The sequence below is a fragment of the Schistocerca americana genome, chromosome 5 (genome assembly GCF_021461395.2).
Source record: "Schistocerca americana isolate TAMUIC-IGC-003095 chromosome 5, iqSchAmer2.1, whole genome shotgun sequence".
Lineage (NCBI taxonomy): Eukaryota > Metazoa > Arthropoda > Insecta > Orthoptera > Acrididae > Schistocerca > Schistocerca americana.
Window position 1 is genome coordinate 546,740,389 of NC_060123.1, and position 288,358 is coordinate 547,028,746.

Sequence of the window (288,358 nt, forward strand, 5' to 3'; positions counted from 1 at the left end):
ACGATGGCACCGAAACAGAGGACGACCGAAGAAAGGCAGAAATACTGAATTCAGTGTTCCGAAACTGTTTCACTGCGGAAAATCGTAACACGGTCCCTGACTTCAGCCGTCGCACGGACGCCAAAATGGAAAATATTGAAATAAACGATATCGGAATTGAAAAACAACTGCTATCACTTAGTAGCGGAAAAGCATCCGGACCAGACGAGATACCCTTAAGATTCTACAGTGATTATGCTAAAGAACTTGCCCCCTTTCTATCAGCAATTTATCGTAGATCGCTGGAAGAATGTAAAGTACCTAGCGACTGGAAGAAAGCGCAGGTCGTTCCCATTTTCAAGAAGGGTCATAAATCAAATGCGAATAATTATAGGCCTATTTCGCTTACGTCAATCTGTTGTAGAATAATGGAACACGTTTTGTGTTCTCGTATTATGACGTTCTTAGATAATACAAATCTCCTTCATCATAACCAACATGGATTCCGCAAACAGAGATCATGTGAAACTCAGCTCGCCCTATTTGCCCAAGAAATTCACAGTGCCGTAGACACTGGCGAGCAGATTGATGCCGTATTCCTGGACTTCAGGAAGGCATTTGATACGGTTCCGCACTTACGTTTAGTGAAAAAAATACGAGCTTACGGAATATCGGACCAGGTTTGTGATTGGATTCAGGATTTCCTAGAAGAAAGAACACAACATGTCATTCTTAACGGTTCAAAATCTGCAGATGTAGAGGTAATTTCGGGAGTACCGCAGGGAAGCGTGATAGGACCTTTATTGTTTACAATATACATAAATGACTTAGTTGACAACATCGGTAGCTCCGTGAGGCTATTTGCAGATGACACGGTTGTCTACAAGAAAGTAGCAACATCAGAAGACTCGTACGTACTCCAGGAGGACCTGCAGAGGATTAATGCATGGTGCGACAGCTGGCAGCTTTCCCTAAACGTAGATAAATGTAATATAATGCGCATACATAGGGGCAGAAATCCATTCCAGTACGATTATGCCATAGGTGGTAAATCATTGGAAGCGGTAACGACCGTAAAATACTTAGGAGTTACTATCCGGAGCGATCTGAAGTGGAATGATCACATAAAACAAATAGTGGGAAAAGCAGGCGCCAGGTTGAGATTCATAGGAAGAATTCTAAGAAAATGTGACTCATCGACGAAAGAAGTAGCTTACAAAACGCTTGTTCGTCCGATTCTTGAGTATTGCTCATCAGTATGGGACCCTTACCAGGTTGGATTAATAGAAGAGATAGACATGATCCAGCGAAAAGCAGCGCGATTCGTCATGGGGACATTTAGTCAGCGCGAGAGCGTTACGGAGATGCTGAACAAGCTCCAGTGGCGGACACTTCAAGAAAGGCGTTACGCAATACGGAGAGGTTTATTATCGAAATTACGAGAGAGCACATTCCGGGAAGAGATGGGCAACATATTACTACCGCCCACATATATCTCGCGTAATGATCACAACGAAAAGATCCGAGGAATTAGAGCAAATACGGAGACTTACAAGCAGTCGTTCTTCCCACGCACAATTCGTGAATGGAACAGGGAAGGGGGGATCAGATAGTGGTACAATAAGTACCCTCCGCCACACACCGTAAGGTGGCTCGCGGAGTATAGATGTAGATGTAGAATGGCGCTAGCTGCGCAGCATTTGTGCACCGCCGCCGTCAGTGTCAGGCAGTTTGCCGTGGCATACGGAGCTCCATCGCAGTCTTTAACACTGGTAGCATGCCACGACAGCGTGGACGTGAACCGTATGTGCAGTTGACGGACTTTGAGCGAGGGCGTATAGTGGGCATGCGGGAGGGCAGGTGGACGTACCGCCGAATTGCTCAACACGTGGGGCGTGAGGTCTCCACAGTACATCGATGTTGTCGCCATTGGTCGGCGGAAGGTGCACGTGCCCGTCGACCTGGGACCGGACCGCAGGAGCATGTTTGGGACTGGATGAAGCGTCGTCTCACGCGGTCTGCACGTCCAGCATGAACGCTGGTCCAACTGAGGCGCGAGGTGGAAATGGCATGGCAAGTCGTTCCACAGGACTACATCCAGCATCTCTACGATCGTCTCCATGGGAGAATAGCAGCCTGCATTGCTGCGAAAGGTGGATATACACTGTACTAGTGCCGACATTGTGCATGCTCTGTTGCCTGTGTCTATGTGCTGTGGTTCTGTCAGTGTGATCATGTGATGTATCTGACCCCAGGAATGTGTCAATAAAGTTTCCCCTTCCTGGGACAATGAATTCACGGTGTTCTTATTTCAATTTCCAGGAGTGTATTTAGTACTTATCGCTTCTGAAGGTTCTCGAAATTTCTTATGTCTGTAATGTTTGCATATTCTGGAATATTCGATGTCTGTATAAACCGCAGCACTCGCCGTCCGGGGGGCAGTTCTGTTGTGTCTGTACGTCCGTGTCTGGAAGAACCGTGCTTTCAGTACTAAGTCTTGTGCTTCATAAACGACCCTAATATCGAATTTGGACTTGAGTTTGGTTATGACGAGACAATATTTCCACCTTTAATTTCGGAACACTACTACTATAGGCTCTCCCACGGGTAATGTAGAAATAGCACACCTGCACTGAAATGAAGCGAATGAAACTGCGAGATACGCATAGAGGAGGAGGAAAACGTAGCAAACCGTAAAGCGACTGATCACGATAAGCAGGGAACATGAGTTCGAATTGCGATCTGGTGCCAATTTTCAATATCACAACGTATATATTATTTTCTTGCATTACACATATCGACGGTTGTAGTCTTCAGCAAACAACATCAATTTGGTTATCTTCTGTTTACGATCTGCCAGAGCGTGGAATGTCCTTAGAGAAAAAACTGATTCCGTAACTGATACGAGGTATTCATTCTTATCGTTTGTCACCGACCGCCGTTGGTAAAAAATGGGTGATGCAATGTAACGGATCATTTCTTGAACGATGGATAAAGACGTGCCCCGTGTTGGATGTAGCTTTTATTTTCAAACTATTCCACTTTACTGTTGTTCTGCTGCCTTATATTATACCGAACGTTCGGAAAGTTGCTGTGTGATGGACTACGATCTAATGTTGGCAGAACTGTTTTTTTTCCTACAGATAAGCCGTTGTTTTTTTACTTCGTTCAATCGTTGCTTCCAATTTTAAGTGTTGGTTCAGTTGATGCAAGGTATTGAAAGCGATGTGTAGTGTTTAGACGTTCATTTTGTTTTTAAATCGTGGTGCTTTCATTCGAGGAACATATTTTTTTGTTCTGACGAGGTGATAAATACACAGATTTACTGCAAGAGGCGTTTGCTAAAAAATTCCCAGGAAACAGCTGTACCTCACCACAAAGTGGTTCATCGACTTACTGCGAAATTTGCAGAGACAGGTTCAGTATTAGACAACGAACGAACTGAAAGACCACCTTACTATACGAACAGAAGATGTTGGATATTTGTGACGCTATGCAGCGGAGCCCAGCAGAATCACTGCCCAAGTTGCCACAAGGAAAAGATATGTCTCGCAACCGCGAATAAAGTGGTTAGGCAAACACTGAAATTGTTTTCGTATAAAGTTACAGCAGTGCAAGATATTAGAGATGTGGATCATGAAAAGGGAATTCGTTACTGCAGATGGCTTAAATATTTAATTGAGAGAATTACAGTTGATATTCTTGACGCCGCCTTCTATACAGACGATGACCCCATCCACCCCAACAACTTCATCTCTCGTGTCATGTTAACGCCTCACGATTACGGGTCAACGGAGAATCTTCGTGTTGTTCGTGTTGTGCCTGAAACGCCTTTGCATTGACAGAAAATTGGATTGTGTGTAGAAATATCCATTATTAGACCTTTGTTTTTTTGAAGAAACCATGAACAGTGAATCTTTTTGTTTAGTGATCCATGATTTCACTAGCCAGCTAACGGAACGCTCTACCCATAGTTCCATAGTTATTGGCAGGGTTGCTATTGGCCACCTCAAGCAGTTTCCTGTTCGGCCCCGACCTCTCCTCAACAGTCCTGCCGAGCATCTCACACTCAGCCTCTTCTTCCCCAACCTTACTGTCACATGTGCCACCATCTACATCTGCCCTTGTACCCCAACCTGTACGATTTCCTGGGCGACGGTCAACGGAGAATCCTCGTGTTGTGCCTGAAACGCCTTTGCATAATAAGAAAATTGGATTGTGTGTAGAAATATCCATTATTAGACCTTTATTTTTTGAAGAAACCATGAACAGTGAATCTTTTTGTTTAGTGATCCACGATTTCACTAGCCAGCTAACGGAAGGCTCTACCCATAGTTCCAACAAGATTGTGCTACTGCACCCGCAACTAGCAACACTTCGTGTCTTCTGGAAGAGATTTTGGGGAATGTATCACTTAAAACAATCTATGGTCCCTTCTCTCGCCGGACTTTTTTCTTAGGGAAGCACACAGTCAAAAGCCTTTATTGCACAAGTAAAAGATACGACTGTAGGTTCAGTGCAGCTCCTGCACCAACATCTTGTGTGTATTAGGTAACAGAGATAAAACTGCACTCATGAACCCCATCCTACCTACTCCTCAAAATGTAAAGAAAAACCTCCTCCCGTCACCCCTGAGCTCACCGTCCCTGTCCGCCCCGTCGATGACCCCATCCACCCAAACAACTCGCTCCTCCCTCTTCCTGCTGCAGAGAACATCATCCGCTCTGTCACCCTTGTCCTCCAAAACATACACTCCTTCCAACGCCCGAACACTCTTTCCCAAATCGCCCTTGCAGCCCATTCCGTCTTCCACCTCACCACCTATGCCACTTACTCCCACAACCGGGTCCACTTCACCTTCACCGCCCTCACTAACCACATCTAAATCACCTCTATAATGGCACGACAACAATACAGTATCCTTTACCATAATATCCACTCCCTGCCCACCCACAAACTCCTCTCCTCCACACCCTCTATCAACACCGTGGATGCCTAAATCCTAAATGAAACCTTTCTCCAACCCTGTATCTCTGTCTCCACATCCCCTTACACCCTCCACCGCACTGATAGCCTGTACCCCCTGGCGTATGGCAGGGTTGCTATTGGCCACTTCAAGCGGCTTCCTGTTCGGCTCCAACCCCTCCTCAACAGTCCTGCTGAGCATCTCACACTCAGCCTCTTCTTCCCCAACCTTACCGTCACACGTGCCACCATCTACATCTGCCCTTGTACCCCATCCTGTACGATTTCCTGGGCTACATTGACCACCTACATGATTGCTGCAGACTTCAATATCCACAGCTGTGCTCCTGCTGAACTCCAGTGGTGGCATCGGTTTATCAACACCCTCCAGGGAGACCTGGTTCCCCTCCCCCAACACACCCAACCCGAATCCAACACCACTGCTGACGTGATTCAGGCCTTTCCCAACCTCCTTGGGCGCATCGCTGCGGAAGTCCTTGACCTAATTGGCAGTGACCATGCCCCCATCCTCCTCATTACCTCTGATGGTTACCATCCCCGCCCCATTCCATGCCCTGACATTCCTCCTAAACTTGTCCACAATTATTCCTGTGCCAACTGGGATGCCTATGGGGACTCAATACACACCCTTCTCTTTCGTGAATCCCGTCGCCTCTACCGATTCTTCCTCTTCTCTCATGACTGGGACACACTCATCCACCAATGCAATTACAATGACACATCTGAAACATGCTTACTGTGAAGAAACGCTGTGCCTAGCGACAGACATGCGCACAGCTCCACGCCATGCTCCTAATAAACTCTTCCAAGTATTGGTCTCATTTCCACTGCCTTACTGGGAACCACAGTACCCTCTGCTCTTTGATGACCATCCCTTTCCTGACAATCTCAGTATGGCCAACCACTTTTCCTCCCACCTATGTCTTTTCCATTTGATCCCCAATTTGATTATTCCCTCTTCCCCAACATCATCAAACATACAGATACCTCTGCTCCTACCCTTGCTCTTAGCTTCCAGTACTTGGGTCACACACCACCATCAGAACTTAACACTCCCATAACTACTCAGGACATCAGCATCACACTCTGCACTGAACACAACACTGCCCCTGGCCACGACCACATTACCTCGACCTTCCTTCTCTGCCGACGACCATCTTCTACACCTCACTTACCTCTTCTCCCTCCAGCTTAATTCTCGTCACTCCACCATTTTTGTCTCTCTAGACCTCGAAAAGGCATACGACCACGTATGGCATCCCAGCCTCCTGTTTAAACTCCAGACCTAAGCCCTTCCTATCACCTATGTGCATCTGATTGCCTCCGTTCTCTCGCAATCATCGTAGGTCATACCACTCATTCCTTCCGCCTCCTTGATTTTTCCATTACCCTCTGTGCCCATCCTGTCTGCCTCTCCCCCACACTTATCTACCTTGGACTCACCATTGACTGACACCTCATATCGATCCCTCCTCTCTGCTCTATCCAATCCAAAGCCCACAACTGCCTCCATCTCATTAAACTCCTCCATTATGCCAGTTCCACCTGGATATCCACCCCTCCCCCCCCCCAATTCTATAAGTCCCTCCAGTTTGTCGAGTGCCATGCACTCTGCTTTGCCTTCCACCCCTCACGCCGATCCTCTATGACCTGATTCCTTTCCCTATCTACTCCTTTTCCTTGAACATACCCAAGTCCTCTACACCTGCCACCAATTTGATCCCCCCCATCCCTTTGCTTGCTCCTCTCCTCTCCAACCCCTGCCCACTGCCACACCTTCAATGTTGTGCCCCCCCTACCCTCCACCTCTACACACTTCACCTCCTTTCCCAAGGCAGCTTACATCAACTCCCCCTCCCAGATGACGACCTCTCTCCCTCCATTTCTCCCCCCTTTCAACTCTGATTCTCACCTCCCCCCTCCCTTTGTCCTTTTCCAGGGCTCCTTCTCCCCTCCTTCCATCCTGTTTCTTTTTTCCCGACCTACCCTCTCTTTGACTCCTTTCTCTTCCCCAAGTCCCTTTTCTTACCCCTCCACTGCCTTCCCCACTCCTTCTCACATCTGCCCTGTCCCCCCTTTTATTTCTGTGTCCTCTCCCTCCTCCAGCTCCCCCCTTTTTCTTTTCCTCTCCCCCCTTTTGTTTCCTCCTCATCAGTCCGGGTCTCCCCCCCCCCCCCCCCAATCTGCCATCATGTCTCCTCTATGGCGCAGTTTTAAGTGAGTGTTTAGTGTTGTGTGTCCCCTTCCAGTGTTGTGTCGATAGGTGTGTTTTTTAACTCTTGTCAACAGAAACCACACTGTCGTCATTTTTTAAATTATGCCTGTCTAATTACTATGTGTTTTACTCAGCATCATCCACCCTTTATTTTTTTTATTTTCACATCGTAACTTTTCGCCATGTCACAGTTTTAATCAGTCACCGTTTTATCACCTGTTTTTATTGTTTTATGAACTGCTCATTATGTTTTTAACTTCTGTAGGTTGCAGAGCGGCATGCTACGCTGCTGTCAGCCCACCCCCCTCCCCCTCTGGGGAGGGGGGGGGGGATGGAAATTCAATAAAGAAACAAAAACCTGCATTGTCGCAAAAAAGGTTCAAATGGCTCTGAGCGCTATGGGACTTAACATCTGAGGTCATCAGTCCCCTAGAACTTAGAACTACTTAAACCTAACTAACCTAAGGATATCACACACATCCATGCCTGAGGCAGTTCGAACCTGCGACAGTAGCAGTCGCGCGGTTCCGGACTGAAGCGCCTAGAACCACTCTACTACAGCGGCCGACCGCACTGTCGCAGCAGACCGAACTTGACGTTTAGTATATCTTTCGCTTCTTTTTGCAGAATATCATTTCAAACTTCTACTGAAGATATGACTACAGTCACTCAGTGGGATGGCGCAGTGGTAACATACAGGACTTGCTTTTGGAAAGATAGTGATTCAGATTCTTGTGTGGCAGTCTCGACTTAGGTTTTCCGTGGTTTCCCGAAATTGTTTTAGGTTAGTGTCTACATAGTTCCTTATATAAAAAAGGTCATATTCCCTTTCCCGATAGCAGACAGTGTTCCGTATCTAGTGACTAGGCCGTCGACTGGACGTTAGGCTTCTGTGTTCTTTCCATCCGTCTCGAAAGAACGTACTATATTCCCTTTAAAATAGTCATCCCTATCACCACTTGTCGGAATCCTTATTTCGTAAATGTTTCATCTTTTATGAAAGACCACGGACATGCAGATTATGTATGAATTAATCGCGGTTTGGGTTTTGATTACAACAACGTCTGCAACTGAAGCCGTCTATTTTTTACAGTTTCGTCAATCCGCCATTCAAACACTGTATCTGACAGTGCGCAGTTAAAACGACCTCGGTGGACATATGAGTTCTCCATAAAACACAAATGGTGCTTACTAGAAAGCGCGAATTGCTTTGTGGTGAATAGAGAAAAGTTTCAGCATCTCAGCTAATGTGTAACCTTAGGCCGCTCCACCACTTTAAAAGCTGTGTTATTTCCGCCACCAAGTGAAGCTGCTAGTGGTGTGGAAAGTGTTGCCAGGACACCCACGGACCGTCGCCAACGTTCAGAATCAGTAAGAGGCTTCTTCGAGCAAGAAATGGACCACTTGGACCACTAAAATTGACATCTGCTGACGTCTCGTACGTGTACACACATTCCTGTAAAGGATAATTATGTAAAGCAACCTACTCTGTCTCAAATAAAGGAACTGCAAAAAATGAATAAAAAGCAGGTGTGATATAAACCAACAGCACTAGTATTACAGCACTTTATAACTACTGTTATTATTATAATTATTATTCGGATTTGGCCAACTCAGGACCGTGTGAAACAGCGGATTTATGACATCATATTCTTTTTTGCTTACCAGTACTTCTTCATGCTTAGTCTCAGTTGTACTCTTCTTTCTTCTGACCTTGCCCCTACTCTCTTCTTTCATGTTTTTCTCTGGTAACCCTTTTTGTAACCTTTTCCCTGAATTCCGGTTTGCTTTGTATGGCTTTGTCTTCTATTTCTAACTCATGTAGGTCTTTCTTTACTTCTAGAAGCCACGAAAACTTGGGTTTTCGAATTTTTCTCAAAGAAGTTGAATATTTTTTGTCTGTCTCTTATTATCCATTTTTAGGCGGAAATACAATGTAATCCTCCAATTTTTCATTGTATCTATTACATTCTCAGATTTTTGATACACCTGCTTGCTGCTTCTCAGTTTGCAGAAACCATTTTCATACTTTTGACGCAGGATTTTGCGAATTATTCTTTTTACTCTCTTCTCTAAATTATTGAACTGTTGAGCTGTATTTATAGCGAGGCATTCTGATCCATGAAGACATCCAGCTTTAGTCATCACGTTGTAATGCCTCAGTTTGCTATTAATATATAAGGATTTTTTAATGTACATTTTCCTTGGAAAGTGGATGCAATTTCTATTTTTCTGGCTCTATTTTTGTTAGTTGGATTGTACACATCATTTGGTTGGCTTTTTTCTCCGAAGTATATAAATTATGAAACTTTGTTTATTTTTCCATGTTTTTATTCCATATATTTTGGTGTATGTTTAACATTGGTCATGCATACGGCTTTTTTTTTCAAATGAAATTTGAAATCCAGTTTTATCTCCTACCTCTTGGAGAATGTTCGTCTGTTTCCTAGTGTCTTGAAGTTTCTCTGTCAAAATAGCTAAATTATGAGCATCTATATCTGTATCTACATCCACATCTATTCTCCGTAAACCAATCTGCATTGTGTGGCTAAGGGTATTTTGTGTACCGCTGTCACTTCCCCCGCTTCCATGTTCCAGTTGGGAATATTCGTAGTTCACGAGAATAACGACTGCTGGTAAGCTTCCGCGTGGGCTCGGATCTCTCTAATTTTATCTTCATGGTATTTTCGCAAAATATATATATATTGTTGTTGTTGTTGTGGTCTTCATTCCTGAGACTGGTTTGATGCAGCTCTCCATGCTACTCTATCCTGTGCAAGCTTCTTCATCTCTCGGTACCTACTGCAGCCTACATCCTTCTGAATCTGTATTCATCTCCCGGTCTCCCTCTACGATTTTTACCCTCCACGTTGCCCTCCAATACTAAACTGGTGATCCCTTGATGCCTCAGAACATGTCCTACCAACCGATCTCTTCTTCTAGTCAAGTTGTGCCACAAACTTCTCCCCAATTCTATTCAATACTTCCTCATTAGTTATGTGATCTACCCATCTAATCTTCAGCATTCTTCTGTAGCACCACATTTCGAAAGCTTCTATTCTCTTCCTGTCTAAACAATTTATCGTCCATGTTTCACTTCCAAACATGGCTACACTCCATACAAATACTTTCAGAAACGACTTTCTGACACTTAAATCAGTACTCGATGTTAACAAATTTCTCTTCTACAGAAACGCTTTCCTTGCCATTGCCAGTCTACATTTTATATCCTTTCTACTTCGACCATCATCAGTTATTTTGCTCCCCAAATAGCAAAACTCATTTACTACTTTAAGTATCTCATTTCCTAATCTAATTCCCTCAGCATCACCCGTTTTAATTCGACTACATTCCATTATCCTCGTTTTGTTGTTGATGTTCATCTTACACCCTCCTTTCAAGACACTGTCCATTCCGTTCAACTGCTCTTCCAAGTCCTTTGCTGTCTCTGACAGAATTACAATGTCATCGGCGAACCTCAAAGTTTTTATTTCTTCTCCATGGATTTTAATACCTACTCCGAACTTTTCTTTTGTTTCCTTTACTGCTTGCTCAATATACAGATTGAATAACATCGGCGGGAGGTTACAGCCCTGTCTCACTCCCTTCCCAACCACTGCTTCCCTTTCATGTCTCTCGACTCTTATAACTGTCATCTAGTTTCTGTACAAATTGTAAACAGCTTTTCGCTTCCTGAATTTTACCCCTGCCACTTTTAGAATTGGAAAGAGAGTATTCCAGTCAACATTGTCAAAAGCTTACTCTAAGTCTACAAATGCTAGAAATGTAGGTTTGCCTTTCCTTAATCTTTCTTCTAAGATAAGTCGTAGGGCCAATATTGCATCACGTGTTCCAACATTTCTACAGAATCCAAACTGATCTTCCCCGAGGTCGGCTTCTACCAGTTTTTCGATTCGTCTGTAAAGAATTCGCGTTAGTATTTTGCAGCTGTGACTTATTAAACTGATAGTTCGGTAATTTTCACATCTGTCAACAGCTGCTTTCCTTGGGATTGGAATTATTGTATTCTTCTTGAAGTCTGGGGGAATTTCGCCTGTCTCATACATCTTGCTCACCAGATGGCAGAGTTTTGTCAGGACTGGCTCTCCCAAAGCTGTCAGTAGTTCTAATGGAATGTTGTCTACTCCCAGGGCCTTGTTTCGACTTAGGTCTTTCAGTGCTCTGTCAAGCTCTTCACGTAGTATCGTATCTCCCACTTCATCTTCATCTACATCCTCTTCCATTTCCATAGTATTGTCCTCAAGAAAATCGCCACTGTATAGATCCTCTACATACTCCTTCCACCTTTTCTGCTTTCCCTTCTTTGCTTAGAACTGGGTTTCCGTCTGAGCTCTTGATATTCATGCAAATGATTCTCTTTTCTCCAAAGGTCTCTTTAATTTTCCTGTAGGCAGTATCTATCTTATCCCTCGTGAGATAAGCCTCTACATTCTTACATTTGTCCTCTAGCCATCCCTGCTTAGCCATTTTGCACTTCCTATCGATCTCATTTTTGAGACGTTTGTATTCCTTTTTGCCTGCTTCATTTACTACATTTTTGTATTTTCTCCTTTCATCAATTAAATTCAATATCTCTTCTGTCACCCAAGGATTTCTACTAGCCCTCGTATTTTTACCTACTTGATCCTCTGCTGCCTTCACTATTTCATCCCTCAAAGCTACCCATTCTTCTTCTACTGTATTTCTTTGCCCCATTCCTGTCAATTGTTCCCTTATGCTCTCCCTGAAACTCTGTACAACCTCTGGTTTAGTCAGTTTATCCAGGTCCCATGTCCTTAAATTCCCACCTTTTTACAGTTTCTTCAGTTTTAATCTACAGTTCATAACCAATAGATTGTGGTCAGAGTCCACATCTGCCCCTGGAAATGTCTTACAATTTAAAACCTGGCTCCTAAATCTCTGTCTTACCATTATATAATCTATCTGAAATCTGTCAGTATCTCCAGGCTTCTTCCATGTATACAATCTTCTTTTATGATTCTTGAACCAAGTGTTAGCTATGATCAAGTTGTGCTCTGTGCAAAATTCTACCAGGCCGCTTCCTCTGTCATTTCTTACCCCCAATCTATATTCACCTACTACGTTTCCTTCTCTCCCTTTTCCTACTACTGAATTCCAGTCACCCATGACTATTAAATTTTCTTCTCCCTTCACTGTCTGAATAATTTCATTTATTTCGTCATACATTTCTTCAATTTCTTCGTCATCTGCAGAGCTAGTTGGCATATAAACTTGTACTACTGTAGTAGGCGTGGGCTTCGTGTCTATCTTGGCCACAATAATGCGTTCACTATGCTGTTTGTAGTAGCTTACCCGCACTCCTATTTTTTATTCATTGTTAAACCTACTCCTGCATTATATAGGAGGAAGTAAAACATTTCCTTACTCTTCTAGAAACTTACGCTCTCAGAACTTACCCACAAAGTGATGCAGGACGCCTCTCCTGCAGTGTCTGTGAATGGAGTTCTTGATCGTCTCTGTGACGCTTTCGTGCTTACTGAATGAATCCGTAACGAAACGCGTTACTCTTGTTTGAAAGTTAATGGCCTCAATCAGTCCAATCTGATATGGATCCCGTACTGACAGACAATATTAAAGTACGGGGATATTCTAAACGATGGACCCATCTTCGAAACTTCGTATTTATTCAAGTACAAATCCTAAATGGACAAGCTTTATACCAATGAAAAGAAGAAGTTCCAAAGTATTTTCCATAGTGTTTGATATCACTTTAATAATTTTGATGATTTGTAATAATTTGTAAGTAATTACTTTTTAATAATTATTCAATAATTGGAAATATGATAAATGTTATAAATGTTCAATGTTGCCATCGACGGCAAACATCGACGCGGTAGCCTAACTCGTCCTACACCCGCGAAAGCATATCTGCTGTTACTGAACGCATGGCAGCAGTGATCAGGTTCCGCAGATAGTTCAAAGTGTTTGGTAGAGGCGGGATGTAAACAACCTCGTTCACGTAGCCCCATAAGAAACAGGGGAGCTCGGTGGCCAGAAATGCAGGACCAGGTCCTCAAGTCCCCTGCGACTGATCCAGCGCTGAGGAAAGGAGTCACTCAAAAAGCCTCGTCCATCACGGTACCAATGGGTGGAGGAGCTCCATCCTGTTGGAAAATGAAGTCTTCAGAATCTTCCATAACATGAGGGAACAGCCACTGTTCCAATATGTCCTGGTACGTGATTCCCGTCACAGTTCTTTCCGCAAAGAAAAATGGTCCATAAACCTTTGTACGGAGTATGGCACAAAACACATTGATCTCGGGTGAGTCTGTTTCATGTTGCAATGGTGAATGTGGATTTTCCAATCCCCATATGGGTCGTCGAGAACGCAGAAAACCGTGTGCTCGACAGTTGCCATCTCACTCACAACTGACAGTGAAACGGAATGACGACCCTGTTGCCGCACTAACTCTACCGGCCGCTTCTGAAACTATTACCGCCCGCCCGCCACCGCCCGCCAAAAACTTTGAAACTTCCTGTTTTCATTGGTGTAAAGCTTGTTCATTTTGAATTTGTACTTGAATACATACGAATTTTTGAAATTGGGCCATCGTTTAGAATTACCCTGTATTTGTTGAACATTTTGTAATCTACTTCCTTTGTTGATGGACTAGAATTCCTAAGGATTCTTCCAGTGAATCTCAGTTTTGCATCAATATTAGTCGAGATTAATTTAATTTGGTTGTTACATTTAAAACCGCTTCGTACCCATACTCCTAGTTATTTTATGGATATAACCGCTTCCAGTAATTGTTCTGCAAGTATGTAAACATAGAATAATTGCTCTTTCTGTCTATGTATTCACAATACGTCATATTAACTTTTTGTTGAGGATCAGTTGCCACTCCCTGCACCCGGCGTCTATCGTCTCCAGGTCTCCCTGCATTTAACCACAGTTCTCTAGCGAGTCGACTTCTCTGTGTAGTATCATCCACGAAAAGACTTATGGAACACTTTGTATACACTGTGAAAAGTAATCGTACTATAACACTCCCCTGGGGAACACCTGAAATTACTTTTATGTCTGAAGTCATCTCTCCTTTCAGAATGACATACTGTGTTGTCTTTACTAGAAACTCTTCAGTATAACCACACAGTTGGTCTGATATTTCGTACACTCGTAGTTTGTTCATTTAGGCGACAGTGCACAACTGTATCGAACGCCTTCCGGAAGTTAACGAACACGGCATCTACCTGTATCTACTGCTTCCTATGTCTCGTGGATGAAGAGAGTAAACTGTTTCACACAATCACTGTCTTCGTAATCCGTGTTGATTCCTACAATGCTAAGCAGTCAGTTCCAAGGTACTCTCTCTTCCTTGCAAATTAATTAATCCTTTCTCCTGTTCTTTTTCTCCATTCTCTTACTACTTCTTTCAAGACACAGTTGAATAATAGTGAAGACAGTCGGTCCCCCGCCTCACTCCTGTTTTGATTTTTACAGGTTTTGGTATGTCACCTAAATATTTAACTTTGGAACTTTGGAAACTGTGATAGTCAAAGTTTTATTAGTGACTGGCATTGTTTTATTGTTAGTCCGAATTATATATGTACAGGGTGGTCCATTGATCGTGACCGGGCCAAATATCTCACGAAATAAGCGTCAAACGAAAAAACTACAAGGAACAAAACTTGTCTAACTTGAAGGGGTAAATCAGATGGCGCTATGGTTGGCCCGCTAAATGGCGCTGCCATAGGTCAAATGGATATCAACTGATTTTTTAAAAATAGGAACCCCCATTTTTTATTACATATTCGTGTAGTACGTAAAGAAATATGAATGTTTTAGTTGGACCACTTTTTTCGCTTTGTGACAGATGGCGCTGTAATAGTCACAAACATATGGCTCAAACGTAGGTAAGTTTGAACATTTTATTTCGGTTGTTCCAATGTGATACATGTACTTTGTGAACTTACCATTTCTGAGAACACATGCTGTTACAGCGTGATTACCTGTAAATACCACATTAATGCAATAAATGCTCAAAATGATGTCCGTCAACCTCAGTGCATTTGGCAATACGTGTAACGACATTCCTCTCAAAAGCGAGTAGTTCGCCTTCCGTAATATTCGCACATGCATTGACAATGCGCTGACGCATGTTGTCAGGCGTTGTCGGTGGATCACGATGGCAAATGTCCTTCAACTTTCCCCACAGAAAGAAATCCGGGGACGTCAGACCCGGTGAACGTGATGGCCATCGTATGGTGCTTCGACGACCAATCCACCTGTCACGAAATGCTATTCAATACCGCTTCAACCGCACGCGAGCTATGTGCCGGGCATCCATCATATTGGAAGTACATCGCCATTCTGTCATGCAGTGTAGCATCTTGTAGTAACAGCGATAGAACATTACGCAGGAAATCAGCATACATTGCACCATTTAGATTGCCATCGATAAAATGGGGGCCAATATTCCTTCCTCCCATAATGCCGCACCATACATTAACCCGCCAAGGTCGCTGATGTTCCACTTGTCGCAGCCATCGTGGATTTTTCGTTGCCCAATAGTGCATATTATGCCGGTTTACGTTACCGCTGTTGGTGAATGACGCTTCGTCGCTAAGTAGAACGCGTGCAAAAAATCTGTCATCGTCCCGTAATTTCTCTTGTGCCCAGCGGCAGAACTGAACACAACTTTCAAAGTCGTTGCCATGCAATTCCTGGTGCCTAGAAATATGGTACGGGTTTTGAGATTCGCGATTCTCGCGCAATTTGTCTGCTACTGATGTGCGGATTAGCCGCGACAGCAGCTAAAACACCTACTTGGGTATCGTCATTTGTTGCAGGTCGTGGATGACGTTTCACATGTGCCTGAACACTTCCTGTTTCCTTAAATAACGTAACTACCCGGCGAACGGTCCGAACACTTGGATGATGTCGTCCAGGATACCGAGCAGCATACATAGCACACGCCCGTTGGGCATTTTGATCACAATAGGCATACATCAACACGATATCGACCTTTTCCGCAATTGGTAAACGGTCCATTTCAACACGGGTAATGTATCACGAACCAAATACCGTCCGCACTGGAGGAATGTTACGTGATACCACGTACTTATAGGTTTGTGACTATTACAGCGCCATCTATCACAAAGCGAAAAAAGTGGTCCCACTAAAACACTCATATTTCTTTACGTACTACACGAATATGTAATAAAAATGAGGGTTACTATTTTTAAAAAACACAGTTGATATCCGTTTGATCTATGGCAGCGCCACGTAGCGCGTCAACCATAGCGCCATCTGGTTTCCCCCTTCAAGATAGACGAGTTTCGTTACTTGTAGTTTTTTCGTTTGATGCTTATTTCTTGAGATATTTGGCCCGGTCACTATCAGTGGAATTATTTTTTTTTTAATTTAGTGAGCAGGAAACATTTCCTGAGAGCGAAGAATCCCTTATTAAAGACGCCGCCCTTGAACTCTAGTCATAATGACGCTGAAATTCGGTCTCATTACCACAGCCAGCGCGACATTCCTCGATACTATCAACTGGAATTCACGAACGCCATATTTAATGGATTCTTCAGGCGCATCTAATATTTCTGCTCATTAACTTAAAAAAACTGATGTTTTCTATTGGACGGTGAAACTAATTCCCGTCCATATAACTAGGTTTAAGTATTCCAGGTTTAAGTATTCTTAAATTATTTTAAAATGCTGGGACGATTACTGTGTAAAGAAACGACCGATTTTTTTCCCCCATCCTTCCCAATTCAGGCCGATGGGACGTTAACAATATCGTGTTTCCTTCCTTCCAGTTGAGAGCTGCAGAGCATAAGTTTAGCGGTCCGACCAAGACTTAACAATTACAGAGCCAGAACTTAGTACGTGGAAAACAACAGGTGAAATTCATTCAGCATTCATCTTCTTAGTACACATTTTAGCTTTCAAATTATGTGTGTATTGGAAATCATAAAGAGAGATTCAGATACATAAACACATTAAAAAAATAACTAGATAAACTATAGTGAATTTTCTCAAAACTATGATTATATGTTTAATTTATGAGAGTGAGGTATGGATTTTAACCAAAGGGAAATGAAATGGTTTTCACATGGTAGAAATGAAAGTTTTGAGGCAGTAATAGTGTTTTTTAAAGTATAAATTTACATACCAGGTAATAATGAGTGAAAACCATTGGAATTACCAAAGAAATTATGGATAGACGAGTAGGAGCTGTAGCACAGTACACGTAATAACACACAAAGATGAGTGTAAAAGAAAAACAGGAAAAAGGATCAACACAATTACGGACAGTCAGAGAGGGAATAATGCACCTGTTGTACGAGTTAGTCACGGAATCGTCCGAGGCAAAAAGTAAATAAAAGGCAGCAGTCGCTTTAGGCCTTTCAGAGGAGAAGGTGAATGAATCTGCTCCATCTTGAAGTACCTGGGCTGACGGCTAAGCAGAAAAATCAAAGTAGTAATATGAACTACGTTACTAAAAATTCACTTGAGTAAATGAGAAAAAAATAACAGGAATCTGTAAAATGAGCCTGTATGGGTATTTTGTAGCTCAAACCTTTATTTTTAACATTATAAATAAGGGCTGTTATTAGCAGACATTTTCTCAGGAACTGTCTGTGACTGACTTGTAGGTTTGGAATATTTTTATCAACATGTAGACATCAGCCAGAATATGTTAGTCTCGTGTTTTAGCCCAGCGCGTTTCGGAGCTACAACTGCCAAAGATTTCATTCACTTTTCTCGGCTTTGTATTTGCTTTACTTTACCGCCTTCGTTTGGCCACGAAAGGAATGAAGTTGTTCGAAGAACGGACGATATAAAATACAGATAGACAATGGGAAGATATGTGTTTGTGAAAAAAAATTCTGTAATATCGAATACAAATTTAAATGTTAGGAACTCTGTTCTGAAAGTATTTGTATGGAGTATAAACTTAAACAGATGTGAAACGTGAACTACAAACAGTTTACACAAGAAAAGAACAGAAGCTATTGAAACATGGTATTACAGAAGAATGTTGAAAATTAAATTGGTAGATCGAGTAACTAATGAGGAGGTGGTGTTGTTGTGGTCTTCAGTCCTGAGAGTGGTTTGATGCAGCCCTCCATGCTATTCTATCCTGTGCAAGCTTCTTCATCTCCCATTACCTACTGCAACCTACATCCTTCTGAATCTCCTTGGTGTATTCATCTCTTGGTCTTCCTCTACTATTTTTACCCTCCACGCTGCCCTCCAATACTATATTGGTGACCCCTTGATGCTTCAAAACATGTCCTACCAACCGATCCCTTCTTCTAGTCAAGTTGTGCCACAAGCTTCTCTTCTCCACAATCCTATTCAGTACCTCCTCATTAGTTATGTGATCTACCCATCTAATCGTCAGCCTTCTTCTGTAGCACCGCATTTCGAAAGCTTCTATTCTCTTCTTGTCCAAGCTATTTATCGTCCATGTTTCACTTCCATACATGCCTACATTCCATACAAATATTTTCAGAAACGACTTGCTGACACTTAAATCTATACTCGATGTTAACAAATTTCTCTTCTTCAGAAACGCTTTCCTTCCCATTGCCAGTCTACATTTTATATCCTCTCTACTTCGACTATCATCAGTTATTTTGTTCCCCAAATAGCAAAACTCCTTTACTACTTTAAGTGTCTCATTTCCTAATCTAATTCCCTCAGCATCACCCGACTTAACTCGACTACATTCCATTATCCTCGTTTTGCTTTCATTCATGTTCATCTTATATCCTCCTTTCAAGACACTGTCCATTCCGTTTAATTGCTCTTGCAAGTCCTTCGCTGTCTCTGACAGAATTACAATGTCATCGGCGAACCTCAAAGTTTTTATTTCTTCTCCATGGATTTTAATACCTACTCCGAATTTTTCTTTTGTTTACTTCACTGCTTGCACAATATGCAAATTGAATAACATCGGCGAGAGGTTACAGCCCTGTCTCACTCCCTTCCCAACCACTGCTTCCCTTTCATCTCTCTCGACTCTTATAACTGTCATCTGGTTTCTGTACAAATTGTAAACAGTTTTTCGCTCCCTGTATTTTACCCCTGCCACCTTCAGAATTTGATAGAGAGTATTCCAGTCAACAGTGTCAAATGCTAGAAACGTAGGTTTGCCTTTCCTTAATCTATTGAGATACTGAATCGAATTGGGGGAAAAAGAAGTTTATGGTAAACTTGGCTAAAGAAAGGATCGGTTGAAAGAACACATAGTGAGGTATTAAGGAGCCGTCAGTTTGGTAACAGAACGAAGTGTAGGTGGTGTTAACAGTAAAGGGAGACGAATGGATGAATACAATAAGCTGGTCAAATGGATGTTTCTTGTAGCAGTGATGCAGGTGTGAAGTTGCAGAGGAGCAACTAGCTTGGAGAGCTGAGTCAAACCAAACTTCGGACTGAAGACCACAACAAGAAAAGCATGTCCAACTTCTGCGTCGATGAAAAACCTCCAAATTTACATGTAAACTTCAAATATTGCAATACAACATGTTTACTGACATGTAGCGGCGTTCCACAAGTAGAGCCAGCAACCCCTATAGTTCAGGAACGTCGCGGGTTGCCTACATGCCACGCGAATGCGTTTACCAAATAGGTGTTTTGCAGCTGACTAGGCGGACCTATCAGCACTGCCACGGGCAGCGGACGGGGAGAGATCTATTTGCAGTCGTGACCCACGTGACGTAAAATAGTTCTCCGCTGCCGACCACCTGCTCCTCGACGAACACCATCTGGCCTGTGCAGGTCCAACGATAGTCCAGTCTCTGTGGTTGGATGTCGTAACGCCAGAGAGAAACTTTGATAGAACATTGACTGTACTCTGTTTTTCCAAGGATCTATATCAATGTGCACGTACTGAAAGTAATCTTTTGTGGAATTTGTTTCCGCGTGCAGCAGTAGAACTATGTAAATATTCGTGGAAAACTCGACCAAGTATGAGACTTTGAATTGTTGAACAAAGACCTTCCACCTGTTAGTCATTTGAGAGTGTTAATTGTGTTTGCTTCATCAGAGTAGATGGGCATACTATTTTTCCCAAAAAACTGTATTTGTGGAAAATTAATGACTTTATTTCTCCCTACGGTGGGTTCTTTATTTATGGCTGTACTACAGTATTCAAAACTCCCTATGACCTTAAATCAGTCCTTGAGTGTTTAAGTAGCCTTTTCCTAGATATGCCAGGTACTTTGAGTAAACAATATGGATGCAGTCGGCTACACCTCATGCATTAGAGCAGAGCTAGCCAAGATTTGTGTTCCCAGAGCGAGCTTACACTCCGTGAGTGGAGCTGAATCTCTGAGTCAGTGCTCTGGCTTCTCCCACCACTGCCCTATTCTGAGCAAGTGTGTGAGTCAGATGGGTGTATGCCGTAAGTTCCACTCGTGGGGAACTAAGAAAGATGTAAATACATAAAGCAGCAACCTGTCACTTTTTTAATAGTTACTTTTTATTCCGTTAACTGGTGTTTGAACCTTTTCAGGTTAATCTTCAGATAGTTTTCTGGAAGTTCATCTGAAGATGAACCTGAAAAGGTTCGAAAACCGGTTCATGGAATAATAAATAACAATTCAAAAAGTGACTGGTTGCAGTTTCATGTATTTACATTCAATTAACAGTCATGGGTTCTAAAATATTCATAATGGATAAGCTTAATAAGAAAGACATATTTGCAAAACAATGCATTTACTTCTGAGAGTCGAACATTGCAGCATTCTTTTATGAGCAGGAGCTTATCAAGTGTGTTTATTTTCAACTTTTTATTTTTTCTAACAAAGCAATTACTTATGTTACTTCATTAAATAAATACTTTAGATAGCGCTAGTAAGCTGAGCAGAACCAAAAAAGCTTTACAGACAACCATTTAACATATGTTGTGATGTTTATAAATTTAGACTCAGTTCTATTATAGAAACACGTTGAGTTACGAAGATTAAAATCTGTTTAAGAAGAACAGTAGTGGAATCTCGTCAGTTTCATAGCACAGTCAAAAGTCCACTCACATGTGGTGAATGAAACATTGAAATAACTTCATCAGCTTGTCCGTGCAGTCGTGGACATTGTCCTTATTGCTCTTGGAGTAACATTTTATAGAAGTCTTGCAAATTCTTGGTTTGGACAAACAGGTCGTTGAGCCAGTTGCCACACTGTACATCTGCTAGCTCAAGTTGAAAGTGCATTAGCAGCCAAAACTGAGAAGAATCTGACAAATAAATAGAAATCTGTCTCCGGCCATGCAATGCTTCGGAATCTCTGTGAGAGCTCATGACTAGATGTTTCAGTTACTGAAATGTAGTCAGTGATACCTAGTCCACAAATTGCTACTTTGAGTTATAGGAAATGCTCCGTGTCATGATCTTTAAAATGATTTTTCCATAAGTTTACTTTTCACTTGATAGCACCAATCTTGTCCACCATATCTGTCACTAAATAATTCTCCCCTTCCATTAAGACAGTTAATGAATTCAAATAATTGGTTAAGTCGACCATAAAAGATTTTGTCAACACCTTAAACTCAATTTTATCTCTTTTCTCTTTTTGGGACAAGAGTGTAGATGCCATAGTCTTCCTAATGCAAAACGCAAATCTAATTTAACTAATATGAAACTTCCTGGCAGATTAAAAGTGTGTGCCCGACCGAGACTCGAACTCTGGACTTTGCCTTTCACGGGCAAGTGCTCTACCAACTGAGCTACAGAAGCACGACTCACACCCACTCCTCACAGCTTAACTTCTGCCAGTACATCATCTCCTAACTTCCAAACTTTAAAGAAGCTCTCCTGCGAATTTTGCAGAAGTAGCACTCCTGAAAGAAAGGATATTGCGATGACATGGCTTAGCACAGCCTGGGGGATGTTTCCAGAATAAGATTTTGACTCTGCAGCGGAGTGCTTTCAGGAGTGCTAGTTCTGCAAGATTCGCAGGAGAGCTTCTGTAAAGTTTGTGAGGTAGCAGACGAGGTACTGGCAGAAATAAAGCTGTGAGGACGGGGCATGAATCATGCATGGGTAGCTCAGTTGGTAGAGGACTAGCCCGCGAAAGGCAAAGGTCCCGAGTTCGAGTCTCGGTCCAGCACACAGTTTTAATCTGCCTGGAAGTTTCATATCAGCGCACACTCGGCTGCAGAGTGAAAATCTCATTCTGGAAACATCCCCCAGGCTGTGGCTAAGCCATGTCTCCGCAATATCCTTTCTTTCAAGAGTGCTATTTCAGCAAGATTCGCAGGAGAGCTTCTGTAAAGTCTGGAAGGTGGGAGACGAGGTACTGGTAGAAGTAACGCTTTGAGAACGGGGTGTGAGTCGTGCTTGGGTAGCTTAGTTGGCAGAGCACTTGCCCGCGAAAGGCAAAGGTCCCGAGTTCGAGTCTCGGTACGGCACATAGTTTTAATCTGTCAGGAAGTTTCATATCAGAGCACCTCCGTTGCAGAGTGAAAATCTCATTGTAATTTAACTACCTTGCGATTGCTTTGCTCTTGCGGCGTCCGGCTGCAGCTTTCACTTTCCTTTCCTCCCCTATCCTCAGAGCCACTCATAGCTGCGCTTGGGGCCCTAGGCACGAGCACGGCCCAAACGCTCGCGCTCGCGGAGCGCTGTTTGGCCAGGCCTGTATTAGAGTCTCGTATAATAAACTATACAGGGCGAGGAGGAGGCGGATGGAGGAGGAGATTAGTGTTTAACGTCCCGTCGACAACGAGGTCATTAGAGACGGAGCAGAACCTCAGATTAGGAAAGGATAGGGAAGGAAACCGACCGTGTCCTTTCAAAGGAACCATCCCGGCATTTACGTGAAGCGATTTAGGGAAATTACGGAAAACCTAAATCAGGATGACCGGACGCGTGTTTGAATCGTCGTCCTCCAGAATACGAGTCCAGTGTGCTAACCACTGCGCCACCTCGCTCGGTATACAGGGTGAATCACCTAAAACTTGCACCGTAAATATTGTGGAAACGGAATGTGCAGCTCATATGCAGTTTTCACAGAATGGATTGGTAGACAGGGGCTCGTATTGTTATCCAGTCAACAGATTATAAACTGTATTTTTTGTGCAGACAAACTTTTTCAAATAGAATAACGTCAATTGACATTAACAACCTGAAAATAGGGTTAATTAGATGTCACTGGTATTTGTTGCAGGATTCTAGTGCAAGTCCTTTGCGAGAGATCGTATTTTGAAAAGTTCCCGCACCGGCACTTGTGCGACACCTGCGTTAGCACACACTAAGGAACAAAACAAGTGCGCACACTAGTTATGTGGATTCTGACCAGTAACGAGACAGCTGTCCATCACGGATTGTGTTCAAAATGACCACCGGCAGCGGCAATATGCGTATCCAGTGTGGCATGATGCGCGTCGAAAAGTGTCTACTTGCACATCAACCTGATACTCGACGTCTTATAAGACTTCAAGCTATTTTTTTGTTTATTGCTCATATTGCACATAATTGCAAATGGACTGTGTTTTCTAGATGTTGTCTACATCCATATTGCATAAGCCACCTTCCAGTGCGTGGTATCTGTAGCAGCACTAGCGTTTCTTCCTTGCGCTGTTGATTTGAGAATGTTCGTAGGAAAAATGATTGTTGGTAATCCTGCGTAAGACTGAATTTATCTGAAACTAGTTGAGTACCAGGCGTTGCCCAGGTATGTATTTATTCCAGTTTTATATTAATCCATCCCCTCCTTCCCCCTCCATCACCCCCTTCTCTGTCAATCTGTTCCCCCCTCCCTTCTCTGTCGATCTCCTCTCCCCTCTAATTCTATCTCCTCCTCCCCTGTTTTTGTCAGTCTCCTCCCCCTTCTCTCCGTCCATCTTCTCCTCGCCCGCTCGCTGTTCATCTTCTCCCCTTTGCTTTCTGTGTCGTCTCCTCTTCACGCCTCTTTGTGTCTGCCCCCTTCTCTTCTCTTCGTCAAATTTCTCCTCCTCATCTATCTATCTCCTCCTCCCCCATCACTCTGCCTGTCTCTTGGTACCACTGTATCTGTCCATTTCCTCCTCTTTCCTTTATCAGTCGATCTCCGCTTTCCCCTCTTTCTGTCCCTCTCCCCTTTCTCTGCCCATCTCCTCCTCCTATCTGTAAATGTCTCCTCCTTCCCACGCGTTGTCCATCTACTCATCCTTCCTTCTCTCTCTACGTTATCATAAGCACCCCAATACGATGGTGGTGGTTCTTACTCCTACAGTATTTCGTTCCAGTATGTAACTAACCTGTGTACCGAATTCGACTGAAGTCGTCCCAGGGGTTTAGGATGAGCTTTTTATCCGCGGCTTTGCTCGCATACGCACATATCAGATATATTTAACACATATTTAACATATTTCACTCGTATTTGTACACATATTTCATCCGTATGTCTAGTGAATTACGTCGCAGATTAATATTTACGTTATGTCTCCTGAACCATGTGTTGCACAACAATACAATTTTGCAGGTGTATCCAGTGTTATATGTCCCTATTGTCTGCGAAATGTATTGAGAACAGATTTAGTAGTAAAGAAGTTATGCATGATGCCACAGTTTTTCGCAAATCACAATATTTGACGTCATATTTCCTGAATTACGAGGCCTGTTCAGAAAGTAAGCTCCGATTGATTGCCAAATTGAAACCACAGTGAACATCAGAAATGTTTTACTTGTAACAATTAGTTACACCTTTCAGCTACTTCTCTACGTAGTCGCCGTTCTGACTTAGACTTTTGTCATAGCGTTGTACCAACTTTTCAATAGCCTCATCATAGAAGGCAGCCGCCAGTGCTTTCCGCCAATTCTCCACGCTGGCCTACACCTCGTTGTCTGTGTCAAAATGTTGTCTTCAAAGACAGCGGTTCATGTGACCAGAGATGAAACTCAGGGGGAGACAATTGCGGACTGTATTGTGGGTAATCTCACATTTCCATTTGAAAACGATGCAGGAGCATCTTCATTGCCCCTGCAGAATGCGGCTGAGAATTGTCTTGAAGAAGAAACAGCACGACAGTTATGTAATGTTAGCTGCATAGCTTCAGGCGAAATTTCTCACCAGGCCCTCGTACTTGGCGGCAGACACTATTTTCTAGACATCTTTACGCACTCACTGCGAGCTCAGAAATGAGAAGAGCGACGTGATGCTAACTGGGGTTATACTAGAGACACTACCCAACACATCTGTGCAAAGCTTTATCGGATTTTCATAGTCGTTTCCATTTCGCGACCGATCGGAGCTTACTTTCTGAACGCCCCTCGTATGTGTCGCACAATCATATGTTTCTAGCTACATTCAGCAGCAAGTGTAGATACTGTCTACCAAAGGTGTTGCAAGTAGAGCTCGCAACAACGAAGTAATAAATTTAAACGTCTTGCATGATGCTGTAGTTTTTCACGTATTCAGTATTTATGACGTCGTATCGCCTGAACTAAGTGCTGTGCATTGACGTAATTTTTCCGATACATTCATTGATATATGTGAATACTGTCTGCAACTGTGTCACGAATACCGTCAATAGTAAAGAAGTAATAAATTAAGACGTCATGCTTCATGTGGCACTTTTACTACAAGAACAGCGAAAATGTAGTAAGCGTAAACCTTTTTTTTTCCTTTCGTCATACTGTGGGGGCCGCCAGAGAAAAAAAGTTTCTTAAACCTTAAGTCACGAGGTGACTTCTATGACTTATACTACGAGGTGTGGTCTCTGAGACCTCTATCTTTAAACCAAGATTTAAGCTGTAAAACATTTGAAAAGTTAATTTGTCATATGACATTTAAATATTCCTTGTTGATTTTATTGCACTAAATAAAGCAAACAGTATTTTATTTTTGTATCAAGCAAAACTCATATACTTTTTTGAAGCTTTTTCAATAGTACACAAAACGAACTGTTATAGAACTGAATTTTACGTTCTGAAAAATTATGGTATCTCTGTAGAAAGCAAATTTTCGCATAAAACTAATTTCCGAGGTTTAAACTTGCATATAAAAACTGTCAGAAAAAAACGGCGCAAAATTAATATTCAGAACTGAGATCTACATCTTTCTTCACCACCACTCAGAACACTTTTAATTTTAGCTAACACTAAGTATCTTGTTGGAGAAACAGAAAGGTCATCATCACCATTGTCCCGAAGTTCTTCTTCTGAATGGTCTTCTCGATCGCTAGCAGCATTTTGATCAGTGTCTATTGAAAATTCGTTGTCTTCTTCGACTACTTCTTGTTCTATATCATTGACATCACTCTCCATCCGTTGACAAAATTTCATAGAACTCAGAGAGTGTAAAACTGTCATATTCTTGCGATTTCGTACTGAACTGACGAAAGCAGATGCGTAGTTTACGAGGCGCAGTCTAGGAGACCCCATCACATGTCAACAACAATCAAATAAGGCGATAACGCAACTGACAATAATAATTTGTAGGGTTGGTGATTAAAAGAGAGTAGGTGATGTATAAAAATGTTCCATCGTAATTGACCCACGAGAGCGAATTGGAAAATTCTGGCTCGGTCTGAGAGACCACACCTCGAGGGTTAAGGGTTAAAAGTTTGAAATTATTTGTAATATTTGTTGCAAGTCTCTAAGTGATTTCATTCTCTAATAATAGATGACTAAAGTATGCGTATTCTGGCATCGTACGATACACAGCATTTTTACCCCTACCCCTTTGATCGGTGGGTGGTTCTTTCCCCGACAGTGACTCTTTCCAGACAGTAAATTATATTTGTACCAAGTTTGGTTGAAATCGGTCGAGTGGTTTCGAAGGAGATGTAAAACATACATAAATACAGCACATCGATATTTCTTTATTTATTTTTTGTTCAGCTAATTCAATCTATACAAGATATAGCGTCTTTAAGTTATTAAATACATTATTAAGACGTGTTTCCATGCACCTCTGTCCGCTGTAGTCTTATGCCAGTTGAAGCCCGCATCTTTCCTGAGTTCAAAATGGTTCAAATGGCTCTGAGCACTATGGGACTTAACTTCTGAGGTCATCAGTCCCCTAGAACTTCGAACTACTTAAACCTAAGTAACGTAAGGACATCACACACATCCATGCCCGAGGCAGGATTCGAGCCTGTGGCCGTAGCGGTCGCGCGGATCCAGACTGTAGCGCCTAGAACCGCTCGGCCACCCCGGCCGGCTTTCCTGAGTTTCTTATTATTATGATGAGTACCAGGGACATCGATATGTGTGTGTGTGTGTGTGTGTGTGTGTGTGTGTGTGTGTGTGTGTGTGTGTGTGTTTGTATGTATGTAAGTATATCAATGTGCTGTATTTATGTATGTCTTTAATACACAGGGGCCATACTTGGAACACCTTTCTCAAACATAAAGGAATTCCATTTTCCGTATTTTCTTTACTTTTGACATTCTTTAGTAAGGAGCTAAAAGAGTTGACTTTAACATATTTAATAAACATACCAGTACTCACTTTTCTCCATAATTTTAATGAATTTACGTGTGTAGTGAAAAAACGGAACATATTTTGGTACTTTACCTTAACCTATTACCGGTGTCCATAAAAACCAATTAATCATCATAAAAATAGGACAATTTACAATCGGATCTGGCACACCAAAAAGCTCTTTTTTCAAAGACACGAAAAACATTGAGAGTTGGTAATAAAATAGCTAAACACTTGAGAACTTGCAAAAATTTATTATGTCTAGAAAACATGAGGTTAATATTTACGTTTCAATAAACATGTGCAAATAAGTGTAATTTTATGCGAAATTCGTCTGCTGCGTTTTTCACAACTCCAGAGAAAGCATTTTATGCACCGAATCCATTTTTGTCCTTTGTCGTCCTGAGAATACAGTTTATTGCAGATTGGACAGATTGTATCTTCACCGTCGTCACTTTCGTCACCAACATCTGTGTCATCAGAATTTGAATCGAAATCTTCTTCAGCATCAGAATCTTCAGAGGATTCAGAGGAAGAAATTTTCTTCTCTCACTTCGGTTTTCGCAACCTGTCTTCTTTCTTGCAGGTTATTCCTCCTTGTGCTGCTTCTTCTGATGCGATTACACAGTATATTTTTGTAAGGTAATCCTGTGATAAGGGTAGCTGAACTTCGTGGGTAAAATTGCTTGATTCGATGCCAGGCACAGATCGAATTTCCTGAGGCGATATACATTGATTATTAACCTCGGGTGAAGGGTATGGTTGCATAAAATGTGCATCGAAGATACTTTCATCCAAGGAGAAAATTATCGTGGAGCTAAACCCAGTGATGGCCGTTGACATATTTGCAGCTCTTAAGGAAGCACGACCCATCATAGAACTTACTTGATAGTGAGTAACAACCCTGTTTTCGTGCACATCCAACCATTTTCCAATTTCTTGGGCGTAGTATGATTTTAGTGAAACCGTGAAAGGTGCGTCCAATGGTGGGATTTTATCAGTGCAGTGAGGAGGCAGCCGAACTATGGAAATACCATTTTCTCAAGCAAACTGAATAACGTCGGTGTTGCAGGTATGTGTCATGTGGCCATCTAAAATCAGGAGCACTGGATCGTCTTTGGATGGCGTGACAATGTTGATTAAGTACTGGAAGCATTTTGTGAACAAGTCCAGCTTTATCCACCAACAAGGATGAGCTGTTGTGATTGTATGTGGAAAAATTCCGTCGAGTACTTCAACCGTGAGATTCTTGTGTGGGTAAATCATCATGGACGGAATAAACTGCCCGGACATGTATATGACAAGAGTCACAATAGAACCATGTTCAACGGAAGACAATCGGTGAACCTGACGTCCGCATTTTACAGCAACAACTTTTCTGTATTTATGCTGGAGTATCGTCAAGCCTGTTTCACCAACGTTAAAGATTTTCATAGAATTATTTTATTTTCTCCATTTCCGCTCTTAGAATCGTAAAAAAAAATTGTCTGTGTTCTCCTTTGAGAAACCCTGGATTCTAGCAGCTGCAATGCTTTGAGATATCAGGACGGCGTCTCACGAACAGTTGGAACTATTTATAACCTGCGAGCCCTTGATGAGACTTAAAAGGAGGCCCAATATTATTTCTAATGGTTATCTGAAAAATCATACGTTTAACGTAATCAGCTCATAAGCTGTAATAATTTTTCTCCATTGGTTTACAACACTCGACGAGCTGAGCCTCTATCTTTGGAGGTAAAACAGTTTTACGACCCACCGTTATGCGACTTCAGAGTCTTCAGGCATGTTCTCACTGTCGTTGTCGGTATCTAGAATTCACATACCGCCTGTTTGACAGGCATATGTTCCTCTTGGACAGCATTAAACGCACTGAGCACAGCATTTTTATCCCAGTTTCGTATTCCGTCATCCTAAAACAAGAAGAGTAATTACTTAAAGATATTTACCCAAAAGTGGCCCCTAGGCAATAATTATATCTGGCATGGGGAACACATTACAAGAACGGCCTTTACTGCAAATGGCGCGTGATTTCCAAAGCTGCAGTTTGTGTACAATATATATTCAACAAATCCAATTTCTCTTATTAAAAAAATTGTTCTAACACTTACATTTTACAGTGAAGTTTATTCTGTAACTACAACATACCAAAAACTCACCTTTCTTCTGAAAAGAAAACACAAGATTCCGGACAGTCACGGAGAAAACTTCTTCTTTCACGTACTCTTCGCGACTCACTAGCGCCCTCTCAAGGAATTTGTATGAATATACCATGGGTGTGACATTTACTGGAGAGTGTGCTGGTGTAAGCTGGCGCCAGCACTCCTAGCGCAAAGAGGTTGCGAAAAAAATCGATAGTGAGCACCGGAGCAAGTGAGCCTATCAGGAGAGAGGCCAAATAGAGACTCGCAGGCAACAGGCCACCAACGCCCTCTCGACCGCCAGTATTTGAATCTCCACCGCGGACCGGAGCGCCCAGTGAATCCCATTCAGTCATACAGTGAGTCGACGAGTCAAGTCATCAGTCGCACCCCAGTGGGAGTCGCAGTCACAGCTAGCTCTGCCTCTAGCTCAGAGTCAGTCAGTACCTGGCGACCAGAGTAGTGTACACAGCGGGATTGTGCTTCACCAGTAGTGATGCCGAGGAGGACAATTAAGGAAGAGCTTGTACCATAATAACTAACATAAAAATAAGTATACTACTGGTCATTAAAATTGCTACACCAAGAAGAAATGCTGATGATAAACGGCTATTCATTGGACAAATATATTGTACTAGAACTGACATGTGATTACATTTTCACGCAATTTAGGTGCATAGATCCTGAGAAATCAGTACCCAGAACAACAACCTCTGGTCGTAATAACAGCCTTGATACGCCTGGGCGTTGAGTCAAACAGAGCTTGGATGGCGTGTACAGATACAGCTGCCCACGCAGCTTCAACACGATACCACAATTCATCAAGAGTAGTGATTGGCGTATTGTGACGAGCCAGTTGCTCGGCCACCATTGAGCAGACGTTTTCACTTGGTGAGAGATCTGGAGAATGTGCTAGCCAGGGCAGCAGTCGAACATTTTCTGTATCCAGAAAGGCCGGTACAGGACCTGCAACATGCGGTCGTGCATTATCCTGCTGAAATGTTGGGTTTTGCAGGGATCGAATAAAGTGTAGAGCCACGGGTCGTAACACATCTGAAATGTAACATCCACTGTTCAAAGTGCCGTCAATGCGAACAAGAGGTGACCCAGACGTGTAACCAATGGCACCCCCTACCATCACGTCGGGTGATACGCCAGTATGGCGATGAGGAATACACGCTTCCAATGTGCGTTCACCGCGATGTCGCCCAACACGGATGCGACCATCATGATGCTGTAAACAGAACCTGGATTCATCCGAAAAAATTACGTTTTGCCATTCGTGCACCCAGGTTCGTCGTTGAGTACACCATCACATGCGCTCCTGTCTGTGATGCAGCGTCAAGGGTAATTGCAGCCATGGTCTCCGAGCTGATAGTCCATGCTGCTGCAAACGTCGTCGAACTGTTCGTGCAGATGGTTGTTGTCTTGCAAACGTCCCCATCTGTTGACTCAGGGATCGAGACGTGGCTGCACGATCCGTAACAGCCATGCGGATTAGATGCCTGTCATCTGGACTGATAGTGATACGAGGCCGTTGGGACCCAACACGGCGTTCCGTATTATCCTCTTGAACCCACCGATTCCATATTCTGCTAACAGTCATTGGATCTCGCCCAACGCGAGCAGCAATGCCGCGATACGATAAACCGCAATCGCGATAGGCTACAATCCGACCTTTATCAAAGTCGGAAACGTGATGGTACGCATTTCTCCTTACACGAGGCATCACAACAACGTTTCACCAGGCAGCGCCGGTCAACTGTTAATTGTGTATGAGAAATCGATTGGAAACTTTCCTCATGTCAGCACGCTGTAGGTGTCGCCACCGGCGCCAACCTTGTGTGAATGCTCTGGAAAGCTAATCATTTGCATATCACAGCATCTTCTTCCTGTCGGTTAAATTTCGATTCTATAGCACATCATCTTCGTGGTGTAGCAGTTTCAATGGCCAGTAGTGTAATTTCTTATTCTTATGAACAAAGAACGCTCTTAATTCATGTGTGCAGTTGTGTTATAGAAAGTGGATTCCGGCCACCAAACAACATCCTTTGCTTGCTTTCCATGGTAAAAGCCTACCGTGACAACGAGATGGCACAAGAGCGAGTTTAGGTAGGGTAGCCATGTTTGCGTAAGGGGTTATATTTGGGTACTTTATCTTATACCATAAAATAGAAAGAAAGCCTTACTATAGTGACAGCTTCACTTTTCTGTCACATTGTAGTTATATGATGGATACACCACCCACAGCAGTTCTGTGTACTGAGCTACAGTGTTGGGTCTGGCCCTCATATTGCTGCAAAAGGGATGTTGATAAATTTTTGGAACTGTGCCCGTTGGTAGTAGTACAATTATTGTAAATGTAAACTCCCCACTGGTAGCGGTGGACAGTCGTATCATCCTCTGCCACTGGCGTCGTTGAATGCGGTATGGAGGGGCTTGGAGTCAGAGCACTCTTCCGGCAGTTGTCAGTTTTCGTGATCTGGAGCTCATGCTACTCAGTCGATTAGCTCCTCAATTGGCCTCACGAGACCGGGGGCAACCTTTCCTGTCCTCTCACTGAGGAAAAATTCCTGGCAATACCGGGATTCAAACCAGGGTCCTCCATAGGGCAGTCAGCGGCACTGATCACGCAACTGTTGAGGCGGACTGTATAATTCTTACAACCAAATATATTTTCACATTAAAGAAATTTCCCGCTAAAACGCTCACGGTGGTCGTGTGAAATATCTGTGATCTCACGAGACAATGTTGTATCTTGTTAGGCACTACAGATTTTAAAATAATCTTTTACGTATCACTCAATATCTCCTTAACGAATAAAGTTGTCTGAAAACAGTTTGCCTGCCTTTGTGGCCGAGCGGTTCTAGGCGCTCCAGTCTGGAACCGCGCGACCGCTACGGTCGCAGGTTAGAATCCTGCCTCGGGCATGTATGTGTGTGATGTCCTTAGGTTAGTTTGGTTTACGTAGTTCTAAGTTCTAGGGGACTGATGACCTCAGATGTTAAGACCCATAGTGCTCAGAGCCATTTGAACCATTTTGAAAATAGTTTCCACCGGCTTTAAGACCTCAAAAACCGCTTCAGGCTCCTGATTTCGATGAAATGAGGTACGGAAGAAATCTTCAAAATCGAACTCACTGTCAAACCGCCAAAACTCGGTTAACCATTGCTTTAAAAGTGTAACCGATTTTGCGAAGTCAGGTGCGACTTATTTGACCAGTCATCATTAGAATTTTGACAAAACGGAGTGCGGTGTTTGAGAGGTGAATGCTGGCATAATTTGTATCAGATGCCTCCTGGAAAGCTCATCCAAATGGATCTACAAAATAATTGCCTCTACGTTCTGCAGCACAACATTAAAAAAGAGACATTTTCTTATATTTTTGTGGCGCCATCCCCTTTGTTGGTTGAGTTCCTAGGCTCCAGCCTAAAAACCTGCTCGTAAACGTGGTCATGATTAATTCATTATTAGTCCAGTGCGCCGACACTTCAGATTAGACGTCCGCACTCTTATGCTACGCACTGTAAGACAACAACAAAAAAAAAAAAATACTCACCACGAAAGAATGATCAGAATGGGACGGATATTGGTTGATGTAATATACGGTACATGTACATGTACATGTACAGACGATTACAATTTCAAAAAAACTATCATTTATTCATGAGAAAGAGCTTCACAAATTAAGTGTTTGTCAACATCTGGCCCTTATGCAATCAGTTATTCGGCTTGACATTGATTGACGAAGTTATTGGATGTCCTCTTGAGGGGTATCATGTCCAGTTCTGCCCAGTTGGTGAGTTGCATCGTGAAAATCCCGAGCTAAATGAAGGGCCTTGTCCGTAAAGCTCCAGACTTTCTCAAGGAGAAAGATCCGGCTACCTTTCTGGCCAAGGTAGGGTTTGGAAAGCTCAAAGACAAGCAGTAGAAACTCTCGCCGTGTGCGGGCGGACATTATCTTGCTGAAATAGGAGCCCAGGATGGCTTGTCATGAATCGCAACAAATCGAGGTGTGGAATATCGTCGACGTACCGCAGAACTGTAAGGGTGCCGCCAATGACAACCAAAGCGGTTCTGCCATGAAACTAAATGGCAGTCCAGACACGACATGGAGACGTGACAGAACGACAGAAGGGATCTGTCATATTTGGGCGTGTCCTTACCTCGCCATCAATGAAGTTGCCCCATTTTTTGGTGCATCGACGCGTATTGTCCAATGTGTCTACAAGGTGTGGTGTACCACTCAAAGCCACGTAACACGGCGTAATAACAGTGGTCCTAGGAAGATACTGTCTGACTGGGAACAGAGATGCATGTCGTGAATTGTCAGTTATAACCGGTTATGAATCCGACTGGTGGGTATTGCTGTCAGCGAATGCATATCCCTGTGTACCACTTTCCGAGTAAACAAACAAATACTAGGTATTACAATTTGTAGGGATATGAATGAGAATGGCCTTGGAAGAGCCAGTTCTGACAAAACTCTACCATCTGGTGAGCAAGATGTATGAGACAGGCGAAATACCCTCATATTTCAAGAAGAATATAATAATTCCAATCCCAAAGAGAGCAGGTGTTGACAGACGAATGAAAAAACTGGTAGAAGTCGACCTCGGGGTAGATCAGTTTGGATTCCGTAGAAATGTTGGAACACGTGCGGCAATACTGACCATACGACTTATCTTTGAAAATAGATTAAGGAAATGCAAACCTATGTTTCTAGCATTTGTAGACTTATTGAAAGCCTTTGACAATGTTGACTGGAATACTCTCTTTCAAATTCTGAAGGTGGCAGGGGTAAAACACAGGGAGCGAAAGCCTATTTACAATTTGTACAGAAACTAGATGGCAGTTATAAGAGTCGAGGGGCATGAAAGGGAAGCAGTGGTTGGGAAAGGAGTGAGACAGGATTGTACCCTCTCCCCGATGTTATTCAATCTGTATATCAAGCAAGCAGTAAAGGAAACAAAAGAAAAATTCGGATTAGGTATTAAAATCCATGGAGAAGAAATAAAAACTTTGAGATTTGCCGATGACATTGTAATTATGTCAGAGACAGCAAAGGACTTGGAAGAGCAGTTGAACGGAATGGACAGTGTCTTGAAAGGAGGATATAAGATGAACATCAACAAAAGCAAAACGAGGATAATGGACTGTAGTCGAATTAAGTCGGGTGATGTTGAGGGAATTAGATTAGGAAATAAGACGCTTAAAGTAGTAAAGGAGTTTTGCTGTTTGGGGAGTAAAATAACTGATGATGGTCGAAATAGAGAGGATATAAAATGTAGACTGGCAATGACAAGGAAAGCGTTTCTGAAGAGGAGAAATTTGTTAACATCGAGTATAGATTTAAGTGTTAGGAAGTTGTTTCTGAAAGTATTTGTATGGAGTGTAGCCATGTATGGAAGTGAAACATGGAAGATAAATAGTTTCGACAAGAAGAGAATAGAAGCTTTCGAAATATGGTGTCACAGAAGAATGCTGAAGATTAGATGGGTAGATCACATAACTAATGAGGAGGTAATGAATAGAATTGGGTAGAAGAGGAGTTTGTGGCACAACTTGATTAGAAGAAGGGATCGATTGGTAGGACATGTTCTGAGGCATCAAGGGATCACCAATTTAGTATTAGAGGGCAGCGTGGAGGGTAAAAATCGTAGAGGAAGACCAAGAGATGAATACACAAAGCAGATTCAGAAGGATGTAGGTTGCGGTACGTACAGGGAGATGAAGAAGCTTGTACAGGATAGAGTAGCGTGGAGAGCTGCATCAAACCAGTCTCAGGACTGAAGACCACAACAACAATAACAACATGAATGAAATGACTACCTACGCTCAGTCACAGGTAAGGCAGGTGACAGACGTTGTTTCATTGGCAGGACACTGCAAAAATGTAGCGTACAAAGGAATCTAATTACAAATCACTTGTGCGTCCCATTTTAGGATGTTGCACAAGTGTGATGAACCTGTACCCAGTACACTATCAGGTAAAAAAAAAGTACCTTCAAGGGCTCTGTTCAGCGGTACCAGGGTATGATATCTTCGTACTGAGGGGTTGCAGTGTTAGTGATTCATTTGTCACGTTCATCGGCGACCAGATGAAGCTCAGGAGGGCGGGTCTGTCATATTCCAGGCAGTAACAGTGCTGAGTTTAGAGGTAAGAGTGTTTGTAACATTCATTCTATGGTAGAACCATGCCCCACGTACGAATCGTACTCCTCTTGAACAACTCCAACCATTGGAAGGGGGTTGCATCGTGGGCGTATCGGCGGGTTGATGCCCATACTGGGCATAGAGTATCTGTGTTGCGTCGCTGCTTTCAGCAGTCGGCTGTGGAAAATTCCCAGACCAGTAGACGAGGTTCTGCATAGCGCAGACACGCGTCGCGATATATCATTGTGCGAGCAGCAGTGCCCGACCGCGCATCATTCATCCACAGACGAATTCCAGGCTTATGATACGCCTGCTGTGTCACCAAGGACCATTGTGAGTTGTCTGCTTGCAGCAGTATTAAGGTCAAGAGTGATTCTGGCTAGGATACCACTGACACCACAATGAAGCCAGGCATAGCTGCTCTGGTATCTTGAAACACTTCTCTGGAAAGTGGAATGGCGCTCTGTTGTTTTCAGTGATGAGAGTAGGCTCCTTCGGGATGTGAATGATGGACGTAGCACGCATATGGCGTAGATATGGTAAGCTGCCTATCCCAGAGTGCATTCTCCCACGACACACGGGCATTACTCTACACTTCGGGGAAAGAGGGTGATGGGGGTGGGGAAGAGAGAACATCAGTTACGACTCGCAGTCACATTTGGTGATTCAGCAGGGTGAAGTAGCCAGTGTCCACTACATTGCGCAGGTTGTTATCCCACTGCTACTGCCATTTCTTCGACAGGAAGGTGGCGTGCTTTTGCAGCAGGACAGCGCACGTCCACATACGGCTGCTACGACGCTACTTGCTCTTCGTGGTGTACAACAACTGCACTGGCCAACAAGATCACCAGATCTCCCGCCAGCTAAGCACTTATGGTATACGATGACACGCGAGCTTACTCGTTCTCCAGATCCTGCAAGAACCGCTGCCGTATTGCGACAAACGGTGCAAGAAGCTTGGGACAATCTATCGCCGGATGCCATTTGGCACCTTTATGATCGTAGCAGTGTTTTGGGAGGCATAGCAATTTTAATCCTAGCGTCATGATATGGGAAGCAATCCAGTGTGTCCTCGGCGCCATTTTTCAACGCGACAGTGCTCGTCCACACATGAGACGTCTGCGTGATGTTAAGGTAATCCCATGACCACGAAGGTCCACAGATCTGTCCCACGTACGAGGCCAGCTGCGATAGCAATTCTGTCCCAGTGCCAGTGCATACAAGGACCGTTTACAACACTTATGAGCTAGCTTGCGTAAGGAGAGGATACAAAGCCTTATGACGCAACTCGCAATTGAATCAGTGCATGCATTCATTCCAGAGGGTGTGCAAAGTCTTACTGATAACTTGCCTCAACTGTCATGTCTTTGTAAATTTGATTGCCGGCCGGGGAGGCCGAGCGGTTCTAGGCGCTACAGTGTGGAACCGCGCGACCGCTACGGTCGCATGTTCGAATCCTGCCTCGGGCATGGATGTGTGTGATGTCCTTAGTTAGGTTTAAGTAGTTCTACGTTTTAGGGGACTGATGACCTCAGCAGTTAAGTCCCATAATGCTCAGAGCCATTTGAACCGTTTGTAAATTTGACTGGATTTTGTAATCATTGAAATCCTGCCTCAGTTCTGGATGCTTCCATGTTTTGCTTCACTCTTTTTGTCAGGAAGTGTTGACTAAGAGAAGCATAGCACCTATAATACCTCCTTGGGGAACCCCAGATATCGCTTCGTTTTCACTCGACGACTTCCCAACAATTACTACGACCTGTGAGCCTTCTGATAGCAAATCACCATTCGAATCACACAGCTGAGAGATACTTCTCAGGCGCACTATTTGATTAGAAGAAGCTTTTGAGCAATGTAGCCAAATCCTTCCGGAAATCTAGAACTAAACATGCCCTTCATGACAAGCCATCTTGGGCTTACATTTCAGCAATATAACGCCTGCCCGCACACGGTGAGAGTTTCTACTGATTGTCTTCGTGCTTGTCTAATCCTACACCTTGGCCAGCAAGGTCGCCGCATCCCTGCCAAGGTGAGAACGTTTGCAGCATTATGGACAGGGCTCTTCAACCACCAACCGGGATTCCGACAGGCTAAGGCACCAGTTGGACAGACTTTGGCACGATATCCCACAGGAGGACATCCAACAACTCTTTCAGTCAGTGCCAAACCGAGTAATTGCTAGTATAAGGGTAAGAGGTGAACGAACGCGTTATTGACTTGCTCAATTTGTGTTCTTTCTGTCGAATAAATCAGCCAATTGTAAGACGTGTGTATTTCTATTGTCTATTGTCGAATCACAATTTATGAAAGATGTTTTTATTTTATTAATAGGATTAAGTAGGAATAATTAATATCTGTCGTGTTGGAAATAACTGTGGTAGCAGGGAATGTCTGCACCAAAATATTGTTAGCAAGAGAGACCGCAAATTGATATAATTTTAAAAAGGACAGGAGAGACCGCGTATGGATACATTTTAAGAAAAGAGCGGGAAACACCGCGCATTGATACATTTTGTAATGGTAGCAGGTATGTCTGCACCAGAAAGCATTGTTGGCAGAAAAGACCGCACTTTATCGTTCGTACGAAGTCAGTAGTAAGCGAGATGTGAAGCGAGTTGGTAGCAGGTCTGAAGTGAGAGGTTGAGAGGAGTAGTGTGCCTGCCAGCCACCAGCTATGATTTACAAGAGATTATAAACGGATGTACAGAGACATCTACTAACTATTGTCATAAGAGGAACTAATATTATTGAATTATTTTCTTTGCGAAACTCAAGACTACTGAAGGTATGTTTGCGCAATGCTAGTTGTAAAATTATTGTAAAAAGTAAGTCCCATTTGAACGTTTGTAAAATAATTTCGTTACCAGCAGTAAATATTTGAAGAAACGTTTTCAGAATATAATTAATTTTTGCCAGCAATGTTGCATTACTGATTATAATCCATCCCAAAAACCATCAACGTAAAACTTTGCAAAAATTTTATTGTTGTCAAGAAAAAGTGTAATTATGAATTACGTAACTTCAGTCAAATTAATTAAAGAATTACGTCAGCTTTGCTACTAAAGAATAACGCCAGCTTTGGTAATAAATACAGCCACTTATTATAACAGCCCACCAGCAGTTAAGAGAGTATAGTAAACCAGAGAAAGTATATTCATGTCGCAGTTCGATGTAGCAGTCAGATGGCGATCCAGTAACAGTAAAAAAGTTTCGGGTTATTGCAGATAACGACTGAGGGCCACGACGTCGACACATTCTATGTTTCGTCGATATAATCAGAAAATCACTTTTAATAAGCAGCAATTAAATTTGTATGCCAAGATTGAGAAAGAGAATAAATTTCAAAGGGAAGATTTCATTTGTTATTATTAAGCAAGAGATAGAAATCCTAAGGAAAGGTTTCATAGGTTATGGAAAAAGCGAAGGTTATCAATAACAAAAGAGGTATAGAGGAGACGGGAAGGTTTCACAATTTTTAACAAATTGTAATCATTGTTTTTTTTTTTTTTTTTTTTGTACATGTACATCAACTAACGATTTCCGTTCCATTCGGAGAATTCCTTCATGATGCGTCTTTGTGTGTGTGTGTGTGTGTGTGTGTGTGTGTGTGTCTGTGTGTGTGGATACAATTTGAGTTTCCTTCTCGATAACACACATTACTTCCCTCGAATAAAGAGCCGTTTACAATAAGCATATTTTCTGTTGCCGTGATGGTTGCGTGTCAGTACATAACGTAAAAAAATGTCGACAGCCAAAGAGCAAAAGTGCGGAACTAAAACGAAAGATGTACGTCAGCGAAGCGAGATATGACATCCTAATTTATTCACTGGGTTTACTTATGGTCAGAAATCCCGAAAATGATCTTACTGATACTGGACTGTTTCCGGCGACCTACTACCGTAGGTTGCTTACATATGGTCGTGTTGTACATGGGGTGATAAGTGTGGAGGTCAGCGCGTGGGTCGAGAGCGCTCTGAGCGCCTCTGCCCAGCGGTCGCAGCGGGTCGCGGGCAGCGCCAGTAGCAAGTAGCCAGTGGCCAGTAGACTGCAGCGCGGCGTCCCAGCCGCACCTCTTCCGAGCGACACAGCCTCACACGGCAGCCAACCAGACGCTCTTGCTAGCGGATTCGCACCGTTCTCGGTTATATCACAGGTAAACAGATATTATGCTACCGTCACTGCTCTTTACTATATTCATTCCTATGTTTAACTGTTCTTGTACTGCACTGGTGCTCACGTTACCTACTTCAGGCAACTTTTATACCTGGAAGTGCTCTATCACCTAACTTAGATTTTATGGTATTAATCTAAAAATTGGTTCACCTAACGACTAAGATAAAGCAGATACTCATCGTAGCCAGTTCCATCGGAGTGCATAGTGACCGTCCTCTTGACTAGTTTCAAATCACTCTTGGTGTTCCACAGGGTTCCATTTTAGGATCACTGCAATCAGCGTTAAATACAGGGTGACGGTAAAAATATTTCATGCACAGCGGTATCCAGACAAAATTGCTTATTCCTTCCACAATTATATTGTTAGAACTGTAAACGAACTCGACAAAACGAGAAATGCTAGATGCTCCAGACATTCCCGTTGTGTTGCAGGTGGGACAACGCCAACAGGTATTAAGCTACAATTACTGTTGTTTTCGTGTTAATTCCACTGTCTTATTACAGTTATACACTCGCGTTACCTACTCCTAATGTGTCGTTTTATGCCTGCAAATTTACAATAATTTAACATGGGTTTTTCTGGTTCACTGGATTTGTTAATAATAGAAAACAGAGAGTCATCGTAGACAGATTAATTGGTGTGCATAGCGATCATTTTTCGACTAGAGAGAAATCATTAATGATGCAGCATGTGGTTCAATATTAGAACCATTACTGATATTGTGTAATACGCAGTTAGCTATAAGTCAGTAAAAAAATTTGATGCATAGTATCACCCACTGATATCCAAACACTTTTCTTGCCAAACATAAGGCTGTTCACAAAAAAGGACGTGGTGCCCTTGGAGATTAAGTAATTGATTGCTTACATTCTTTTACTTTTGGCGTTTTTACAACGCAATCACTTGAGAATTTCACAATGCCACTATCGATTTCGACCAGCCAGTGGTCACCTTCATACTGTTAACAGATAAAAAAAGGACACAAAGAACTGTTATAGAAATAGAGAATCAGTCAAGTAATCATCCACACAATAATACGTAGAACACTGATCATTATGTAGGTACTTGATAGATTTTGTATATTCTATAATGCTTCTTTGTCTCCTCTTTTTATCTATTGACATTCTAAAGATGACAACTGGCTGGTCGAAACCAGTTACAGCGTTGTGAAATGTTCACGAACGTGTCGTCAAAAAATATAAAATGTGATAGCACATATATTCATTTTGTCATAATTGGCCATATAATCGAATTTCATAAGATCGAGAAATGTGAAACGCTCCTACAATTGGTATCACGAAGCCAACATTTGTGCTGGCGGTGGGGCACAGCCAGAACGAATCAAGCAGTCATTGTTTCTATATTTCATTGTCTTATTCTTGCATTACTATAATGACGCTTGCGTTACCTACTCCATTTAAAACTTTTTATGCCTGTAAATAAATTGAGCCTTGACTTATATTTTATGGTACAAATTAAAAACTAGTTTATCTGATATTTAACTAATAGGAAGCAAAGATTCCCAGTAGGTTATTCCAGCTTTATATGCGAAGAACACCTTGAGACTGGGGAAGAATCACTGTCGGTGCACAGGAAGATTAAATAGAGGGTACATTCCTCTTGTCGTAATGTGCAGAATAAGCCATAAATGAATTACAGATACATAATGTCATCCGTTGAACTACAAAAAAATTATACGTTCGTAGGCTTAGAATAAAATGATTTTGCATATTACAGACATTCTGATCAAGGGGCTATCAATAGATTGTATTGCAAACAACTCCAGACGAGCATGATTGTGGTCGCACGTAAGCGACGAAAGTTGCATGGCAACGTGATTGTAAACAGCATTTTATTAATGAGATGCTGATTGGTTGTGATCTACATGCTGGTAGAGCTTGAATTTCCAAACTATTTTAATTTTCAACATCGTCAAAACATAAGGCACGATTTTGAAAAAGGTGAGATCCAGAGATGACAGCAAAGTACTATTGAAATCGGTCATCCAAATAAAAATTTAAATGCGACCTTGCCTGCAGTAGTGCTTCAAATATTAAAATAATTTTGGTTGTTGGGCAGCGTCATTGTAAAACACTAAAGCAAGAAAATTGCCGGAGTTTCGACCAACTTGCTGCCACTCTCTTCAGGGGTTAAAATTCAAATGGCTCTGAGCACTATGGGACTTGACATCTGAGCTTATCAGTCCTCTAGAACTTAGAATTACTTAAATATACGTAACCTAAGGACATCACACACATCCATGCCCGAGGCAGGATTCGAACCTGCGACCGTAGCGGTCGCGCGGTTCCAGACTGAAGCGCCTAGGACCGCTCGGCCACAGCGGCCGGCTCCAGGGCGGTTAACTGCTGGAAACTGGTGAACGTCTTCCTCTATAAATTGTCGATTTCGGTTATCTGGCTGGCAGCGGTTGCAGCAAGGCGGAACGCGTGTGCTCGTCAGTCAGCGACATTACTTGACCCGGGTTTAACAGCACAAATAGCGGCCACAAGGAAACTGCCGTACGCCCTTCACGCGTCGCTGCAGGAAAACACTGCCCGCTGGATACAAGCTGCCGATTTTCTGTTGCTTACCAAATAGCAGAGAGAGTAGCCTACCAGTCACTCACTAGAATAACACAGAAATAACTTGCCGACCCGCTCCTGCTAGAGTTGCCTTCCAATCAGCCACCACAGTAGCACGAGCAACAGCCTGCCGTACAGCCATCTCTCTCCATAGCAACCTCTCTTTAAATTATCCAATGATATCCCAGATATGAGTCGACGGTAGTCACCAGACAACCGAATTAGACAGCATGTGGAGGAAGACACTCAGCAGTTTGCAGCAGTTAACCGCCCTGAAGAGGACCGCATCAAGACGAGCGAGATGTCGGCAATTTGGTGGCTTCAGTGTTTTGTAATGACGCTCCCTAATACCCAAAATTACTTTATTTAAAAAAAATGTTTTTCTCGTTTAATTTTCCTGTGGCAAGAAGTGGCAGTGGAACCGAATTTCAGGCAGCCGAGATATATGAAGGGAATTGCTAAGTGTTCCTGTCGGGCTGCTGGAGGCAGAGGGAGGTTTTGCATAACATTCCTCTGCGTTGTAGACGTTGTCATGTTTAAACTGATGTCTAAGTCTTTCAGTTATGAGTGGCCTTCATCAGGGTTGTAATACTCTTGGGGTGACGCACCTTTAACGCAAGGGGACCAGTTGCGAAGTTGTACAATTGGCTCACGTTATAGCAGTGTCACCGTGGAGTAGACTATCACACAAAGGGATTCGGATTCGCGTGACAGTGCGGTTGAACGTGAGATAATAATGCGTCCATTTTTTCCCTATTTCTCTATCTTATTTTCGTCGAATGCTACTGTGTATCGACTCTAATTTGAAAGAAAAGTCGATATAGTCTCATACTCACGGAATGAGCGTAGGGGAGCGATGCAGCAATCTAGCAGCGCCATTCTTGGCTAGGTCCTAATGGAGATGAATCGCCGTTGTCTTCCTCCAACCTGTGTTGAAGTGTCAAGTGAGTATTAGTGACGCGAGTGTGACTGTGCTGAGTGTTTGTAAAGTGTAGTGTTAGGTTTGCGTTGTTATCGATGAACGGAAGGGAGAAGGTGAAACCGATGCCGACAAGTAGCCTACTGCTCTCGAGTGGGCCATCGAGCCGAGTCTGACGGACTCAGCTCGATCAAAAACATCACATGTCCTCACTTCATGAGACACTGCGGCAAGGTTCGCAATTTAAGCCAGGACACTGAAGCAAAGACTGGTGTTCAGTGACTTTACTCCACCATCTCTCCTCCCGTTGCTGTCCAAAAATGCCTCTGAAAATTTTATCCACCACCAGGGGTCTAACTGACGTACCTCTGAGTCAAGCGCTACCAGACAAGCACGCGTTAGCGACCTGGGTTACCAAATCTGATGTTAGTTTGGAAGAAGAAACAGAAATTGACAAAGAACTCTATTACTGTGTGTGCACATTTTTATGACGTATCGTTTTTTGTTTTACTCACCTCGTTCTTGTTGGAACTGCTTTCAAAGAGCAGACAAAACAGTCACAACACAAAATACGGACACTGATTTATGTATCAGTGGAACAAAAAGAACGCAATACAAGAGTTTAAACGGGAAACACAATGCCCAAAGCTGCACAGTTGCTTATTAAATAGTGCTCGGAATAACGGTCATGGCGTGCAAGCAAGCTCTGGTTTGTCGCAGACTTAATTGTTGAAAACGATGCATCGTGTCTGGATCCCTTCGCCTAATTTCGTAGGCTTGTCGTATGCTTCGTCGGACTTTAAAGATATTAGTATTAAATAGGGATTTCAGATTACCCCACACAAAGAATATCTGGCTGACCACGTTGTAGGGCCTCCACTGCCAATACATTCTGAAGGAAATGAATTGCCCATGTGGTGACCCACCTTGCAACAGAAGACAGAGCTCGGTCAAATATGTACCAGATGCTCGTACGATGGACCAGATTAACGTTTTACAACCGTTCCGATTAACAGGCATCCAGGACACCCAAATAATTTTATCCAGCCGTTGTTGGTAGTCACACATGTAGCTTTATGTGGTGATCGACAATGCCATTCCAGGTACTGACACCGCATTCTTGTTAGTGCATTCATACATTAATGCTGTGGGGTTTACTTCTGCCAAGTTGTGCATAAAATGCGCTGTCGCTGTAGCTCCCTGCGTGAGAAAGACTACCTTAGTGAAAACGACTGTTTTTTTTTTTTTTTTACTGTTAACTGATCCTTAGACAGCTGTACATACCGTGCAGTCAGGATCTTAATATGTAAGCGATACATCAAATCACTAAAAAAGATATGTGAGAACGCACAGCACACATCGTAGCTGATAACAGATCACTCTTTTACTTGTGTAGTGACTTTCTTGTGGTGGTTTTCAGCCCAAAGACTGGACAGATGCATCTCTCCCACACTGCTCCGTTCTGCGCAAGCTCTTAATCTCTGCGTAACTACTGCATCCATTTGAATCTGCCTACTATATTCAGCCTAGGCATCCCTCTACAATTTTTACAGCCCACAATTCCCTCGAGTACCAAACAGACTAATCCTTGATGCCTCATGATATGTCTTATCAACCGATCCCTTCTTTTAGAAGTGTCACAAATTTTTCTTTTTGCGATTTGGATTCGAGGTCTTCAGCGTTCTTCTGCAGCGCCAGATTTCAAAAGCTTCTATTCCCTTTTTGTGTGATCTCCTTACCCTCCAGGTTTCATTTCCGTACGAGGCTACGACCCAAAACTCTCCGTCTTCAGGCCACGAGTGGCCTACCGGGACCATCCGACCCCCGTGTCATCCTCAGAAGAAGATGCGGATAGGAGGGGCGTGGGGTCAGCACACCGCTCTCCCGGGCGTTATGGTGGTATTCTTGACCGAAGCCGCTACTTTTCGGTCGAGCAGCTCCTCAGTTGGCATCACGAGGCTGAGTGTCCCCCGAAAAATGGCAACAGCGCATGGCGGCCTGGATGGTCACCCATCCAAGTGCCGACCACACCCGACAGCGCTTAACTTCGGTGATCTCACGGGAACCGGTGTATCCACTGCAGCAAGGCCGTTGCATGCTACCCAAAACACTTTCAGAAAAGATTTCCAACGCTTAAATTTATATTCGTTGTTAACATATTTCTCTTGTTTGGAAAATGCTTTTCTTGTTACTGCTAGTCTGCATTTTACATCCTCCCTACACCGGTCGTCGTCCGTCATTTCGCTGCCCAGTTAACAGAACTCATCTACTACGTTTAATGTCTCATTTCCTAATCTAATTTCCTGAGCTTCGCTTGATTTCATTCAACTACATTTAATTACCTTTGTTTTACTTTTGTTTATTTTCGTATTATAATCTCTTTTTCAGGACACTGCTTTCGTTTCAGCTCCTCTTCCTAGTAGTGTGTTGTCTGTGACAGAATTTCAGTATCATCACAAAACCTCTAAATTTAAATTTCTTCTCCACGTTCTAGGCACTTGCAGAACATTGACACTCTCCTATTTCGGATGGCTTACTATCAGGCACAAGGGCAGCATGGTAGCGACGAAAGAGGAGCTGCATAGCCTGCCTTCAGGCTCCTTCATGGTATTCTCGTCGCAGGTTCTGTCGTACAGGTGTATTTTCAAAATTCATAATAAAGATGCTCGGGTAGCGCCGATGGTTTTGTCGATTATAGGGGTCTTGGAAGACTTTGCTGTTCTATTCAATACATGTTCAAATGTGTGTGAAATCTTATGGGACTTAACTTCTAAGGTCATCAATTCCTAAGCTTACTCACTACTTAACCTACCTTATCCTAAGGACAAACACACACACCCATGCCCGAGGGAGGACTCGAACCTCCGCCGGGACCAACCGCACAGTCCATGACTGCATCGCCATTAGACCGCTCGGCTAATCCCGCGCGGCAGCTGTTCTATTCACGCATGTGTCAATGTTGCATGACCACGCCACAGGAGGATACAAAATATAAGCTTCGAAAAACATAAACACCCTTAACAGTTTTGGATCACGCTCAGATTTCGTCGAATGGTTTTGAACGACCCCTAGTAGTTCCAACCGATACAAGAGAGCAAAACGTTAGGTTAGGTTAGATTATGTCAGGTTACAGCAGTTGCGCTGCACTCCAAACGGGTGCGTTTGCATTCGATCTGGATGCAGGCCCATAATATCCTTCGAGAAAGGTTGCAACGCTAGAGGGTGTCAGCAGTGATGTTGTGAAGAAGTCTTCCTGTTACGCAACACGCTGCGATCTGTCGTTTTCGACAGCAAAATGCGTGGGAATCAATGCTACATGGAAAGGGGTGCTTCCATTGACGACGTTTGTACCACTCCCAGAAACCTTCTCGTGTGGGTTCTGAGTGGCGGTGTGTGTGGTATGTTTTCCTCGACCACTCATAAGAAAACCAAATGATATCAACGCTGGGCGTTGCGGTTCTGACCTCCATCGCAGAGGCGTCAAAAGAAGGGGTAAAATGTCGGTAAGGGGGGGGGGGGGAGGGCGAGGGGGAGAGGTCGTGTGACGACCTTCCGATCGTGTGAGATGCCCACGGTGGCACTGGGCAGAATTGTGGTGAGATTTGGTGCCAATATGACCCACCTCACAAGTCACATTATTTTCTGAGCAGTGACCTTTTTTTTCGCAAACGTCGATACGTTGCTGTCTGAAGTGTCATCGAGCCCGAGCATGACGTCACAGGGCTCCACGGTTTTGCATCATTACAGAGGAAGGCTGCACACACCTTTGAGCCAAATGTCAAATTTAAGCGTCGCAATGGGTGGGAATAACGGAATTTCGAAAAAGTGATCCTTTAATTGTGCTGTGCAGTGTGTATACAATTTGTTTTGTAAACACGTTATCGACAAATAAAGGTATAAAATCCATATTTTTGGGGGCACGCATTGTGGAGTTAGTGGACCATCGCTCTTTGCGCAACTTTTTAAAATATTGCCGTCGAAATGAACATAACTCGTGGTAGAAAGCATGTTGTTCTATTATCTTGGCGTTTGGCGCTTTGCGCTGCGAACGTCCCGCCTGTCATCACTTGAGCCGCCAGTTGTATGTGAATCCTTTGTTATCGATGCGTAGCTGCAGCCAGCATTTCATGCTTCTGAATCTGCGTTACGTCGTGTCTGCGTCAAGCAGATGTAAAGAAAAACTGTTGTCGCTGGGCGCTTTCAGTCGACGTACGCCCGCAAGCACAGTGCTGCGTTCTTGGCAGTTACGTGTTAAATGTGAGGTAAATTTTATAAATAATGAGTGCATTTTTTCGTTGCTACCTTGCACAGCTTAATATTCAACAGCAATTTATTTGTTTATTTATTTATTTTTTACAATTCTCCAACACAATCGCCCGCATCTCGTGGTCGTGCGGTAGCGTTCTCGCTTCCCGCGCCCGGGTTCCCGGGTTCGATTCCCGGCGGGGTCAGGGATTTTCTCTGCCTCGTGATGGCTGGGTGTTGTGTGTTGTCCTTAGGTTAGTTAGGTTTAAGTAGTTCTAAGTTCTAGGGGACTGATGACCATAGATGTTAAGTCTCATAGTGCTCAGAGCCATTTGAACCATTTGAACCAACACAATCTTCTTGATTCCAAATAGAGTTTCATCATCTGGGAAGCTTCACTGTTCTATCCAGGGTATCCACTCTGTTAATCTGTCGACTGGTTCGTAGAACGATTGAAGATAGCTCTTCCAGAGCATATGAATTTGCGTTACGTCGTGTCTGCTTCAAGCATATAGAAAAAGGATAACTGTTATCGCTGGTCGTTCGAGGTCAATGTACCCCCCCCCCCCCCCCCCCAGTACAGTGTTTCCTTGTTGGGAGTTACGTGTTAAGTGTGCGGTAAAGTTCACAAATAATGTGCATGCTTTTGCTACTTTCCTGTACAACTTAATGTTTTACAGCATTTTTTTCTATCGTCCAGTATAGTCTCCTTGATACTAAATGACAGTTCTATCGCCTGGGAAGCTGTACTGTAATACCTAGGTCATCATCTATGTTTATCTGTCGATTGATTCGCGGAACTACTGCAAATAGCTCTTCCAGGGACGGAAAACTACGTCGACGCAAAAGTTGCAGCTTTAGAAATAAGTCGAAACATATTTGACTTTTGTCGTAAGGCAGACTATGGCAAAATGCATTCTTGTATTTATATATCTCCAAAAATATTACAGCTAAAATAGTAAAACTTCAGACTACTACGTACAACATAATGTCTGATATTCTGTGCAATTTTTGTTTGCAAATGCGCATCGACATGTCTTTTATAAGGATTTTAATTTTTAATTGCCATTGTTTCTATAATGTACTTTTTCTCGTTAACTAACCAAGCAATAAAAAGGGAATTTCACAGGTTACATCTGCATAAGAGGCTAACTAATACGTGTCCAACAGATTTTTTTGAGGTCATAGTTGCTTTGAAATTAATTTTGCAGTTTTGTGTTAACCGGGACTGCACAATTTTTCTCAAATTTTAAAGGAGAACTTTTCTCAGAGAAAAGATAAAGGAAAAGTACTGCGCAGGCTTATTTAGTAAGTAATTTTTAAGAACTATACCAAATTTCAGGAAGTTAGCATTTATAGTACCTGAGAAAAGGTACATTTTAGCTCAAAAAACGTAGTTTACGATGTTTCGCATTTACAGTTTTAGTTTCAATTTTGGACTATATTGCTATACCTCTAGTGACTAATCCTGTCCATATCCATAATCAGTATTCTTTTCCTCGTCTTCCTGGAGTAATCTCTTCTCCTGCCTCCTTTATCTAGCCAAATTTTGAAATTTTTCCTCTGCTGCCTGAGCTTTGTCCAATAGCACTTTATCGATGCTTCTGAGTGTGAATGCACCTGGGTGGAAGCCTAGTCTCAGCAGGCACTTAATCCTACCTACATTTCCACTACTGAACACTAAACAGGCATCACATGCAGCTATCTTCACAACAACTGAGAACACAAATACTGTTTTTGGACAACGTATCTGTATAATGTGATTGTAGGTCTCATTTGTATTCTGTGTTTTCCCACGTACACGTTTTTCAACAGCTCAGGATTGGCTAGGAACCTGAAAGTTTGTTTTATAACATCTAAAACAGCAAGTACCAAACCATGTTTGTGGGTTTATGACTTTCCACTGCCTTCTGCCTGAATATATTAGCACAACGATATGTCACAAAGGAAATGTTGAAAATTATCATCTGTGGAAAGTTTGTGAAGAGAATATTACCCAAGTGGCTTGCTGCATTGTTTTCAGACTATTTAAGTTATCCCTGATGGCTGTAAAGTGTGAATGTCCTTGTCTGTCAGTCTGTCAGTCTGTTAACACCCCCCAGTGGCTTTACGTCTTCTCATTTCTTGCTTTTCATTTTTTTCTAAAATCTGAGGTCTACCTCCCATTCGCTTTTGATATGCCCCACACATTCCAATTTTTCAATTTTCGTTTGTGAGCCATAACGATTGCTCTCTAAAACGGCCTTAAAATCACTGTAATCTCCATTACCTAGACACTTCACATACGTAACACCATATTGTTCAACTGACCTTCGGAATATTAGTTTCATCCCAGCTTTTTCCGTCCCACCAATTGACCCCTAGTAATTCTTGGTGCTTACTTTCTTCTGTTCTTGCTGCTATCTTTCTTCTTCACTGCTATCATTGTTCTTCTTGCGTCACACTGAGAGCAATATTTGCTTATTACTTGGAAGTCTAAGATGTTCCCTGTATCCACACTAATAACAAATGATAGACCGTGAAGTGATGTATGGCCCCTCTTCATCCAGTTTCCAAATGGCTCTGAGCACTATGGGACTTAACAGCGGAGGTCATCAGTCCCCTAGAACTTAGAATAACTTAAACCTAACTAACCTAAGGACATCACACACATCCATGCCCGAGGCAGGATTCGAACCTGCGACCGTAGCAGTAGCGCGGTTCCAGACTGAAGCGCCTAGAACCGCTCGGCCACCGCGGCCGGCCATCCAGTTTCCATCACAAGACGGACGCAGCTCTGATTTCACTACACAGTGTCTTTCTTCCCCTTCATTCTTAATATTTGCAGCTTCCTCAACAGCTGCTTTGATGCCCTCCTTGCACCCAACTTCAAGAGCACTATGTTCTGTTGTAATCACTGAATCTAGTCACTGATGCAGGCATGTTCATCAAGCCACAAAACAAACTTGTGCCTTCTCTGTCTACACCTAAGCATCTCATGGCGTAACACAATCTTATATTCGCCTCATACATCTTCTCATGGAGAGCAGAAGTCTTGAACTGAACATCATATTTACAAACTTTACGCAAAATATGTATATTACTTACAATGCCAATTTTCTCACTGTCATCATACAGTTTTGACCCACATTTACCACATATACACGAAACATTAATCATATGGATAAGTATTTCTAAGTCAGTTAACCCAAATCCACTGGAAAACTCGTCTTTGGCACTGTACACAGCATCATCAATTCCCTCACTAATTTTCTTCTTCAATGAACTCAGTTATTTTGATCGAAAATTGTTCTTCACACGTAAGAGCAGCATCTGTAACACTGTTATTTAAATTTCCTATACCTTTCATTCGTGAAATTCGACTTTTCTTCACTTTTTTGAATATGCGTCCACTGTTAGGACCCATTTTTAAGCAAAACAGGTTGATATATGCAAAACTAAAAACTGAAATAAGTTTGTAGCACGTACTATTAAAAAAACACTTTAAAGGAACAAGCAAAGATAATCTTTATGTCAGCCTTCTGGATTCATCTGTAGTTCGTTGCGATTGTGTGAACGAAAAACTAATGCACAAAAAATTTCTAGTGTAGAGAAGGTGTGGATCACAGCATAGAAAGAGGTGGCGTGGCAGGCGCAGACGCCAAAACAAGCTTTTTTAAAACATACTTGTAGCCAGAATTCCATTATGAAACTTTGCCATGTTATTCTTAAATAATCTGTCCAATAAATTACACAATAAAAAATTCGAATTTTTTTCGCAATTTTGTCCTACATCTACCTTTTAACACTTCTCAAGTGTACTCGCTGAACTTTTCTGTTATGACATTTCCAATGCGTGGCCTGCAGTCCGATCTTGAGCGGCTGATATCTGCACACTGATCAGGGCAGCTTTTGCTTAAAGCCACTATGATGGTTTCCTGTGGGACTTGTGTTAGCGAAACGTTGTTTGCCAGGACGATCTCTTGGAATCGTATGCAAGAAACCACCCTGTTTGCCCTTATAGTGACTTCGTCCTTTTTTTCCTGGGGAAATCTTTCTATCCGATCGATTTTGGTTTAAACTCTGTCTCGAAGTCTCTCGTCGACGATTCACGTGAAGCGACAATTCAACACAAAACTGATCAAACATAACTATTCTAGACAGACTGCAATGTGTAGCAATTTCTGTCCATGTTCGTGGTCCAAGTAGTAATGGTTTCAATGCTTAAATATTTTTTCTTATCTAAATCATGTTTCAGAATTTAAGGTAGTCAGGCTGGTGGAAACAAGCCTCACAAAGTTCCTCACATGTCATAAGCAGGGCGTCGCGGAGATGTTCTGAAGCCACTGAGATCGTATTTGTGTGCATCAAGGTCCTAATCTTCCTTTAGAATTATACAGGGTGGTCCATTGATCGTGACCGGCCCAAATATCTCACGAAATAAGCGTCAAACGAAAAAACTACAAAGAACGAAACTTGGCTAGCTTGAAGGGGGAAACCAGATGGCGCTATGGTTGGCCCGCTAGATGCACAAAATGGAAATAGTGTTTAAAATGACCAAAAACGTTTTTATAACAAAAACTCCTTGTTCTGGAACATGAAATTAAGACACTACCAAACAGTGGCCAGACCTGAAGCTCCGTATGCGACAGAAACACTTAATTTAACAAGAAATGGAGATCTTGAGAAACTAGAGAAGGTCGAAAGAATAATTTTAAGGAAAATACTGGGAGCTAAAAGAAACGATAATGCTGTATCAGGTTAAGACCAAACAGTGAGCTTTACTTGAAAACTGAAAAACTAACTGATGTAATGAGGAAGAGAAGACTACTGTTTTTTGGGAATATATTCAGAATGGATAACAACAGACTAACCAAGCGGATATTCACATTACTCAATAGATACAAATCCAAGCCCACATGGTTCTCAGAGACTGTAAAGGACATGGAAAACGCTGGAACTACAATAGACACAAAAGAAAACAAAAGACATTTCAGAAAGGCAGTTCAAAAGGCAGAATTTCAGGAGAGAAAGAAAACAACTAGACGAAAGTGGGCTCAAGAAGGAAGGGACAACACTAAGAGGATGAAGGAAATTTGGGAACTAAGGAAATCTAATACAATGAACAGTATCCAAAGTTGATTCATCGTACGCTCCAAATGGGTTATTCCAAAGAAGAAGGGGAGAAGAAAGAAAGAAGAAAAATTCCAAAAATGTTGGGATGGAAGTGTGAAAATGCAATTTGGAAATTGAGAAACAAGAAGTAGGTGTATTGAAAAACAATAATACAAGAGACACAATAAGAAAGTGGAGGATTTCGTTTCATAGCTGCTTAAAAAGAGTGAATAACAAGAGGACAGCAAAAATATTCAACTTCCTAGACAGAAATTCAACAATCAAAATTTCATGGTTTATAAAAGCGACGAGAGGTCTACGGTATTTGGAAATAACGAAGACATAGAAAACACATATTAATTCAGGGAGAATGTACAAAAAATCAAGGATTTCCGGAAGAAAGCACAAAAGAAGAGAGGATGTACATGAAGAAAAGAAAGAAGAAAATAACAACAGAGAGCAGAAATGAAGAGGTATTGAGAAGCAGAAAAAAAGAAAAAAAATCAGCTGTTTCACCTGGTGCTGAGGTAGCCAAATTCGAATAATAATAATAGCAGTAGTAGTAATATTACTGACAAGTGAGTTGTACATATTATCCCCGCTGGATCTAACTAATATTTTTAATAGGGTAAGATTCACCCCTCCATGACCCACGTACCTTGCCGTTGGTGGGGTGCCTCAGCGATACAGATAGCCGTAGCGTAGTTGCAACCACATCGGAGGGGCATCTGTTGAGAGGTCAGACAAACATGTGGTTTCTGTAGAGGGCAGCAGCCTTTTAAGCGGTTGCAGGGGCAGCAGTATGGATGACTGACTGATGTGACCTTATAGCATCAACCAAAATGGCCTTGCTGTGCTGGTACTCCGAACGCCTGAAAGCAAGGAGAACTACAGCCGTAATTTTACCTGAGGGCATGCAGCTCTACTCATAGTTAAGTGAAGATGGTATACTCTTGGGTAAAATATTACGGAGATAAAATAGTGCCCCATTCGGATCTCCGAACGGGGACTACTCAGGAGGATGTCGCCATCAGAAGACACAAAACTAGAGTAGCATGATGAGCTGCAACAAACCTGTGTGCGGACTGAAGTCCACAACAACAACAACAACAAGAGATATATTGTGTATCAACATTTCCAGAATGATCACATAAGATACTTTATACACAAAATCGAAACGCCTCTGGTGAAAAGTACTTTTTAGGTGCAGTATGTTCAAGACGGAGAATAAATAAGAAGTGGAGTATAGTATTTTTACATTCAGTTTTCCGTGTAGGAAAGACACTGTTATCGGATGTTACCTCTTGATTGTTGAAGGATGCGTGGATGTATTGTTTAGAACCTTAGATAAACCCATACTCAGAATGATATGTGAATAAGTTGCTACAATAATGCGAACTAGCGCTGGTTTTAATGTACGTCACAACTTACGTGGAACGTACGAAATAATTACTGGGTTTCCTGGACCTATTATCTTGTTGGGCCTGGGATGTTGCAACCTACTGATCGTAATTAATATTTTCCCCCGTTCCTATAGCTGAATTCTTTTATCTTGGCGGCTCGCGCATGCCCGCCCAGATGCGGGAGATTGCTGCGTTGCCAGCTGCACACGACGCACGCGCCAAGAGAAGCAGCGCCATAGTATAGTATAGTTCGCAAGCTTACGCTTAGAAGGGGAGCGCGCAGTTTACGAAGTAAAGCCACCACGGCCGCATTAACCCTTTCGCTGCTACAGAGACGTGCTTCCCGCATTCCGCGCTGTGCGCGATTTTGTCACTGCACTGCTCGCCTATGCTGACACATGGTGTTTCCGACTGCTTTGACACTCTTATCATTCGATTCCACAAAAACTATTTGGCCCAAAAATTAGATTTTTACACATCTTCTTGACTGATACCTTCCCCCCACTTCCATTGACTGATTGAAGTGCTTTAAAATAAAGCCAAACGCACCCGGTGTAAAAAAACTTTTATTACAGTCGCGAAAGACGGAATATTTCTCAATATTACATACGACACCTATGTGGTACTTAAATTAAATGAGATATTGTTATACAGTAAATTTTATATGAAATTTAGGTACCTTGTCCACATTTCATTCTCAACATTGTGGCAACTAAAATCGACCATACGGAAAGTATACGCTATGGACTTTTACCTCTGCAAACTCTTCAAAATTTCGTGCAATGGTTTACTACATTTAATGCTGCACAATAACTGGGTTGAACATCGAAACAAAATTAAGTCATTTATGGGGGGAAGGTATCAGTCAAGAAGATGTGTAAAAATCTAATGTTTGGGCCAAATAGTTTTTATGAAATCGAATGATAAGTGTGTCAAAGCAGTGGGAACACCATGTGTCTGCACAGGCGAGCAGTGCAGTGATGACAAAATCGCGCACAGAGCGGAATGCGGGGAGCACGTGACTGCAGCAGCGAAAGGGTTAATGAAGAGACAAAGCACTAGAAATTTCAAAAAAATTGCATTCAAACGAATAAAATTCGTGAAGTAAGACACTTCGATATTGTTTTCAAATACAGAAAATATTTCGTATTGCACAAGATTTGAACTCTACCTATCGCTTACTAACCCAACGCCTTAACCGTTACGCTAGCGCAGCTCATCCTGTACTGCCTCTCCATAAGGAATCTAACAGGGCACGCAAAATTCTGACAAACACTGTTGGTATGCCTATGAATTACTCGCACTTCGTCGAAGTAACAATAGGAAATAAACAATTACCGCTGTTCTTTATTGCGAAAAAGCGGTTTGTGAAATTGATACAAACACCTTTCCTTGCTATCGCCTGAATTAAGAGTCTTATTGCTTGTTTGGTTTAATTAATTAATAGAAAATGAAGCAATTGGTATAAAGAATGGTTTTTCCAAACTTTCAAAAAACAAAGTCTGCTATCAAGACATTGCTTTTGTTCTATTACTTTATTTATGACTGAACGTTTCTAAAACTGAAGACACTCGTCTGTACTCTGCTCTGCAGTCGAGATCTGGCAACGTCGTTCTCTGTTCATTGGCTGACTGTATTTTTTGACGTCAGATGCGCAGAACGAATCTAAACTCGGCCGCCAACATAAATGACGCGCACTTTAGTCTTAACTAATGACAGACGAGTACTAGACTAGTGCCACTTACACGGTTTCTGTGTCCAGTAGGCACGACCACTTTAACGTACTGAGTTGCAAGACTTAATGTTTTCCGACAACTTACACTCCGACTTCCACACAGTGACAGCCGCACACGTTTGGGCGTTGCCGCTAGAACTGCAATCCTGTAGGCTGCATAGATAAGGGAAAAGTGAGGAAGAAGCACATGTGGTGGTTTGCGCAGCAGCGCGATTCCGGACTGAAGCGCCTAGAACCGCTTGGCCACAGTGGCCGGCGGGCGCCAAGTCCGTGCTGGATGTGGGTGATCAAACACTTGCCATCGAAAACGCCCACATTGCCCCTGAAGTGTGCGGCCGAGGATTGTCGTAGTAAAGGCGTGATAGTTACGTTATGTGAGCTTGTACGAAATCAGGCGAAACCTCGCAGCGGGCACCGACACTTGGCGGGAGATACTACTGTTCTCGGCATCTTTATGTGCTCACTGTGTGCTCAGAACTGAAGAAAGCAACACGACGCGTCCACCACGTATACTAGAGACATAGGTCAACACATCTGTGCTTAGCTTCATCGGATTTTAACTGTCGTTTCCATTCCGCAGCCTATCGGATCTTACTTTTCGAATAGCCTTCGTACAGAAACGAATAATCATACGCAAAAAGTAAGAAGGTACAATTACGCACAGCGTTGATGGAAACGAAAACTAAAAAAAAATTACTTGTGTAACGCCTTTGGTAAAACAACAGCAGGTTTAATAAAATAAGTAGAGTCAAAAGTGATCTCTTGAATTAGTCCAAAAAATCCTCTCATTTAAAAAGAACCACTAATTGAACCTGTATGAAATGCTTGAAACTTAGTAGGCGTATCTTTCTTTAAACAATTGTGATCAGTATATACTCTTGAAATGTTATTTAGCTGCTCTCTGCTAATCTGTCCCTCCCAGAACATAAATGTTTACAGTTTGGTACTCACAACAATATGGAGATCACACGAGAAGTAATGAGCTTGACTGCCTTGATTAAAAACAAATCCTCGATGTTTCAGCAAACTTTGGGTACAATATTAATATAAGATCACTTGGCTCAGTTATTATTGTACACCTTGTAACTAGGCTGTTTAGGTTTTTATGTTGGTAACGTCACGTAGCGCAAGGGGAGGTTTCAACCTTAAATGCGGGATAGTAATTGTATTTTCACATTTTAGTTCAAAAAATACTCTGACAACAGGTAAGGGAAAACAACTAATTACCACTGATAATACAACAGTTTATGTCGAATGATAGGTATTGAAAGTTTTTCGTGTATTACGAAATGAAAATTCAATTTCAGTTAACAGTTTGTATCCTCCTCAAAAAAGCTTAAACAGCCCAAATACTTATCTTGATTACTATTTCCTTGACTAACTTAGCCAGTATTGTACTCGCATATTCAGTTTTACTTAGTCATTTTCCAATTAGTACTCTCCAAAACTATCTTTTCATTAACAATAAACCACCGTGAAAAATATTAGTTTAACTGCAATTGCTGCCATAGTCATTTCTATTAATAACTACTGTTAAAATCATACAAAATCACAACTACTCTCATCTCCAACCAAAACATGCATCAACAACAGCCGTCTTTCATTCTGTAGCATCGATCACCCTACACTACCGATGTGTCGATTCACGGGCATACAAGTGACGCAACACTACCGATGCTATCGTTCCGCTTCAGTATCCTTTCACCCCGAATGTTAATCCCACTCCTAAACCTTTTATTTATTTCCGTTCATTGCTTTTTCAATATGTATATCAAACAGTAGGGGTAAAAGATTACATTCATGCCTTATAACCTTCCTAATCCGAGTACTTCGCACAATAGTAATGGTGTACAACTTACGCAGCTGTCCGGCTGAAAAGTGACCAACGTTGAGATCAGGGTAAAAAGATGTACGCGTTGTTTACTATTATTATTTGATAATATTGATTGTCAGTCGTATCCAAAGCCTGCTTTTAATGGTTAATACTTTTTAATCAATTCTTTTTTGAGGTAGTCATATTTTCTTTCCGTATATTAACACAATAGCGTTTTCTTCTATTGCACATAGTTGTACAAGTTTTTCTTTTGATATAATCACAGCCGGCCGAAGTGGCCGTGCGGTTAAAGGCGCTGCAGCCTGGAACCGCAAGACCGCTACGGTCGCAGGTTCGAATCCTGCCTCGGGCATAGATGTTTGTGATGTGCTTAGGTTAGTTAGGTTTAACTAGTTCTAAGTTCTAGGGGACTAATGACCTCAGCAGTTGAGTCCCATAGTGCTCAGAGCCATTTGAACCATTTTTTATATAATCACAATTATTGTGTCACTTTTACAAATTAATACAAAAGTGTCGCAAGGATTATTTTATTAAAAAATAGTATAAATCAAGATTAGCGTTGATAAATTTTTGTATTTGTGGGGATCCACAGCCTCCAGATGCTTAATAAACGTTAGCATGGTCTGTAGTAGGTTGTAATGCGATGTTTATTTAATCGTGCACATTAGCTAATTTCGACTAAGCGTCATCGTCAAGCACATTTGTAACATTTATATTTCGTGTCATTTTCAAATAACTCTTAATTACAAGTCAAACGTAGCCATATTTCGTCATTCAACGAAAGGATCCAAACTATAGTGACACCTTTTAAGATCATATTCTGAACTTTGCTCTATGTACTTTGTTGTTGTACATAGAGCGAAGTTCAGAATTCGGTCTTAAAAGGTGTCACTGTAGAGCGGATCCTTTCGTTAGATGACGGAATATGGCTACTTTTTTACTTGTAATTAAGAATTATTTGAAATTGACACGAAATACAGATATTACAAATGTGCTTGACAATGACACTTAGACGAAATTAGCTAATCGCACGATTAAATGATGATAGCATTACAGCCTACTACGGACCATGTTTACGTTTACTAATTAGCGTTATGATTAACGAACATCACACATAAATTTTTGTCCGTCAAACTATGAACAGTCCCCCACGCCACCATGTGTGACATTTGCATCATTCTAATCAAGTTTTCTGGCAGATGGTCACCGTCGATTTTGGCACGTGCAGTACACTAGCCCTACACTTTCTTCGAAAGTTTTCTTTTTTTTTGTTTTGTTTTAAACGTCATGTTCCACATTGTAAGGTTACTTACCAACCAACATCTGTTTCATAGCTGAGTTTGTCGAAAAACTTGCACTTGGCGTAGTGTGACTTTTAAGACGTAGTCTTTCTGTAGGCAGTTGTTTGAAATAAATACTTGAAAATTATAACGAGTTAGACAACGTGCACAACCGTCTAATGCAACAGCTCACTTTGCGCCCTTAAAGTTTCTCGCGGTGTGGATCTTTATTAGCATCCGCATGTTAATGCTACCTCAAAGAATGAAATTAAAATAGGTGATTATTAATCTTGCACCTCCCGTCAACATGACCCGACCCTCTCAAAAAAAAAAAAAAAAAAAAAAAAAAAAAAAAAAAAAAAAAAAAAAAAAAAAAAAAAAAAAAAAAAAGGTTCAAATGGCTCTGAGCACTATGGGACTTAACATCTCAGGTCATCAGTCCCCTAGAACTTAGAACTACTTAAACCTAACTAACCTAAGGACATGGCAAACATCCATGCCCAAGGCAGGATTAGACCCTGCGACCGTAGCGGTCGCGCGGTTCCAGACTGAAGCGCCTAGATCCGCTCGGTCACCAGCGGCCGGCTCGGCCCTCTCCTAACAGCTCTTGAGTCGATACAAAACGGCTTCTATGCACAGATTCATTTAAACTGCGAATAGGTGTAACCAAGAGGGTGCCAGACTGGACGAAAATCCCTCAGCATTACACACTGTCCAAAGTCGTTCATAGGCAGTGTCAACGTCCTGTTAAACAGAATATTTCATTTTCGGTTTTCTAGGGCTCTCGTACTTTTTTTGTTTTAGTAGGTCCAAAACATGTTTTTTCACCAGTCGTAAGGTAATCACCAATCAACAGTAATCAATAAATAACATAAAAATCGCTTACACATCAAGAATATTCTGGGCATACTAATATTTTAGTTGCAGCGAGGTCCGCAGCCGAAATATAGCTTTTGAACTTGCCACAGTGATTGTATGACAGAGTATTGTGATTGAAAAAAAAAAAGTGATCCAAGAAATGTGATTCATTAGACCACGTAATACGTTTCCATTGATCCACAGTCTAATGTCGGTGATCTCGTGCTCACTCCAAAAACAATTGACGATGTCGTTGGAGCAACATGGGCAGTAACAAAAGGGATCGTCTGCAGTCAGCTGAGCGCCACGTTCATTACCGTGCGCAGAACAGGGTGCTCCGAGACGCTTGAGCAAGCTTTAGCATGGTACTCCGTCGTCAAGTGTGTCACACATCTCCGTCTATCCTGGTTTAGAGAGCAGGCAAGTCTCAGACCTACACGTTCCGTGGTTAGGCGTGGACGTCCAAAACGTACTCGCCTGCTCGTGGTTTCGCCAATATAATCATTAAACAGTTCCCATTCAATGAAGTAAGCTTTTTGAGTCGTACCTTTTCACATCCTCTGTAAATTGATTGTAATGAAAATTTGTACATTTACTCACAATACATGGGACCCTTTCGCTCAGCACAAATATAAGCAAATTCATGAGAAAAGTTAGACGTGTTCGTTATAAATATTAGTCCTGATTTGGAAGGTAACGCAGCAAAACTGTTTTCACAGTAATTTTTCTTTACCTTTCTCTCGCTGGATGTCGAGTGAGAATTTTCTTTTCTTTTCACTTTCTTATTTGAAAAATAATGAAATGTAGCTACATATCCGAAGAAAAGGCTTTCATGTTTGGAAGTGGAATGATTTCAGTGTTATTTCTGGGGTCAATAGTGCCGCAAAGGTAGGCATAACGTGAATGATGCCCCTAGACAACTTACCCACCAAGTATGAAATTTGGCTGTTGATCTCTGAGAGACAGAATGTAACACCTGTTTCGAATGATTACTGTCTTGGATTTAATTACCCATATTTAATTCATTGAGCTTGTTGACCAATTTCTAAGTAAAGGGAAAAGGGCAGAAGTTACATGACGTACAATGGCTCGGAACGAAAGCTTGCCTCATAGTTGGCACTGAACTTAAAAACATGTCTCGTAACGAAGCAAAGTTTCCGTCCAAATAATACAAAGTTACGCTATTGATAAGTTCTACGTAAAAAAGTAATTATCAGGAAACAGGGTTTCAATAAAGACGTGTGCGTTTTAATTATGTTTAGGTTTCAGTTTTGTCTCAGGCTATTAAAAATTACTAGAACAGAAAGGTTCTCCTTAAAATCGACAAATAAGGCGAAATTTTCGCGCCGCACGGACTGATAGTCCAATTTGTATGGTACTTTCAGCTGACCCGTCGATAAAGCCGCTGTTATGACGCAAGCAGAAAACTGGACGTAACAGGGAAGTGCGTGTTAATCTCGTCTCGTGTCACCGCATCGTAATCGACTTCCAGGAAATGTGTGAAAAAGCTATCTGCTTCACTGGATTGCCGTAGTACTTAACGATGTACATCGTCATCAATAAGTGAGCTACGTAGCTTTGTCGATGACAATAATGTCGTGGAGATGCCACTGTTAAATTGCAAAGCAGACGAAATGGCACGCAAATTTTTATTGTAATATGAAAATTGCGTCTCAAATCCACACTACCGCATAAATCTTCCAGTCTTGCAACACTGATATCACCCGCATTGATGCAAAATTTGTGAAATTTACCGGTAGAAACAAAGAGTTACTTTGAGGACTGTGTTACAACGTTTTGAAAACTGTACGTTCTACCTCAGCGCTAATTTCTGACGTACTATAATGGGTGCTATGTGTTTAATTATGGGGAGTTACTGATGGGGAAAGAAAATATTCTTCGTCTGCGTAGCAGAGAAGGATATTTCGTGAGAAAGTGGAAACAGTTTCCAATGAAAGGACTTCAACAGTGAAGTTAATTTTAAGCAGGCAAGAGAACTCTCTTTCGATCCTCTTTCATTTTCCACTGCCACTACGTCTGCAACATTAATACTAATCTGTAATGGTCTCATACCGCTTTAATCGTGAGAAACATTATCTCATCTACATCACTTGCACATTGTTAATTGAAATCCCAGTCACTGACTTTTCAACTAATGACATCGCTATCAATGGGACATTAAGTTCGCTGGTTCTGGTTATGGAAAGCAACGTAGATGGGCCGCGAGAGGTCGCCTTTGGACCTACGACTCTTCATTAATCCCATTCCGAAACTGCTATTCCGCTACATTCCCTATTTTTTCCCGTTTTCTGAACAGCATGCTACCACAGCGAATGGAGAAAAAAGACCATGCGTCAGCCTCCTGTCGATATTTAAATCATCAGAGACGGAACCCTTGTTCATCTGTAGAAGCACGAGCTAAATAGATGGAAGGAACCAGGGGAAAAGTAGAATCATAAATGGGCTTCGAACACCGCTCCTTCTGAAAACGAGTGAGAAGTTTTAATTGCAGCATTAACTCGCTTGGTCCTGGGAGGTAGGAACGTATAGCAGCAAGAATGTCCTTAGATTTATCATCCTTGTTGTGATTCTTAAATACTCATTGTTTGCCACAGTAATGTTGGTCTCATTCATCGACAGCTCTTGATCACAGCCTTTGAGCTGCAATCTCTTGAAAAAAATGTAATGCAATAAACACACAATTTAAGCACAGAAATAGGTAAAAATAGGCTTATTATGTTCATGTTTCCCATGCTAGGCGGTGAACAACAGCGTATGAAATTCTTAAGAGTAGAGTTTTAGTCCAAGACTGCGTCTTAATTAGGGCTGTTGATGATAGGCCTATATGGATATAAGGAAAACTTAACCGGGAAATATCGGTAATTAACAGAGTAGCAGAACATAATTTTGTTTCGCTAAGTGAAGGAGTATTACTTCTTTTCGAGCTTTCATCACATCCAGTCTCTCTCCTTGACTGTATGAAGCTAGTGAAGCTAGTATGTTAAAGCTCGTGTAGTTTTAAGCAATTGACGCGGTTGGAAACCCGAAAACATTTTATTCAATGTTACAGCCGCGAGACTGCATTCATACGTGTGTGCTGTTGTTTCACATAGGCATTCTTCAATAACAGTTGCTGAAAATGATGAACAATACATTAAATGAAATGAATGGTCTGTACGGTGCGCAGAGACGTGCGAGGAGAAATACTGACGTAATCGGCGCTCGGCGTTAATAAAATAAACTCCAACGTTTAGCTTCACCACGCAATTTTGACAGCTGCTAGGTCGTAGGCGTTGGCATAAATGTAAAAAAAAGAAAAAGACAGGGAAGTCAACATAAATGTTCTAGACAGATCCGATATGTGACGAAAACGATCGACGGACCAACCGGACACCTTTTATTGTGCCACTTGCACGCAGTAACCATTATTAGCAAAGTAGTGACCGTGCATCGTTTTCCTTTCAGTTCTTGCTCTAAGGACATAGACAGGCCGCTAGCTTGTTGATGTACAGAATATCTATAATAAATCAGTACTTTAATATGCAACTCTAAAACCGATAGTATATTTACAATGTGCAGCCGAAATTTTTGTATCCAGGTACGTCGATATTTGTTCCGTGGATATATCGATACTTTCCTACGATATGTTGACAGCCTATGATTATATTACTTTAAATATCGATGTATCGTACCCGATATTTTTAAAAATATCAACAGTCCCTGTGTTAATACGTCGCGGGTTCACAAAAATGCGAAGCTGCGCTAGTACAAGTCTCAGAAGACACTCGAAATATTATATTTCTTGTCGTTGATATTATTTCTACTACTCGTCAAAGATTTCGTCTTTCTATTTTACTTTCTGTTCGTGTTCTACTCTCAGCTGAACTGAGTCATTGCGGCTCTCACATTTTCGGTTCGTCACCTAAGTTCGAGTTGTAGAAGGGTGTTGGCGTGCTCTGGCAGAGGCTGTGTGTTTGTGTGTGTGTGTGTGTGTGTGTGTGTGTGTGTGTGGCGGGGGGGGGGGGTGCTAAAAGTTGGGCCCCGTCGTGATGAGAATTGGCTATATGGCTCCGTGATTGAGAGAGGCGAAACGAGAGAGAAAACACGCTGCTTGTTTGCCGTGAGTCCACCACGGTAGCGTGTGCGAATGGTACTTTACGTTACTTACGGACTGCTGACTGCTGCTGATTTCAATAAGGTTGCCACGTGTGGCGCCGAAGTCACACGTTTAGGTGATGGTGATTTCTTCTGTTTCTCGGGGCATATGTTCTCGCCTCCGCACTTACAAACGCAGTGGACTTGTCCCTAACGTAGTCGCAACACTTTGAATAGACCGTTAGTTATATGTTGCGATTGCAAAAGGGAGTGATTGGTGCACTACCCAGCTCCCGAGCAGTCACACCAGGTGATTTATAACGCTGTTAAATTCTTGCTAGTCATATATTGACATTTATATTTTATATTTTCCGAATTTGTTTGTGAAAGCATTTTTTTCTAAAGTCTTGATTTAGTCTATTGCAGGCGATTCTGCGGACCGGGAAGCAGATGATATACACACATACTGCTTCTCAGGTTTTGAATTTGTGATCGGTAGTAAGTCAGTGGGTCAGGGTGGCCGAAAGTACTGAATCCTATGATAAATTGTCCCGTGAGTTCTTGTTTGTTACATCTGATTTTGTGTGCTGTATTCACCCCTATTATTTCAATGTACTGAGCTGTGGTTTGTATCCCAGGTAGCAGCCTCACGATTACATTAGTCCTAGCACGGACTGGTCGTTATACACCGCGTGACCATCTCCCTCTATGCATTTCCTTTCCGGTTTGGCCTTTCGTGGCCGGCAGAGCAGAATTTGACTACGACACGGACGAGTACTAGAGAGTACGTGGTTCTGTGTTCGATCCTGGAACTTGGGATTAAGCCACGCCATATCGTCAGGCAGTTTCGGTGCAGAAGTTAAGTTACTTAACGGCACTTTTCCAGCTATTTTGGCATCAGCAACTAGAGTCCAAGGACCTCAAGAGTCCGCTAGTCATAATGTATCAAGAGACTGATTAATAACGTGGGCATTAGTTTGTATAGCATCATTAGGGCAACTATTTACCTTATTCTTCCCGTATATTAAAATTACTTTTGAAACTTCCCGGCAGATTAAAACTGTGCGCCGGACCGAGACTCGAACTCGGGACCTTTGCCTTTCGCTCTACCATCTGAGCTCCCTAAGCAGCTTTACTTCTGCCAGTACCTCGACTCCTACCTTCCAAACTACAGAAGCTCCCCTGCGAACCTTGCAGAACTAGCACTCCTGAAAGAACGGATATTGCAGAGACATGGCTTAGCCACAGCCTGGGGGATGTTTCCAGAACGATATTTTCACTCTGCAGTGGATTGTGCGCTGATATGAAACTTCCTGGCAAAGGTCCAGAGTTGGAGTCTCGGTCCGGCACACAGTTTTAATCTGCCAGAAAGTTTCATATCAGCGCACACTCCGTTGCAGAGTGAAAATCTCATTCTGAAATTACTTTTGTCGGAGATGTATTGGAGATTTTATTATCCTGTTCATGTACTATTCATGTACTGCTGAGAGTTCGTATACCGGAAAATGTTCCACATTGCTGCTTTCGCTAGTGTAAGTTTAGACCTTGTTTTATTCTGTAATGAGGTTGAAGCCTTAAGGTCTGTTTTGTTATGATGATATTCTGTACCAGGTTCTTACCGAAAATTAAATCAATATTATAATTATAATTATAGTTAATTAATTCGGCTTGCTTTCATTGGGATTTAAGCGCCTTTCACGTTAATTGATTGTTTCTTAACTTACGCCACGCAAAATCTCTGTTGATGTTTATTAGTACTCTAAAACTGTTTCGTGACCGTTTTGTCAACGATATTTAATCACTGAGTAGACTGTTAAACTTAATGATCAATAAAACTGCGTAATAAAAAGGTGATTGAAGGTTTGTAAACCCCTGGTCCAGTTCTTCCCGAAATTCCCGGTAGTCCCCGTTCAAGAACATTCAACGGGCCGTGTAAATCTTTTTCGCTTTCTTAGGCTATAGCAATGCCATCAGCGAATCTTATCACTGACATAATTTCAGTCAGAATTTTAATTCTAATCCTTTTATTTTCTTCAGTACTCCCTCGATTTATAGGTTGAACAGTAGAGGCAATCTAGATTGGAAAATTAATTTACTACCGTCCATTCATTACATATTTCGTATTACGCCATTACCTGTTGCAGTGAAAACCAGGAAAAGATGGTTGTTGTTGTTGTGGTCTTCAGTCCTGAGAGTGGTTTGATGCAGCTCTCCATGCTACTCTATCCTGTGCAAGCCTCTTCATCTCCCAGTCCCTACTGCAACCTACATCCTTCTGAATCTGCTTAGTGTATTCATCTCTTGGTCTCCTTCTACGATTTTTACCCTCTACGCTGCCCTCCAGTACTAAATTGGTGATCCCTTGATGCCTCAGAACATGTCCTACCAACCGATCCCTTCTTCTAGTCAAGTTGTGCCATAAACTCCTCTTCTCCCCAATTCTATTCAATACCTCCTCATTAGTTATGTGATCTACCCATCTAATCTTCAGCATTCTTCTGTAGCACCACATTTCGAAAGCTTCTATTCTCTTCTTGTCTAAACTATTTATTGTCCATGTTTCACTTCCATACATGGCTACACTCCATACAAATACTTTCAGAAATGACTTCCTGACACTTAAACCTATACTCGATGTTAACAAATTTCTCTTCTTCAGAAACGCTTTCCTTGCCATCGCCAGTCTACATTTTATATCCTCTCTACTTCGAACATCATCAGTTATTTTGCTCCCCAAACAGCAAAACTCATTTACTACTTTAAGTGTCTCACTTCCTAATCTAATTCCCGCAGCATCACCCGACTTAATCCGCCTACATTCCATTATCCTCGTTTTGCTTTTGTTTATGTTCATCTTATACCCTCCTTTCAAGACACTGTCCATCCCGTTCAACTGCTCTTCCAAGTCTTTTGCTGTCTCTGACAGAATTACAATGTCATCGGCGAACCTCAAAGTTTTTATTTCTTCTCCATGGATTGTAATACCTACTCCGAACTTTTCTTTCGTTTCCTTTACTGCTTGCTCAATATACAGATCGAATAGCAACGGGGAGAGGCTACAACCCTGTCTCACTCCCTTCCCAACCACTGCTTCCCTTTCATGTCCCTCGACTCTTATAACTGCCATCTGGTTTCTGTACAAATTGTGAGTAGCGTTTCGCTCCCTGTATTTTACCCCTGCCACCTTTAGAATGTGAAAGAGAGTATTCCAGTCTACAATATCAAAAGCTTTCTCTAAGTCTACAAATGGTAGAAACGTAGGTTTGCCCTTCCTTAATCTTTCTTCTAAGATAAGTCGTAGGGTCAGTATTGCCTCACGTGTTTCAACATTTCGACGGAATCCAAACTGATCTTCCCCGAGGTCGGCTTCTACCAGCATTTCCATTCGTCTGTAAAGAATTCGTGTTAGTATTTTGCAGCTGTGACTTATTAAACTGATAGTTCGGTAATTTTCACATCTGTCAACACCTGCTTTCTTTGGGACTGGAATCATTATATTCTTCTTGAAGTGTGAGGGAATTTCGCCTGTCTCATACATCTTGCTCACCAGATGGTAGAGTTTTGTCAGGCCTGGCTCTCCCAAGGCTGTCAGTAGTTCTAATGGAATGTTGTCTACTCTCGGGGCCTTGTTTCGACTTAGGTCTTTCAGTGCTCTGTCAAACTCTTCACGCAGTATCATGTCTCCCATTTCATCTTCACCTACATCCTCTTCCATTTCCCTAATATTGTCCTCAAGAACATCGCCCCTGTATAGACCCTCTATATACTCCTTCCACCTTTCTGCTTTCCCTTGCCAAGTCTAGAGCATAGGTGGGTGTGAAACGAGTTGGAATACTATTTCCATTAATTTTGCGACCACAACTGCTGAGGTGTGTGCTGGTGCATTGTCGTGATGGAAGAGAACTTTTTTGCGGTCCAATCGCCGGCTTTTTTCTTGCAGCTCGGTTTTCAAACGGTCCAATAACGATGAATAATAGTTTTACCCTCTTCCAGATAGTAGATTCGATTAGATTAGATTAGATTTACTTTCATTCCAATTCATCCGTAGTGAGGAGGTCCTCCAGGATGTGGAACATGTCAGAAAAACAACAATACATGACAAATATTTACAACTAAAACAAATAAGCTAGTGTACCATTCCACAGGTTCCAAGTGGAATGATCGTCATTTTTTAATGAACACTATATGAAAGTCATTTTACAACTACTAATGCACTGAATTTAAAATAAAAGTTTTTTATTTATTTGTAAGGTAATAAACATGTAATAGAACTGAAACTTCCTGGCAGATTAAAACTGTGTGCCCGACCGAGACTTGAACTCGGGACCTTTGCCTTTCGCGGGCAAGTGCTCTACCATCTGAGCTACCGAAGCACGACTCACGCCCGGTACTCACAGCTTTATTTCTGCCAGTATCTCGTCTCCTACCCTCCAAACTTTACAGAAGCTCTCCTGCGAACCTATGTAATACAACTACTATAATACTTATTTACAATGAACACATTACTGCACTGAAATGGTGCAGAAGTTAGATTGTACTTACACACACACATTTACAATGAACACATTACTGCACTGAAATCGTGCAGAAGTTATATCAGTTGGTTTTACTGAGAAATTCATCAGTGGGGTAGAAGGAGTTGGCCACCAATAAATCCTTTAGGCTTCTCTTAAACTGAATTTCATTGGTTGTTAAGCTTTTTATGGCTGCTGGCAAGTTATTGAAAATGTGTGTTCCTGAATAATGTACACCTTTTTGTACAAGACGAAGTGACTTTAAATCCTTGTGAAGATTATTCTTATTTCCAGTATTGATTCCATGAATTGAGCCGTTGGTTTGAAAAAGTGGTATATTTTTAATGACAAATTTCATTAAGGAATAAATACACTCCTGGAAATTGAAATAAGAACACCGTGAATTCATTGTCCCAGGAAGGGGAAACTTTATTGACACATTCCTGGGGTCAGATACATCACATGATCACACTGACAGAACCACAGGCACATAGACACAGGCAACAGAGCATGCACAATGTCGGCACTAGTACAGTGTATATCCACCTTTCGCAGCAATGCAGGCTGCTATTCTCCCATGGAGACGATCGTAGAGATGCTGGATGTAGTCCTGTGGAACGGCTTGCCATGCCATTTCCACCTGGCGCCTCGGTTGGACCAGCGTTCGTGCTGGACGTGCAGACCGCGTGAGACGACGCTTCATCCAGTCCCAAACATGCTCAATGGGGGACAGATCCGGAGATCTTGCTGGCCAGGGTAGTTGACTTACACCTTCTAGAGCACGTTGGGTGGCACGGGATACATGCGGACGTGCATTGTCCTGTTGGAACAGCAAGTTCCCTTGCCGGTCTAGGAATGGTAGAACGATGGGTTCGATGACGGTTTGGATGTACCGTGCACTATTCAGTGTCCCCTCGACGATCACCAGTGGTGTACGGCCAGTGTAGGAGATCGCTCCCCACACCATGATGCCGGGTGTTGGCCCTGTGTGCCTCGGTCGTATGCAGTCCTGATTGTGGCGCTCACCTGCACGGCGCCAAACACGCATACGACCATCATTGGCACCAAGGCAGAAGCGACTCTCATCGCTGAAGACGACACGTCTCCATTCGTCCCTCCATTCACGCCTGTCGCGACACCACTGGAGGCGGGCTGCACGATGTTGGGGCGTGAGCGGAAGACGGCCTAACGGTGTGCGGGACCGTAGCCCAGCTTCATGGAGACGGTTGCGAATGGTCCTCGCCGATACCCCAGGAGCAACAGTGTCCCTAATTTGCTGGGAAGTGGCGGTGCGGTCCCCTACGGCACTGCGTAGGATCCTACGGTCTTGGCGTGCATCCGTGCGTCGCTGCGGTCCGGTCCCAGGTCGACGGGCACGTGCACCTTCCGCCGACCACTGGCGACAACATCGATGTACTGTGGAGACCTCACGCCCCACGTGTTGAGCAATTCGGCGGTACTTCCACCCGGCCTCCCGCATGCCCACTATACGCCCTCGCTCAAAGTCCGTCAACTGCACATACGGTTCACGTCCACGCTGTCGCGGCATGCTACCAGTGTTAAAGACTGCGATGGAGCTCCGTATGCCACGGCAAACTGGCTGACACTAACGGCGGCGGTGCACAAATGCTGCGCAGCTAGCGCCATTCGACGGCCAACACCGCGGTTCCTGGTGTGTCCGCTGTGCCGTGCGTGTGATCATTGCTTGTACAGCCCTCTCGCAGTGTCCGGAGCAAGTATGGTGGGTCTGACACACCGGTGTCAATGTGTTCTTTTTTCCATTTCCAGGAGTGTATATTGGGAAGCAGTAGTTAGTATCCCTAGTTCCCTAAACAGGCTTCTGCAGGATGTTCTTGAGTTCACACCATATATAACTCTTACTGTATGTTTATGTGCCCGGAAAACTTTAGCTTGGCTTGATGGATTACCCCAAAAAATAATCCCATATGACATTATGGAATGAAAGTAAGCATAGTATGCCAGCTTTTTCATTGTTATATCCCCTATGTCTGACATAATTCGCATTGTAAACAGAGATTTGTTAAGATGCTTCAGCAGTTCTGTGGTGTGCTCCTCCCAGTTGAATTTATTATCAAGCTGTAATCCCAAGAATTTAACACTGTCCACTTCTTCTATCTTCTTGTCATCGTATGTTAGACTTATACTTGTGGGACACCCTTTACAAGTTCTGAACTGGATGTAGTGTGTTTTATTCAAAGTTTAGTGACAAAGTGATTAATGTCCAAAAAAACTTTATTAGCTGATCTTTTTAAGACTAGACTTGATTTGCTATTTATTCCAATGTTTGTATCATCAGCAAACAAAACGAACTTGGCATCTGGTAATGTTAGTGATGAAAGGTCATTGATATACTTAAGAAAAAGTAAGGGCCCCAAAATCGAACCTTGTGGGATCCCACATGTAATTAGTTCCCAGTTGGATGATGCCTGATAGCTTGATACATGTCTCTTTCCTAATAACACCCTTTTTTCCTGCCAGAGATATAATATTTGGACCATTTTGCAGCATAGAGGTACTCAGGGTACCCTCCGCCACACACCGTCAGGTGGCTTGCGGAGTATGGATGTAGATGTAGATTTCCTGTTACACTATATTATTCTAATTTACTTAAAAGTATATTGTGATTTACACAGTCAAATGCCTTTGACAGATCACAAAATATACCAGTTTCCTGCAATTTTTTGTCTAATGAATTAAGCACATTTTCACTGTAAGTGTAGATAGCCTCCTCAATATCAGAACCTTTTAGAAATCCAAACTGTGACTTTGACAGTATGTTACTCGAGATAAGATGGTTATAAAGACGACTATACATTACTTTTTCGAAAATTTTTGAGAATGCTGGCAACAGTGAAATTGGACGGAAATTTGATGCTATTTCTTTATCGCCCTTCTTAAACAGTGGCTTAACTTCAGCATATTTTAGCCATTCAGGAAATATTCCACTGATAAACGACTGGTTACACAGATAGATTAATATGTTACATAGCTCAGAATCACATTCTTTAACTAACTTTGTTGATATTTCATCATACCCACTAGATGTTTTTGATTTCAAAGATTTTATGATGGACATTATTTCTGTTGGGGTAGCGAGGGTCAAATTCATATTATAGAAGTTACTTGAAATGTCTGGTCTGAGGTATTCCGTAGCAGCATCTACCGAACCTGACAACCCCATCTTTTCAGTAACAGTTATAAAATGTTTGTTAAAAAGTTCTGCAACACTATACACATCTGTCACCAATGTATCATTTACTCTTAATGCTATTTGTTCCTCTTCATGTCTGGTTCTACCGGTCAACTCCTTCACTATATCCCATATTGTCTTTACTTTGTTATCTGATATGACTATCTTTTCCTTGTAATATATTTGCTTTGATATCTGTATTACAATCTTTAATATTTTGCAGTATTTCTTGTAATGTGCTATAGCATCAACATCGGAACTGTTTCGAATTGACAGATACAGTTTTCTTTTTGTTTTACAAGATACCCCTATTCCTCGAGTAATCCATGGCTTCTTTGTAGACTTTGCTCTAACCTTGGTAAGTTTTGGGGGAAAAGAGTTTTCGAATAAGGTAAGCACTTTATTAGCAAAAGTGTTATATTTTTCATTCATGCCATGAGCACTGTAAACATCAGTCCAGTGAATGTCTCTGAGGAGTGTCCTAAAATAATCAATTTTTAGCTTATTGATTACCCTCTTGAGCTCAGATTTAACAGATCTTATATCCTGTTCAGTTTTAACATTTAACAGAAGGAACTTCATGTCATGGTCTGAGAGGCCATTGACTATTGGTTTTGTAATATAATTTTGTTCATTGGACTTTTCTATAAAGATATTATCAATGGCTGTTTGTGAGCAAGTGGCAACCCTAGTGGGGAACTTTACAGTGGGAACTAAGTTGAATGATAGTGTTACTAACTCAAATAAGTTCTTATTGGGAGAGTCTTTAAGGAAATCTACATTGAAATCACCAGCAACCACTATTTCTTTGTTTTTGGTTGTTAAATGTGCCAGTATAGCTTCAAGGTGGTTTACAAACAGATTAAAGTTACCTGCAGGTGCTTGATATACACTTAATATTATGAAGGATTTTTTGTGAAATTCTACTTCTGTTGCACATGCTTCCATATGCTGTTCTAGGCAAAATTTATGAATGTGTATGTTCTTAGATTTATGACAGTTCCTGATGAATGTGGCAACTCCTCCTTTCTCCATTTCTGATCTACAAAAGTGAGATGCTAACCTAAGCCCTGTAACACTTAAAAGTTCTATACCAGTGGTCACATGATGTTCAGAGAGGCAGATTATGTCAGCTGGGTTTGAAGACTCTAATTCATCTATGCAGATAGTTAATTCATTAATTTTATTTCTCAGTTCTCGAATGTTTTGATGCAATAAAGATAGCTGACATTTCACATTGACTGAGTTAAACTTGGGTAGAGTTAAAATATCTGCTGACTGTTGAAAATTCTTAACCAATAGCTGTTTATGCTGATGTAATAAGCTGGAATTATGTTTTTTTGATTTCTTTCTCAAACTGAAGGTTTGTCTCAGTTCTAACCTCTCTTAAAATTTGTTTCTTTCTGTCCTCCCTACCCTAAAAAAGGGTCTTTTCTGAACCCTATAACCGCTGGTATTTTACCACTCATGACAGTCCCTCCCCCCTTTAACTTTCCTGCTATTTCCCCAGCCAATTTACCCTTCCCCTTCCTGTTGAGGTGAAGGCCATGCCGAGTATAATCCCACCTACTGAGAGAATCAACAGGAACCACGCCAATGTGTGACCCTGCACCCGACATAAGCAGCCATTCCAGCTCCAAATTAACTCTCTTGACAGAATAGTTCAAATGAGATCGGTTTTGGCGCCCAAGAACAGATACAAACTCAACACTAGTATGCTTCGATGCTGATGCAATCTTCGCCAGGTCACACTCTATACTGTACCCAGGACCTCTGTCAATACTGTTACCTGACCCACCCACTATAACCATGGTATCTTACTTAGTGAAATCTTTGCAAAGTGATCCTAAATCCTCTGTCACCTGCTCCAGACCAGCACTAGGTTTAAAAAAATTGGTGACCTGGTATTCTGATCCTAGTTCATCCTGCAAAAGTTGGCCAACACCTCTTCCATGGGAACTACTTAACAACAACACTTTATTTCTCTTTACTGATTTCCCTACATTCTTACTTTTCAATTTGCTGCTGAAAGTTCGTTGTGCCCTGTCTACACCTGCAACTGCTTGAGGCTCACCAGCTTCTAACTGAAGCAACAGGTCAAATCTATTTTCGACATTCACCATGAAGCTGTCAGACAAAGTTCTAGGCCTGTTCCTCATGTTGCCTGTTGCCACTTCCCACCTCTCTTTACCCTTCTACCTCCTTAACCTGTCAAGATCTCCCCTGACCTTGTCTAACTCAGCCTGAAGGGCGGCAATTTTCCCCTCCTGTTCTAGTATCTTCCTATCTTTACTACAAATCCTACAAAACCGCTGGTGAGTCTCATTTACTTCCCATATTCCCACGCCATTACAGTCACCCATCACACCAAAGCCCCGACCTAACAATTCTACGGCAAGTCAAGCACTTTTCACTCATGATAAACGCAATAGTTTATTAAGAATAAGTCAGTTAAATTACAGATAAACACGAAAATATGGTTATACAAGTTTGGCCTATACGCAACTGTGTGTAAACAAAAACAAAAGTGCAAAGTGTCTGAAACAACAACTTAAACTTTACGCTACTTTCCGGAAATGCTAGTTAAATAATGAAGAGGTACGCTAAGTTAAATTTCTGGAGAGAGCAAGGAACAACTAAACGAAATTCTGTAGATTTGCTGCAGCAGAACGTAAACAGAAAATACGACTGTACGGTCTTTTCGCGTTTTCTGCTATATTACGTAAAGAATAATGAAACCTTTAATGGTACACTTAAAAGGCACACTAATACACATATCTACCACGTAATCAGTACTAATCTATATGTTTTATAATCTAAAATGACTTATCTTTACCAGAACACCAAAACTCGCGCTAGTCGCCTGGCTGCAGGGCTGCCAACCCACAATTAGATGAGGATTATCCCTTGCGAACCCAAACCACAGTCGCCATAACTTTTCCGGTCGAAGGAATGGTCTTCGCCTTTTTTGGTGCAGATTCTCGCTTGGTAACCCATTGTTTAGGTTGTTCTTTGGTCTTAGAAGTATAGTAATGTATCCATGTTTCATCCACAGTGACGAAACGACGCTTAATGTCCTGCGGATTCTTCCTGAACGGCTGCGAACCATTCTTGTAACACCTCAAAAGATTCCGTTTTTGGTCAAGCATGGGCAATCGCGGAACCCATCTTGCGGATAGCTTTCTCATGTCCAAATGTTGATGCAAAATATTATGTACCCGTTCATTCGAGATGCCCACAGCACTAGCAATCTTACGCACCTTAACTCTTCTGTGATCCATCACCATATCATGGATTTTATCAATGATTTCTGGAGTTGTAACCTCCACAGGGCGTCCAGAACTGTCAGCATCACTTGTGCTCATATGGCCACTCCGAAAATTTTGAAACCACTTATAAACTGTTCTAATCGAAGGTGCAGAATCACCGTAATGTTTATCAAGCTTCTCTTTAGTCTCCTGAGGGGATTTACCTTTCATAAAGTAATGTTTAATCAACATACGAAATTCTATTTATTTCATTTTTTCACAATCACTCGGCTTCCTTGATTCACACGAATATCAAACACAAAGAAATAGACCAATATGGCTGAAACTTGGTGTACGTTCTTTCATAACAAGGGAACCTCCCCATCGCACCCCCCTCAGATTTAGTTATAAATTGACACAGTGGATAGGCCTTGAAAAACTGTACACAGATCAATCGAGAAAACAGGAAGAAGTTGTATGGAACTATGAAAAAATAAGCAAAATATACAAACTGAGTAGTCCATGTGGAAGATAAGCAACATAAAGGACAATGCACGATGATGAGCGCCGTGGTCTCGTGGTTAGGGTGAGCGGTTCGAGTCCTCCCATGAGTGAAAATTTTACTTTCTTTATTTTCGCAAAGTTACGATCTGTCCGTTCATTCATTGACGTCTCTGTTCACTGTAATAAGTTTAGTGTCTGTGTTTTGCGACCGCACCGCAAAATCGTGCGATTAGTAGACGAAAGGACGTGCCTCTCCAATGGGAACCGAAAACATTTGATCGCAAGGTCATAGGTCAACCGATTCCTCCACAGGAAAACTCGTCTGATATATTCTTTACGACACCGGTGACGGCATGTGCGTCACATGACAGGAATATGTTGTCGACCCACCTAACTTGCACACTTGGCGGATGGGTAAAAAGATTCTTCTACCTTACCCGATTTAGGTTTTCTTCTGGATGTGATAATCACTCCCAAAAAAGTGATGAAAACATAAGAGTTTGTCACATAAACTGTATCAAATGAATGCAACAGTTTCACAGTCGCACAGTTTTCCTTGTGCTCTTTCAAAACATATGTTTTTTACGTTTTCAAATGTTTCCTTGCGTACACCGTCAAATCTTGTATATGTCCAAGCAAATCTGAACATGTCCTGGAATTTTGGAGAGCGAAGTTGATTATGTATGAGTGCCTGAACTTTGATAATTATCTGAAAATAAAAAATCAAACTTTGCACTCGAGAGAAGATTTGAACCCAGGACCCGTCGTTCCGCAGCTGTTCACGCTAACCACGGGACCAAGGCGCTCGTAAGCTAACCCGCTCCTTGATGCCTACCTTGCGCATGGACTACTCAGTTTGTATATTTTGCATATTTTTTTCATAGTTCCCCACAACTTCTTCCTGTTTTCTCGATTGATCTGTGTACAGTTTTTCAAGGCCTATCCCTGTGCTAACTTATAACTAAATCTGAGGGGGGTGCGATGGGGAGGTTCCCTTGTAAGATGCCACTGACTAAGCATGACATCGATACCCACCGGTGGTGCCATCTCTCGGACTTTGCACGGACTTTTCAAACATCCCTCACACAAGAGGCGACCGAAAAGTTTCAGCTCGAAGCCGATACAGCCCAGAATCGGTATGTCAGTCAGGTAAATTCTTCGTGAGCTTTGAGAGAAACATCCCACCGATGCATCAGGTTGAAGGTATCCTGCTGGTAAAACACTATGTCCCGCTGCGTGAAGAGGTCCGTAACTTCCTGCTCACGTCTTCGTCGGACAGGAACCGTCTACCTTTCAGGGCATTTTCTAAGAGACGGAAGGCGTGATAATGGCATGGAGAGGGATCAGGACTACAGGGCGGGTGCTCGAGTGTCTCCCAATTGAGTTGGTTAACTTCTGCTTTATGAGGTGGTGGTGGTTAGTGTTTAACGTCCCGTCGACAACAAGGTCATTAGGGACGGAGCGCAAGCTCGGGTTAGGGAAGGATTGGGAAGGAAATCGGCCGTGCCCTTTCAAAGGAACCATCCCGGCATTTGCCTGAGACGATTTAGGGAAATCACGGAAAACCTAAACCAGGATGGCTGGAGACGGGATTGAACCGTCGTCCTCCCGAATGCGAGTCCAGTGTGCTAACCACTGCGCCACCTCGATCGGTCTTGCTTTATGACATTTGCGATTTGGGGACGTGCGGTACCGTGAATCAGTAGCACCCCTTGGTACATCAGTCTATAACGGTGGTTTTCGACAGACATACTGCCCCATATACATTCTTCATTCTCCGATGGAAGTCTACCGGTGGTTGTGCTTTGGCAGCCAAGAAAGCACGTTGGTGTTGTTTTGAACATTTGATAATAACGTCTCCATAGTTGTTTACGCATTTTCTGCATGCTTTTCGGAAAGACACAAATGCCTCAGTAATGTCTTGCCTACATGTACAGCCCCTTGGGGTTATGTACGTTACATATACGTTGCAGCAAGGCCCTCAAACGGAAACTTTTGGATCGCTCCTCACATGACGAATCTCCGATATTCACGATGGAAAGACCCGCAGCGCCTGAGCAGAAGTCTAGTGTCATGGCCGCAGTGGCAGACACTGGCAAAGCTACTGTCTCAGAACATGAGTGGCTTGTGGGTAGTGTGGCATCTTCCAAGAACCGCCCTGCTCCCAAATCTTTTTCTCCGAGGCACCCATCTAATTCAACTCTCTCGCCAAAAACTTATCATGCTCTTGCATGCAATGACCTTCTTTGCAATTGTTTCCTCTAATTATACCCTCTCCAGCCAATGAAATGTGGCGTTACAAATTCGTGGTTTGCACTAAGTCTCCTCGATCCCACTTGGCGCATGTGTCTTACTCCAACAGAAACACACTGAGATTGGAATTTCTGTGTTTGGTTATCACTTGTTCTGGCCACGAACCGGTTCTTTCTCCGATGGCTGCGTTCCCATCGGTTTGCTTTTCTCCCACGTGGTCGGGCCAGGGGTTAGCGATAAGCAACACCAGCTGCAGATAAACAGTTACCGGGAATTCCTCAAGAAGACCTCCTCTTGTGGTGGCGACATGCCCTCCATTCCCACGAACTACAGCTCTGGACTGAATATTACATACGTGCACAAAATTAAGTCACAGCAGATAGAATCAGTTACGTATCAGATCACTTACCTTCCGTGTTTACCATCTCATAAACTGATTTCTATATTAGGAGCACAAAAGTGCTATGTCATTAAATCTTATCGTTTGATTTTATGAACCTGAATTTGCAAGTAGCTAAGAAATCACGTAGAGAAACGCAAAACGCATCTCTGACACAGTTCAGTTTACGTAAACAAGGCGTGGACAGATATGTATTTCGGCAGGGTCATGCTTCTCGAAAATATTTCTCGTTTTTCTGTATTTCACAACGTCAGAAGATGATATGAGCGCAAAAGTGAAATGAATGAAAAGTTATAAATTTGGCTCGTGATCTGCACAGGAAATACATTCTAACGTACATAATAACTGCCGAGTCGTATAAGGAATTTCTTTAGCTCATTAATATATTGCAGATAAGTGGTCGGACTGGTGAATGATCCCCTAAGTTTTTTCACCTAGCATGCCGCTGACACACATTACAGCTCTAGTAAGTAAACCAAAAGCAAAAATGCTGGACTCTGTTCTGCAAATCTTCCTTTACAAAGGAAGCCATTTATTTCATTTTATTCACCCTGACCTGATTGGGGCCTTAAGGTCCTCTCTTACATCTGACCAGGAATAACACACACAAAAAATAATTGCGTAACAATCAGAATAATTTGCATTATTAATAAAAACAATAATTGCCAATAATAGTAGTATCATTAATAACGATGATATAATATTGAGGAATTAAGAAGGAAAGAATTTCTATAGCGAACTGCGTACACAAAGGTGATGGGGGGAGGGGCTAACGAGAGTGAACCCGCAGATTGATACAAGATAGCTACTGTGATAGAGGGTGGCCTGTTACCTGTGTTTTAAAGATCTGGAGGATTTTAATCTTTCTCATATTTTGAGTAAGATTGTTTCACAGAAAATGGTTAAGAGATCGTGGCAGTCTTGTGTAGTGATAGAAAGAGGATTTTACTTTGTTGAAAACGAGTATTTCTGCTGTGTTGCTGTGAAAGCAGCGTAAGAGTTAAGATAAATAAGAAGGAATGCAGTGATTGAGAATGGCGGAATGTTACGTGATACCACGTATTTATACGTTTGTGACTATTACAGCGCCATCTATCACAAAGCGAAAATAATGGTCCAACTAAAATATTCATATTTCTTAACGTACTACACGAATATGTAATAACAATGGGGGTTCCTATTTAAAAAAACGAAGTTGTATCCGTTTGACCTAAGGCAGCGCCATCTAGCGGGCCAACCATAGCGCCATCTGGTTTCCCCATTCAAGCTAGACAAGTTTCGTTCTTTGTAGTTTTTTCGTTTGACGCTTATTTCGTGAGATATTTGGCCCGGTCACGATCAATAGACCACCCTGTATATTGCAACCCCTACAACCTCTATTGTTCATACTGTTTGTCAGTAATCACACAGACAAGTTGAATAGTAACCTAACACTTACTGCATATGATGCAGTCATCTATGTTAACGTACTGCCTTTGAAATAAATAATTTAAAAAAAATCTGCCTAAAAATCCAGTTGGATCTCCGTAGTATTTCATAGTGGAGCAAAGGCTGGTAAATTATTGTAAATTATTTAAATATTCGGATATGTTAAACTGTGTACTTCACAGAACTCAAAACGTAGTTTTCTATGACTACAGTAACAGTGAGTCGCAATTGAAATGAATCAACTTATACAATACCTGGGTGTAACAGGTTATGGGGATATGAAATGGTCTCAGCCATAGGTAAATCACGTAGCAGAAGTCCGTTCGTTGCTAGGATAGTGGGAAAATACTGTTAGCTGACAACAGACTCGTGCGATCGATCCTAGAATATTGCTCAAATATGTGGGGCCCATGCTAAACAAATACAACTCTGTGTATTGAACGTACACAAAGGACTTACGGGAGTGCGTTATGGAGATGCTGAAAAACCTGAATTGGCAGTCATTTTCCGACTGAGGCCTGTTATCTCACGAAAGCTTGCTTTCGAAGTCTCAAGAAGCAGTATTAAGTGAAGAGTCGCGGAGTCCAGTACAGCGCTCTATGTATCATTCCTGTATAGGCCGTAAAATTAAAATTAGCCCACTTACAGCGCGAACAAAGGCATTTAAACAGTCAGCTACCCTCGCTCCATAAGCGAAAGGAGCGCGAAGGAACACTAGCTCATGGTGCAGTTCGCAATAGTTTGCACAGCATGTACACTATCAGATAAAAAGTATCCGGACGTTCTTACGTAAAGCGAAATTGACCGTCAGATGTCACGGAAGGCGGACTCTCCAGTATAAAAGGAGTCGGGAAGTATCGTGTCGCCAGTAGAGAAGCCTTAGCAGTAGGTTCGGTCGGCCAGGAGACCTCAGAGATTCGAATGTGGCTATTCACTGGTGTCACGTGAGAAATAAATCTATCAGGAACATTTCAAACTTTCTAAAGCTTTTCAATTCGACTGTTGGTGACGCAATAGTGACGGGGAAAAACGAGAACAACCATAGCTAAGCATAGCATCAAGCATTGCGGAGATGGTTGTAAAAACAGTCGGAAAAAAAGACGGTCAGATGTTTTGTGAAATGATTTGTCTAAAAGAAAGAAATAAAACTAGTTAGAGAAACAGTTAACGTGCCTTTTAATGATGCTCAGAATCATGTAAAACAAATTAAACTTTATATATTTTCAAGTTTTGTTCAGAAAGCCTAATCTTATTGATATCTCATTTGCTTTCCTAGCGTCTTCTTTTCTCGAAATGTCCTGTATTCAGTGTTTGATTCGCAGGAAGCCATTTTAAAAATCTAAGATCACATGATGTAATCTTATTTACGCCTTGAACAGATGAACATTTTGAGGCCTCATTTGCCTTCTGTTCTCAAAATGTCCTAAATGTAGTATCTGATTCAAAGGAAGCCTTTTTGACAGTTAATTATCGCATCAGTGTAACTTTTAATGCGCAAAAAAAAAAAAAAAACAAATTCTTGAAGACTGTCTCTTTGACACGTCATTTACATAGCTAGCAGCAACTGTGCATGAAATAGAAGACGATTCGTAAAGTACTTTCCGATAGTTCGCGAAATAGACACCACTGTGAGAATCTGATGAAGCTTTGCACAGATATGTGGGAAGTGTCTCCAGTACACCCGTCGATCGCGCCAAGTCGCTCTGTTCAGTTCTAAGCGCACAGTGAGCAAGTAACATTGCCTACCAAATAGTGCCTCCTACCAAGTACGAGAGTCTTTCACCCGAAGCTATGCAGCCCACATAACATAACCATCATGCGTTTCCTTCTTCAAGACCATTCTCAGCCGCGTTATGCAGGGTCAGTGAAGATGGGAAGCGTTTGATCATCCATAATTGTCTCCCTCTGAGTTTCATCTCTGCTCACATCAATCGCTTACTATGAAGACAACATTTTGGCACAGACAACGAGCTGTAGACCAGGGGAGAGAATTGGGAGAGAGCACTGGCGACTGTCTTCTACGACGAGGGCACTGAAAAGTTGGAACAACGCTACGACAATGTTTTAGTCGGAGAGCAACTAAGTAGATAAGTAGCTAGAAGTTGTAGACAACTGTTAACAAAAAACATTTTTGATCTTCACATTGGCTTCCATTTCTCGGCCGATCTTAACTTACTTTCCGAATACCTTTGTATTTCAATTTTTCTTAATAAGCGTGATTACCTTAAAGTAATTAAATAATTTTTGCAGAACTAGACCTCGCTCTGGTCAGTTTGATACACCATTTGTCCTTTTCCCATTCTGCATAGGCCAGCCGGTGTGGCCGAGTGGTTTTACGCGCTTCAGTCTGGAACCGCGCGACCGCTACGGTCGCAGGTTCGAATCCTGCCTCGGGCATGGTTGTGTGTGATGTCCTTAGGTTAGTTAGGTTTAGGTAGTTCTAAGTTCAAGGGGACTCATGACCTCAGATGTTAAATCCCATAGTGCTCAGAACCGTTTGAACCATTTGAACCACTCTGCATAGAGGTGACGGACTGACAACAAGTTAATGCTGGCTGGATTGCGGTAAGACGTAGTAATGAACTCGTGTGACTCAGTGCCTGATGTAAGCCACGTAGGCGGCTAGGATGTTGGCAGTCTAGAGGGTAACTGTTCCGTGTACGTGACTGTAATGAGTGCGTGCCTAGTGTTGTACAGCGCAGTGTAGTGTGTGTGTGTGTGTGTGTGTGTGTGTGTGTGTGTGTGTGTGTAAGGGTGTGATGCAGTGTTCCACCAGACAGATTACTGCGGAGGGATACGGAATTTTGCTCAAGACATTGGAGCACAGACTGGTGATCAGGGTCTGTCGTACGTCACCAACTTTCCTTTCCTTGTCAGTAAAATAGTGGAGATTAACTTTCTTCCATCACCAGGGTGCGAACTGGCTACCTCTGAGTTGAGTGCTGCCGCACATGCAAGCGAATGTCGATGAGACCGTTCTTGTTGGCCCTTATGTCTACCAATAAACAATATGAAGTATTTGCACTGATTTTCTTCTATAGAATAGTAACTATTTCATTGTTTAGGTCATTGATATGTGGATTTATCCAAAAACTGCACTGCGATATCTCATTGCATTGTGATATGGCCACTGCCAACTACGCTACTAAGTGCCGTTTGAGATTTTCCCGACGTAATAACTGCCGCATTCGTTAGCAAGCGTCGCGACGGATAATGTTGTGGAATCTGCACGACATTCCCAAACAGACAGCTGCTCGTCATCTCTAGATGCATACTGACATACCAATAAAGCAGGCTACTAAGTGGTTTGAGTGCCCCTTCCACATGCCTTTTACGCAAGGTGATAGCTGATTTTGAGTCGGTCTCTGATGACGACAGTTACAGAAAAGACTCCAGTAACAAATGGTCCAGTGAGAAAAACATTCTTGTGACTCGGGACAGGCAAAGAATAACTTTCACATTTCACGGAAAATCACTCACGTATAGAACACTACACAGTGCTTTGTTTCCAAAAGGGATGTTGTACGAAGGGTAGTCATAAAGCAAGTCCGGTCTCGCCTTGCCAGACTTCAAGTGCGCAGATTGTGCGGGCCAAGGCACGTCCTGTCTCGGTTTTGAGCGGACCCTCTCGGATTCCCCTGAACAGAGCGACACGTCATTGAGCTTTGCGGTGTGGTGTTTTTCGGTCGTCACAAATCTCTTCAGTTTGGCAGAAACGATGTCTCAGTGCTGTTTACTCTTCGCTGTTTGTTCGTGGATGGAGACGTCCACAGGTCTAGTGCTGTTTGCACAAAAAGAGGCAGGCAGTCCAGCGATCTTAAATGTTTTCGAGCTGTTTTCGAGACCGTTTGCTGTTTCAGTTGAAAGCGCCACTGTGGATCTGCAGATGTAACAGACTGATCTGCAAGGTAATTCCCGTTTTAAAGACAACACTCTTTAACGTTAAGAGTGTTCAGTACGTCTGCATTGATTTCTTGACGTCAAGTTTTCACGTCTCCGTAATGTTGCTGAACGTTTTTTCGATTATGAAACCAAATAAATGACAATTTCTATCAATATGAATGTAAAAATCTGTGAAAATATCTGCGCATGTTTGTACGTTGTAAGTTTCTACCAGATAAAAACTATGTCTTTAGCGTGCCAAAAATATTAAATTACACACAAAATTTGTCTTCTTTTGGATCTACGTTGTTGAGAAGTTTGAAATATAAACCTAAGTCAGTCAAGGAAAGTATCAGCCAGGTTTAGCATTATGCCAGAGCACGACTCGCGAGCCGAATTTTTGGCCACACCTGATCATAAAGTCTTAAATATCACAACTTAAAAATTCGGGTAGTGCCACGAAATTTAGTTATCATGTTGGTCTTTCTTTGCGTGTTTACATTTCAGTGCGACACATTTTTCCCAACTACGGATGACTTGGTGGAGACCTTGGTTATAGATGTTTGCATTTAGCTGTTCAGGAAAATTTGAAAATCATGATACAATAAAACAATAGCAACAAATGAAGAATTTGGCCTCGACATCATTAATAAAATTCAAAGTAAAAAGATAAAGAAGCAAGCCCCAATGAACAACACAGACTAACTGGAAAAGAAATGGTGCGGATTACCTTTTATAGGGAAAACGTCAAACAGGATAGGTAACATTTTGAAGACAAATAGTTTCTCTGTGCTTTTCTATGCTCATCGGATAATAGGAAGTTGCTACCTCAGTGCAAAAACAACAAACAACCAGCCATCACAAAAAGCGGGACTTACGGGATCATACGCCAGGAGTGTCAGTCTTGCTACAATGGACAGATTGGAATGTCAATCTGCCATTTTGAAATTCTAGATATTAAAAAACATATGTATATCACCACACCTGTTATTAGATGAGCAAACCCAATACAAATATTCACCTCTTTTAGATGATATCACATTTCCTAGACAGAAGTAAAACTTTGGATCTCAATCCACGAGTACATAAAAAGTTCTGGGCTGATGCATAAATTTATTCCTAGGTATGTTTAGTCACGTTAGCGTAATTGCTGAATTGTGAAATTCCATATGTAATTTGTCAAAAAAATTGTCATTGAAGTAATTTTGCATTAAGCCAAGGATCGATACACTAAGAAGTTGAGATGTTTATATTTGCCTTATCATCATGCTTATGTTTGCTTTGTCATATTTGGAATCAGTAATGCACTTGAAAATGAGCTTTCAACCTGAAACCTAGGTTGTGCAGTAACCATAATAAAATTTGTGAAACATGGCAAAAAACAGTGTTTGTTTAGTTAATTTACAATGTTTCACCAAGCACCCACAGTTGATTCAATTAAAACAATTAAAATCATCTTGTCGTTTGCAAATTCTTGCAACGCTTTGATTTCTTCATCTGAAAAGTAGGGGAATAGTCATTAGGTACCATGTAAGGAGAACACTGTTTCTTTGATAGCGTGGAGAAGCAGCATGTGTGAACGTGTCCAGTGCAGGATGAGCACAGGCATTGTCAGAGAGCAGAAACATTAGACAGCTTCTCGTCACGCCTCTTCCTATAGTCTCATTAGGAGATTTCGATTGTATCATAAAACGATTTGCTCCTTACGAACCTAATTTTAACAACGTGACACAGCGGTCCCAAAAACACGCTCTGTATCGCCTTGACCATTCACAGTTGTGTCTTTACCTTTGCTGTTGTGGAGAATCCACATGTTTCCACTGCTTGCTCTGCCCCTTTTCCTTGAGGTCGTAGTCATACTCCCAGCAGTTGTACACGATGTATAGGCCGCTAAAAACATCACCTGTATTGGCCTGACACGGCTACAACATCTTCGCTGCTGCCTCAGTCATCTGAGCACCCCAACCGGCGGCGACCTATGTCTTGTTCAAATGTTACACAAGATGTTTAACACTGACTCATGACTGATTTTCACTTTCCACTGTCTCCTGGGTGGTGATGCGCTGGTCTTCGAGTATTAGGGCCTCAACTTCTCTTAAGATTCTTCACGCAGAGATAATCTTCCACTTAGTTCTTTGTCTTTCAAACTTGTTTCACAAGCGTCTCCAAGCTCTGTGTCATACGAAAGTGCGTTGTTGGTGTACAATTCCACCATCTCAGTAGAGGTTTGTGCAGAAATCTTATTACCGTACGATACTCAAATTAATCAACGGGCTGTGCCATTTTTTGGGCCCGTCTAGCGTCGTGCTACGGTACTGTGGTGTGGCGGGGAGGGGATTTCAGCGTGTGCCTAAACTACTGACTTGTATCTGCGAAAAAAACAACAAAAAATTAACTATGTAACTGCAGAGGTTGAATTAAAATATGGAAAAGCCAAAAACACAACACACTGCCATGCCTAATATGGAGTAGGAAAACCGTTGGCATTCAAAACAGCTTCCAGTCGCCTTGAAAGAGACGAATACAGGTCCTGCATGGTTTTCAAGGGAACCTTATATCATTATTCCTACAAAATAGTGGTAATTTCAGTTAAGGATGATGGAGGTAGTTAGCGATCACGCACCCTGCTCTCCAAAGTAGCCCAAAAAGGCTCAATAATGTAGAGATCTGGTGACTGTCGGAAGAGATGCTACGTTTCATCCTCGCGCTCACAGAATCAGTCCTGGACCATGAGAACTGTGTGAACCGGTGCCCTGTCGTCTCGGAGCACAGCATCACCATTGACGAACAAATATTATATCATGGGATGGACGTGATTAGCCAAAATGGTCACATAATCCTTGGCTATAATGCAGCCTTGCAGAATAACCTTGGAGCCTATGGTGTACCACGATATGGCTGCCTAAATCACCATCAGACGCCTTCCATATTTCACCCTTGGGACGTAAACTTGGCCGGAAGTTGGAAACAGTGTGAACAAAACTCATTCGACCAATTTACTTTCTTCCATTGTTCAGGTTTTAAGGCTTCGGCACCGCGTTTTCCTGTTATGGGCATTTGCATCAATGATGTGTGGTTTTGAAATTAAAGCTCGCCCTGCAGTACCCAAATTACCGAGCTCCCTTCGTGTTGTGTTGGTACTGATAGTTTCGCGAGTACGACATTCAAGTCAACAGTGACTTTTGCGGCTGTCGACCTGTTATTTTTGGTCACAATCCTTTTCAGTGACAGTCTCACGATCACTCAGCACGCACTTTCGTTTGCGTTGTGAATTAACGGAAGATGCTTTCTCACCTTCCCTGCATGCAATATGAATCTTCGATAGGTCGCCTCTTGAAACATCCGATACGATGCCTCTTGAAATACCAAACACGTCTCTCCCTTTGTTGCGGAAGCATCCCCATTGAGGAACAATTTGCCCACCTTCGCATTCACGTACACTACCCGTCAAAAGTTTCCGTTCACCTATCACAAGTATGAATTTGTTGATAAAACAGGAATTTAAATATTCTATCATATCCTTATTCAGAACCCAAAACAAGTCATCATCATCATCATCAGTTTCCTGCTATATTAGCAGGTCCTTTGCCTCCCCATTTTCTGCGATCCATTGCTTCCTTCCTAAAGCCGTCGGCACACGGACCGTGCTGTCGAACGTTAACGCTGAGCGTGCCAAGTTCAACGTGATGCTGAACGCTCAGGAACGATGCGACTTGTGCATACGGTACGTGGGCCCCAACGTGGTATACGCGATCGCAACGCACTCCAGCGGCAGTTGAGGGCTGTTTCTAGTACTTCGTAAATCACACTGTTTACTCAACGGGCGTGCGTAAAATTCCCACGTTAGCTCTATTAAAACGCACATTTCCTCCATCGTCCACGAAAAAAAAGTACCACGTCCAATCAATAAGGACACAGGCATATAAAAGTTCCATTACAAACAGCGCGGTACAAATTTGGAATACTTCTCTGCATACGATAAACATTATTTCATCATTCCGACATTTTAGTAAAACCCCAAAGTCAGGCTTACTTGATCACTGTTTCTACGCAGTAGCAGAATCTTTGCAACATGTGAATTACGAAGCGTAAAAGAAAAAGGAGCAAAATAACTTTATACAAGTAGCGCAAGCTGTCCTGTAGATTAAACCAATCGAACAAAGTCACCCCTCAAAAAAAGATGAACTTATATTTACATAGCACCAAATATTATAGCATATACTTACATTAAACTAATAATAAAGTATCAGAACCTAATAAACGCGAATGTTAGGGAAAAAAATTTGGAAGTGTTAAGACGCGAACCACCGCCCCAATAAAAAATAGGTTTTCTTGGACAGAGACGCTATCCATTACTCTAAACCCCAGACACCATTCGTCTACTTAATCATATTATATTACGGCTTCCTAAAACCGTTAATCGTAGATAATTACGTTACTAATAGAAATTTAATTATAACAAATTGTACCAAGAACAATGCGTTTTTGGTGGATCTCCAGTGTGTCGCAATAATTCTTTTGCCTCGAATATGATGTTTCTCATAATTTTATTGGAACGAATCACACAACTAACAACGGGTTTTCCAGTGATTCTCAATTTGCTGGTACTCAGAAACGGCATATATACATATAGGCTTGAAATGAACGCCAATATGGCGCCTCACAACTCCGTACTGAAGGGAGACGGCGTGCGTGTGACGTAGTTGGCGTTGTGCCATCTCATTGGTCAACGCTCAGACGCACGCTCAGAATATCTGGCATGCCAGATATTGCTCTGCACGTTCGGAAAGACTCCCGAATGTGATATTCCACGCTATGACGTCAGAAACTCGGCACGCTCAACGCTCAACGTTCGGATGCACGGTCCGTGTGCCGACGGCTTAAGGCTGCTGTATGTTTTACCGTCCATCACGTCATCCGGTATCTGAAATCTCTTCCTTCCTCACTTCCTTTTCCTTTCTACATAACCTTCTGAAACTGTTTTTATCAGTCCGTCATTCTTTCTTAATATATGCCCAATCCATTTTTCCCCTTCTATTACATCTAGCAACTGTCCTTTCTCTCCCACTCTTCTCAGTGCCTCTTCATTTTTTACTCTCTCTGTCCAACTTTTTCTTTCCATCCTCCACCATGTCCACATCTCAAAAGCCTCCAGCCTTTCTCAGTCTTTCTTCCTCAAAGTCCATGTTTCAAAGCCATACAGAAGAACACTCCATACAAAACATTTTAGGAGTCTTTTCCTCCGTTCTCTGTCCAGACAGCTGTAGAAAATTATCCTTTTCTTATAAAATGCCATTGCTATCCATGTTTTAATTTCTGCGCTGCACGTCCAGTCGGTGTCTATCCTGCTTGCAACATACTTAAAATTTTGCACCTGTTCTAATATTTCTCCTTTCAGCATAATTTTTATTTCTTTATTTCCTCCTAGTGCCAATACTTTTGTTTTCTTTGTGTTAATTTTCATTTCATAGTTTTTCCGTTAGCTTCAATGGTGTTCACTGAATCCTGTAATTCTTTTTCCCTTGTGGCTAGAAGGACCATGTCACCAGCAAATCTCAAACACTCTACTCTTCTTCCTCCAATTTCTATTCCTTTGTCATCTAATGAGCACTCGTCGATCATATTTTCAAGTAGAGGTTGAAAAGGATAGGTGATAGACAGCATCCTTGTCTTACTCCTTTTCCAAAAAAAAAAAGTGTAACCCTGTAAAGAATAAACACTTCTATTGTGTATTAGACAAGTTGTTCACCTAGTGGTAAACTGGAAACTGATGAGTATCCACTTCAACACTGTCTTGCCATTACCTCAGACTGTTCTATTCGAATAGCCTTCATTCCTTCGGCTGTCTGTGTAGCAGTCAGTTCACATTAGTTTCCAGTACATTATGTGCATCTAGCAGAGTGTTTGGACACCCGATCATATTCATACCATATTATCTCCTATTGGGACAGAAGCAGGAGATTGAAATTGAAAAACCTGCTGTACTTGTAGCTCTGCATCAGGAGGGCTGTTCTAGTAGGACAAGAGCAACAAAAGGTGGCGTAGCTCAAGCTACAGTGGTGTATACGTTGCAAAGAAACTGGTGCCAACGCTAGTGTGTCACGACGTGAAAGACTCCGTGTCACATCGTACAGAGAAGATCAGCTCATATGCATACAGAGTAAGCGTCATAGGTCTCGTATTTCACTTGAAATTCGAGACGAGGTAAACAGTATGCCAGCAGCTCCAATCTCTGTCTCAGGAGTGCATCGTCGTCTCCGTGAATAAGGTGTAAAGGGTTGTACAGCGGCAAAAGAACCTTTATAACGCAAACAAAATAATGTGAATCGATTGCAATTGGCACAACTACGCAGAAATTGGAGCGTGCAGTAATGGCCCAAGCTATTAGTTACGGACGAATCTTAGTGTGAAATATTTGGAAGCCATCGTTAAATGTTAGTTCGTCGACTTCGTGTAGGACGTATGAAGAGTAGCGTGTGACGCCCACTGTTCAGCATGGTGGAGATTCGGTCATGGTGGGAAGACGTTTTGCGGATTACAAAGTAAGTGGTCACGTGATAGTGGAACATTAAAGAATGAAGACAATCACAGGATACTGATTAAAAAAGCCGTTCCATCTAGCAGGACAACGATCTCAAAGATGCTTCTAAATTATGGTGACAGTATGTCAACAAAAAAGAGAAATGTTGGGAACTACTGAAGAACATGATTTGGCCAAGTCAGCCACCTGACTTAAATCCCGTTGAACTCTTACAGGATGAACTTGACACGGAGTTCAGAAAGTGGAGGTCACCTAATGTTGAAGGTCTGTGGAATAATTTAGAGACGTGTTGGACAGCAGTATCATGCACAAACACAGCAGAATCTTAACTCCAGAAAGCGAAGAGTCTGTGCAGCTCTGAAGAGACTAAAATCTCAACCATATTTCATTGCACTTAACGAAAGAGAGAGAAAATATTTATTTTCCTGGTCTATTTAGTTTGTACGATGTGTCTGTACTTTTAAAGAAAGTGTATAGCAGTTTTAAACATGGCTGTCTCTCAGCAATCGTATATACGTATCAGCATACGAATCAAAGAGCCACCGGTTGCACATAACTGTTTGGTACATTTACCTAGGTTTCGACCCCTCTAAGGATGTCTTCATCAGAATGAAATTTTAAGAAACCGTGAAGCTACAATGGGAGAAAGCAATGATCGGATTTTCGAGCAGATATGCTCATGTCAAAAATTTTGAAGAGGACATCTTTAGAGGTTTTTGTTAAAAATTGAAACTCCTCCAGCTGTACTTAAGGTTTTACATTTATTTGGTTGCTAATTTTGACGTTGCGTCAACACCATCTTCAGGCCCATACACTTTGATGAAATCAATTGTGTGTGGCTCAGTACTAAAAGTCTGCGGTGAGACCAACACGTGCTCCACATGGATTGAGGGCAGTAACTGTAGGTTAGTAGTACTAACTACTGCCCGCCAGGAGGGTAGTAACTACAGGTTAGTAGTACTAATTACTGCGCGCCATCCATGTGGAGCACGTGTTGGTCTCACCGTGGACTTCTAGTACTCTGCCACACACAATTGATTTCATCAAAGTGTAAGGGCCTGAAGATGGTGTTGACGCAACGTCGGAACTAGTAGCCAAATAAATATAAAATCTTAATTACAGCTGGAGGAGTTTCAATTTTTAACAAAATTATACCAGTTGTGTCCCACCTTCATCCAATTTAAATATGGATGTACGAAGATCCTTAGACGTGTCAAAATCAAGGTCAAGGTACCGAACAGTTATTTGAACCGGTTGGTTGTGTGATATCTATTCTGAAAGTGTGTAGCTTTCCTCGCGGGTGATCAAAACTCTTGACCGGTAGTGTAGCTCCGACATGATGTTCTCACACCTATACAGACCACGACTGACACTTGTAACGTAATTAGGGCATTGAACAAGTGCCGTTCGTGGTCAAACTCAACAGTGCAATTTGCAGGTTTGGCTAGCATCTGCACTTATATTCAAGCATACTTGTTTTTGTACACTCCCTGAATGTTTTTCGAGGTGACAATTAAAACTGTAAGGCTAACATTCGAGATGTGATCCTCAGCACATGAGCAGCTTCTAGCAGGCGATCTCATGTTGGCCGCGCGGGATTAGCCGAGCGGTCTGAGGCGCGGCAGTCATGGACTGTGCGGCTGTTCCCTGCGGAGGTTCGTGTCCTCCCTCGGGCATGGGTGTGTGTGTGTTTGTCCTTAGGATAATTTAGGTTAAGTAGTGTGTAAGCTTAGGTACTGACGACCTTAGCAGTTAAGTCCCATAAGATTTCACACACATTTGAACATGTTGCAGAAAATCGCCTGGTCGCACGCCCTAGCCGTCGGCTGACATGGCCGTCTTCTAGCTGTGGGCGCCACGTGTTATGGGCAGCGAGCAACCGCGCCACTACCAGTCGAATCAGCAGCCACTGCCTGGGCCATCAACCAACAGCATGGAGGGACAAGAATTCAAGAAGGTGAGACCACCACATAGCATTAACTAACATCCCTTTACCCTTTGCTACAGATCGCGCTCCTACGTGAGTGTTATCCCTTTATGATCCAAATGCACAGTGTTCGTGCATATGCCAATTCAGATATCCCCATTGAACGAGTTTTTGCTGATAGGCTATGCATGAGCGTGAACTCGAACTGCACGAACAAAATTTCTGAGGTTTATCAGCGACATTTTTTGTATATCTTGGTGTATGGAACCCCCTTGTCTCTGGCTCCTCTTTGCAAAGTAATAATAACGTATTTATGATTTATTCGGTTTATTACTGCAGTTGCCTTTGTTTCGGCGAAAAAAACCTTCACAATAGTAAAAAAAAAAAAAAAAAAAAAACCTGTAACATACAGTTATTGTAAAATGGACGGATCTGGTTTCTCATAGACACCTCTGTACAAATGGAACAAATGGAAGTGCTGTGATATGGTTGCTGTCGCTGCAATAAACAGCACAGCAAAGCGCCGTTGCCCGCCGGAGTGGCCGAGCGGATCTAGGCGCTTCAGTCTGGAACCGCGCGATCGCTACGGTCGCAGGTTCGAATCCTGCCTCGGGCATGGATGTGTGTGATGTCCTTAGGTTGGTTAGGTTTAAGTAGTTCTAAGTTCTAGGGGATTGATGACCTCAGAAGTTAAGTCCCATAGTGCTTAGAGCCATTTGAACCATAGCGCCGTTGTGCAGCTCTACACTGCGGTCAGTGGATGCATACACAAGTATATGAGCTGCCCCCTGCCACCATGTTTTATGCAACCTGCAGCGCCCAAATGCCATGTACAAGATTTTCATATTCTCTCTCTCGCTACATGCAAACAAAAAAATGAACAGGACCTTTTTGTACGAAATTTAATGTAGTTAAATTCTGTGTTCGGCTCCGTCTTCACCTAAGGCCGTAGTTTTTGAATTATTCCAGAAAAAAGTGATCTTCACATGCGTTTCCTTGAATATCTCGAAAGCTGTAGCCTCCATCAAAAATGTACCCAGTACAAAATTTAACTACATTAAATTTCCTACAAAAAGGTCAGGTTCATTTTTTTCAGTAGTGCTAGCAGTACATGCATAACAAGAGAGAAGATATTAAAATCTTGAGCAACGTATTTGAAGGCATTGTGTGCAGTATAAACCCAGAGGTAGGGCCAGCTGAAATAAGTTGTATATTGGCCAACTCCTAATATTAGACCTGTCCATACTACTGTGTATCACTGTTGCAGTACAATTAACACTGCTGGACAAATTAACCCCAAATAGACCGAGCAGTACTGAATGCAAGCTTATTTGGTTGGCAGGTTGGTTTGGAGATTAAAGGGACTAAACTGAAATGTTATCAGTCCCAAAAGCTTGAGGACAAAGAATACAGTGAGCATTACTTTCGTCCACAGCAAGTTAATGAAGTTAATGAAACAATTTTGTTTACAAACGAAGCACACAGCACATACTGTAGACATATACACCATTCTGCAGAAATTTTTAATATAATACAGCTACAAAAAGTAATGGCAGCGCAAAAAAAAGAGAAATGTAATTAGTTTGGAACGAGGCACCAGAGACTACAGGTCTGTCAAATCAAAATATTCAGAAAATATCCGTGAACAACCTCATAAATTTTTTGTCGGTGTAGCTCTGGTTCGCTCTGTACAAGTACTGACCCAATGCGTTACCACTGTGGACGAGTCTTCTGTCACAATGACTTAATAGAGCGCGAGCTACGTAATTTTAGCCATTGAGTATTTCTTTGTGAAGTTTTATGAGTCCTCAGTACGGTAAATAAATGAACTGGTGCACAAAACTTAAGGACGGAAGTAACTCCCACATGATGTATGATTGTCAAGTAGCATAGCTCTGTACAACTTGGAGCATACGTGGAAAGAGCTGCTACAGTGTGTTGCGGCTGAGGTGACTGAAAGAAATGCAGTGAGACAAAGAAAAATGAAATTTTTATTGAAAAGCACTAATTACCCTGAAGTCACCATGCTTTATGGCGGTCCCCTGGACATTAAAAGAGGTGAGATATGGTTCTTAATAGAGTGAGTGATCATCAATGACGGCAGCGCATGCTCTGCAACGTCCTTCCATGCTGGTGAGGCTGCTAAGGAGTCCCACACGTGCACGATGGGATTTAAGTCGGTGGCAGGGCGGGGGGGGGGGGGGGGGGGGGGCGCAGGCCCGTCCGCTCGCTGAATATTTTTTCGACCCATGAGTAAATGCTGTTCGATACCATTGCGCTTGGTCATTCATAAAGATGAAGTCATGGCCGAGTGCAGATCTGAGAAGACGCATTTGGCGAAGGAGTGCAGTGTACAGTGTTAACAACAACGTTAATTAGTGACAGCACTGTTTTAAAAGATTTTTAGGTTAGTAAGTCAGTGCAACATTATGCCTCCCCACACCATAGCACCTGGACCACCAAAACCATCATGTTGGACATTGTTTACGTAATCTCATATGGTGAGAAGTGGGAACACATAATGTACGACGTTTTTGAGGTTTTGGCACGTTAGATAACATATGACTAAAATAAATCATATGCTTTGCACATTTGACGCATATGTTTATTCAGCAGGTCAAAGCCGAAACAGTCAGTACAACTGACGGTGACTAAAAACTAAACATTACCGAAGTAAGTGTTGCCAAATTTAGGGTTCTGTCACACGGATATACTGAAAGTTAGCTCGGACAAAGCCAGTCGTATCGTTCATGTTTCTCACTTCAGCCAAGCGAGGTTCTGTTATTGCTGTGGCCATGGGGTCACAGTTTGATCGTCGGTGAGCTACACGTCCTCATGTTAAAATGATTCCTTGGTCAACTAATACTTATTACAGTCTTTGTGCCGGCTAGGTGACAAATTACTGTGTAATTCGGTGATTTATAATACAAGACGGAAAAATGTCGAAACAGAAAAAGTGATTAATTTAGAGTAATGAAACTTCCAGGAGACATTTTTCTAGGTAACGTTGCAAGTTCACATGTTAATGTAAGCGTGAAATAAGCCATGGCAGATGTGCAGTGCTGCTATCAACATTAGTAACCGGCGTAACCGCCAGAATGTTGAATGCAAGCATGCTAACGTGTATGCCTTGTGTCGAACCGATACCGAATCTCATTTTGTGGGATGGAGTTCCTTGCCTCTTGTCCTTGATTGGTCAATACAGAGACGGTTACTGCTGTTTGTGGATGTCGCTGGAGTTCTCGTCCGGTGATGTCCCATATGTGCTCGACTGGGGACAGATTTGGTGATCGAACAGGTCAAGGCAACATACCGACACCCTGTAGACCTGTGGAGCTTGTTGGTTTATGACAGCGACCTGTGGGCTTGCGTCATACTGTTCGAAAACTCCCCATGGAACGCTGTTAATGAATGGCAGCACAACAGGTCGAAACACCAGACTGACGTACAAATTTTCATTCAAGGTACGTGAGATAACCGCGAAAATGCTCCGGTTGTCATGCGAAATCGCACGCAACACCGTAACTGCAGATTGGCACCGAGACAGAACCAGCTTTCATCAGAAAACACAACAGACCTCCACTCTGCCATGCAATAAACTTTCGCTTGACACTACGGAAATCGTAACTGATGGCGGTTCGGAGTAGGCGGAATGCACTCTATAGGCGTCTGAATCGTAGCTGTCCTTGACGTAACCGATTTGTTACAATTTGTTGTGTGACTGTGATGCCAACTGCTGTTCAAATCACTGTTGCGAATGCAGTACGATGCTCGAAGTCCATACGCCAAACACGATGATCTTCCCTCTCGGTAGTGCCATGTGGCCGTCAGGAGCCCAGTCATCTTGCGACAGCACATTCCTCTGACCAAAGTGGCCAGCAGTCATGTGCTATATTCCTGCCAAGTCTTTCTACAATATCGTAGAAAAATCATACAGCTTCTATAGCCCTATTACACGACGTTATTCAAACCCAATGAGGTGTTGATAATGGCGTCTTTGTCGCCGCAGAGGCATTCTTGACTAACAGCAACTCACCACGTCGAATTTCGAAGTTAACTAACTCTCAGTACCGTTAGAGCATGTACGAGGGTTATCCCAAAAATAAGGTCTCCTACTTTTTTTTATAAGTGCATAACCTGTTTATTTCCACAATGGTTTACATCAGTTTACAGCTTGAGCATTTAGCTATTTTTCGACATAATCACCATTTCTGTCGATGCATTTTTGTAGACGCTGTGGCAGTTTTTGTGCGCCCATGTCATACCTGCTCGCCGCCAAGCTGTTCAGAAAGTTATGAACCTCTTCTTTCACCTCGTCGTCGGAGCTGAATCGCTTTCCGGCCAAATGTTCTTTTAACTTAGGAAACAGATGATAATCGCTAGGCCCCAAGTCAGGACTACAGGGAGGGTGGGTGATTATGTTCCACTGAAACTGTTGCAGAAGAGCAATGATTTGCCGAACGATGTATGGGCGAGCGTTGTCATGGAAAATGTGTACGACCTTGCTCAACATTCCTCTTCTCCGGTTCTGAATTGCCTGTTTGAGTTTTTTCAGAGTCTTACAGTACCAGTCTGCGTTAATTGTGGTCCCAGTGGGCATAAAGTCGACCAACAATACCCCTTTCCGATCACAAAACACGGTTGTCATGACTTTTCCGGCAGACTGTGTGTTGTGTACATAGTTCCGCGTAGTCAGCGCATACACAACTTTCCCACTAGAGCGCGCCCCACTAAACACAACAACGCAGGCGCAGCGCTCGTCCGTCTCCACACTATGAGATGGCGCTGCCTTAGAGACGGACCAAATTCTGCTTCCGCCGATCCGCGTATTAATATGTAATGCAGCCAATGAGATTGCTGCTAACGTAGAACCTTTTCTCGTCGCGGATCACACTCGCGCAGTGATACCTGAACGTGCGAGGTATTATAACGAGTGTACAGACCTCCAGTTAGTCAGTCTGCACCAGTCTGCTTTAGTCTGTAATCAAGCTTCAGTCTGCACCTAAGAAGAGTATCATATTCCTGTACACAGCCATGAAGAGAAATGTATAGACACTTTGTCAAGTATCAGAGATATGGAGTATGAGATTAACGTACCAAGACCAAAGGAACTTCACCACCGAGCGAGGTGGCGCAGTGGTTAGACATTGGACTCACATTCGGGAGGACAACGGTTCAATCCCGCGTCCGGCCATCCTGATTTAGGTTTTCTGTGATTTCCCTAAATCACTCCAGGCAAATGCCGGGATGGTTCCTCTGAAAGGGCACGGCCGTCTTCCTTCCCCATTCTTCCCTAATCCGATGAGACCGATGACCTTGCTGTCTGGTCTCCTTCCCCAAAACAACCCAACCCAAAGGAACTTCAGATTGTCAATTGTAAACAGCATCCAGAACCAAGTTAAGTTATTTTTATACTTGTCATTATTTGAATAAACGTGTTTGAAAATTAACCAAGTTCTGTTTAAAGTTGGTCGCCGTCAATCTGCTACTCTAAGCGTGCAAGTGGCATTTCTATCGTCTGACCTAACGGCAGAAGATAAACACGCCACGATAAGACCAGGAGACATATTGCTGACACTCGCCTACTTCGTTAGAGCGACAAGTCAAATAATCTGATGGTGTGTGTACCGAAGGTCTTACAGTACGCACACCACACTGTGTTTGTTTGAATTTCCGCGGTTTTGGCGAAGAAAGATGCCGCCACGGGCGTGATTGTTGCTTGGTCTCAGGTGTAAAGTGGTATGCCCAGGTTTCGTCACCCGTGACAGTTTAGAGTACAGAAACAGCATGGCTGCGAGCTGGTATGACATGGGCATACAAAAATTGCCACAGCGTCTACAAAAATGCATCGACAGAAATGGTGATTACGTCGAAAAATAGCTAAATATTCAAGCTGTAAACTGATGTAAACCATTGTAGAAATAAACAAGTCTATGTACTTATAAAAATAGGAGACCTTACTTTTGGGTTTATCCTCGTATTTAAAGCAAACTTGGTCAGCATCCTCATGCGACTGACGCGAAACTGGAATAGACATCAGCTTTCAGATGTAGAAACACTCCTACAACTGTCGTTTCTGTCACACAACTCCTTCTTAGTGTTGCGATTATTCTTTCGCCGGTGTATGAAAGGAAGTAGCTCATATAGTGTCGGTTCATATTCCACTAAAATTTATGTATAAGATATTATTTCAACTACATCTGCGTATGTATGCTAATGCTAGACATTAAAAAATTATCACACTAAATATGTATACGTATGTCAGCACCATGCACACCAAATTATATTATTTGATGAGGATAAAAGGATTTCAGAATTAGCTCAGATCATCTAGAGGAATGAAAAATATGTATATCTGATATGGTTCAACTTATATACGTAAATGTAAACAAAGTATAGATCACAGGTGTGTAACTAGATATACAGGGTAGTTACCACTGGGGAAATGCGGTGGCGTAGACGTGATTTTTACGCCGATATTAAAAGCTATTCCCTAAACCAAGAGGAAATTTGCCTATTCGCTGAAGCAGCTAAATTTCGGCATAAATGTAAGTAGGAGTCGTGAGCGTCCAGAAATATTTATTCGACAAGTGCCAATACGAGAAAGCTGCTATTTTTCGTATAATTAACTCTGTGCGTCTGAAACGTGTCATCTCTCAAGAACTCGTAGGAAGTACACAAAACTTATTGTATCTTAGACTACTGGCAGTTACTTTATGTTTTTTGAGACAGATTACTTTGACACCTAAAGACCAAACTTAGTTCAATGGTACATGTAATTTCTATATCTTTTTATATTAATCCACAGTCTGAAATAATATCCTTACCTGATTAAACCCAAGGTATCCAATGAGTTATAAAATGTGGATAAAAATATTCGAAATATATTTCCTCTTATTCCATTAATATTGGATCAACACCGAAAATTCAGAAGCTGAAAAATAGGAAACTCAGAACGACTGAGAAACTTCTGTTGGATATCAACAACAATAACCAATAAAGAATGCCACATTAATTGACGCATCCGAGCAATAATAAACTTAACTATTGTCGGCCTTCTACTGCAATTTCCATCGTCTGTGGTAAAGTGATAAAAAATCCTCCAATTTGACACATGTTACATTTATTAATGTTCCTCGATGTGATGAAACAGGGAACAAATTTTAAAAAGACGTTTGTTCTACTTTGATGGTGTCTATGTTATTTTCACTGCTTGCGAAAAGGAATGTTAAAAACCGAACGGTTAAAACCGATATCACGTATTTTTCGGCATTTGTTTGGTCTCATTTATAACAGGTGCTTTTTTTTATTAATAACGGAGTAAAAAACCGAAACATCAATTAGCCAATGGCTGCAGTGCTAAAATTTTTCGTTTTTAAGTAAACCTATTTTTTTAAAAAAAGAAGTAACTGTTATTCCTAAAATTTGTGTTGGTTTCAGATACTGAATTACAGTGGTGTCACCGCAAGGCACCACGCTTGCTAGATTGTAGGCTTCAAATCGGCCGCGGTCCGTGAGTACACATCGGACACGCTAGCCCATACTGTCGACGCTAGCAGACCGAGCGCTACCACTCGGCTGTTCTTACGAGACAAGCTAGCGCTCTGGCCAGTTCTACAGCCGACTTTCATAGGAATGGTTCACTTGTTATGTTGTTGTTGTTGTCTTCAGTTCTGAGACTGGTTTGATGCAGCTCTCCATGCTACTCTATCCTGTGCAAGCTTCTTCATCTCCCAGTACCTACTGCAACCTACATCTTTCTGAATCTGCTTGGTGTATTCATCTCTTGGTCTCCCTCTACGATTTTTACCCTCCACGCTGCCCTCCAATACTAAATTGGTGATCCCTTGATGCCTCAGAACATGTCCTACCAACCGATCCCTTCTTCTAGTCAAGTTGTGCCACAAACTTCTCTTCTCCCCAATCCTATTCAAAACCTCCTCATTAGTTATGTGATATACCCATCTAATCTTCAGCATTCTTCTGTAGCACCACATTTCGAAAGCTTCTATTCTCTTCTTGTCCAAACTATTTATCGTCCATGTTTCACTTCCATACATGGCTACACTCCATACAAATACTTTCAGAAACGACTTCCTGACAAAATGGCTCTGAGCACTATGCGACTCAACTTCTGAGGTCATTAGTCGCCTAGAACTTAGAACTAATTAAACCTAACTAACCTAAGGACATCACACACATCCATGCCCGGGGCAGGATTCGAACCTGCGACCGTAGCGGTCGCTCGGCTCCAGACTGTAGCGCCCAGAATCGCACGGCCACTCCGGCCGGCACTTCCTGACACTTAAATCTACACTCGATGTTAACAAATTTTTCTTCTTCAGAAACGCTTTCCTTGCCATTGCCAGTCTACATTTTATATCCTCTCTACTTCGACCATCATCAGTTATTTTGCTCCCCAAATAGCAAAGCTCCTTTACTACTTTAAGTGTCTCATTTCCTAATCTAATTCCCTCAGCGTCACCCGACTAAATTCGACTACATTCCATTATTCTCGTTTTGCTTTTGTTGATGTTCATCTTATATCCTCCTTTCAAGACACTATCCATTCCGTTCAACTGCTCTTCCAAGTCCTTTGCTGTCTCTGACAGAATTACAATGTCATCGGCGAACCTCAAAGTTTTTATTTCTTCTCCATGGATTTTAATACCTACTCCGAACTTTTCTTTTGTTCCCTTCACTGATTGCATAATATACAGATTGAAAAACATCGGGGAGAGGCTACAACCCTGTCTCACTCCCTTCCCAACCACTGCTTCCCTTTCATGCCCCTCGACTCTTATAACTGCCATTTGGTTTCTATACAAATTGTAAATAGCCTTTCGCTCCCTATATTTTACCACTGCCACCTTCAGAATTTAAAAGAGAGTATCCCAGTCAACATTGTCAAAAGCTATCTCTAAGTCTACAAATGCTATAAACGTAGGTTTGCCTTTCCTTAATCTAGCTTCTAAGATAAGCCGTAGGGTCAGTATTGCCTCACGTGTTCAAATATTTCTACGAAATCCAAACTGATCTTCCCCAAGGTCGGCTTCTACCAGTTTTTCCATTCATCTGTAAAGAATTCGCATCAGTATTTTGCAGCTGTGACTTATTAAACTGATACTTTAGTAATTTTCACATCTGTCAATATCTGGTTTCTTTGGGATTGGAATTATTATATTCTTCTTGAAGTCTGAGGGTATTTCGCTGGTCTCATACATCTTGCTCACCAGATGGTAGAGTTTTGTCAGGACTGGCTCTCCCAAGGCCGTCAGTAGTTCTATTGGAATGTTATCTACTCCTGGGGCCTTGTTCGACTTAGATCTATCAGTGCTCTGTCAAACTCTTCACGCAGTATCATGTCTCCCATTTCATCTTCATCTACATTTTCTTCCATTTCCATAATATTGTCCTCAAGTACATCGCCCCTGTATAGACCCTCTATATACTCCTTCCACATTTCTGCTTTCCCTTCTTTGCTTAGAACTGGGTTTCCATCTGAGCTCTTGATATTCATACAAGTGGTTCTCTTTTCTCCAAAGGTCTCTTTAATTTTCCTGTAGGCAGTATCTATCTTACCGCTAGTGAGATAAGCCTCTACATCCTTACATTTATCCTCTAGCCATCCCTGCTTAGCCATTTTGCACTTCCTGTAGATCTCATTTTTGAGACGTTTGTATTCCTTTTTGCCTGCTTCATTTACTGCATTTTTATATTTTCTCCTTTCATCAATTAAATTCAATATTTCTTCTGTTACCCAAGGATTTCTACTAGCCCTCGTCTTTTTACCTACTTGATCCTCGGCTGCCTTCACTACTTCATCCCTCAAAGCTACCCATTCTTCTTCTACTGTATTTCTTTCCCCTATTCCTGCCATTTGTTCCCTTACGCTCTCCCTGAAACTCTCTACAACCTCTGGTTCTTTCAGTTTAACCAGGTCCTATCTCCTTAAATTCCCACCTTTTTGCAGTTTCTTCAGTTTCAATCTACAGTTCATAACCAATAGATTGTGGTCAGAGTCCACATCTGCCCCTGGAAATGTCTTAGAATTTAAAACCTGTTTCCTAAATCTCTGTCTTACTATTATATAATCTATCTGAAATCTGCCAGTGTCTCCAGGTTTCTTCCATGTATACAACCTTCTTTTATGATTCTTGAACCAAGTGTTAGCAATGATCAAGTTGTGCTCTGTGCAAAATTCTACCAGGCGGCTTCCTCTTTCATTTCTTACCCCCAATCCATATTCACCTACTACGTTTCCTTGTCCCCCTTTTCCTACTACCGAATTCCAGTCACCCATGACTATTAAATTTTCGTCTCCCTTCACAATCTGAATAATTTCTTTTATTTCATCATACATTTCTTCAATTTCTTCGTCATCTGCAGAGCTAGTTGGCATATAAACTTGTACTACTGTAGTAGGCATGGGCTTCGTGTCTATCTTGGCCACAATAATGCGTTCACTATGCTGTTTGTAGTAGCTTACCCGCATTCCTATTTTTTATTCATTATTAAACCTACTCCTGCATTGCCCCTATTTGACTTTGTATTTATAACCCTGTATTCGCCTGAGCAAAAGTCTTGTTCCTCCTGCCACCGAACTTCACTAATTCCCACTTTGTCTAACTTCAACCTATCCATTTCCCTTTTTAAATTTTCTAACCTACCTGCCCGATTAAGGGATCTGACATTCCACGCTCCGATCCGTAGAACGCCAGTTTTCTTTCTCCTGATAACGACGTCCTCTTGAGTAGTCCCCGCCCGGAGATCCGAATGGGGGACTATTTTACCTCCGGAATATTTTACCCAAGAGGACGCCATCATCATTAACCATACAGTAAAGCTGCATGCCCTCGGGAAAATTACGGCTGTAGTTTCCCCTTGCTTTCAACCGTTCGCAGTACCAGCACAGCATGGCCGTTTTGGTTAGTGTTACAAGGCCAGATCAGTCAATCATCCAGACTGTTGCCCCTGCAACTACTGAAAAGGCTGCTGCCCCTCTTCAGGAACCACGCATTTGTCTGGCCTCTCAACAGATACCCCTCCGTTGTGGTTGCACCTGCGGTACGGCTATCTGTATCGCTGAGGCACGCAAGCCTCCCTCCCCACCAACGGCAAGGTCCATGGTTCATGGATAGCTTCAGAGATCTCATTTTCAGACACGCTAGTCAGCATAGCCTTCAGCTATGTCAGTAGCTACGACCTAGCCAGGCGCCACATATATTTTAGGCATTGACAATTGATCTATATGTGTGAAACAATCAGAATTGTAAAGAAGTATTCGCAGTTCAGTGTATAACTGCACTTGTAAATATTATTGTACAAAGTCAAGATCGATGTTTACCGCTGAAGCTGAATTAAAGCTAAGTATTTAATTGTATTCCTGTCTACTAACTTTCTAATCACCGAAGATGTTCCAGATACATCCCGTCAAGTATAGTTCATTGATCCTCACGTCAGCCTACGTGATCAACGCGTGCAATTAATGGCCACACCTCGTGATCAGACTCAGAGTCAAACTGCGTGACTCAGCCGGGTCACCCTTTTTCCAGGAGGCCCATAGTTCCGCCTCATACATAACAATTATTATAGAAAATGGAAAAAGTGAGCAGTGCTACTTCAGTAACAATGCAGACAGAAACGGGCAAGCAACACATGACAGGAGGATTGGTACAGCACTGCTGAGACAGTAGTACGCTGCTGTTGTACGTCGCGGCTTAGGGTACGTGTGTACGAGCAGTGAGCAAGGTTTGCCGCCACGTGATCTGTACGGTAGTTTCTCGCTGTCGTCCCCGGGCATCCGTTGTACTGCAAAATGGAACCAACCCTAGTCTGGAAACATTTTTACGAAGTGACGTAGCAGTGAAGTACACTGCTTCATTGCTTTTAAAGACAAGATTTATCTGCAATTTCCATCAAATAATCAAAGAGGAAGGCAGTTATGGTACAAGTAAAAAATTAAATGCTTAACAAAAATTCATACACAGTATACAACAAAAATTAAAAGCAGATCTGTTCCTGTGTCCACACCACATTCGTTTAACTATTTGTAGCCCTTGAAGAATTAACACGAAAAACAGAGTTCTTCAGCCTTAGTTTTCAATCTTTAGCACTGTTTGTAATGTCCAAACAGTGGTATGTCAACAGTGATTTTTTGTAATGTTCAACCACTTATCAAATTTCGAGAAAAGCAGTGAACGACTGACGGACTAAGTTTTCTTTCTTCTACCTATTTCATTTAATGTTTTGCTTATATGTGTCCTGAAACTGAGAGAGTCAAAATTTTTCAATCTTTGTTCGATTTCTATGTTTATTACTGGAAATAATAGGAGTATAGAACGGAAAATCGATTACTTCAGGAACCGGTTATTTTGAGCGGCTCTAACAGTCACGTTAAACTGGCGTGGGAAAAAAAAAAGATATAACAAAAACCGATTGTTTCTGCGATAACCGCCATCCCCACTTCACATATGATTAAATTACTGCGTTTATTGCTTTACTAATATTAAAAGTGTTCTTTCAACCACCGACGGAAAATTCAGTTAGCTTTATTGCTTTACTGAAATTACAGCGAATTAATACGATTAAATGAATACCCTTAGCTGCATACAGGTGTTGATATACGTCAACGGGGACAATTGAAAATGTGTGCCAAGACCAGGACCCATACCCGGGATATCCTGCTTACATGGCAGACAATCTTCTTTTTGCCACATTTTGTTCTATATCGTTCGTTGAATTTGTTCCTGGTGGAGGTCCGATGACACCCATTCAGGGTGTTCGTTGATCCGCTCACTCAGGTTTTTTTGTTACTGAAGGTAGCTAAACCCTCTGACCGAACACGCTGAGCTACCGTGCCGGCATTTCTCATTTTGTTCGTTATAGTTTGTTCCATTTGTTCGGAGCGGACGACCTATGACGTCTGTTTAAGTTCTTCGTTGATCCATTCACTCAGTGTTTTTATTGCAGAGGGCAGCTAACCATCTGACCGAACACGCTCAGCTACCGTGCCGGCATCAAAATGGTTCAAATGGCTCTGAGCACTATGGGACTCAACTGCTGAGGTCATTAGTCCCCTAGAACTTAGAACTAGTTAAACCTAACTAACCTAAAGACATCACAAACATCCATGCCCGAGGCAGGATTCGAACCTGCGACCGTAGCGGTCTTGCGGTTCCAGACTGCAGCGCCTTTAACCGCACGGCCACTTTGGCCATGCCGGCATCAATCTGAGCCACCGAGGACTCAGAGGAGAGTGCGACTACAAGGACTTACTTTTGTGGCGGTGTTCGTAGCTACAAACACTTGGCTGTAGAAATGGCTTACGAAGTCACCGCCACACTTTTAATAGCGGGCCGACCGGTCCGCTGGAACAGTGAACAGAAAGATGAAAGCCCAAACACTCAGATTAAATAAAAGTCGGTACTTATCTTTATTCATGAAGATACAGAAACACAGTAGTGAACTCGGTGTCTACAGAAATCTGTCTAGTTCGAGTCGGAGCGGCTAGGTCAGCGTCGGCTGACGACAAACAACAACTCTGCTGCGATGAACACACAACTGACTAGCAAGTACACAATTCGGTGGCGAGTATACAACTGAGCGGCGAATACAGAACTGTCCTAGCGCTCGCGACTCCTGCGCTTAAGAACCCAGAAGCCAGCGGTGGCGCGCGCAGACTTGCGGCGATTTGCTGTCTCGCTGGCGCTGCTTATGCGGACGGCGTCCGGACTTTGATACTGCCAACCTTTTGGCAGCGGGCTCGGTTGGCATTACTGGCTAGGATACAACACTTACCTCTCGCACGTCTCCCGTGAGACCCATATTCCCAACTTATTGTCCAGCACTACATTCGTAGTGTCCCTGCCCATTACACTCATTATTCGCGGCTGTACCGATTCCCGTAAGAGTTCAGGCAATGTGTGTGCATCCGCACAGAAGATGGTCAAATAGCCGGTGAGCCTTATATATGTGATGTCCGAAAGAACAGATACATCATCATATATTTATTGCTTTATTTTCATGCTTTCCATTTTTTTGGTGCTAGTAAAACTAAATTTGAACTAAATATGTCGTGAATGCTATTTTTTGTGTTGGTTTGGCCAGAGTACGACTGGATGAACGAGATGAATGTGGGAACTCTCCCAAAACCACCCTCGAACTGGCCAGTAGAATTTTAGCCGTGTAGGTCTGACCCAAGGCGCTCCGTGTCGTTTGTAACATTACTGTGCAACCGTGACACTTGGACTGCAGAATTCGTAGCTCTACGAAAGTATGTGGCACGATGTCGCAGTCCATAGAGCGAGCGTTTTCCATTTTTCTAGTGCAGAAAATGGTATCTTCATATTCCTTAGATGATGTACAGATGTACCCACCTACAGTTCTTGAGAGTCGCTACAATAGCACTGCCACGTAAAACTGGATGTTCAATCAGCAAGCTGACACAGATTTTCTTCGTCCACGGACAAACGAAAAACCAGTATTGTGATTCCGTTGTGCAGCAAAGGAAGGGGACATCCGAGAAGGAAGTGGGGACGGCTGAATGGCACGTACACCGTAGTCATGTTAACGTTGTACTGGAAATTGGAGTCAGAATCTGCGCGCCAGGGTATTGGACTGACCTCCTTCTGCAACCGATAAGGGCTGTAATAGCAAGTAATAGGGAAAAGATTGAGGACATTACTTCGACACGATACTGTAAAGGTTCACACGAAACTTATCTGCAGAGAAGCGCTGGAAACACGACAACACCATGGAATCTGCACGACTTTCCATTAAATGTGTGATAGCAAAAAAGAATTCGCCCTCCCCCTCACCCCATCAGCCCTGCCCCCTTTCGGGCGCCTTTTGTAGCAGTCCAAGTATGACAGCGATGCACGCCACACACATATCAACATAATACAAATGCAAATCAGACGCCAATGACTAACACAGAAGTATTTGTAGACGCACGGAACGGTACGGATGTCTGGTGAAATCGATAGTTATGTGTTGTCTGTGTATCTCAACAAGTTTTTAGAAATATTTCATCATAACAGAGCAGACTGGGAAAAAAAGCACGTTCGCTACTGAGGGGCTATTTCGCAACGGAAGACATTAAATACGTGAACAATACACTGGCATGCAAAACTTTAGGACGAAAGTAACTTTCGCGCGATATGTCACTACCAGGAAACACGGCTCGATGAAACTTGTATTATACAGAGAAAGAGCTTAGTCCACGCTATGAAACGTGCTCCCATGCTCGCCACAGGACTTCTCGATTACGAATGAAAAAATACGTGTTTCAGTGTGTTTAGAAATTCAGCCCCTAAGGGGGTGAGATGTTTTATAAAAATATTTCATAATGAAAGCATTTTTGAAGCTAAAGCTACGAAAATTTGAATTTGGCTTATCAGTTAGAAATAAAAAATATGCATCTCACTGTTTTTGGAAATTCAACCCTTTGAGGTGATGAAATAGGGGTTGAAACGTTGTATAAAAATATTTCATTTTGGAAGCATTTTTAAAGCTATATCTTTGAAAATTTGTGCTTGGCTTGTCGGTTCGAAATGAAAAAGTACATGTTTTACTGTTTGGGAAATTCAACCCCTAAGGGGGTGAAACAGGGCCAGAATTATTCACCGACACATAATCGCCCAGCGCAAAGCGCTAAGGATAGAATTTGAAATCTGGAGAGGGTGTTGATCTTATAGTGTAGGCATCGTTTAAGAATGGATTATTCGAAATTCCACTCCTAAGGGTATGAAATAGGGGATGAAAGACATTTCAACATAAGTCTCTACTAAGGCAATTTTAAAGTATAACTATGAAAACTGATATTTGGTTTCTCAGTCAAAAATTAAAAAAATACGTGTTTCAGTATTTTTGGAAATTCAACCACAAAGGGGGTAAAACACTTGGTGAAAGTTTCTTTGAAAATAAATCATTATTAAGGAAACTACTGATGCATATTTAACTCTACAGCTATAAAAATTGGTATTTGACTTGTCGATCAGAAATAAAAAATATACTTGTTTCAGTATTTTTGGAAATTCAACCCGCTAAGAGTGTGAAAGTTTTACAAAATTATTTCATTATGAAAGCATTTCCAAAACTAAATCAAGGAAAATTCGAATTTTGCTTCTCTGTTGGAAATAAAAAATATATGTTTCACTGCTTTTGGAAATTTAACCCCTAAGGGAGTTAAACAGGAGATGCAAATTTTTAGGAAAATATTTATTTATATTAAGAAATTAAAACCCTAATCTATGAAAATTGATATTTCGCCTCTCGGTTATATACAAATAAACATTTTAAGGTAGAAAAGTTCTATGGGAAATCTCCAGAAGAATGCAAAAGGTATGATGAACAAAAAATGTGGACTCCAGCTACTAGAATCACTTTTTGGTCAGAAGTACATTCTGAAAGCAGCGGGCGCTAAGCTAGTCTAAATATACATGTACATCTATACTCTGCAAACCACTGTGAAGTGTATGGCAGAGGGAGCGTCCTATTGTACCAGTTTTTAGGGTTTTTTCCCCGTTCATCTCACGTATGGAGCGTGGGAAGAATGTTTGTTTAAATGCCTCCGTGCTTGCTGTAAGTAATCTAATCTTGTAACCACGATCCATACGGGAGCGATACGTAGGGGGTTGTAGTGTATTCCTAGAGTCATCATTTCAAGCTGGTTCTTGAAACTGTATAGTTAGGCTTTCTCGGGATAGTTTATGTCTATCTTCAAGAGCCTGCCAGTTCTGTTTCTTTGGTCTGTCTGTGAGACTTTCCCACGGATCAGACAAAGCTGTGACCATTCGTGCTGCCCTTCTCTGAATACGATCTGTATCCATTTTTAGTCTATCTGGTACGGGTGCCACACACTTGAGCAAAGTTCTAGAACGGCTTTCACGATGATTTATAAGCAATCATCTTTATAGACTAATTGCATTTCCGTAGTGTTCTACCAACAAATCAAAGTCTACTACCTGCTTTACCTACGACTGAGACTATGTGCTCATTCCATTTTGTATACCCACAAAGTGTTAAACCCAGGTATTTGTAAGAGTCGACCGATTCCAACTGTGAGCCCTTGATATTATAATTATAGGATATCACGATAATTTTGTTTTGTAAAGTGCACAATTTTAGATTTCTCAACATTTAAAGCAAGTTACCAACTGTCGCACTAGTTCGAAATATTATCAAGATCTGACTGGATATCAGTGCAGCTTCTTTCAGACAATATTTCATTACAGATGACTGCAACATATGCAAAAAGTCTGAGTTTATTATTGATATAGTCCGCATGGTTTTTAATATATGATATGAACAGCGAGGGACCCAACGCAGTTCCCTGGTGCACACTCGAAGTTACTTCTACGTCCGTTAATGACTCTTCTTTCAGCATAACGGAGGTCAATATTCCGAGACCCAAAGAGTCAAGAGTGTGCCGAGAATACAAATTTCAGGCACTACTTCATGTCACGGACAATGCAGTGGCCGACGGCCTTCTCACAACGACCCAGAGTAGTGGCGTTGTTGTACAGTTGTCAGTGCTAACGGACAAGCAACGTTGCCTGAAATAACCGCAGAAATCAGTGTGGTACGTACGATGAGCGTATCCGTTTGGACAGTGCGGCGAAATAGAGCATAGCAGCAGACCATCGGCGTCAGTGTATTTGCTAACAGCACGACTTCGCCAGCAGCGCATCTCCCGGATAGTGACCATATCGACTGGACGCTAGACTACTGGAAAACCGTGGCCTGGTCAGATGAGTCCCGATTTCAGTTCGTAAGAGCTGATGGTAGGGTCCAAGTGTGGCGCTCACGAGGCTGTAGATCCAAGTTGTCAACAAGTCACTGTGCAAACTGTGGTGGCTCCATAATGGTGTGGGCTGTGCATGGAATGGACTGGGTCCTCTGGTCCAACTGAATTACTTGGAGACCATTTGCAGCCAGCCATTCATGACCTTCATGTTCCCAAAAAACGAAGAATTTTTTATGGATGACAGTGTGCCATGTCACCGGGCCACAATTGTTCGCAACTGATTTGAAGAACATTATGAACACTTCGAGCGAGTTTTTGGCCATTCAGATCGCCCGACGTGAATCCTATCGAACATTTATGGAACATAATCGAGAGGTCAGTTCGTACACAAAATGCTGTAACGGCTAACTTTCGTAATTATGGACGGCTATATAGGCAGCATGGCTCAGTATTTCTGCAGGGGACTTTCAACGACTTGTTAAGACCATGCCACGTCGAGTTGCTGCACTACATGCGGCAAGAGGAGGTACGACGCGATGTTAGGAGGTGAACCATGACTTTTGCCACGTTAGTGTACTGCGGTCGTAAAGGGTGACGGTGAATACTCAGAGTTTTTGGAGGTAACAAACGTAGCCAGACGTGATTATACACTGTCACTTTAGGTGTATAACAGCTACAGAGAGTATTTCATCAGGGACACACTGGATGGGTGGGATTGTGGAATTTGAGTTGGCGTCTGGAAATATCAACAATCTGTGTTTTGTCGATTATAGTATCCCCATTGCGGGAAGTGTGAAAGAACTTAGAGACCTGTCCTTCAGACTGAAGACTGCTCTTTTAAATTTTGATCTAGAGATAAACAAGAAAAAGTCCAAACTAATAGTTATTAATCGACAAGTTTTAAATAATATCCAGCTTACGGGTTGCGTAAAGGTAGTGAATGATAGTGTATATCTTGGATCTCTGATCAGAGACGCAGGAAACTGACAAAGAAACAAAGGACGAATGGTCTTTGGACGAACCAGACATTATCCAAAACAACGAAGATGCGAGTGGTGGAATCATATGTGTTCTCTATATTCTAGTACGGCTGCGAGACCTGGATCGCGAAAGCTAGTGGCAAGACCCGGATTGATGCCTCCGAGGGCTGGTGTGGGAGGAAGATGTTACGCCTAGAATGGATAGAAAGAAGAACGAGAGTTCCCGTTATAGAAGAACAAGAAATTTGTCTTCGCCTGTCAGTTGAAGCTACTTCCAGATCCTTGGGCACATTTGAGAAGAGAAGGGGATAATTTAGAAAGACTGTCTTGCAAGGCAAAATCGAAGGCATAAGAGTAGCAAGCAAAAGAAGATTACCGGCGTACCTCTTCACATTATATTAAGAGCTGGCGATCGCTGTGGGTGGAGACGTCTATTCGAAGATGCTGTTACTTCAGTAATAAACGAAGAAATGTACTCAGCGGTGAGTGAATCAACTAATGATGATGATCACCAAAATAGAATTTTTTCTCCGTTTGACTGATTTTCCTTTGGAATCACACGATACACGAATTCTCTGTGATGTTACAACCTACAGTACCTCTGTACTGACGTCTGTAAGATAGAACAGTCAGTTACAATGTTCGCTTACAGGAGTGCAAGATAGAAAAGGATCGTAAAACCTCCGGTAAATTATATTATAAGATAGACAGCCGGAAATAGCCAATGTTGCCGGACGGCAGCCGTAAAGCACTCCAACTGGTGCGCCTAATTACCTCTAATTGTGCAGCCTGACACCCCTGACCTGAGTAATTGACGCCTACACGTGCCCGGAGCAAACGCTTCGGGACACACAGCACTTAAAAGGTTTACATGGACGACCGACATGTTCACGCAACGGCTTGGCCGTATTGCGACGTTCTATACTAGCAAACTTCCATTCATAATGACGACTTCTGCTATCCTGAGAGATACTCTGCAGTCCTGCTCTGTAAATGCATATAAATGACTCACTTCACGGACTGTGCGGCCCTACCGCCCGAGGTTCGAGTCCTCCCTCGGGCATGGGCGTGTGTGTTGTTCTTAGCATAAGTTAGTGTAAGTAGTGTGTAAGTCTATGGACCCATGACCTCAGCAGTTTGGTCCCTTAGGTATTCATACGCATCTGAACAATTTTTTGACTCACTTCTTTGTTTATAACCAGTGAAGATAGTCTACTTACTAGAAGAAGCCGAGCGTGAACCAGCATAATTTGGCAATCGGATGTTCCTGACACTTGAAAACAGAAAGTCATCAGCATTTTATGCTTCTCATCATAGTTTCTACCGAGCGAGGTGGCGCAGTGGTTAGACACTGGACTCGCATTCGGGAGGACGACGGTTCAATCCCGCGTCCAGCCATCCGGATTTAGGTTTTCCGTGATTTCCCTAAATCATTCCAGGCAAATGCGGGGATGGTTCCACTGAAAGGGCACGGCCGACTTCCTTCCCTAATCCGATGAGACCGATGACCACGCTGTCTGGTCTCCTTCCCCAAAACAACCAATCAACCATTCATTGTTTCTAGTTACATAAAGGGTTTCTACAAAGTACCACTATCATTTCAGAAAATCATAACTAGTAAACTATTTGATACAGAATGGTGGTAGGTTGTAAAACGTTTAGCAGTTCTCAACCTCTTTCCCCCAACGCGCTTCGCAGAAGTAAAAATGTCGTGTGACTAGGACCTCCTGTCGGGTAGACCGTTCGCCGGTTGCAAGTCATTCGACTTAACGCCACTTTGGCGACTTGCGCGTCGATGGGGATGAAATGATGATGATTAGGACAACATCCAATCCCTGAGCGGAGAAAATCTCCGACCCAGCAGGTAATCGAACCCGGTCCCTTGGGATTGACATTCTGTCGCACTGACCACTTTTTTTTATGGTTCTCATTTTGTTCGACTTTGTTCGTTGCATTTTGTTCGGTGCGGATGTCCCATGACACCCGTTCAAGTTCAGCGTTGAGCCGTTGACTCAGTTTTTTTTATTACAGAGGGCAGCTAACCCTCTGACCGAACACGCTGAGTTACCCTGCCTGCTACCACTCACCTACCGGGGGCGGACTTCCCAGACGTTAATCACGCGAATTGCAGTAAGCGTCAACTCTCCGAAAGTGTGATGTAAGTGTTTACGCCTTTTGCGTAGACATGCAAATAGTCGAAGCAGTGCAGCCAAACGATCGTCCTCTGCGTTAAGCATTAGTGTTTTCCTTGCTGGCCTAAACAGATGCTGACAGTGACTACCTGAAAAAGCCCCTGTTTTCAGATGAAGCTTCGTTTCACATATGTGAACCGCCACAGGATCCATTAGGGGCTCTGAAAACCCATGCAACACGTGAACACATCCGTGATATTCTGAAACTTAAATGTTTCGTGTGCACGGTTTTGTGATTGGCTCACTTTTCTGCGCAGGAAAAAAGGAAAAAAAACATAAGGGGAAATGGCTAGTGTGTGAACATGTTGCAACAGTTCCTGTCGGCACAAATCGAAGTACCGTAGCCGTTCATCATCTTCAGCATGATGGCCGATCCCCACACTGTAATGTGCTGAATGACACATTTGCTGATAGATGAACGGATGATGTTGGCCCTATCGCATGGGCCCCACGCTCTCCTAGTATCTCGCCATTAGAGTTCTTACGCCAATGACTGCGTTTTCACAACCTCAAATCTATCAAAAGAAAAAAAAAAACTGTAGAAAATGGCGGAAACTCACAGCCGTCCGCAGCGTCATGTGATTCTAAGATCAGTCAGTATACTGAAGCATGGGCCAAAAAACATCGTGTGCTTCTGTCCCTTAGGCACAACACTCTCCCCCAGTTTCTTTAATTGCCTTAAGAAATTTGCTGTGTAGTTTATTCCTTGGTGGAAAATTTTTAATTTTCTGTTACTGTAACCAGTCTGTGACATTGCTACTCTCCGCGCACGAACCAGTTAAGCAACCACAGCTGTTGATGCTGCAATGCTGATCCCCGCAAGGACAGAACTCAAATCGTGCCTTGAAGTTATATGACTAAGTAGAGGAGCTCCCAAAGAAATTCGGCATAACAGAAAAAATCTTTGAGAGCTGCTAAAAATTCATATCAGACAACAATGCTCTGTCTCTTACAGTTTCCTAGCTATCAGTTTTTGTAATCATAGCGGGACTTTATGAACACAATTTAATATTCACGTTCAGTTCATACCTATGGAATTATTTTCTGGGGAACAAATACACAAAATATGAATGCAGTTTTCGTACTACAGAAAAGGGTCATTAGATTTACAATCAAAACAAGTGACCAAACTCATTGCAAAGATCTTAAAACCTTGGAGATTTTAACTACACCAGTGAGTACATTCACCAGACTGTTGTGTATACCAAAAATTATCTTGATATTACTGAATCAACAGCCGTCCATTACCTTGGACGAGATGTAGGCTCAACGTCAATTTGCAAGCAAATGAACAGAAAATTAAAAAATGTACAACAAATTACCTAAGGCGATTAAAGAAATTGGGGAGAGTGTTTTGCCTAAGGGACAGAATCACACGATGTTTTTTGGTCCTTGCTTCAGTCTACTGGCCGATTTTAGAATCACATGAAAGAATGCACGCTGCAGACCGACATAAGCAGTTTCCGCCATTTTCTACAGTTTTTCCTTTTGTTAGACATGAGGCTGTTCTTATCACAGTATTTGTAGATATTTCGCTTTCTACCCATTTAAGTGGTATAGAACATATTAAAGCTGTTTGGAAGACCCTGAGGCGGCAAAAGTCGTGGGATATCTCCTAATATCGTGTCGAACCTCCTTTTACCCGGCGGAGTGTAGTAACTCAAAGTGGTATGAACAGAACAAGTCGTTGGAAGTCCCCTGTAGAAACGTTGAGCCATGCTGCCTCTTTAGCCGTCTATAATTGCGAAAGTGTGTTGCCGGTGTGGGATTTTGTGCACAAACCTACCTGTCGATTATGTCGCGTAAGTGTTCGGCGGGATACATGTCGGGCGATATGGGTGGCCAAATCACTCGCTCGAATTGTCCAGAATGTTCTTCAAACCAGTCGCGAACATTTGTGACCCAGTGTCATGGCGCATTGTCATTCCTACAACTTCAATCGTTGTTTGGGAACTTGAAGTCCATAAATGGCTGCATATGGTCTCCAGCTACCCGAACATAACTGTTTCCAGTCAATGATCGGTTCACTTGCACCAGAGGACCCAGTCCATTCCTTTTAAACACAGCCTACCCTATCATGGAACCACCACCAGCTTGAACAGTGCTATTTGACAACTTGGGTTCATGGTTTCGTGGGTTCTGCGCCACGCTCGAACCCTACCATCAGCCCTTACCAACTGAAAGCGGGACTCATCTGAACAAGCCGCGGTTTTCCAGTCATCTAAGATCCGACCGGTACGGTCACGAGCCTGGGAGAGGCGCTGCAGGCGACGTCGAGCTGACAGCACTCGCGTCAGTCGTCTGCTGGCATAGCCCGTTAACGCCAAATTTCGCCGCACTGTCCTAACGTACGCGTTCGTCGTACGTCGCACATTGATTTCTGCGGTTATTTCAGGCAGCGTTGCTTGTCTGTCAGCACTGGCAACTATATGTAAACAGAGCTGCTCTCGGTCGTCAAGTGAAGATCATCGGCCACTGCGTTGTCCGTCGCCAGATGCAATGCCTGAAATTTGGTATTCTCAGCACACTCTTGACACTTTGGATCTCGAAATATTGAATTCCCTAAGGATTCCAAAATGAAATAACCCATGTGTCTACCTTCAACTGCCGTTCGAAGTGCGTTAATTCCCGTCGTGTTGCCATAATGACGTCACGAAGCGAATATTTATGGGACATAGTCGAGAGGTCAGTTCATGCTCAAAATCCAGCGCCGTTAACACTTTGCAATTATGGACAGTTTAAAGTAGTATAGCTAAGTATTTCTTCAGGGGACTTCCAACTACTTGTTGAGACCATACCACGTCGAGTTGCTGTGCTACGCCGAGCAAAAGGAGGTCCGACATGATATTAGGAGGTATCCCATGACTTTTGTCACCTCAGTGCATGTCGCTTATCCACAAGAGTCGCTGCCAAGCAGCGCGGCTAATATCTTTCGCCCCCTGGTTGTGTGTGACCTGTGGCGGGCCTCGCTCTGTCCCAGAAGCGCGCGGCGCTGTCTCGCTGGGGCCAGTCGCGGCGGCCCGTGGCGACCGTGGCCATCATCGCCGTGGTCGTGCTCGTGCTGGTGGTCGTGGCGGCCGTGCTGCTGCAGGACGTCTCTCTGGGTCCGGCACGTGCGCGCCCGCCCTCCTTCCGTCTGCGGGACATCACGGACGGCCGCTACGTGCCGCGCCCCATCAACGCGACCTGGGTCTCAGGTGAGCAGCGCCCTCGCAAAGTTAAGCCGAGCTCCTAAAGTGCTCAGTGTCTTCTACACAAAGGACACGCACCGTGATTTTGTCCAATATGAGAGTAATCTAACGTGTGATACAGAAATATAGTAGACAAAATTTTGGAAAAAGTATATATTTGTAGATTTTTGATAAGGATAGAAACTGAAATAATGAAGAACAGGGTTTGAACCTGGGTCATTTGATTAGTAGGCAGATACGCTAACCACTAAGCCACCCTGGCATTGTGGCTGAAACACCATGGAATACCTTAGTCCAGGGCTTCCCAACGTGTGGTCCGCGGACCCCTTAGGGGTCCGCTGGCTCTTTCTAGGGGGTCCGCGGCCACTTTTCACCAAATTGTGTAAAATAATGAGTAAAATTATTGCATAAAAATGTGAAAATCAAATTCATCATCATTTTTTTTCCTTGTGGAAAACCTGTACTTTTACTTCAGGTCGAATCCCTAAGCAGCCTTTGCGGTTCCTAAGTGAGAACGTATATACAGTTTAGTGCCGGAGAATGCGGCTTCTCTGATCGACTGCTTCGCAAAATACAGAGGTCGTTTGTGCGCCGGCTCACGCCGGCGCTGAAAGCTTTTACGCATGCGCGGAGTGAGGTTTGTCGTCCAATCACAGCGCTCGCTGGCACGTATGCGGCCCCAGGCATCATTAAATGTAAACACTTGCTTTGTCAGTGCAGTACCTATTTCATAAGTCGATTTTTGACCAGTTTATTACCTCTAACATGGATCGGTGGCTGAAGTCAGGACCATTGAAGAAGGGTGCAGTTTCTCCACCGCCTTCACAACAAGGGAAGTTTCCAGTTGAAATGAATGAGGAGGGAGGACGACCAAAGGAAGACTTTACATACATTTGAACATTTTTCTTCGGATTTCACGAAAAACCACACACACACACACACACACACACACACACACACACACACACACACAGACTGTTACGAAATATGCATGCTCCTTACACAACAGTAGCCAAACAGTGGAAGTGAACAGATCATAAGCGGTAGCTTGTCAACAGCGAACAGTTAGGACGTGACGTTGATTGCTCTTGGAGGAAGACAGCTCCATCGTGTGAAATTTCAATTAGCAAGTAATTTTAATCAGTCTATAGTGTGTTGAACAAATGGAGTAAATCCACTAGTAAGTGTCTGGATACAGTAGGAATTCAAATTGGACCGTTAATTTCAAGTTGTTTTCATTCATCTCTAAACCAAAGACTATTGATACTTTGGGGGGGGGGGGGGGGCCTTGGGAACACGGCACTTGCATTAAGAAGCTTTCCGTTCCCTTGGGTTTCGCTCTGAAATTTAAAGTTACTGTGCTCTTGACTGACTAGGTGTCCGCCATGGATTTTCGACTGAAGAAGGGGTCCGCCTGCTGGAAAGGTTGGGAAGCCCTGCCCTAGTCCATTGCCCTCTCTAACACAAAATTCAAATCACACTTCAGCCCATCTTAATTTTACCCTTTTTAAATCGTCAGTATTGCCGAGGCGCTCCAATCTACATCTACATCGATACTCTGCAAATCACATTTAAGTGTCTGGCAGACGGTTCATCGAACCACCTTCACAATTCTCTATTATCTCAATCTCGTATAGCGCGCGGAAAGAATGAACACCTATATCTTTCCGTACGAGCTCTGATTTCCCTTATTTTATCGTGGTGATCGTTCCGCCCTATGTAGGTCGGTGTCAATAAAATATTTTCGCATTCGGAGGTGAAAGTTGGTGATTGGAATTTCGTGAGAAGATTCAGTCGCAACGAAAAACGCCTTTCTTTTAATGATTTCAAGCCCAAATCCCATATCATTTCTGTGACACTCTCTCCCATATTTCGCGATAATACAAAACGTGCTGCCTTTCCTTGAACTTTTTCGATGTACTCCGTCAGTCCTACCTGGTAAGGATCCCACACCGCGCAGCACTATTCTAAAAGAGGACGGACGAGCGTAGAGTAGGCAGTCTCCGTAGTAGGTCTGTTACATTTTCTAAGTGTCCTGCCAATAAAACGCAGCCTCTGGTTAGCCTTCCCCACAACATTTTCTATGTGTTCTTTCCAATTTAAGTTGTTCGTAATTGTATTACCTAGATATTTAGATGAATTTACGGCTTTTCGATTAGACTGATTTATGGTGTAACCGAAGTTTAACGAGTTCCTTTAGTACTTATGTGGATGACCTCACACTTTTCGTTATTTAGGGTCAACTGCCACTTTTCGTACCATTCACATGCTTTTTTTTCGTTTTGCATTTTTTTTTATCTTCTGATGTTTTTATTAGCCGATAAACGACAGCGTCATTTGCAAACAACCGAAGAGGGCTGCTCAGATTGTCTCCCAAATCGTTTATATAGATAAGGAACAGCAAAGGGCCTATAACACTACCTTGGGGAACGCCTGAAATCACTTCTGTTCCAATAGTGGAACAGCAGGACAGCCTGTACCATGCAGCTGTGTTAACCATAGTGTCACAGTGGGGTAGTGGATAGCACAATTGCCTAGTAAGCAGGAAGCCTAGGTTCAAGTACATCGTCGGCACGGTAGTCAGTATGTTCGGTCAGAGGGCCGATTGTCCTCCGTAATTAAAAAAAAATAAAATAAAAATAAAAAAAAACTGAGTAAAGGAATCAACGATCGACTTCAACGGATGTCATCTGACTTCCACCCAGACCAAAGGAAACAAACAATACCGAACAAAATTATGTTAAAGAAAAGTACAGGACTTGGCACAAATTTTAATTCATTACGGTAGCTTCTGTGCTTATCAAAGATAAAGTTGAGACTCAATATGTCTCCAGGAAAATGTAGTTTCATGAGATATTTTTAGGTGTTCTTCACAGGGCTTAATTCACACCTACACCTACAGGGGTGTCACAAAAATATGAAAACAGGGCAAGAAATGAATGTTTTATCATAAATGGAGATGTTAGCGAAGCATGCAAGTTGAGCTGTTGTGTTAGAACACGAACGGAACCTGCACAGCGTCCTCAACACATTGCAAATGTAGTATGAGTGCGAACGTGAGCAAATTGTTGACGTTCATATGGTGGGTGATTGTGTACCCAAGGTGGCCGAAGTGTTTGATGTTTCTAGAGGTACCTTGTCTCAGATTTATACCGCATACAGGGAAAGCGGATAAACATCATTCGCTAAGTCATAGCGTGGACGAAAGTGTGTGTTGACTGTCATCGAAGAGGATTGTTACAAGAAATCAGGGACGACAGCTGCAAAAGTCGTGGTCAGAACTTTCCGTGTATTATTATACCACTTAGCAGTCCCTTGCATCAAAACCTTGTGTCGCCCGTCCTTCATTACTGTCTCCTTTGTGTAGCTCCTCTCATTTTCCCGTCCGTCCTTTCTCTTATGATTCTTAGAGCCATCAATGGTATTCAACTCCCCCTATACCACCTGAAACCTTTACTCGCCATTTACAATGCCAACTTCTTTCCCCGGGGCTATACCTGCTCTATTTATCTGCGGCAGTTCAGAAAAGTTTCCCTATCTCTAGCCAAGACCCTGTTCCACATCCTGTTCCTTAAATGCTGCCTAAGCCAAGGAATCCCCCCCCCCCCTCCTTCGCAATGGCCTAACCATAAAAGTCTCTATTTCGGGATCCCACTTCTCCTTCCACAATGACCTTCACCTGCAAGTCCCTTTCCCTCACAAACCCGATTCTACAGAAACACATCTCCATGGCACAGGCATCCTGAACCATCTCCACTCCCTCTGCAAAATACTGTTACAACGCAATCCTAACTACCTACAACTCATCACCCAAAATGAAATCCTGACACTCCAACACTTAGAAGAAGGTTCCAAACACCACCTGCCCACAAGTTATCCAGCCTGCTGACATCCTACTCCCACCATGGAGCACAACTATCCAACCCCCATCCTACCCACAATGTTCCTCTTTGTCAACTCCTCATAGCACCCAGGCCCTGTCTTGCTGAGCTTTTCAACCTACCACATCCTCCAAAACCCCCTACCAACACTACATAAAATCCAGAGCCGAAACAATCCCAGAACACTGTTGTTAACCTCCTCAAAAATCCTCAGCCCCACAGAAATTTCAGTTCTCTCCAAAGTCCTCACATTCAGCCCTACAGAGCGAGGTAGAGCAGTGGTTAGCACACTAGACTCGCATTCAGGAGGATGACAGTTCAATCCCACGTCCAGCCATCCTGATTTACGTTTTCCATGATTTCCCCAAATTGCTCCAGCCAAATGCCTGGATGGTTCCTTTGAAAGGGCACAGCTGACTTCCTTCCCCATCCTTCCCTAATCCAATGAGACCGATGACCTCACTGTTTGGTCTCTTCCCCAAACAACCCCACATTTAGCCCCACTCCCAGGTTCAACCACGTTGGACTTGCGAAAGACCTGCTCTCCTTCTCTTGTTCCCTACAGTGGAAACACTTCTTTGCCAACTACCCCTCCAAGCATAGCCAATCCGATCCAAATATCAAACTCTGCCTGTCTCAATTCATACCACCATCCAACTGTGATTCTCCCACACTACCACCTAAACATCCTGTGGTCAATTTCCAGGAATTCTTAGCTTCAAACCAGTCCTCATCATCTGTCCCCAGGACTCCCATAAGAACTGCAGCCTCTCAGCAGAAGAAAGGACTGTCCTACACAACCTAAAAACAGATCATGACCTGGTCATCCTCCCAGTAGACAAGGGTTCTACCACTGCTGTGATGAACTGGAGTGACTATCTGGCAGAGGGCCTCCACCAATTGTCTGACACATCCACCTACAAGCTCTGCCATAGCACTCCATCCCAGAAGTCCAACACAATCTCCAATCCCTGCTAAAATCCATGGAGCCTTCCCAGAAGCTCTCCCCTAAATCCACTCCCTACTCACCACAACAACAGCCACCACACCCATCTTCTACATGCTTCCCAAAATCAACAAACCTAACAATCCTGGGCACCCCATTGTGGCTGGTTGTAGTGCCCCACCAAAAGAATCTTGGCCCTTGATCAACAACTGCAACCAATTGTCCAAAACCTAGTCTCCTACATTAAAGATACCAACTGCTTCCTGTCCCAGTGCTCCACCACCTCCACGCCCTTAAATACAGGATGCCTACTCTTCACTGTAGATGCAGCCTCCTTATACACCAACATCCCTCATACCCATGGCCTTGCTGCGATTGAACACTACCTCTCCCAGTGCCCTGTAGATTCCTCAAACTCCTAACCAACTACTTTCTCACGCATAACTATTTCACCTTTGAGGGGAAAATATACAAACAAATTTGTGGCACAGCCATGGGCACCCATGTGGCACCCAACTTAGAGGAAACATTCTTCACTTCTCAAAGCCTCAAACTCCTGGTCTGGTTCAGGTTTATTGATGACATCTTTATAATTTGGATGCAAGGCCAGGACAGCTTGTCCTCCACAACCTCAACACCTTCTCTCCAATCCACTTCACCTGGTATTTCTCCACACATCATACTGGCTTCCTAGATGTCATTCAACTCCTCTCAGATGGCTTCATCCACAACTCGGTCCACATCAAACTCACCAATCACCAATGCTAGCTGCACTTTGACAGCTGCCGCCCCTTCCACTTGCACCCTGCCTCTTGTCACCCAATGCCACCCCAGACTGGAATGACTGAACTATATCTTTTGTCAGGGTTTTGATTATCTATCATCATGCCCTGAAATGAGGGACATCCTACTAAATGACCGCCAACCCCTCCCAAAGTTGTGTTCTGCCATCCAGCCAACCTCCACAGCATACTAGTCCATCTCTATGCCACTTCCACTCCCACTCCCCTGCTACAGGGATCGTACCTCTGTGGAAGACACAGCTACAAGACCTGCCCAATACACCCACCCAGCATTACCTACTCCAGTCCCATCACAGGCTTATCCTTCCCCATCAGAGGCCATGCCACCTGTGAATGCAGTCATGTTCTATACCAGCTCTGCTACAACCACTGTAAATTGTTTTACATTGGTACAAAAATCAATCAGCTGTCAACTAGCATGAATGTCCGACATCAAACTGTTTCCAAATCAAGATGGATCACCCAGTGGCACAACATGCAGCAGAGCACAACATGCGAGATTTCAATAGCTGCTTGCTTCACAACCCATGCTATCTGGATCCTCTCCACCACCACCAGCTTTTCTGAGCTGCACAGATGGGAGCTATCCAAACAGCAATCTTCCTGGCCTAAACTTAAGGTAATTCACTGTCCTACCAACCCCTAACAAACAGAGTGTGTGTGTGTGTGTGTGTGTATGTGTGTGTGTGTGTATGTGTGTGTGTGTGTGTGTGTGTGTGTGTGTGTGTGTACACCATTCCCTGCCTCAGTACCCACTGCAATTTGTGTCAGTTAGTTGTGATGCTATCTCACACTCTAGTCTGTGATATTGCATGACCAGCTGTCTACCACCTGCCCCCTCTACCTGCATCCCTAGCTAGCCCACAGATGGCTCCCCACTCTCCCATGAGCCAACAGAACCTTCTCCCCAACCCCCTCTCTGCCTCTCCCATCTCTCTCCATCCCTTACTACACACCCCCAACTCACCCCAGTACACTCACCATGGGCCAGGGAAGAGCTGGTGGTCAACTGAGCCTAATGTAGGAGACAGGTATGTGCATGTGAGTGAGTGTGTGTGTTTGCATGCATGTTTTTCCTAAAAGCTTGAAAAAGGAAGTTTATTCCGAAAGCGAGCCAAACTCTGTACCTTTTGTCTGTGTACCTATCAATGATGCAGCACTTCTGCCTTTTAGCAAGTCATCTCCTGTAATCCTAAACAAATCTGCATTACATTACTTTAATAAGGCTATTTCATCAGGGTATTGTGATCTTTTTTATATTCTGAGAATTTTTTCTTTCAGACCATTTTTTGCCATTAGTGTTAATACATTGCAAATGTGGCCAGGAAGATGTGGAGCTACAAAATCTCTCTTTACAGTTATAATGGCAGAATTAATGCTCATTCTTGTAATTCTGTTTATTGTTATTATTATTAGTTCTGGATGGATGTCATTGAATGGGAAACTAAAGCAAGTGGCTTATATCTGGGAGGGTTAGAGCACAAATCACTGTCTACCCATCAGCAGCTATGTTACCTCTCCCTTTTCACAATAACTTTGCTAAATGTTGGAGTGTTTTCTCCATGAAGGTCCCTTGTTGTCTCTCCAATCCACTGTTCTTTCTTTAATCTTTAATCACAAATCAAGAACAAGAATCAAGAATATTTGTCAGTAGTCATCATATATATGAAATAGCTTTCATCACTTAAATTATGTATGTACATAATTACAAAACTATGGAAGACACTGTTTTAAAATATCATGTTGACACTACATACATTACACAATTTGCTACAGTATGAAACAGATTTTTATACAATTTAAAATTTAATTTGAAGCACTTTCAAAGACATAGCTTTGAATGAAGATGGTAATTTATTAATAGCTTTTGCAAGTTGACTCTGGGTGAGTGGACTGTTTTCACCAGCCTGTGTCTTGAAATATTATATTTTATTTTGCCACTGGTGTTGTAATAGTAAATACTATTTTATACACTAAATTGTTTTGTGTTCATTTTTATAAATAACAATATAACCTACATATTGACAAGGCTTCAAATTGTAGTCCCTTCCTACTTTTCCAAAACTCCATAGAGAAAAGAAGAAAGATTGATAACTAACATTTTTAAACATATATTGGTAAGGAATGGAGAGCAGTAATAAAATTGTGAAACCAAAGTCAGTGTAACTGAAAATGCCACTTAAATAATTTGTATGTAACAAGTAAAGGGACCACAATTCAGTTTAAAGTATAAATTTATTGTATTCTAAATATACCAAAGTTTCTGAAGATTGCCATTAAAATTGCAACAACATGAAAGTGATGAGCCAAGAAGTCCTCACTTCACTTTCAGGGATTTTAAAATCCTTCTACCTGCTGCACATGGCACTGTCACTTGAAGTGACAGAGCCTAGCAGCTGTTTTCATGACATGAGACTTGCAGGAGGTGGAGATGTGGTCTTTCCTTTTGTGTTGTGCAGTGCAGCAGAATTTGCCAGTGGTACTGACCTTTTCAGGCAATTGTGGTGATAGGGTTTTTTGTTGAATTGTTGAGATGTGAAGTCACTTATGTAGATATTGTTGTGACAGGTTCTCATTGCAACAACAAGTGTAGTAAAATGAATTTGCATACTATTCTGTACTCACCTAAGAAGAGGAACTCCAACAATTATTTTGCTCAGGTTCGTGATGATGTGGTTACTCAGTTGCAAACTGTGAAAGCATTGACTAGAGTCATTGCATTATACTAGCTATAGTTTAGAGTTTATTTCCTGTTGTATGGCCTGGAAAGCTGAAGTCTGCATGGGTTTGCAATGGGTTTAGTGTACATGTGTGCTCCAAGTCGACTTGGTATCATGTCTTTGCAAATTGGTTTTGCCTCACTTTTTGAATGTTTCCATAATGATGTGTGCTTGGCAATTAGTGACATTCACATTTTCTTTTAATGAGTGAATGACATGAAGGGTTAGTTATTAATAGTTGTTGGTTTGATACGTTGCACCAGTGAGGTGTGTGTTTCTGGTTGGTATAGGCACCACACCTAAGGAGACTGGTTCTGGCTCACTCTGAAAGTGCTTCTGACACTTTGGAGCATTTATGTATTCCTTGTTTGTGAAACATGTGGAGGCCAAGGATCAATAGTTTGATGATTTGTTCTGTCAGTTGTCTATTGCAGTCTTTGTGTTGTGGAATTGATTGAATTCTTGTAATGATTTCCTGTATCAGTGATTGTAATGTTCACATAGTGAGTTCAGTGATGTGGAATGAAATTGGCATGTCATTCAGAAGGAGGCAGTTACTCAGTTTTGCTTGTTGTACTGTAGTATATTAAGCAACTGTAAGTGAATGTAGCTGTCATAATTCACACCAGCTGTAGCAATTTTGTTTAAACTGTCATTCAGTAGTATGTGTGACTGTTTGGATTGGCTAAGAATAGGTCATTCACAAGAGCCATGTCTGAGTGAGTACTTGGCTAGCTATATTTTAAATTTGGCTAGCTAGTGGCTACCTGTGTGTTGCATGCACATGTGCATACCAAGTTGCCTTGTGCTGATCAGTGTCAGCTTTGTGTATTATTGTCATGTGTTTTGGTATTTAATGTTTGCTGCAAGGAATGAAGTATGTACCATATTCCAGAGGAAGTGCTCAATAAGTGCCACTTGATGAACTGTTTAGAATCTTAAACAACTGTAATGGATGGTGGTGGTCATAATTAAGACAGACTGTGCCACTGTGGCTTAAATTGTCAATTGGGTGGGTATTTTCCTGTTTGAATTGTCTGAAGATGTGTAGTTTGTCCTGATGAGCATTGAGGTTTGGTAAGTTGTGTTTTATGAAATTTTTAATCTAGTTCTTTGTATTGTTGCAGGCACATGCAAGTATTTAGTTTAAGTTGTTCCCTTATGTTGGTTATAAGGAACATATATGTGGATGGTAGTTTATCCATTTTCTCAGAGAGTATCTTGTTAACCATGAAAGCCTATAACTAGAATTGATCTGATTATTCCAGGGATAATTTGGCATTACTACACTGACTACCAGCAAAGCTAATGCTGTATGCTTCTATTCTACTGTTGGTATTCACCAAGTCAAAGCCTGTGTAGACATAAAGGGGTTATTTCCCTGCTGTTTACTGAGAACATAGATTATCTATGACTAGTTCTATCTTATATATAAAAACAAAGATGAGGTGACTTACCGAACGAAAGCGCTGGCAGGTCGATAGACACACAAACAAACACAATCATACACACAAAATTCAAGCTTTCGCAACAAACTGTTGCCTCATCAGGAAAGAGGGAAGGAGAGGGGAAGACGAAAGGAAGTGGGTTTTAAGGGAGAGGGTAAGGAGTCATTCCAATCCCGGGAGCGGAAAGACTTACCTTAGGGGGAAAAAAGGACAGGTATTCACTCGCACACACGCACATATCCATTCACACATACAGACACAAGCAGACATATTTAAATATGTCTGCTTGTGTCTGTATGTGTGGATGGATATGTGCGTGTGTGTGAGTGAATACCTGTCCTTTTTTCCCCCTAAGGTAAGTCTTTCCACTCCCTTAAAACCCACTTCCTTTCGTCTTCCCCCCTCCTTCCCTCTTTCCTGATGAGGCAACAGTTTGTTGCGAAAGCTTGAATTTTGTGTGTATGTTTGTGTTTGTTTGTGTGTCTATCGACCTGCCAGCGCTTTCGTTCGGTAAGTCACCTCATCTTTGTTTTTCTATATAGTTCTATCTTAGAATTATCAGACAATAACCATCTTATTCTATGTCACAGCCAATGATAAATGGTCACTTCCTTAGTTGTAAGTGTCTCTATTGTCATAAAAGTTAATGAACATCAAATGAGCCCTCCAGGTTAAGAGTTAGCTTGGTGAGCTTAGGGAGTGTTCACTCAGACGTTTACTGACACAAAGCAACCTTAACTATTAATAAGATGATATCTCAGTTATTGGGTAATTAACACTGCTGTGGACATGGTTTGTTAATAAGTAATCAGTGGTGATCATTTAGTATACGTGCTAATCAGTACCACTAAGTGACTGTCTCTGTGTTACACAGTATACACCAATTATGAGCATTTTAGTTATTACCAACTGTGAAATGCATTATGTCTTGACATTTAATATTAATTGAAGCTAGAGTTTTGCCTTCCTGAAAAGTTCAGTTAAGTGTGCTCGGTGACTGCCTTTCTTGATAGTTATTAATAAGGTGTGTGGTGTTTGGTTTCTTTTAAATATGAAATTGGGCTGCCAGTCATCCTGTTACTTCGAAGGAGAAGGAATTTGAAATGTTTAATAGATCACATTAGTTATTCAGGCCTATGTTTCAGAATGAAATTGCTTGTGTCTTACATTTGTATTCCAGCTCCACCAATTCTGAGGTTCACACCGTTGTTGCTACTGATGCTCTGATGATCAAGCTGGTTCAAGTTCTGGCATGTGGTGTCACATTCAACTTGAGGGCACTGGACAGTTGGAAAATTGAAAATGGTGTTTTTATGAAAATTTAAACTGAAAGAGTAAATAAAAGAGATTGTTTAAGCACAATCTACTCTCAGTCACAAAAAAATCCATTGTTCCACTCCCAGTCACATTGCCTTGATATAGTGGCATGTAACAAATATCAAATTGGCATGAGGTGCACTACACACAATTCAACTGCAGCAGAATTGTAGCCTGCTGAGATTGCAGTTTATCATTCCAAATTATGCTGCACCCATTGGGTCAGGATCCCAATACTGTCATGTGAGTCAGGAGGGCCATACTCAAGGTAATGTAAGGTCTCAATGGACCCACATGACTTTTTCTGACAAAGACAGAGATATTACTTGGTCAGTCTTGCAGTGTTGTAGAGCCGTGTCTCATACTTCAAATCAGGAAATGGGTGTACTTGCAGCAAGAAAAGTACCAATCAAACAGCATGATGACATATGGAGGATCAGAGACTGTCAGCAAAGTAAACATTGTCATGGATTCTCATGGTGTGACAGCAGAGAGAGGTACACTGATAGTAATGTGCTTCATAACAACACTGGATAGAGAAGTGGTGCCACATCGTCTTTTGAGATGAGTTCTGATTCCGCATTCAAAGTCATGATGGACATATTCATGTGTGGAGTCTCCAAAAGAACAAACATTGCCATATTGCATTTTTAATATCTGTACTGGGGTGACAATGCTGCTACAATACACCATCGTCACAGGTACTTCATGGGCCAATGGTGTTTCAATGATAACCAGGGAACGGAAGGTGACAGAAAATGAAAACTTGCCATGCAAGTCAATCTATGGGAAACAGAAAGCCCAACCCCTCGCAGAGATGTGCACAGGAATACTGCAGCACATGGATGGTGTGAATGGCTATCAACTGAGCACTTGGCAATAATACTTGCCACGATTTGTAAGGTGTGGTTCATGGCAGCTGAACTTAGCATAAGCACTGACCTCCTTGGCTTACTGCCGTCTGCAGGTAAAGACAACTGTCAGCTGGTCTGCCCATACTACACACCACCTAAGCCCTCCATGGAAGGTTTCTGCACTGTTTCGTGGCACTAACCATACCAGCTCATCTGCCTCGACTGCAATGCCCACTGGTGTGGATACTAAATCCTTCCATGTCTGATAAGGCTGAAAATGACCAGGCTTCAGCTGCAACCTCCAGCACAACACAATGGAGAACATGACAGTGGTTCAAACACTGAAGGAAGCAATGCTGACATCGATGGATCTGCTGGAAGGTTGAAAGGGCAGAGAGGCTTTGGAACTGAGGGACCACTGGCAGCAGCAGAGTCAAGGCCACATCCATAAGTGATGTGGGGCAAGGAGGTGGAGGACAAGGAGGAGGAGTAGGAGGTGGATCAAAATCCATGGGCTCCACATCCGCAGGTGCAGGTGCGAGCCTCATTGGGACTCAAGACTCCAGGCAATGGAAGAACACCAGAGGATGCAGAGGGATGGCAGTAGGGAAGTACAATGCTGCAAGTGAGCATCTGCACCTGGAACAGCATCATGACCAACCCTGCCAGCCAGAAGACTGGAAGACCATGGCAGTGACGTTTCTGTGTGACATGTGCATAACTGATTTGCATGATGGCTCAGCTGAGCCCTTCAGACATCCACCACAAACAGCTACCAACCATTGTGGCCCACTACAACAACAAGCGGTAGCCACCCCTGCCACAGACCAAACCAATAGGTCCAAATGATGGCCATAGGAGGAAACTGTGGTGGAACATGATGGTCCATGACATGTGGTTTAGCATGGAACAAATTCAGGTGACCTCACAACTGGTACCCACGTAAACATTCCACCAGACTGCACAACTGACCAACATCACCTAGTACATAGCCAGAAAACTCGACAATGCATTGTCATAGGAAGCAGCAGACACTAATTTTTTTATTGGCATCTTGAATGTGTGCATGAAATGCTCCACCCCTTAGTCAGAAGCCAAATGAAATGGGGTGATAGTCATTTGCTGGATACTGTTACGAATGCAAAAGTCTCCAAATTCCTGTGACAAAAACTGCTGTTATCAGACACAAGGGTGCTGAGGGCTCACTCAATGGCAAAAATAACTAGCAACATGTGAACAAATGACATGGTGGACAAATTGGTTGTGGATAGGAAACTGGACAATGCATGGACCACCAACAACCATATGCTGCCTGAAAATGAGCCCATGAAATCATTGTGCACCCTGTCCCAAGGGTGCACTGGGACAGACCAAAGAGGAAACTAGGGCAGTGGTGCAGCCTCGCTCTGTGCACAAGCCCTAATGGCCCACACCAGATGTTCGGTGTCACAATTGGTTCCAGGCCAATAGATGTGATGTCACACTAGTGCCTTCATACAAGTCATATCCCAGTGTGATGCTTGCATCAACTGAGGTATGTGAGGGTGCGCACTCCAGCAAATCAATCTGGATTGCTGACGCAGCTTTCCAGAAAAGTGTGTCAGCAGCTATAGTGGTCATACCCTCTCATGCTGTCAGTGGAAAATCTGACAGGGTTTGCTGCAAGGCTTCATCCTATGTGAACATGAGAGCCTCCTTCTGTTCAGTCTCTGGACTGGGCCCCACCAGTAGCAGTGATAGTGCATCAGCATTGGGATGCTGGGTGGTAGAGTGCTAATGAATGTCATAGCAGTAGTTACTGAGGAAGAGGGCCCACTTTTGCAATTGGTGGTGGTGGGCAGTCCTATCAGGCTCCTTGGAACAAGGGCCAGTAAGGAAATCAGTGACATGAGGTCATTATGAGGAAGTACTTCACCCAATACCAGGTAACATGAGACTATTTAACTCTGAAAATAACATCTGGCACTTTCTTTTTGATTTATGGATAATTACCCTGAGTTGCAGAAAGCATCTAGACAGTCATTTATGAGGATGGCAGATGTGTGTGGCACAGTGGATGAACTAAGCATAATATGAAATTTTACTCAAAAATGACTGTAGTTCCTTCAGGTTCTTGGCCACCAACAGGTTGACAATAGCTTTAATATGGTTGTCCTGTAGCTAAGCACATGTCCCAAAAAATGCACCTTTGGTGAGGAAAAAGTGCATCTTTCCAGTTTGCAACAATTCCAGTTTGCAACAAAGGCCATTCTCTGGGAGGCATTGGATACCTGACAGAAGTATTTGTAAATGCTCCTCTTTGGTAAGGCCCATTACCCAGATGCCATCAAGGTAACTGACACTATAGTGAATGTCCTGAATCAACTGCTGCAAAAATCATTGATAAATTCTCGGTGCAGACAAGACTCTGAATTGCAAGCGATTAAACAAGTGAAGCCCAAGGGAGGTACTGAGGACCAAGAAGGTCCAAGACACATTTTCCTGTGGCAACTGTAGGTAGGCATCGCACAAGTTGATGTGTGAAAAATAGTCACAAACAGTTGATAGCATATCTCACCCATGATAACCATGTGTGGGCAGTCTTGATGAACATGCAACGAATGACAATTGGGGCAGGATTACCCAGTGAGTGGAAGAAGAGTGATGCTGAGGCTCCAAAAACCACCAAAAGTTGGTATTACGGTGCTACGGCTGATGTAAACCTGCTGAGATTGGTGCGGGTGAAGATAACCAGTGCTGCAATGCGACTACACTGGAATCGTCAGTGGTGTCAACACATGGTGACTTAGCAGGAAATAAGACCACCTGGGGTACCACATAGGATACTGCAAGCTGTGTAACTTGCACACCTAATTGTGCCACTTGTCGGTTATCAGAAAGGACATGTCTTGTAGCTGAAATCAGCTCATGCGGTCCAAAATATGGACAATGAGAGTTAAAGATGGATCACACAACATCAACACCCTAGTCTGACCCTCAGGATCAGGCACAAATCAGACAACTGCATAATGAATTAGTGGGTCTGCACAAGAGGTAACACATTTGGGACACTTAAAAGAACACTTGTGCAAGAGATCTTAAATCAATGATCCAGGCTGCATATGACTGTCCTGGCTGTTTCTGGTGTGAAATACTGCATCAGAAAATGAAAAAGCTCATCAATGGAGAGTTCCTTGGCCCCAGTGCAGGGCTCCAAATTTTTTAACCTTTTTTGAGTCATCAGTCTTCTGATTAGTTTGATGAGGCCTGCCGTGAATTCCTCTCCTGTACCAACCTCTTCATCTTGGAGTAGCACTTACAGCCTACGTCCTCAATTATTTTCTGGATGCATTCCAATCTCTGTCTTCCCCTGCAGTTTTACCTTCTACAGCTCCATCTACTACCATGGAAGTTATTCCCTGAAGTCTAAGAAAATGTCCTACCATCCTTTACCTTCTTCTTGTTAGTGTTTTCAATGTATTCGTTTCCTCACCAATTCTCTTGAGAACCTCCTCATTCCATACCTCATCACTCCATCTAATTTTCAACATTCTTATGGAGCACCACATCTCTTCTTTTCTGGCTGTCCCACAGTCCATGTTTCACTACCATACAATGCTGTGTTGCAAACATACATTCTCAGAAATCTTCCTAAAATTAAGGCCTCTGTTTAATACTAGTAGAATTCTCTTGGCCGGGAATGCTCCTTTTGCCTGTGCTAGCCTGCTTGCTAGCAGAATTCCTTAATTTCATCAACTTTATTATCACCAGTCCTGATGTTAAGTTTCTAACTACTGTCATTTCCTCTACTTCTCATTATTTTTGTCTTTCTTTGATTTACTCTCAATCCATTTTCTGTACTCATTAGAACGTTCATTCCATTCAGTTGCTTCTTCACTTTTGCTGAGGATAATGATGTCATCAGCAAATCTTATCAATGATATCCTTTCACCTTGAATTTTAATCCCACTCTTCAATCTTTCTTTTATTTCTGCCACTGCTTCTTGAATGCATAGACAGAACAGTAGGGGCAATTCCACTCTTATTGTTCCCTCTTGTCTCTTGTACATATTTTATATTATCCATCTTTCCCTATAGCTTACCCATACTTTTCTCAGAATTTTGAGCATCTTGCACCATTTAACATTGAAGACTTTTTTCAGGTTGACAAATCCTATAGGCACGTCTCGTTTTTTCTTTAGTCTTGCTTCTATAATCCAATGCAATGTGAGAACTGCCTCTCTGGTGCCTTTACCTTTCCTAAAGCCAAACTGATTGTCATTTACCATGTCTTCAATTTTCTTTTCCATTCTTTTTGTCAGAAAATTGGATGCATTAGCTGTTAGACTGACTGTGCGATAATTCTTGCACTTGTTGGCTCTTGCAATCTTTGGAATTGTGTGGATGACATTTTTCCAAAAGTCAGATGGTATATCACCAGACTCATACATTCTACACACCAACATGAATAGTCATTTTGTTGCTACTCACCCCAATGATTTTATAAATTATGATGGAATGTTATCTATCCCTTCTCCCTTATTCAGTCTTAAGTCTTCCAAAACTCTTTGACATTCTGATTCTAATAATGGATCCCTTACCACTTCTATGTAGACTTCTGTTTCCTCTTCTATCCCATCATGAGACAAGTCATCCCCCTCATAGAGGCTTTCAACGTACTCTTTCCATTGATCCATTCTCTCCTCTGCATTTAACAGTGGAATTCCCCCGCACTTTGAGTATACCACCCTTGTTTTTCGTTTAACTGGAGGTTGTTTTGATTTTTCTATATGCTGAGTAACTTCTTCCAACATCACTGCTTTCTGATTTCTTCACATTTTTTATGCAGCCATTTTGTCTTAGCTTCTCTGCACTTCATGTGTATTTCATTCCTAAATGAATTGTCTCACTGTATTCCAGAACTTCCGTGAATATTTTTGCACTTCCTTCCTTCATTCACCATCTGAAGTATTTCTTTTGTTACCCATGGTTTCTCCACAGTTACTACCTTTGTACCTATATCAGTGAAATTAATCAAAGAGTGTTCATGTGAGTTGAGTTTTATCTTACATTATTTGTGTAATCAATCTCTTATCAGCAGAACTATTACAGACATGCTAGAATATGATTAAGTTAGGCCTCTTTACAAAAAGGAGAATAAAGAGATATCATCAAACTAGTGACCAATTTTTCTGTCAACAGCTTTTTCAAAAATATATGAAAAGCTTCTTAAGCATTTTACATTGTATAAGTCACAGTTTGGGTTGCTTAAGGGCTCTGATATGGAAAAGGCTATTTATGCATATGGTGAGAATGTACGTAATTCATTAAATAACACATTAGAGGCTCCTAGCATTTTCTGTGACCTGTCAGAAGCCTTTGATTGAGTGAATCACAGCATTCTCTTATTTAAATTAGAACATTATGGTGTCACTGGCTGCGCTGCAAAATGGTTTGTCTTACCTGACTAACAGGAAACAAAGGCTGTGATTGCAAAATACCTGTGTAGCAGGCAATCAGTCTTCATATGATTGGGAATTAATTATATACTGAGTTCCTCAAGGTTCCATCTTGGGTCTGGTGTTATTTCTTGTGTACATAAATGACCCCACACCTGTTACATTGACAGATGGTAAGCTCATTTTGTTTGCACATGATACAACAGCAAGTCACATGCAGATTTAGAAAAGGCTGATAATCAAATTTTCACTGACAATAAATGGTTTAAAACTAATTTCTGTCACTAAACTTTTAAAAGATCCACTACATATGGTTCAGATCCTGTAGCAGATTTCCTTTCAGCATGTGTGTGATGTGTGAAGACATGCAGATAGAAGAGGTTGATTATGTTAAATTTCTGAGATTACAGCTTGATTATAAAGTCTGTTGGGAAGGGCATACTACACAATTGAAGCACCTAAACAAATTTGTATTTGCAATGCGAATGATGTCAGATGTGGGAGATCCAAATATTAAAAGAAACTTATATAATTTGCTCACTTTCATTCTATTATGTCATATGGGATCATATTTTGGGGTAACTTGTCAAACCAAGAAATAGTTTTTAGAGTGCAAAAGCATGTAATAAGACTTATTTGTGTTGTAAATTCAAGAACATCATGTAGAAACTTGTTCAATGATATGGGTATTCTAATCACTGCTTCTCAATATATTTATTCCTTAATGAAATTTGTTGCAAATAATGTGTCTCTTTTTCCAACCAACAGTTCAACACATAGTATCAATACTAGGAATAAGAACAATCTACATAAAAACATAAAGTCAGTTGCCTTCGTCCAAAAAGGGGTCCAGGATTCAGAAACACACATTTTCAATAAATTGGCAGTAACCATTAATAATTTGGGTTTCTGATAAAATGCAGTTTAAACAGAGTTTGAAAGACTTTTTGGTAGGCAACTTTTTGTACTCTATAGATGGATATCTTAATAGTGACTTAGCTGCTTGTAAAGCTTTCAAGATGAGAGGTTGTGGTCCAAGAAACTCTTCTGTTCCTGATGTTTCATCCAGGACTGCGCTGGACATCCTCAGAGGTGCTCCTCCACTGAGTCTTACCGACTGACTGGTCAGACGTTCAAGAACAACATATATACTGTATGAAAGGGGGCATGGTCAAAGTAACACATGATGAGCAGAGATAACCCTTGTCAAAGATAAAACTTAACTATCAATTACCATCTTGTCAAAGATAAAATTGTCTAGCCATTCTGCAGAGCTACTCCCCCCGTATGTCACTAAGTTTAATTGCCTCCGCTTTTCTATTAAAAGTATCTTCACGCTTAAAAATTTCAATGGATTCTCTACATAGTCATGGATAATAATTTGCTATTGTAGATAAAATTTCTGCTTCAGAAAACTTCACTTTTTGGTTTCCTGACTGAAGAGCATGGTCTGCTACAGCTGATTTCTCTATTTCTCATGGTCGGCAAAGACTTTTGCGCCCTTTTAGCCATGTCTTTGTGCTCCTCTTGGTAGTTCCAATATAAACACATACATGGAATTTTGTATACACCACCTGTCAGCAGAGGAGGGTGTTTATCATTCACAGATCAGAGTACTTGACTACTTATTTTCTTTGTTGATCTAAAGACCTGGTCTGATGTCATGTTTCTTTTAAATCTTACTGATCTGATTCATTACTTTTTTAATAAAAGGGAGAGAAACAGTATTTTTTCATCACTGTGGTTCATTCTTTCCCTTCAGTCATGGTCACAAACTTCTCTTTACCTCTTTCCCTGAGTAGCCACTTTTCTCAAAGGTCTGCTTCAGATGTTTTATCTTTGAGAGGGATTATCTCTGCTCTTCACGTATTGCTTTGACTATGCCCCTCTTTCCTATGGTATATATATATCGCTCTCGGACATCTGACCAGTCAGTTGGCAAGACTCAGTGGAGGAGCGCCTCTGAGGATGTCCAGCACAGTCCTGGATGAAACGTCAGGAATAGAAGAGTTTCTTGGACTATGACCTCACATCCTGAAAGGTTTACCAGCAGCTATATCATCCGGTCATGAAAGCCGTCATTCTACACTCCTGGAAATTGAAATAAGAACACCGTGAATTCATTGTCCCAGGAAGGAGAAAATTTATTGACACATTCCTGGGGTCAGATACATCACATGATCACACTGACAGAACCACAGGCACATAGACACAGGCAACAGAGCATGCACAATGTCGGCACTAGTACAGTGTATATCCACCTTTCGCAGCAATGCAGGCTGCTATTCTCCCATGGAGACGATCGTAGAGATGCTGGATGTAGTCCTGTGGAACGGCTTGCCATGCCATTTCCACCTGGCGCCTCAGTTGGACCAGCGTTCGTGCTGGACGTGCAGACCGCGTGAGACGACGCTTCATCCAGTCCCAAACACGCTCAATGGGGGACAGATCCGGAGATCTTGCTGGCCAGGGTAGTTGACTTACACCTTCTAGAGCACGTTGGGTGGCACGGGATACATGCGGACGTGCATTGTCCTGTTGGAACAGCAAGTTCCCTTGCCGGTCTAGGAATGGTAGAACGATGGGTTCGATGACGGTTTGGATGTACCGTGCACTATTCAGTGTCCCCTCGACGATCACCAGTGGTGTACGGCCAGTGTAGGAGATCGCTCCCCACACCATGATGCCGTGTGTTGGCCCTGTGTGCCTCGGTCGTATGCAGTCCTGATTGTGGCGCTCACCTGCACGGCGCCAAACACTCATACGACCATCATTGGCACCAAGGCAGAAGCGACTCTCATCGCTGAAGACGACACGTCTCCATTCGTCCCTCCGTTCACGCCTGTCGCGACACCACCGGAGGCGGGCTGCACGATGTTGGGGCATGAGCGGAAGACGGCCTAACGGTGTGCGGGACCGTAGCCCAGCTTCATGGAGAAGGTTGCTAATGGTCCTCGCCGATACCACAGGAGTAACAGTGTCCCTAATTTGCTGGGAAGTGGCGGTGCGGTCCCCTACGGCACTGCGTAGGATCCTACGGTCTTGGCGAGCATCCGTGCGTCGCTGCGGTCTGGTCCCAGGTCGACGGGCACGTGCACCTACCGCCGACCACTGGCGACAACATCGATGTACTGTGGAGACCTCACGCCCCACGTGTTGTGCAATTCGGCGGTACGTCCACCCGGCGTCCCGCATGCCCACTATACGCCCTCGCTCAAAGTCCGTCAACTTCACATACGGTTCACGTCCACGCTGTCGCGGCATGCTACCAGTGTTAAAGACTGCGATGGAGCTCCGTATGCCACGGCAAACTGGCTGACACTGTCGGCGGCGGTGCACAAATGCTGCGCAGCTAGCGCCATTCGACGGCCAACACCGCGGTTCCTGGTGTGTCCGCTGTGCCGTGCGTGTGATCATTGCTTGTACAGCCCTCTCGCAGTGTCCGGAGCAAGTATGGTGGGTCTGACACACCGGTGTCAATGTGTTCTTTTTTCCATTTCCAGGAGTGTATGATTAATAGTGAATGTTAGACCAGCTTAAGTAAAATAGTATGTTGGAATTCAGTTTTGACAGTACTTAGCCACAACAGTCAAGGTTAGGTATTTTTGTGTTGATTATTTTATTAAAAGTGCATAACTATGTTTCATTCTGACAATGTATTACTTCTGTAAATATTAGCAGTTCCAGTTTGCTATAATGTATTCACATATTTTGGCAAGCTTTTGACAAATGATCAGGGAAGTGAGTATTATATTCAAATGATCTATATTTTTTATGTTATACTTTCTGACTTGTACCACACCCACAAAAATCATCTCATTTTTGGTTCTGTGTAATTAAAACTGAATCTAATCTAATCTATGGTTTTCATTCCAACTTCTGTGATTTTCCTGTTTACAGATGTTCGTTCATTTGTCTTCAACTGAACTGCCTACTGAGTTACTCCTTATCAGAGTATCCATACTCTCCGAGTACTTCAAGGATTTCAGAATTTCTGACTCTGACTGTGATTTAATCTAACAGAAATCTCCCCAAATCTCCCATCCTTTCCCAAGTATACCTCCTCTTCTTGTGATTCTTGAACCCAGTATTCTTTACTACTGGCTGCAATTTATTGCAGAGCTCGATTACTCTCTCTCCTCTTTCATTCGTAGTACCAAGCCCACGTTCTCCCATAACTTTTTCTTCTACTCCTTCTCTTATAACTGCATTCCAACTCTATGACTATTAGATTTTCATCTCCCTTTATGCACTGAATTACCCAGTTAAAATTTACATATACTTTCTCTATCTCTTCATCTTCAACTTGTGATATCAGCATGGATACGTGAAAATTACTGTTTCATTGGTTATTCAATCTTTTTCTCATGGTCATCTCCCTCTTGTCAGACCCATCCCAGAGATTTAAATGGGGGACTAGTCTGGAAACTTTTGCCAATGGAGAGATCAGCATGTCACTTTTTTACTGTTTCATTGGTTATTCAATCTTTTTCTTGTGGTCACCTCCCTCTTGGCAGTCCCATCCCAGAGATTTAAATGGAGGACTAGTCTGGAATCTTTTGCCAATGAAGAGATCAGCATGTCACTTTTTCAGTCACAGGCCACATGTCCTGTGGATACACGTTAAGTGTCTTTAACACATTGGTTTCCATTGCCTTCTGCATTATTGTGTCATTGGTTGTTGCTAATTCTTCTGCCTTTAGGGGCAGCTTCCCACCCCAAGAGAAAGCAAATGCCCTGAACCTTCCCTGCTCCTCCACCCCTTTGACAAGGCGACTTCTTATGCTGAAAGTCTTCGGCTGCCATTGCTGAGAACTTTTATTCAAAATTTAAGTGGTGGCAGTCTTCAATCTCTGGATCAAGGATGTTTTGATTACTGATCAAAGACGCTACCCCAGACCATGAGTTACTTTACCTTTCCATAGTCTCGTCAAAACTAGCAAACTGCATTGGGGGTGGACAAGAAAACTGCACATTTGGCACCTGGCCCACTGACATTGGGGCAAGTGCACAAATTAACTCCAAAATCTTGTTCATCAATGTCTCTATCTGCTCCTGCTGCTGCTGTTCTTCCTTTTGTAGCCTCAACTATTCCTGCCAGCATTGCAGAAATGCTGGATCCAAAAATTGGGGTGTTATTATGTATAAGAATGTCCTTAATCAGTGCTTTAGTATCTGTGCTGGAATGACAGTGTTACAACACTACACTGCAGGCACAGTTAATTCATGGGCCAGCAATTGCTCAGTAATAAGTGGGCAACAGAGTCCATGAGAGGAAATGAAAGCTCACCTTGCTAGTCAGTCCAAACCATCATGGAGATGTGGATAGCAATAAGTCAGCGACTCTGCAGCTAGATCTCTTTGCTTTGAACATTTTTATATTATGATTCATGCAGTGCAAATGAATGAAACAAATGAAGGCATCATTAACTTGCTTAGAACTCTTTAATTATTAACATCACTATTATGCACTATTTTCTTTGGATATGAAGCAAGAACTGTTAAAGAGAAGTACATTTGCAGGAGTTGAGCTGTTCTTCAGTGTGATTGTTATGATTAAATTGTGAACTGAAAACCATTAACTTTATTACATTTTGATTTTGAGGCAAATAGCTGCAGAATATTGGTATGAAAATAGTGTTGAAATAACATCAAAGGTATATGAGGCTGACATATTATGGACTCATATTAATTACTATTTTCTGTGTAGAATAAGTTCTCAAACAAGATTTCAAAACACAATGGGCAAATTTGTTCCATGTTCCACCTTCTGCTCCTTCAACTTCAACACCCCTTGTACACGAGAGCTCTCATAGTCACTTCACCATACAGTACTTCACACTTGGTCATTAGGCAGCTATGAGTGACAAATAACCGGTGTGTGCAAAAGTTTAAAATCTGTAATTTCAGTAGGTCATAACCGCATACTATCAGAATTACGGCCCAAATTTTGATGCAGTACCCATTGCTGGAACTGATATCTTGCAAGTGTGATGTTTTTCTCCTTCAAGTATTGTATCAAGTTGGCAAGCAATGGAAAAAAAGACTTCCCACACATAGAAGGAAACAACTGAAAGTACTGGTATTCTCCCAACTTACATGTTCATGTAGCCACAGTTTTCAGATCAGTGCTCACAGTTGTAGTGCTTAGTGAATCACTGATGATTATAAGTATTTTATGATACTAAATCAATTTCATATTGTTGTTTTATTAAAATGTAGCATATATTTAATTGTTACTATAATATTATGAACAAAATACCACACATCTGTGCCGCATTTGAAGTAGGGTTAATGGCAACATAGTTTTGGAGAGGGGGGAGACAGAGACAGATAGTAATAAACCGTGACCCCCACCCCTCCACCTTCCCCCCTTCCCCCACTCCTCAGAACATAACTCTGAGTTTGTACCTGTTTGAAGCATGATTAAAAACATAAAAAATAGATACTGGTGTGAATGTTGGCCTTGCAGATGGCACAAAATTTTATTTGTCATTTGACTCATTACTTTTTGTTTTGTTTTGTTTTGTTTGTTTTGTATTTATTGGTCCAGTAAATCTTACATGTACAGTACAGCACATCAGATATTGGACAGGTCAAAGTATATCTTATAATTAAAACACTTTAGAAACTAGAAAATTATGTTCACAAAATTTTACAGCACTTCATATACTGGGCAAGTTAATGTGTAAGTTATAATTAAACCACATTAGAAACTTGAAGTTTACAACTGAATACATGTATAAGCCAATATTAACGATTAAAGTATTTGCATGATCCTCACTTAAGCTCTAAGGATTTTTGAGGAACTCTTCTACACTATGAACTGACATGTACACTAGAGAATTACATTCACAGAATTTTACTTCATATACTGGGCAAGTCGCTATACAACTTATACTTGAACCCCATTATAAACTTGAGAATTACATCTGAATGTATTTATAGGCCAATATTAATGGTTGCAGTATTTGCATAATCATCACTTAGACTCTCGAGGATTTTGGAGGAACTCTTCCACACTATAAAAGCAATGTGTCAACAGATATTCTTTTAATGCTGCTTTAAAATTTTTTACATCTGTCATTACTTTAATTTCTCTTGGCAATTTATTGTAGATAATTTTTCCATGGTGTAATGTTCCTTTTTGGCACAAACTGGTTTTTGTATGGAGTACATGAAAGTCAGTTTTCTGTCTTGTATTATGATGATGAACATTTTCATTTTTGGGGAGGATACTAGGATTTGTTATTGTATATTTCTTTATAAACATTGCACTTTCAAATAGGAAAATACATGGAAGGGGAAGAATCCCCATCCTTTTAAATAATGGTCTACATGGTTTGTTCCTTTTTATTCCAGCCATGATTCTCACTATTCTTTTTTGCATCCTGAAGAGTTTTAGGCAGGATGGCGAGTTACCCCAAAAAGTGATCCCATATTTTAGGACAGAATGTATATTAGAATAGTAAACTGTCATTAGACAGTCCTTATGACAGCAGTTTTCTAGCACTCTCATTAAATACCACATGGTACTTAACTTCTTTAATATGTTGTCAATGTGAGTTTCCCATCTAAGATTATCCTGTAGCCAGACCCCCAGAAATTTTGTATTAGGCACACTTGCAATATCCGTGTCTGACATCTGAATTTTTATATCCTCTTCAATGTTTCTCTTGATATTATGAAAATTTAATGCTACTGTTTTGCTTTTATTTATTATTAGTTTGTTTTGGTTGAACCAGTTTACAACATTTGTTAATGCTTCAGACAGTCTTGTCTGTAGTATCTCTGCAGTCTTCCCGCTGACTAATATGCTTGTGTCATCTGCAAACTGGATAGTGCTATGACACTGGTTGGCTGATGTTAGGTCATTTATATATATATCAAAAATAGGATAGGGCCCAGTACCGAGCCCTGCGGTACTCCATATTTTACTGCTTTATAATCAGAATAGTGTCTTGTTGATTTATTTTCTTTGTGAAAATGTATTTCTACTACTTGCTTGCGGTCAGTAAGATATGATCTAAGCCAGCTGTTAGGCATACCTCTGATACCAATTCTTTCAAGCTTCTGCAGCAATAGAGTGTGGTCTATGATGTCAAAAGCCTTAGACAGATCAAGGCATATGCCAGTTACTTTTTGTCCACTATCAATTTTTTCGAGTACTTCACCCAGAAATTCATATATTGCTGTTTCTGTTGATCGGCCTTTCCGAAAGCCATGTTGGGTTGTGGATAATATTTTGCACTTTTCTAGAAAATCTAGCAACCTCTTATGAAAAATTTTTTCTAGTATTTTAGAAAATGTAGATAGCAAGGCAATAGGTCTATAATTGGCTATGTCTTCTTTCTTACCCTTTTTGAACAGTGGTTTTAGTTTCACTGTCTTTAAGCAGGAAGGAAAGACTCCATTTGTTAATGAACTGTTGAAAATGTGGGCTAATGGTATTGCAATGAGGTCCCCCACATTTTTAATGACATAATCTGGAATCTCATCCACACCTGTTGAAAATTTTGTTTTTAACTCTCTTATTGATAGTATAATTTCCTTAGGGTTGGTTGGAGTAAGAAATAGAGAGTTGCAGTTTCTATTTTGATTGGATGGTGTTGTAGCAGGATTTTTATTTGAAGATTTTATGTCAGATAGTAATTTTTCACTAATATTTGCAAAGTATGTATTAAAAGCATTGGCTACTTCTTCTGGATTTGTAATTTTTTTGCCATCTTGGATTACCTGGAGATTTGCATTTTGGGAGGTCTCGTTTCCTACTTGTTCTCTGACAATCTTCCACATGGCTTTCATTTTGTTCCTGGCCATTTTTATATGGTGATCATTTGTTGTTTTTTTAGATTCTTTTATGACTTTGTGAAGCACTCTCTTATAATTCTTGAAATGCACCAGAAATTCTTCTGTAACATTTTGTGTTTTTGAGATTTCATAAAGTCTCCTCTTTTCAGCACATGATATTTTAATGCCTTTCGTCAGCCATGTAACATTTCTTTTTTTAGTTTTTAATGTTTGGTTTTTAACTGGAAAAGAAATATTGAAATAATGGGAGAATATTTCCATGAATATGTCAAACTTTTTACATGTGTCCTCATAGTTGTCTATATCATTCCATGTTTCTTTTTTCAGTAAGTGCCTTAAGTGTTCTAGGTTGTGCTTGCTAAAATTTCTACCTTTTCTTGTCATTTGTTGTTCAGTATTTCCTGCAGTGTCTACTGGGAATTCAATAAACTGTGCATAATGATCACTGAAACCTGTATTCATATTTCCAGATTTGTATAAATATTTATCTGTATTTATTAGTATCTGATCTATAGCACTGCTTGACGATTTGGTAACTCTGGTGGGGGATTTGATAGTTGTATGTATGTTGTAGGTTTTTAATAAGGCCTCAAGGTTTAATCTGTCTTTTGAGTTCTTATTGAAATCTATATTAAAATCACCACATATGATGGTTGTTTTACTAACTATTTTTATACTGTTAAGTGCCTTCTCAAGATTTTCAATGAAAGTAGTTACGTTTCCATCTGGGCTTCTATATATGCAAATAACAATTATATTTAAATTTGTCAGTTCTGTAGCAGAAATTTCGAAGTTTTGCTCTTCCCCTAGCTGGTTAGTGAACTTTAAATTTTCGTGTTTGACGTCCTCTCTAACATATATGCATGTTCCTCCATGCATGGAGGTTTTCCTGCAAAAAAAAGATGAAAGGGTAAAGCCCTCTATCCTTGTGTGATGTAACATATTTTCGGATAACCAGTGCTCACTAACACATATAACAGACACTTCTTTTAGCTCATCTTCTAACAATATTTCTATCTCACTAACTTTATTTGATAAGGATTGTACATTTTGGTGCAGGAGCATAAATTTCGACGATGACTTATTTACTAGGTTGTTTTGGCCTACCTTATGTTCGACAGCTGCACATGACATATCATTTTTAACACTTTTACAATTGAAGTTTTCTTTCCAGAGCGATGTTTTAGAAGATGAAATCAACATTTCTCTGGAACCACTTGCCATAAAAAACGTTGTGGTTCTTTCCTGTTTCGTGTTGGGCGAGTTGACTTGTAGTGTGATGGCGTTTCTGCTGTAATTTTTGGAGTTGTAATTTGAGGAACCGCAACCAGGATAGATGGGGATCCTCTTCTTGCCGCTTCAACACTTCCTGAAGTCATTGGAGTGATATTCTCTTTATTTGAAATTGGTGATTCCGTTGCTGCTGCTTCTGCTGCAATTGGAGGCAGTACTAAGCCTGGCTGATTTCGGTTTAATTGCTCCATGATTGCATCGCACAGTGCTACTTTCCCTTTCGTGTTTCTGTGCAATCCATGGGTAGTGAAATTCTCTCTTTTTTGACTGTTTGCATTAATATATGTCACATTGCTGAAGAGCTTACATATTTTACCGAACTTTCGGTTGGTTGCTTCGATTTCTGTATTCACACACGATGTTTTGATGAGATCATGTCTCATAGGGATGCTTATTACGAAAACTTTCATGTCCATAACTTTTGCCAATGTTTCCCTTAAAGATCGCAAAGCGAATTTTGCCTCGTTCTTGTAGACATCGTTTGCGCCAGCTAAAATAATGCAAGAGTTACAACTTCCATGGTTACTGTGTGTGTCAATATGCTGAGTAACTTCTCGCAGTGGAGCGCCTGGCTTCACAAATCCTATAACACTTTCATTTATTAATTTTTCGTTCATGATCTTTGCCAGTCCTTTTCCATGACTATCAGAAAATAAATAAATAATGCCAGCATCTTGTTTTTTACGTTGACTGTTTTCGTTTGTTGTTTTCGGTTCCGAAACTTTCGTTTGTATATCTACATCACTTTGTCTGTTCGTTTTTTCTGATAGCACACTGACTCTGTTTTCGCACACGATATTAGAATCAGTCAATAACTTTCTTTGAGAATTTGACAGTTTACTTTTCACTACCGGTATGTTTGGAAGTTCGCGATTTCGAGGAAAGTTTGATCTGTTTTCATGCTTTTCCGCTACCATGCTATAGTTATTTGTTTGCACACGTTTTTGTTTACTTTCAGTTCCTTGCAACAGTTTTTCTTCAGATGGCTGTATTCCATGATTTACTACACTCGATTTTTGCACACTGTTTTTTTGTATTAAAGTTACACTGCTTCTTTGAGATTTATCTTCCTGGATAGAGTTTTCTTCGGTCACTGATTCCCATTTTCCTGTGGAGGCCGTGTCTTCTTGCTTCCCGTATTTTCCCGATTGAAGTTCTTTTATATCCTGTTTTAGAGTACCGATTATGAATTGTAGACTTTTTATACGTTCATTTAGCTTTGATATCTCGTCCTTACAACTCATACACGATTTCTTTTTTCCATCGAATTTTACTTTTTTTTTGCGGAGATACACGATTTACTTTAACACTAGCCGCCATCTTGTCCCAGTTGTTTTATTGCACTTATAATGTGACATGAATATCTTTTTCTTTCTTGATAAAAGATTTAAGAAATCAAAAGTTATAAATTATATTCAGTTTGGTTTATAACAAATTTTTGTTTATGGCATTTCTCAGTTGTTCCTTTTGTTACAATTAGTAAATAGACATTTTCCCCCAAAGTGGCAGTTTATAGTCTTCCCAGTTTTTATTACTTCTTTGTCATTCCTCAACATTTATCCATTCTTACACAGTACAGAATCTTTATTCTTATTTTATAATCTTTTTAAATGCTTGTCTAACCCATATTCTGCTTTTTAATTACATAGATATTTCATTATCTGTAGTTTTGTTTCCTGTTGCATTCTAAGTTTTCCATTGATCTGTTATCCTCTTGCAATCTCCTCTCTCTCTCTCTCTCTCTCTCTCTCTCTCTCTCTCTCTCTCTTGCCCCATTTTTTCCTTTTTCCTTTGCCCCTTCCCGTCCCAATTTTAGCACACATGACACCTGAGAATTATGGGAGTATTCTAATTCCTGTTACATAATCGTCAACCTCTTTTCTTTTCCTTGTAATTTACCACTTTCTGTCTTCCTTTTTTTAATATGATAAGTAATTTTTATTGCTCTACAGATATAAATTTTTTGCCCAATTTTTTTATTTTTATTTGTGAACTTTCAAGAATATTATTAAAAATTTAATTTATTGTTTCAGATTACCAATTTCTGTACAAGGATATTGATAACAGGCCTGTTCTGTACAACATGTTCACTCATACTGCAACACATCTTATCAGGAAACTATATGTAAGTATGTTAAAGGTGTTAGTACTTCAAAAATGAAAGTAAAATAAAAACTCTGACAATATTTGAGACAGAAAGAATACATATTATTTGTGGTTGAATTTTTATTACCATTAGTATTGAAAAATTCTCTGATACCCTTCCAAAGAGCAAAACAAATGTATATCACAACAAAATTCAAATAAAAATAAATAAAAAATATTAAAAGTAAGTTTACAGAAATTATTGCAGCACTAGAAAAGAAAATTGCTACTGCTTGCTATGCACTCCGGATAATTATATCAGTATGTAATAGTTCATGTGCTAAGACCACATACTTTGCATATGTGCATTCAATAATTAGTTATGGCATAACCTTCTGGGGTACAAATGTGCAGAACATACAAGCAATTTTCAACCAGCAAAAGAGGGCTATACGAATAATAACAAAAAGCAGCAAGAGAGCTCACTGTACTGATTTATTCAAAACCGTGGGAATCTTGACAGTACCATGTGAATACATCTTTCAGGCTGTGATATATATAAAGAAACACATTGACCAGTACACACAAAACAGATCTATACACCAACTAGATCCTGCCAGCATTTACATCTCATATGAAAAAACAAAACAAAAACCCAAAATAGTTTATTATTTAAGGGAATAAAAATGTATAATAGACTTCCAGAGGAGATCAAAGCTGAAACTGGAATACATGCCTTTAGGAAAGCTGCAAAAAGTTATTTAGCAGATAAATGTCACTATACTGTCAAAGAATACTGTAAATGACATGTGTCCATCTCAATTCATGCAAGAGTACTTTTGTAAATTTATATTTATCTGTAATTAAGATTGGTGTGTATTTGTTTTGTGTAACCCATGCAAGAATACATTTGTAAATTTATATTTATTTGTAACTAAGATTGGTGTGTATTTGTTTTGTGTACAAACGATTAAGTTGCACCATAGAAATATGTACTACCAGAAGTACTATTATGTATATACTCATTCCATGTATACAGTTGACAACATCTATACAACACAAGTTGTCTACGAATGAATAAATAAATAAATACTCTTAAATTTGACATAGATTTTGGCTTCTTGCCTATAGTTCTAAATGGGGATTCTGCATTCTGGTATAAGTCTTCAATAAGCTCCTATCAAACAAAGCAATGAATAGGGAATTTCTGAAAATTCAAAGTATAAGTAAAAACATAACTTGACAGCCACTCTTTCTACAAATTATCTACCTCTGCCTAAGAACTGAAGATCCCTATTATTTGTGTGATGAATAGCAACATTCAGTGCAAAAAGACATCCTACAGATTGCATAAGACTGTTGTTATGTTGTATCAATGCTGTCATGTAAATATTAAGATTGAAACAAGTCATAAACGCCAACTATTTAATTTAAATGAGGAGCCAGCAGCTGTTTTGGTGACTTAACTATTAATTTTACATTGTTTTGTTTACTTTGGGTAAGAGAAAATGGAATATGGCAGTTTAGTGTTAGTTAACTGGTCATACAATGTGTAGATTTTGTTTTTGATAGCTGATTTACTTTTTTAATGTATTCCTTGGCTCATTTTATATCCTTTTTATGGTGAAATTTACAGAACACTGTAGATCAATTAACCTTTGAAATCTGCTTGCTGATTACTAGTCTTCCATGCCTCTCTCTGACTTAGTGATTTTTCTTTTTTAACATAAAATGCTGGGCCACTGCAAGCTCCTTCTGTTTCAGCAATTGGTAAGCAAGACTCACTTCGCTGACTTGGACACAGATAACACTATGGATTTTCATATTCATAAACTAAGTTACAAGTTTTTCTATGACTGAGAATAAAAGCTATCTTTGTTTTCGCAGTTGATACCACTGGATCCAGATGTCAGCTACGAACTGTCTGGTGATCATCGATTTTTACTGGTTATACATAACAAAACTCAGGTATACCATAAATAATATCCTCATACAATATTACTTAATTTTTTGCAATTTTTGCAAAAGGCTTGTAAAACTGCCTATACTTTCAATTATTTTCAGTTTTAAGATTGTTGTATTAAAATAAGATTAAAAATATAAATTTTATTGGAAATTAAAATGAATGCAAATTGCAGTATTAAGCATTCTCAAACTTACTGACAGGCTCTGCACATAACTGTCTTTTTAATTTGGGATTTTTCTGTGTTTTCAGATTCTGAAACATTCACGTCTTGCTCAGTATGAGATTGTTAACATACAAGAACAGTGAGTAACCTATTTGACAAAATATTATTTTTGTCTTGGCATTATCTCTTTTATGAAATGAAAAGGCCAGATTGTCATTTATTAACTGTTTCCTTCAGGTCCCATTAAATACCAGAAGAAACAATTGTCCAGTACTGTGAATAGAAATATCAGTAAAGAGTTAAACACTAAGATATTTGAACTAATTTGGAGTTGCATTTGTATCCATAAAATTCTTTATTAATGCAGTGCCAGTCCAACAATAGTGTGTGTGTGAGTTTACAGAAAATTAAAACAGTTTACCTTATTTTCATTTTGAAATTAATTTTTCAGCATAACACAGCACTATAATGGCATCAAACCTAATTCAAATTAATTAAAAATTAGTGGGTAAGTATTTACATCTGTCTTGCCCAAAAGCAGGCCTCACATAATGAAGCAATCATTAGAGACTTTGAGAGAGTATTCTGTGGTAAAGATCTGTCAGTGTTTTTCACATACACACCATGAGGACAGAGTTGGAATTGTAATATGCTTTAAAGAAAAATATGCATGTCACATAAGCACTTATATTTATTCAAGAGGCACCACATTATGAAATACATGAAGTTATTTGGCCCTTTCCATAGTACACACACAACATGGCTTGGGTAAGTATGCCCACTGCACAATGCATTGTTTGGAGCAGAGAATGAAAGCAAAGATTTCTGCTTTCTTTCATTTAGATCATGCCAAAAGAGAGGATTCAAATACACATCATCCCTAAATGCTTAGATCTAGAGAAACATAGGTCCCACAATGAACTATTCTGCATGCATCTCAGATATTATACAATCAATGATCTCAATGAAGAGAGATGGTGAGAGACAAGTGGCTCTTAATGGAAACAATAAAATGAGTGTTGCAAAGGTGACATTCATGAAAATTAAAGAGAGAGGATAGGAGACTGGGGAGGGGGGGGGGGGGGTAGTAAGTAAGAAGTTTGTACAGGGGAAGAATCATGTGAAAACGACAGGAGAGGAAAAATGAAACAAGGGTAAAGGAGTGGTAAGGGATCTAGCAGAGGCTTACACCAAGGGATTGTGAGAATGGGAAAATATGAAGGAAGATACAGTGCATAGAAGCTAGTATTTGTGGAGGGTGGTGGGGGGGGGGGGGGGATGGGGGAGGGAAGGGCCCTAATGGCATGGGTACTGCAGCAATTGTTGAAGTCATTGCTGTTCTGGTTTGCAGCACAGTCATCAATGGATAGTTGAGTTTGTGGTTGGCCTTAATCTGCTACTGACTAGTCAAGCAGTTTGCAGTTCGTTGTCACACCCACATAGAACATACTGAGTAATTACAGCTCAGCTGGCACACAGGGCAGGAGGATGTAGGTACATATGACAGGACTTGCACTTGGGACATCTACAGAGAAATGACTTACCTGATGTGAGATTGTAAGCAAGTAGCGCATATGGATGGACAAAGATAAGGCATAGTTTGGGTTCATGCTGGAATATTACTTTATGAGGATAGAGTAAGATTTTTGGTCATCCCTCATTTCAGTGCATGATAAGTAGTCAAGTTCTAGTGAAGGATGTGGTTCAGCTTCTGAGGCTGGAGTGATGGTGATAAGGGGAGTGCTGATCAGTGACTAGTTATAGTGGCATGATGATTATCATATGCAGACATTGATGATATTGATACTACATGGTTTTAATTAAATGAGTGATGCAGAGATGTTAATCAGTTGTCTTCTTTGTGCAAACAAGATTTTTGGGGTAAGGGCTATATATAAAAACTGGCATGATGATATTTTATAATGTTGATAATTACATTAAAGTTCATAGAGTAAATTATCTGGATGCCAATAATTATTTAGTTTGACTACAAGATAGCTCATTAGACAAGTACCAGTATAATAGTACATATTACTATTTGATTAGCACACTGTTTGTTTGAGATTTTGCTAATTTATGTGAATTCTTAATTGACTGGCATGTTATCTAGCTTTGTCAAGGAAGATTCAGTTGCTTGAAACTAATCTGGGTAATTAAGGGAAACTTAATTAACGATTGGGGGGAAATTTTTGTCCTAACTTCCATAGTGTAGAAGCCAGGGGTGGTTGGTCTCTACAGTGGATAATGGAACTGGGCTGTCAGGGGTCAGGAAGCCAGTAGTTCACCAGCCTAGAAGAGATACTCGTGGTGTGGCAAATGGATATCTGGTTGTCATCTGAAGTTTCAACATGAAAAGAGCATTGTTAAAATATTCATCTATTACTCAACAAACCACAACAATTGTGACAATCCTTATAGAGGCCAACAGACCCAAGGTGTAAGCCGTACACAGTCAGTGAGAAGTAATTGCAGTCAGCAAGATGCTTGTTGTCACTGGTCACTTGCAGCATTGCTTGGCCAGTCAAATGATGATAGCAGTGACTTGGAAAGAACACTGATGCCTGGTGTGCCCATGACAGCAGCCACACAGACTAGAGGCAGCTCAGCAGCTTGAGGCAGAGAACCAGTTGAGTGTGCAGAATCATGCCATGCACCTAGCATGGAAGTGGTGACTCTCAGCAACAGTGCGTGCCAATGCATGTGGAGACAGCCAGCCAGGAGTTTGCCCACATGGGGAATGGCAGCTGAACAGCTGTCCGGCCCTGGGCTTGAACTGTAGACCACAACAACAGGTGACCAGCAGTAGCTAAAGTAGTCCTGCAAGGGCCCACCAATTGGAGGGTGCTAAGTCAGCAGCATTACTTTCAGAGTGAACAGCAGGAATGTCCAGTGACAGCAGCTTGCAGACTCGTGTCAACTTGAAGACTGACATGGACCTCTCCTTGAAGCTGGAGACTGGTCACTTGTGGACACACAGGCACTTGTAGATCTACTCCAGGGCTTAGTGGGTGAAAGACTGCAATACCTCTGACTAGAAATTAGGAGTATTTATATGGGCTTGGTCTATCCCTGTTTCGCTAATGCATCAGTATCTGTCAGTGAAGCCATAACAGAATCATGGCTCATACATGAAGTAATCAGGTCACTCATGCCACATCAGCTCTGCTTTTCTGCTGCGTCAGTAAATTTATAACTCTGATCCCCATGCTGGACCAGACTATGTGGTAACTACTTGATGACAAACTGACAGTACTTGTTGTATCAGCAGGCCACTTCTGATGGAAGTGCTGACCAGCCACTACCATGAGGCTTTTGCACTAACCATGGTCACACCTTTCTTTTATTCAGCTGTGCCAAGTAAATTAGTTGTGGTTCAACATGTCTCCCTTCTTCACAAGATCTGGGCTAACAGACTGAGCTCATGGAAGATCTGCAAGTCTCAACACATATCTTACATGTTGACAGCTATGTTCAGTATGCTGAGTATTTCTGTTACACTAGTTCAGCTGAAATCAAAAGATTCATTACCTGTTCCTTAATGTAAATGGTACTTTATGTAATTAGTCTACTGTACTGTTCTTGCCTCTTCATAGGAACATGATTCCATTGAATCTTCACTTACAGCCTATTGCAATAATATTATCAAATCATCTCTTTTTGGTAAATTGCTCAGCAATCATTAACAGTAAATAGCCCCTCTCAGATGTTTCTCATGCTTGGCATTTCTCCTTCTTTATCAGTTAGCTTCTTACCTAATTCTTACTTAACTAGTCATTATTTGTTACAGACAAGATAATCCACTGGTATTTGATGTACTGGGAGTTCATGCTGATGGTTGACTTTCCACCAGAGGTAGATGAAGGTTATACAAAGCAGAATCAGAACCACAATGGTCCACTAACTGAGACACATCTACGAGGTGCATTCAAGTTCTAAGGCCTCCGATTTTTTTTCTAATTAACTACTCACCCGAAATCGATGAAACTGGCATTACTTCTCGACGTAATTGCCCTGCAGACGTACACATTTTTCACAACGCTGACGCCATGATTCCATGGCAGCGGCGAAGGCTTCTTTAGGAGTCTGTTTTGACCACTGGAAAATCACTGAGGCAATAGCAGCACTGCTGGTGAATGTGCGGCCACGGAGAGTGTCTTTCATTGTTGGAAAAAGCCAAAAGTCACTAGGAGCCAGGTCAGGTGAGTAGGGAGCATGAGGAATCACTTCAAAGTTGTTATCACGAAGAAACTGTTGTGTAACGTTAGCTCGATGTGCGGGTGCGTTGTCTTGGTGAAACAGCACACGCGCAGCCCTTCCCAGACATTTTTGTTGCAGTGCAGGAAGGAATTTGTTCTTCAAAACATTTTCGTAGGATGCACCTGTTACCGTAGTGCCCTTTGGAATGCAATGGATAAGGATTACGCCCTCGCTGTCCCAGAACATGGACACCATCATTTTTTCAGCACTGGCGGTTACCCGAAAATTTTTTGGTGGCGGTGAATCTGTGTGCTTCCATTGAGCTGACTGGCGCTTTGTTTCTGGATTGAAAAATGGCATCCACGTCTCATCCATTGTGACAACCGACGAAAAGAAAGTCCCATTCATGCTGTCATTGCGCGTCAACATTGCTTGGCAACATGCCACACGGGCAGCCATGTGGTCGTCCGTCAGGATTCGTGGCACCCACCTGGATGACACTTTTCGCATTTTCAGGTCGTCATGCAGGATTGTGTGCACAGAACCCACAGAAATGCCAACTCTGGAGGCGATCTGTTCAACAGTCATTCGGCGATCCCCCAAAACAATTCTCTCCACTTTCTCGATCATGTCGTCAGACCGGCTTGTGCGAGCCCAAGGTTGTTTCGGTTTGTTGTCACACGATGTTCTACCTTCATTAAACTGTCGCACCCACGAACGCACTTTCGACACATCCATAACTCCATCACCACATGTCTCCTTCAACTGTCGATGAATTTCAGTTGGTTTCACACCACGCAAATTCAGAAAACGAATGATTGCATGCTGTTCAAGTAAAGAAAACGTCGCCATTTTAAGTATTTAAATCAGTTCTCATTCTCGCCGCTGGCGGTAAAATTCCATCTGCCGTACGGTGCTGCCATCTCTGGGACGTATTGACAATGAACGCGGCCTCATTTTAAAGCAATGCGCATGTTTCTATCTCTTCCCAGTCCGGAGAAAAAAAATCAGAGGCCTTAGAACTTGAATGCACCTCATATCATGTTATGGTGCTGCCTATCTAGATATTGCTGTACATGCTGGAACATATGCTTGACATTAATATGGCCCCTCTGTGAGGCTATAAGCTCATCCAACATATGGAGGAGGTCTGGTTTTAGGGTATCTTTTAGATATATTGTGTTCTGGGTTGGCAACACATCTAATGATTTTTCTGGCAGAACAAAGAGGGCTGTGTAAGGTTCATTATGATTGATCCAGTGATGGTAGCTGGGAGACAGAATGAACTGCCTGCTCTATCACAAGTTGTACCATTAATTATTCTCTCACTATTGTGAAATTCCAACCTTGTCATTCCTTTCAGCCGAACCTGTTTGTAACAGTTCACTGTTACTATCTATGAAACAAACATAGAATAAATCCATTACATAAAAAGCCTTTGGAAGTATGAAAGTGATGTCGGAACATCCCTTTGGGATCCCATTGCTCCCCAATTTCCCAAGAATAACTCTATCTCACATGCTCATGTGTTTGTCTGGGCCATCTTGGTTGGTCATATCACAATCCACCCTCTCTGGCAAAGATTAGCAACACCTGTTGCGTTTTCACCTGTACAGATTTGTTCATGATTTCCCACTTTGACGGGTAGGGGTGAATGATGTAGCTCTGCTGTTAAATGCTGTTGCACCTTCTGCAGGCCAGCAACAAACTGTCAGGAAGACAGCAGTGTAGGGCTCAGTTGCCTATGAACTACAGGTTGTACGACACCCTTCAATAATGTCACATCCACTCCTACACTATCCACTATTCCCTGCAGCTAACGCAATGTGTTACTCAATTCCTGAATAAAGTTGCTATCTGCTGTACCAAATACTTTCTTTAATAATTTTCCATCTGCACCTAATCACCTCCTCTTCTGTCACAACAATGCACATGGTTTTAAAACTCTTACTTGGTGCAGCTGATCCTGTACCCACTGAAATGAGGGTCACAATCCTTGATATTCTCTCTGTATTTAGCCCACTATTCATTTCCTCTCAGCTTTGAGATGCAGCTAAGTGAATATCTCTCCTAACCTTTTTACTTCATTTCTTACTTCCCATGTGATGTAAGTTAGCTTTGGCATCTGCTAGTGGGTGGTTAGCATGACATCCTCCTGCCTGGAGAAAAGCATCCCTGCTTTGAGCTGTTGCTCCTGCAGTGCATCTGCTACTTCTCTCCCAATGTGGTGCACTATTGTAAGAGTTCTCAGTGTTAACACCACTTTGATAAAAGGAATTCATATTGTTCTCCTTCTACCTCTTCTCTCTGAAGGCTAGAAGTACATGGTTCATCATAATACCAAGCATCATATTAAAACAACATACTCTTGTTCAGTTACAAACTATCTTCCACCCCATTAATATAACAATGCAAAAATAAACTACTTTATTATAAAAACCTCAGTACATTAAGACAATGACAAAACAGTCACACATTTTACCACAAAACCATTTAAAAATCCCACACAATGCAATATCTATTGGCAAGATTTGAGACTAAAAGCACTACATGCAAATTCCGCTTGCTAGTTTGTCTCTTCTGTCTTCCCTTTTTATCTTTTGCTTTCTTCACAGGCCATGACTATGGCACTTATAGTAAGGCTAAAGTAGCCTTAAAAAGCTAAACTCATCCTAAATGAACAATGGAAGTTTACGTCATAAATTTAACTTCACATTTACAGGTGATGTCACCTATATGAGTTAATTTGTCTCTTAATGCTGTGTAAACATATTTTTTTTGCATTTTGCTCTGTGGTGTGTAGGAGCTTGCTAACATGACCCACTGACCAAATCTTTATTCAGGCAACTCAACAGCACAATGCCCCATTTGTCTTCCTGCTCAAGTGCTATAGCATTCACATTCTTCACCCACTTTCATACATCTTACAAAGTCTTTGCAAACTTCTTCACTGATTTTCCATTTTTCCCAACTTAAGGCTTCATCACTGCAAAAGGTGACAGAGTCTTTCTACCATGTACCACCTCGTATGGCTGGAGCCTAACACTGTTATGCACTTACGAACTGCACACACCTACGACATAGAGCAGGTAAACATCCTAATTATTGTGGTGACTGTACACATAATAGCTTAACATTTTGTCAATAGTAAGGTGAATGCATTCAATTTTTCCATTTGACAGAGAGTGGGTGGGACTATTTCTTAGTCTCTAGATTCACAATAAATGGCACAGTTGCTCAATTAACTCAGACATGAAGATGCTGTCCTGATCTTTATCTACTCTGTCAGGAATGCCAAATTTTAATAACTAGCTGTTCACCATTGCTTGTGCCACTGTACTCACTTGTTGATTTGGAACTGCAATCATTGCAACATAATATGCCTCAAAGTGATCTTTGCAGTGGTATTTATTGATGGCTGAGATCAACACATTGTGCACTTGGTATGCAATTTCTTACATATTGGTCAACATCTTGTCTCCTTATTCTCCATCAGTATTGTTCAGATATTCTGCACGTAATATTCTTTGCCCTCTGTGACCCACTAACACTTTATCATGCACTACCTTCAGTGCTTCATCCCTCAGAGCTGTGGATACCCTAACACACAAGCCACACTTCACCATCCAACACTATAGTGCAATGTGCATAAGAAACTGTGACTGCATCCTAAATAACTGGCAGTCCAAGTCAGTAGTCTGCACATTTGCCACTCTGTAAGGGTTATGCCAACTGCTTGTATGACCCCAATCTCTCTGAATATTCTATGACCAGTTTTGTATACTACCGAATAATCAAATTCTCTTAAATTTTAATGGCTAATGTTTAATCTGCTCAAAGGCTCTTTCAGCCCAGCTGCCACTCTAATGCTACATAGTCTGTTATAACTTTGAATTTCCCACAATGGGCATAGGTAATGCCATATATGACACTCAACATTGAATAATAAAGTAAAAAGACAATCATTTGCCAGAAATTTGTTCATTTAAACTTAAAATAGGTTTGGAAACTACTGTGAGTATCTTCTACAGAAGTACATGATGTTGCCTAAAAATTATGAAAAAACAGACAATAATTTCTAGCTACCAATTATAATGTAAAATAAGTAAAATTTTTAACTGTAATGTAAAACAGTTACTTATTTAGTTACATTAAATAAAACAAGCTAAATGAATCATGAGCCAACCAGCACAAGTCACATTCAGTAATTATAGTTAAAATGTCCATTGAAAACATAAGGGTGAAATATGTATGGCTGTTGAACTTTTGTCGAACTAAAAATATAGAATCTAGTTACAGTGCTTACATCAACTGTTCAAGGGTATGCTTCATGTTGCAGACTGATACTGTAATAAAAAAGTTCAATTATGTAATATTTATCTTTTGCTGCAATGGTGTACTATTGTAACAAACAAATAATAATCTGTGTTGCTATCAATATAAGACAGCATAACAATGTAACAGAGGGACAGATAAATAAGAATTGGAAAATAAAAAAGTACCAAATAGATTTAAATGGACTGACTACTACATTTTTCCATAATACATAGGTATAAAAAATCTGTATTTCATCAAATAATAAATTACATGCTTCTCAGGTGAAGAATTATAGAGGAAATTAAAGCTCTAATATGATATTAAAGAATATTCAAACCAGTGCTCACTTTTAATAAAGTAGGCTATCAAAGAGTAATGCCTTCCAGTGCAAATAATGGAAAATATTATGACATCAACTATGAGTAAAACAATGCTTTTGAAGAGGTAGTAATGTTGACAAACAAGGTACCATGGCAAAATATTTATACCTTTGCAAGTAAAGGTTTGAAACCATTAAAGAAGCCTTGCAAAGTAACCACCTTTTGTGGCTACCAGAAATGGACACTCAAACTTAATGTTTCTTGAAGTTTGTAACTGAAGTGTGTATGTCTTTGGTGCAATTTATCTCCACCTGAAAGAGAAGCTTGGCATCTTTGTTATGTCAGTATCAATATGTTAGGTTAATCAAATCTAGTAAACAAATTGGCCTAAACATAAATGTGCTTAACAGTTTGTTTGTTTGCACAAAAAGATGATGTAACAGTGACCCTACAAAACCTGAGACAATACCAGTCATTCCATGGTTGTTGCCACTGATCGTTATATAAGATTAACTATGACTTCCTTCTTGCAGAAGAGAGTAGATCGTAGCTGAGTGCTCACTGCATTAGCTTTGCTACACCTCGCTTCCAGTTCTTTCACTATGTCACCATCCTGTGAGAATATGCATCCTAAGTACTTGAAACCGTAATCCGCATAAGCAGTCTTGCATATGCGGATGACAGTTGTGATGGCAGATTCAATTGAAAGTTTGCAAAGTAATATTTCAGAGCTAGATCAGAAATGTAAGGACTATGGTATGAAGATTAGCATCTCCAAAACAAAAGTAATGTCAGTGGGAAAGAAATATAAACGGATTGAGTGGCAAATAGGAGGAACAAAGTTAGAACAGGTGGATGGTTTCAAGTACTTAGGATGCATATTCTCACAGGATGGCGACATAGTGAAAGAACTGGAAGCGAGGTGTAGCAAAGCTAATGCAGTGAGCGCTCAGCTACGATCTACTCTCTTCTGCAAGAAGGAAGTCAGTATCAAGACTAAGTTATTTGTGCACCGTTTAATCTTTCGACCAACTTTGTTGTATGGGAGTGAAAGCTGGGTGGATTCAGGTTACCTTATCAACAAAGTTGAGGTTACAGATACGAAAGTAGCTAGGATGATTGCAGGTACTAGTAGATGGGAACAATGGCAGGAGGGTGTCCACAATGAGGAAATCAAAGAAAAACTGGGAATGAACTCTATAGATGTAGCAGTCAGGGTGAGCAGGCTTAGATGGTGGGGTCGTGTTACATGCATGGGAGAAGCAAGGTTACCCAAGAGACGCATGGGTTCAGCAGTAGAGGGTAGGAGGAGTCGGGGCAGACCACGGAGAAGGTACCTGGATTCGGTTAAGAATGATTTTGAAGTAATAGGTTTAACATCAGAAGAGGCACCAATGTTAGCACTGAACAGGGGATCATGGAGGAATTTTATAAGGGGGCTATGCTCCAGACTGAACGCTGAAAGGCATAATCAGTCTTAAATGATGATGATGATAATGATGATCAAAATATGAAAGCAGTCATTGTTTCAAACAGTAATTTTGAAGTTTAAATTTAAGCGTTGATTGGTATTCTAAAACAAGTCACATCATTTAGATTTACAATTTGTTAAAATCTTCCCAGAATAATAAATATGTCAAAACATCTGCAACCAGAGTTATAAAATATTTGCAAAATTGTTTTGAAATGAACAAATTAACCATAAATATATCAAAAACAAATTATATCCATTACAGGAAAACAAAGTCACACTCTGATCTGGATCTCAGAATACAAAATAAAGAAATTGTGAGAGTTGCTACCACAAAATTCTTAGGTATACATATAGATGAAAATTTAGACTGGAAATCCCACATTCTGTATCTCTCTCATAAGTTAAGCTCTGCTTGCTTGCATTACGTGTTATTAGCTTTGTATGTAGTAGGGAATGTAGCAGAACTGTTTACTTTGCTTATATACCTTCTGCTATTACCTATGGCCTCACCTTCTGGGGTCATAGTGAGAAAAATCTCAAAACCATCTTCACTTTACAAAAACGAGCTGTTAGAATAATTACCAACAGTTCAAGGCTAACTCCTCCAAAGCAATTATATTCTACCTCTACCGTGCTGTTAGAATAATTACCAACAGTTCAAGGCTAACTCCTCCAAAGTAATTATTTCAACAGCTAAATATTCTACCTCTACCGTGCCTCTATATACAAAAAAGTGTAATTAATATAAAAAGAAATATTGACAATTTCCACTCCAACTTGTATCTACATACTTACAACACAAGAACGGGCAACGACATTCATATTAAAAGAGTTAACAAGGCCTTGGCACAGAAACAAACAAACATACAAGGAAGTAGACTGTATAACAAACTACCGGTAAAGATCAAGAAATAAAAAATGTCTTCATTTAAAGAAGCAGTATTAAAATTTTTAATGACCAACTACTATTATAGTGTAAACGAATACCTGGAATAGCTTCATACAAAACAATTAGATTTATGTACTCTGTGCCAACAGTTATTTTTAACTTACTGTTGCTATGATCTAAATAAATAACACGTACAAAAGTGTTAGAAATATTATGTGTTATATCTAAATATCAACTGTGTATTCCATGTAAAAAGTCTTTCTCATACATTAATGTAATTAATCAAAGTTGTACATGCTATTTCAATGCGGCCTGATGTTGTGTAGTCTACTATGCACATTTGTATTTTGTCGAGTATTGTTCACCCTTTATGTGTGTGTGTGTGTGTGTGTGTGTGTGTGTGAGAGAGAGAGAGAGAGAGAGAGAGAGAGAGAGAGAGACTACTACTACTACTACTACTACTACTACTATTACTGTTATTGCCAAGTTATGCAAAATACCTTTTCACAACAATGTTTAATATAGAAATCTTAATAACTTTTTAAATACAAGTTTTATTTTAATATTACCATGGATCCTGCATGTTTACATTTACCTGAAAAATAATTACAATCAGGTTTCTATGTATGAACTTTGTAAGTAAAAGTTTAACATTTATTTACATTTGTTGTACTGATGTTTGGATTGTAGCTTTATTTCATTGCATTTTTATTATGTTTCATCAAAATTCTGTTCCAGGCATTCTAGTTACATCAATATATTGATTCTGTTACAGTAAGACTCTGTTTACAGTTGTAACTATTCATTTAAAAGGAGACCACATTTCCTTGCCAAGTATTTAAAAATATCTAATTCAAATATGTCTAGTTTTCATTCTTTGTTTTCTCTATGCAAGATCACAATTTCATCAGCTCTTTTTGGATTATCGCCCAATATTAGCAATTGTTCTGTCATTGTAGAACTATGCACATTGGTACCTTTTCTACCTAAAAGATGTTCTTTACATCTAATATTAAATGCCCTTCCAATGTCTAATGTAAAATCCTGGACATCCACTGCATGTCATTTTGTAAACACTTTAGCTGCATGAGGGGTCATTTGCAGTTTTAATCATGTGAATCAATTTTTTCTTTAGATGGTTATCAGTGGAGAATGTCACTTTGCAACTATATTTTTAACCAACAGTGATCTTATTCTATACAGTATATTGTGTTTTATACTGAAATGTACCTTTCATTTGCACTCTTTCCATTTCCACAGTTGCCTAAGGTGATACTGTGTCTCCATTTCTTATTTTATTCTCAAAAACTTTATCTGCTGTAGGTGGTTAATATTCATTACTTTAGGCCACAGCTTTAATTAAGTTCATCTCTTTTTCTATTTTTGTCTGTGGTTAAAGGTGTTTCTACTTCATGATTTATGGTTGAATGAAAAAAAAAAATCCAATTGGTGAGACTGAGAGTGCATTGAATCAAATAATATAATATGACCCATACTAGCCACTTTGCAAAATATATCAAAACTTATTTTGTTTCCTGCAATCACAAGTTTGGGATCAAAAGCATTTAGTTCACAATTTTCATTTTGTAGCTTGTTAGTACATTTAATTTTTCATAAAGTGGAGATGCTGAGTCATGATAGGCACAACAAAAAGAGCAACACAATTGTAGTTTTTGGCCATTAAGGCCTTTGTCAACAAAAGACACACATACACACACACACACACATGCATACATACACTCCCACAAACGCAACTCGCACACGTCTGTAGTCTCAGGCAACTGAAACCACACTTCGAGCAGCAGCACCAGTGCATGATGGGAGTGGCAACTGGGTGAGGGTAAGGAGGACGCTGGGGCAGGGAGGGTGGTGGATAGTATGGTGGGGGTGGCAGACAGTGAAGTGCTGCAGTTTGGACGGAGGGCTGGTGAGAAGGTGGGGGGGGGGGGGGGGGGGGGCGAGTAGTGGAAAGGAGAGAACTAAAAAGAAATTAAAAGACTGGGTGTTGCAGTGAAATGATGGCTGTGTAGTGCTGGAATGGGAACAGGGAGGGGGCTGGATGGGTGAGGCCAGTGACTAATGAAGGTTGAGGCCAGGAGGGTTACAGCAACGTAGGATGTATTGCAGGTAAAGTTCCCACCTGCACAATTCGGAAAAGCTTGTGTTGGTGGGAAGGATCCATATGGCACAGGCTGTGAAGCAGACAGTGGTTACAGCTTAGCTTGTAAATCACATGACTGGTTTCACAGGTAGCCCTGCCTTTGATGGGATAGGTGATGTTAATACCGGACTTGAGTAGGTGGTGGTAGGAGGATATATGGGACAGGTCTTGCATGAAGGTCCATTGCAATGGTAAGAGCCATGAGGTAAGGGATTGGGAGCAGGGGTTGTGTAAGGATGGACGAGTATATTGTGTAGGTTTGGTGGATGGCAGAATACCGCTGTAGGAGGAATGGGAAGGATAGTAGGCAGGACATTTCTCATTTTAGGGCATGACGAGCCTCTCATTTCCTAATCTAATTCCTGCAGCATGACCCGATTTAATTCGACTACATTCCATTATCCTCGTTTTGCTTCTGTTGATGTTCATCTTATATTCTCCTTTCAAGGCACTGTCCATTCCGTTCAGCTGCTCTTCCAGGTCCTTTGCTGTCTCTGACAGAATTACAATGTCATCGGTGAACCTCAAAGTTTTTATTTCTTCTCCATGGATTTTAATTCCTACTCCGAATTTTTCTTTTGTTTCCTTTACTGCTTGCTCAATACACAGATTGAATAACATCAGGGATAGGCTACAACCCTGTCTCACTCCCTTACCAACCACTGCTTCCCTTTCCTGCCCCTCGACTCTTATAACTGCCATCTGGTTTCTGTACAAATTGTAAATAGCCTTTCACTCCCTGTATTTTACCCCTGTCACCTTCAGAATTTAAAAGAGAGTATTCCCGTCAACATTGTCAAAAGCTTTCTCTAAGTCTACAAATTCTAGAAATGTAGGTTTGCCTTTCTTTAATCTATTTTCGAAGATAAGTCGTAGAGTCAGTATTGCCTCATGTGTTCCAACATTTCTATGGAATCCTAACTGATAACTGATCTTCCCTGAGGTCGGCTTCTACCAGTTTTTCCATTTGTCTGTAAAGAATTCGTGTTAGTATTTTGCAGCCGTGGCTTATTAAACTGATAGTTCGGTAATTTTCACATCTGTCAACACCTGCTTTCTTTGGGATTGAAATTATTATATTCTTCTTGAAGTCTGAGGGTATTTCGCCTGTCTCATACATCTTGCTCACTAGATGGTAGAGTTTTGTTAGGCCTGGCTCTCCCAAGGCTGTCAGTAGTTCTAATGGAATGTTGTCTGCTCCTGGGGCCTTGTTTCGACTTAGGTCTTTCAGTGCTCTCTCTTCATAGAACATATGAAATGGGTTTGTTTCTCAGTATAAGAACTCAAAGTCAGTGTTTACCACTAACAGCTGAAAAGTTTAAAATTTAAATTTTGTCATAGCCCCTAAAACCAAATTCTTGAAGAAACTCTGCCAAAACTTAGCAATAAACATACCTCATCAATACTTGTGGCTGGGAAGGATGCAACTGTGTCCACAAAACAAAAGGCATGTATGGCTGATTACTGGTTGAGTTCTGTGATCTGATATGAAATTGATGGATATGATACCAGAACAAACATGTACAGTTTTCTTGTTTTTCATTTTCACTGAAGATTCATTTTTGATCTTTATCAAGAGTACAGATATAGCATTTTCTGCACTGAACTTTCTGCATCCAATTCACAAAATGCATCTGTTTCTGTCTCACTTGGCTCTGAATACACAATAATAAACTTGTTTCCATTGTTCCCCTAGCTTATATAAAGAGATTTTTAGTGTCAAATGTTTGAATCAAATGACATTACTTGTGCTCTGCAGTTGTTCATACCTTTGTTCTCCTATTTTCAGCAAATGTATACTGCAGGTAGTGGACACAGACAGTAATGAAATTCAGTACAAAAACTAACTGATCTTATGTACACATGTAGCTGTGTTCCCTGCAGTATACTGGAAAATCATATTATTAGATTGCAGTAAAAGATTCTTAATCATAAACTAGCCATAAATTTTTCTAGAGATCTTGAAATTTCAGATAAATCATGTTGGAATGTATGTGATATAGTGTAGTGAACAAAGGAAAATAATTCCAACTGGTGAAACACAATTGCTCAGTTACAAACTGAGGAAAAAAATAAAAGTTTATGAGAACATAAAATCACAAACCAAGGGCAGAAAGAAATATTATTCTATGGGGCCCTTGCACTTTTGTATATACTGATACTGAAAGCTACAAACATATCTAACACAGAATAATGAATCAAATAAATTTAAGGAAATTTAAAGATGTGTCCAATGAAATTATAGTTTCACTATTTAATTGAAATTCTTGAAACATAAGCAACTGTTATTACTCTTATCCTCAATTTGTGTAGTGAAATGTTTATAGAGCATAAGAAATACTTGCAAATCATCTGTAACTGTTTAGGAATAGATAAATAACAGTAATAACTCACAATACATATTTTTTCTACAACATTCTGTAGTTTTCACATGTTTCCTATGGTTTCAGTGATTTGTTGAAATATATGTGTGTGCACATGTACATGTAATCCTGATTGATATACAGATAATAAAAAGTGAAAAACCTTTAATGGCAAAATGATAGTAAAAAGGCCACTCTTAGGAAAGAACCATATTTGAAAATGCTGCCTTACGATGATCCAATATATTTGCAGTATGTAAGATATTGATTAGTTATTTACCAAACAGTGTTTCTGAACATAAGCCTTATTGATTGCAAATAGTCAAAAACAATAAATACAACTGATTTGAGATAAAATAGCAGTAATAACAGAAAATAAAGAGCTTTTATTCTCCATAATAAGATATTTAGCAGCTGACGTCCTCAATTATTACAACAAAATGAAAACCATAAGAGGGGACACTCCAAAGTAATCACACAAACACCTCTTTTTGTACTATCTGCCTTCGTTGGAATTAAAGAGAAAATCTGTAAAATATTAGAAGTTTGGAGATTTTAACACATTGGAGCCTAATGGGTCAGCAATCCAGTTAATACCCAGATCCTAAGGAAATTTGCTACAATTTACAATTTTTTAATAAATTTACTAATCCACATACCTCTTTAGGCAGTATATCAGCTTAACCTTCCATCCTTTCTCTGTATGAATATGTATACATTTAGCACAAATAAATTATACAGGGATTTGTAGATATTACTCTAAAGATAGCGTTTTTCAGCATTTTTATTTTTCCCCAAAGTGGACAAAATTTTCATAAGTCATAGGGAATGGTAGGCTATTGATTTAAAATCACTAGTCAGCAGGAAACACTAAATGCTTCATTTACAGGTAAAGTGTTTTATTGTGAAAAGTTTGTTCCTCATTTTTAAAAATTAGAGAACTTCACTCAAATATGAAATCTTTCCAAACACTCAGGAATAAAGGCCTGTGTTATATGGCCTACAATAGTATCTGGACTCTTTCCTCACTACCTTTCCTGCAGCTTTCCCTTGTTCACAACAGACCTTGCATTTTCTAGCTGGGTTTGTTTTCTTTTCTGTTGGTAGTAGTTTCTTAGGAAAATGATGTTTATTTTTATTTTTTTATTTATTTATTATCATCCCAATGATCACATTTGTGATATAGGATTTGTCAGGGTACATTTTAACAACTATATAATATCTTTACAAAATTTGTATCTGTGCTGAATTCATATTAATCTATCTTATGTTTAATACAATATACAACTAATAAGTGTTTTTAAAACATAATTTCTTATGCACTAATGTAATTTCATTTGTCACATTAACTTAAACATATATTGTTATACAGTTGCGCAGAGATATTCACTTATGCTGTAATAACATTTGTCAAGCATGTGGTTCTTTATAACATTTTTAAATTTATCCTCATTTTCCAGCTCTTTGATATGTTTTGGTAGTGCATTAAAAAGTTTGATGCCTTGATTACATACATGTTTCTGGCTTCGGGTCCTTGTTACAGCTTGTATGTGGAGATCTTTACATTGCTGTGTATCGTAATTATGGAAGTCTGTATTGGTTTTCATTTTGTCCTGATTTCTTTTGATCACCAACAGATGTTTCAGAATGTATAATGATGGAATTGTTAAAATTTTCAATGCTTTAAAAAGGGGCCTACAATGTGTTTGAGGTGGGCTGTAGGTCATTATCCGAATAGCATGTTTTTGTAATTTGAAAATCTCATTTAGACAGCAATTTGTTTTTCCCCAGAATACTATCCCATAGGATGCAATGGACTGAAAATAGCCAAAATATACTAATCTGGTACAGTCATTACTACAAACTCTTGAAATTATTCTAAGCATAAAACATTATGAATTTAGTTTTAGTGCTAAGCTCACCACATGGTCCTTCCAATTAATCTGCTCATCAATGTGCATACCCAGGAATTTTGCACACTGTACTCTTTCTAGTTGTTTGCCCTCCATGGTGGGATTTAGGTCATCCTGTTCACTTATTTTTCCATATTGCACATAATTAGTTTTTTTTTGCATTCAGTGTTAGCTTGTTAGCACTAAACCATTTTTGTATATTTTGTAGGACATGGTCTACAGTACTGTGCAATGACTGCTTCATATCACTAACTATTAAACTAGTATCATCAGCAAATAACATGATTCTAGCTTTTCTCTCTGACGTCTGAATATCATTAATGTAAATGAGGAACAGCAAGGAGTCTAATACACTTACTTGGGGTACTCCTACTGTGACCTCCCTTGGATCTGATCTTAGTTTAATTTTTTTATTAATATTTAGTGTTGTAATTTCAACCACCTGCATCCTCTTTTCTAGATAAGACTCAAACCACTTTTTTACCGGTCCTCTGATACCTATAGCTTCAAGCTTTTTCAAAAGTATGCTGTGGTCAACAGTGTCAAAGGCTTTTGACAAATCTAGATTTATCCCAACTACACTTTTTCCCTCTTCCAATTTAGTGATTATTTCTTTTGTGTATTCTAGTACAGCTGTTTCGGTACTTCTCCCAGCTTGAAATCCATGCTGATTACTGTTTATCAGATTGTGCATATTAAGATAATGTGTGACTCTATATTTCATTAGTATCTCTAAAACTTTAGAGAAAGTTGGGAGGAGTGAGACAGGTCTGTAGTTTTCTATTTTAAGTTTATCACCCTTTTTCAACAGGGGAATGACTTTTTCAGTTTTTGTGGAAATACGCCCTCAGCCATTGACAAGTTTGCTATGTGTGCCAATGGTTTCGCTATCTGATTAGCTGTTTTCTTTACTAATATTATTGGCACCTCATCTACTCCAGCTGACATCTTTGCTGTGAGTCTGTTTGCATTTGTAACTCCAGATGCTGAATGTGAGTCTTTATTTAGTTCCACTCATCCTTTTTGAACCAATTGCTTTGCTAATTTACAAATAAAATATGCTATGCACACTTTTTTGATATTTTTATACTGTCAATAATGTTGGCATTCACAACTACCCTCACAAAAATATGGAAGAAAACCTTTTTCCACCATTTTACAGTCTTCCGCTGGAAGGGATAGGCAAACCTATCCTGTTCTTCATCACAGTTCCAACTCTCAATGTATTTCTTTCCCATACTTCTTCAAAGACTGCAGGACTTGTATAGAATCTATCCATGTATACCACATGTCATTTTCCCAAGTAAGAAGAACATAGCCTCAGCAGCAGGGATTTGACAGAATTGTCACCATTTCCTTTTCCTCCAGTATAAACTTCAGCATTGCACATGTAACCTGTTTGAGCATCACTTACAACATACAGTTTTATCCCATATTTCTCTGGTTTGTCTTTCAAATAAACACAGAATCCAGTTCTTCCTCAAAAAGGACATATTGCTTCATCCACAGTCCGATTTCATGATGGATAAAAGACTTTACTGCATTTTTCTGTGAAAAAGTCCCAAATAGGTCTTATTTTATGCAGAGGGTCATGACCTGGTTCTTGTTGAGATATCCATAGAGCATTATTGATCACAGGCAGCATCCTGAATATGGCAAAACATCTGTCTTGTGACATTAGCTGAGAAGCAAATGATGAAGCAAGCACAAGGCCTTCAGACAAATAATCCCTAAGTTTAGGTTTCTTTACAACACACATAAGCAAAATGATTGCAAAAAATTGATATACATCATGTATCCTCACTGCTCTGCATTTCTTCCATGAAGATTTTCGTTTGACTCTGTTTTGATGGCAAAGTTCAGAAACAGTATCAGTACCATATATATTTATCTCTGACTTTACTTTTAGAAACATGTTGTGATCAAAAAATTGCAACAAACAGTCTAATTCTGTTGATAATGTATCGACAGGAACCTGAATTCCACTCATTTCTTCAAACAGAGGTAATTCAGGGAGTGCATCAAAATGACACCATTCATTATGAAGGGGAGGCTGTTGAACTGAATGACAAACCGACTAATAGAAACTTGTGCATTAGCTACTTCATACTCACTACCATCATTTTTATCAGCAGCCCAAGTTACACTCTCCAGCTCACTTCAGTCATCATCGGCTTCTGAAACATCACCTATGTTGTCTGAAAGATCGTCAAGTTCTGCACCATTGTTCAAGAGTTCTTCAATCTCTAAGTTTGACAAGCAATGTCTGTTAGCCATATTCACTATTTATATGTTTTTAAACATGGGAAGGATGCACACAATAGCACAACACAGCACCCGACATAGAACAAAACAACCTTTAACAATACTCCGAGCATGTGCGCAGTTCACGTCACACTGCTACCATTCACAAGAGATTGGCATGTGCTAGCCATCAACAATGCACTTACAACAAGCCACCGAGCGCGGTGGTGCAGTGGTTAGCACACTGGACTTGCATTCGGGAGGACGACGGTTCAATCCCGTCTCCAGCCATCCTGATTTAGGTTTTCCGTGATTTCCCTAAATCGTTTCAGGCAAATGCTGGGATGGTTCCTTTGAAAGGGCACGGCCGATTTCCTTCCCAATCCTTCCCTAACCCGAGCTTGCGCTCTGTCTCTAATGACCTCGTTGTCGATGGGACGTTAAACGCTAACCACCACCACCACCACCACAACAAGCCAAACAATTAGTATTGTCACTTACAAATCTAAAACATGTGTTTAAATCACAAATAAATAAGTTGCAAGTGATGAACGTATGACATACGTCTGTCGGATTTTACAGATAAAACATAGTGAGCATATCTAGTACGTCTGTCAGCTCCAATGTGTTAAGAAACATGCATATTAATTCTGCAGTGACCCTCATTTCCTTCTTGTTAGAGTCTTAACAAGCTTGTACTCTGCACCAAGATATATTTTTGGATTTAGGCAGTATATTATGTCAATAGTATTGCAAGTTATGTAAAAGTTTATTAGGACATTTTTTCCAGTCTTACTGCCATGTGAACTTTATCTTCCACTGATTTCAATACACCTACATTACAGTTTCTTCTTTCTCCCCTTGCCTATTTAGTCAATATTTTAAAGCATGATTTATAGGTAATAAGTTACATGAACTCCTCTCTATGCAATGTGTTTGTTATTGTATTATCGGTGATTGACTACAGGTTGGCATATTGTCATCTGCTGTGAGACAGAAAACAGTATTTTACAGTTTAATATCTTTTGTTCCACAAACAAAATTGTCTCTTTGTTTATGACAAGTTAAATGAATAACTGGAAGTTTTATGACAATTGTTTTATCTAGGATATGTTCTCAGACTGTCAGTAGACCAGAAGCAGCGGAGCTATGCAGCAGTTGAAGACATTTTCTGTCAGTTTTAAACATTTCTAATGCTTTACTTCATGCCTTATTAAGAAAGTTTTATAATTAAATCTACATTTAGTAGTAGAAAATCACTTCTCTGAAGGCAAAAATTCAATTTTGACTAATGACATTGTCTCTTTGACAGAATTACCATTTCACTGAGGAACAGGAATGGGGCACCAGACAGCCATTTATTGCAACTAGTGGCATGGATACCAAAGAGCAGTGGTCTGGTTTATGTGTACCAGAACAACATATATTATAGGCCAGCAGTACCTGCAATTGACGTGGAAATTGAATTAACAAATACTGGCATACCTGGCCAAATATACAATGGAGTCACAGATTTCTCCTACTATGGTAACAATGCTGTTACCATTTCTTCTAGTTATAAATAGCTGTAAGTGAGCATGGCTAATAATGGTAAAGGTTGTGATTTTCTCCACTATGTGTCTGTTGACTTCTTGCATTATGACTTGCACCTGAAATACAATTTTGTCCTGACCATTATGGCATAAGGTCATCAGACTTCTTTTCTACGGCAGTCTTGAATAGTGCTGGGATTCAGATTCTTCAACATAATATTGATTCTCACAAACAAATAAGAAGAGTTTCTTCAACATCATCTCCATTTATTCTTCTATGATATTACAGAAAATTCTTCATTACAAGGCTAATAAGATGCAAAACATTAAGTATTTTATCTTGTCCAGATTTTAAATAACAGTGATACAAATAAAAATTGTACAAACTTTAACTGTTTTTTCGAGGATCTCTGACAGTACTGTTACACTGAGAGCATTTAATTTGGGCTTCTCTTGATACTGCAATCTGGGATGAGAGTGCTCAGAGTGCACAGGCACTTCATGTCATAGATTTACTGTGATTGCTGCCTTACCTTGGAGATGTGGGATATCTCTCTGTACATTCATCACTTGCAAAAATACATAACAAAACTCCAAAACAATTGTGCCCTTCCAAATATTAGATCATTATATCATTTATAGTTCACAAACATTGTCCACTGGCCAAGCAGATGCAGGGTTAAACCTTGAAGTGGGAACGTTTAAGTATCACCATTTACATGTCAGTCGTGAAGTTACCATAGCTGACTTTACTGTTGCACCCCTGCACTTTGTTCAGGATATAGCCTATGGTGACACTGTGGTAAAGGGAATTGGCAAAAATGTATTCATTCTGACAAATGAGTGAATGAACAAATGACAAAAATTAAATCATATCACAATGTTCATTAACCAGTAATCATGGTAATTCTCTCTGCATAACAGTTCCACTCAAACATCAACTCCAGAGAGTGTAGACTCCTTGGTGATGAGCATGTCATCTGATTGTGTGAGCAGAGGAAAACAGTGGATGCATGTCTGGAATGAAACGAAACTTTTTCTTGCAATTGCGAGGCACTGTGTGTTTTACAGACACAACGAAGTGAAGGCGGTAATGAATGGAAAATGCCCAACAGACTTCCAATGTGTCTGTGGAAAGTTCTCATTAAACTCGACCCATGTGGTCTGCAGATTGAAGTAATAGATTCTCAAAAAATGCATCTGTACTCTACAATGGCTCAGTTTGCACTGCCCTCACTACTTTTTTGCTGATCTGCACCCATACGTGCCACACTTTGCCAGAATTTTGCCTATCATCAGATATGCACACCAACGGACATCTGATGCAGCTACCTTGGCCTGGCCATGAGTGGCTCTGTCCATTCACACATTTTTGTGGCACAGCTGACACACAGATCCTCTCTTGAAGAGTGGACTCAAAAGCTGCGAGAAACTGTAGGCATCCAGCTTGTGTGACAGATGTTTGGGTTTTGCATGCTTTGTTGTGATGTTGGTGTTAGTGCGATGTAAGTGGGTCAGTCAGTGGCGATAGGGTAGTGGCACACGACATCAGCATATGGGTGCATGGTGGGTGTGACCTTGTGCAGCTGGCTAGTGTCAGTAGTGGCAGGAGCTCTGTCTGTGAGATACATGAAAAACTGTCATCTCAAAATAAAAAAAAAAAAGCTGATAATAAAAGGTTACAAAATAAAGTGTTCAAGAGTTTCACTGTTCGAAGCTCACAGGCATACTCGGTCATGGGAGCATGGTGCAAGATTCAGTCTGGACTCAATGTTCCAGCACAACAGAAGTACAGAGATCACACAAAGTGTCTATACTCACGTGAGTATGGTGTCATCACATGAATGCAGTTCACCAAATTGTGATGGACAAGCCTGACAGTGCAGAGGGAGATGTCTAGATCACAGACACAGAAACAGAAACCCAGTGCAGAAGTTAATTCGACCTCAATGCCCGATGACGGAGAGGCACTGGGACACGAATGTGAGTCTCGGAGTTGCAACAGACAAGCTGCTGGTTACACGGAAGATGGTTTCCAGAACTCAACTGGAGACAATGTACTGATGACATGGCCACTGGAGACAGGATGTCTACAGCAGGTGACAGACAGCTGGGGCATTGTTATGATGCAGCACAGGCATTTGAAATGGTGCAGCGCCCAGAGTGCATGATGTAGTCTGTTGTTGGCTGTGGTGGGGCTGACCTGGGTGTTTGTGGAGAGCATGGCCTTGGCAGCTGTGCATGCTGGCTGGTCAAGATGGGGTGGACTTGTGGCACATGTGGTGGTGTAATGACAGCTGATGGTGTGCATGCCACATTGGCAGCCGTAGATGAGGGCTCTGTCTGACTGGTGATGGAGGAAGTGTCATCTCTCAACAAGTCTTCTGCTGTGTCAAAGAAGTGAATGGTGGCAGGAGTGGTCAAGATGAAAGCCAATTTGACTCAGTTGGTTGACACTTTGATCGGTTTAACATTGCATGTGATGACAAGCATTCTCTGGCTGTGGTTGATGACATGGTGTGGACCCAAGTACAGCCACCGAAGGTGGTGGCTGTACTATGTCTGTACACAGCATGACACATATACAGTGCTGTAGATTAGCATGTATGAACACTTTGGAGGTGCCATGCCACATCACTGCGTGTGGTCTGAGGTGGGCCATGTTAACACACAGACATTCTGTCAGTGGAGGGTCAATGCATCACACAGTGATGGTACCTCCTCCAAAAATCACCAGGGTTGGCGAGAGATTGTCTGTACACATGGTTGGCAGATGAAGCACCAATGTCTCCTTATGGTGTTACTCACAGGCCATGCAGCACCAACAGGAATGCATCCATCCAGGCAGCATCATGCCAAGTTAGGGCAGCTTTTAGTGTTCGATGGAGCTGCACAACCATGTTGTTAGATGCTGGATGGTAGCTGGTAGTTCTATGTAACTGCACACCACACAGTCAGGTGACGTGTGAACAGTGCACAATCATTCAGGGGCCACGATCTGTTGTGATGTGACTGGGGCAGCCAAAGAGTGCCATCCAGTTGTCAATTAAGGCTTTGGTGATGATCTTGGTGGTGATGTCTGCTAAGGGCTTTGCCTCCAGCATGCATGTGAAGTGGTCTACCATCATCAGCATATAACACTTGGCTTGGGATAGAGGGAGCAGGCCCTCAATGTCAAAGTTGACATTTGCAAAACAGATTGTCACATCGAGAAAGGTGCCAATGGGTGTGCCTCCCAACTTTGGCATGCACTGCAGGTGCATGCCCATTGACGGCAGTCTTTTCACAGTCCTGACCAGATGAAATGTGAGGCCATGAGTGACATAGTGGTGTTGATGCTGGGGTGTGATAGTCCGTGGACATGGTTGAAAGCATTGTGCTTGAGTATCTGTGGGAGAAATGGGCGGTGTGTGCCTGTTAGAATGTCACACCAAATTTTAGGGGTGCAGCTGGGAATGGGCACTATCTCGAGCTGTAGGCTACTGGAGGTGTCATGGCAGAGGCTGTCTGGTTGTTTGTCATTCTCCTCTTCTTGGGCAGCATCCTTGAAGTTCACAGGAGAAGTGATAATGGCACAAGTGCAGGACAAGCAATCAGAGATGATGTTGTCAATCCAGAAATATGGCATATATCCATGGAGAACTGCAACACATACTCCAGCTGCCAGAACTGACATGGTGTACACTTGATGTTATTGTTTCAAAATGCATTATTTAGGGGCTTGTGAAAATTACGAATGGATGAGCTTCTACCAATGGGCAGAAGTGTTTTACTGCCTTTACCACTGCAAGCAAGTCATGATCGTAAGCACTCCATGTGCACTGAGACTCCGAAAGCTTCCGCAGGAAGGAACCGAGTCACTGCCAGCTGCCACTGACATGTTGTTGAAGCAGTGCACCTATGGCTAACTGGCTTGCATCCAGTTCAGCATCATGCACCAGTGAGTGAGCATCTTCACTTATGGGAGGCTTCATTTGGACTTAATAAAGCTGCTCTCCAGTGCAACCATCCAGTTAACAGGGGCCCTTTGCTTCGAGGTAGGGAAATATAGTACCAGTTAGGGGTTCCAGCACTGTGATGGCGGTAGCAAATGGCCCCAATAAAAATTTATCATGCCAATGTAGCAGCATAATGTCTTTGTGCATCTGTGGATGCAGCATGCTCAAGATTGGCTGTACCTTGCCTGGTAGTGGTATGGGTCTGCTAGGGGTGATTAAATGCCCTAGAAATTCAATTTCCATGACCCTGAATATACTATATGAGGGGTTAATGATGATGCGGGCCTTGCTCAGATGCCAAGAGATGATCATTAGATGGTGACGGCGGAGTTTGGGTGACTTCAAATAGGCGAGAATGTCGTTAAGGTACATGAAACACCATTGTAAGCCTCATAAGATGACATCTAGGAAAGGCTGCCAGTTGTGGGTGGCATTTGGAAGGCTAAACATCATGTATATGTTTCCAAAATGCCCTAAGCGCATGACAATTGCTGTTTTCTGAATGTCTTCAAGTGCCACAGGGATCTGCATGAACACCTTTAAGCAGTCAGGTTTGCTAAATATAACTGAACCCATCAACGCATGACTAAAATCCTGCAGATGTTGTACTGGATATCGATCAACATTTAATGCACGATAGTCCCCACATGGGTGCCATAAGTTATCTTCTTTGGTACTAAGTGTAGGGCAGATCACCATGGGCTGCATGATGGTTGAACAATGCACTGTTGCAACATGACCTCAAAGTCAGCCTTTGTTACAGCGAGTTACTCGGGCACAAGACAACATGGATGGCATGAGGTGAACAAGCTAATAAAGACTACGGAAATTCCTATAATACCTCACCCTCTCCCTTCATACTGTATGCATGAAATAAACATAAGATTAATCTACATGAAAGTGATATATGGATTAAAGGTAAAGGTAGGGCTGAATATATGAAATTTAATGGTGATTGCACAATTTATTACCATAAATAAAGAAAAGACACTACACATGTAGTCACAATGAAGTGGACTGTCAAAGGTTTGAAATCCCTCTGTTCCCCAGTTGGGTGATTGAGCTCTGTTCAGTATGTCTGCGTGCGGTCCAAGGGCCTTCACTGGTTTAACACTAAGAAGGCGGACAGCCATCACTGACCCATTATTTTCAGATTTGTTGTCGAACTGATAAGTAGCATGTTTGCAATGCTGGCTAATAAGTCATAGAGGCCCAAGAAATCTGCACCCAGGATTGGTTAATTCACATCAGCCACAGTAAATGTCCAAGGAAATGTGTGGCACAGTCCATGGTCCAAAGTTCAGTGACGTGTGCCATACATTATAATTATTGAACTTTTTGCCACCATAAGAGACAGTGCCTTACCCTTCCAGTGGTCTCTTAGCATAGATCAGAGGAAGAAAGACAGATCAGAAACCATATTGACAAGCTACTTCACACTGCCAGCCCATTCCATCATGAAGAGACACCTGGATATCGCTCTGTACCTGGGTGCTCCTAGGCCCAGTTGCAGCTGGCATCTGGGTGCAAGCAGGGAGACAAATACTTTGTCACTTCGTTGCTGAAGGGGGAATGATATCAGCAGAACCTGCCTCTGTCCGTGAGAGTGCCAACTGGTTGGCCGAGTGCTGCCACCTGTGTGGCCAAGTCCTGAACTATGTGGGGCAGGTTGGAATCTATACTGGTGGCTGCAGGAGATGCAAGATACTGCAGAGTCAAATTTGCCGGTGCAGCTGTGGCATTGTCACCGCTGCAGCAGTGGTATTGGGCACCATTGCCAATGCATCGTGCTCCCAATCAGCCAAGTCTGCAATGGAACGCATTATGTTTGTTTGTGTGGCAATAACTGCTTGCACTTGTGCTGGAAGGCTGCACATCCAGATAGCACACAACAGTGATTCTGGAACCACGTCGGGCCGTGTGAGGTTCTACAGATGATGCAACAACTGAGATGGCCTCCTGTCACCACACTCCTCTTTGTGCAGCAACTGATGCACCAATTGCTCCTGTGATAGTGAAATTCAGCAGATTAACTCCTCTTTTGGCCACTTATATGAAGACTGCATTGGCAGGGCAATGATTATGTCCCATGCCTCGGCCATGTACTCTTGATGTAGCTGGCTCACAGCATGTCCGAATTTGGCGAGGTTGCAGGTGATGTTGTTGCTCTGGAAAATCGCCTTCACTTTGCTGAACCACACAACTGGTTCATGAGATTAAAATGGTGGCAGCCTAACCAACACATGTCCTGTGCTTGCTACTGCTCCCATAAGAGTGGGAGCTGTTAATGTGGCTGAGCCTTGTGCAGCCTTTCCTCAGATAGCTCAGGGAGGACAGAGACCATGCAAGTGGAGAGTAGCTGTAGCCTCACTCTCCAGTCTCTGATTGCATGCTAGCAGCTTATCAATTGTCCGCTGACTTTTGTCTACGGTCTGTTGTCTTTTACAGTTCTTCCAAAGTCATCATCTTGCTTTAACACCTAGTTCACAATGGTTTATTCCAAACTCATTCTTTGCTTTAAGTCAAACAATGGAAAATCCAGGATGTAATGTAACAATATTATGAGATGGAAAGTTGCTACTCACAACACAGCAGAGATGCTGAGTTGCAGATAGGCTCAACAAAAAGTAAGTGTAAGTGTTAGATTACTAACAGTGATGAAAGTTCATCACCATCACCAAGCCCAGCGATCATGTCGGAGCTACCAGTCAAGTGTGAACATGTAGGTATCGCCAATTACCTGTCAGTCGCACAGTGAGCAGACTTTACTGTCACACCCATGCACTTTGTTCAGGATATAGGCTATGGTGATGATGTGGCAACAGGAATTGATAAGTACAATTGGCAACAATGTATTTATTCTGTCAAATGAGTGAGTGAACAAGTGATAAAAATGAAATCAGGTCACAATGTCCATTAACCAGCAACCATGATAAATGTATCTGCATAACAGTTCCACTCAAACATCTATCCCAGAGGCTGTACACTCCTTGGTCATGAGCACAATGTTCGACTGTGTGAGTGCATGAGAACAGAGGACACGTGTCCAGAAAGAAACTAACCTTCTTTTCATAATCACGGGGCAACATGTATTTCATGGATGCAACAAAGCAAAGGTGGAAATGAATGGAAAGCACCAAACAAACTTCCATATGTGTCTTTGGGGAGCTTGCATTAAGCTTGTCCCACATGGTCCATGGATTGAAGTTACAGATTCTTGAAAAATGCATCTTTCCTGTATAGTGGTTCAGTTTGCACTGCCCCCCCCCTTTTTTTTTTTCGGCTGACTCATGCCTGTGCACACCACACATTGCCAGAAGTTTGCCTATCAACAGGTATGCATATATGCACACCAATGGATATCTAAGACAGCTAACTTGGGCTGGCCACAAGTTCACGAATTTTTTGCAGCAATGCTGCCACAACCTCAATCTACTGAACTGTTTTCATGTAACCTTTAAAAACTCACATATTCTTCATGGCATTATAATTATGAACAACACTTTTGACTTTTATGATAAACTGAGAAAATGCTTTTCAGAATTTTGCAATGGCATTACAAGTAAAAGATAACGTCTCCCCATTACTAGGTAAGCTGATAACAATAATTTCAGTTTATTGATCAAATTAATATGTTCTAAGTAATTTTCAGACAATTCATTTAGTATTATTTCACAGGATGTCTTGTCAAATGTACTACTTATAAAGCTGCAATCTTCCCAACCAATTTTTGGATGACTAAAGTCTCACCCAAATGACAGTACAATTGGGAAATGCTTGTATTAAAAATCTGAGATTTTTTCTAAAGTTTTCAGTTATGTCTGGAAATAAGTCTAGTAGTCTATTGAATGATCCAATTATAAGTTCATGTTTGCCGTTTATACTGTTTCTTGCCCAAATATTGTCACATATTTCATGTGTTAGTCACTGCAAGTGGATGTGTGTGTGCTGCACTTCGTATTTCATGTTGTTTATTTGAGGTATACTGAGGCAAAGTGTTCATCTTTGGCACACTAGTGTAAAAGATGACAAAAAATCTGATAAGTGCAAAATTCATGCGATTTGCATGTTTGATCTGCAAGTTTATTTACCTGTATTTATGTATAAAGTCAACTTACCGTATTTCTTTTTCCTCAGAGTAAAATTGTGTGTCAGATAAAATTGTTTCAAAAACTTAGATCCAAAGACTCCATGTAAAATTTAAACACATTTTTCATCTTGATTTTAGCAATACTCTCGCAGGTATAGTGATATATTGTGTAGTACGGGGTGGGGCAAATGAAAGTGGCCCAGAGAATAGAGTTCCAGGGTGCAAAGAAACACAGCAGTGGAAAGGAAATACAGTACTAACCTGACTCATAGCACATGTTGAAAGTGACAACTTTTTGTCTCTCGGGACTTTTGGGCCCTGGTCAGCAAGTTGATGAAGGCTGATCAAAGCTGGACTGCTGAAATTGCCGCAGTCTCATCCGAAATGTTCTGTTCCAGTTCTTGAAGACTATGAGGATTGTTGTGATGCACCTTGGACTTGAGGCCTTCCCAGATAAAATAATCACAGACTGATAGATCAGGTGGCCTGAGAGGCCAGCTAGGGCCATGAGCAGATTGACCTCTACTAGCAAGTCCATCAAGTGTGAAGATTGTGTAAATGTGCTCCATGGTTTGTCCGGCTGTGTGGGCAGTTGCTCCATCCTGTTGGAAGTAACTGTAGGTCTTTTTCTCCTCCATTAACACTGCCACAAATTCAAGAGTAATCATATCCACCCATCCGGGCCACTTTTATTTGCCCCATCCTGTACCACATCATCAATTTTAAACATAATCTGTTTTTCTCAGAAAAGTAATAAAGTCTGTAGTATTATATCATCAATTTCAAACATAATTAATTTTAAAATGAAACTTTTCACAACAGTACGCTCATTCAAAACCAACAGTTCCTTAATTTCATTTTATATTTACATGAAAATAGTTATTGTTTTGAGAATTATTGTATGCTTGCAAACAAATAATTTTGAGAATTTTGATAAATTATTAGTGTTTTGCATGACCTGTTTGTTACTAAATCAGCTTTTATGGTTTACAAGGGGTGGAGAAAACCAATGAGCCTGATTTTTTATCTGCCAAATTTTTTATTTATTTATTGTTTTGAAGAACAGTATTGTCCCCTTTAAAGTAGCTCCTTTCAACAGCTATACATCAGCAGAGTTGTTGTTCCCAGTCTTTGTAGCAGTGCTGAAAGGCTTCATCTGGTAGGGCCTTTAACATGTTGGTCACATTCTTTCAAATATCTTCCAAGCTCCCTAAATGACATCCTTTTCACACATTTTTTCAATTTTGCAAAAAGAAAAAAGCCACAAGGACTCAGATTAGATGAATGGGAGTTGTGGAACCAGGAGAATGCCTTTTGAGATCAAAAACTGTGTGATGGAAGTGACTGTGTGACATGAGGCTTTGTCATGATGCAGCATCCATTTGTCTGCAATGTCCAGTCTCACTCAATTCACCCTTCTACTGAACCCTTCAAAGTACATATTTGTACAATGCTCGTCTGACAGTTTGTCCCAGAGGAATAAATTCTTTATGCACAATAGCACCACTGTCAAAAACCCAAATCAGCATTGTTTTGATCTTTGATTTGGTCTTATGAGCCTTTTTCAGTCAAGGAGATGTCTCAGTGTGCCATTTCTCATTTTGTTGCTTTATCTCAGGATCATACTCAAAAACATAAGACATATCACCTATATCACCTTTGATTACATGATTGAACCACTCATGGTCATTGATAATCGTCTCAAGAAGAACAATGTTGTGATGTTTTTCAGCAACATTTTGACACAAAACATTCGCATGTACAAATCTTGCAGTCAAAATCTGAAGTATGATGAAAATGTTTAAGTTTAACAGATCACCCATCATCCTTATTATTAAACATCAGGCTGATCTCACAAAAGAATGCACATGTTCAATGTTTTTGTCAGTTTTTTATGCTGAAGGTCTCTCTGAGTGAGGTCATCTTCAACATATTTTCGGCCTTCCAAAAATAATTTGTGCAAGTGACAAATTTGTGCTCTTGATAAGAAATGTTCTCCATAGGATTGTTTCAGCTTTACAAAGTTCATACTCGAGAATCCCACAAGCTTAACACAAAACATGACTGCATTACATTACTCTAAATTTTGCTGTTCCATTTTTTGTAACACATAACAATAACACAACTTCACTGATAGTGCTCTAAAAATTTATGTGATGGCTGTAAGGAGATGAATTTTGGACTGAGCATCTGTAAGGGATGAACATATCAGTCTGCACAAGCAGAACAAACAGCATTGCCAGATTGCTTGCATTGTTGTCAGTCTCACTACTTTTCCCACACATCTCATACAGCAGCAGTAAATAAATAATTTACTGTGGCACATTAGTTTTCTCTTTCAGCAGAAGTGTGCACTGTATGCATTATTTGTAAATTAACACTATTGTTGAATTTGTTAGTGACCATAAGATGAAAAACAAGATGAGAAACAATAAAACTCATACCAAGTTTTTGTTGACATAATAGATATCTCATTTTGGTTGTAAATCACATTAGATTTAAAAGGCTACTGATAATGCTTGGTGCACATCAGAATTGTAAATTAAGGGAGAATTAGCAAGCTTAGTTTAAAGTTATTTACTATCTGTTATGTAAAATACACCAGGGACAATGCAATCACAATGTGTTTGCTGTTCTCGGGCAGTGGATGAGTTGGTTGCCATTTGTAAGCATCTTGTATTCACCCTGACTGTTGTCAAGCAATTGAAAGCTACTGCAAGCAGATGTTTCTGGAGGGCTACTGAGAATTATGGAACAGAGATACCAAAGGTACTTCAAGTACTATCCTCTCCTGTGGATACTGTCTCTTACAATGACTCTCTATCCAAGATAACATGCTGCATCCTCCCTATCAAGAAGTCCTCAATCCAGTCAGAAATTTCACTTCATACCCCATATGATCACACTTTTGCCAATAAATGTGGGTGTGGTACTGATGCAAATGCGTTTCTGAAATCAAGAAATATTGCATCTACCTGACTGCCTTGATTCAAGGTTTTCAGTATCTCATGTGAGAAAGTGCAAGTTGTGTTTCACATGATCAGTGTTCTCGGAATCCATGCTAGTTGGCATTGAGGTAATTCTGCTCAAGATGCCTCATTATGTCTGAGCTCAGAATATGTTCTAAGACAAATCAATTTTAAAGATTACAAAGGGTTAGAAACAATTGTAACTGAAGCCACTAACATCTGGAATCAAACTATCTTGCACTAAAAGGAGAGAGCTTTATTTAATGCAGAGGGTTAGCTATAATCAAGAATTAAAGTGGCACTACAAATAGTATTACAAAGTTCTTTATGGTAAACTGCCTATTGGCTTCTGTCTCAGGTTCTTCAGCCGACGTTCATCTAATGATTTTTCTGACGTTTCGCCAGCACGAGTGGCTGGCATTGTCAAAGCTGCACCCTCCATTGCCGGTGGTGAAGCTTTGACAATGCCAGCCACTCGTGCTGGCGAAACGTCAGAAAAATCATTAGATGAACATCGGCTGAAGAACCCGAGACAGAAGCCAATAGGCAGTTTGTCAACAAGTGGCCACGAAAGCTTTAACAATTTTGTATTCTTTATGGTACCTTCAAAAGGCAAATTCTGTGAACAAATTAAATGCAATTTGGAGCAATATGGTGGATGAAATGAATGAACTCAATAACACAAATGATGTTCAAGTTTTTGATGACAGAAGAAGTGAAACATGTTATATTGCGACAAGTTGTGGTGCGTGCAGTGTGGCATAGGGTTTAGCATCACTGGCTAGCATGCTGTGTGTTGCCCGTTCAAAACTGAGCACCAGCAGTTATTTGTTATTTAGTATTTATCACTTCTGAAAGGTACTTGAAATATCTTGTGTTTGTAATGTTTGTATATTCTGGAATATTTTATGTCAGTAGAAAGAACAACATTCTGCAATATTTGATATTTATATAAATAGCTGCAGACTCTGCCCCAAAGTTAGTTCTGTTCTGATTGTACACCAGTGTTCACAATAGATGTGCTATCAGTGCTAAATGTTGTATTTCACTAAAGACCCTGCTTTAGGATTTGGACTGAGTCTGATTGTGATGTGACATTGTTTGGTAGATGCCAGATATTTCAAAACATTTACATTACCATAGGTCCAATTACGCAATGGAAAAGCCATTGTCTACAGGAACAGGAACTAGAATACACGCAGTACATTGTTTCCATGATCATTATATTCAGTAGACCAATGGATTCAAAGCCAGCAGTAAGTGAGCTTCATATCAGGCATCCATCAGTGTTTTCTGGAGATGCCAGTGCATTGAGGAAATCCAACAGAAAACTATCCAACAGAAAACTGACTCCCCAGCATGGTCCCTATGGCAGTTGTGGAAGACCATCATGACCTCACCTCTCTCATACCAAACAGTTAGAAAAGAATACAGCATTTTTTGGCAGCAAGAACAATCAGACCAAGTAAGGATGAGATAACAGTTATGAATGTCAATCTGATACATCAGGAGGTAATACAGAATGTTAAAGATGAGGTATATCATCTTTAGTACCACACTCTGCCAAAAGCTGAAAGCAGCAGGAGGTGTAGACTTGGGCAACTTTGACTTATGCCACAGCCATCAAATGACAACCCAGGATTCAACAAACACAGGTATAACCAGCTCCTATGCCAAGTACAGTTCCGCATAGAAGAACAGACAGTTGTAGGACCGAGGACAACACCCCAGTATGTTGCCATTGTGGATGATCTGGACACATTGAATGTTACTGGAGAGAAAGAAGACAGTTTTTATGAGTACTGCATCACCAGGTGTCAACCATCGCAACAGTTTCTATTTGCAAAAGTCCCCTGCAAATGATTATAGGCATCCAATGTTGAACACTGTATGAGATGTTCTCCAAAGCACAGTAGCTGTTCCAAGTCACCATACAGAGGTACCAGCTGCTCACTTGAGGTACCAACTGCTCACTTAGCCACCAATTTCAGGAAAACTAAGTGATGTGACCATCTATGTAGGTGAGTGGGTGTGACCACCACAGATGCAAATCCTCTAGGGATGAGAGTCACCAAGATGTCAGGAAATTTCATTGCTGCCATCATCCATGGCCAGCTCTTGTAGGTGTTAGTCAACTTGGGGCCACCTTTTCTATAATATCAAATGCTTTTTGCTGTCCCCAAAGAAGATTATGTTCCATCATAGGAAATCATCTGTGCTGGAAGTCACAAAATGGGAAATATGTTCAGCCAGTTTGGAAATGTTTTGCAAATAAAGGTATAACTATCAATGAGAGACCACAACCAATTCAATTTGATATTTTAACAGAATATAGTCAGAAAGTTAGTCTCGGATGGGAATTCTTGCAGGCATAAAAAGCAGTCACTGATTGTGGAAGATAAGTGCTCCATGCTGATGAAGCTTTTCCAACAAGCACATTTAACAAAGATTGCTCTGGGTGTTTGTTTGCCATTGAAAATGTTGTTACCCTGTCACCATCAACGACACAAGTTCCAGTCTTCAGTTGAGATGCTCAGTCAAACTGTGAAGCTTTTGTTTCACAGAAAGCTACTCAGGTTCACCAAAGAAATATACATGCCAGTGATGTTCATAATCATTGTAGGTGGTCAAGGAGAACTTTGGATCAGTAATTGTCACACACAGCCACAACTCATTCCTAAGGATGTATGTGTAGAGACAGCTGAACCCTCCTGGGAAGGGCAGCTTAGTGTCACTGATAAAGAATCATGCTCTACAACCACTATGGACAACACAGGAGGGGAACTACAATTTAACTGCCAATAGGATCTTGTCTGGCAAGTAACAATACAGATTAGTGATAGCTGTTCTGCATTACTTTATGCATGCTTTCAAATCTGGAGTGGAGAAAAGACAGCAAAAGTGGCCCACATCAATGCTGTGGATTGTTAACCAGTTAGCCGCCTCTCATTTAGTGTCACCAGCTGAAAGATGGATAATCCGGGAGAAAGGGGAGAGGTCACTACAAGATGACATCACTGAACATTCAGAGAGCCCTTGGTCCTCTCCTGCAGTCTTTGAGAAGGAGTGCAGCACATAGCACTTCTGCATCGACTGGCAATGAATGAACAAAATAATGATGGAAGATGTCTGGTCATTCCCCTACACTAATGACACCCTGGACTGCTTGAAAGGTTCAAAATATTTCCCAGCCATGGATATACTGAAAGGTTACTGGCAAACTGAGGATGACAAGACTGACTGAGAAAAGCCTGCTTAATACTTGAGGCCTCTAAGAGTTCTAAGTTATGTTGTTTGGACTACATAACATTCCAGGTCCTTACAGCATATGATGGAAACCTGCTTCAACACCTACTTTTCAAATATAAGCAAGTGAACTCTAAGTATAGATACATCTCTTTCCTTCACATATTCTCAGAGCTGAGGTAGTAAAGAGTACTGAAATACCTCTCTGATAATAACATTTTAACAAGTCAGTTCAGCTTCTGCAAAGCTTCTCTACTGAAAAAAATAAAATAAAAATAAAAAAACAAAGTTATCCAGTTCACTTTTTCTCTGGTCTTTGTGAGGCATTTGACTGCTTAGATCATGAAATTATGTTGCAAAAACTAAAGTAGTATGGCATTCAAAGCATTGCTGTTGCATGGAGGAAATCATACCTTAACAGTAACAACAGTAGGTCACATTAACTAATGACACAACATGTAAAAGGCCCAATTCACTTTCTACTCCAACACAGCATGGCACTCAAAATGATGAATTTTGTTTTCTAATCTGATGCTGAGCCTCATTCAACAAGATTTTTCACAGCTTTCAATGCTCCATTTTCAAATCTGACTGTATTAGGCATCAACACACTATAGTACTGCCATCTAAAGAAGCTTGTCTTAATTCAGTGTCAAGCTGTAGTAGTTGTATTGAGAAATACGTTGTAATTATTACATCCAAGTTAGTAGGTCTGAAATGGCTTCTTCTTCACTCACAGACCTTTCTGAGGAAGAGACTGTAATGCTTTTAGAGGATTATCTATGTGAAAACGAGAATGACAATAATTTTGATGACAATGATTTTGATGATGACAGTGATTCATTTGTGAACAGTTTGAGTGAAATGATGATGGAATCAGTCCAACCTGAAGAGCTTAAAAAATATCACAGAATGAAAAGCTTTGTATTGTAATGCTTCTGAAAATATATTTGAATGAAAGCGTACATTTGTTTTAATGTATACACTAATTTTCGATCAGTGGCATCACTGTTGTGGTGCTGTAATCTACTTGCCACCAGGTGATTTTGGAAATGTCCTGTGTCTGCACTACAGAGTGTATAAGGTTAAATATGACATCTCACAAGGTTCAGGTTTGGCCCACTTCTGTTTTAGGCCTACATAAGTAATTAACATAGGACATTGGAGAATTAATAAAAACTGTGAAGTTTACTGATGATACCAGTATAAACACATTCATATCAGGCTTAACTAGGAGAATAATGAAGTAGGCTTATAAATGATTCACAGCAGAACACTTTAACCCCTAATATTACTAAGACTCAAATTATACAATTCCAAACAAATAAAAATGTCTTACAGGTTCCAGAAGTAGGGATCAATGGATAATAAATTGAGGAGGTGCCAGCATACAGATAATTTAACCAAAAAGCTCAATTCTATCTGCTTTGCACCAAGAAATCATACTCATTGTGTTGGTCTGCAGATGGGATTGTTAGCATACTTTGCAAACTGTCCTATGTCATAATTCTCTGAGGCAATGCAACTAAAGTAAAAAATTATCTACTCAGTGGAAATGTGCAGTAAGAATGCACATAAAATCAATTGCTAAATTTCTTGCATAAGGTCTTTCACAGGCCTATGGATTCTTACATTTACTTGTCACAGCATAAGCTCACTTGACTACATATTAATCACCCCTTATAAAAGAGAAAACTGGTCATTTTGAAGCACCGTAAGTGCTGTGGAACTTGTACTCTGCTGTCATATGACTCTCCATCACTGTCGTAAATCATAGCAGTGAAGCGGTGTGTATATGCTATTTAGCTGGAAGAATGTAGCACAGTATGATGGGCTGATGAGAAAACTTGACAAAATGGCTAAAAGGAGCTAATCGCATTTGGATGTGCCAATGACCACACAGTGAATAAAGTTGCCTGATTTGTCAGTGTATTGATGTGGAGTGTCTATCTACAAGGAATGGTGTGCCATTTGCAGCCTTGTAACACAGTATAAGAGCAGTGGTAAGAAAAATATCCTAAGCACATGGACTGAAGACAACTATTAAGCACTGTCAATGACAATTGGATTCAGGAATTGCTGCTTTCAGGGGTGGAGAATACAGATCCATCACAACCCATTTTTCAGTGAACATTACAAAATGAACAGCATACAGTGGAATTTGTTAAAAGCTGTTGCCCACAGCAGCACATATAGTTACATGTCTTCAGTGGGTCGAACAACACAGAAACTGAACAGTACCTTACTGGAGGTGTGTAGAATGGCCCAATGAACTATTACTCTGCCTCATTTCAAATGATGCAAGGTGTCTTGTGTACCTATAGTCCTATGAGTCATTTTTGAATGAGGGTGTTTATTTCAACATTCTTGGTAACCAAGTGTTGCCCTTTCTTCTACACCTCCGTAATGACTATACTGTGGACAATATTATTTTTCAAGTTGACAATACCCATGTTCACTGGGCAGCACCTGGTTTGGCACTCAGGCACCCAATCACAACTGGACTGGACCTCTAAATCATCCAATCTTTATCCCATTGAAAATGCTTGGGACTACCAAGTTTACTTCATTCTTTAGAAGTCAAAATGTTGAAATATTTGAAGTTACCAAAAACTATTAAATATTTTTGTAATTTTTCTATGTGGTAATTTTATGGTGTAATGCATGTAAAGTCAGTAAAGCTCTTAATATTTAGATACTAGTGTCAAATAACAGCATGTACGGACTTTTCAGGTATCTTAGCATACTTATAATTATATCCTATGTATTGTAGCATGGAAAATGTAACATTTATTAATAACACAAATGGAAAACACAATAACACAGAAAAAGCACAAGTCCAGAAGCAATGTAATGCCAAGTCAGTGCATGTGTGCAATACCAAAACAACCAGAGAATAATCCAAGAGAAATACCAGTAATGTGAGCAATGACTGTAATCCAAATATCAAACAGTGGTGTTAATAGTAGAATGCCTGCTCTTTGCTATGGCTGTCCTTTAACTGTTAGTTAAGTCAGAAATTCTTGCAAAAGGTGTGGAGAATAGGGCAAGTCCACTGTGTTGTATATCACTCCTGTTAGTGCAGCGGTGACAAGAGGGAGGAAGGAAGGAAGGTTACTGTTTAACATTCCATTTATATCAAGGTCATTAGAGATGATAGTGACAGAAGTGCTGCCAGTGGTGCAACATGGAGAATATTGTCTTCACTCCCTGTGTCAGATACAGCACTAAATATTTTAATATTGTCGGTGGTAAAGGTGAACCTTAATTACAGATACAAGAGGAACACATAGTAATTACATGAGAGAATAACAGTATTCACTAAAACTTGCTATCCTCTTTGCAGTCTTCATATAGAAATGTCATCATGTATACAATACTAAGTAACCCACACACAGATATTTACATATATGCTGGGCACACACAAATAGCTCGACAAAAACCTGAGTTGTGTAATAAGAAAAGCAGCAATTTCTTGACAGTATTGACTTGTTTATGTAGACAAAAATATACTTAGTACTATTTTATGTGTACAAGTAAACACAAAAATTCAACAATGAATAATTATTTGTAAAGAAACAAAAATAGTATTGATATGCAAGATGTAAGATGATCTATGATAGCTGTATTGTTTTATTGATGTATTACATGTCTTAAAGCTGTTACTCATGCCACAATCTATAGAACAAAAGGTCTGCTTTGAATAGTCATTCATGGTACCTAGGATAGAATTATGTGTTGTGCCAACAATAAGAATACGCATCTAGCTGTGCAATAGTTTCAGCATTAGTCTAGTGAAATTTTCTGTTCTGCTAAATATTGTTACCTTTATCATCTAGTACTGTGTATGACAGAGGAGTTATATTATGTTTTCACTTATTCTTAGTCTGCTTATTATTCCAAAAACGTAAACTTAGCAGTAGATGGATCCAGTAATATGTATTGTTTTATTTCAGGGTCTATATTTACAAATGAGAAAGCTTTATGGATTTCGCCAGATGGAAAGAAAATTGCATTTGCTACATTCAATGACACATATGTAGCAAACCTTACAATTCCAGTTTTCACACATAATAGCTACAGGAGTAATAAATATTCACGAAATTTTACAGTTCGTTATTCTAAAGTGAGTACAGCACTTTTTAAAACTATTCCAAGTAATAATTTTGTCCATTTGTCAGAACTGACATTAATGAAATTGTAGACAGGGTCATCCCAGCCTATTGTCACTCTCAGTGTTCTGAATTTGGAGACCAAGAGACAAAATCGACCAAGCACTGTAAAAGTTCCATTGCCAAGAGACATACTTAGAAAGTAAATACCTCCATTACATTATTTTTATTCATGATCAAATACTATTCTTTCTAGACCACAGACTTAATTATATTTACTTCACATATTTGAAAAATGCTAATTATTGTAATTAATATGTCATCACAGTGAACCTATTCTCTCCTCTGTATCATGGATAAACAATGATGAGATTGCATCAGTATGGCTCAACCGACTTCAGAATAAGGCAAAAATATACAGATTTAAATACTCAGATTATCGACATATCAATGAAGTAAGTATTTCCTCAAATATCTTAAAATTCTTGTACTTAGTAACTTATCTGACTGCTTATTTTCTGTGTCTATAGATCCTTTCAATATCAGAAGACAAAGGATGGGTAGCATTTGATTCACCACCATTGTTTTCGTGGAAGGGTGCAAAAATGGTGTTTATAATTCCTCAAGAAGAACATGGCATTGGAGAATATTCACATATTGCTGCAGTACACTTAAAAGCAAATATGTTCAAAAAACTAACAAGAGGAAACTTTAGTGTAACAAAAATAGTTGGCTGGGATCAGTCCCATCACCTACTGTAAGATAAAAACGAAGAAATTAGAATATAATATTTTGTTATAAAATTCTGTCAAAACTGCACACAGTAAGTGTGAATTACTTTTCTTTCAGGTACTTTATAGCAGTCCATGGAAGGTTTCCTGTTGTGCAACACCTATACAGTGTATCTGATCAGATGGAAGGTGCACCACATAATCCATTGTGTCTTACATGTGATCAGAGAACAGTTTACGGAAACATGTTTTGTTTACATAATGATGCATCATTCAGCATTAATGGTACATACTACATTTTGAACTGTGCTGGTCCTGATGTCCCAGAAATTAGCTTCCACAGCAGGGTAAATAAAATATTCAATTATCTCACTTTGATATGATAGTTCCACATGTGCAGAATATGTTTCTATGCCATCAAAGTTAGAAAATAAAAGCTTTTTGAAATTTGTGTGCACATTTTTAAGAACTTATCAGTCACTTAAATATGATCATCTGGAGCTATGTTAACAGATACACAGATTAAAATCTATCAAAGGGAAAATACACTTGAGAAAGACTTGCTGCTCATCACTTACCCCCAAGAGGTGAAATTTCAGTACTACCGAAAGACTCACATAAAAAGGTGGGTCCCTCTCATCTTGAAATCTGAGTGACCTTCCCTTCCTTTTTAACCTTCTCTAACCTATCATTACTCCTTCCAGAAGAATGAACTATTAGTTGTAAAAGGCAGGATAGTGTATGCACTTTTGTGTGTGTCTGTTGATAGTACTAAAATTTTGCATCCGGGAGTAAGTATTGACTGAAAATTCTCTCTCATAATTTTTTAGGTTTGAATCCTCATCAAAGAGGAGATAAATATATGAAACAGGAGAAAGAATCTATGAAATGTACTGACACCAAAAATGGAAAAGTCATTGGAAGTCCTAGGGCAGGACAATTTCATGTTAGGAACAACACTCTGAAACTGTTTTATGCAATATGTTGCTTTCCTAATCCACTGTTCGGGACAACTTTCTAATCTCTTCCATATCTATACCTCTTGCAATTCCTTTTTTTTTTTTTTACCTATTTTCTAGATTTATAGCCTTTTGAGAAAAGCAGTTTTTTAAACTGTGAAAAGTACAGTGCCAATCAAAGTTTAAAGCAATATGTTTGTTACCCCCTTTACTTGTTCTACCTATAGTAAATGATGAGCAAAAGCTTATCTTCTGTTGCAGATGATGCTAATACTCCTTTTTTACACATGTTTCTATAAATATATTCATTTAGTTTTTAACTTTTCATTCACAGTCAAAGTCAGTCCCATACTCAGGAAATGAGTTTTGGGAGCAGATGCAGGAACAAGGAATCCCCAGGGAGGGTCCTAGTGGAGATAATTTTCTGTTGTTTTCCTCCAGCTGGTATAGTGTAGCAGTGTTGTATTGTTATGATGAGAGGGGGACCACAGAGCCTGTTGGTGGCACACTTCCCTCACAAAGCCCCTAGAGGATTTCTGAGCTTAACATCCACATCTGACAAGTGGCCACCAACAGTGTCACATGCCCTAACTCCATGTGGAGAGATTTGAAATTTATCTCAGGATATTTGCACAAAGTCTGGTTAGCAGTAAGTGTATGCCACTCATCTAGTCCTTGACAACTAAATACTGTCAATGAAATTTTCATTGTTGATCAAGATTCAAACCTGGTAAATTCAAGTTGAGTGCTACTATGCAGGCATGTATTATCAGTCTTTCTTGCAGTGGTGGTCTCTTCCTTATAGGAATAAAATTTGATCAAACATTGTAAACTCTAGGTAGGAATATCAACAATATAGGCAAAGGCAGATTGCTACTTACCGTAAGGAAGATACGTCAAGTTGCAGACAGGCACAATTAAAAGATGCTTATGTAAAGCTTTCGGCCACAGCCTTCATTAGTAAAAGAGAGACACACATCATTCACACACATAAGCAAGCACACCTCACGCACATGCGATTGCTGGAGTTAGTGCTCATGTGCTGTTGTGTGTGCGTGAGGTGCCTACTTGTTTGTGAAAATGGTGTATGTCTCTCTTTTACTGATGGAAGCTGTGGCCAAAAGCTTTATGTAAGTGTCTTTTAATTGTGTCTGTCTGCAACTTGAGATGTCTTCTTTACAGTAAGTAGCACTCTATCTTTTCCTACAGTGTAACAACAAAATTTAACTATTTCATATGTACACAGCTATCAATATAGTGTATTAAGAGCCTAAGTCTGATTTTTATTCTGGTTCATCCCTGAAATGCTGTCTGTTTTTGAGATGAGAAGCAGACTTTAGGAAACATAACATTAGTTAATAAAATATTCAAACATTTTACTGAGCCATGTTATATAACTTTGATGGCACTCAACTGACATTGGAGAAGTGAGGTTCAGGCTCCCTTCTGGCCACCCTGAATTGGTTTCCTGTGCTTTATTCAAGCTGATTAAAGTGGATGACCAAATGCTTCCCTTGAAGAAAACTTTTTTTTCCCTTATCCATGTGCTATCCATTATTGTGCTCTGTATCTGATAACTGCATCATCAATGGGAGTTCATTCTTTTTTATATGCTTTACAAGATAAACAAGCCTGAGCTGATACATTTAAATAGGGCATTTGAAGAAAAATATGTTCATCATTATCACAAACCAAGTCTTAATTGTGTTTAAAATGCAACTAGATTTTTTGAAATGTGTAACTCTTTAAGTACTTGAGAGGGAAAGGGTCTTGATACAATACATCACTAAATATGTGCATGGATCCCAAAAGTGTTTAAAGGTTACTCTGCAGTGTAAGTGGTCAGAATATATTTTATATTTGTCCTGCTCCTGAATTACTTTTACAAATACATTTTCATAACAGAATTTGGAAATACTGTTGACAGGACACAAATGTTAAAGTACCCTTTAGATATCACAAGAAATGTCACAGACTACACCAAGGTTTAGGGCTCAAATGAAATGAAGTGGGAGAAGATTATTAGTTCTGAAGTAATTTGCTCATTTAAATTAGTAACATTCCTTTGATAGGCACTGATAATAGGGATAGACTATACACAAATTTGAGTGTAACTGTTGTAAATCATTACCTACATTGATGTGCTTTTGCTAACAGTTTATACAAGTCCATGTGTTACTTTTCTGCAACCAGATCACAAAAATAATTGGTAGAACATACTCTCATTCACAAACAATTTTGTCAAATCTACTCTTTATGTGCAGATATGGTATCGCTGAATATGTTTTTTTCTTGTTATTGACAACTGTTATCCTTAATTTTCTCTGTACTACCTCGTTACTTGACTATGAGACATTTAGACCATTTATTGCTTCCACACACTTCTTTCCTCCTATTTTGTAAGATATTTATAATCATATTTTGTAATGACTACCTAATCTGCAAATGTCAGTAACAATGTGTTCAAAATGTTCGTAACTCCTACTTCATCTAAGCCTTTCTCATTTTCCACATTTCACTCCTCCTCAGTATCCTGGTCGAAACATATAACTTCAGAAACAACTTCCATAATCCAGTGGCATTATTGAAAATGGAATTTTCTTTTGACTGAAGAAAGCACTTTTCAATTGTACAGCCAGTTCTTATCCACTAAGCTGGTATTCTGCCATCCACCCAAGCTACAAAATATCATAATTCATCCTTATGCCACACCTTCTACCAGCACATTGCCATGTGGGTCATATCCAGGTGACACATGCTTGTTCAAGAACTGTCCCACACACCCACAAAGTACATCCTTTTATAGTTCTTCCATGGGTACACCATAGTCTATCAACTGTGAGAGCAGCAACTCCATTGCAACTCCTGCAGAATGGCCACCATCAAAGTGTAATGAAGAGCAAGTTTGCCACCCAGTGGCAGATTTTTCTGAACTGAGAGCTTTGTCACAAATGGAATCATTTGGAATCCAAAATTTTCATCAAGATTGTTTCACTACAAATGTCAAGCACTTTTGGCTAAAAAATGTCCATTCACAGATGATAATCTGTCTGAGAAAACATGCAGTCTTTGTAAAGTAAAAAGGGTTGAATCCCTCCACACAGTCAGAGGAAGTTGAGTAGATACAAGAAGCATTTCAAGGAAGTGAACAAAAATTGATCACACAATAAAATGAACAACAGTCTGGCGAGTCTATAAAAATTTGTCTATATACTGTTGTAAGAGTCCAAATATTCTGATACTCATATCCTAACAAACTTGTTCATGAACTAAGCACTCTCTGAATGCTACTTTAATTGAAAACTACTTTCGTACACCCACTACCTATAACAATTTCACAAGTAAGATAGAAAATAAAGATGCTTCTGTAAGTATCAACACTGAAATGGTGGATAATATGTAAGGGGAGAGGGAGGGGGGGGGGGGGAGGGATTATTCCTTAAATGCTCACAAAGTTACTAAAGGGGCATATAATGAACTTTATATTGTTATGTATGTAAACTATATGAGTTGAAGTATATAGCAAAAGTAAAACTGGAGGCAAGTACATAGTATTATAAACAGCAATTTCTCAGAGACTTCATTATCATTCTCAAAAACACTGTAAACAGACTGCTGGAAGAAAAGTAGTACACTCTTTTAGAGGTTTCCAATTCACTCAAGATTTAGTATTGCTACAGTGCATATGGAATACATGAAATTATTACATTTGCAGACCAACAGCACAAGCAGTTCTGAGATACCAGGAATCAACTCATGCTGTAATACCCATACCAGTACGTGGTGTAGTCTCCACAGGTGTCAATGCAAGCACTGACTCTGGCATCAAGTCGATCATACAGATGGTGGATACTGTCCTGGGAAACATTATGCCAAGCCTGATCGACCTGCTCATGTAGTTCTGTAAGAGTTGTTGGTCGATGAGTCACACAAGTCACATCTCACCCCAACCTATACTACACATGCTCAATTGGAGACAAGTCAGGAGATTGTGCTGACCAGAAAAGTTGCTGCATGTGTTGCAGAGCATGTTGAGTTTCCCAGGCAATGTGTGGGTGAGCATTATCCTGTTGGAACCTTCCCATAGCAAGAATGGCAAAAGAATGGATCTAACAACATTTTGCACATACCAAGCACTGGTTAGCTTCCCCTCCAGAAACATCAAAGTTATATGAGATTTGTAGCTTATCATTGCATGCCATTCCATCTTCCAAGTGATCCTCTAATGGCATCAAACAAGCTGTACATGTCAATGCTGTGGCACGAGTGGTAGATGGGCTGTAGTGTGCATGCCTACAGTTCCACTACTAATAACCAGTTTGCAACTGTTCATATCGACATATCTTGGCTCACAAGCCCTCTTATCTGTGCTGTGGCAGCTGTATGATCTGACACTGTTACCCTTAAAATATGATGATCCTGGCAGACATCTCTACAGCACAGACATCCAGACTCTTGTCTATGGGTGTGAGAATGTTCATGTGGTCACTGATACCAGTATAATTGCACAACTGATGCAGCACATCCAGCTTGTCTCGCAGTTCTTCCAAAGGACTTCAATTTGACCCCTTTCAAACTCACTCAGTTGGCTGTAGGAAGCATGAGTTCATCTCCATCACATGGTTGCCAGCCTGCTACACCTGTTTGCACCACATTGAGCCTTCTGGCTGTGAGCATTCTCTATTAAAGGGTAGACACAGTTGGCACTCAGGTGGCTGCACCACAATGTTATCTGTTGGTGGACAACGTTGAAACCATTATCAGAAAATTTACTATCCCCCAGGTGGCATATGCCAACATCAGATCAAAATTGACATTGTCTTTTGAGGCGTACTATTTTTTTTACTGGCGGTGGAGACATAAAACTGAAATCTACTTTCTCGTTTGGTTTGTAAATTTTACAATTAAATTATGATGGCCTAACAATGGATGGTAAATCTATTTTGAATAAGAACATGGTAGTGGGCAGCAGGCCATGCTTCTGTATTAATACCTTAGATCCTCCAGATTAGTGTGCTTTGAGTGACCTAGTCTGGCCGAGGAGCTTCCACTTATGGCAAAGGTATTTAGTCCTATTTGGTGCCTTGGAAAATAATTTGGTGGCAGAATGTATGGATAACACCAATAAAATCTGAGTTGCATTAGTTGTAGCTTCACAGTAATTGCAAGGCTTCAGTCAAATACGAACCACTGGGTTTATTCTCCTTCATGGACCTTGGCCAACCCCCACTCAGAACTTCGTATGCAACAAGTAACTTCAGTTTTCACCACCTTGTATCCATGTGAAACACAAATCTACATCTTGATCTACATGCTCAAACCAGTGAAAAGTGTGTGGCAGAGGGTACTTCCCATGAGTATGGGAAGAATTACTGATTAAATACCTCCGTACATGCCATAATTAGTCAGCTCTTGTCTATGCAGATCCTACAATACCCATATGTAGGGAGTTGTAGTATATTCCTAGATTCCTCACTTAATATCGTTGCTTGAAATTGAGTAAGAAGGCTTTTGCAATACAGTTGGTGTCTCTTCAAGTATCTGCCGATTCACATTTCCCAGCATCTCGGTGACACTTTCCTGTGAGTCAAGTAAGCCTGTGACCATTTGTGATGCTATTCTTATTGTGAGTCTTACATATATGAGGAATATTCTAAGATGTGTCATGCTTTTTTTTTAAAGCAGTCTGCTCTGTAGGCTGATTTCATTTCCACAATCAACCGAAGTCCACAACCTGCTTTACCTATGGTTGAGCTTATTTGATCATTCAATTCTATATCCCAGAAATTGTACACTTACTGATATTATAGTCACAGGGCACTGAAGTAATCATGGCAAACAAAGGTTTACAAGAATAAAATGACCTATATAAGAAATAGTAATTTCAGTAGATAGAGATGAAGAGCACATGTGGCACAGATAAAATTGTCTACATGCAGCAGTAAAAAATAGTGAGTACAGGTCCTAGCTCTTATTCACACTTTAGTTGCAAGGCAGTGACATTATCATAGACTGTTAAACTTTGGACTAGTAAACTAGAAGAGGAAAAATTTGATACTGATTTTGCACTTAATTGTTGAATAATTAGATTGGAATAAAGAAGTAAAATAAAGTAACTTTAATTTTTCTGAGTACACAGATAATACAGCTCCAGTTAAATGATAATAAGTGATTACTAATGTCACCTTGATATCTGTCTTATTACAAGATTGGCTGGGATTCTGATCGTGATAACCCGAAATTAGATACTTACTTATGTGTGCTACTGTCTTGAGAAATTATTTCACACTTGTAACAAGTACTGTCTTATTTACATATCTGTTATAATTTTTAATAACTTTATAATAAAATAAACTTTGTTTTTACAGGATAATGGCTTACAGTTCTTGTGGGAAGATAACAGAAGAATACAAGTAGCAATGCAGAGAATATTAGAAAGGCCGAGAAAGATATTTCAGGAAGTTGAGCTACCATATGGCTATAAGGCACAAGTTATGCTAATTCTTCCTCCTGAGCTCAATTACAACAAAAATGTGAGATATCCACTACTGGTTCACGTGTATGTATCAAAGCATATTGATTGTTTCCTATGTTGTTACAGTTGATTAAATAGGCATGAACTGTTACTGTTACATTATTACTTTGCTTACAAATGCTTTTTAAAAAGAAGTTACATCTATGCTATGTTAAATAGAATAAATTTCATGCTACAGTACTCATGGATTGATTGTTGACTTAGAAACTCATATTTGTTAGATCCAGTCTTTTGAAAGAAAAGGACAGACTTTCCATGTAAGAAGTACATTGTGGGAATTTATTTAATAATACAGAGATGTTCCAGATTAAGCAACACATTCAGGATCTTACAATATGAAGATTATACAGACAGACACAAAACAGGGCAACTGTTTAACAAAGCTGCTTATGCAAATACTAAAATATATTGGAGGTATGAAAAAACAGAGGAAAGAAAAATATCAAATGGAACAAAGCAGCTTTAAAAGAAGGTGAAAGTGTGAAACAAACAATAATAATGAACTTGTTAGAATGTGCTGAATTAAACAAAACTATACCTATATGTCTTCGAGAAGATGTGAAAAAATATAATGAAAATTTGCTAAGAGTCACAATTAAAAATAAAGTAAGAAGAAAAAAGAAGGACTTGAACTAGGTAGTTGAGATGGCAATGGCACAGTAACTACAATGTTCAAGAGATGAAAAAGAAATACAGCAAGTCAATAGGTAAAATAATGACAACAACAATGAGAAAAGGATAGATTGCTACTTACCATAAAGAAGACATGTCAAATTGCAGACACTCACATATAGCTTTTAGCCACAGCCTTCATCAGTAAAAGAGACACACACATACACACCATTCATGCACCTACCTGTTTAAAATAATAACAACAATAATAGTAAGAAGAAGAAGAAGAAGAACAGCAACAACAACACCAGGAATTCTTATAAGACATTTAAAGAACATATTGCAGAATACCAGCCACCCAATCTTTGCTTCAAGAAACCATATGGTTCACTAGAAACTAACACGAAGAATAACTGCCAAATCCTCACAGACTATTTCAAAAAACATCTCAACTGAAAAAGACCTACAGATGATATTCACTACCAGATATCTACACCAAATCCCGACGCTAAACCACCAACCATCAATGAAATAGTAGAAATTATCAAGACACTGAAAAACAATAGAGCCCCAGGAGAAGATGGAATTATTGCAGAACTATGGAAACTAAATGATGAAAGATTAACAGGAAAAATCCACAAAATCATATTAAACATTTGGGAAACAGAACAGATCCCTTCTGAATGGAAATGTGCACTCATACCTCCACTCCACAAAAAAGGGGACAAAACTGAACCAAATAATTACAGGGGTATCTCACTTGTGCCAGTCACATATAAAATCCTATCAAAAGTTCTCATGAATAGATTCAAAGAACAAACTGACCCACAAATAGGAGAATACCAGGCTGGTTTTCGCAAGGGATGATCATGTATAGAACAGATCTGGTATATGAAAATGATTCTCCAGATGAGAAACACCCGAAACACAGTGGTCACTTTTGTAGAATTTAAAAAGGCCTACGACTCAATAGACAGAGTAGCACTCTGCAACATGCTGGAAGAATTCAGCATTGACAGAAAGACAAGAGCAATCATTTGGCAAACATTAACTGACACAGTCCCTTAGGTTAAATTTATGGGGGCTATCTCTGAACCATTTGAAATCCAAACTGGAGTGCGACAGGGTGACCGACTTTCACCATTACTCTTTAATATCATTCTTGAAAAAATTATCAGGACATGGAAAAAAGCAGTCAAAGGAATCCAAATTGGCATTAGAAAAGATAATAGATTCAATGTGAAGTGTTTAGCTTTTGCAGATGACCTTGCAGTCTTCACAAATGATAGAAAAGAAGCCACTAGTGCCATAGAGAAGATACACAAAATTGCACAAAGAACTGGCCTGCAAATCTCGTATGAGAAAACCCAGTACATAGAAAGAGTGCCACAAGACAAATTGCCTATTGTGACAATCCATGGGAAAATCATACAAGTACCACACTTTAAGTACCTGGGAGAAATCATCCAGCCATCAGGGATCTACCTAAAGGCCAATGAGGAAAAAATAAAAAAACTACAGAAATCATATAAACTCATTGAGGCACTACAACACTGTCGTACTTCCAGAGGCACTGTATGCATCTGAAACAACACAAAGAGGTGGGCAAACTAAAATCAAAGAAATAGAGAAACAAGAACGGAAAATTCTCAGGAAAATTTTTGGCCCAATACAAGAGCAAGGAATCTGGAAGAAGATACCAACATCAGAATTATATAAATACACAGATAAGATTACGGATACAATAAGGAAAAGAAGAATGCATTTCTACGGACATATCCACAGGATGAATGAAAACAGAATTTCAAAGCGAATTCCTAAAGTCATCAACTCAGACAGGTGAAAAACAAAATGGATAAAAGAAGTTGAAAAGGACCTCAGACAAGCACGCATAACAGTAAACAATTCAGAAAATAGAACTGAATTCAGTTTCCTGGATATTACGGTGTTTCATTAGAAAAGGTTGAGGTTGGAGAAAAGTTATATGAAATGAACCTCCTATAATTTTTAACAAAATATGTATGAAGAAAAGTAGTTCCCCAGTTCTTTTGCACAAGAAAGAAGACTGATAAGAGACAAAATACAGTAAAACCTCAATAATTCAGAATGATTGGGGAGAACAAATTATTGGAAGTCTCAATTATAGAATAATAAGTATCCAAAGCTACAATAAAGAATATAATAAACAGTGTATATAATTATGAAATAAAAAACTAGTTGAGCTCTCTTTTCTGCTGACCTGTGTATTGCCAGTGATGGACTTACAAAACAAAGCAGTTTCATCTGTGTTGCAGACCTATGCCAAAGACACATTTCCCTCTTCTAAAACAGGCACTTGCAACATATGCACTTAATCTTTCCTAACACATTTTTTTCTGCCACAGATATTGTGCACATTACATGATCTGACCAACCATTCAGTGGCAGCCTTAAAACCTGTATGAACCATTTTATCTGCATGTCTTCCAAATGCAACCTGCAGTTCAGTTCATCTTACAGGAATAATGACAGAGAGGTTTTTGCTTGCTACTCACTTTATATTGGAGATGCTGAGTCACAGATAGGCACAATAAAAAGACTGTCACAAAATGAGCTTTCAGCCAACAAGGCCTTTGTTGAAAAAAAGGCAACAGATGCGCGCGCGCGCCCACACACACACACACACACACACACACACACACACACACACACACACACACACGACCACAGTCTCTAACAGGTCTGGCCTCTGCTGCCAGAGACTGTTGTCATATGAGTGTGAGCTGCATTTGCGTGTGTGTGTGTGTGTGTGTGTGTGGGGTGTGGGGGGGGGGATTGATTGGGGGGGGGGGGGAGGAGGGCGAGGGCTTCTTGGAAGCTCATTTTGTGATGGTCTTTTTGTTGTGCCTATCTGTGACTCAGCATCTCCACCATATGGTGAGTAGCAACTATCCTTTTCATAATATTGTTACATTCCATCCTGGATTTTCCATTGTTTGATTTTGTAGAACTGGGAAAGCATGAAATCTATCTGAGTTTGACCAAGAGCAGATTGTGATGGCCCAGAGGCTTGGCAGGAGTGTTTCAGAAATTGCACAAGTTGTCAGGTGTTCAAGGAGAGCTGTGGTGATTGTCTTCAACATGTGGTGAAACCATGTCCAGACATTGTGGGGTTGGGCAGCCACCCCTCATTACAGATGTCAGACATTATACACTGGGCAGACTAGTAAAACAGGACAGAAGGTGAACTGTGGTGGAACTACTACCAGACTTTAATGCTTGGCAGAGTACAAATGTGTCTGAAGACAAAGTGCACTGAAGCACTGGACACTTAACAATGGGCCTCCACAGATGATAACCCATGCATGTGCCAATGTTAACACCACAACATTGGCAACTATGACTGAAATGGGCACATGACCATCAGCACTGACCACTGGCACAGTGGCAGAGCATTTCGTGGTCCGATGAATTCCAATACCTTCTTCATCGTGCTGACAGGTGGGCACATATCCATCATCTTCCAGGGGAACAGCTCCTTGACACATGTACTGCAGGATGCAGACAAGCTGGCAGTGCTCCTTATGCTGTGGGGAACACTCACATGGGCATCCATGGGTCTAATAAAGCTCATGCAAGGCACCATGACAGCTAAGAAGTATTGCACACTGATTGGAGACCGCGTACACACCCTCATGACAATCATGTTTCCCGACGGCAGTGGTCACAAGGCCATAAGTGTGATGGAGTGGTTCAGGGAACACAGTGGTGAGTTACAATTGATGTGCTGGGCCCCCCAACTCACCAGATCTGAACCCAATCGAATATATCTGGGATGTGATTGAACATGGCATCAAAGCACACCACCCCCTCCCCAGAATTAATGGTAATTAGGTGGTGTGTGTGTGTGTGTGTGTGTGTGTGTGTGTGTGTGTACAGATACACCAAGGCCTCATTGCCACAAAGCACTGCCACAAAAGATGGACATACCAGCTATTAGATAGGTGGTAATAATGTTTTGGCTGATCAATGTGTGAGGGTGCCATACGGATGCCCATGGCTATGCCACAGATTTGTTTATATATTGGTAATTATGGGTAAAGATATGAGGAATGAAGTGATAGGTCTGGATACAGGTAGGCATTGAGAAGGTAGTGTTTTACAGTACCAAGACCATAACCATGGGGGTGCTGTTGTATAGGAAGGCAGTGTCAACAGCTGTGAGCAGGGATTGCTACAGAGATGGGATGGGGATTGTTGAGATACAGTAAAGGAAGTGTTTCTGTCTTTGAAATATGAAGCAAGGCTGTAAGTGATAGTCTGAAACTGCTGGTAATAAAACCTAAGATACTATGTGTGGCTTAACCAGCTGCAATCGGACATTTAGTGTTGTTAAGTTTATAAATTTTGGAAATCATGTAGGAGTTGGGTTGTGTAGAGCAGGACTGAAATTTCTGTAAAATTAAGCTTTCTGGTGAGTAGGTTGGAAACAGTGTACTGGGTTGGTCTGAGTTCTGGGTTTTGTGGGATGTCAGGAGGGAGAGGGGAATGTGGCAATTTGTTGACCAGTGAATATGAATGTGAGTGAAATGAAAAGCTTGTAGTAACATACTGGTCTCTATTTATAATACTAGCAGGATTACACATATCCCAGAAGTGTGCCACATGGATAGAGAGACTAAACCATGACTCACCCATCAACAGAAATCTGTTCCACTGCTCCTGGGCAACAGTGAGAAAGACATGTGGACACTAAGCACATGATTTCCTTGTAGGAAGAGAATGCACATGCTGAGTTGTCAAATGTGTATAGCAACCTCTTAAATCTGATGATGCACAATTTAGTGGAAGATGTGTAACATGAAAACTTCCACAGGGTGTTTTGAAAGGACAGAAATCATGCTGCTTGGTCATGTTTGGGCACTTAAAACAAGAGAAAAAATCCTGGTACTGGGTTGTAGATTGTAGTCACCTCTGTTAAGTATTGCTGTTGAATGTTTCCTCCCTTATGAAGTTTTCTCCATAGCCAATATTTGATGCTACTGGCAACATTTGAGCTCTGCAGCACCTCAAAATTACTCATCATTGGAGACCAATGTTACAACAGATATATCTTGACACAATATTTTCTATTGCATGTGCATAACAAGTAAAATTTTATGATTTGCTATCCTCCTTGGTATTACAATTTTAAAGGCCAGCAGTGACTTATTTTTCTGGTCTGTCTTTGTTCACAGTTCAAGTCTCTTACTGTTGTCATCCTTGCATTCAAATGTTAGTAACTAAATTTTGTTTTAACTTTCAATTAGTCTTATGTACTTCACATTGTTCTTCATGGACCTCCTTGTAATGTTCTCCCTATACTACTAACAAAATTTCCTGGAAATTTTTCCTCTGTTTTTTGGATTTGTTTATACTAGCTATAAGGTAATAAATCTTCTGAAAGTTTACCATTTATCAAGTTTCATGTGTCTATTGACTATCTCCATTATTTCTTCTTCTTTTTCTTCACTTATGTATTAGGCAAGTGCCTGTTTTGGTACTCCATCTTTTGTACTGTCTTCCTACATTTCTTCTTCCAGTGCATTTATAATTTCCTTCACCAGGAATCTTTCTCCACCTATATGGTCTGTTTTATTCCTTCCAGTTTCTCATACTTCCCTTGAATTGTTTTTTCATTCAGATTATATATATAATCATTTAGATTATATATATGTTTCCTTATATCTTCTTCTCTTTTTTGATCTTCCCTTGTTCATCCTTCCACATTTCTTAGCAATCTCACTTCTTGAGCCTGTATTCTACTTTTTTGGCATCTTGTTGTTACCCATGCTTTGCTTCCAGAAATAAGGGTTCGTACTGCTATTTTTTTTAAATAAAACTTCAGCTGAGTTTCTCTCCTGGCTTTATTCTGCAATTTTTTATGATAGTACAACATATGGAAGTAAATTTATTTAATTTTTGGTCTTTTATGGTTTTATTCATAACTGATGACACACTTTAGATATTTAAAATGTTTTACTCACTCCAAGATTTTATTATTCAAGACTATTTTAGAACTTACTGGTAGTCTGCCGTGAAATCCATCACTTTCATTTCTCTAGCAGCAATGTTAGGTTGTAATCTGAGGTTATCTACTGTAACTTATAGACTCTCATCTGAAGGTCATTTTCATTCTTCTGTAATCAGATTTAGGTCATCTGCATATAAAATTAAATTTAGTCTAGTGTCACAATCTAAAAAAACTGCATTTATGTTCAACATTTTTCATTTTCTGATAATATATATAAATGAAAAATGTTGAAAACACACACACACACACACACACACACACACACACAGGGTGTTCAAAAAATGTGTTGAATACTTTGAGAAGTGCTAGTACTCACTGAAATAAGAAAAATACGTTCAATGAAAATGGATCTGAAAATGCACATTTCCCGAGATAAATACTTGTTTATAGGAAGGGCTGCACAATGCTTGGTTGGGGATGTTAGCACAGTCATTGCATTGGTGCTCCATCAAATGTGTTGGCAGGGTATTATGATCTCTTGCTCACAATATTCTACCTACCATTAGGTGGTCTGCAACCAGCTGTGTGGTTTGAGTCATTTTGTAGGTTATTTTAATTTTTGTCATGTTTGTTGCCTTATTGTACAGTACTGTCAATGCCGGGTTTGTATCATGGTGTTTTACCTTCTTCCAAGCACAGATTCACCTATGTGTTTACTGTTATTGCACTGTTTGTACATAAAAATGGTGGAGTACATTTACATTTTCTCTCTTCCACCACTTGTCAGCAGGGGAAGCCTACTATTCAACAAGTGAAATGGCAGATATTATATTCTGTGGTTTAACAAATGGACATAGCCAGCAAGCCCATGCCCCCTACACTGAAAAATATCTAAAGCACAAAGTGCCCTCTGATAAGCTGTTTGGCAGACTTTACCAGTGTCTGAGGGACACAGGTACCCTTGCACCTGGGAAGACTGACAGTGGAAGACCCTGCACAGTCCACAGGACTGACATGGAGGAGCGTGTTCTGCATTCAGTGGAAGAAACCCCTGGCACCAGTGAGCAATGGCCAGCAGCAGCCGGAGACACATTTTACTCTCTTATCGGGGGGTGGGGGTACTTCATGAACAACTTGTGTACCAGTATTATCTACAGTGCATTCAGGGCCTAAGGCCACAGGATCATCATGGAGACAGCAGTTCTGACAATGGTTGTTGCAGAAGTATGTCACAGATTCACTGTTCACGTCCAAGATTTTATTTACTGGTGAGGCAGGGTTCACAGGAGATGCTGTTGTGAATTTCCATTACCAGCACATATGGACAGATTTAAATCCCAAGCAATTCAGGAAAGAGGGCATCAGCACCAGTTCTTAATCAACATATGAGCAGGCACACTTGGCAATAGATTAATAGGGCCATACATGCTACCACAAAGGTTAACTGGCACACATTATCTCGACTTTCTCATTAATGTTTTGCCTACCTTGCTGGAAGCTATGCCATTTCAGCAACAAATACAAATGTGGTTCATGCAAGATGGTGCATCAGCAAATTTTTGTCACAATGTGCACTAACATCTGATGCAGACATTTCAGGACCACTGGACTGGTCAGGGAGGTTCCACACCTTGGCCTGATCATTCCCCAGACCTCAGTTCCCTAAACTTTTGGTTATTGGAACACTTCAAGGAATTGGTCTACACCATACCAATTCAGGATACGCAGACATACAGGGTCACGTGCATGCCAGCAAGTACAACAACAACCAGATATACTTCAAAGGGTGCATCATTCCTTATTCTGGAGGGCAGAGAATTGCATTGTCATGAATGGACACCATGTTGAACACTTCCCATAAACACATGTTTATTACAGACAGTATGCATTTCTGGGCCCATGTTCATTGGACTTATTTCAGAAAGTACGCATTTCCAGATCCATGTTTATTGGATTTATTTTTCTTTTTTCTATGAGTACTACCACCTCTAAAAGTATTTGTCACTTTTTTAAACACCCCATATACATATACATACATACAGTTTTCTCAATGTGTTTGAGAATTACGGCAATGCTTGTCATAGTCCTTTGTTTGTGTTCATTGGCTTTTTGTTATATTTCCCATATCTAAAATAATTTCAGTGTTTCTGTATAGACTCTTACTATTATTTAAGTGTCCACCTGCCTAGCTGGGTGGTACCATGCTTGTCTCCCATGCAAGTGGGCACGGGTTCGATTCCTGGTCGGGTTGTAAATTTTCTCCGATCAGGGACTGGGTGTTGTGCTGTCCTCATCACCATTTCATCCTCATCACCAGCATTCAAGTGGTCCAATGTGGTGTCGAATGAAATAAGACTTGCACTTGGCGGTCAAACTTCCATGAATAGGGGCCTCCCGGCCAACGATGCCATACGCTCATTTCCATTATTTATGAGATGAGATGGATAACCTCATTCAGCAATGATATTCAATAGCATTTCTCTATTCACATTATCAAATGGTTTCTTAAAAGCCACAAAAGTAAGTTGGGTTCTCTGTTGAACACTCATCTCTTTTTTATAACTTGTTGCACAGTGAAAACATTGTCATTAGTTGATCATCCTTTTCTAAAACTTGATAGTTCTTCAGATATCAGCTTTCCCGTGATACTTTTGTCTCATATTCAGGATTTTGGCATATAACATGTAGGCTTAATGCAGGAGGCTTATACCTCAACAGTTACTAAATTTATTTTTATCACCCCTTTTAAAGATAGTTATTACTTTGGCTCTCAGTCAGTCTTTTGATACCTTCTTATACCTCAAACATTGATTAAATATGTGAAGAAGTCTTTGATGTAGAAATAATCACCATATTTCCACAGTTCCATATGAATATCATCTAAATCACTGGCTTTCCTGTTTTTTTGCAGCACTTAGAGCTTCCATTAGTTCTCTCCAATATCATCCACACCTTATGTGTCAATCACTTCAGGTAATGTCTGAATTAAAGTATCATCATACCACAACCTTTTATAATGAATTCCGTATCCATTCTCTCCTATATTAACACACACATGGTCATTTTCTTGTCTTTTCATTGATTTCATCACTTTATAAGCAACAGTCAGTCTACTCTGCAGAGCTGATAAAGCATTCCTATGATTCTAAATGCACTTTCTGAGTTATGTATTTTGCATTATCTCTCTTCTATTTATATTTTCCATTAGTGCAATTATTCATGTATGTCTTGAAAGCTTCTTATTTTCTTTAATTGCTGTTTACATCTCTGCCATCCAAATCTTTTCTCCTCTGTGTTTCCTGTATTTTCCTTTCTTTCCCAGAACCTCATTAGTTATGCTCAACACAGCTGCTTTTAAGTTTTTCCATTTTTGTTCTTAGTCTTCTACCACTTCTAAATTTGCTAATGTTTTTGTCATCCACTTTTGTTAGAAATCTCTTATGCTACTATTTTCCAAAAGAAAAACTTTAAGAACTTGTTCTCCCTTTTGATCCCTAACCAGTTTTCTCTATTTTGCATAGATGTGGATTACTGATGCCAATAAGAAGTGATCTGGTCCAGTATCCACTCCTTGATAAACTCTAGTCTCTCTAACCTGTCCAGCAAACCCGTCATTTCTTCTTCTTATTATTATTTCTTATAGGCCAACTAAGGACAATGACATTCAACTATTGTGTTTGGAGTGGGCTTTGTTATTTGCCCAGTATATATCGTCAACACTTAGTTATTTCAGTATTGGTAATCAATTAGTTTGCATTTATTTATCCTTGATATTTAATGTGGATATTTTTTTACTTTGTAATTATAATGAAACAAATTTACAAGCTAAAAACTAATAACTGATCCCGCTTGTCATTTATGATGATGGAGCATGATGATCCGTAGCAAATGTTCAGTTCTCTATAATACACAAATAAGTATGTACTGTGTAAGCATGAGTTTTATTTTTCTCTCTTTACCTTCGTAGAGATGGAGCTCCAGGAAGCTCAATGGTCACAAATAAATTTTCTGTTGACTGGGACACATATCTGTCTGGCAACAGAAGCTATATCATAGCCTACATTGATGGTCGAGGATCTGGAAATAAAGGAAGTGATATGCTGTATGAAATTTATAAGAACCTTGGAAATAAGGAAGTAATTGATCAGATATATGTGGTAAGGTAAATAAATGTTTATAATTTATCTTTCTTGCTTCAAAAATAATATATCTTAAAATTTTGAACTTCTGTAGATATAATTTCTTCTAGCATGATCTGATTTTGTTCCACAAAATATTTTGCATAGTTATTCTACAAGAATGTACCATCTATTTCAACAAAAGTTTTGCACACTGTTGCAAAGTAATTAATATTTTAAGTGAATAGGGATCCAATGTCTGACTGACAATCTACATTTTGGTTATCTTGGGTTTCCAAACAAGAAGAGAATAGAAGCTTTTGAACTATGGTGCTTTAGAAGAATGTCAAAGATCAGATGGGAAGACTGATTAACTGAGGGGGTACTGAATCAAAAAGAGGACAAAAAGAAACTGATGGCACAGCTTAAGAAGAGATGGGTTGACAGGGCACATCTTGAGGAACTGTCAATTTGTTAATGGACGGAAGTGTGTGGGGGTAAAAATTGTAAAGGGACACTAATGCTTGAATACATTAAGCAGGTTCAAATAAATGTAAGATGCATTAGTTATGCAGAGAGGAAGAGGCTCACACAAGAATAGCAGAAAGAGCTGCATCAAACCAGTCTTTGGACTGAAGGCCACAACAACAACAACAACAACAACAACAACAACAGGGTTTCCATTTTATCAATACACATTTCCACAAATGTGGTTTCTTTTCCAGACATGACAATCACATATTCTGTGAACAAAAAAATCTATCTTTGGTGCAAAATGAAGCTGTTCTTCAAATTATCAACTTACTTCTCAAAGAGTTTAACAGCTTAATGAACAATGAATACCTTTTCTAAAGAAATCTTTGTCAGTTTCAGTTGGAGCACTCTTTCTACTCTATTGAGCTGGTTTTGCATGACAACCTAACAAAGACAGGACAGTTTTTTTATGGGAAGAAAAGGTGTTGGTATGGCTCTCTTCCAAAAATGGGATGGATGAGGACACAATAACTTCTTTATTAGTCCATTCTACTTAGCTCCACCATGTAACAGTAAAAAGTGGCTGCAGACAGGCATGAGAATGAACACAAAGAAGTCTTTAATTAATCCATCCAAATTCATACATTCATTCAAATGCATTTCTGCCTTCATGCAATCTTCTGGCATTGTAGCAGCAGGTGTAGCAATGGCTAGAGGCACAGGGATGCAAGCTCGTTATAGAGCGGTATGGTGACTTGGTGTGCTGACTCGATAGCAACAGTGCAGACACCAGGTGTGGCTCTGCTATGACACAACACAATGCACCCAGCAGCATCTTCTGTCTTCTACTCTGTGGTAGGCAGCAGCATCGCAGCGATGGCATTGTCTAGAGACAAAGTCTGAACAGACAGCTGTAAAGCAGGGGTGCATGGCTGGTGGCTGGCTGATCTGAGCAAACAGGTAGAGATCCATGGATCATGGTCAAACAGCCAGTAGAGTTTCAATGAAGGCTCCAGGGCTGCATCAATACACTCCTAGCCACAACTGACACATGACATGCACCATGTGCTGATTATGACATACTCAGGTGGACCAGGATTTAAGGGCCTCTACTCAGCACGGACTTTGCAGAAGAGTGGAGTTTGTGTGTCACTGGAGAAAATTCGGGAACAGGGTCAGTGACTGGCATCCATTTCCTGTCAGGTGTTATAGCAAGAATAAACATGATTTATGGAACATAGTACTTTACAGATCCAACGTTAGATACAATGAAGTATAGGTTGCGTGTAGCACTGAAAACATTGAATGGAAAACAGCAATACAGATTACAGAATAGGCTAAGCACTCATATGTGATCACTTGAATAATACTGCTTCTTTGGCAGCTCACCAGAGAATGCCATGGGGTTGACCCAGGTGGCCTCTATAAATGGGCCTGTGAACTGTATGGACATGCGATCTCTGAAATTGAGCATGTTATGAGTGAAGGTACAGCATCAGGTATTGGTGTGTCAAACTGCAAAACCTTCCTGGAGGCTGATCAATGTCCAAGGCCATCAGCAAGTGGAAATGTGATGAAGGAAACAAGCACACAGTGAGGGTGTACTTCTATCAGCAGGACGTTGGCCATGGCTGCTGACCTTCCAAATTCGATACTTGCACTGGCTGTGGGTTAAGCTGTTACACAACTCATTGCCTCTCTCTCTTTTTTTTTTTTTTTTTTTTTAAATCTGCCCTCATATTTTGCTGAAATGCAGATGCTGGTTTATTTACAATTATTTACACTTCACATTTCCTCCTCTGCTCATTGTCTCACTTTGTTATTTGTCCTGTTGACTGTTATGAATAATACTGCACAATGATAAATACCCTACATATATCCACATTGCTGTTGCATGTAATGAAACTGCTCAGACTGTTAAGAAACCGTGTGGGCAGCATAGCTGGACTGACAAGGCCCATGGCATATAAAAAAGCATGCCTTATTGTGAATAAAATTAAGGTACCATAGTTTAACTGTCTGTTAACAGACCTTTTGGTGAGATTCAAGATTGTATTATGTAACATAAACTGCAGAAAGCAACTGCAAGCTCAGCTCTTATTATCTAATATTTTGCTTCACATTACAGGTTACTATAAAGCATTATATGTTTAACATGTCTGCATTTAGCTGTCTTATTTATGTTCCTTGTTTCTTACTACATTAAAAGGTGCACAGCTTTTTCACATTTTTAAGAACTTCAAACACTTTTGAGTATCAAAAAGCAAGTTCAGCAGAAACCTCTCCATGGTTGAAACTTTCTCCAGTACATAAAGTCAAATGAGTTTAGTATGATCTGGCTCTGCTTACAGATTAGTCCACATGTTTTATTATTTCTACGGAACATGTTGACAACTGATCATACAAAACTACTTCAAAAACATGGTTCATGTAATGTAATGTAATGAAACTATTCTCACCTAAGTCACATTAAATCAAGTTATATCTTTTATGCTGTTTTAGTAATTATCAAGGCTGGTGCTGTTATCATATAAACTGTGTTCTTAATCTCAAGTAGTCTGAAACTTCTTGGCAGGATAAAACTGATTGCTGGATGGGACTTGAACCTGGTACATTTGTCTCTCACAGAAGTGCTCTGCCAACTGATCATCCAAGCACTGCTCATGACCCATTGCCTATCTAGTGCGACTAGTGCCCCTGGAAGAAAGTGTTAGTCCTGTTAGGTATGCATGACAACACACAGAAATTTTGAAAGGTAGAATATGAGATGCTGGTGGAAGTAAAGTTGTGAAAGGAGGTCATGAATAGTGCTTGGAGAGCTCAGTCAGTAGTGTTGAAAGCCAAAGGTCCCAGGTATGAGTTCAGTCTAGCACACAATTTTAACCTTCCAGGAAGCTTCAAATCAGTGCACATACCAATGCAGGGTAAAAATTCATCAGGAAATGAGGAGCATGCTTAAAACACCTGAAGACATGCTAATTTACATTTTCTCTGGATCCCTAAATAATTATTGATGAATACTTGGACACAGAAGGAAAAATTGAGTGCAAAATTACTAGTTCCTCTATTCGCTCACAACAAAATTGTGTAATTTTTTAATGTGAATATGGCATTTTAGGTTATGCAGAATTAATGCACTCACACTAATAGATTTTGTTGTATCTTTACACTTCCCCATTATTGTTTAAAGTAATTTCACATGAAATAACTAAAAACATATACTGATATACAATATTTTTCCATTACAGATACCTACAAAGTCAATATAAATTCATTGACAGAAGAAGAATTGCTATATGGGGACAAAACTATGGAGGATATGTTACTGCAATGGCATTAATGAAGGATCATCAAAATATTTTTAAGTGTGGAATATCTGTGGCTCCTATCACAGATTGGATGCACTATGGTAAGTATTCACATTACTGAAGATCAAGATGAAGTACAATCTGTTAAGTCATATGCAAAAAAGCGTGTTACTGAGTGAGTTGGTGCAGTGGTTAGCATACTGGACTCATATTCAGGAGGATGATGATTCAAACCCACATCCAGCCATCCAGATTCAGGTTTTTCATGGTTTCCCTAAATCACTCCATACAAATGCTGGAATAGTTCCTTTGAAACGGCATCACTGGTTTCCTTCTCCATCCTTGAGACAGTCAAAACTAGTGGTCCTTCTCTAATTATCTTGATACTGAAGGGACATTAAATTCAATGTTCCAATCTTCCTTCTAAAAAGCACATTCTGGAGACCTTGAAATATTTAATGACAACATGATTCTTTTAGGAGTTCTCACTCAAATTCAGTCAGAATTTCTGTAATGCTGTTATACAAACCAAATAAATCATCAAATATTGTGCAGTTCTTATTAAACTTTCTCAGTGTGTCGAAACTGAAATAGGATGCAATGTGACAATATTAGAGAAGGAAAGTTACTACTCACCATACAGCAGAGATGCTGAGTTGCGATAGGCACAACAAAAAGATTCACACAATTATAGCTCTCGGCCATGGATACCAGACACATGAACTAATTCAAAAATGTTACATACGAGGATCTAGGAAGCTGCTTCCTTTATAATGTATCATAATGACCAATCTCCAGTGTACCTTATTGTAAACTGAACTCTGGCCTTTATCCTTCTCACTATAAGATTCGAACGACCATTCTGCACGTCACTCTGATGGCTGCATCATAATATTCACACATCATCACTGATTCTAGTTACTAGTGACTGATACTTAAACACATTATTTACTATTTTCTTGTAATTAAAGAGGGTTGCAAGTTAATGAGCTACTGATTAATGTGCAGATCCTCTGGAAGTCACAAATTCTCTAGAGAGACTGCATTTCTATAAATGAGAGTAAACAATCTTAGAAAGTGGCGGCATTATCAAAAATGTCATTTAGGTGTATTGTAAAAGGCAGCAGTCTTCTTAGGCGTCTTTAAGTAACACTTTTGCTTCTAATGACAAATCTCTGCTCAAAATAATATGTTGTTGTTGTGGTCTTCAGTCCTGAGACTGGTTTGATGCAGCTCTCCATGCTACTCTATCCTGTGCAAGCTTTTTCATCTCCCAGTACCTACTGCAACCTACATCCTTCTGAATCTGCTTAGTGTATTCATCTCTTGGTCTCCCTCTACAATTTTTACCCTCCACACTGCCCTCCAATACTAAATTGGTGATCCCTTGATGCCTCAGAACATGTTCTACCAACCGATCCCTTCTTCTGGTCAAGTTGTGCCACAAACTTCTCTTCTCCCCAATCCTATTCAATACTTCCTCATTAGTTATGTGATCTACCCATCTAATCTTCAGCATTCTTCTGTAGCACCACATTTCGAAAGCTTCTATTCTCTTCTTGTCCAAACTATTTATCGTCCATGTTTCACTTCCATACATGGCTACACTCCATACGAATACTTTCAGAAATGACTTCCTGACACTTAAATCAATACTGGATGTTAACAAATTTCTCTTCTTCAGAAACGCTTTCCTTGCCATTGCCAGCCTACATTTTATATCCTCTCTACTTCGACCATCATCAGTTATTTTGCTCCCCAAATAGCAAAACTCCTTTACTACTTTAAGTGCCTCATTTCCTAATCTAATTCCCTCAGCATCACCCGACTTAATTAGACTACATTCCATTATCCTTGTTTTGCTTTTATTGATGTTCATCTTATATCCTCCTTTCAAGACACTGTCCATTCCATTCAACTGCTCTTCCAAGTCCTTTGCTGTCTCTGACAGAATTACAATGTCCAAAATAATATACCAGGTTCTTAAATTTTTTCATGTTGCATGAAATTGAATTTTAATTGACAAAACACAGTCAAATTCATACAATTGAGTGATTCAGATGGTTTGTACATGGTCCCTTGGTTTCAGGTCTCTGCAGACAGAGTAGCCGTTTAAGATTAAGGAAAGTACAAGGGTCACTCCAAAAGAAATGCACACTATTTTTGTAAAAATACAGTTTTCATTCTGCATGTGCGAAAGTTTTACAGTGTGTAAATACATCCTTCCCACTTGTTTTCAAACTTAGTTCAACCTGTTCCCGTGAGTGGCGCCATCACAGCATGTCTTCAAGATGGCTGCTACACTTGACATTCATCAGAAGCAACATGCTGTCATAGAATTCCTGTGCTGTGAAAATGAGACAGTGGGAAACATCCACAAGAGGTTGAAAAAGGTGTATGGAGATGCTACTGTCGATCACAGTACAGTTAGTCGGTGGGCAAGCAGGTTACGTGATTGAAAGCAGGCACGGCAATATTGAGGATTGTCCTCGCAGCGGCAGGCCTCATACTGCACACACTCCAGACAGGGTGTAGAGAGTTAACGAATTGGTGACTGCTGATAGATGCATCACAGTGAACGAACTGTCATGCTATGTTGGGATGGGGGAAGGAATGTGTGCAGAATACTGAAAGTGTTGGTGTTAAAAAAGGTTTGTGCCAGGTGGGTTCCCAGGACGTTGACAGTGGCTCACAAAGAAACAAGAAAAACGGTATGCAGTGAACTTTTGGAACAGTACAAGAATGGTGGAGATGAATTTGTTGGAAGAATTGTGACAGGTGATGAAACATGGCTCCATCATTTTTCACCAAAGACGAAGAGGCAATCAATGGAGTGGCATCATGCAAATTCACCCAAGAAAAAAAAAATTCAAAACCACATCTTCTGCTGGAAAAGTTACGGCTAAGGTGTTTTCGATTCCGAAGGACTCTTGCTTGTGGACATCATGCAAAGTGGAACCCCCATAAATTCTGATGCATGTGAGACGACATTGAAGAAACTTCAAGCTCTACTGAGTCGTGTTCGACCACTTTGGCAAAAGCAGGATGTTTTGCTGTTGCACGACAATTCACGGCCACATGTCAGTCAAAAAACCGTGGAAGCAATCACAAAACTCAGATGGACAACACTGAAACACCTGCCTTACAGTCCTGACCTGGCTCCATGTGACTATCAACACTTTGGGAAACTGAAAGACTCTCTTTGTTGAACAAGGTTTGAAGATGATGACTCCCTTGTCCACGTTGCCAAACAGTGGCTCCAACAAGTTGGTCTAGAATTTTACCGTGCAGGTATAGAGGCGCTGGTTCCAAGATGGCGTAAGGCAGTTGAGAGGGAAGGAAATTATGTGGAGAAATGAAAATATCGTTCCTAAAGGATGTATCTACATACTCTAAAACTTTCAAACATGTAGAATGAAAGATGGATTTTAAAAAATAAATAGTGTGCATTTCTTTTGGAGTGACCCTGGTATATTCAGTCATAAAATGTATTCTACAACTCAGTTACAAAATAATGCCCAGACAATGTGTCTGTCATTCTGCACATCAATCCTATTATTCATCTCAAAAATAGAAATTATTTACAGTCTCTTAGTCTCATAAGTTACTTTCATAGCGAACAGTGTGGGATAAATAGCATAGAGGAGGCACTGAGTATCAGACAGGCAACAGGCACAAATGAGGGTCCTTTTGTGTGTGTGTGTGTGTGTGTGTTACACACATATTTGTGTGTGTGTGTGGGGGGGGGGGGGGGGCGGGGTTTCTAATGAAGGACTTAGTTTGATAGCTAATAACATCAAGCAATCTTCTTTCAATGTTCTTGTTTGCCACTCAGTACATACCCTATGTGCGAATAGCAATCTGCCTCAATTCCTATTGCAGTAATCCATCCCAGCTTTTCCACTGCTTGTGATGATAGCAAGTACAAGTGGAGCCGTTCTGCTCCATAGTGGGAACAAAATTCAGAAAAGTAGTAGTCAGTACTGGTCTAAGGTGAGGGAGGCACACAGATAAGACAAGGTAGTTATCTGAACAGGTGCACAGTCTGCAATCCAATGAATGCAGTTGCGAGGAGGAAGAGAAAGATGGATATACATAACTGTATGGTATAAAATACTTCACTGTAGGATTCTCAGCAATGTTTGTGCAATTTTTGCATTCTACTCATTTAAGTATTCTGACTTAAACAGAGGAACTAACAAAAGTAATTGAACAAATAAGAGTCCAAGCATTCAACAGCAGTTTATCATGTATCTGTGTTACAAGGATAAAGTGTTTTAAGCTTACTCATATATTCCAGTTATAGTATAAGTTATTTGCCCTAGTCCATTGCTTCTTTTTTCTTTTCCTACAACTGTTAATCTTTCATCTCTGCCTGATATGGTTTCTTTCTTTTTTTAAGTATATTTATAGATTTACTCATTCATTCTTGTTTTTGTACTTGACCTGTGGCTTATTTGTATCTATATTCTGCCTTTCAGTTGTCTTCATATAGCACTTTATCCGCCACCATGAAATCCTATTTTCAGTTATGAGAAACTATATTTGCTATTTTATAGGGTTTATATCTCTGGTTTTTCTCTTGTGTTATGGTTCTGAGTGATGTGTCATTTACTCTAGTATATTTACATTATTTTTTCTTTCTTCTGTTGCCTACTTTGGCTTGCAGTTCATTATGTTGTCTAAATTTCTTTTGGATGTTTAAAAACACACATTTCTCTGACATGCATTGATTTAATTAACTAGTGAAATGCAGTTCCCAAGATTACAAAATGACAAAAACTTTTTTTTTAGATTAATTAAAAAATCTTACTAAACAACAGGAATTCATTTTCAGATTCCATATATACTGAACGTTTTATGGGACATCCAAAGAACGAAGAAGTGAGTCATTATGTAGACTCTGGTTTAGCCAACAAAGTTGAGAATTTGCGGTACAAAAGATTTTTGTTAATTCATGGAACATTAAATGATGTTGTGCATTATGAACAATCCATGATGTTGCTCAGAGCTCTGCAGCAGAATGACATACAATTCCAACAGCAAGTGAGTTGTACATGTTAAGCATACATACAGCTATTGCATTACATTGGTAACACCACAGGTGTGGTGAGCATGCACATCATTATCTGTTTTAAAGATATGAAAATTATTATTGACAAATGAAACAGTCTTTAGAATGTATACGCATAATTTATGTAATATTCCCAGTTCTTGGAAGATTGGCTTGGTAGGTGTATATGGTGGCAATCTTGTCATGAATTAGACAATTCATTTTTTGATTGACAAATATTTTCTTGTGTTTAGAGCCACAGAATGGGATGCCAAGAGGGATGAATGAGATAACTAAAGCAATGTACGCATTTTCAATAGTAGTCATGTTACATCTTTGACTGAGAACTCTAAACGCATAGCACAAGTCACTCATTTTGCACAGATTTATCTCTTTGAATATTACATTACAGTGTGTTGTCCATCCACAGCCCAATAAATGTAGTCTCACTGACCTGTTTAGTAACTTTCCTGTCTATGACCATGACAAATCATCTGTGATGTTTACTAAAATATATTTTTTGAATGGTGTACGAGTGTCTCTAAGAGTTCAAGAAAATAAAGAAATTTACAACTTTTATGCAAACTTTCTTTTACAGCAATTGTGCGAAGATAAAACAAGAAATTAGAATTACATATTAATACCTTCAGCAGTTGACAGTCGTTGATATGTATCTATGGGGACAGGTGAAAATGTGTGCCACGACCAGGACTCGAACCCGGGATCTCTTGCTTACATGGCAGACGCTCTATCCACCTGAGCCACCGAGGGCACAGAGGATAGTGCGACCGCAGGGACTACCTTGCGCACGTTTCCCACGAGACCCACATTCTCACCTTATAGATCCACACACTACATTCATAATGTCCCTACCCAGCACACTCATTACTCATGAAGACATTCTTACCAAGTCCCGTAAGAGTTCGGTTAATATGTGTGCATCTGCACAGAAGAGGAAGGAATGTCATGGCCGGTATTTCCAGAAATATATACTTATATGGATTTGGTGTCTGTTCTTTTGGATATGTCTGAAAGAACAGACACCATATCCATATAAGTATATACACTCCTGGAAATGGAAAAAAGAACACATTGACACCGGTGTGTCAGACCCACCATACTTGCTCCGGACACTGCGAGAGGGCTGTACAAGCAATGATCACACGCACGGCACAGCGGACACACCAGGAACCGCGGTGTTGGCCGTCGAATGGCGCTAGCTGCGCAGCATTTGTGCACCGCCGCCGTCAGTGTCAGCCAGTTTGCCGTGGCATACGGAGCTCCATCGCAGTCTTTAACACTGGTAGCATGCCGCGACAGCGTGGACGTGAACCGTATGTGCAGTTGACGGACTTTGAGCGAGGGCGTATAGTGGGCATGCGGGAGGCCGGGTGGACGTACCACCGAATTGCTCAACACGTGGGGTGTGGGGTCTCCACAGTACATCGATGTTGTCGCCAGTGGTCGGCGGAAGGTGCACGTGCCCGTCGACCTGGGACCGGACCGCAGCGACGCACGGATGCTCGCCAAGACCGTAGGATCCTACGCAGTGCCGTAGGGGACCGCACCGCCACTTCCCAGCAAATTAGGGACACTGTTGCTCCTGGGGTATCGGCGAGGACCATTCGCAACCGTCTCCATGAAGCTGGGCTACGGTCCCGCACACCGTTAGGCCGTCTTCCGCTCACACCCCAACATCGTGCAGACCGCCTCCAGTGGTGTCGCGACAGGCATGAATGGAGGGACGAATGGAGACGTGTCGTCTTCAGCGATGAGAATCGTTTCTGCCTTGGTGCCAATGATGGTCGTATGCGTGTTTGGCGCTGTGCAGGTGAGCGCCACAATCAGGACTGCATACGACTGAGGCACACAGGGCCAACACCCGGCATCATGGTGTGGGGAGCGATCTCCTACACTGGCCGTACACCACTGGTGATCGTCAAGGGGACACTGAATAGTGCACGGTACATCCAAACCGTCATCGAACCCATCGTTCTACCATTCCTAGACCGGCAAGGGAACTTGCTGTTCCAACAGGACAATGCACGTCCGCATGTATCCCGTGCCACCCAACGTACTCTAGAAGGTGTAAGTCAACTACCCTGGCCAGCAAGATCTCCGGATCTGTCCCCCATTGAGCATGTTTGGGACCGGATGAAGCGTCGTCTCACGCGGTCTGCACGTCCAGCACGAACGCTGGTCCAACTGAGGTGCCAGGTGGAAATGGCATGGCAAGCCGTTCCACAGGACTACATCCAGCATCTCTACGATCGTCTCCATGGGAGAATAGCAGCCTGCATTGCTGCGAAAGGTGGATATACACTGTACTAGTGCCGACATTGTGCATGCTCTGTTGCCTGTGTCTATGTGCCTGTGGTTCTGTCAGTGTGATCATGTGATGTATCTGACCCCAGGAATGTGTCAATAAAGTTTCCCCTTCCTGGGACAATGAATTCACGGTGTTCTTATTTCAATTTCCAGGAGTGTAGTTCTGCCAATACCGGCCATGATCTTCCTTCCTCTTCTGTGTGGATGCACACACATTACCCAAACTCTTACGGGACTTGGTAAGAATGTCTTCCACAAGTAATGAGTGTGTTGGGTAGGGACACTACGAATGTAGTGTGTGGACCTATAAGGTGAGAATGTGGGTCTCGCAAGAAGCGTGCACGAGACCGTCCCTGCAGTCGCATTATCCTCTGTGCCCTCAGTGGCTCAGATGGATAGAGCATCTGCCATGTAAGCAGGAGATCCCAGGTTCGAGTCCCAGTTGGGCACACATTTTCACCTGCCCCCCGTTGATATCTATCAATGCCTGTCAGCAACTGAAATATTTCACTAATTAACTTTCTTTTACAGCAACTGCATAAATATATAACAAGAAATATTTCACTAACAAATTACCAGAAACCAATAACTCTTCTACATTTTTCTTACTGTTATCATCATCGCTTAATGAAGCCCTTTTACTCTTTACTCTGACATATCATTATTGCTCTGCTACTATCTATCCGAATCCCACTCCAACTACTGCCGGGTCTGGGTGTTGACGATTCCTCTCCATTTGGCTTGGTCCTCCCACCACTTTTCTTCCTCCACTTGCTGCCAGGTCACACCTCTCCTTTCTACAGATATTCTCACTCCCATTTTCCACCGTGTTCTTGGGCGCCCTCTAGGTCTTTTCCCGTCCATCTTTAGTTCTTTCATAATTTTGGGGAGTCTCTGCCCATGCATCCTCTTAACATGCCCATACCATCTTAATCTCTTTCTTTCAATTTCTTCTCTCATACTTTCTTGTTTAAGGTCCTTTCTAGTCTCTAAATTCCTTACTCTGTCCATTCTTGTTTTTCCCTTAACTGCTCTGAGAAATTTCATTTCCCCTGCTTGTAGGCTGCTCCAGTCCCTTTCTGTCATTGTCCATGTTTCTCCACCATAGGTGACAATAGGGATGTAATAATTCTTATACATAAGGAGTTTTGCTCTTTCTGAAACTTCATTATTCCAAATCAGGTGTTTTATTGTTTGGTAGAAATTGCCTCCCTTCTGTAACCTCCTATTAATTTCGTTAGTTATTCTTCCTGCTCTGCTACTGTATAATTTTATTCTCTTTTTTTGGTGTTAATGCACCTCCTACCAGATTAGTAGCAATTCTTAACTTGAAATCTCATTTGCTGTTTTCCTAATTTATTTATAGTTCTGTTGAGGTCAGGACATGACTCCAGGGCGGCAAAGAACTCAGTCGTTCACATGTCAGAAGGTGGTATTGCTTCCTTGCTGGGACATGGGTTGCAGAGGTGGTGATGGCTAGAACTGCTTGGGGAGTCATTACTGAAACATTCCTGTTTACAATAGTCTTTATTTACTTCAGAACAGACACAGGATTACAGCAGGTGGGAGATTGTTGCCACTCAATCACATTGGTGACTGCCGGGTCACTGAACACCATAGTCAACAACAGTCAACTTGGAAACAGCACAGCACATACTTGTGGTGTTGGGCAGTGGCATCAGGGAAACAGCTCTGAAGTTTGTCAGATGCTGCTTGCAGCAGCCTGTCTAAGTTTTGGTCACCATGTACCACATCGGGATGGAAAGTGTTCAAACTGTAGCATCAAACCTGACTGAAGATGAAGACATATGCCTGCAATGGGCAGTGATCAGTGATGATGAAAGCCTTCAGGCACTGCTCTACGGCAACAGAGACTGGGGTATCCCACAGCCCAGGCTTGACCATGTGAGCCACTACGGCAAAGAACTCAGTCATTCACATGTCAGAAGGTGGTGCTGCTTCCTTGCTGGGAAGCCTGTCAGCAGAAGGAGACCCAGCAGTGTGAAGGGACTGAGTCATCTGTACACAGTCTCCTGCTCAGGCGGTCACCCACTCCTACTAGAAACAAAATCCTTGGTATGTGACTAGGTACTTCATCTTGTTCCACAGTCGTCTCCTAGAATTCAGCAGCTGAAAGAGACAGAAGTGTCTGGCATAGCTTACCCACCTCAATATGGCCATGCACAGAGAACGTTGGCAAGGGAGTCTGGTTTGGGGGATGTTTATGAGAGTCTGCTGGCCAGCACTACTTCAACAGAAGCACCCCTGCACCAGAAGAGATAATGGACTGTAACAGCGAGGTATCACCATTGGGCAGTGATGACTTCATTTGTTCTGCTTTCCTTGTTCAGTCAGTTCCTGAAGGAGCCTAGTCACAGCTCTAGTATCACTCAATTTCACCCTTTAGGGGTGCTGGCTAGCTTCCTCCACTTCATCCGTTTTCTGAATATGCATTCATTTGCCCTCAGTATAACTTATTGTGAAATGGTGTCTCAGCTTCAGGCTGATGCTCACTTGCCTCTGTATTACATCGTATTTCTGAGTTTTGCAAGAGCTGTTCATTGTAACCGACAGAGTCATGGTGCAACACTTCTCTTTCCTCATGAAATTCAGTCCAGATTTGGACCAGTTTATGTTTCTGGATACAAATATCTTAACACACATTTTACAAATCTGTACTATTATATAAAGAAAAGATGTCTTCAATGTTGTCACCACAAATTTCAAAAAGCACTTGACCAACATGCTTCAAATTTTTTCACGATACTCTAATGAACAATTGGATGGACTTAGACTATATATTTGAAATATATGTTACATATAAACATATACAATATAAATAGATAGATAAAAAATCTACTCACCAAGCAGTGGCACGGGGACACACACACAGAAGGATTTAACTATTACAAGCTTTCAGAGCCAGTGGCTCCTTCTTCTGACAGAGGAGTTGGAGGGGAAAGAAGAGGGGTGAAGGAAAAGGACTCAAGAGTTTTAGGGAAAGGGGTACAGTTCAGAAAAGTCACCCAGAACCCTGGGTCAGGGTAGACTTACCGGACAGGATGAGAATGAAAGACTGATTGATAATCTCCTGCAGACACATACAATCAACAGTCTTCAGGCCCCCAGATAAGTTCCAGAAACTAATGAAGCCTGTGAAAGATGATGTAGACTTCTGAACACCTGGAATATACAAAATACCATGTGGATGTGGGCAGTTTTATGTCTGTCAGACTGTCCACAGCACTGAACAGTGCCACATAGAACATGAAAGGTGTTTCTGCCTATGCTATTCTAAAAAAATCAGGTGGAACCAACATATACTAGAAAACAGAACTGAATTGGATTCTATGAGACTTCTATTATTAAATGGACCAACAGCTTCTGGGATAGCGTAATAAATGAAGCAATAGAGATCAAAATATCAGAGAACACCCACAATAAACATAGTGGGCTGCAGTTGAGTATCTATGATATGGTTTAGTTAGCAGAAAGCTAAAACTCACCTTGCTGTCTGCTTAAATTCCTTAGCTTGTTGTGAGCTTTAGTAGTCACGTACTGTATGCCCGAATTTAAATATGCTTAATCTCATGTTAGTAAATTGTCGAAGTGTCTGTAGCAAGATCCCCGAGTTACTCTCCGAAATAAGCAATAGCAATGCCAATATTGTATTAGGTACTGAAAGCTGGTTGAAACCGGACATAAAAAGCAGTGAAATTTTGAACTCAGTTTGGACAATGTTTAGGAAGGATAGGACTGATGCTATGGTAGGTGGTGTGTTCATTGCAGTTGAAAGCTGTTTAAATGCAGTTGAGATTGATACTTGGTTGGATTGTGAAATAGTCTGGATAAAGCTGTCAATCAGACAAGGATTGACCATTGCATTAGGATGATTTTACAGACCACCAGCATCTGCAACATACATCGCAGAGCGTTTCAGGGAAAGTCTTGAGTACACAGGAATAAATATCCAAATTATCCATTAGTTATAGGTGGAGACTTTAATCTGGCATCCATTGACTGGGAAAATTACACATTTATCACAGGGTGCAGAAGCAAAGATTTGTGCAAAGTTATTCTAGGAACGCTCTCAACGTACAACCTTCAGCAATTGGTTAGAAAACCAACTCGAGATGGGAACATATTAGATATCTTGGCGACAAACAGACCTGATCTTTTTGAGGAAGTTTATCTAGAAGAAGGTATTAGCAACCATAATGTCATTGTGGCTTCTATGTCAGTGGAAGTTGCAAAAAAAAAAACAACCAAAGAAGCAGTGTAGAGTTTTCTTGTTTGGTAAAGCAAATAGAAGTGTCATTAATGAATATCTTCATAGTCAGCTCCAAGCATTCACCACGGGATACAAAGATATTGAGCATCATTGATCAGAATTTAAAGGTTTTGTCCACCATGTGCTAGAGAAGTAGATCCTAGCAAAAATATACGGGACGGAAAGGATCCACCTTGGTACAACAAACATATTACGAAGTTGCTGAGAAAGCAGAGAGTTTTGCACAGTCATTTTAAACATAGTCACTGCCCCACTGAAAAACAGAAATTATGCAAAATGAAAGCAGCTGTCAGAAGGACAACGAGAGATTCTTTTAATGGATTTGAAAGCAATATTTTATCTGCAGATTCTAAAAATAACTCCAAAAAATTTTGGTCGTACGTAGAATCTATGAAAGCTACAAATAATTCAATACCTTCTCTTGCTGATAGTACAGGCAATGTAACTGATGATGATAAACAGAAGGCCAAAATTCTAAACCTAGCTTTCAAAAACTTGTTTGCGGTAGAGGACTGCAGCACCATTCCGCCTTTCAATTGTCGAACAAATGTAAGGATGGCTGACTTAGTGTTTAGTGTATCTGGGATTGTAAAACAGTTAAAATCCTCAAATGCCAGGAAGGCATCTGGCCCAGACGGTAGCCCCGTAAGATTATATGTTGACTATGCTACAAATATAGCACCATTCTTATCCGTTATCTATCAGAGATAATTGGAACAGCAGGAAGTTCCACGGGACTGGAAGATGGCCCAGGTCGCAGCAATCTATAAAAAGCTTAGAAAATCAGGTGCACAAAATTACCAGCCAATTTCACTGACATCAATTTGTTGTAGAATCATGGAACATATTTTGTGTTCAGACATAATGACCTTTATAGACTCTGAGAAGCTCATCTGCAGAAACTAGCATGGTTTTAGGAAACATTGGTCATGCGAGACACAGCTGGCCCTCTTTGTGCATGATATACAACAGCCTCTAGATACCGGCTCCTAGGCTGGTGCCATATTTCTCGACTTTCGAAAGGCGTTCAACTCAGTTCCGCACTGTCGCTTGCTCCAAAAAGTGCGTGCTTATGGTCTATCCAATGACATATGTGGTTGGATAGAAAGTTTTATAACAGATAGGGAGCAGTATGTCATCCTGAATGGGGTGACTTCAACAGAAACAACCGTAACTTCAGGTGTGCCCCAGGGCAACGTAATAGGTACGCTGCTTTTTACAATTTGCATAAATGATCTGGTTGATGGTATTGACAACGGCATTAGACTGTTTCAGGTTACCCTCGATTTAGAGGCTATTGCACACAGCGACTGTTATATTGACTTGTAAATAATAGATTTCAGCTGTCAGTCGTGTTAGTTCATCCAGTCTTCGAGTATTGTTCTTCTGTATGGGACCCTTACCACTTGGGTCTGATTCAAGAGATTGAGAAGGTCCAAAGAAGAGTGTCAAGATTCGTGACTGGTACATTTAGCCATTTGCGAGTGCGTTACAAATCTCATAGAAAGTTTGAAGAGGGACACACTTGCAGATAGACAGCACACTAAACGGAAGGGACTGCTCGCTATATTCCAAAATCCGATCTTCACCGAGGTTGTAGAGCATATATTATTACCACCAACTTTCAAATTGCATAATGATCACCATTCAAAGATAAGGGAAATTAGAGCTCGTACTGAGGCATTCAGACAGTCATTTTGCCCTTGCATGATCCGCGAGTGGAACAGGGGGGGGGAGGGGGGGGGGGAATATGACAATATGACTTTGGTGCGAAATGTGCCCTCCACCACACACCACTTGGTGGCTAGTGGAGTATATATGTAGATGTAAATGTAGATCCTGTGGTTGGGGAGTTGAAGCAGGCTCAGTGGCCATGCCACCAAAACATTACCATATATGGTGTGGGACTGAGCACCAGTGATGTCACTGGTGACAGCGTGGTTATATAAGCACAGCAGTGGCATCCACACAACAGTCAACCACTTGACCACCGCAGAGGACATCTCTGCTGAAAGCTTGTGGGCAGTTACAACAGTCAACCACTTGACCACAGCAGAGGACATCTCTGCTGAAAGCTTGTGGGCAGTTAATCACTTGACACAACTTGAAGCTAGAGAACATTTTATTAATGGATATCACTGCGAGAGCATGCATTCATACGCAACATTGGTGCTTTGTGGATTAACTGAACTTAAGATTATTAATTCATTTCTCCTTATTTTCTGCTTCCATGCAAGTACTCTTGTTTTTTCATCTCTCAAACCTCCTGTAAAACTTAAATTTCTTATCAGGTGAGAAACATGCTGGTCGTAACGAACCTACCAATTGTCCCATTCCTGCTCTCTCTTCTCCACCTCTTCTGGAGTAATTAGATGGCACCAGTCTTGCTTCCTTTCCTTCTCACTGCTATGACTGCCTGGTCTGTTCCCACAGGCTTTATATGATTAGATATATTTGCATTGCTTGCTTACAACTAAGTTACTTCAGCTGCTGAAATTTGCAATTTTTTGTCTAGGGTGGAACCCCTGTTGTATTGAAAAAAACATGGCTGATCATCTATCAATTACACAAAAACAACAACAAGAGAAGATAATGATGATGATGACATGTAAATATACTAATAACGTAACACCTCTTATTACAATGTAATAGTCACCCAAAAGGAGACCCAGTGGTGTGAAAGCACCAAGGCAACTGCATATGATCCCCAGCTCAGGCAGTTGCCTGCTGCTACTGGAGATGAAGCCCCTGGTAGGTGACTAGACACTTCACCTAGTACAGCAGTGTTCTCCACCTCACTCAGTACCTCATGGAGATGGCAGTGTTCGGCATCACTTACACAACTCAATACGTCAGCGAGCATCTGCAAATGAGGGTCTGATTTAGGTTGATATTTATGAGAATCTGCTGGCCAGTGCTTCTCCAACACTAGTACCCTCTCCCCAGAAGGGGCAACAGCTGTAGCAGCTGGGTGTCATCATTGGGAAGTGATTACTTTATTTTTTGTGCTTTTCTTGTGTAGCCAGCTCCTCAAGGAACCAAGCTAGAGCTGTAGAACTGCCCAACTTCACCCATCAGAGACACTGACTAGCTTTTTTCACTTCATCACCTTTCTGAATAAGCATTATTTTGCTCGAATAAACCTCCTTGCCAAAAAGGTGTATCGGCTTCTTGCTGATGCTGACTTCCCTCTGTAAAACGTAATTCTACTGGGCACCACAAGAGCAGTTCATCGCACTCAAGGGAGTCCTGGCGTGACAGGTTGCTTCTCACTCCTTATAAGTAAGACAGCACATTCATTACAGCACTGGACTCATATTCTGACGTGGGCATTTCAATCTCTATCTGGCCACTGAAATTAAAGTTTTCTGCAGATTCTCTAAATCAATTAATGTGAATGCTGCACCAGTTCCTTTGGAAAGAATCTACACAATTTAATTCCCAAAGCCAGACACAAGGCTCATCCCCTCTAAATTGTTGCATAGAGTCGGAAGTGCCCTGAATGATGCTTCAGAAAGTGAAATGGTTGGTGTCCCAACACTTAAGTTCGCCATCTGGTATGAGGAATCAGGAGTGTCCAGCTTCATGCTGGGATGTGGCAACATGGGGATTAGTGGCCTTGGTTGTGGAGACTGCTTGGGACCACCACCTCCACACCCACACAAATTGCTGCTGTCCTGGAGTGCAAAATATACTGATGTGGTTGTGGGACTGGCAAGGGTGGGTTTTCTAGATCTGGCACTATTGCAGTCAGTTGATGCAGACAGAGTTGGTTAGTATGACAGCACTACAAATCCTTTGGTCTCTCAACAAATGTATGGCGATGGGTGCGGCAATCTCTGTTGCCAGTATCCATGTGTTGTTTGTCCCTTAAGAGTGTGCCCACACTGCTGAGCCCAGAGGATATTGCCTAGCATGTCAGACCCAGGGTTCTCTGGGCTCTGGGGCCAGGAGATAGAGGAGATCTGTCAAGCTACAGTTTTGGTTGGGAGTGGCCCTGTACAGTCAGGAACATTGTTAGTGCTACTGTGGTGATAGTGGTTCTCAGCACCTTCAACATCATTCGCACAATGCATTGTGGTTCATCACTGGAGGATGAGTGAAATGGTGAACTAAAAAGGTATTTTGTGCCATTGGAGGCAATGGTTCAGAGAAGCACAGCAATGGCTAGAATCTGGATGAATGCATTAATTGTGTCTGTATGGTGGACACCATGCCGACACATGGGTAATTAGAGTAAGTATCCACGACTGTTAACCACAAAGAGCCCAGAAAAGGGGCCATAAAGTCCAAAGGAATATGGTCCCATGGATGTTGAGGAGTGGGCCAGAGGGCAAAAGATTGGGCTGGACAGGACTGATGCAGAGCACAGCACTGCATCAATCCCACATGGTGAGGTATCTGTAGCTAGAACCAGTGGACATGACAGTGAAAACGGCATAAGACAGGGAACCCAGTACAGCATACACTTCAACTGTGTGAAAGTGCACTCATACGCAGCCATCCACCTCATCTGAATGCCTTTCTTCCACAGCTCATTTAGTGGATGCATAAGGGACCACTGTCAGAGAAATTTAGAATAAAAATTCACCTTTTTCTAAAAAAGCTTGCAACTCCTGTAAGTTACCAAGGTATTCCACCTGGAGAAACTGGCATGTGGCTAAGTGAAAGAGTCACGTAATGTAGTGAAGATCTACAATGTTTCACAGGTAGTCCTGGTGTATAGCAGCCATGATAATTAAGTCATCATGATAGTCAGTGCAAGTGGATATGGACATCGTTAACTGTTCCAGATATCTCTGGAAAATTGCTGGAGCAGATGAGACCCCAAAAGGCAAATGCTGGTATTTGTATAAGGCAAAGGGAGTGTTTATAACCACACTACTTTGTGTCTCATCATCCAGCGGCATACGCAAATATGCAGTGGTGAAATAAATTGCGGAAAAATATTTATTCTCTTCTAACAAGTAAACTGCAGAAAAATATTTATTCTCTTCTGACAAGTTTCTTGAGGAGGTCTTCCTGAAGTGGTATACGGTAAGTTTTGACTTGTCTGGGCACTGATTATTGATTTAAAATCTCAACATAACCAATGTGAGTCACTGGATTTCTTTACCACAACCAGAGGCATGGTCCAAGAAATCATTTTAACTGGTCAATCAGCCCAGTTTTGTGGAGGTGATCGAGTTCCTGTTTGATGGCCATCCATAGGGAGATCGGAATGAGCTGTGCTAGCAGAAACAAGACACTGCATTAGGTGCAAGAAGATATGAGCCTGGAAATCAGAGGTGCACCCCAGGCCTGTTTCAAAGAGAAGCCAAAGTGGCATAAAGGTCATGGAGTTCCTGAATCTCATCAGCGATGGAGAAGTGAAACAATGAGGAGGCATTCAGACAAAGTGTTTCCAGCTGAGTGACTACTGACATCAAAGAAGGGTATCAGCTGTGTCATCCACTTGTAGGCTGCAGCAATTATGAATAGACCAGGAGTGGAATAGACTACCAACGTGCAAGAGGGTGAAGTTAATTTTTTGGAACCCATACAAGCATACATTTGGAGGTTTATGAAGGAATAGTAGCTTCTGTGTCTACCTGGAAATGCACGTTTGTGTTCACAATTCTGAGATTTATAAACAACTTTTGAGGGAAAGGATAACTTGGGGGAACTATTACCTGTAGTTAGTTTATATTTTTAAAAATTTTGTTTTGTCTACTTCCATAGGACCAAACTGAGGACCAAATCTCCATGGTCATGGAACATGTCAGCACATGAAATTACAGCAGAAAAATAAAAACAGATAAAATCAAATCTTTATGAATCCTATAAATACATCAAGCTGTAAGTTTATGCAAATGCGATCAACAATATAATACAGGTCACAGCTTAATTTTTCAAGGAAGCCCTTGACAGAAGAGAAGAAGTGACCCATGAGAAAACTCTTCAGTTTGGATTTGAAAGGGCATGGATCACTGATATATTTTTGAATTCTTGTGGTTACTTATTGAAAATACATGTAGCAGAATACTGCATGCCTTTCTGCTCAAGAGTCATGGAAGAGCAGTCCAAATGCAGAATGGATTTCTGCCTAGTATTAACTAAGTGAAAGCTGCTAATTCTTGAGAATAAGCTGATATTGATCATAAAAAGCAACAGTAAAGAACATATACATTGAGAGGCCAATGTCAGAATGAACAGGGGTTGAATGAGGTTTGCAAATTTACGTTACTTACTGCCCACACCATTTACTTCTGAGCCAAAAATACCCTTTGAGAATGGGAAGAGTTATCCCAAAATATAATACCATACATCATAAGTGAATGAAAATAAACAAAGTAGACTAATTTTCATGTGAAACTATTGCTTATTTCAGATGCTGTTCTAATAATCTTTGTACAAAATCCTGAACATGGTCTTTCATGACTGTTTACTATCTGTCTGAACACCTAGAAATTTGAACTGTTCAGTTTCGCTAATCTATTTACATTCTGTGTAATTAAAATGTCAGGTTTTGTTGAATTGTGGCTTAGAAATTGTAAAAACTAAGTCTTACTGTGATTTAGTGTTAGTTTATTTTCTACACACCATAAACTTATGTCTTGAGCTACACTATTTGAAACAGTGTCAATGTTGCACACAACATCCTTTACTATCAAGCTAGGTGTCACCATCAAACAGAAATATTTTAGAATCACTTGTAATACTTGAAGGCATATCATTTATATAAATACGGAACAGGAGTGACCCCAGCACTGATCCCTGGGGTACTGCCCATTTAACCATGCCCCACCCAGAACCCATATTCCTAACCATTCTTATTAACGTGGAGAACGACCTTTTGCTGTCTGTTCTTAAATTAAGAGGTGGACCAGTTGTTACTCCCCGTATTCAACAATGGTCCAACTTCTGCAGCAATAGCTTGTGATCAACACAATCATACACCTTCATTAAATCAAGAAAGATGCCTAACATTCGAACTCTTTTGTTTAATTCATCCAGTACCTCACAGAGAGGAGAATATAGCATTTTCAGTCATTAAATCACTTCTAAAATCAAATTGTCCATCTGACAGCAAATTATGTGAAATGAAATGATCACTTTATCCTTACATACACAGCATTTTCAATAACTCAGCAAACATTGATAGGTTTAAAATTGTCTGCATGATCCCTTTCTTCCTTGTTACAAAGCAGCTCACCCTTGTCAGTACCACAGAGGAGTATTTCAGATATCAGTCTCGGAAAGGCATTTTCCAAGAGAGAGAGAGAGATGATTCCCTGTAGAAACTAAGTTTTATTTAATTTGCCAACTATGTTCAGAAAGTGACTGTTAAATACTGTACATAAACCTGAATTATCAGAAATAGAAACATTTTTACTACGTACTGACTTCATAACTTTGACCTTGTGCTGTTGACCAGACACTTCCTTCACAGCTGACCACATGGTTTTAATTTTATCCTGTGAATTAGCTGTTCTATTTGCCTACCACATACTCCTTGCCTTCCAAATAACATTTTTAAGCACCTTACTGTAATGTTTGTAATGAGCTACTGCAGTTTGATTGTGACTAGTTCTAGTATTTTGATTTACTTTCCACAGTCTTCTACATGATATCCTTATCCTACTAGGCAGCCACACAGGCTGCCTTTTACTGCTGTAAGTTCACGCACTGTTCCCAGACATGTTCAAGGGGCCAGGTCCAATTGCCCTGATGGATTATGGCACACTGTTTGGAGATTCCCATCTTTTCCACAATGGGTGCAATGCACCAGCGATCCAGGTAGTCTGTACATGTATGCTGTGAAGCAGTCTGGGCATGACAGGAAACCTTGCAGCCCAAGTTGACAGAGATTGACTGGTGGCTCAGAGACAACCGACACATCTGAAAGTAATGAACCATGATGCCGCCATATGGGAAGTGGTTTATGAGCATTTCATATTCCTGGGTTGCAATGCAACATCTGGAGCACTGCTACTGGTGACTGATCCATGAAGCACTCATTAGCTGCTGCCATGATTTTGAAAGAGAGAGGGATCATCAGAAATTCTTCTAATGACAGGTTGTCTAGCTTAATGGCTGACGTGCATACTTCTGGTTTGGGAGACAACTGGAGCACTACACCCACAAATTGAAGGGTCTGCATATTAGGTTTTGCATGCTGGGTTCACACAAGTAAAATCGCAGTGATGACTCAACCCTTGTAAACCAGTTACCCAAGAGTGATACGTCTGGCCAGGTTGCTTGAGGTACTGATGAAATTTGAGTCACAGTGTTACCACATGGAATACTTGTGAATAAACCAAAAGCAAAGTGCACATATCATTGAATGTAAGGGCAACTGGATTTGAGAAGAGCCAACTTCTTTTTCCCACATGAGTAACTCATTTTGCTGCTGCTGTTGCAATTTCTGCAGCAGTAGCAGCTGTTGCTGTTGTTGTTACAAGAGTTTCACAAATTTAGTGTTCATAGTATGCTGTTAACCATTTGCTTCGTTGCCAGTTATTGTGATCAGGATTTGACAAAAGATCAGGAATGTCTCAAGACACTTACTGAGGCTGTCCGACCAACCTAAGTCTGTCAATGGTAGATTACTGAGTATGGACAGAAGACAACAAAAAGGTAAATGGACAGTAGAGACGATACTACATATGAGTGCTGTGAGTAATCCAAGAGAGAAATCAAGACTTAACGAAACAGAAACCTAGAAACAATTGTGTGTTATGGCGAATACATAACTGAAAGTGAAACCATGAGCTTTAAAGTGGTGCTGTGAGCACGTGGCCACTGATGTGGGTGTGTTAGCGGCCACACTGTACCACAAAAATGCTAGTGTTTACAGCTGTAGCAGCATTGCCTATCTACCAAGATCAAGATCTATGCCTTTCAGTGGGCTTTGAAAGTTTCCAGGACCTGATGCCAGAGTCTGCAATGTCGGTTGCATTAGCTGTGTAGATGCACGATTCAGTTCAGGACATGCCAAGGTGGACAGAGTCGAACTATGGGCACTGACATGGGATGGCAGGGTCAGTATTGGCAGCCAAAGAGTGTGACCACACAGTGCACTGAACAGTAGCAAAGTTTTCTGACACAAGGCGACAAACAGCAGCAAAGTTTGACTGCACGTGGCAATGGTGGTTGTGTGGCAAAGTGTTCCAAGCTTGAACCATGAACCCCTCAATATAAGCATCCCACAGAGACTGGAAGTTGCCCAGCAGATAGCCTGCTTGCAGGAAGGCATCATTTCAACAGCATTCGGGCTTACGTGCAGATGGCAGACTTGCAGCTAACGAAGACAGTGTCTAAAGGCAACAGCTCAATGATACAGTTGGGGATGTTGACCAGCACAGACTTCTTGTAACTGGTTCCCAGTTTTAACTGATACTGTTTGTCTAAAATGGGCAGTATTTATGTGAGCTCGGTCCACTGCTATTTTTGAAATGGCAGCACTTTCCCTCCAGCAGACACGATGTGTGGGGTATAGCCATTAGATAATCACGACACCACCATCTCAGTGGCCAGTTCTCCTGCTATGAGTTGCACTGCAGTACTGGTGTGCCGTGTCGATGTTGTAACTTCACTTTTCAGAAGGCCTAGGTGGTGATTCCACAATGTCAGCAGAGTTTGAATATGACCTCTGTTGCAAGAATATGTACCACTAAGGTTTCTTGTCATGCTGGCATCACATCTGTCTGGTGAGTTAGACTCTTCTGCCTGATCAGGCAGAGCCATGATGCAACATGTGTAATGTTCAGCATTCTTCTGTTGCATCATACCTCAAAAGCTTTTTACCTCTTATTGCCTGACCTATTCATGATCCACACTTCACTTCCATACATGGCTACATTCAAGACAAAGATTTTCATAAAAGACATCCTGACACTTAAATGAAGATTCTCCCATGACACAGAAATCCAGAGGCTGATCCCATGATATGATAAAAGTTTCAACATTTATAAGTTATTTAATATTTGTTTTACCTGTTCCAGTAAATGCTTCCACATAATTATCTTTTCATTCTGTTTCAGGTCTATAGACACTCGCTTTCTGTTAAACGTTCATACAATTTCAATGTTTCATTTATTTTGTTTTAAAATATCATGTTTTTTTAAGTTATATTCTAATGAATGGTTTTTTGCAGATCTACCCAGATGAAGATAACACACTGTCTGGAGTTCAGCCACATCTCTATCACACAATGGAAAAATTTCTTGTGGAATGTTTTGAGTGACACAATCGCTGATTTTGACCTATATTTTACATTCTTGTAATAAACTCAAGTACCTGTACCAGGTTGTAATATTAAAAATGTTAAAACTCTGATCTAGCAACAAGCATTTCACGAAAATTACTGCTGCCACTATTACAGTACAAAATCTTTGATAGGATCAAATGATGAAAATTGAGTGTTTCAATTAAAGTATAATTTATAACAACCAAAAACTTTCTCTAAATGATGTTTCAAAACTATGATAATAATGGAATTCCTGGATGGAAAAAACATGTAAAAGAAAGGAAAGGCAACCACTCACCTATAGCAAGCTGCTGAATAGTGCCTAAAAACGAGTAACAAAAAAACAGTATTCACATTTGAGTTTTGTTGCTGTGTGAATACAGGTTTTTTAGGAGATGTTTCTATGCAACATGCATCAGTCTGCTATAGGTTAGTGGTTGCCTTTCATTTATTTTTCGTATGTTCCAAAAATCGTTGTCTGTGAACAGGATTTGCCTTATATATATTGCTAGATGTTTGTGAAGGTTAATTTATGAATTAAATTGTATTTAACTGTATGAAAAAACAAACTGTATAAACTAAACTGTGTAAATATGTTTTAAGGACATTTGAATTTTGTCGTTGTGTGGACACAAAATTTCAATAGCAGTACCTAGTAAATGAATGGTATTTCTCAACAGTTTGCTTTACAATGATTTCTTTTCTTTCATCCACGATCAGAAATTTATTGTCGTAATTTAAACTTGTCCAGAAGAATACAAATCACTCAATTCATCACCATCCCACAGATGAATTGACTTTTTAAAGTAATGTTTGATATTTAGTAATTTTAATTATGTATGATAAATTCAGGCATATCTATAGAACTTTGAGTGTTTCAAGAATATTGAAGAGTTTTACAAACTTTATTGTTGTATGTTGATGTTTTGTTAGGAAAACACACTTTTCTTTATGTTAACCCAAATAAGTTTTATCTGTGTTGCGTCAGTATCGCTGAGCTTTTCTATTTATTTTGCATGCTGAGTGTTTGCTACAATCTTCATTAACTTTAATATGCAATATTGTCAGCCATATATATTTAGTTCAGACAGATAATGCAAACTATATAGAATGTCCATAATTAATGTTCCAGTTTCAAAACCTGCAGCATAAAATATGAGCAGCAATGTTACTGAAGATGTGAAATCATCATGGGGGAAAAAAATTGACCAATAGATGGCACTGTAAGAATCATAATACGTACATCAGCAGTGATGTGGCACATGGCTGTTCCTCTCAGTTTGCATCCAAGATGACCAAAATGACTGTCTCCATGAAGGACAATGCATTGCCGGTAAAGCTCTTTTACAAGAATAATGACTTTGCGCCAGTAGCCCTGCAGAAGTTCCAGACACTCCAGGCTATGAAAAAAGGCAATAATACAGTAACTGCTAAGGGTCTTGAGAAAATGATTACAAAACTTGAGAAGACATGTTCTTTTGAAGCGCAATGTCACAGAGGCAGGAAACTGGTTGATCCAACATCTGTCAAAGATGTGGCCACAGCATTGCAAAGGGGGTTGAGCAGTGGTGAACAAACATGAGTTGCAAGGGGAGCTGCTCGAACGGTAGACATGCCTGTGAGCAGTGTATAAAATCCCACAAAACACCTGCACTGCTATCCATACAAAATCACCAGTGTTCAGGAGTTGGATGTCTGGGGGATTTCCTTTTTTTTTTTTTTTTTTTTTTTAAAAAATAGGAGATGAGTCCTGCCACTTGCACCATCACTGGTAAATACTATAAGAGTCTTCTGTGTGGCAATGTCATTCCAACCCTTTAACAGCATCGATGTGCAGACATGATCATTTTTATGCAAAATGGCACTGCTCTGCAAATTGTACAGACAGTGAAGAAGATGCTCCAGAGGCCTCTTTGTAAATGCTAGAGTTATCAACCATCATTTCCCTACAGCCTTGTCATCCACATCACCTGATGTTAATCCACGAGACTTCTAGCTGTGGTGTAATCTGAAAGATGTTGTGTTCAGTACTTTAGTTACGAATATAGCTAAACTGAAGGCACACATTGCGCAATGCATTCTGAAAGTCACCACTGAGACACTCCACTCTGTTGTGGAACATGCTGTTTCTTGATTTCAACTTGTGGCAAAAAAACAGTGGACAGCATATTGAACCCATCTCGCACCAGTCTCACGGCAATTAGGAACCAAAGTCATTTTGCTTTTTATGTAGTTTTTAGCCCCAGAACAATTAAAACATTTTGCTTGTTATTTGGCTTTTGGCCTCAGGACAATTGAGAACCAATTTTTCCCCATCCAGTGTGGTACGACCTTTCTGTGGGGGATGAGCTTACTTAACTAACAATGCCACAAATGTTGACTGCTGAACTTGTACAGTCACAAACAAATATAGACAGTGTAATGTGCAACTCAAACCACTACCATTCATTTGTATTTGTAGCTGACCCCATTTACATTAAGATGCTTACAGTATTATCTATTGGTAAAATTTTTGTTAATTTTTTGCTCATGAGATTTCCTCCTTTGTCAATAATTTTCTATTCAAATTTGATGTCATTCTGAGAAGTGGTTCTGTTTTTACAGCATTTTGAAACTGCAACTTTAATTATTGTCACACTGCACTATCTATCAAACTGAAAACCACTAATAGGAACATGGCACTGAAAATTTAGTGTCAATGTGCTGACAGAATTTAAAAGAAAAATGAAATACATGTTGGCTTTGTGGGAAACAGCAACAGACATCTTTCATGGCACAGAACAGTATTGATCAAGGGCACCTACGATTGTTAATATGTCATCAAGGGGTTATTACCCACAGTAACATTTTCTATGAGGACTGAAGGACATACTGCAAAAACTATTGTCAATTTGGTTTTAGATTCTACAACTTTCAGTGACTGAATTGTAAAACCAATAGTTAATGATTTATCTGACTAAAATACTCCGATGTTAACAACAAAATACACTAAGCAGTTAGGTATAGATTGTAGAAGAAAAGCACAGTACCACAGATCCATAAACAATGACTTAATCACAGCATGTAAAGAGCTATTACAGAAAGAATACTGAGAAGAAACTTGGGAAAATTTAACTCTTTATTAAACAAATTCCTACAAATAAGCGTAAAACTAAACAGAAGCAAGGATAAGGAATGGATAAGACCTGGGATTACAGTATCTTGCACTAGGGAGAGAGAGCTCTATTAAATTCACAGGACAAACTGCAGTCAGGAGGTGAAACCAACTATATTATAAAATTCTTCAGTCTGCTATTACAAAGGCAAAACTCATTAACTATGTTCAAAAGTAATACACTTCAAGAATAGGGGAAAAAACAATTTGGAATATTGTTAAATAAAAATAGCAAACCAAATGAAGTTAAGCCTCTTGAAAATAGTTCTGGTAGAAATGGTGACAATTTCAAATCATTGGTTATCAATTTGAATGATTATTTTGTCACAGTGCCAGTAAATGTTGCATCCATTAATAAACTACCAAATACAAATGCAACAGATTTACTTGTGAACAAACCACAGACAGACATCAGTTTCCAAAATACAAGTCTTTAAGAAGATCACAATATGGTTCAAATGGCTCTGAGCACTATGGGACTCAGCTGCTGAGGTCATTAGTCCCCTAGAACTTAGAACTAGTTAAACCTAACTTACCTAAGGACATCACACACATCCATGCCCGAGGCAGGATTCGAACCTGCGACCGTAGCGGTCTCGCGGTTCCAGACTGCAGCGCCAGAACCGCGCGGCCACTTCGGCCGGCGTGATCACAATATTTATCAGGTCACAAAATAACAGTTCATAATTCTGTTGCCTATTAGCAGAATATTAAACTATTGTACTGACCTGAAAGGACTGCTCTTAAGTTATCTTTGTTATCAATCTATGACTCAGGGTATATTTTCTGGTTAGTTAGTTGCCTGTTCTACAAGCACATGATCCTTTTGTCGAAATCATCTGCACCTGATCAGCTTACAGGATATTTACATATTTGTATTAACATTAATGAACACACTTTTCTAGTTCTATTTCTGTAATTATGCTTAAAAACAAGTTGATTCCCCTTTTCTAATAGATACGTTTTTTAAAAAGCAGTTTGTCCATGGAGTAGGAATTGTCGAGGAGAAATGATTTTAGGTTAGATTTAAAATTTGCTTTGCTACCTGTGAGACATTTTATGTAACTGGCCATATGATAAAAATTTTTTGTTGTTGGGTGTTGAACTCATTTCTGGAAATCTGACAAATAATTGGTAATAAAGGTAATTTTTTCCTCTAATTGTGTAAGTACGGACTACATGTCTAATTACAATGGATTATTTATGATGAATTGTATCAGTGAATATATATACTCTGACGGCACAGTTAAAATGCATAGCTCCTTGAAGAGGTATCTAAAAGTCTGCCATGGATGAACATCACAAATTATTCTCACTGCTTGCTTTTGTGCAATCAACATTTTCTTTATAAGTAGTGAGTCACCCCAGAAATTATTCCGTAACACATAATTCAGTCGAAATATGCAAAAATATCAGGATGTTAATTCATTTGTTTCCAAGACTTACAATTATACAACAAGCAAAAAGAACTGAACTTAACTGTTTGAGAAGCTCAGCAATATGCTTCTTCCAGTTAAATTTTTCATAAATGTGTACTCTCATAAATCTGAAATAGTCTACCCTATTTACTAGCTCCTACTCATGTGTTATATCAACTGTTGGTACGATTTTTTGTTGCTTTTTATCTCATGAAGTTTATTATAACATTAGTATTGGCTGCAAAAAGTACGAATTCTGATTGTTGGAAGTAAAGAGGAAGATCATTCACATATACTGGGTGTCTCTCCTAAGACTCATCAGGCACATTTCATTTGGTGTTTCAGCAGATATCTGCAATTTCATTTTTGCAATATGTAGCTGGAGTCAGGCCAAAAAATACCAGTCATAACATCTTTCATGTGATTTCCAGTGTGAACAAAAAGCATTGGTTTGTTGTCAGTCAAAATCAAAATCATTTTTAAAGCAGAATGTTACATGCTCATTTAACAGAGCTGTCCCGGATTAATCTATTTTGCAATATTCATTACATCAATATGCATTAATAGGGACAGTAAAACACGAAGAATAAACAGTACTCCTGCAACAACTGAATAGTGCTGTTACATTGTGGTAGTAGTCAGCATGGGGCAGAGTGGTGCTGTCACTATTGGAGTGTTTCACTGTACCTGTTAATACGTGTCAATAAACTGAATGTTGCACTACAATAATCTGGGACCTCTCTGTCAAATGCACACATAACATTCTGTTCTAAAAATGAGTTTGATTGTAATGGGAAACAAACTCGCACTTTCTGTTGACACTGGGCATTACATGAAAGACATGATGACCTGTATTTGTTTGGCCGGACTTCAGCTACACATTGTAAAAATGAAATTGCAAACTTCTGCGAAAACACCAGAGAAAGTGCATCTATGACTCTTAGGAGACACATCTGGTATAGACCCAAAATTGAATCTCATGTAACTCCCTTTCTGATTTTTCCACAGTGACTAAACTTTTCTACCCTTAATTTGAATTATTCAGTACTACTTTTTGCATTTTGTGTGCTACATGCTATTCAAACCAACTGTGTGTAAAGCCACCACTTCCATAAAACTTCAGTTTGTCTGACAAAAATACAAATCAGTTGTATAAGCTACATAATCGAACTCCTTGGAAAGATTACAAAAACTACTAACTGTCAATATTTTATCATTTAAGGCTCGTACTATTTGATGAGTACATGCAGCATTCTCAGTTCAGCAAACCAATAGTGGTAATTCCTGGATGGAAAAATACATAAAATAAGGGAAAGGCAATCACTCACCTACAACAGACTGATGTGTGGAGCACAGAAATATGTAACAGAAAACAACATTCACACTAGCTTTCAAGAACTAACTCCTTTTCTAGCAAGAGTACACACATTCACGTACATACAACCACACAGGCACTCAGTGATATAAAAAGTGATCTCTCTTGCATGGATAGAGTCATATCTTCATAACAGAAAGCAAAGAATCACATTGACAGACTGCACCACAGGGTGAAACTTAACCTCAGAATAATGGAACATAATGTATGGGGTCTCAGGAGAATCAGTACTGGGCCGACTCTCATTCTTAACCTACATAAATCACCTCCCAATGACTTCAAAGGGCAACCAAAACTGTAATATTCGCTGATGACACACATGTACTAATTATGGGTCCAAACTCAACACTAGCAGACACAGCTCAAATCATAGTAGAACAGGCATACAAGTTGTTCACAGTTAACATTTTAATTAAGTCTTAGTCTCACAAAGATTTACTATATTTCAAACAAGCAATAATGACCTGCTAGCACTAGAGGTAGACAGTAATGGGCATATACCAAATGAAATACCCAGTGTGAAATTCCTTGGGATTCAGGTGGATAATAATTTAAAATGGCGCCAACACATAGATAAATCAATCAAGAAGCCTTGTTCAGTGTGTTTCGCACTAATAAGCATCTCTCACTGTGTTGACCTAAAGACAAGCGTTGGTATATTTTCTAAACGTTCATGCCCTGCTGTCTTATGCAATTATCTTCTGGGGCAGTGCACGCACGGTAAATATGTCCATTGTGCAGAAACAAGCAGTAAGAATGATGTGTAAGGTAGATAACTGGACTTTTTGCAGAAGCCTTTTTCAAGATCTTTTAAACCTCACAGTCAGTTCCAATATATTTACTGCTTAACCATGTTTGTTCCTGATAGCAGAAATCAGTTTCAGCTGAACTGTTATGTAAACAATCACAATACAAACCACAAAATAATTTTCATGTAGGTGTTGCCTCAATGTCTAGGCTTCAGAGTACAGTTTATGACTCTGTCATAAAGGCATTCAACAAGCTTCCATATGACATACAGAAAAAAATTGAGAATTCTTACCAAGTCAAAATAAAATTTAAAAGAAAATTTAAAAAGTCATCATTTGCCACTGTCTCTACATATTTTGTGAATATATTGATTCATGGATGGAAAATTTTGTTGGCTAATGTAATCAAGTAAATATTATGCTACCAATGTGAGAAAAACAGCGGGTAACCAGTAAAAATGAGGCTGCAGCAGCTTTGGCTAAATCTGGCTGACATAAGATGAACAGCATTAAGGAGTATAGTAAGAACACAATGACTGAGGAATGAAAGCTGTTTGATGACACAAAATACTGGGAAATGATGAATGAGCAGAAGGTTGAAATAGAGATTGGTACCAAGGAGTAAGAGAAAGAAAGAAAGAATGGGTACAATGAAAAGGTATTGGATAAGGACAAATACATGCAATATGAGTAAATAGACTCTGAATGAGTTTCGTGTTAAGCAGACAATGTGAAAACAAGCAGGGCTGAGAGTCACAGTTGCACAAAATGACATACAGGACATGAAAATAGTAATACAATGTCAAATTGTGTTCGGTCATAGAAAAGCACTTTATTTGCAGTGTTAGTCTTCGCAGAAAAGCCATCCAGTAGTTGTGTTTACAAGGAGGGGCAAATTATATGAAAACTTTCCGATGTGTCATAAATGGCATAATTTCTACAACTATACTAATGGGTAGATGGCTATGTATTCAAGATCTTGCACCTACAGCCTCTGCACAATATTAAATTTGTTACTATGTTTCTTGAAACATCTATATAGAAGACTTATTCATGGGAAAGTAGCTAACACTAAAAGGCAGTGACATTTTCAGGATGCTTATTGATGTGAAATTTGTTTACAACTTTCTAAAGAAAACAGCAATTAGAGTATAAGAGGGAATACTGAAAGGGGATTGGATGAGTGTGGTAAAAGATTTGGTAGTGATTTTACTGTCCAGAAGATAGGAAGAGAAGTACTTACACAGAGTGGAAACACCATGTTCTGTGGTAACTGCACATAAGGGCTGTTGCAACCTAATGGGGTAAATATCCCTCTTTGTATCAACAGCTTAAATCTTAGTTGTTTTCATCTCCCACAAAAATATTCCCTCTCATCTCCTCACTCCACAACGAGATAGGGAACTATCACATTTAAATATTACATACATTCTGCCATTTGTGCACTTCATGAAGAATATCTCTGCAAAGATTTAAAGGAAATGATAAGAGACGGAATATTCCACTAGAAGATGAAAATAGGGGGTTATAATGAGGAAGTTGGCAAGAAACTCAACAATGATTCCTCAGTAGGAAAGATTTAAGAAAACCACGCAAACCGTAAATCTGGAAGGCCAGATGGAAATCTGAATAGCTGTCCGCCTAAATGCATGTCCCATTTCTTAATCACTGTCTCATCTTGCCCTGTAGACTTTACGAGAAAGGATACAGTTACCACAAAGCACAAGATATTCTCTTGCATTATCATCAACTTCATAGGAAAAGCACTAGTTTAATCAATCAATGGAAATAGTGGGTTTTAAAATTGGGAATTGCACAATGTCTCACTTGTAAGCTGTGCACAAAATAACAGGATATGCAAGAAATATGGAGTACTATTATCTGGGATTCAAAAGTTTTGGGACAGCTTTTGACTCAGTTGCTACTAAATCTGTACTAATGGCAACTGATAAACATGGCACTGATACAAACTATGTTAATGTAATGAAGAATATATATTTTAATACTACGGTTTAAATTAGACTTCATCAAGGTAGTGGAAAATTCAGAACTGAAAGTCAGTCAAGGAGATTCCACATAACTGAAACTATTCTCAGTAGCCATAGAAAGATTTTTTGGTTGTCTGAACTCCCAAAATGAAGAAATGATGTGAATAAACATATATGACCCAAAAACACTTTTCTGATACGATTGTATTGTGTCTGCCTTCATTTCAGACAAACTTCAATAGCTAAAGTAAGAATTTAACATATCAAGTTTGGAAGTAGGTCTCAAAATCAATAATAAGACAAAGATAATGTATAATCAATACACTGAAAAAAAAATGGGACAAATTAACAATGAAGTCATACATGCAGTTAACGAGTTTTTGTACATATAGCTGTTGAAGAGAACACTTGCATGGGCAGGGAAAGAAACTAAATAGAACAGCAAAAATGGTCTTGAATGCCTTTGGCAAACTGAAGAGTGTTTTCAAAATGAGCATTCTCATGTCTGTAATAAAATGTTTACAATCAGATTGAGTTACCAGTTTTGACTTATGGCAGTGTGGGATATGGACTTTTAATAGTAAAACCAATCAAAACTTGAGGGTTGCCCAGAAAGTAATGAATTACTAGGAGAGGCTAAAAAAAGACAAATGGTTTGGGAAACAGAATGTCAAGAAATATGTCATATGACTGTACTGACGAAATACAGGAGGGCAGCAAATGTAGCCAGGAGAATGGATGCTAGAGGTACAATGGAAGTTCTTTGCAGGATTCCAAAAAATACAAAAATTCTGAGACAATGGTCTAATGGAAGGTAGGTTGATGTTGGAAAGTTAACAGGAGCAACAAGTATGTGTACAGCTGAAGACTAAAGTACATGTGTCATCAGTCTACAGATATCCTTCATCCAGGAGACTATGTAAATGGCTGATAATGCATGTCAATGACTTTTTAATACATTAATTTGTTTCCTTTACTTTTTAACTGAGCCCCTTGTTTTTTGTGAGATATACAAGGTTTTTGTTACATCATATCTGAGAATCTCTGCAACATTTCCTGTATCAGGAAAGCTTTAAACAGCACAAATGTAAATATTCTCATCATCTTCACACTTTCTTCCTATTCCACAGTTTCCATTTCACTTCTGTGTATAGTGTCTTCAATATTTATAAACTTTTTTTCTAAGCATTAGTAGCTAGATAAATTGTTAATTACTTTTATTACTATGCATGCAACTGTTAAAATGCCTTATTAAGGCACATTTTTGTATCATACATTTAAAGTACTATACTGGGGAGGGGGGAGGATTTCTCACCTGATCTTGCTTACAATGGGGACACAATGCCTACAGGCATATTTCACTAGAATTTTCATCTCGGGCATATATGCTCCAACTAAGGAAAAAAAGGACAGTAAAAATGATTGTCAGTGGTAAAATGCACGTGAAATGTGCAAGCAGGCAACAAATCCCTCATAATTGAGAGACAGAAGGGAGAACACTTCCACTGACATGTTTTAAGCGAATAAAATCTTTCAGTATGGTGACAAAATAAAAACACATTTTACAACAAACTATTTTATTTTCCAGGCAACCACAGCTGTAGAAAGGCATGATGTTAGGAAGAACTCCGCTCACAGGTGGTAAAATTGTTGTTTATTAAAGCATGAGTGGTTTTCCGGCTTTAAGCCACATCAACAGGTGAACAGTGTTAAAAGATCATAGGCATACACCTCCCCTAGACAAAAATTACTATTCAGAGAATATTGTCAATAGATAAGAAAGCTGAGCTGCCCTGCTGTCATACTGATGCAGGCAAATTTTAAAGAATGGGGCACTACTTCTTTACCTTTCACTCACCATAATATTGGCAAAATTCTCTGAATAGTGACTTTTGACTACGAGCAATGAGTATGCCTATGATCTTTTAACATTGCTAATCTGATGATGTGGCTTAAAGCTTCGAAACTAGTCATGTTTTAATAAACAACAATTTTACCAGCTGTGAGAGGAGTTCTTCCTAACATTTTAGTAGTTGCATATACAGTCATCATTACAAACAAAGAATTCATATCAGTTTTATCTATACACTGCCCTTTATACATTTTGGATGGCCAATACCACCAACATTAGGCACCCCTGGACTGGAAGGTAAACACATGCTGCCTTGACAAAATTCAGGTATGAAATTTTATAAGCATGTTGTATAAGTGTGAGTGATTTATTGATCATTCCAATTCACTTATACCATGGCTTCAGAAAAAAAAATCTGAAATTTGTATGAACCTACAATAAAAACTGACTATTGTTTGCAGATAACAAGCAGTGAAATAATTATTAGAGCCTGTTCAACAAATACTCTTTCTACGAATACATTATATGTTAACAACATATCACAGATTCAAACAATGACACTGGAGACTATAATTCGGTACTGTCCACACATTTATTTATAAACAACAACAAATATATCTATTAGCATGAGGTCTTTACAAGTATGGAGATTTTATTCTTTTTTATATTTGTATTTCCCTCTCCATTCTTTTGGCAATGGAACTACACCAGGGCATGGAACCTGTCCAAGGATTTCACATATGCAATGCTTTTCACAGCCAAAACCAAAATTTGCAGGATTGTCTTTCTTCTCCTTGGCTGTTAATTCTGCAGCCAAAACACTCCTGAAAACAAAAACATAGAATTGGAGCATAGAAATATGCCACACTCGTACTTGTAACTTGTACAGATAACTTTTATGGGTCACAATAATACAACAAACACAAACACTTAATGCCACAATTTAAAACAAACTCTTAACAAATAAGAACAGTTAAATTACATGCAAAAATGGCAGTACAACAGCAATGAAACATGTACTAATCAAGTACTGTTTGCTCACATTGATCCACCTGACAATTTAAAAAGCCATGCTGCACATCGAGTCAAACCTGAATATTTGTTCATGTGCTTTTTGCTGAGAACATGTAAAGACTCCGACTGCTTTCTTCTGCAGAAGTAATATGTTTTGAACATGGTTTGAGTTTTCCAGGAGAATAAGTCCATTTGACACAATACTTTGAAAAAATGCAAAATAAGATGTTTTAACATAAGCTGCTGGAACACATTTAATAAGACTTCTTAATAAGTAAATTACTCTGGATAATTTAAAAGTAATGTATTTTATATGTTGCTCCCAGGACAATTTGTCATCTAAATATACCCTCAAGAACTTTTTGTACCAGGGATCATTAAAAGGACTTTTGACCTTTGGATTAAATACCATTTTTTGTGTTTTGTTCTCATTCAGAGCAAACCCATTTGACCCGAACCAATATGACAGGTGAGCAAGTGTATTGTCAAAAGAATCTTTTAACTTATTTAGATCATTGTTATAGTCTAGGAAGATAGTGTCATCTGCAAATAGCACTGTTTTGGAACTTATAAAGGAGGGTAGGTCATTGAAAATTACCAAAAACAAAAATGGTCCCAACACAGATCCCTGTGTAACTCTCACCAAGGTACATCTACATCCATACTCCGCAATCCACCATACGGTGTGTGGTGGAGGGTACCTCGTACCACAACTAGCATTTTCTCTCCCTGTTCCACTCCCAAACAGAACGAGGGAAAAATGACTGCTTATATGCCTCTGTACGAGCCCTAATTTCTCTTATCTTATCTTTGTGGTCTTTCTGCCAAATGTAAGTTGGCGGCACTAAATGTACTGCAGTCAGCCTCAAATGCTGGTTCTCTAAATTTCCTCAGTAGTGATTGACGAAAAGAACGCCTCCTTTCCACTAGAGACTCCCAACTGAGTTCCTGAAGCATTTCCGTAACACTCGCGTGATGATCAAACCTACCAATAACAAACCTAGCAGCCCGCCTCTGAATTGCTTCTATGTCCTCCCTCAATCTGACCTGATCGGGATCCCAAACACTCGAGCAGTACTCAAGAATAGGTCGTATTAGTGTTTTATAAGCGGTCTCCTTTACAGATGAACCACATCTTCCCAAAATTCTACCAATGAACCGAAGATGACTATCCGCCTTCCCCACAACTGCCATTACATGCTTGTCCCACTTCATATCGCTCTGCAATGTTACGCCCAAATATTTAATCGACGTGATTGTGTCAAGCACTACACTACTAATGGAGTATTCAAACATTACAGGTTTCTTTTTCCTATTCATCTGCATTAATTTACATTTATCTATATTTAGAGATAGCTTCCATTCTGTACACCAATCACAAATCCTGTCCAAGTCATTTGTATCCTCCTACAGTCACTCAACGACGACACCTTCCCGTACACCACAGCATCATCAGCAAACAGCCGCACATTGCTATCGACCCTATCCAAAAGATCATTTACGTACATAGAAAACAACAGCAGACCTACCAGTCCACACTTCTCTGGGGCACTCCAGATGATACCCTCACCTCCGATGAACACTCACCATCGAGGACAACGTACTGGGTTCTATTACTTAAGAAGTCTTCGAGCCACTCACATACTTGGGAACCAATCCCATATGCTTGTACCTTAGTTAGAAGTCTGCAGTGGGGCACCGAGTCAAACGCTTTCCGGAAGTCAAGGAATATGGCATCCGTCCGATACCCTTCATCCATGGTTCGCAGGATATCATGTGAAAAAAGGGCGAGTTGCGTTTCACAGGAGCGATGCTTTCTAAAGCCATGCTGATGCATGGACAGCAACTTCTCTGTCTCAAGGAAATTCATTATATTCGAACTGAGAATATGTTCGAGAATCCTGCAGCAAACCAATGTTAAGGATATTAGTCTGTAATTTTGAGGATACGTCCCGTCCTTCTACCCTTCTTATATACAGACATCACCTGCGTTTTTTTCCAGTCGCTCGGGACTTTATGTTGGGCAAGAGATTCATGATAAATGCAAGTTAAGTAAGGAGCCAATGCAGTAGAGTACTCTCAGTAAAACCGAATTGGAATCCCATCAGGACCTGGCGATTTATTTATTTTCAGCCGATTCAGCTGCTTCACAAACCCAGGGATGTCTATCACTATGTCCTCCACACGGGAATCTGTAACAAATACTAACAAAGAGATAGAGGGGCTGGCCAGTACTTACCTCAGCTCAGTACAGCCGATAGATACACAAAAAAACAGAACCAAAAATTTACGTTCCTAGCTTTCGGAACAAATGTTCCTTCATCAGGGAGGAGAGAGGGGAAAGAAAGGGAAGTGGATTCAGTTACTCACAACCCAGGTTATGAAGCAACAGGGAAAGGAAAACAGGGAGGGTAGCAAGGATGGAGGCATGGTTGTCAGAGGGAAGCCAAAGATATTCTACTGTAAGTACTGTGCCAGCTTCAAACCAAAGAGGATGCATACAGAAGTAAAAGAGGTATATAGTATAAAATAAACACAACTATGTAGGATGAAAAGATGCGTGAATGGCTAAAGAGGAAAGGGAAAGAGGAGAAGACTGAAGAGTAAATGGGAGTGAGGTTGTTTAACGTAGGTTCAGTCCAGGGGGATGGTGGGATGAAAGGATGTGTTGGAGTGCAAGTTCCCATCTCCGCAGTTCAGAGGGACTGGTGTTGGGTGGGAGAAGCCAAATGGCACATATGGTGTAACAGGTTCCTAGGTCCCTAGAATTATGCTGGAGTGCATGCTCTGCTACTGGGTATTGGACATCTCCTAAGCGGACAGTTCGTCTGTGTCCGTTCATGCGCTCAGCCAGTTTAGTTGTTGTCATACCGATGTAAAAGGCTGTGCAGTGCAGGCATGTCAGCTGATAAATGACGTGTAGTTTCACACGTGGCCCTGCCTTGAATTGTGTATGTTTTACCAGTAGCAGGCTGGAGTAGGTGGTTGTGGGGGGATGCATGGGGCAGGTTTTGCAGCGGGGTTGGTTACAGAGGTAGGATCCGCTGGGTAGAGAAGGTAGTCTGGGACTACTGTAGAGTTTGACAAGGATGTTACGGAGGTTAGGGGGGCGACGAAAGGCAACTCTGGGTGGTGTGGGGAGAATTTTGTCAAGGAATGATCTCATTTCAGGGGTTGACTTGAGAAAGTCATATGCCTGGCTGAGTAATTTGTTGATGTATTCGAGGCCAGGATAATATTGGGTGACAAGGGGGTTGCTTCTGTGTGGTCTGGGGGTAGGAACATTGTTGTTGCACGGGGAGGAATGTATTGCTCGGGAGATCTGTTTGTGGACAAGGTCTGCAGGATAGTTGCGGGAGAGGAAGCACTGGTCAGGTTATTGGTGTAATTGTTGAGGGATTTGTCACTGGAGCAGATACACTTGCCACAAATACCTAGGCTGTAGGGAAGGGAGCATTTGATGTGGAATGGATGGCAGCTATCAAAGTGAAGGTACTGTTGTTTGTTTGTGGGTTTGATATGGACAGAGGTGTGGATGTGAGCTCCAACAAAATGAAGGTCAACATCCAGGAAGGTGGCTTGGGTTTTGGAGAAGGACCAGGTGAAATTCAGATTTGAAAAGGAGTTGAGGTTATGGAGGAAATTAAGGAGTGTTTCTTCACCATGAGTCCAGACCACAAAGATGTCATCTACAAACCTATACCAGGCAGGGGAAGCAGCTGTTGGGTCTTCATGAAAGCCTCCTCCATGCGGCCCATGAAGAGGTTAGCATAGGATGGAGCCATCCTGGTTCCCATGGCCGTTCCCCTGATTTGTTTGTAGGTCTGGCCTTCAAAAGTGAAGTAATTATGGGTGGGGATGAAGTTGGTAAGTGTGATAAGGAACAAGGTTTTTGGAAGATCTTCGGGTGGGCGTTGGGAGAGGTAGTGCTCATGGGCAGAGAGACCATGGGTATGTGGGATGTTTGTGTAAAGGGATGTAGCATCTATGGTGACAAGAAAGGTTCCAGGTGGGAGAGGAGTGGGAATGGATTTGAGGTGTTCTAGGAAGTGGTTTGTGTCTTTGATGTAGGATGGGAGTCTGCGGGTGATAGGTTGGAGGTGTTGGTCTACCAGAGCTGAGATACATTCTGTTGGGGCTTTGAAGCCTGCTACAATGGGACGGCCAGGATGGTTCTCTTTGTGGATTTTGGGTAATAGGTAGAAGGTAGGGGTACGTGGCTCATGTGGAGTGAGTAGGTCTATGGAAGCCGTTGTGAGGCCTTGTGAGGGACCTTGGATTTTTAGGATTTTCTGCAGCTCAGTCTGGATGGAGGGAATGAGGTCCTGGGTAACAGCTTTGTAGGTTGAGGTGTTGGAGAGTTGACGCAGTCCTGCCACATACTCCACACCGTCAAGTACCACAGTTGTGGAGCCTTTATCCGCCGGGAGGATGACAATAGAGCGGTCTGTTTTCAGCTCCTTAATGGCACGGGATTCAGCTGGGGTGATGTTGGGGGTTGTCGGGATGTTCTTCAAGAAGGACTGGGAGGCAACACTGGATGTGAGGAATTCCTGAAATGTCTGCAAGGGATGGTTTTGGGGGAGGGGAGGAGGATCCCTTTGAGAAGGTGGTCGGAACTGTTCTAGACAGGGTTCAACACTGGGTCTAGTATTTGGGGGCTGTGTTTGAGTAGTGAAGTGATATTTCCAGTTGAGGTTCCGGGTCAATGAGAGATCTTTAACCAGGGCAGTGTGGTTGAATTTAGGTGTGGGGCTAAAGGTTAAGCCTTTTGATAGAATAGATGTCTCTGGAGGAGAGAGGGATCTGGATGAGAGGTTTAGAACTGAATTGGGACTGGTGATATGTGGCATTTGACTGTGGTTATAGTTGAGATTTGGTCTGTGTGGGATATGTGCTGGGATGGGGAGATTGAGTAGGGTGGCTAGGCTCGGTTTATTGGCTATGAGGGGGGTTTGCTGAAGGTTCTGTTGTGGTTGGTGTTTGTGAGGGATAGGGAGAGGGACCTCACTTCTTAGGTGTTGCACTAGCACTGTGGATAGTTTTTTCAGGTGGTGTGTGGCATGGAACTCAAGTTTGCAGCTGGCTTCTAGGATGATGTTCCTGAGTGTGTTCTCCAAGCAAGGGTTTGAGAGGTGGAGGACTTTGAAGAGAGATACGAGCTGTTGGGAGTGGTGGTTACATGAAGTAGTGTAGAGATTCAGGACAAGTTGGGTAAGGGCTAAGGAGTGAAGGTTCTGGAAGTCCAGGAGAGACTGGTGGAAGGAGGAATTGCACCCAGAGATGGGAACTTTTAAGGTAAGTCCTTTAGGGGTAATTCCAAAGGTTAAGCAGGACTGGAGGAAAAGTATGTGGGATTGCAGTTTGGCTACGGTGAATGCATGTTTCCGGAACGAATGTAAATAATGTGGTATAGGATTAAGGTACATAGTGGGTAACTGGTGTGTAGGGAAATTAAATAACTAAAGTTGAAATAGTAATCATAAGAAGGAATAAAACACGGAGGGAAAAATGAGAAAGAAAGAAATTGTGTTGATAATGTTCAATACCAAAGGAAGACCACTAAATAAGAAAAATACAGAAAAAGTTGACCAGACCAAGCAAGTATGTCCAGATCAGGGGAAAAGAACACACGTTGCTCAAAAACAGAGATAGCGAGTGCCGCAAAAAAGATCGCACGTGGATGTGGACCATATAGGTGGTCTAAATGATTAATGGAAAATCTCATATAAAGATGTGAAACAACTACTAACAAAGAGATTGAGGGGCTGGCCAGTACTTACCTAAGGTCAGTACAACCTACAAAGCTGTTACCCAGGACCCCATACCCTCCATCCAGACTGAGCTGCAGAAAATCCTAAAAATCCGAGGTCCCTCACAAGGCCTCACAACGGCTTCCATAGACCTACTCTCTCCACCTGAGCCATGTACCCCTACCTTCTACCTATTACCCAAAATCCACAAAGAGAACCATCCTGGCCGTCCCATTGTAGCAGGTTTCAAAGCCCCAACAGAACGTATCTCAGCTCTGGTAGACCAACACCTCCAACCTATCACCCGCAGACTCCCATCCTACACAAAGACACAAACCACTTCCTAGAATGCCTCAAATCCATTCCCACTCCTCTCCCACCTGAAACCTTTCTTGTCACCATAGATGCTACATCCCTTTACACAAACATCCCACATACCCATGGTCTCTCTGCCCTTGAGCACTACCTCTCCCAATGCCCACCCGAAGATCTTCCAAAAACCTTGTTCCTTATCACACTTACCAACTTCATCCCCACCCATAATTACTTCACTTTTGAAGGCCAGACCTACAAACAAATCAGGGGAACGCCCATGGGAACCAGGATGGCTCCGTCCTATGCTAACCTCTTCATGGGCCACATGGAGGCGGCTTTCATGAAGACCCAACAGCTGCTTCCCCTGTCTGGTATAGGTTTGTAGATGACATCTTTGTGGTCTGGACTCATGGTGAAGAAACACTACTTAATTCCCTCCATAACCTTAACTCCTTTTCAAATCTGAATTTCACCTCGTCCTTCTCCAAAACCCAAGCCACCTTCCTGGATGTTGACCTTCATTTTGTTGAAGCTCACATCCACACCTCTGTCCATATCAAACCCACAAACAAACAACAGTACCTTCACTTTGATAGCATCCATCCATTCCACATCAAATGCTCCCTTCCCTACAGCGTAGGTATTCGTGGCAAACGTATCTGCTCCAGTGACGAATCCCTCAACAATTACACCAATAACCTGACCAGTGCTTTCCTCTCCCACAACTACCCTGCAGACCTTGTCCACAAACAGATCTCTCGAGCAATACATTCCTCCCCGTCCAACAACAATGTTCCTACCCGCAGACCACACAGAAGCAACCCCCTTGTCACCCAATATTATCCTGGCCTCGAATACATCAACAAATTACTCAGCCAGGGATATGACTTTCTCAAGTCAACCCCTGAAATGAGATCATTCCTTGACAAAATTCTCCCCACACCACCCAGAGTTGCCTTTCGTCGCCCCCCTAACCTCCGTAACATCCTTGTCAAACTCTACAGTAGTCCCAGACTACCTTCTCTACCCAGCGGATCCTACCTCTGTAACAAACCCCGCTGCAAAACCTGCCCCATGCATCCCCCCACAACCACCTACTCCAGCCTGCTACTGGTAAAACATACACAATTCAAGGCAGGGCCACGTGTGAAACTACACGTCATTTATCAGCTGACACGCCTGCACTGCACAGCCTTTCATCCCGCCATCCCCCTAGACTGAACCTACGTTAAACAACCTCACTCCCATTTACTCTTCAGTCTTCTCCTCTTTCCCTTTCCTCTTTAGCCATTCACACATCTTTTCATCCTACATAGTTGTGTTTATTTTATACTATATACCTCTTTTACTTCTGTATGCATCCTCTTTGGTTTGAAGCTGGCACAGTACTTACAGTAGAATATCTTTGGCTTCCCTCTGACAACCATGCCTCCATCCTTGCTACCCTCCCTGTTTTCCTTTCCCTGTTGCTTCATAACCTGGGTTGTGAGTAACTGAATCCACTTCCCTTTCTTTCCCCTCTCTCCTCCCTGATGAAGGAACATTTGTTCCGAAAGCTAGGAACGTAAATTTTTGGTTCTGTTTTTTTGTGTATCTATCGGCTGTACTGAGCTGAGGTAAGTACTGGCCAGCCCCTCTATCTCTTTGTTAGTATTTGTTTCACATCTTTATATGAGATTTTCCATTAATCATTTAGATCACCTATAAGGGAATCTGTACGAGACTCAAACGGCGGTATGTTTGTACGATCCTCCTGTGTGAAAGATTTCTCAAATGCTAAATTTAAGATTTCAGCTTTCGTTTTGCTGTCTTCCGCTGCCAGGCCAGACTTATCTGTGAGTGACTGGATGGAAGCCTTCGACCCACTTACCGATTTTATGTAAGACCAGAATTTCCTTGGGTTTTCAGCAAGATATTTTGCTAAGATATGACGGTGGTAGTGGTTGAATGCTTTGCGCATCACTCTTTTTACAGCAGCACGAATCTCTACTAACTTGCCTGCCCTCATTCTCTCAATCTTTCTTGTACCGCGAGTGCTTCCTGAGCATTCTCTGAATTGCGCTGTTAAACCACGGTGGTTCTTTTCCGTCCGTAACCCACTTTTTCGGCACATACTTGTCCAATGCATGATTTACAATGTGTTTAAAATTTGCCCATAATACTTCCACATCCATCGTACCGGAAGTAAATGAAGTCGATTCATTTACTAAGTGGGATGCTAACAACTGCTTATCTGCTCTTTCTAGTAAGAATACTCTCCTAGCCTTCTTGACCGACTTTTTAACTTTTGTAACCATAGTCGTAATCACAACATCATGATCACTAATCCCTGTCTCAACACTGACACTGTTGATGAGGTCTGGTCTGTTCGTGGCTACCAGATCTAAAATATTTCCATTGCGTGTTGGCTGTCGATTTAGCTGCTCAAGACAGTTTTCGGATAATGTGTTCAAAAATAATTCACATGACGGGTTGTCTGTACCACCTGTAATGAATCCATAGACATCCCAGTCTATAGTAGGTAGGTTGAAGTCGTCTCCAACTAATATAGCATGATCCGGGTACTTCTGCGATACATAATGTAGACTCCCTTTGAATGATTCTAGAACTGTCGCAGTGAAACCTGGTGGCCGGTAATAACACCCCACAATTAACTTTATTTCCCCTAGACCTGTTAAACATGTCCAGATAACTTCACAATCACACTCTACTTCAACCTCAGTAGACACAATATTTTTGTCAACTGCAATGAAGACACCACCTCCTACAGTGTCTAATCTGTCTTTCCGATACATGTTCCAACCCTCACTAAATATTTCAGAACTTTCTATCTCAGGGTTCAGCCAGGTCTCAGTCCCGAGAATAATTTGTGCACCACATGCTTCCTGGAGGCAGTAAATTCAGGAACTTTATTCCGAACACTCTGAAAATTTACTGCTAATATCTTGATAGCTGAAGTGTCTTTACACTGAGCGCGTTCTGATTTCCCTGCCTGCACGTCGACTGGTGAGTGTTCATCAGGACACCTCGCACTACTGCCTAGCCTAAAAAACACCCATGTGCACGCCACAAGTACTCTGCCACTCGAGTAGCCGCTTCCTTTGTCTAGTGCACCCTTGACCTATCTAGGGGCGTCCTACAATTCCGCACCCAATAGCACAAGTCTAGAAATCTGCAGCCAAGACCATCAGAGAGTCGACGAAGCCTCTGGTTGAGACCCTCCATTTGGCTCCAAACCAAAGAACCCCAATCCACTCTGGAAAATAGAGAGCTCTGCTTGCACCCCGTGTGCAAGGTAGACTTCTCTGTGCCAATACACACAAGCTGCATGTGGTTTTGGAGGTAAGACTCTAGTTTTAGGCTGTTGTCCCTGATGCCATAAAAATGAAGTTTCTGTAGAAGTGTGTCATGTCCTACACAGTCAAATGCTTTACTCAGGTCACAGAAAGTGGCATGCAAGACATGACACAAATATCAGCACTATCTGATGACATGTGGATTTGGTGTAATATTAATCTGTAAGATGACCAAAGTCCACCAAATGCTTTGAGTGCCAACAAATTATTCTATATGAAGGATATGAGGCACAAATGGCACCACCATATCCCTCCAAAACTAGATATATTATAATTTCATTTTATAGATGGAAGGTTTTCATGAATGTAACAAAATAACATTTCACTATACAAGAAACTTTAAAATCTAATATCAGCATTTACAGCATTTTCATTAGTAGTGTGTAACTGAGGACAAAATAATTACTTTAAAAACATCTACTCACCAAGCAGCAGCATGAGAAAATGTAAGTAATGGAAATGTGCAAGCTTTCTGACAGAAACGTTAAAGGGGAACACAGAGGGATAAAGGAGAAGAACTGGTGAGGTTTAGGAAATGGAGAGAGTTCCCCGAGTAAGAGTCAACTTACAGTACAGGAAGAGAAGGAAAGTCTTTCCTTCTCACCCCATGTAGTTAAGTCTCCTGATACCTCAAACCAATTGTAAACAAACTGCAGTAGTTCAAAAGAAAAATGCCTTTTGCATGCTGCATATTAATCTTTTTAAATAAAAAATGGTGCAATTAGACATGTTCCATCTTGGTTCTTCATCTTCAGTGAGTGTCCTGAAATATTATAATTTTTTTTCTTTTTTGTTCGCTCATACAGGTTATCATTTGCACATATAAGTTATAAATTTAAAACACTCCACTGAAGTTTTTATAATAAAATTGAATACTACTAACCAATCAGCATCTAACTATAATTGGTGACCACAAGGAAAACAGCAAACTTTCAACCAGTCTGCCACATGAGAGAAATCTGTTTGGCTTAGAAGCAATGAATTAGAAATGGATCTGCAAGTAATTTTCCATTTCATTACAAAAACTTCAATGAAGTGTTTTAATCTACAATCTACATGTACAAATGATAAGCTATATGTGCAAATAAATAAATAAGGTGTAATTTTTCAGAATACTCACTGAAGACATGTTGTAACTAAGACAACAGACTTGGGTCCAGCCATTGCAGCAATTCCATGTGTTGGGATTGAGGGAAATTTTTTCTCCAACAAACATGATTTTTTGTTGATTATGTTTCCTAAGCAAGAATAATTATCGTCATCCATACTTGTGTCACATGTGGGATCGAACTGGAACTCAGTGTCAACACCTTTAACAAGCATGGTAAACTCGCTAACATCAGCTACATTAGTGCTTTCATCCAAAGCCAAAGAGTAAAAAATCAAACCTTTTCCTTTATTTCAGCTTTGCTCCCATATCATTAGACATTTCTTCAATACATCAGCAAAACACTGACCTTGAAAGGGGCAGTATTTTTAAAAGAGAACTTTCAGCTGGACATAAAATTGTTGCAGTATTTATAAAGCTTTTTTCGTATATTCTCATTTGAGTCTATAACAATGTGTTGCTTTCACTATTTGATAGCCCAGTTTAATTCATATTATAAAGGTTGGCATCACAGGGCCATATGGTGGGAGGTAGAACTGGGTTGGAAGAGGTCATGAGGCCAGACCAGTAGTTCAGTTGTACTGTGTAGCAGTGGAGCAACGAGTGGATTTCTGGTAGTCATCTAACGAATCATCACGAAAATACCATGATATTTATGGTCAAATGTAAACAATTTACAAGTAACGAACCGAATAGCAGAAGTCCTGAATCATTAACAGGCACATAAAGAGAAAAAAAACATTGCTAGCTTTTGGAACCAATCCCGAGCCAGAGTACAAAAACACACACATACACGCATGCGCGCGCGCGCACGCACGCACGCACACACACACACACACACACACACACACACACACACACACAAGTGTGTGCATGCATCTGTGCCCCTACATGGTGCTGGCTGGACACGCAATGCAGTGGCTGCGGTTTCTTAGGTGGGGTGAGAGATGGGGAGGGAGGGAGGGAGGGAGGGAGGGAGGGACGGAGGGAGGGAGGGAGGGAGGGAGGGAGGGACGGAGGGAGAGAGAGAGAGAGAGAGAGAGAGAGAGAGAGAGAGAGAGAGAGAGAGAGAGAGAAAGGTAGGGGATTGGGGTAGGTAGCTAGTGGATCAGAGGGAGGCAGGTGGTGTGCTGTCTAGGAATGTGGGAGGGAGGGGTGACAGGTGTACAGGCTAGGCATGTGATGCATGTGTACCAGAGCTGAGAGGTGGAGGGGTCAGTAGTGCCAGTCTGTGAAGGCCATCATGAGACCTTCAGCACCTCATCACTGCAGGTAAATGAGGTTTATCCACAAACCAAGGTTGAAAAGCATGTAGTTTTAGCATGGAATGTCTCTGGGGGAAGTTGGTACCACTACCAAGTAGCAATAAGCCAGCAGAAGGAACAAGCATTCCCAACGATCAGTAGGTCATCGATTAGCGTTGTGGTGACTGTTAGATATGAGCATTCTCATTCTGGCTCCTGCCAAGAGAGAAGTGTGTGCCGTAACTCACTACCTAAAGGCTAAGGGTATGAACGCAGCTGTGATTCATTGCGTAATCATTTCAGTTCTTGGAGAGGCAGCATGTGATGAAATGAAATGGGTATAGAATTTTAATTTTGGAAGGACAGAAATCGATGATGAAGACAGAAGTGGAAGACCATCTGTTGTGACTGATGATGTAGTGCAGAAAATTGAAGATCATCATCTCTCTGACTGCCGTTCAACAACTGATGACATGCATGCAGTTTGTCCGAACATTTCACGCACAGTTGTTTGTGCAATCGTAACTGATTGACTAAATTACTACAAGTTGGGTGCACGATGAACACCCAAGATGCTTACCAAAGCTCACAAAATGAACAGATTCAGGGTTGCTTGTGAATTTCTTGACCATTTTAAGACTGAAGGTGAGGCTTTTCTCAATTCTATAGTGACGAGAGATCCAACTGGGGCTTATCACCATACTTCAGAGAGCAAATGACAATCAATGCAGTGGCGACACACACATTAGACTCAGCAAACAGTGAGGAAAATCCTGGTATCAGTGTGTTGGGACAAAACGGGGTTCTGTTCGTTGATTTTTGTGGAAGGACGTGAAACAATGAATACTGCAGGATATTGTGAGACTATGAAGAAGCTTTGCAGAGTCAAAACAAATGTCGCAGGATGCCGACAATGGGATTGTCTCCCCTTCATGACGATGCATGCCCACACACTGCTCATGCAACACGAGTTGTTGACTTTGTTTGATTGTGTTGTTTTACGCCACCTCTCTCACAGCCCCAACCTCGCAACAAGTGGCTTTCATCTGTTCACTAAACTGAAGGAACATCTTCTTAGAAAACTTTTTTCAATGATGACACATTGAAAATCAAAGTGAAGAACTGGCTGAAGAATGTGGTGGGAGAGGTCTATGAAACAGGAATCAAAAAACTCATTCCATGGATGACAAAATGTATTGAGGTAAATGGTGATTATGTGTACAAATAATGCAAGACCTATACTACAATTCATGTAAATTTTACTAAAATAAATTCTTTTTTGCACTTCAAAAAATTCTTGTAACCCTACTTTCCAGATTAGCCTTGTAGCACACGATAATTACTTACATATGATATCCCCACGTTACAGAACCATCCTATTGTCCATAGCATAATGTCTCCCATCCTTCTCACTTCCTAAACTCATGATCTGCCACACAATTCCCTTTACAACCACCTAAGGATTTCATTCATCCATTTTCCACACCATTTCTCATTTTGCCAGCACCATCCTAACTCAAATGGACCCCTCCTCTATCTATCTGCATCGGTTCAGATAAATATCCTTTTCCCTACCTAAAACCCAGTCCTACACCCTGTTCCATAAATGCTGCCCCCCCTCCCCCCAACCCTAACCATAAAAATTCTCTTTTCAGGATCCCACCCCTCCTTTTACATGCTCCTACAACCAACTGTCCTAAATCTTGCCTCTCACATCAAAGATACTAAGCCCTTCCTTCACCTACTCTTCACCATCCCCAACCCTCTACTACCTCCCTACTTGTAACTGTTGATGCCACCCCCCTATACATCAACATCTCTCATGCCCATGGCCTTTCCACTATCAAACACTAACTTTGCCAACACCCTTCAGATTCCAAATGCACTTTACTTACGAAGGAACTGACACAATTGCAAAATTCTCACTTTTCTCCATAAATAGCTATCACAAGTAAGACTGCTGACACTCCCAAACATGTTGGTTAAAATGCAAACACAGTGCCTCATTCCCTATACATCTTACTGACTATATCCTGACACACAACTACTTTTTCTTTGAGGTGAAGGTATATAAAAAAAATCTGGAGTGCAGACACCTTTATGACACACTCCTATTCCAACTTTTTTATGGGCCAGCTGGAGGAAATCTTCCTAGCATCCCAAAACCCCAAACCCATTGTTCTGCTTCAGGATCATTGATGATATCTTCATGATCTGGACTCAGGGCCAAGACATCCTATCCTCATTCCTTCATAACCTTCTCTCCCATCCACTTCACCTGGTCTTCCTTAACACAACATTCTACCTTCCTGAATGTTGACTACCACCTCTCTCATGGTGACATCCACACCTCTTTCCACATTAAACCCATTAACCACCAATTTTGACAGCTATCCTTCCTACAACACCAAAAAATTTCCGCCACCAGTGGGTGGTCTTATCTGCAGTGACAAGAACTCCCTTGCCCAGTATGCTGAAGGTCTCATCAGGGCCTTCACAAACAGGCACTATGTCATATGTCAGCATTGGCGAAATTTTGGCTCTGAATAATGCCACTGCTGTCTCTAGGCTGGGGTATCTAATGTGTTCTGTTTGATGGATAGCCGTTATTGCTTTCGTTGCTTTCTCTGTTACATGTTCTGTGAAACATTTTGCACTTGTCTGTATCGTGACCTAGTTATGTGAAGTCTGGTATAATTTTCTGTTTTCTCTGCCGTATGAAGATATCAGCCAATGCTTTTCTGGGCACCATCATTTCTATGTTTGCCACATTTATTTTAAATCCACGTGAGATGCACAAATCTTTTATGTCATTTATTGTTTCTTGTACTCTGCAATGTATTTTGAGACTATTACAATATCATCAGCATATGTGTACGAGATTACACCCTTTGGGGTATTCTTACAATTTATTATGCTGCAAGCATAAATAACAGAGAATCCAGTGGGCTTCCCTGCAGTACTCTGACTGGCTGGAGTATTAGCTCTGACAGAGTGAGGTTATCCGACATCCTTATTTCATGCCCTGACAGTATTGCACTTATGATAAGTGTCCATATGTTGTTTTGACTTAGGATTTCCTTTAGTTTTTTGTTTCTAGCTTTTTGTTTAAGAAGTCAAAGGCTTTTGTGAAGTCTATAAATACTACATAAATCTTTCCTCTCTCTTCAGTGGCTTCCCTACACTCTTTAACAGGAGTTCTATTTCAGTTAAGAGTTGATCTTCCTTTCCTGAATCCCATTTGGCTTTCAGAGAGGCGTTTGTCGATTGCTTTATTTATTTCTGTTATTATTTTTGTGAATATTTTGAAATATAAGTTTTCTAGTGCTATGCCTCTGTATCTGCTAGGGTCCTTGGGGTCTCCTTTCCTTTTATATACAACTTTTATTATTGACTGTTTCTGCTGTTCTGGGTGGAGGTTGTTTCCAAGTACTTATTTTAGAGTTTTGTCTGGTTTGTTACTATTTGGACTGTGTCTTTTAAGTATTCACTATACAATGTGTCACTTTGGATTCCGTAGAAATATTGAAACACATGAGGCAATACTGAACCTATGACTTATCTTAGAAGCTAGGTTAAGGAAAGGCAAACTTACGTTTCTAGCATTTGTAGACTTAGGGAAAGCTTTTGACAATGTTGATTGGAATACTCTCTTTCAAATTCTGAAGGTGGCAGGGGTAAAATACAGGGAGCGAAAGGCTATTTACAATTTGTACAGAAACCAGATGGCAGTTATAAGAGATGAGGGACATGAAAGGGAAGCAGTGGTTGGGAAGGGAGTGAGACAGGGTTGTAGCCTCTCCCAGATGTTATTCAATCCGTATATTGAGCAAGCAGTGAAGGAAACAAAAGAAAATTTCGGAGTAGGTATTAAAATTCATGGAGAAGAAATAAAAACTTTGAGGTTCGCCGATGACATTGTAATTCTGTCAGAGACAGCTAAGGACTTGGAAGAGCAGTTGAACAGAATGGATAGTGTCTTGAAAGGAGGATATAAGATGAACATCAACAAAAGCAAAACAAGGATAATGGAATGTAGTCGAATTAAGTCGGGTGACGCTGAGGGAATTAGATTAGGAAATGAGACACTTAAAGTAGTAAAGGAATTTTGCTATTTGGGGAGCAAAATAACTGATGATGGTCGAAGTAGAGAGGCAATGGCAAGGAAAGCGTTTCTGAAGAAGAAAAATTTGTTAACATCGAGTATAGATTTAAGTGTCAGGAAGTCATTTCTGAAAGTATTTGTATGGAGTGTAGCCATGTATGGAAGTGAAACATGGATGATAAATAGTTTGGACAAGAAGAGAATAGAAGCTTTTAAAAATGTGGTGCTTCAGAAGAATGCTGAAGATTAGATGGGTAGATCACAAAACTAATGAGGAGGTATTGAATAGGATTAGGGAGAAGAGAAATTTGTGGCACAACTTGACTAGAAGAAGGGATTGGTTCGTAGGACATATTCTGAGGCATCAACGGATCACCAATTTAGTATTGGAGGGCAGCGTGGAGGGTAAATTCAGAAGGATGTAGGTTTCAGTAGTTACTGGGAGATGAAGAAGCTTGCACAGGATAGAGTAGCATGGAGAGCTGCAGCAAACCAATCTCAGGACTGAAGACCACAACAACAACAACAACGTGTCAGGGTCTGCTGCTTTTTTGTTCTTGGTGCAGTTCAGTTCATGTCACCTTTGGCCTGAGTGATCATTTCTGTGGAGAATGGGACCTACTCTGTAGTTGTTTGTGCGATGTCTCTTGTTTGCCCTCTGGTCTGCCTTTTAGTCCTTCCTTGTTCAGCATGTTGTCGAAGTGTGTCTCCCATTCTTTTGTACTGAAAATGTCTTTTAGCTCATTTTATGGGGCATAGTGTAATATGTAAGTCCCTTGTGGCTCCACTAACTTCTTTCCTTCTCTTTGCCAAAATGATCTCTCTCTTTTTTCCTTTTTGTAGATATGTCATTTTTTCAGCATAGGTCCTGAGGACTGTAGGGATCTCAACACACCATTTTATTTGGTGTAGGTTTCCTATTACATCTTTTAGTATCTTTTAACACTCCATGTCAAACACTTTTTCGCCCCTATTTTGCTTTTAGGATTGGCAGCTTGTCTTAGGAAGGAGTTTGCCTAATTCATCTGTTCCTTTCTCTAGCCATGTGTTGTCTATTAGCGTTTCAATTTGTTTTATATTGCCTGATTTTGCTTCCACTTTCCCAATGACTATTGTTCTCAAAAATGCTTGTTCCTCTTTTTCTTGTGCTTTTCGCCACTCTTCTTGGATAAATATTATGGTTCTGAAGTGGTGTGTGGTTTGCAGTCCACTGCTTTTGCTGTTGTGGAAAATATGTGTAGGTATGTTGAGGTTGTTAATAGGGTAAAGCCTTCTTTCTGAAATTCTTCCAATTATTTTTGGTTGGTAGTTTTTGTTAATCCATTCTACAGTTTAAGTCTCTGGCAATAATTAGTGGTTTATTATGTTTACTCTGAGTGATCCGCTGACCAGTTTCATCTATTATATCAATGGCTGTCTTTTTTCAGTTGGAAGTATGCTGACATTATACACAAATATATACAAACTTGTTAATATATGCAGGTAAATTGGTAATTCAGTGATACTGATTTGATTTTGGTAACTGTAATTCACAAACAAAATCTACATCAGATTTTTACAACTAATGACATTCTACACATCAACATAGGATAGAATCAACAAAATATTTTTGGATTCTTGTTTCTTAGGAGTCTTAGCAAAAAAATGGACTATAATACCAGATTTTCTTTTCTCAATGAATTTCTGAATGGCTTCCACCTCCATTGCTTTCACTCTTTCTTCTAGTTTCATAACTTGTGCAACCTCAAGCCAATCCTGGGCCAGTTTTGCTGCCTTTAAATCATTTTTTTTTCATTTTTTCAGTGCTTTCAACTTCTAGCTGAAGCTTCAAAGATAAGTTCTTCTTGTGCCTGCATATAGAGTTGGCGTTTATCTCTCTCTCTCTCTCTCTCTCTCTCTCTCTCTCTCTCTCTCTCTCTCTCTCTCTCTCTCTCTCTTTTTTTTCTTTTCCAGAGCAGATGTCTCTTAGTCGCTGAAGGCCTTGCCACAATGGTAAGGCCAATTCCCATCAAACTAGTGAAGTTGAGTACTGTTGTGCTTGGCTAACACTTGTGTCTGCAAAGCATTGCTGGCAAGTGGGGTGCACTCAGCACTTGCGAGGCCAATTGAGGAGCTATTTGACTGAGAAGCAGCAGCTCTGTCATGAAAACTTACCAAGAAATGTGCTAACCATACGTCCCTCCATTTACACATCCAGTGACGCTTATCAGCTGAGGATGACACATGGTAGGTCGATCTGTACCACTGGGCCTTAGGCCTGTTTGGGTGGAGTTTAGAGTTTTCAGTGTCTCATACTCAATTGATTTTTCCAAATCATTCATCTTTTTAATCTCCTCTTCAGGTTAATCTTTATTTTGTTCTTTTTTTGCTTCTCTTCTAATTCAAGTTTTCTTTTCCTTTCACATTCTTGGTTATAAGCAATACACTTTGCTTGTGCTTGCTGTCCATACTTAATTAACTGCGCATGAACGAGCTCAGGAAGGAAATGGAGGTACATTTGAAAAACATCCCTCACAGTCAAAACACAGTTTAAAACTCTTTTGGTCACTGTTGTCTTATCCTCTCTTAATATGTGCTTCAAATACAATATCTTCTCTCATGCCTGCATTTCCATGGGATCACATAAGAGAAGCTTTAACAAGGTTCAAAATATTTGGACACTTTAACTGTATGGATTATGCATTTCTTCTCGAGATATGCAGCTGCCAGTAATTGCCAATACTTTTATTATCAAAAGTTGGTTCATCTTTTTCAAACTGTCAAACCCTCCACCCATCCAATAAGTAACCTTGTTGGAGATAGAATGGCATCATTTTTGCAATCTTTAACATGCCATTGCAGCTTCGACTCTTTAATCTTCCTTTGGGGTCTAAAAACCTAAAACTTTACAGTTGCGCACATCATAAAGCATGTCTTTCCCATCACATTATTGCAACTGGCAATGTAATGTTTTAAGGCATTCTCTAGAACCCACAACTAGTCACATTTTTCCAGTTTACTAAGCTCTTTGGTTACTTTCCCGCTAACAACCAGTTGTTCAAGAGGAAGCAGATTAACAAATGTAAAGAGTTCAATTATGAAGAACTTCAGAAATACTCTCATTTTTCTCAAAACAGAAATTTTCAAAAATGAGCCAAAAATGTTTCAAGTATGTTTTCTATTTCTGTGCGCAACTTGGAAATGAAAGATGTTTGGCTTTGAAATCATTGTGTGAATATAGTGAATAGTTCTGCAGATGAAATTATGAAATAAAAAATTCTGCTTCTATTGAAGGTTTTTTAAATACTCACAATGGTATTGTTGGATTTAGACTGAACAGTAGCAGAATTCTTTTTAAGGGGGTATATGCTTATCAAATAAATATTGAATACCATCCACCTGTTCCACCACCTTGTGGTTGTGTATCTAAAACCGTGTGATGTGGAATGTTAAAACTCAGACTGAATTCCTTCAAATTCTTCACAGTGAACAGGCCAACTGTCAAAATAATGGTAAATAATGACCAGAAGTCTGGATGCTTCTTGACCTAGACAATCCAGAGCCTTTACATACGCATTATACATTGTATGAATATTGCAAGTTTCAACATTTAGAGGTTGTCAGCCTCGGGTCTGCTCAATATCACTATCTAAAAGCTTAAACACTTTTTTGTTGATGTTAGGTCTATCTGATCCCAGCACAAGGAATTTATTTAACAACAAGTTGGCTTCAGAAAGCACTTCATATAATTTCTGATGTAATGTTTAAGCAACTGCTTTACCAACAAAGAAAAGTGACACACTGTTATGCAACACTTACTCTGTGACCAAACTGTAATGGCTGTATGTAATTCTTTTTTCTCTTTAGAAATAGTAGTTTCATCGAAGCTCAATGTATAATATGGTGAACATGATCCTTCTAATATATGTTCTTGGAAATCATTTGATGAAACCATAGAGTAATAGGAAATCACAGATTTCATTGTCCAAATCAATTCAGTGGTGGTGGAATTATTCTTGGTATTGTTGGTGCACATACCAAACTTGAAGGTTGTGGCAGATCTGAAAGTTCTAAATGTAACTGATGTGGTCCAAATTTATTACCAAAGTTGCGCTTGTGTTTTGTTGAAACCGAGTGGTTAAAATTGCTTGGAAACCTTTGGTCTCAAATTTAATAAAGCAACACACACTGCAAAATATCTCACTTTCACTAATTTTTTGCCTTCATGCAGAGACTTTACTTTTCAAACTATCTGCCTTTTCAATCCAGTCAATAAGAAATTTGCATTTTCTCATCTCGAAATGTTTATCACAGAGTACCTTGTTGCCTTGCACAGCACCTCACAACACAATGCTATCAGCTAAGGGCCTCAACTGTTGTCTTGGTATATGTTTGGCTTTTATATTCAAGGTGTCGCCCCTGTGGCAGCATTAGCAGCTCCCACTACTGCCCTCCCCACTACCTACAAAGATCTGGCAATAGTTGATCAGCAGACGATTTGTTGGTGCATGGGCAACTATCAATCATGTGAGTATGTGGCATGTTTTGTATCAACTGCCAACTCCACTCCTCACCACTGCCACCTGTCAGTCATAACATAATTTTTATGATTTTATCTACTTTCATCATTTGAGCATTCCAAAAAGTTAAATGAATGAAACTGGAAAAAAGTAAACAATTTATTTTCTTCCTAAAAAAGCAAAAATTGTGAGAAAGGTGAAAAAAATTTCAAAAGGTGTCAGATTTTTTAAAAAAAAGGTGACACATGAGAAAGATGACTGACTCCTCACCCTGTGTATGCCAACAGTACTTACTGGAAGTGTTTTACACAAAAATGTATAGCAAAATGTTTATATAAATATTCAGCATAGATGTTAAAATGGTTTCAACACATTCATGAAAATGTAAAGGAATTTTAAAAGACCTGTTCTGCAAATTATCCCACATACTACTTTTATCAGAGTTAGCACAATTTAATTTGATTATAACATTTGAAAATGACAGAAGTACAATGAAGTTTCTGACTTACTCTGGTTTACATATTACTTTTTGCACATGATTATGTACTTGCTCCTTGGTTTTACTGTCAATATCAATTAACATTTGTTCTCCATCATCTGAAACAAAGAACATGGTTTCAAATTACACTTATCAGAACACCTTATAGATACAATTAACTCCCCAAATAAGGCCAATTATATGATAGTAAATTATCATCCAAAAGAACCCTTCTGTGAGCAAATATAAAAAATTTGTGGGCCGGTATTCACGTGGCCTTGATACCGATTTCTTGTTAATGTAGCTGTAATTCATGTAACAATCTAAACAAAATTTTTGTTTGCAATAGTTTTGTTTACGCAGCTTTATAGCTCTGATTTTTGTTGGGTTCTGTATGACCAGAAGCCAGTGTCCCTCTGCTGTCACTTTTTTCATAAAATGAGATATGTTTATGAGAAACACTATCCTTGTACATAATTAAAGATTGGTTTGTAACAAAAAATTATTGTTAAAATAGTTTTGCCCCAAATGGTAATTGTTGCTTATGTGGTGATCAGGTCAATATGAAACAACAAGAAAACTTTTAAGTTCATTATCTGATGTTAGTACCTTTTGTGGGGTTAATCTTTCCACTCCAGTGGTGAGTGGTGCTCAACATTGTGAAATTTCTTTTCATTTCATTGTCAAGCATCATTTGGCACAATTTTTTCACCTCTCATATGCTCCATTCTCAAATGTGACAGTACTAGGCAGCAATGCGGCATAACACTGCCATCTAGGGAAACCTGTCACAACTCAGTGTTGATCTGTAGCAATTGTGTTAAAGGTCTTAATTATTATGTTCAAGTTAGTAGGCATGAAATGGCTATTTCTTCATGTACAGTCCTTTCTCAGGAAGAGGTTGTGCAGCTTTTAGAGGGCTCTCTAAGTGAAAATGAGAATAATGATTCATTTATAAACAATTCAAGTGAAATAACGACGAAGACTGCCAACTCTGGAGACTGTTTCAAAAAATGCCAAACAATTAGAAGTTTTGTATAATAATGCCTATGTAAATATATTTGAATGCCAGTGCACCTTTTGTTTCAATGTATATCCTAATTGTTGGTTAGCAGTCACAAAAAGGCACATACCATTCTCTGTGGCACGCTCACCACCCAAGCATTGATGATTTAAATAAGAGAACATAGAGATACCCTATGTCTGCCTTACAGAGTGCAAAATGTTAACTGCCATGGTATTCTGACATTTTGTAAAGGATTTCTTTTTACATAACAATGTAAATATTGTCAAAAACTGATTTGTTTTGAGCACGGAGCACCTGAAGAAGACAGTGAGTCACGCCAACTGAAATAATGTGAGAGTTGTGTGAGAACAACAGAAACAACCTGCAGAAGGCTCAGTTATTCAACATGATTTATTCTGCATTATTCCTCATATGAACTCCCACTGGCAGTAAGTACTGTAGTACAAACAAAAAGAACTGATCACTAATTGATGCTGAAAACCTAGTTCTTTAATATGTTTGTTCACATGGTTGTTTTTTTTTTTCTTTTTCTTTTTTTTTTTATCATGAAGACTGTATGAGTAGTGGTTCTGAAAGCAGATTTCCTGAGACTCAACCCCCCCCCCCCCCACTCTCCCTCAATCAATCAATCAAGGATAAGGATTCTGCCTACTCCTATAGTCACATGATATCTTGCGAACCATGGATGAAGGGTATCGGACAGATGCCATATTCCTTGACTTCCGGAAAGCATTTGACTCGGTGCCCCACTGCAGACTCCTAACTAAGGTACGAGCATATGGGATTGGTTCCCAAGTATGTGAGTGGCTCGAAGATTTCTTAAGTAATAGAACCCAGTACGTTGACCTCGATGGTGAGTGTTCATCGAAGGTGAGGGTATCATCTGGAGTGCCCCAGGGAAGTACGGTAGGTCCGCTGTGTTTTCTATCTACATAAATGATATTTTGGATAGGGTGGAGGATAGCAATGTGCGGCTGTTTGCTGATGATGCTGTGGTGCACAGGAATGTGTCATCGTTGAGTGACTGTAGGTGGATGCAAATGACTTGGACAGGATTTGTGATCGGTGTACAGATTGGCAGCTAACTCTAAATACAGATAAATGTAAATTAATGCAGATGAATAGGGAAAAGAATCCTGTAATGTTTGAATACTCCATTAGTAGTGTAGCGCTTGACAGTCACATCGATTAAATGTTTGGGCATAACATTGCAGAGCGATATGAAGTGGGACAAGCATGTAATGGCAGTTGTGGGGAAGGCGGATAGTCGTCTTCGGTTCATTGGTAGAATTTTGGGAAGATGTGGTTCATCTGTAAAGGAGACCACTTATAAAACACTAATATGACCTATTCTTGAGTACTGCTCGAGTGTTTGGGATCCCTATCAGGTTGGATTGAGGGAGGACATAGAAGCAATTCAGAAGCGGGCTGCTAGATTTGTTACTGGTAGGTTTGATCATCATGTGAGTGTTACGGAAATGCTTCAGGAACTCAGGTGGGAGTCTCTAGAGGAAAAGAGTAAAATGGTAAAAAGTTGTTCTTAAAAACACAGCTTGGAGTGAACAATCTCTTCAATTCTGATGAGGTGAAAATTATCCTGGGGATTCATTAACAACTAGCGTGGTGCTTTGCTCCAACTTTGCCTCTGTGTATTTATCGGAAACAGAACTAGAGCCATCAAATGCTGCTTTACCCATAGCTGAACAATTGTGTTCCTCATAAATGATTTCTGTAAAGTCGTTTCAGGTTTGCATGGATTGTTAACTGTTACAGGAAAAGTCAGTGATGTCAGAAATGATAGGAGCCTGAATGCTTGCTTAGCCACAAGAATCCTTTGTTGATAAGATAATGTTGGCTCACGCAACTCTGCACGTGAGCTTGGTATATAGCTTGTTCCATAGGCTCCTGCAATCAGTCTGATGACCTTGTAGTGTACTGAGTCCAGCATCTTCAAGTATGTTGGTCATGGCGAGCCACAGATTGTACAAATATAATCTAGGTGAGAGCATACAGGGCCAGACAGAACTGCAACCAGCAGATCTATCTCTGTCCCAGTTCTACCCATTCAAACACTTCATGATGAACAGTGCTTTAAGGGATCTTACCGTATTTTTAGTTCCCTGAGATGCAGCAGCCAGGTCAGTTTTCTATCAAGTAAGAGATTCAAGAACATCATTGTGTCATGTAAATATAAAACAGAACCTCACAGTCTTAACTCAGGGGCATAAAATGAGAATGATCACAAATAAAATCAGTACACACAGTTTTCTCAGGGGACAAATTAAAATTTGTTCTGTCAGACCAGGCTTTTAATCTCTTCAGTTTCAATTGTAATTGATGAGAGGAAAATGCGGGACTCGAAGTGGAGCACAAAGTGAAGAAATCATCCACAAACAATGAGAAGTTCACAGGATTCTTCACTATGGATGATACCTTACTGATAGCAATTGTGAACATAGTCATGGTTAAAATGTTCTTACATGCACACACATCTGAAAGAACATACACTGATGATGATCTACATCTTAGCTGCCTGTGAATTCCTTGGTATCACCTGTATTAGGTATAGACTTACTATCCAATAGTGACATACAAAAATTTATGCTGGACTGTGTTCAACTCTCAGTCCAGCACAGATTTTCACATGTCACTATTGGGTAATAAGTCTATACCTAATACAGCCAATGTCAAGAAATTCAAGTCAGTGAATTAATTTCCAAGTACTAAAAATGTTCCTCTGAGGGATACCGTTAATGTGAGAGGACCTATCACAAAGAGCATTCCTTACTCTGTAGCTACAATGATGTTCAGCACAGAAGGGTAGCAGAAAAATAGGAAGACGACCACAAAATCCCCATTCATGTAACTGAGAGATGATTCTGTGTCTCCATGTAGTGTGGTATGACTTTTCAATGTTAAAAAAAATTGATGTTAAATGCTCGTTTTGTAGGAATGTCTCCCTTATAGACACCTCAAATAAGGTTAGGTTGCCCACCCAGTTAGCCGTGTGGTGTAAAACACTGCATTCTGCGCGGAAAGGCGTGCCGGTCCCCAGCACGAATCCGCCTGGTGGATTAGTGTTGAGGTTCGGTGTGCCGGCCAGTCTATGGGTGGTTTTTAAGGCGGTTTTCCATCTGCCTTGGCAAATGCAGGTTGGTTCCCCTTCTTCCACCTCAGTTACACTATGTCGGTGATTGGTGCACAAACAATGTCTCCATGTATGCTTACACCATAATTACTCTACCATGCAAACATTTGGGGTTACACTCGTCTGGTGTGAGACGTTCCCAGGGGGAGGGGAGGGGTGTCCACTGGGGCCCGAACCGCATAATAACCCCGGGTTCGATGTGGGGCGGCAGTGGGGTGAGTGAACTGCTGTAGCCTGTTGTGGGGTTATGTACCACTGAGGGCTACGGTGGGGACGAAGTCTCTCCGTCATTTCTAGGTCCCCAGTTCAATACTATATAAGTTTAGTTTATCAAGACAGGAACACTGCATTCTGAATCAATATTGGAAGTGACTTATGAGCTTCCTAGATTCTAGGTGGGTGTTGATCTTCCATTCTAATGCTTTTCCTACTAAAAAGTGCTATCATTACTGATTGCCTCTGAAGGGTCGGATACTGGTCACAACCTCATATTTTATTAAAAAATGCGAGGAGGGTGTCTTTATATTCAAGGTTAGGTGTCACATTTGAAATGAATTTGTACCCTCCCCCAACTTCTCAGTATGTCTGGAAACCTGAAACTCGACTCATGGACTATGTTATATAGTGAAAGTATTGTGCCATGGTCTTTCAGGACTCCACTGTCCTGTACAGTAGCTAATGGACATGATGACATTTTCCCAGGGATCTTCCTCACTGATACCCATACAACAGTGGCAGAACTTGACTGAATGATGTATTCAGAAACCTGTGTCACCGTATGCTTCACATTCTCTTTCACTGTCCATTAGGTGTTCGCTCTCACTAGCCAAAAAGCATCAAGATTCTTTGCAGGTGAATTACGCTTGAATCCGCAAAGTGCTGCCTGCCTGTCTCTTATTGCACAATGGCAAAGATCATGCCTCTAAGGAACATAGTGTCTCTGTGATGACCTGAGGATTTTTGTAAACATTCATCAGAGGTGAAGTGGTTCACAATGTTATGGTGATCCAACCAGTCTTGGATGTTGTCTCAGTGCTCAAATATGAGAAAATGCTTGTAAAGCGTACAGTTTGCCTTGCAGATTATCCAACTAGGTGGTTTCCTCTGTTTTTCGTCAAAAGCAGATAGAAACTGGGAAATGGTCCCTGGAGTGGAGGTCGTCTAAAGCTTCCCTATGGCCAAAATCTATGAGAACAGGAGAGTAGACTGTCAGACTAATGGCGGAGAATGACCTGTTGCTGTGCTAAAATGTGTCATTGCCTTGTATTTAGGAAGCATATGTTTTTAGATCTGAACATGTAGATGAAGATGAAATGGGAGATAAGATACTGCATGAAGAATTTGACAGAGCACTGAAAGACCTGAGTTGAAACAAGGCCCCGGGAACAGACAACATTCCATTAGAGCTACTGATGGCCTTGGGAGAGCCAGTCATGACAAAACTCTACCATCTGGTGAGCAAGATGTATGAGACAGGCGAAATACCCTCAGACTTCAAGAAGAATATAATAATTCCAATCCCAAAGAAAGCAGGTGTTGACAGATGTGAAAATTACCGAACTATCAGTTTAATAAGTCACAGCTGCAAAATACTAACGTGAATTCTTTACGGACGAATGGAAAAACTGGTAGAAGCGGACCTCGGGGAAGATCAGTTTGGATTCCGTAGAAATGTTGGAACACGTGAGGCAATACTAACCTTACGACTTATCTTAGAAGAAAGATTAAGAAAAGGCAAACCTACGTTTCTAGCATTTGTAGACTTAGAGAAAGCTTTTGACAACATTAACTGGAACACTCTCTTTCAAATTCTGAAGGTGGCAGGGGTAAAATACAGGGAGCGAAAGGCTGTTTACAATTTGTACAGAAACCAGATGGCAGTTATAAGAGTCGAGGGGCATGAAAGGGAAGCAGTGGTTGGGAAAGGAGTGAGACAGGGTTGTAGCCTGTCCCCGATGTTATTCAATCTGTATATTGAGCAAGCAGTAAAGGAAACAAAAGAAAAATTCGGAGTAGGTATTAAAATTCATGGAGAAGAAGTAAAAACTTTGAAGTTCGCCGATGACATTGTAATTCTGTCAGAGACAGCAAAGGACTTGGAAGAGCAGTTGAATGGAATGGACAGTGTCTTGAAAGGAGGATATAAGATGAACATCAACAAAAGCAAAACAAGGATAATGGAATGTAGTCAAATTAAATCGGGTGATGCTGAGGGAATTACATTAGGAAATGAGACACTTAAAGTAGTAAAGGAATTTTGCTATTTAGGGAGTAAAATAACTGATGATGGTTGAAGTAGAGAGGATATAAAATGTAGACTGGCAATGGCAAGGAAATCGTTTCTGAAGAAGAGAAATTTGTTAACATCGAGTATAGATTTAAGTGTCAGGTAGTCGTTTCTGAAAATATTTGTATGGAGTGTAGCCATGTATGGAAGTGAAACATGGACGATAACTAGTTTGGACAAGAAGAGAATAGAAGCTTTCGAAATGTGGTGCTACAGAAGAATGCTGAAGATAAGGTGGGTAGATCACGTAACTAATGAGGAGGTATTGAATAGGATTGGGGAGAAGAGAAGTTTGTGGCACAACTTGACTAGAAGAAGGGATCGGTTGGTAGGACATGTTTTGAGGCATCAAGGGATCACAAATTTAGCATTGGAGGGCAGCGTGGAGGGTAAAAATCGTAGAGGGAGACCAAGAGATGAATACACTAAGCAGATTCAGAAGGATGTAGGTTGCAGTAGGTACTGGGAGATGAAGAAGCTTGCGCAGGATAGAGTAGCATGGAGAGCTGCATCAAACCAGTCTCAGGACTGAAGACCACAACAACAACAACATATTTTCAACTACTTGAGCCTTGAACAATGGGATTTTCTGCTGTTTGATCCCAAGGACAGGTAGGGTTGCAGCCCCAAAGAGCACTAAGTGCACTGAAATCTCCTAAAAAGAGGAACGCTGGGGACAGCTGATTGATCAGCTCAAAGAGTGCCTCACTATTAAGTGCTTCCTGTACCAGTAGATAAATGGAATATTGTGTTACCTGAATGACACAAAATGTACAGTGCCAGCAATTGCTTGTAGTGTGGTAATTATGGCGATAAACAAGAAGAAGAAGAAGAAGAAGAAGAAGAAGAAGAAGAGTGTCGGTGATGAGAACTGCCACTCCTCCCTTAGTCCTTTCGCCACTGAGTTCATTCTTTCTATGTAGATGACAGCCTCATAGCACACAAGTATCAGAACCCTTAAAATGTGGTGTTCCTTGAGAGCCTTATAGGCAGGTCTAGCCTGTGCTAGGAGCTGGTTTTTCTCTATGATTTCTGAAGAAGACTGTAGTATGTCCATTATCTGTTGTTGAGGTCTGCCTTCTCTTTCTCGTTGCACCTAGGTGGGGAGTACAAGACTAATATGGGTGGATTAGAGGAGACTTGGTGGATCCTTTAAATGACCATTTCCTTTTCCAAATCTTCAGCATCAGAGGTGGCTGCCGATTTCATCTTTGTTGCTTTAGTTACTATTTTATTGGACTTTGACTTGTTATTTATGGTAAGTTATCCTTCTTGGTTAGAAACATGGGAAAGTTTGTGATTAAGTGAATCAAACACTGCTGGTGAGATCTTTTCTTTTGGGGGTAAGGGTGGCACAATGTTCTCTTGCAAGTCTTGGAACTGATTATCTGGTAGATGCAGGCTTACTGAAACCTGTAATTTTACATGCACAGCAACATGAGTAAGTGCTTGGTAGTGACATTTACTCCTTGTGTCTGTGTTGACACACAGACTTTAACTGCAAGCTATTTCACCACTAATACAGATGAGGTAACGAGTGATGGAGGTTGCATCACTTTAAATAATTTCTTTGCTTCAACCTAAAGCACAGGTTGTGTAACCTTAATTTTTCAGTCCTGCAGGCAGGATACTCTCTGCTCCAAATTGTATGTTTGTTAAAGCATTTAACACACACTGGTGGAGATGAGCATCCTCCACCTGGCTCATGAACTGATTGGCCACAGTTCCCAAAAGCAGCATGACCATTACATGGAACTGTAGCGTGAGAAAATCTTTAGCACTTGAAACACTGCAACAGATTTGGAAAATATGACTTCAAGTCACTTGTGATAGGATCTGTATCTGAAGGTAGAATGGGGAAACCTTAGCAATGGTGCCTTCTTCCCTTTTAACAATCATGGAAACATTTTGACATGACCATGCCCTGCTACTATAAGTGTTCCCTGTTTCTGTATGAGGATGCTCCAGAGAGCTAACCTTGGGGAGGGGGGGGGGGGGGGTTCTCTTGCTGGATTGGATGTGAATGCTCACCAGTGGTCCACTCATTTTACTGGGAGTGGTTTTTGAAAAATCAATAGGCTCCACAAATATCCTATGAGCACCTATGACTGGGCCCACTTGCTTGAGTAAGCTTTGTACAACTGAGATGTGGCACGTGCCCCAGAGGTTGCCTGAAAATGACCGTTTCACACATCAGCACGCATCACACCTTAAAACTAAGGTCCTACCCCTCCTCTCTCTCTCTCTCTCTCTCTCTCTCTCTCTCTCTCTCTCTCTCACACACACACACACACACACACACACACACACACACACCAATGAATGAAGCATTTTAAAAATAAATCAACAAATTTTGTGTGCCCGTCTCTTACTGTGGGTGAGATATGGGTCTACAATTTCACACCAGATCAAAACAGCAGTCAAAACAGTGAATAAAAGGCAGTGGACAACCACCATAAGGCTCAAGTTTATTTCAGCTTCTGGAAAGCTTGTGTCCATAATTGTCTGGGATGCAAAAGGGGTTATTCTTATTGATAAACTTGTTGTTGTTGTTGTGGTCTTCAGTCCTGAGACTGGTTTGATGCAGCTCTCCATGCTACTCTATCCTGTGCAAGCTTCTTCATCTCCCAGTATCTACTGCAACCTACATCCTTCTGAATCTGCTTAGTGTATTCATCTCTTGGTCTCCCTCTACGATTTTTACCCTCCACGCTGCCCTCCAATGCTAAATTTGTGATCCCTTGATGCCTCAAAACATGTCCTACCAACCGATCCCTTCTTCTAGTCAAGTTGTGCCACAAACTTCTCTTCTCCCCAATCCTATTCAATACCTCCTCATTAGTTACGTGATCTACCCACCTTATCTTCAGCATTCTTCTGTAGCACCACATTTCGAAAGCTTCTATTCTCTTCTTGTCCAAACTAGTTATCGTCCATGTTTCACTTCCATACATGGCTACACTCCATACAAATACTTTCAGAAACGACTTCCTGACACCTAAATCTATACTCGATGTTAACAAATTTCTCTTCTTCAGAAACGATTTCCTTGCCATTGCCAGTCTACATTTTATATCCTCTCTACTTCGACCATCATCAGTTATTTTACTCCCTAAATAGCAAAACTCCTTTACTACTTTAAGTGTCTCCTTTCCTAATCTAATCCCCTCAGCATCACCCGATTTAATTTGACTACATTCCATTATCCTCGTTTTGCTTTTGTTGATGTTCATCTTATATCCTCCTTTCAAGACACTGTCCATTCCGTTCAACTGCTCTTCCAAGTCCTTTGCTGTCTCTGACAGAATTACAATGTCATCGGCGAACCTCAAAGTTTTTACTTCTTCTCCATGAATTTTAATATCTACTCCGAAATTTTCTTTTGTTTCCTTTACTGCTTGCTCAATATACAGATTGAATAACATCGGGGACAGGCTACAACCGTGTCTCACTCCTTTCCCATCCACTGCTTCCCTTTCATGCCCCTCGACTCTTATAACTGCCATCTGGTTTCTGTACAAATTGTAAATAGCCTTTCGCTCCCTGTATTTTACCCCTGCCACCTTCAGAATTTGAAAGAGAGTATTCCAGTTAATGTTGTTAAAAGCTTTCTCTAAGTCTACAAATGCTAGAAACGTAGGTTTGCCTTTTCTTAATCTTTCTTCTAAGATAAGTCGTAAGGTTAGTATTGCCTCACGTGTTCCATTTCTACGGAATCCAAACTGATCTTCCCCGAGGTCCGCTTCTACCAGTTTTTCCATTCGTCTGTAAAGAATTCACGTTAGTATTTTGCAGCTGTGACTTATTAAACTGATAGTTCGGAAATTTTCACATCTGTCAACACCTGCTTTCTTTGGTATTGGAATTATTATATTCTTCTTGAAGTCTGTGGATATTACGCCTGTCTCATACATCTTGCTCACCAGATGGTAGAGTTTTGTCATGACTAGCTCTCCCAAAGCCATCAGTAGTTCTAATGGAATGTTGTCTACTCCCGGGGCCTTGAAAGAGTAAAACAATAATTAGCTAACACTAAACAAGTCACTTGGACTACCTTGACAAAAGAAAATACATATAAAGTAGCTGCATTGCAAAAGAGAAAAAAATTAATATTTTTCCAGGACACATCCATTGTGGCATACAACTTCTGTTGCAGCTCTGAATCGAATGTTACCATAGGGCATAGCTGCCCCTTACATTCATGAGGAGTATGTTTTCTATGTTCACTTATAGAACAGTAATTACTTCTAGTGAAAAATTTTATTTTGTGTGTGTTGATCACCTGTGAAACACACGGGGTGACATCTCGAGACAAAAGTTGGAGCCTGATGGATCATTTGAAGTGAGTGGAAAGACATTTATTAGGCACTGCAGCAACCACACAGAGATATGAGTCCAAAGAGCCCAGAATGCAGATACTGGTATACTTTCATATGAGACTTTAAGATATCAGAAAAACCTGAAAACCGAGCGAGGTGGCGCAGTGGTTAGACACTGGACTCGCATTCGGAAGGACGACGGTTCAATCCCGCGTCCGGCCATCCTGATTTAGGTTTTCCGTGATTTCCCTAAATCAGTCCAGGCAAATGCCGGGATGGTTCCTCTGAAAGGGCACGGCCGACTTCCTTCCCCATCCTTCCCTAATCCGATGAGACCGATGACCACGCTGTCTGGTCTCCTTCCCCAAACCAACCAACCAAAAACCTGAAAGCTGCCCATCAATTGTCCAAGTTAATAACTTTGTAGAATTAAGTCTTACTGAAAGAGGGAAATCGCATTGTTTGTTTCCTTCATGAGTAAGAATGACTTGTAATGAGCCATTGGTATTGAATGTGAGAAAATTTGGTGAAAGTCTAAACCAAGGCCAGTCACATACTCACATGTTTCATGCAACAGTGTTGTTGACATTTGCCATGAGATATAATGCGAAGGAAATAGGGTGTGTCAGCAGCTGGGTCTATGGAACTAATGAGAGAGCAGCGGACAGACAACATGTTTTGAAGGAATATTGTCAAATTATCATTTCAGTATACTACAATCACTGAAATTCTAGCACATTCAGAAGAAACAGGCACATATTTTGACACCCAAGATTACTAATTTAATTTAAGCTGTGCTATTAGGTCAGAACCTTGTAATTTGTGACATTATCAGAAGAAACACATGTATGTCACAAAAAGGATTAATAATTTAATTTTTGCGAATAAACCTACCGTAACTACTCGAATCTAAGCCGCACTCGAATCTAAGCCGCACCTGAAAAATGAGACTCGAAATCAAGGAAAAAAATTTTTCCCCAATTTAAGCCGCACCTGAAATTTGAGACTCGAAATTCAAGGGGAGAGAAAAGTTTTAGGCCGCACCTCCAAATAGAAACAAAGTTAGTCCATTTTGATATGAGACACAATTTAGGTCGAATGAATGACGATACAGCTACAGTAGTTTGGTTCGAGTCGTAAGCTTAGCAGTTAAGCTTTACCAAGTAGCCATTGCTATGCATCAGGCGCTCTGTCCGTATTTATACGGGTACCCTTCGTTTTTCACGTGCTTTGTCTGGTTTGAATTGATTGCTTATTTTTCTTTGATCTGATAAGTGCCATTCTCTTTGTTATAGGTGTTTACGTCACTCCAAGCTGAAAATGTATTACTGTACTGTGTCATGCATTGTTTGTCGCATTCTGGTAATGAGTGTTCACAACCTGTCGCCGCTCGCGGCATGGCTTGCTTTTGTGTGCGCTGCCGCCGCTTACAATTAAAAAAATATAGAGAGAGAGAGAGAGAGAGAGAGAGAGAGAGAGAGAGAGAGAGGAATCGTCTCATTAGCGAAACAATGGCAAGAGACTGCTATTTGTTGTTATTTACACTACTGCTTTTTTTGATAATGATCAACAAGAACCAAACAATAAACTGCATATGATAGAAGATGTTCTGAACGAGAATTTAGCGAAAATTTTTCTCTGTTTGAAAATCTTTGCAGATGCCTCTTTAGTACATTACTTTCTGCACAGAAATTAGAGTCATAATAGATTTAAAAATCTAGTCAATTGCCGTGCTTCATTTCTGAAGGATCACTATTAGGCATAAGAATAATACGAATATAAACATGACATGATATGTGTATTCTTCCGCGTTTGCTGTTGTCTCACTCTAGTTTTGTAGTTTATTAGGCAGACAGGATTTAAATGAGATAGCAGCAAACACGAAAGAATACATGGCAAAATGTTTATATTTGTATTATTCTTGTGGTGAAGAGAATACTGCATGTGATTCACAATTCATAAAAGTTCCCATTAGCAAACATCTCTTCTCACAGGTAGGAAAAAAATCAGAACATATATTGACAAACATCGCAAACAGTCTTGCCAGTCGGATTTTCGTAGTACATTGAGAAGCTGCTACATTCGAAGATGAACAATGCGGAATTTGTATTTACTTCGTTGGATAATGTATGAAAATGCAGTGGTCGAAATTCGGGGCGGAGAAAAAAGCTCGTCTTCCACCTTTTTCTTTTAATTTATTTACTGACGCAGAGATTTTGGCGCCAGAATGTATCTTTGTGCCTGCGAAGCATGCCTGTGTAGCGCTACATATATTCGACGGCAGAAGTTAGTTGTGGCGGCACCTACCAATATATTTCAGAACTTACGCTTACTTTGCACTCGATTCTAAGCCGCAGGCAGTTTTTTGGAGTACAAAAACCGGAAAAAAGTGCAGCTTAGATTCGAGTAAATACGGTAGTGCATTCCAACCTAACCTAAACCTTGGGCTAAGATACAGATCAGTTTGTCATCACAACCAGATTTTTAGTTGTCACATTTGTTGGCTTCACCAGCTCACAACCAATCACACTGCAACCTAACCACATCATATTTTGTGACATAGTTAGAAGAGACAGTCAAATATTTGTAACTAGGCTATATACACAGGTTGCAGCACTTAAATCTGGACAAATTTCAATTTGATTTTCCCACCGTATCATACTTCCATCGGAGATTCGATTCGCATTCTTTAATGCCATAGGCATCTAGTAAACAGTTAGAATCTCAAAATGGCCAAGATGTTACAGAGAAGTGCAGAGTACAACCAAAGAGCCATGATTATCGAAAGTCTTCATGCTGGGCGTTCACCCACTGAAATAGTTTGATTCTGCGGGTACCTGAAATCGACTGTTTATGATATTGTGGCCAAGTATAATGCTTCGGGTAAGTCTGGGGAAGGTTCCACTAACGAAGCAAGGAAATCTAATTTGAGGAAATGCGTGCACAATCTGTGACAGTCATTGAAAAGGTTCAGGCACTGATTTAGGAGGACCCAGGGCAATAGTTAAGGAAACTGGCATCAGCATTGAATGTCAGTGAGTGAACAATGCATCGGATGGAAGAGGAGGACCACATACAAACCATTTAGTCCAAAACTGGCTCTCAGATAACGTTGAAATATTCTGGTCAAAGGAGTTCTGGCCCCTGAATAGCCTGGATTTAAACCCCCTCGGCTACTATGTTTGGAGGGTAGTCGAAAGAGTTACCAATAAGACAAGGCACTCTAATGTCACATCTCTATGCACCACTATTGAAGCAGCACTTGCGAATATGGACAGCACTGTTTTCAAGAGTGCAGGCGATTGCTTCAGGACAAGACTGGAAGCAGTCATTGCAGCTGAAGGGGATTACATCGAGTAACGTTACTCTTGAAAGATACCACTACTTATAACGTAAAAAGATTTTCATTTTTATTTATATTTTGTTTTAATAAATTTTCTTTAAAAAAAAAGTTTCATTTGTACAGTTTTAAGCATCACACCCTATATTTAATCTGTGCACTTAGATCCCAGCCGAACCGCACCCTCAGAAATCACAACATCTTCAGAAAAAAAATTGCTGAAGCAAAATTACAAACTTCACTGCTGCATGGACACACAGCAGTGAAATTTATAATCTCGCTTGTGACAAATCGATGACTCAAAAGGAGTGTTATGACTAAAAAAAAATCATGTTTTTGGGTTATCATAATCATCTGGCTATCTTAGTTGCACCGTTGTAATGAGAAACTGTTACAAGTATAAGAATGTCAAAAACAAGCAATTAAGCATACATACCACTTTTAAATTAATTCTATTTAATTCTTTTTTCGATTGAGAAATGTTACATTTTGCTTTGAACATTTTTCCTATAATGACAACAATCAAATTACTAAAGAGAAGTGTTGCATTTTGAGTTGTAACACCTTCGCATTAGGAAACTGAATGGCTTATTATTGGCACACCATTCTTGATTACGGTAGTACTGGTAACAATGGCTGCATGTTTGTTACAATATTGTCTTCATAACATACTGTAAACTTACAGTCTTGTGTTAATTTGGTGTTTTAACAACATGGAAAGCAGACGCGGGTGCAAGGTGAGCTTGGCATTATATGCATCGAATGATGATAAAAATACTCGTGGCAGTGGTAATGAAGTTCCATCCTATGCAACACTAAAAGTAAGTATTATACATATGACTAGTTCTTCTTCTTCTACTGCTGCCTCTGCTCCTGCTGCCGCCGCCGCCACCACCGCCACCACCACCACCACGACTACTACTGTTATCATCATTACTACTACTACTACTACTACTACTACTACTACACTCCTGGAAATGGAAAAAAGAACACATTGACACCGGTGTGTCAGACCCACCATACTTGCTCCGGATACTGCGAGAGAACTGTACAAGCAATGATCACACGCACGGCACAGCGGACACACCAGGAACCGCGGTGTTGGCCGTCGAATGGCGCTAGCTGCGCAGCATTTGTGCACCGCCGCCGTCAGTGTCAGCCAGTTTGCCGTGGCATACGGAGCTCCATCGCAGTCTTTAACACTGGTAGCATGCCGCGACAACGTGGACGTGAACCGTATGTGCAGTTGACGGACTTTAGGCGAGGGCGTATAGTGGGCATGCGGGAGGCCGGGTGGACGTACCGCCGAATTGCTCAACACGTGGGGCGTGAGGTCTCCACAGTACATCGATGTTGTCGCCAGTGGTCGGCGGAAGGTGCACGTGCCCGTCGACCTGGGACCGGACCGCAGCGACGCACAGATGCACGCCAAGACCGTAGGATCCTACGCAGTGCCGTAGGGGACCGCACCGCCACTTCCCAGCAAATTAGGGACACTGTTGCTCCTGGGGTATCGGCGAGGACCATTCGCAACCGTCTCCATGAAGCTGGGCTACGGTCCCGCACACCGTTAGGCCGTCTTCCGCTCACGCCCCAACATCGTGCAGACCGCCTCCAGTGGTGTCGCGACAGGCGTGAATGGAGGGACGAATGGAGACGTGTCGTCTTCAGCGATGAGAGTCGCTTCTGCCTTGGTGCCAATGATGGTCGTATGCGTGTTTGGCGCCGTGCAGGTGAGCGCCACAATCAGGACTGCATACGACCGAGGCACACAGGGCCAACACCCGGCATCATGGTGTGGGGAGCGATCTCCTACACTGGCCGAACACCACTGGTGATCGTCGAGGGGACACTGAATAGTGCACGGTACATCCAAACCGTCATCGAACCCATTGTTCTACCATTCCTAGACCGGCAAGGGAACTTGCTGTTCCAGCAGGACAATGCACGTCCGCATGTATCCCGTGCCACCCAACGTGCTCTAGAAGGTGTAAGTCAACTACCCTGGCCAGCAAGATCTCCGGATCTGTCCCCCATTGAGCATGTTTGGGACTGGATGAAGCGTCGTCTCACACGGTCTGCACGTCCAGCACGAACGCTGGTCCAACTGAGGCGCCAGGTGGAAATGGCATGGCAAGCCGTTCCACAGGACTACATCCAGCATCTCTACGATTGTCTCCGTGGGAGAATAGCAGCCTGCATTGCTGCGAAAGGTGGATATACACTGTACTAGTGCCGACATTGTGCATGCTCTGTTGCCTGTGTCTATGTGCCTGTGGTTCTGTCAGTGTGATGTATCTGACCCCAGGAATGTGTCAATAAAGTTTCCCCTTCCTGGGACAATGAATTCACGGTGTTCTTATTTCAATTTCCAGGAGTGTATATAACATGGCAGAGGCAATTTCTATTGCGACATACTAGTATAGTGGAACCAAAATACAGGTACCGTCAAACGCGGTGATTTCAGACACCAGGGTGAATTCGGACAGTATGGCTTATTTTCTCTTTGCCACTGCATAGAAACAAAGAGTTACTTATTTTAACATCTGTTCACCAGTTATTTTGAGCGCAAAATTACATTTATCGCTTTCCACAACTTTTATTTTGCAACTGTTTCCCTAGGTGAATAACTGATGAACAGTCTCAGTGTTAAAAATCCATGTATTATCGTAAAGTGGAAACTTTCAATTGTTGCACCGAGCAGGAAGTTATTGTAACCATAATTGTCAACTGTATAAGTTGGTCGAGCTTCTCGTGCAAAGTTATAAAATTACGGCAGTTTTTGTAAAACTGTGTACTGTTTGGGGTGATTTCGGACAATGCTAAAAACGTATAAGAGCAGGAGAGGTGCTACAGTATGATGTAATTATGACATAGAACTTTTAGATAAAGCTGTTCGTGACATTCAGAGTGGTAAATTATCGTACAGAAAAGCGTGTGGTTTGTATGGTATACCTAAATCAACCCTACAAATCAAGTACAGGAAGCACATCCGATAAAAATGGGAGGACAGCCAGTGCTAAATAAAGAAGAATAAGAAATGTTGAAGCAAGATATCTTGAGGGCTGCACATTAGGAATTTCCCTTCACTAAATTGGATATTAGATATTCAGTTAAAGGCTACCTTGACAAATCTGGCCGAAAAGAGAAGAAATTTCATAATAATTTGCCACGAGAAGAATGGGTGCATTTATTCCTCAAACAACAATCAGAAGATCTTTCCGTTTGCTTAAGTGAAAATATTAAATGAGCTCATGTAGAAGTGAACAAAGAGACTGTTGAGATGTTTTTCTCCAATATCAAGGTAAAGCTGGAAAATCTCCCACCTAGCAACATGATCAACTATGATGAAGCCAACATGTCAGATGATCCAGGCAAGCAGCAGATAATTACGAAATGAGGGAGTAAGCATGCTGAGAAAGTGATGGGCTCATCAAAATCTAGTGTCTCAATAATGGTGGCAGCTAGTGCCGATGGTAAACTGCTTCCTCCGTACGTCCTTTACAAATCAGAGCATTTGTGGGACAAGTGGCAAGAAGGTGGACCACAAGGAACCTGTTTCAATAGGAACAAAAGTGGATAGTTTGACCTGCCAGTATTTGAAGACTGGTTCTTTACAATCGCTTTGCTCTATTTGAAGAGGCAAAATGGGCCAACAGTCATGATTGGAGACAACTTATCCAGTCACGTGTCTTTACATGTTATTGAAGAGTGTGAGTGGAACAATATTTCATTCATCCCCCTTCCCCCCAATAACACGCATCTCCTCCAACTGCTCGATGTAAGCTTCTTCAGGCCAATGAAAGCAACGTGGCGAGCTGTATTAACTGATTGGAAGAAACACACTCATGGGACCATTTTCAAGGATGTCTTCCCATCTCTTCTGAAGCAGAAACTGAATAAGATTTCAGCAAATCCCAAGGAAAACATAAAGGGTGGATTTCGCACCACGGGCCTAATCCCTTTTGATCCAGATCATGTCTTACAAAAATTGCCTGATAATGAGGAGAGCCAGCAAAGCAACGCAGATGCATGGTCTTCCACTTTTGAAGAATGCTCAAAGAAATTCGTTATCCTCCAAATAAACTTGGTAGGTCCTGCTGCTGCCGCAAACTAGACATTCAACCTGGAAAATCAATCACTGGCCGAGATTTTCAAGGAAACGAAAACAGTGCTGAAACAAGTGACAGAGCTTCTAGCAGTAGTGAAAGTGAAAATGACACATCATCCAATGAAGTTTTACTGCTGAAAGAAGAGGCTTTTCTCGTTGTAGAGTACAAATATAGACGTGGTATCAAGGAGCAAACAAGGCAGTATATTGCAGTGGCCACAAATGTTGGTGCTATGAAAGTAAGTGTGAAATTCTTGCACCCACACGAGAACAGTAAAAACATATTTGTTTCTCCTAATGTCCCCGATGAAGACACAATACAAAAATTGCAAATTTTGACAATACTTCCCACATCACTTGAGAAGAGGGGAATGTTCATTTTTTGAGAATATGTGCTTCAGACTCGAAGACAATCATTTATTTAAAGTTTTTGCAACTTAATTTAGGATGATGAGTGAGAACAATTATTTTGACCTTTTAGTTAAATTACTTTGTTTCTGTCTGATTAAAATATTTCAGTTAAGAACTGTAAAAATTTTTTATTTAAATTCTTGCAAAACAAAAACTTATCTGTGATATATAAAATTATTATATCATTCCATATCACTTATTCGTAACAAAGGGCTACCTTAAAATGTGTAAAATGTCACTAAAACCAAATAAAAAGCACATAGAATTTTTAAAAAAAGGCAGTAACTGTCCGAATTCGCCTTCTACTGTAACTTCAGACAGATTTAAAAAACACGTGTCCGAAATCACCCCAATCCATGACGTGATTTCGCACACTTTATTTAACTGCCTCAAATAAATATACCTACCCATACACTTTCTGATTCTGGGATATTTTATTTATTACAAATATACCCTACCACTTCCACAACAATCAATTTAATCTAACAATATATATGAAAGTTACGATCAAAATAACGGCAAAACCATCCGAAATCACCCCATTTGATGGTACATTAAAGAACACACTAGTGTTCATCACTCAAAAAATGTTGCTTATCATTTTGAAATTGAAGAGAAAGGAACCAGAATCTGTAAATGCATGTGTCTTTCAACTCTGAGTATCAGGCATCAAAACATGACAACTTTATGGTCCAAAACAAAATGTGGTGGTAAATCGAAGGAGACTTAAGGGGAAAACATGGAAATAGAAAGAAATTAGATGATCAGGCTCTTAAGTAAGTGAGAGAATGTACACTCTCTTTTGATTGTGTAGTCTCACTACTGTCAAAGGCTTTTCAAAAAGTAATAAGTGAATTGAAACCTGAATATTAGTGAAATGTAGTGCCTTTACGATGATCCCTCTTTGAAGAAAGGTTACCGCTTGTCAAAAAGCATGCATTTGTTGTGTTGTGGTCTTCAGTCCAGAGACTGGTTTGATGCAGCTCTCCATGCTACTCTACCCTGTGCAAGCTTCTTCATCTCCCAGTACCTACCGCAACTTACAGCCTTCTGAGTCTGCTTAGTTTATTCATCTCTTGGTCTGTTTTATACAAATTTATTGTGAAGCAAATAATAAAATACTAATCAATACTGTTACAACTTGAAAGTTTTATTTAACTATTGAAATGAGAAAGTGTTGCAACTCAAAAAAGTCATAGTAAAGCTACCTAAAACAAAGTGTTGACAAAACTGAAACATTGATAAGTTTTTAAAGCAATAAAAATATTAATTTTGTTTCCATTTTCATTGTTGTTAGATGAATCACTTATTTACTAGCTGTTGTTAAAAACTTTAAATGGATTTGCTGTAAAATCTTGATTTTTGGGTTGTAACACTCTCCTTCTGAGTCATCAAAATATTCAGCTGCTGCAATTGAAGCTGTGCTATTAGATTCTAACCTAACCACAACCTTGTATATCAGAACATATTCAAAAGGTCATATTTGTGACAACAGTGGAAATGAGAATAATTTGTATATTGACTCTAAAATTTCTTGTTTTCTTGTCTCTGATTGGTTATGTATCATACCAATGGCTATGCAGAATTGACACACTACCAACTTACAAGCAGTAGAGAAACACTGCTGTGACTGTTGTTGGCCCTGATCTAAGACTTTAGTCAAAAATTTAGGGGCAGGCATTAAGTTATGTTGGTGTAGTAGCTAGGACCAAGTTAAGACCCAAGTGATCCAACAGTTGTTTGGAGAACCAACTAGAGATTGGAGCCAGAGGCACCCCTAGCGAAAAATTTTAAAAACAACCCATTCCGTGATAACTACATTTAGATTTATTTTTAAAGAGCTTACTAAGAGCCCAAGAAATGGCAACTAATGTATGAGGCAGGGAGGGTAAGGGGGATGTGAATGGGCACCAAATAAAATGTTGTTTGCTTGGAAAAATGTAGCAGCAAGGAGCACTTTATCATCACAGCTTACTTGTGGAAACATGTTGCATACATTTTGAAATTTAGATAGATTTGATAGGAGGAATAAGTAGAAGAGGTAAACAACTTGTGCCTGAAGTGAAAGAGTGAATATTTTTGTACTGCATGGTCTAAGTAGGACAATGAAGTAGCTAAACTTTTTATGTAATTAACTCCCAGGCAAAAGCTGATAGGAAGTTAATGGGGAAATTTAATGCTTTTATGTACACCTCAGAATGTTACATAATTGCTGAAACTTTTGGTAAATAAATAATCTGTTGAGTACGCTGGCCGATTAAGTAGTTGTTCTCAGAGTAGTTAGTCTCTCTGATTGATCATGGTTTGTGAACTTTTTCTTGTTTAGTTCCAGCTTTAATAAATTTACGAGGAAATTCCAATAATCTGCAAATACCTCACCAAATACTATTTTCAACTCGCACGTCTTTGGAATCACTACAACTGATCAGAAATGAAAGCTACTAACATTTGTTCTAATGAAAAAGTAAGCCCATTGCTGAAGAATCTGCCATCTAGTGAAGCCAAAAATAATACTCCAAAAGATGTGCCTCTGAAAATTAACTACATACTCTAAATACAAACTAAACACCAAAAAGTTAGGCATAACAGGGATATTATTAATGAAAAATCTAAAATCTACTGCAATTTTGCTAAGCTGAAGGTGAAGTGATATTAAAAACCGTGTCAACCTGAGGCAGGCTGTTAATACTGTTCTCTCAGCAAAGGCTTCAATAATTTTTGAAAATTTATTACATCTTTCCACATAGCCGGATGCATATATTTAGACTCTTGAGTTTATTAAAATAGTTCAAGCAGGAGGGGCGGCATTGAGAATTAAACTATATTGACAATAAAGACAGCACAGCGAGAAGCAGTATTAAGATACGTCTATAATTTTTTCTGTTGTTGAGAAGACACTGAAATTCATACACAATCTCCTTCTTAATGAAGCATATCATTAGAAATATAAAAAGAATACTGAGCCATGCATGGCTCACGTTCATGCCATTTCTTGCTTGACAGCTTGTCTTTATGGAACTGTCACCTCGTTTCTTATTCGATTTACTGGCGTAAGTTGCTGGCTTGCCTGCCCATGAGTGGCAGCAGCAGCACATATCGATAAGAGCACTGTTGTATTACCTTTGAAGCGACCACTAGTATTTCCGGCTTGTCTTGTATCGGGAGTTCAGTTGGGACGGAGCGACAGTGAGGTGTGGGCAGCCAGTACTCGCAGACCACTGGCGACACACATGTACTGTCCGGTGGAAGGAGATTGGAGTGGGAACAATCACTGGTTGGTCATTCTGTCGGTTTCTCATCAGTCAACGTATATTTAGTCTTTTGACCATTTCTGGGCCTTGTCAGTTGGTCATCTTGCCGGACGTGGGTCGGTTCCTTCCTTGTGCAGAGATGTCATGGCCAATGGGCAGGTGTTACCTCTGCATGGTTGGGTCCGAGCCTGTGTGCCCAGGTCACCGTGTCTCCGAGTTCCGAACAGACACTGAACTGAGTTGGGATGGAGCTGCAACAAGCTCTGGACAGCCAAGACTGGCACGACCATTGCTGACACATATGACTTGAGTGGGGATGACCTTGGTTGGTTGTACAGTCTGTTGTCTCATCAGACGACGTGTATTTGGTGGCCGACCGCTTATAGAAACTCTGTGTGTGTCAACTTGTGATTCATCCTTGATGTCCCACAGTGATTGGTTAAGATTGTCAGAGTTCCTGATGCAAGTGTCTACATGGAACTGTGTGCAGATTGTGTGATTTCCATTGAGCAGTTATGAATGCTGTCTGTGTATTGGAGTAGGCAGTTGGTTGGGTGGGACAGAGCAGCAAGTGTATGTTTCCCCTCGTGTTGATGCTGTCTGGCATGGTGTGTAGTTCGACAGCCTTTGGTGCTGTTCATATTTTTGAGTGGTTATTGCGCCTTGGCTGTTTTTAGACTCCAATTCTGAAGACATAGTGCTGCTGGTATCTTTGTCCTTGGCTGATATTTTACGCTGTCATGCCGTTGGTCGGCGGAAGGGAATTGATTAGGTTGTTGGTCGGTCCTTCAGCTGTCCCTGGGTCGGGTTGCCATCCGATTATTTAGTCTTATTCTTGGCTGCCTGTCTCACCTAAACTTATGTTAGAGTTACTTCCTCAGGCCAACCCTTGGAACACTTCCGAGCACCACTGTTCTGTTGTTTTTAGACTGTGATTTTTTGTCTCAAGTACTGAGTGAGGCCTTTAACCGCCTATTAATTTAGTTGGTTTAATTTTAAAATAAGGCCTTTAGCCAACTTAAACTAAGCTTTCAAGACCGATTTGTTTAAAACTAATTTTAAAAAGGAGATGGCTCCATTTGAAATCTTTGTTATCCAGGTCTTAGGCCTTGAGTTGTTCAATGTTCAGTACATGGCCTTCAGGTGAGCTTTTTTAGTAAGGCCTTCAGCCACCTTAAATTAAAATTCTGAAGATTCTTTATTGAAACTAATTTTTTAAGAAAATTTTGCTCTATGTCCAGCGTGTGGCCTTCAGCTGAGTATTTACGTAAATTTTTTTAAGAAAGGCCTTCAGCTGCATGTATTCCTTAAAGCAATTTTAATGACTTGTGTTCGGGATTGCAGTCATATTGTTTTGAATCTTTTTAAGGGTGTGCATGATTAAGTGCTTTTAGGAAAATAAAGTTGTGTGTTTTGTACAACTAGCAGTAACTGATTTTGGCCTCTTTCCACAACTATAACCTGATCCGCTCTGGCCTGCGAAAACAGATTTCAAAGACAGCAATAGGGCACATTAAAAAAATAGCCGAGCTTTACATCTGTAGCTGTGTCAACAGAGTCCAATGTGACAAAGGTATTTTTCCAATGTAAATAATGAGGTAATTGAAGCACATATTGTTGTTGAGTGTGGACTCAGTGGCCAGAGATAGTGGTCATGTGTGTGAGATGTGCTTGCGTGAATGTATGTGTGTTTAAAAGAAGGCCTTTTTTTCTGAAAGCTCACATACTTTTTATAATACTGTCAAAAACAAA

General features: G+C 40.7%; 2 protein-coding genes across 3 annotated transcripts in view; one reads left to right on the forward strand and one right to left on the reverse strand.

Annotated features, from left to right (window-relative positions):
* The first annotated feature begins 39,896 nt into the window (after positions 1–39,896).
* LOC124615475 (venom dipeptidyl peptidase 4-like) lies at positions 39,897–232,983 on the forward strand. 2 transcript variants are annotated; one of them, XM_047143395.1, is made up of 17 exons: positions 39,897–40,036; positions 91,878–92,040; positions 115,912–116,128; positions 145,667–145,758; positions 147,606–147,686; positions 147,934–147,986; positions 169,038–169,252; positions 187,517–187,686; positions 187,765–187,874; positions 188,001–188,127; positions 188,203–188,429; positions 188,522–188,750; positions 195,731–195,921; positions 206,469–206,663; positions 210,342–210,502; positions 215,239–215,447; positions 232,212–232,983. In XM_047143395.1, exons 2-17 carry the CDS (start codon positions 91,948–91,950, stop codon positions 232,299–232,301), a joined length of 2,460 nt encoding a protein of 819 aa, XP_046999351.1. In that variant the 5' UTR covers positions 39,897–40,036; positions 91,878–91,947; the 3' UTR covers positions 232,302–232,983. The 2 variants fall into 2 exon arrangements, with proteins under 2 accessions (XP_046999351.1, XP_046999352.1); XM_047143396.1 differs by having other exon boundaries at positions 115,915–116,128.
* A 9,565-nt stretch (positions 232,984–242,548) lies between these two features.
* Positions 242,549–288,358, reverse strand: part of LOC124615709 (probable 28S ribosomal protein S25, mitochondrial) — a 58,069-nt gene continuing 12,259 nt past the window's right edge. Inside the window, exons 3-4 of the mRNA XM_047143754.1 lie at positions 264,744–264,831; positions 242,549–243,664 (exon numbers count right to left, since the gene is read on the reverse strand). Of these exons, the coding sequence (XP_046999710.1) occupies positions 243,493–243,664; positions 264,744–264,831 (260 nt within the window). The 3' untranslated portion in view covers positions 242,549–243,492. The remainder of the gene's footprint in view (positions 243,665–264,743; positions 264,832–288,358) is intronic.

Excerpts from the sequence above, each read along its gene's own strand:
- LOC124615475 (XM_047143395.1), top strand. The coding sequence starts at position 91,948 with ATGGGCAGCGAGCAACCGCGCCACTACCAGTCGAATCAGCAGCCACTG. Across the intron at positions 147,687-147,933 it reads TTATACATAACAAAACTCAG|ATTCTGAAACATTCACGTCT; the intron begins GTATACCATAAA and ends CTGTGTTTTCAG. Across the intron at positions 188,128-188,202 it reads ATTATCGACATATCAATGAA|ATCCTTTCAATATCAGAAGA; the intron begins GTAAGTATTTCC and ends CTGTGTCTATAG.